At 37.8% G+C, this 288358-nt stretch overlaps 4 protein-coding genes and 2 pseudogenes across 6 annotated transcripts; 1 reads left to right on the forward strand and 5 right to left on the reverse strand.

Moving 5' to 3' along the window:
* Window positions 1-49928: 49928 nt before the first annotated feature.
* LOC125358673 lies at window positions 49929-50446 on the reverse strand (annotated as a pseudogene).
* Window positions 50447-56370: 5924 nt separating this feature from the next.
* Asb14 (ankyrin repeat and SOCS box containing 14) lies at window positions 56371-76897 on the reverse strand. Of its 3 annotated transcripts, none has more exons than XR_007212354.1 (11): window positions 76837-76897; window positions 76080-76231; window positions 72115-72703; window positions 71863-72021; window positions 67610-67855; window positions 64384-64555; window positions 63234-63777; window positions 61844-61997; window positions 59937-60137; window positions 56917-57117; window positions 56371-56833 (listed from the first exon to the last, which is right to left on the reverse strand). XR_007212354.1 is itself a non-coding variant. In XM_048355991.1 (11 exons), exons 2-10 carry the CDS (start codon window positions 76202-76204, stop codon window positions 59959-59961), a joined length of 1794 nt encoding a protein of 597 aa, XP_048211948.1. In that variant the 5' UTR covers window positions 76205-76231; window positions 76837-76891; the 3' UTR covers window positions 56371-57117; window positions 59937-59958. The 3 variants fall into 3 exon arrangements, 2 of the variants coding, with proteins under 2 accessions (XP_048211948.1, XP_048211947.1); XM_048355991.1 differs by having other exon boundaries at window positions 56371-57117; window positions 72115-72246; window positions 72621-72703; window positions 76837-76891; XM_048355990.1 differs by having other exon boundaries at window positions 56371-57117.
* A 1165-nt stretch (window positions 76898-78062) lies between these two features.
* Window positions 78063-230525, reverse strand: Dnah12 (dynein axonemal heavy chain 12). Its single transcript, XM_048354870.1, has 73 exons — window positions 230353-230525; window positions 222541-222622; window positions 222355-222381; window positions 219661-219850; window positions 216944-217016; window positions 216309-216467; window positions 215603-215798; window positions 213371-213559; window positions 212684-212840; window positions 211164-211255; window positions 207907-208085; window positions 204611-204746; window positions 200218-200343; window positions 198674-198808; window positions 198149-198342; window positions 197409-197652; window positions 192403-192588; window positions 190693-190893; window positions 189355-189549; window positions 187101-187222; window positions 186717-186999; window positions 183439-183558; window positions 183049-183205; window positions 182270-182442; window positions 178531-178683; window positions 177882-178121; window positions 177358-177603; window positions 176919-177038; window positions 175492-175601; window positions 171278-171461; window positions 171001-171141; window positions 169715-169798; window positions 168769-168957; window positions 167313-167432; window positions 164346-164534; window positions 160392-160543; window positions 149923-150061; window positions 149171-149337; window positions 147842-148097; window positions 145498-145797; window positions 144103-144281; window positions 143541-143733; window positions 140756-140917; window positions 139253-139447; window positions 136732-136865; window positions 135803-135965; window positions 134399-134479; window positions 133645-133821; window positions 131980-132111; window positions 127936-128025; window positions 127189-127329; window positions 123380-123621; window positions 116400-116547; window positions 115962-116107; window positions 111203-111417; window positions 110396-110588; window positions 108780-108972; window positions 106426-106598; window positions 104167-104307; window positions 101691-101849; window positions 98500-98644; window positions 97290-97440; window positions 96829-97082; window positions 96509-96649; window positions 94253-94390; window positions 91853-92086; window positions 89894-90082; window positions 88128-88231; window positions 84964-85168; window positions 83645-83782; window positions 82874-82965; window positions 80631-80698; window positions 78063-78253 (listed from the first exon to the last, which is right to left on the reverse strand). The coding sequence occupies exons 1-73, from the start codon at window positions 230520-230522 to the stop codon at window positions 78063-78065; spliced, it is 11883 nt and encodes a 3960-aa protein (XP_048210827.1). The 5' UTR covers window positions 230523-230525.
* LOC125358357 lies at window positions 191460-191961 on the reverse strand (annotated as a pseudogene).
* An 11113-nt stretch (window positions 230526-241638) lies between the features above and the next one.
* Pde12 (phosphodiesterase 12) lies at window positions 241639-246944 on the forward strand. The gene is made up of 3 exons (XM_048355992.1): window positions 241639-243990; window positions 245578-245656; window positions 245967-246944. Exons 1-3 carry the CDS (start codon window positions 242683-242685, stop codon window positions 246407-246409), a joined length of 1830 nt encoding a protein of 609 aa, XP_048211949.1. The 5' UTR covers window positions 241639-242682; the 3' UTR covers window positions 246410-246944.
* A 9882-nt stretch (window positions 246945-256826) lies between these two features.
* On the reverse strand, window positions 256827-276701 carry Arf4 (ADP ribosylation factor 4). The gene is made up of 6 exons (XM_048355994.1): window positions 276314-276701; window positions 266416-266496; window positions 266098-266207; window positions 263064-263135; window positions 260608-260733; window positions 256827-257759 (listed from the first exon to the last, which is right to left on the reverse strand). Exons 1-6 carry the CDS (start codon window positions 276378-276380, stop codon window positions 257673-257675), a joined length of 543 nt encoding a protein of 180 aa, XP_048211951.1. The 5' UTR covers window positions 276381-276701; the 3' UTR covers window positions 256827-257672.
* Window positions 276702-288358: the final 11657 nt, after the last annotated feature.

Raw genomic sequence — 288358 nt, forward strand, 5'->3', positions numbered from 1 at the left:
ATTTTTCCTATAACTTTTGAAGGAGTTCTAATGCTCAGAGATCTGAATGCAATTAATCCTCACTGTTGATGGAGCACAGTGGTAAGTACTGGCCTAGAATATTCTGCAACCTCCCCTCCTCCATCTTCCAGAAGAGAAAAGTCTAGTTTTTCTTCAAAGAAAGAGAAATCCACCATCTCATCTGAATCCCCCTCAACAACCAGTGAGCTTGATTTCTTAAATCATGTTTCATGAAGTCATGATATCCTTAGGGGTAGTGAGAAACCACTGCTTTTATAAACAAGGGGGCTGACAGGGGGAAGCAACCGGAATTCACAACTTCCACTGGGGAATATAATTATATCCCTTGCGGGTGAGGTGGAGAACATTCCCTGGCCGCTGTTACTTTATGATACTGTCAGTGAAGGGAATGTTGATAGTAAATCTTGATGAAAGATTATAAGTCATTTCCTCCTTGGAGAATTGCAACGTGCTCAAGTATTTAACATCATCTTAAAATGTAACAGCAATCTTCTCTAATTTAATCTTCAGTCTTTGGCTGTTATCACAGATGCCTTCAGTTGGTTAATGGCAATAGAGGAAAAAAATAAAGAAGTGATTGTATAGAGACCAAAGACACTTTCACTTCCCCCAGAGCTTGTTTGAATCCACAGTTCCAGAGTCACACAGCAGCCGTCTGTTGTCAGAAGGAATTCAGCTGAGAAAAGAAAAAAAAAAGTATTTTTCCTTCAAAACTTTCAATGTTCTAACTGGGACATTTTGCATAATAGGTTCACTTCTCTACTGTGAACATGTGATCTATTTATGAAACGCTTCAACAAATGAAAACAAAAAAGGCAGGGCAAACCCAACGTCATCAAGCTTCAGTTGCTCTCAAAAAAGATTTCCGCCCTCTCTCCTTTGCTCCTGATTGTCTCCATATACTTCCTATCCCCACACTAACAAGTAGCAGAGGGATTCTGAGGTCAAGCCATAAAAGCTGATCACTACAACACATGTGTTTCAGGCCTGCTCTCATCTTCCAGCTGTCTTCCAGCTTGAAATCTTGCTTCCATTTTCCTACCTTCATCTCCCCATGAGGACAGAATGCTAAAGGCCCATGGTCCATGAAAACAAGCTTTTATCTTTCCTGAGGAGTAGAAGGAGGAAGATCAACAAGCTTCATCAAATGAGCAGATACTGGGGCCCTTCAACCAGGCCAACCAAGCTTCCTCAAACACCCTTTGTCACCCTTTGTTTCTCTCTCTCTCTCTCTCTCTCTCTCTCTCTCTCTCTCTCTCTCTCTCTCTCTCTCACACACACACACACACACACACACACACACACACACACACACACACTTTCTACGAGGAGAGAGCCTTAAGTTTGACTTGGGAAGCTGTGCAAACATATCATTTTAGGAGGCGTTCTCAAGATACCCTTAAGCAGTTGAAGGTCAACTTCAACTGCAGATGGCTTCCTCTTACAAGTGAAGTGAAGTGTTTCAGTAACTTGTTTTTTTATCTCCTCCTGGGACGGAAGCTAGTTGAGTACATTAGATAGAAGAACAAAGACCAGCAGGCACAGACTTGGGACCATGACTTCCCAGGTAGGTTACTCTTATCTTTCAGAATCCATTCACTGATAGCCAGAGGTGTGGGAGCCAGGAGAAATTAATAAGTCATTGACCAATGATACAGAAGAAAGGGCTATGAATGCAATGCCAGCATTTGAAGAATAGAGCCATTGATACACTCTTTCCTTACACTAACAATTAAATTGCATTTAATTACATTCATTTATATGAAGAATAATATTGAACTCCCCTGTGTTTTACAAATATTAAAAAATGTATACCCTTCTCATCTTCCTTTCTATCTAAACTTTTTCATCCTTAAGGACTTCTTCGAGAAATCAGCACATATAAAGACCCTTTACCCCTCAATGGAAATGACAAAGATGGTACTATTGAAAAATGACTATTCCACTTAAGTGTTTTGAAGGAATTATCATTTTAACCACGATTTCACCAACAGTTTGGAAATAGCCACAAACTTGCCCCAAAGTGATGCTGAATCTCCTCTCTGAGAAGCTGGCTTACATTTGGAAGCAGCCACTAAATAAGGTGAGATTTTATTACTAACAAGTATAAAACTCATTTAAAAAATATATTACAGGGGCTGGGAATATGGCCTAGTGGCAAGAGTGCTTGCCTCCTACACATGAAGCTCTTGGTTCGATTCCCCAGCACCACATATATGGAAAACGGCCAGAAGGGGCGCTGTGGCTCAGGTGGTAGAGTGCTAGCCTTGAGCGGGAAGAAGCCAGGGACAGTGCTCAGGCCCTGAGTCCAAGGCCCAGGACTGGCAAAAAAAAAAAAAAAATATATATATATATATATATATATATATATATATTACATTACCTTTTATTGTTCAATCAGAGTCTTGCTATTATAGCCTAGGCTGACCTTGACCTCGATTTCCTTCTGCTTCAGTTTCCTGAGTGCTGCTGGGGTGTTCTTTCATTTTCTTAGCAGTATTGTTTATTAATCACCAGTATTTCCAGTTTATGTTGCTGGGATGTAGCTCAGTGGTAGAGTGCTTGCCTGGCATGTATAAGGTCTTGTGTTCAACCCTTAGCACTACAGTAAAACAAAAAATGAAACTAGTATAGACTTGCCAACATACTAGTTGAAAAGGAAAGAAAGCTAGTATATCCAGTTGATATTGTAAATTTCCCCTGCAAAATATATTTATAAATATATTTATATTAATATATTATATAAAATTCAATAAGTTAAATATTTTATTAAGTATCATATAAAATTATATTTTACCTATGTACTCTAGATAAACACACATATGTAATTTTGCACAATCCTAAAAGGTATTGCAGTTACTTCTTTTGAGTCACAAAGTATGGGGCAAATATAAGTGTTTCTACCAATTCAAACTATTTCCTACATTCCTCTAGCAGATACTGCTCATTGGCTAACCCAGCATTTGAGTCCCCTTTCCATTGTGGTCTTTTCAGTGACTATTTGTTTTCCTAGCTTCCTTTGTTGGAGAGGTCAAGTAGACAAATTCTGGTCACAAAAGCGTAAGAAAAATCTGCTTTTTGCAGAAATTTTTGCCTTGTCAGCAAGATGGATTGACAGTGTTAGTATTTCAAGTATTTACTTGAAGTACTGCAAACCCAGATACATTGTGTTATGGGGGGGAGGGGGAACAAGAGTCTTAGTGCAATGATGTAACATTGAGGAAACAAAAGCTACTGCCACTTGAGGTAGATTCTCAGGGAAAAATAAAATTCACTTACAGGAAATCTTCTGGTAAAAATTTGGAGAAAGGATAGAAACAAAAGAGAAGGAAAAGAAACCTAATGCAATTTTTCAACCCAAAATCTGTTACTTTCTTCCTTGCAGGTGTAATGGCTTAAAAGACAGTGACTATCTTGTCATCTGGAACAAAGGCAGGCTGAGGACAAGAGACAACACACTAAGGAAGGCATAGAGGAAGAAAGGCTAAGGCTCCCAGAGCAACCTTGGTTGGTCTGTATACACACAAGGCCCATAGAGCCTGGCATAGCCTTTTGTGTATATGTGTGTCTATGTGATGGGGTCAGGGTCTGGGTGCTGTCCTTGAGGTCTTTTGCTCAAGGCTGGTGCTCTATCACTTAAGCCACCGCTCCACTTCTGACTTTTTGGTAACTCATCAGCAGTATGAGTCTCTTGCCCTGCCTGGTTTCGAATAACAATTCTCAGATCTCAGCTTCTTTTAATCCTAGATGTTACAGGTGTGAATCCCTGGGACCCAGTGCAGGACATATTTTAACTACTGATTTATGAGTACAAGATTGTAAAACTTTGACTGTCATTTCTTTGCAGACAATTGCCTGTTTCTGTGCCCCCATGAAGTTTTATTCATCCTTAACAGAACAGTGTTTGGCTGGGATTTCTTCTACTGTAGCCACTCTTCCTGCTCCCCCGTTCTTTCTTCCTGGGAACCTTTCTCATAAGGCACATGAATATGAATCTTTGTCTTTGTATCTGCTTATAATAAATTCCTCCTACAGGTTCTTTTCTCTGGACTATAAGAAAAATTGTTCATGCAGGCTGAAGGAGCACAAAAGCCAAAGAAGTTAATCAGACAGTAAAAAAGCAAGACAGGTTTTCCAAAAGTCAAACACAACTCTTATTTCTTTGTGCTACTCCCTCTTGCCTGCTTATTGATAGAATGAAACAATATTTTCCATAAATGTATGCAGTATCTCTGACATCCTGCTTAATATCAAGCCACATGCAATAGTTGCATACCAAATCTAATATTTCTTATGCTTAGTCAGGTTGTCAACACATAAGGGGAAAAAAATGACTAATAAAGCTTAGTTATCAAGGGCTCCAAATCCACTTTCTTCCTTCTAGTAGACATAGAGAAAGCAGAATTCTTTTCATTTACTCACGAAAATTTCCATGACAAGTAGGTAACTTTATGTAAGGCTGAATTAAGGGAGCAATTTATTATCTTTCTCATTAAGGAACCAGTCTCCAGTGAACTCAGACTCTTAACAGCAGGAAAATCAGAACATGGTGATTCATGTGTCTTAATGATTGACCTGCTGGCTTCATGATAGGTGACTTTCGCTAGAAAATATGATGTTAGTCATCTTGGAGATAACTTGGCTATATCAAACCACCAATGGATCAATCTCTGGAGCCATGGGAAAACTGTTTGAAACAAAACAAACTTTTTTTTAATTTTTAACTTAAGAAAGAATCTTAGATTAGGCAGGGTAAGAGATGAAAATACTGATGTATTGTCTCTTGAGATGCAATATTGAAATGTTTTTATCTTACAAAATAATGTTTCATGATGACATTTTTGTACATGTGTATCATGTACTTTGATAATATTTACCCCCTCCTACTAAGTCCCCATCACCAAACAGCAAGTAGTTTCATTTGTAGTTTATGTCTTTGTTTATTTGTTTTTAGATTCATATTCCACATATAAAATGTAAGCTATTTCTCTTCTGGGTCTGCTTATTTCACTTAACATAATGATCTATCTATATAGGCTCTATCCATTTTCCTGCAAGTGACATAATTTTATCCTTCTTGTGTTTGTTAGGCAAGTGCTCTATACCACTGAACCTCACTCAGTCCCTCGTTCCCGTTTATGGCTGAATAAAGCTCAATTGTATGTGTATACCATAGTTTCTTTATCTATGTACCTGTTATTGGATACCTGCAATAATGATTTTGATGTACCTAGTTAATTTCGAATTCACTTCTCTAGAAATAAAATATTGCACTTCCTTGACAAAAAAATAATTCTAGAAAATTTTGACCTCAAAGTGAACAACAATACATCTAGTAACTCAAAGTGCTAGCTGAATAACAAACACTGTCAATTTTCTTGCTGGTACTATCACTATAAGGAAATAAGAGCTAGAAATGTAGCTCAGTGAGAAAGGACTCCTCTAGCATACATGAAGCCCTGGGTTTTGACACCCAGTACGCACCACAGAGAGGGAGAGAAAGAGAGAGAGAGGCCATTTCTTTAGGATGAAAAAAAGACATGGGATTTGAAGCTCGTAGATTGTTGGCAAGCACCACTTTTCTGTGTTTCCATCAACTAGGAAAAAAAAAATCCCCTTAGACACATGACTTCAAGAAAGCGCTAGCAACAAGCCAGGGAAGGGCACCATAAAAGATTAGACTACAATAACTCACACCTGTAATCCTAGCTATTCAGGCGGCTGAGATCTGAGGATCAAAGCTAGCCCAGGCAGCAAAGTCCATGAGATTCTTATCTCTAATAAACTACTCAGAAAAAGCCACAAGTCGTGCTTGTGGCTCAAGTGGTAGAGTGCCAGCCATGAGCACAAAGAGGCTCAGGGGCAGTGCCCAGGCCCTGAGTTCAAACCCCACAACAAGAAAAAAAAAAGATTAAATAGACAGTGGCTAGAAAAATAAAATCACACTATACTAAACTTAAAATCTCTAAAAGAACAAACCAAAAAACTGCTCAGATGGAGGCCAGACCTGCCTTGCAGAAGTAGGATTGGATCTTCTTTCTCCCCATGATTACTCCAGTATAGGTTTTTTGTGGTTGTTTTATTTTTCTCCTTGTTATGTAGTTTCTGGAAAGAGTCCTACATGCAAACCACCCTGTGAACAAAATAACTCTATGAAGGGCTAAGTATAATCCAACAAGCTTTGCCTGGGTTACCAGACAGAAGCCAAATAGTATCTGTGTCTATCTGCCATGGGCAAAAGACTGATGTAGCAATGAACAAGCAGGGTGAACCAGCTTCACCCTGAGGGTACTGTCTAGTCCCAACTCCAGCCTGGAAGCATAAATACAATGGCCCACAAGAGACTTTGAGCTAAGTAGGCTCATTAGTGCCCCCACACATCTGGTCCCAGTCAAGCAGATGGATTAAGCTGCTGAGTGTCTGAGTCTGAGCCAGCCCAAGACAAAGATAACCAAAAAAGAGGCAAATGGTGGGTTTAGGTCCTTAAACTCACTATTCAGCTTACCATAGACAAGTAAGACTGCCCCTGGGTTCCCGGTAGAGGGCCAGGCATGGGCTTTGAGAGTGGTAGACTTCTTCCTGATCTACTAACTGCTCAGAGACCCCACCACCCAGTCTCAACTGCTAATCCAAAGTCAGGAGTTATTGGTATCCACAGTGCCTGTCCCACCTGACTCTAGCGGCTGCCCCAGGTCCAGAGCCTGAACTGACCATGGAGCATCACAACCAGACAGCACCTGGACGATCCAGAACACAAGAGCATTTATGTGAGTAACTTCAACCGAACTTCAGGCAGAAAGCGACCAGGGATTGGAGGGCAGCATCTACTATACTGGTGGAGGCCAGCAGATAGACATTCTTTTTAGTTTTTAATATGGTATTGTTTTTATAGTCATTTTTAATTTTTTTCTCATTTAAAACTTGCTTTTTTTTTTTTCTTTTTGTGCTGGCCCTGCAGCTTGAACTGGGTCTGGGTACTGTCCCTGAGCTTTATCACTCCAGGCTACTGCTCTACCACAGCCACTGCTCCACTTTTGGCTTTATGGTGGTTAATTAGAGATAAGACTCTAGTGTAATTTCCTGCCCAGGCTGGCTTTGAACTGTGATTCTCAGATATGAGCATGTTGAGTAGCCAAGATTATGGGTGTGAGCCACCAACACCTGGCAAAATCAAAGTTCCTACTACAAAAGATATTGTAAATCTTGAATGAGTTAGCATACATAAAACCTAAGAAACATTTAATAATGGTAGTTCCTTCTTTGTTTACTCTCTGTATTTGTTTAAAACCAAAATTAGTGAAAGAGTAGCAAAATGGCCATTATTTGTTGTATCTCACCTACTGGGTAGCACATTGTCCACTAGCATGGAAAGCAACTGACTTCATCTCCATCTCTGTGGATGGGATATATATGTTTACTTCAATTGCATTTCTCTTGTTACAGGGATTGGTTCTTAGTGTGAACCAACAAACCCTTGGCACTTTTCGATTGTAGTAATAATGTTCCTCACTCTCATAGAAGAACAACCAGATTTCAGCAGTGTCTTTCTCACTTGATGCAGAAGTCAGTATGAAGCACTGGAGCCAGCCATAAAATGGAGCTGACAAACGTCTTACTGGAAGTTACCTAAATGTTTGATGCCATTGTTTGACCACCAGAGGCAAACCAACTTTGAAATCTGAATCTAGAAGATTTGCATCGTGAATATTGAATATATTCTACACTAAGTCACTTTGGTACTAAACCTAATAATGTCTGTGATCAGCAATTATTATGGAAGCCAGAGGTTCCTTCCATTCCTGGGGCTGTTTCTGAGTCTATCTGCAAAGCCACTTAAGTTTGCTGCTGGGGACTTGCAAGGCATCCCTATCTTACTGCTGGTTCTGTGCTGAAACCACTTCACTTCCTCACTCCCTCAAATTCTGTTTTTATCTTCTTTTTAAAAAAATTAAATAAAGATTTAAATTGTTATAAAGGTGATATGCAGAGGAGTTACAGTTACATAAATCAGGTAACTACATTTCATTTTGGACAATGACACCTCTTCCTTTGCTCTCTCTCCCACTTTTGCTTCTATCTTCTTAACTCATTGATTCTTCTCCTTACTCATTACTTTTGGTAAAGTAAAGAACATGCCTAAACTAATGTCCAGTCTTCCACATCTGTAATCATAGTAACTGGGTAAGATGGGAAGGATTATAGTTCAAGGCCAGCTCAGGAAAAAAAAGCTCAAGGCACCTTTCTCAACCCATTGCTGGGTGCAGTTGCATTAGACTGACAATCCAAGCAATTTGGGAGGCTGAGACTGGGAAGACAGTGGTTCCAGGCCAGCTTGGGCAGAAAGTCCATCTCCACACAGAGAAGATGGATGTCCTGGTATGTGCCCTGATCTTAAGAATGATGTGGAGCCTAATGTAACTGTAGCACAGTCCTAACCTGACCCTGGGTAGGAAGCAAGACAATATCCTAAAATTAACCAGTGAAATATAGGGCAGAAAGCATGGCTCAGCAATGCTTCAGACTAGCAAGTATGAGGTCCTAAGAACACACTCTAGTTCAGAAAACAAAAGCTATTCAATACACCCTGTTGATATTTTTAAAAAGAGAATTCTGATTCACACTAAAAAAAATTAGTAAATGTGAGTGATTAAATTACCACATAATGAGAGCAAAGCTCTTTCTGATAAAGTCTATAGCAAATCAGTGGAGAGTAATGTTCTTCAGTCTTTCCACATTAATTTGTGAAAGAAGCCATGATTACATCTTCACAGGCCTCTTCTAATGCAGCTTCTAAACTATGGTCCTACCCATCTCCATCTTATTGAGATCACAGGAACTATATATAGAAATATATATTATAAATATCATGAGCAACTGGAAGGCATCCCCTCATTAAATATTCAGAAGCCAGAGAATATCTAATGGTGCTACATCATAAATGTCTCTGACCTTCAGAAGTCAACAGAATCAGACCTGCAATGAGACAGAGATAAACAACTATGTCCTTCACTACGTAAATTCCAACTCTCTCTGCTGGCAATTTACATGTGACTCCCTGGATAAGAAGTCCTTTTATTCTGTGCTGTGAGCTTTGCACAGGTGGTGGGATCAAGACCACGTATCATTGAGTCGGGGTTTTCAGGCTCATCATCACTCCTTGCACTCCCTAGCACTAGTCCCCACTTGCCGTTGTCTTTCTTTGTTTGGAGCCTAATTCACTGTTCAGCCAATTCGATTTTTACACTCTAGGGATGAATGATTGTCCAAAACGGAACAGATTATTTAAATTCCGGAACCCTACCTCCTCTCTGGGGTATGAACCTCAGTGATCTCGTGTCTTTGGGAGTTTAGGACCTAGTCATACTCATTTCTCTAGACTGAACCTCCCATTTGACCACATCCTTTTAATTCCATATACCCATTTGGTTTCTGTTCCCCAACAGCACCAAGCAGACACCCAAGGGTTACTTTTCTATATCATTTCTGTACCCAAAAGACATTAGATTCCATCATGCCTTCATTGCATCTCACATATGACTATGTTGGTGAAGCTACAGCTGTGTGATTTGCAGACTATGGGATCAAGACCACATGTCTTTGAGCCTGGTTTGTCAGGTTCCCTTCTTGATTAGGAAATCTTACTTACAGTGAGCTGAATTCTCCATTTTGACTGTCCTCCTTTATACCCTAATAATATCATAGTATGGGCCATTGGGACTGTGGTTTATCACAGCCTTGAAGTGAAAGCAGAAGCAGCAGCTGCAGAATGCTGCAGAGTCTATTTGATAATGGAAAATCCTGGTCCTGGCAGCTGGATTTTGTATTAGAAGGAAATGCCATTACATTACCAAAGTTCCTGCTCTAAGAAGAGAGCATATGGAAGGTTCACATACTGAAGAAGTCATGGTGTTCTCAAATGAATAAAGAAGTATTTCATTTTTTCCCATCCTTCACAATTATAAAGGCATAAAAAGACTCAGACAATGTTAGGGCTTTGCATCCAAAGGAAATGAGACTTAGTAGGAAGGAAACAAGCTCTATTTGTATCCTAAATTAAAATAAGTTTCCTTTCTCCACACATTTTATAACCATGGGCCAGAGGGAGAATGGGGTCTATTTAGTTCTCAGTAATAGCCTTTATCATCAGATGAAACAAACACGGCCTCATGTTATTATAACTTCATTGTGACTTCCGTAAAGTGTATTACATCTAAAAACTTCTGGTATGTAAACATATTTAAGCAAACAAATCAAGCATTTTCCTTGATTGTGTTTGTTCTTTCTCTTCCTTCTGTCCTTTTACTTTACCCTTCCTTCCTTCTTCCTTTCATCCTTAGTCAACAATTGTGTGTATGTGTGTGTGTGTATGTGTGTATGTGTGTATGTGTGTGTGTATGTGAGTGTATACCGTTACTGGGGCTTGAACTCAGGACCTGAGCTAAGGACACTGTCCCTTAGGGTTTTTTTTTGCTCACAGCTAGTGCTTGAGCCACAGCTCCACTTCTGCTTTTTAAGAGGTTAATTGGAAACAAGAGTCTGATAGAATTTTCCTGCTTGGGGTGGCTTCAAACCAGGATCTGCAGATTTCAGCCTCCTGAGCAGCTAGGATTACAGGCACGAGCCATCACAGCCAAGCTCTTAGTCAACAATCTTTAGACCTAGAGTCATTTTATTAATTTAATTAAATTCAACAAATGTCTGTCGGCTATCCCCTTTGTGTAGCGATAGCTCATGTATATGCAAAAGAATGAACTAAATAGACTTCTGCACTTAATGACTTCAAACTGAAATAGGAAAATGTAAGTACATAGATCACAAATAACTGAAGTATAAATAAATATAGCAATAAAAGTGGTAAGGCACTTAAAGTCACAAGATATCGACCTGAGGGATACAGAATCCTTATTCTAACAGTGTTGCAGCAGAGCTGAATTCCAGTTGTTTGTTTTGTTTTTCCACTTATGTGTCATTTATTTTGTTTTGTTTTTTTAAGACAAGGTCTCACTATATAGCTCAGGCTGACCTCAAATTCTTAATTCTATCTCAGCCTTCAGAATGCAGGGCTTACAAGTTTGTGCTTCCATGTCTGGCTTGATTCTAGAGTTTTGAAGGACTTCCTGAGTTAATTCCAGCCATATTTTATTTTATTTTGTGCTGGTCCTGGGGCTTGAACCCAGGGTCTGCGCACCATCCCTGAGCTTCTTTAGCTCAAGACCAGCACTCTACCACTTGAGCCAAGTGCCATTTCTGGTTTTTGAGTGGTTAATTGGAAATAAGAGTTTCACGGGGACTTTTCTGCCCAGGCTGACTTTGAACCACGATCCTCAGATCTCAGCCTCCTGATTAGCTAGGATTACAGGCACGATCCATCAGTGTCTGGCTGAAAAATCTTTTATAGATCTGAGAAACCTTATATTCTTTTCCCAGTACCAGTTCTCTCTGACATGTCAAAATGATTCATTCTGCATCACTCTTACTTTATTTTTCTCATTGGTATGTGCATCAGAAAGTTGAAACAAGGAACGTGCTGAACATGTACAGATGTATCATGATCTCTTTTCTGCCTACTTTTGACATCTACTGTTTATATCCAATATTTGAGAGAGAGAAAAGATACACTGAAGTTAGTGATATGATGCTAATGAATTCAACCCCAGGTTCAACAATGGAATCAATAGAGAAAAACTTGAACTGGAAATAAGGGTCCGCATCTGGGAGACAATATTAGGTGGGAGATTGCTAGAAAGATATGAAAAAATACAAGGAACCAAGGCTAGACAAACTCAGAAACTCTAGCGGAACAGAAGCCAAGACAGATCATTAGAGTGGCAGGTGTGTGCCCAGGAAGGACATTGTTAGATGTCCCTTCTTTGTCACTGTCTTTGTTCAGCAGTAGTTTTGAGCCATTAGATTTTGTCCTCTAGGAGAGGACATTTGGAGTTGTTTTTGATGATCACAACTTCTAGGGGTTAGAGGTATTATTACTACTATCTCTTGAGCAAAGGCAAAGGTTACAGCTAAGTGGTTACACATAAAAATTAATACGTTTAATCTGTCATATTTTATCAATATACTAAATGAAGTTTTATCATCATCATCATTATATCAATTATGCAATAGAAGTTCATAGTCTATTCCTCCCAGGGCCAGAAGTTGTGAAATCAAATGACCCTTAGTTGTTACCTCTTTCTGAGCTAGCTTGAGAGGGAATGTGAAGCCTGTGCTTTTCTTTCTGTAATCATTCAACCCAGTAGGAAGCACTTGGACATTATTTTTAGAGGAAAAATGCAGCCAAAGTCTTGCTAAGCAAAGAGTGATTCGGCATGTTGAAAAGAGTACACTGCTTGAAATTTTCAAATGTTCAAATAAAATGAAATTTTTCACATGAAAAGCTGAGGTCTTCTGAGCGTCTCTCTGTGTTCAGCAAGCATGAAGAGTGCCATAATTGCTGGCAAGATCTGGTGATCTATGGGGCGAGAACTATAGAAGTTAGATGCCAACAGGGAAGAGACGTGTTGTGACTGCATTATGGTGACAGAGGCTGAAGGAAGTCAGGATGACAAAAGATCTCCTTTGGTTCGCTCTAGGGGTTTCCAGATATCTGTAATAGAAGCCAACATGAAGGTAGTAGGTGTGAAAAGAGGATCTGGTGGGTAGGAGATATTTCCCTTAGCTGGAAGGCACAAAGGTAGAAGCAAGATGCCAAGGTCTGGATCCTTACTTTCTACCCAGTATTCACGGGATGAGAGTAAATAATGACCTAAATTCCTCTGCCTCCTAGTCTAAATGGATTTGTTGTTGTCTTGGTGTGGACACTGTTCTGCTCAGACCCCCACTGATTAGTGTGTGTGTGTGTGCACGCGCGAGCGTGTGTGTGTGTGTGCACGCGTGTGCCTGCCAGTACTGAGGCTTGACTCAGGTCCCATGTCCCTTAGCTTTTTCACTCAAATATGGTGCTCTACCACTTGAACTATACTTATACTTCTAGCTTTTTGCTGGTACATGGGAGATAAGAGTCACATGGGCTTTCCTGCTTGGGCTGGTTTTGAAGCTCAGTCCTCAGATCTCAGCCTTCTGAGGAGTTAGAATTACGCCACTGGCTCCTAGCTGCTTTTCTTTTCTTTTATGTTTAGCTTATGGCAATATTGCTGTTTGAACTCAAGGCATCGAGTTGGTTTGAGTTGCTTGCTCTGCTGCCACTGTACCACTTGAGTCACACCTTCAAGCCCTGCTTTTTGCTGATCATTTTAGACATGGAGTTTTAGACTAGCCTCAAACCACAGTGCTCCAGATCTCACTCTCCTGATTGGCTACAATTACAGATGTAAGCCACTGGCACCAAATCCCAAGTGCCTTTTAACAATTTTTGAGCGTATCTTTTCCAATTCTCCTATTCTCCTATCTGTCCATTATTTCAACAGCAAAGAGCTGGAATGCCTATGGGGTTGCCTTACTCTATTCCTGGATGATTGATTGTCAGGGTCTTGAATACAAGAGTCATTATACATAGTATACACTCTAGAGCTTCCCTAGAAGATCAGGCTACAGGATCCCTCTGTGGGATTTTGCCTGGAATTGTATCTTTCCCCTTTTGCAATTCTGCTTCTTCTACTCCAAAGCTTCTCCAAGGAGCAGTCATTGCCTTAATACATCACCTTTACTTGAACCTTGTGGTAGGAGACTTAGACGACTTATTATATGTAAAGGGCTTAGGTCAATGCCTGGCATATAATGAGAGTCTAATACATGTTAAGACGGCCCTAATTGCTTATCATTAAATGCTTACTTTGTGCCAAGTACGGTATCACCCACATTTATTTTACTATTCATCTTATCCAAACCTACCTTCCTGTCATAAGGGGAAGAAAAGCCAGAAAGCCAGTCAAGAATGTCTCCAAACACAAACAAACAACAACAATAATAACAGGCAAGCCAGAGAAACACATGCCTGAGCTCTCAGGAGGTATTCGAGGCCTAATACCAGACTAAGAAGTCTACATCCAAAGAAGAAGCAGAGCATCAGTAAACAATAGAGGGAAGAGTGTGAAGTCTCCAAAATAGCTATAATTCCTAAGAAGTGGGCTACAGTATGGGCGGGTCAATAAATGATGCTCCAATCAACTTTTGGTTGTTGTACAAACAACTTAGAAAGAGAAAAAAGGCTGACTGTGACTTACAGTTTTGGAGGTTTTAGCCGATGGTTGGTTGGCCTGTTGCTTCTGGGCTGTGGCAAACGTAGTACATGATGGTGAGGATATGTGATGGAGGAAACCATTCATCTCTTGAGGGCCTGAAGGCAAAAGACAGTCTAGGAGGGCCTAAGGTCTCAATATTCTCTTAAAAATATGTCCCCAATGACCTCTCACTTCCTTTCCCTAGGATTCACCTCCAACATACCCCAATAGTGTCACAGTTTGGGGACCAAAGGATTTGACACATGAGCCTTTGGAGGCCACCCCAGATCCAAACTATGCGGTAAATACTGACAACTCCCTGCCCAGTTAAAGTTACTCTTGCCTTGGGCAAATGAGTAAAGTCCTAGAAGACATCATCATCCAATGAAGGCTTCATGGTCAGTAATGGCCCTGACCTCTGAGGACTCATTACTCGATTCCATTCTCTGTTTCCAGCCATGGGCTGTCAGCTGGCCCAGAGCATGCCATAGGTGGAGACCAAATGTAACTAATATCCCAAAATAGAAGTGACAGGCACTTAGTAGTGGAGTGCATTCTCAGAAGTGGAGGCCATGTATCTGTCTTTCAGGTCAGCACTTTTTACAAGGACATCTGGCAATTATTTATGGCCCGGTGCCATATTTTACTGTTCCTGCTGCCATGCCATATCTATGGGAAGCCAATGAGATGCTCTGTTCTGTGGAGAAAGGAAGGGGGTTTTATTTTGTGCGTCTTTGAAACCTCCCATATACTTGGCAGTGAGCCTTCTCTCTGGTGGGTCTTCAATTGTATTTAGCTAATTTATTTTTAACTGTAAAAGTCTATTTTATAAAAACATAACTGTGAAAAAAGTCCACATGGTTGTTAGTGTTTAATCACATCATATTTTACTGCCCAGACCCTCAGCTCACATTTCCTTAACTCTCCTCTGTCCTTCAGACTATTTTTTTAAATCATTTTTTGGAGGTACTAGGTTCTCAATTAGGTAGTCTACCACTTGCACTATGTCCCTAGCCCTATTTTGCTTTAGGTATTTTTCAAGCAGGGTGTAAAGTGGTGGACACATTGATGAGGGATCTTCCTAACTTTTTGCCTAGGCTGGCCTTGAATCACAATCTTTGCAATCTTTGGTTTCCAAGTAGATGGGATTACAGGCCGGAGCCATTGGGCCCAAACTGTCTCCTTCATAGTAGTTCATAGTGTTCCAGATTCTTCTCAAGAGTGTTTGCATAGTTAATGGACCAAGACAGTTGCTTGCATTTCCCCATCTCTTTCCTTCCTTCCTTCTATGTGAGAGTGGATATATGCAAAGCTTCTTCTTTTTCTAATGTCAGCCATGGGCCTTGAACTCAGGGCCTGGGTGCTGTCCCTGAGCTCTTCTGCTCAAGGCTAGGGCTCTACCTCTTTGAGCCACAGTGCCACTTCTGGCTTTTTCTGAGTAGTTTACTGGAGATAAGAGTCTCACAGACTTTTCTTCCTGGATTGGCTTTAAACCCACAATCCTCATATCTCAGCTTTTTGAGTAGTCAGAATTACAGGCATGAGCCACTGGCACCCAGTGGAAAGCTATTTTTATTTCCAAACAAAATCATGATGTGTCAGAAAAAGTACTGAGTTAGCATTTAGTGTTTCCTATGGATCTAACTAGTGTTGCATTGTGTCTAACTAGAAGGTCACTGCAACTCACTCATAAATTGAAGGGATTTGACTAGACCTTTGCTATCCAATCTGTAATCTTAGACACAGAGGCCTATTTAAGTTTATATTAATTGAATTTTTTTCTTGGTCAGTTATGGGGCTTGATCTCAGGACCTGGGTGCTGTCCCTGAGCTCTTTTGCTCAAGGCTAGCACTCTTCCACTCAGCCACAGCATCACTTCTGGTTTTCTGGTGGTTAATTTTTTTGTAAGAGTCTCATAGATCTTCCTGCCAGGGCTGGTTTTGAACTGTGATCCTCATATCTCAACCTCCTGAGTAGCTAGGGTTACAGATGTATGCCACCAGTGCCCAGCATTAATTAAATCTTTAAAGATACATTTCGTTCCTCAGTCATATTAGGCATATTTGAAGAGCTCAGTAGCTGCCTGTGTCTCACCCGCTACAATTGTTTAGTTCTATTTTATGCACCATAATAATGAATTGGCAGGTCTTTCCAGCTCTGAGACTTACAAAGACGACATTTCCTGTAAGAAAATGAGTTCATCATAGACCAGAAACATGGCAAATTAGTTTAATTTTGGCATCATTTCACATGACTATCGAGAGAAAATGCCAGTGTATTATTAAGAGGTCCAGACCCAAACAAATACAAAACCATGTGATAACAGTGATTTGAAGTTTTACTCTGACCTTGAAAGCAAGAACATTTGGATCTAACATAGGAATGTCAACACCTTGGCTGTGTACCAATGAGATATAATGTTTCATATTTGCATTAGGTTATCTTTGGCTGTTTTTCTGAGCACTTATATCTATACCACTGTTATCATTTTATCAGTGCATCCCTTGTTGGCTGTTGGTAGTACAGGAACTTCTCTGAGGCAGTACCCAGTAATTCTGTCCAAGACCAGGCATAGCTCAGGCCAGAAAACACAACTCCTGTCCTCTGAGGTCACACATTGCTTCCTTTGTCTGCAGCAGGGGCTCTTGACAGAGCATGGTGATGTGGTCTTGGTCATGATTGTTTGTGGGGAGTGTAGGCAGATGCTACTTCTAGAAAAGTAACAATATTTCACAGTAGTTGTTGTTATGTTGCTAGTATTGTTATTAATAGTCACTATTTATTGAGTATGATGTCTCAGATGCTATATTCAATAGCATGTATCTCATAAACCATTTGTTTCTCAAAACCATCCCATGACGCCAGGCCCTGGTGGCTCATGCCACCAGTGTAATCCTAGCTACTCATGAAGCTGAGATCTGAGGATCATGGTTTGGAGACAGCCTACACAGCAAAATCCATGCCACTCTTATCTCCAATTAACCACCAAAAGCTAGGAGTGGAGCTGTGGTTCAAGTGGTAGAGTGTTAGCCTTGAATGAAAAAGCTAAGAAACAATGCCCATACCCTGAGTTCAAGCCCCATTACTGGCGCAAAAACAAACAAAAAACAACAACCAGCCAACCAACAAACAAAATCCCACAAGTAGGTATGAGTGGATTTTGTTACTTCCCTGGCTCTTATGATGATGTACGGACCACCACATATTCTCCATACTCTCTAAACATTTCTGATGTCTACATCCTTCCCTTCCATTACAAAAGGAAGCTTGTGAGTACATTGTCCAGTGAGCACTGCATAAGTGCTCAGTAGCCAGCTTGAATGTATTTACCCACTTGTCATCGCCGCCACTAATACATGATGACCAGCAAGCAATTGCATTTAAGCTGGCTGCTGAGAAAGGACTGACTGTCCCTCTGAATGCAGGACACCCTGCAAAGTTCCCTAGCACAAGTCATACCTCCCACTGGAATAAGTACAGCAACTGGAGGACACTGACCTGAAGCATACACCGCCTCCTGGGACCGCCAGTAGATGACATTCATGTTCAGATTCTTTGGGCCAACAGCTACTGAAAGCTGGCGGACTATGAGTCTCTATATAGACGGCCTCAACCTGATTCTCCGCCACAGTTCCCACTGGCATTCTCTTCTAAATCAGAGTAGTGGTAAAGCATACCACTTCTATGAATTTAACTTCATAGGAATTTTGAGTATAAGTGAGAGATGTAAGATGTTTCTGATTTAACACAGTGCCTGCCTCATAGCAAACACTTAATTCATAGTAACTGTTAGGATTATAGTCATTATGCTTATATGATTATAGTAATTGTGAGTAGTGGTGGTTGTAGTTGTAGTTATAATGGTGGTAGTAAGAAGAATACAGTTATTGGTATTTAATTGTTAGTAACTCATTCTTTGAAGCTTAAGCCTCATTTAGTTTGGGTATGAGTGTTATAGAGAAGTCGGACACAGATTTGCTCTGACCAATCGTGTCACCTTCCATTTCTCCACCCCAACATCAAACATAATTATTTCAATTGTATTTGGCAGTTATAGAAATAGATTTTAAAAGATTATGAAAATTCTCTAAGTGGATTCCTCTAGTTATATTCCTGTCATTGTTTGCCTCCTCTTCCTTCTCCTTCTTTTATGGTAGTACTGGGGCTTGAACTCAAGGCCAAGCATTTGTTAAGCAAGTACTCTACCACTTGAGCCACATCTCCACTCCTCTTGTTCTGAGTTTATTTTTCATATGATATGTCTTGCTTTTGTCTGCAATCCTCATATTGTAGCCCTCCTACTTCTGCCTTCAAGTAGCTTGGATTACAAGCATGTGGTGCCACATCCAGCTTTTTTTGAAAGAGCAGAGAAAGGGATGAGAGGGCCACTTAAGAATGACACATGAGTATTGGGCATGTGGATCTTCACAGTCCTGTGTGTCACCACTGTACAATAAGATTTCTGGAAATGGTAATGTGTCACTCTCAAAAATGGCTCATATGCAGTGACATTGTGGGGGGTCACTGTTGGCAGAGGAACAAAAGTATACAACCAAATAGCCAGTCATGCAGTCAGGAAAAGAATGACATTAGATCAACGTGACTCATTACTAGAGTCCAGGTGTTTGTTTTGCTCTGAGTAAAACTACACAAAGAGTTCCAACCAGAAATAATTCACTTAATGATAAAAAGAAAACTGGAGTTAAAGATTTGTATCAATTATCTGAAAACCTCCCCCACATGCTGAAAGACCAGTCTAGACTTTGGGCTTTGTGGTCCTTCAAGAATCTTGGATGGATTCCAGAACAACTTCCTGAGGCAAGCCATATACAAAGTCTGTTCTTCATTCTCTTCATTTCACTAAGTTAGCCATGTCGCTTTTTCTCATAACTTGGCCAAGGACAATTTTCTTTTGTCACTTAGACTGGGGCAATAAAGTTATCTCTCATATTCCTAGAGTGAAAATACCTTGTAAGGGCAAAAAGTGCTGAAGCGTGTATGTGAATCAAGTCCTATTGACTGTCAGCTATGTGACATAGACTAAGTCAATCTCATTAAGCTCAGTTTCCTCCATCTGTCAAGTTGGAATAGTAAGATAGAAATCCATCTTGTAGAGTAGCTGTGAAAATTCACTGAGCACAAGTCAGTTATGGTGTTTGGCACAGTGCCTGGTGTATAGTAAGTACAGCAGAGTTGACATAGGAAGTCCTCAAATAGCCAAATCCTTCATTGTCAAAATATTGTACAACTGAAATTGGAAGGGCCGGGGCTAATAAAGATGGATGCTGTTATAGCTGGCATTGAGTCTGATTACCTGGGTTATTTCTGTTGTTAAGTACTGTTCAGTAAACTCTGATTACTCCTGCTGTTCTCTCAAGGAATCCAGGGGACAGAATGTCTTGTACAATTTGTAGACATATGTTACATGCTGTATTCCTGAATCCCACATCTCCACTATTCCCTGTAGTCAGAAGGAAATAGCTTCTCCATAGCAAACAACATCCCTGTATTGCCTACCAAACAAGGAATTGTTAAATGTTTCACTTATAGTACAACAGATGAGAATACCTCACTCCTATAGGTGAATACTTCCAAAAATAGAGAATATCAAATGTGGTTGTTTATCTTTAAGCATTCTACCACTAGGCCACATTCCTAGTCCAGAGTGTTAGATTTTTATATTTGAACTATACATTTCACTCATATTTGAATTTATTACCAATTGCCCTATAATTGAGCTAGAAGTGTTCATAGTATTATGTTAACAGAAAGCCTCTGTCTTAACAAATAAGATGGATAAACTAGGTCTAAAGGCAGATGTAAATGTTGGTGAATAAATTCTTGTATGTTTCCATGTTCATTGTCTGCATTATCTTTCCCATTGAGTGTAGGAGAAATATGTTATTTACTTCTAAGCAATACAACATGGCAAAGCTGATGACATGCCATTTTGTGATTTTTATAAACATACACATACAGATACACACATGTGCATGAATACATATATACATACATACATATACTAGCATCAGAAATACTGGATTTCTACTGTTGGAATTAGTAGGCTTTTAGCTCCAAAATATCAACAATTACAATAGTGATGAAACCAAAAAATTTTTTTAATGAGTTCATATAAACTAAAAATGGAACACAGGGCTGGATACACAACTTACATTGTAAAGTACTTGCCTAGCATGGTCAAGGCCCTGAAATTAAACCTCAGTATCACCAACAGACAAAGGCATAATAGAAACTATAAAAGAGCAAATTTTGGAATAAAAAAGCTCAGATATAAGGTGATTGGTGAAAAGAAAGGTGACATAACCTGGAAAAGATTTAGAAATACAAGAAAATACCATTTCATAAATAAAGACTAAAAGTAACACAAAGAGAAATAGACATAATGGGTATTACCCAGAGGCACAGTAAAAAGGAGACAATAGACCTCTTACCATTTTCCCTATGTAGAAAATGTACCACCTCTAATTTTCTCTCCAGCTACAGAGGAGAAAAGCACATACAATCCATGCTTCTCATCATCTCTCCACCAGCTAGCCACTTCCAGATGGAAATTCTAATTTCTAGGAAATTAGATGTTCTCTAAAGGAAAACAGATGCTCTCTGAATTAGAGAGCAGAGCAACAGCAGTGGAATGGACAGAAAGCAACCTTGCCTTGGATTAGGAGGGTAACAGCAGCCCTTATTTTTTTTTCTCAAATTTTTTATTATCAAACTGATGTACAGAGAGGTTACAGTTTCATACGTTGGGCATTGGATACATTTCTTGTACTGTTTGTTACCTTGTCCCTCATGCCCCCTCCCTCCCCCCTTTCCCTCCCCCCCAAGGTGTTCAGTTCACTTACACCAAACAGTTTTGCAAGTATTGCTTTTGTAGTTATTTCTCTTTTTTTACCCTGTGTCTCTCAAATTTGGTATTCCCTTTGAATTTCCTATTTCCAATACCAGTAAACATGGTTTCCAATATACTCAGATAAGATTACAGAGATAGTGTAGGTACAAGCATAGGAAGGTGATACAAGAACATCATCAATAATAGAAACTACACATACACATAGGACGTTGAAAGTAGTTACAACTGTGATATATCAATTGTTTCCATAACCTGGAGTTCATTTCACTTAGCATCACAGCAGCCCTTATTTGCAGAGCACATCTGTATGTTTCTACCTGTTGAGAAAACATAGGAAAGATAAGCATAAAATGTAAAACGTTAAGCTCTTTAAGCAGATCCAAGAGTTGGGATATTTTGTAGTAGACAGAAGCTTGAATAATAAAAACTTGGAGACTTTCATCTATTTCCTATCCCTTGACAACAGTTCGTCAGTACAAGGAATCAGAAATTTCTATAGATTATTCCTCACGGGGTGCGGGTAGAACAGAAATAATTTTTTTTTCTGTTATTTGAGAGGAAGAGGTAATCAGTGGAGATGGCCGTGTGTGTGTGTGTGTGTGTGTGTGTGTGTGTGTGTGTGTGTGTGTGTGTGTGTTCAGAAAAGGGCTTCTTTCCAGAACTTCTTAGGGTCAAAGGAAGGTTGGAAGTAGGTACTTCTGTGAGCAGTTCTCTGTACAAGTGATAGAGCCTTTTTGAATGAGAGTGGTTGAGAATCTTTGGAGATTCAGCACTGTGACAGTCCTTCTTAGATTGAGGTAGAACCACCAACAGCTGCTTTCAGGTAAAAACGTCAATGAAGTTACCACAGGGAGAGGTTTTTAGGGAAGGTAACCCAAGTTCAACGCAAAGTGAAGTGAAAAGCATGTGAGGAGAAGGTTGGTGTTGACACAGTATTCATCTGAGACCCAAAACCATTAGGGATTATATGAAGAACTTACAAGTTAATGAAAACAATTGTGACCTTGGGTCAATCTTAAATTGGAATACTGAGCTCATTGTCTGTGTGGGATCAGTCTCAGTCAGTCAGGCCCACAATCAAGCAACAGTGATATGGGATGGAGTCCTTTCCCTGTCCAGTTTTAGTCAGGCCCTTTGTGCTAAAAAATGCTAAGTTCACCTGTGAGAGATAGTATCATTCTTGGTAATAAGAATAGAACTGATTCTCTTAAGCTAATCAAGAAGAATTTAAGAGTTACACAGTCCAGATTAAATGTAAAAAATAATTCATGTAGTTATCACTCTATCATGGAGATTAAGTCTTTATTTACAAAACCCCTGGCTGCTTTCATGTGACTGAGTTAAAGAAAAAGAGACACCCAAACAAAGAAGAACCTGCTAGGTTATTTCAGATAAGACTCAGATTTGGTATGATTGAATCAGGCTAGCTGCATTTTACTAAAGACTGCCCTAATGAGGATTATTTCGATCTGGCTAACCAGCAAGGCTCATTTGCTCCTGTGCATGAGGTTGGGGAGAGGGGTGGACTGCCCCTCAATAAGGTCCACTTAGTTGTCAGAAAGTGGGGACAGTTATTTCTGCACCCTGCTAAGGCAAGTCATTAGCAACACAGATGTGGAGAAGGGAGTATACTGGCCTTCTGGACTACAGAAGCCTAGGAGAAGGGTTGTGACACACTGAAGGTAGTTAGGAGCGGAGACTGGCTCCTAACTCCCTCCTTTAGGCTCTAAGAGACACTGGACTCAGGGACACGCCTACTATTCAGTTGAACCTTGGGAGGTTTCAGTATGATCCGCAGTGTAATAATCAAGTTAGTACACACCAGCACAGTTGGAAAAGGAAGATAATAAGCATTAATCTTCCTAATAAATTCATTCGTCAGCAGTACAATCTTGAAAGTGGTTTGTACACTCAGATCATAAATTAAGCCTTATTTACACATTAACTTCTGACATCACTCAACAAATATCCCAGTAACACTAATGGGATCAAGAGTTCTTCACTTTTCCATAGTATTCTGCTTTTCCTTTGCTTAATTATACTAATACAAACTTCAGAGAACATTTTTATGGTGTCATTAAGAAAGGAATGCCTAATCCAACTTCCATGGGCACTTTTATTTTTAAAAAGATTGACAATGTACACAGTCCTTCAGGATTCTATGTTCATAGGAACAGATAACTTCCCAGGCCATCTTTGTAAGGTATTAGGGGAGCTATCTATCTGTCACCTGAACGCACTTCTTTTGTAGTGGGCTCCTTTGATTCCCAGGTCCAGACAGCAACTCTATAAGCAGTTGTTTTCTCTAATTCCCCTAACATATTTCTTAGTGTGGAGTAACATTTCCAGGGAAACGTTAAGCTTAATTACACATGGTCCATCCAATGCTTTGCATTCCCTATATCCAGAGCACTGCAGACAAAGAGAACCCTAGATACAAAGGAACTCCTGGTAAGTGTCTTTCAAGACTCTAACTCCTTTCCCTCAGCCCATAGTTTCACTTTTTCTTCCCCCTTCCTTGCACTGCTTACTCAACTGAGAACATTTCATTTCCTACCCTACTCCATTGTCTGTTCACTGTGAATGCTGCATACATGGTCAGACTACTCACCTCTTTAATTTTCCTCCCATTTCACTCCCTAACCACGTCTTTTCAAACTGTATTTACTATAAAAAAAAAAAAAACTTCTCCCCCCTGGTTTTGGATTCTTAACCTCTAAATCTGTGATCGAAATAGGCCCCTTTGCTTTATAAGTAACCAACTTCAGGCATTTTATTATAGCAACAGAAAATGGACTAATGAAATTTCACATACTTTATTTCTATCCTTGCTTGGCATATATTTACATAATCGTCTATGATTCCTCCTTGACTCTTTTTTTTTTTTTTTGGCCAGTCCTGGGCCTTGGACTCAGGGCCTGAGCACTGTCCCTGGCTTCTTCCCGCTCAAGGCTAGCACTCTGCCACTTGAGCCACAGCGCCGCTTCTGGCCATTTTCTGTATATGTGGTGCTGGGGAATCGAACCTAGGGCCTCGTGTATCCGAGGCAGGCACTCTTGCCACTAGGCTATATCCCCAGCCCTCCTCCTTGACTCTTGAAGACATTGAATTTACGATTCCAAGCCTGGAAGCTTTCCCAAGTCCTCCTTTTGATACTGGACCAGGGATGAGAGGATTCCCTCAGCTTCCCAGTTTCCACAGAAAAATCTTGATATGTACCTTAAAAAGAGTTTAAAGTTATCTCACAATAAGAAAATTATTTAAAAGTGAGAAAAGTATTTAAAAGGTAGAAATTTTAGCAAGGGTTTATTTTAATAGAAGATAAAGTAGGAGGAATTTTTTCTCTTTATTTATTTTTAAAATTTTTATTGTCAAGGTGATGTACAGAGGAAGATTTTTTTTTTTTTTTTTGCCAGTCCTGGGGATTGCATTCAGGGCCTGAGCACTGTCCCTCACTTCATTTGCTCAAGGCTGGCACTCTACCACTTGAGCCACAGCGCTACTTCTGGCTTTTTCTGTTTATGTGGCGCTTAGGAATCAAACCCAGGGCTTCATGCATGCTAGGCAAGCACTCTACTGCTAAGCCACATTCCCAGCCCCAAGAATTTTTTTAAGGGGAGAAATATTTTCTGTTCTCCATTCAAGAAATGGGGGGGGGGAGTTGTCTCAAAATGATAATTGTCATCTATAGCCTTTATACTTCTGAGCTGGGAGAATATAGGTCATCTAGCAAGCCCTAATTATTAAACAATGGTTCTGGGTGGGCAAGATGGGCATCATTTGTTATTCTAAACCAGAAATGGGATCTAGGAATCTCATCCAACTTACATGGACAATGGGTGAGTTTTAGGACTTCCCCTTGCTGTATAGGCCTTCTATTTCTGTCTACACATTCAGGAAGCATTTGTAGCTTCTTAATATCTCAAAGGAGAAGGCAGATGCAGATCCCCCCCCCCCATATATCTCCTACTCTTATAACCTAACATCTTAAAGTAGATGGTAGGAAGGGAGTTTGTTGTTTTGGTTTTTCAGTTGTGGGGCTTGAACTCAGGTCCTGGGCTCTATCCCTGAGTTCTTTTGCTCAAGGCTAGAGCTCTAACACTGAGCCACAGCACCACTTCTGGTTTTCTGGTGGTTAATTGGAGATAAGAGTCTCACAGACTTTCCTGCCTGGGCTGGCTTTGAACTGTGATCCTCAGATCTCAGCCTTCTGAGTAGTTAGGATTACAGGCATGAGCCACCAGTGCCCAGCTAAGGCAAACATTTTAGCATGGATTTATTTTAGTATAATGGGGTTAAAGTAGGGAGACATGGAGAAAAGAGAAACATCACTTGGGCAGATTTAAATAGCTCCTCTCAGGTCTCCCAGCCCTTGTAACTAAGCATTTGAAAGTAATGAAGGAGGGATGTTTAACTGCTTTTTTAAGTTTACTTCCAGTTTTTAACTTGTGAGTTTGGACTCTTTGATATTTTTTAAAAGTAATACAATTTTCCTCATCTCCTCTCCCATCTAACCCATCTCAGTTTGACTTACTTCTTAGGGCATAGTTTTGGGGAATGGCATGAAAAGGGAAGGTAGAAACCTGCAGTTTCATATCCATCAGAGCCCTGCTGTTTTTGACCTGATCCCATCAAAGTAGCCCAAAGGCATCCTCAAATTAAAAAAAAAACAACTGTGTCCAAGGAAATTAAAGCAGAACTAAGCAAATGGAAAAACCTCCCATGCTCTTTCCTGGATTGGGAGGATTAATATCATGAAAATGACAATACTTCCAAAGACTATCTACAAATTCAATGCAATACCCATCAGTCTCCCAAACACCATTCTTTAATGAAATAGAGGAAGCAATCCAAAAATTCACATGGAACAAAATAGCAAATAGCAAAAACAATACTAAACAGGAAGAACAGTGCTGGAGGAATATCAACACCAAACTTCAAACTCTATTACAAAGCTATAGTAATAAAAAAAACAGCTTGGTATTGGCACAAGATCAGGCTTGAGGATCAATGGAAGAGAACTGAAGACCCAGAAATGAACCTGCAAACCTATGGTCACTTAATCTTTGATAAAGTAGCTTAAGAAATAGGATGGAAGAAAGACAGCCTCTTCAACAAATGGTACTGGCAAAACTGGTTAAACACTTGTAAAAAAAAAACTAAAGCTAGATCCTTACATGTCACCCTGCACCAGAATCAATTCCAAATGGATCAAAGACGCTGAGGTAAAAGCAGATACCCTGAAAACATTGCAGGAAGGAATAGGAGAAACACTTGGGCTCCATGGCACAGGTAGAAACTTTCTTCATAAACACAACAAGTCAAAGAAAGGTTTGACAAATGGGATTGCATGAAACTGCAGAACTTCTGCATGGCAAAGGACATAGCTTGCAAGATAAATAGAAAGCCTTCAGATTGGGAGAAGATCTTCACTGGCCATACAACAGACAAGGACCTCATATCTAAAACATATGTAAAACTCAAAAAATTAAATCTCCCCCAAACAAATCCTCAATGAGACAACTGGCCCCTTAATAAATGGAATAAAGATTTAAGGAGAAACTTCTCTGAAGAAGAAATGAGAATGGCCAAGAGGCACATGAAGAAGTTCTCAACATCACTGGCCATAAAAGAAATGCAAATCAAAACAACATTGAGATTCCACCTCACCCCAGTAAGAATGGCCATTATCAAGAAAACTAATAACAAGAGTTACTGGCAGGGATGCGGCCAAATGGAAACACTACTACACTGTTGGGGGAGTGTAAACTTGTTCAACCACTCTGGAAAGCAGTGTGGGAGGTTCCTCAAAAGGCTAAACATAGAGCTCCCCTATGACCCAGCAACCCTGCTCTTGGACATTTACCCAAAGGATTATAAGCAAGACCACAATAAAGTTACCAGCACAAGTATATTCATTGCAGCACAATTTACCATAGCTAAAATATGGAGCCAACCTAGATGCCCCTCAGTAGATGAATGGGTCAAGAAAATGTGGTACATATACACACTGGAATTCTATGCTTCCCTCAGAAAGAATGGCATTACTCCATTCATAAGAAAATGGAAAGACTTGGAAAAAATCATATTAAGTGAAGTGAGCCAGACTCAAAGAAACATAGACTATATCGTTTCCCTCATTGGTAATAATTAGTACATGTTTAGGGTAGTCCTAGCTGAAGATCACAATAGCTCAATAGCTAGTATATATGAACACCTAAGATGGTGCTAAACAAAATGCACTCCAAGTTATGCAAATAAGTGGTTTATCGTTATTTTCAACGTACAGTGTGAAATTATGCCTTTTACTTTTGTCTTTTTTTTTTTTTGCCTGTCCTGGGGCTTGAACTCAGTTCCTAAGCACCATCCCTGGCTTCTTTTTGTCAAGGCTAGCACTCTACCACCTGAGCCACCTTGCCACTTCTCACTTTTTCTATATATGTGGTCCTGAGGAATTGAACCCAGGGCTTCATGTATACAAGGCACGCACTCTACCACTAGGCCATATTCCCAGCCCTCTTTTGTCTTTCTTCCCCATGGTTTTACCCTTGATATCACTGTAACTGATTTTGGTACCCTGGGTATTGTACATATGTTTATCAGAACTAGGGAAGATAAGGGGAACATCAAAATGGAGAGACAAAGGGTAAAAGGTAAACCAATGTAACAGCAATACTTAAAAACAATATGCTGTAAACCAACTGTACAACTAGGGAGAGGGGGAAGGTGGGAGAAAAATAAGGAGGTAATAAGTTTGATACAAAATGTACTGACTGCCTTACATATGAATCTGTAACTCCTCTGTATATCACTTTGACAATAAATAAATAAACACTGTTTCCCAAAGTGCATTCACTAAGACAGCATTTTAAAATGTAGGTTCCTATTGAAACCCCACCCTAAATCTGCCTCATAGTTTGCTTGCAGCTGTGAGAGATGATTCACTTGCACAAAGCTCTACTATACCCTGAAGGCTATTCTCTGGCTTCAAAAGAGCTTGTAAATGTGACCAATATGGGAACAGAGTTAGTGAGTAAACACTCTAGCCAGTCCTGTCTTCAGCAGGGCAATTTTAAAGCATGTTCTTCATGGCTCCTCAGAGTCTCTGTAGGACCAAACTCTGCTTGCCCACATCAACAACCTGCTCATTAACAAATTTTCCCTGACTCATTTTCTCCATTCCTTGTTTATGCTTCTGAGACAATTACCCCAATAAACTACTTACTTACATATCTTTATTTTGGGGTAACCTTTGGAGAACCAAATTAAGGATCTTCATCTTAGATAGAAGAGGTAGAGCTTGGGTAAGTAGAAGACTTTGAAGCCAGCTGCCTAGGTGAACACTCTGGCTCCACCTCTAATAAATTAATAAATAGCTAACTAGTTATTTGTCACTCTTAACTCTAGTTTCCTTAGCTTTAAAATGTTGAGTAATAATACATATTATTTTCTGCTTTTCACTATGTCTCTTTATTTGGTACATGAAGGAGAGTGACTGGACTTAACATATAACTCCTAGACTTGGGGGCCTTAGGTCTAAAGCCCAGTATCAACAGCAGCTATCTTGCAGGGTTTGAGGAAGGATTAAATGTGTTTGAAGGAGTGGCAAAAGGGGAAAGATGAGGCAGATAGGAAGAGATGGTGACCCAATGAAGATAATAGCCCTCCCTCTTCCTGGAGACCCTGTGAAGCAGAGAAAGCCCAATAGAGGAGACATTCTCTCCTCCTCCTGAAGACCCTGGGAAACCAAGATAATCCCTGACAGAAGCAATACCCCTGACAAGCTGTAGCATCTCACAGGGGACAGATACTCCTCTCGTCCGGATGAGGTGGGCAGAGACTCAGCCCGATGTCAGGACAGCTGAGACTTGCCCAAAAGGAATATAAAAGGGAGACCCCCACAAGTACTACATAGGGTTACCAATTTCCAGGCCTCCTTCTCTCTCTTGTATTAAGAAGTCTATTTCTTCTTCTTCCTCCTCCTTCTTCTCCTGCTACTACTACTTCTCCTCCACCTCTTCCTCCTTCCTACCTTCCTCCTTCTCCTTCTCTTCTCCCTCTCCCTTCTCCTCCTCCTTCTCCTCCTCCCTTGCCCCTTACTTGGGAAACAAGTGGACAAGACATCATACGGCATAAGGTAGCTCCTTCCCAACTGTCAGAAGTTAGTACCAACCCATAGTTAAGAGGCTTCCCTTCATTTCCCTGCCATCTTACCCTCACTTTCAAATAAATTTTGCCTCTGTTCTCACTTTTCTTGCATCATAGTTCTTTATTTTGTAGAGAAAAAAAAGACCTAAAACCCTGGACAGTATCAAGTTTATGCATATAACATGCTTATAAGAGTACCTGACACATAGAATATGGATAAGTACTTGCTGTAATTATTACTTGATAATTCCAAATATCTTAGGTGAGCCTCAGTAATGTGCTTTTGAGATAAGCTTTCCAAAGGAATCTCATGCCCAGTAAAATTTTTGAGTCATTGAACTAAAGACATGCCCCTTGGCATCCCATTTCACAAAGAAAACGTTTCAGGAAGTCTATTCCATTCCAGCAGATATGCAGCCCACCATGCTTTGCATGTTTGTCTTTGGGACATAAAAAGCTGTGTCACTGCTCAAAGTGCAGGAAAGAAATAATGCCAGTAGAATCTGCTCTGAGCACTCTCTGGGAGACTGAATCTGTTCCCTGGTTTTAGCCTTACTCCCACACTAGTGAAAACAAGTCCTAAAACTCACTGGTTCTTCCAAATCAATGGCTCTCAAAGTATGGTCAGACTGGCAACATCAGGACCCCTGGGAGAGTTTTAGAAACACAATTTCAGGTCCTACCCCAGAGCTACTGAATATTCAACTCTGGATAGAGCTCAGCAGTCAGTCTGTGTTTTAACAAATCATTCACATGCTTCTCATTTAATCTAAAATTTGATAATCTAAAAAAAAGTCCAAAAGACTTTTCTGCCTAAGCTAGTTTTGAACCACAGCCCTCCAAGTCTCACCCTCCTGTGTAACCATTATTTCAGTCTTTGTCTCTGGAGGAGTTCCCCAGAATTTGTTACTTGTGTTGAGTAGTAATTAGTTGCTGGTGGATGGTCTCTTGAACTTTTAGCTATTCACTTTCCCTTCCTTCCTTCCTTCCATCCTTCCTTCCTTCCTTCTTTCTTTTTTGGTGGAAAAAATGTATATTTATAATTAGCCAGCTGGACTTAGTTTAGATAATTCCAATTTTGTTGGCAACATCGAAAGCATCATAATCAGGTCATAATCAGGTCTGATTAGGGTATTGACCTTAGCCACATCAATGTCCCAGAGCTTCTTCACAGCCTGTCTGATCTGATGCTTGTTGGCCTTGACATCCACAATGAACACAAATGTGATGTTGTCTATCTTCTTCATGTCTGACTCAGTGATCAGGGGGAACTTGATGATAGTATAGTGGTCAAGCTTGTTTTCTCTTCTGGGCACTCCTCTGAGGATATTTGGGCTGTCTCTGGAGCCACAGTGTCTTGGGCCACCCGACGGTAGATGAAGTGCTTATCTTCTTTTTGTGGCTTTAGGAGGGGCAAAAGCTTTCTTCTTAGCCTTTGGTGCCATGTTGGTGAAAAGTTGGTTATTCTCTTTCATTGGAGCAGTTTTCATTTTGTCACAAATGCTTACCAAGCAAGTATTTACCATGTTTGCTAGGCATGGTTAGTGCAAGCCTTTAACTTCAGAGCTCAGGAGACTGGAGCTTGAGAATTACCAGTCTGAAGCCAACCAAGATACATAGCAAGACCATGTCAAAAACATTTCCCCATGGGATTCTAAATGTTAATACATCTATACCAATAAACAACTTGGACTTTTAAAAAAAAGGGGGGGGGGGTAGGTGGGAACTGCTTAATACATTGTATGCAAACAATAATTGATGATATAAATTGAGATCTGAATTCTCATTTTGAGAATGATGTTTTCCATGTACTGCAATCAAAGAAAGAATTTACGTAGATCTGTTCATGAAAGATCTGTTCATGAATTTAATTGTGGGCTGTTGAATAGCTAATATATAATTGCATTTGTCTGCAAACTAATCTATTAATAACACAGGCGTAGATTCATTACTTCAGTTAGTGTGGATGCTCAATGAAGTACATTGTCCTTGCAAATGAGGTGAATTCCTCATTATCATTCTCATCAGGCTGGACAGCACATATCTGTCCTCAATTCTTCCAGAGCTCCTGAATGTCCCAGCAACTCAACGAATTCATTAAAGTGCTTGATTGCAGGGTTAATCTTTCTTTGTGTTAGTATCTTTGGTTTAAAAAAATGCTTCGTGGGCTGGGGATATAGCCTAGTGGCAAGAGTGCCTGCCTCGGATACACGAGGCCCTAGGTTCGATTCCCCAGCACCACATATACAGAAAACGGCCAGAAGCGGCGCTGTGGCTCAAGAGGCAGAGTGCTAGCCTTGAGCGGGAAGAAGCCAGGGACAGTGCTCAGGCCATGAGTCCAAGGCCCAGGACTGGCCAAAAAAAATAAATAAATAAATAAAAAATAAAAAAAAGTGCTTCGTAACAAAATGGAATGAACAAATCAATTGCATATTATCTTTGTAAAGAAAACTGCAATTTCTAGTGGTAGTCCTTGGCCTTTGCAGAGAAAACGTGGGTCCTTGCATTGTCATTGGGTTTTGTTTCATTTTTCTTAACCAGTACTTGGCCTTAAACTCTAGGCCTTGTACTACTGCTCTGCATTTTTGTTCACAGCCGGTTCTCTACGACTTGAACTATATCTTCAACTTCTGGCTTCTTCCTGGTTAACTGGAGCTAAGAGTCTGGTAGATTTGTCTAGCTTTGAATCTCACTTCTGAGATCTAAGCCTCTTGAGTATCTAGGACTATAGACTTGAGCCAGTGGTGCCCAGCTTTTGTTTTGGTGCCAGAAACAGGGCTTGAATTTGGGGCTTCATGTTATCACTCAGTTTTTTTCACCCACTGCTATATTCTACACTTAAGCCATGTCTTTTGTCTAGTATTTTTCTAATTGGAGATAGAGTCTATATAAGACTCTATACAAGATGGAGTCTCAACCCCCTGAGTATCTAGTATTATAGGTGTGAGTCATTAACACCTGGCTATATTTGCTTTTCAGAACCTTTGTTTTGCCACTGCTGTTTGGGCTTATGAAAGGTGAGGATAGTATATACACAGACAAGAGACCTAGGGACTAATATGAAGATTAATTCATAGAAAGCTAGAAAACTTACAGCTCTATAGGAGATTAAAAAAACAGCTATACTGCCAGGTACCAGTGGCTCATGTCTATAAACCTAGCTATGCAGGAGGCTGAGATTTGTGGATTGTGGTTCAAAGTCATTCCAGTCAGGAAAGTCCTTAAGATTCTTATCTTCAGTTAACCACCAAAAAATCTGGAAGTAGAGATGTGACTCAAGGGGCAGAGAGCACTAGCCTTGAGCAAAAAAGCTCAGGGACTAGGCCCAGGCCTTGAGTTCAATGCCCAGGAACAGCATTTAAAAAAAAAAAGTCTATCTATCTAGAAATATTCATCCACTCTTTATACAATGAATTATTCAATCAACAATCATTGATTTAAGCAACATACAGACACCATGGGAGAGATTCTTTATATATTGAAGTTAACAATTTAACCTAGGCCTGACAAGGATATAGGAAACAAAGCACTCTAACAGACTACTGTTGGTAAAGTTAATATATCTTTTCATAGGGAGAGGGAAGAAATTTGACTTGAAGTGTGTATATTCTATTATTTAATAAACCCAATTCTCAGTATATTTCTTGTGAAAATATACCGTCATTATTTTCTTTTTTTTTTAAGTTTTTATTATAAAACTGATGTACATAGAGGTTACAGTTTCATACGTTAGGCATTGGATACATTTCTTGTACTCTTTGTTACCTTGTCCCTCATACCATACCGTCATTATTTTCAAATCCATATGCTTACACAAAATTATTTGTAACTCCAAAACAAGCACTTGCATCATTTTCAGTCAACAGTGGACACGTGCAGATTCCAGCTAAAATCAAACAAGGGGACTCTGCCTTCCAACTTTAGCTCTCAAATATCCTTTGAATGGTCAATTTATTGTCATTTTTCACATTTTAGTTCTTTCTCATAGATAATTTTATTAAAAATGATCCTAAAGCACAGTGCTAAAGTTCTGCCTACTGTTTCTAAGTTCAAGAAGGCTGTGACATACTAAAATGAGAAACATTCTGTTTAGATAGGAGTTATAGTGCTGTTACCTCTGAATTAAATGTTAATTAGCAATATATATATATTATATAAAGTATGTTTAAAAAGAAACATATGTGTCAGGTGTTGGTGGCTCATGCCTGTAATCCTAGCTACTCAGATTGAGACCTGAGGATCATGGTTCAAAGCCAGCCCAGGCAGGAAAGTCTGTGAGGCTCTAATCTCCAATTAACCACCAGAAAACCAAAAGTGATGCTGTGGCTCAAGTAGAGCTCTAACCTTGAGCTGGACCAGAGTTCAATCCCCCCCCCCCAAAAAAAAGAAAAAAAGAAACATGCTGATTATATGTGTCCCCTTCAAATTCATATGCTGAAGATGTAACCTCCAATGTGATAGAATTTTGAACTGGGGCCTTTGGAGGTCATTAGGGTTAAACAGTAAGTAAATAGAACTACTTATCCATTTGAGGCTGTTCTGTTTGCTTAGTTACTAGTAAAAAATGATGGGTCAGCTTGCCATTTAAGATTCATGTTTTGTGCTCTTTTTGAAGCAGAGGTAGCAGCTCTGATAAGGCAAACATCCCTCATGTTGTTTATGGGGCATGGTCATTTACAACTGTGATGGCACTTTATCTTAGGCAAATGTATTCCTCTCTGATTCCATCAGTCACCCATATAGAATGCAGTGCTTTGTCTTAGACCCCAATACCAAATTTTCAGGGATTATTAGGCAGTGGTTCTCAAACACGTCTTCACATTGTAATCAATCAGGGCATTTAAAAAATATTTCGGCCTGAGCCCCTTCTCAAGTAAAGCTGATGAACCTGGTCAAAGAAACAGATGTTCAGGCTAGACTTTTAAGTCCTCCCATGTGACTAGTAGGTTTCAAAATTCAAGAACCACTCTCTTAAAGGGCCCCAATGTGGACCATATTTTATGTAGGGATCACATTGGTTTTTAGAGGTGCCAACCAAGTTTAAAGGCTTTGTGAAAAATCCCTTGTTCAGAGAAATTCTAGGAATGAAGCAGAGCATTCTCAGCTCTCTTGTTCATAACACAAGCAGAAAGACCAACAGAATGTCTATGGAAGAGCATCAGCAGTTGAATAGTCCCCTGCCTCCTACCAACCAACCTCAAGGACACATATGACATTGTCTCACATTTAAAATGTTCAAGGCAAATATGCTATCATTGATGACACATACAAAACGGAATTGGCTTCAACTAAGGTATAAAAGAATTAGAAAGAAGATCTATATTTTCTATGCCTCATGCATTGTTATAAACACTATTTTTACTCTCACAACCAATTCCCCTTACTGCTTTATTTAGTCTCAAAGATGCCAGGTACAATTCAGGCTAAGATGCATGCCCACTATAAAAGGAAGAAGTCATTCTCATTACATCAGTTGAGTCCCCCAACATTCCCTCTGCAGTTGAGCCTTCCAGGCAACCAAAGCTTGTCAAAGATACCAGCTATAGGGGCTGGGGATATGGCCTAGTGGCAAGAGTGCTTGCCTCGTATACATGAGGCCCTGGGTTCGATTCCCCAGCATCACATATACAGAAAATGGCCAGAAGTGGCGCTGTGGTTCAAGTGGCAGAGTGCTAGCCTTGAGCAAGAAGAAGCCAGGGACAGTGCTCAGGCCCTGAGTCCAAGCCCCAGGACTGGCAAAAAAAAAAAAAAAAAAAAAAGATACCAGCTATATGTTCTAACTATACAAATATATCACCTTGCATTTGAAGCTGGATTTGCCCTAATATTGAAGACTCACATCTAGATTTGAAAATATAGTCATCCTTCTTAGAAGGCTATTTTATTTGCCTTTTCAAAAGCTGTTTCTTGAGGGCCAGGAAGACTAGGTTTTGACTTTCTTTCCCACAATCGACTGTCCTTCATCAGTTCAAGCTGATACTATTAGCTTTGCTGTAGCTTAATCTCATTTCAGAAACTCAGCTGGACATATTATTAATCATCATGGCTGCCTAAATCAGCAGTAAGTACAAAGGTTTTCCAAACCTGGCAGTCTCAAATGAGATACGATCACATACTGGAGGCTTTGTGGGTGTGTAAATGTAGTTCAAGGGTTACGAAAGAAGAGAAAAACAAACTTCAAACCTTCTTCACACTCATGTCACAGTGGAAACAAAGTTATCTTTAGAGGAATTTTACCCCAAGAAGAAACACTTGAATGTACTTCTCAATGTACTTACTGAGCTTTTCCTTCTTTTTTACATTTACCCCTACAGTTTCTTTGTAATTGGAGAGGACTTGATGTTCTTGGATGTGACTCTCTGAATATTTTCTCAGATATGGTGCATTTTGCTTGTAAATCTGTCTCTGGGGTGTACAGGTTCTAGGTAGAACATGTCTTCAAAAATCATCAACAAACACTACTCCACCCTGTAGTGTCACAGGGAAATCAAGGTAGAACAATGAATAGTGTTTAAAAAAAAAACTCAAGCAAAAATTTTCCAATTCCTCATAATTTCCTCATATTTAAAAAATGTATTACCTTTTTCAAAGAGCTTCAAGCAGTAAGGACAGTGACTGTGTGTCATTGTTTGGCAAAGGAACAAGAATCCTAATTTCTGCCTCAACTGCCTTTCCTTGACTCCTTCACTGATCTCCAGATGGAATGAGGGCAGGGCTCCTTTATGGGAGTGAGAACCAAGGCTGATTGGTATCAACTTGATCCAAAGAGGGAAAGAATCCAATCCCAAAGGAAGGAGCTATGTACAGAACAAGAGAGAAGGAAGAGTAGAGTAGGACAGAGAGGACATCAGCAGACCCTCTGCTTTGATCCGTTAAAGAAACACTGGAGTGCAGAGAAGGAGAAAGAGAATGGGATGGTATGAATCCTGACAATACAAACTGGATCACATCTGCAGTCAGCAGAAAGTAGATTCCAAGGCCTTTTCAAAGTCATGTTCAAAGTTAAAAGGTTACTCTTCTGGGAGGTGAATATGTGTAGGAAGTTCTAACCTATCAAAAATACTGGGGGCAGCTGGGCACCAGTGACTCATACCTATAATTCTGGCTACTCTGAAGGCTGAGATCTAAGGATGGCAGTTCAAAGCCAGCTCAGGTAGGAAAGTCTGTGAGACTCTTATCTCCAATTAACCACCAGAAAACTGAAAGTGGAGCTGTGGCTCAAAGTGGTAGAGTGCTAACCTTGAGCAAAAAGGGGACACACACACACACACACACACACACACACACACACGGGACTATACTTCAGGGCAAAATTTGTTCTCCAACTTCATACACAAAACAATTCAAGACACAAAATATCACCACTTAGCACACTGCCAACACATCACATACTAGGTTTCTCTGGTTTTATAAAATTATAATGGTTTCTACTCTCCTGCCCTCCCATCCAGAAGAAGCACTGAGTTCAGATTATTCACACTGACAGTTACTGAGCAATTGTATTGTGTCAAATACATTTAATCCTACCTTCAGGGCTGCCAACCAGGCTGTAAGTCACTACTTGCTCAGAGTTCATCTTTGAGTCCATAAAAAATATAGACTCATAGGGTATAGTTGGGCCATCTTCCAGATATTGTTGGCACTCTTGGATTGATGAATACATGGGCTCAGAGAAATAAAGTGTCTAGGTGAGCATATTTCACAAAACTGTTAGTAGTGCCAGGATGTGAACTGAGATTCTCTGACTTCTTGGCTTTTTTTTTTTTTTTTTTTTTTTGCCAGTCCTGGGCCTTGGACTCAGGGTCTGAGCACTGTCCCTGGCTTCTTCTCGCTCAAGGCTAGCACTCTGCCGCTTGAGCCACAGCACCGCTTCTGGCGGTTTTCTGTATATGTGGTGCTGGGGAATCGAACCTAGGGCCTCGTGTATCCGAGGCAGGCACTCTTGCCACTAGGCTATATCCCCAGCCCTATGGCTTTCTTTATAAGAGATACAGGTGGGCATTGATGGACTGATTAAGCTGTTCTTGCCCTGCTCAGATGCTCCCTTGCTTTCCTTCTAGTTGCTTCTAGCTCAAATCAAACCTGGAGACTCATACTTATAATCCTAGCTACTAAGGAAGCAGAGATGGGGAGGATCAAAGTTTGAAGCCAGTCTAGTAGGGGAAAAAGTTGATGAAACCCTCAATGCAATCAATTAAACAAAATCTGGGTATGGTAGCACATGCCTGTAATTCCAGAGTGATTAGGCCTTCCCAGGCATAAGCATGAGAACCTACTTGGAAATAACTAAAGCAAAAAAAAAAAATGGCAATGCTCAGTGATCAAGCACATGTCTAGCAGGCTCAAGGTTCTGAGTTCAAATACTAATTCCACCACTATTGAAAACCAAGGCTTCTGCCATTAAAATTGCAGCCTCTTTATCGCTTAGAAAAAAAGCCTTTATCGATAGAGTCTTTCATCTTCTGTTCCTTAGAAAAAGATAGAGTAAACTTAGGTTTCCCGAGTTCTACACTTGTAGATGTTTGCCAAAAGAGACATTGACCAGTTTAGGGCAGAAATGGGCCTCAAATTTTCTTGGACATGAGACCCATGAATCATGTCATACCTATTAGAAGTCTACCAGGTGATAGATACAAAGGAAGGATAATGTTTCTCCCTGGCTTGGATTGGGAGATATAGTTGGCTTGTTCAGCTCTCTACATGTCCATCAGTAAGCAGAGATTATCTCTATCAGGCAATCAGAAAACAAATGCTGTCTAGAGTAGAACCAAAGTGTTTTATGGGCACCAATTACTGTGGTTAATGAGGATCAATTACAAATTCATTTATTTTAATAGTACTGGGATTAGAACTCGAGGCCTTGTGCATGGCAGGCAAGTGCTCTGCCAGCAGAATCACACAGCATGCTGGTTCTATAGTAACTGAAACTAATAGTAATGATGATTACTACAGTTTACCTCAGATATTGGTTAAAAATGAAAAATAATGTGTGGAGAGAATTGTGCACATTACACTGAGTTTGTGCATATTACACTGAGTTCTCAGGATGTGAACTTGCTTATTCTTGCCCATTCTGCATCCTGGAGGCTTAAACCTGGGAGGCCACTGACTGCCACAGACCCCCTCCTGGACACAGACTGCAGTGACATCTCAAAACCTCCATCACAAATGCAGAGGTTGATTGCTCAGGACTCAGAGCTGAGAAGAACTTTAGAGACCATGCAGGGAGAAGGAAGTGACTTATTAAAACTCACAACACTTACAGTCAGCTTGAAACAGATGCTGTCAGGAGGTCCTGGAGCTTCTGAAGCCCAATCTACAACTACTGACTGGAGGTCCACTACATGTCCCTGTGTGTACACCATTAGGTGTGACCAAGGTGGTTATAATAAGTAGCTATAAGATGGACAATACATCCTAAGATGTATCAATTCCTAACACCTAACATCATTTTGTTGGTTTAACAAAAAATATACAAGTCAAATACAATTAAAAATATCTACCATATATTCTATTAACTTACACAGGAGTATGGCCTGTCTGAAGCAGATGAGAGAGCTGAGAAGTGAGTAGGAAAAACCTCTAGGCATTATGTTTAAACACAGGATGCATTGTTAAACTTTTACTCAAGATTTAAGTGATCCAAAAAAGTTTCACTATATGATTTTCTAAATCTCCAACAGATCAGAAGAAAAGAATTAGCAAATAAAATATTCATACTAACAGTTAAGCATACAGCCACTGAAAAGGGCGAATAATGACAATAATAGTCTAAAAACGAACCTAATACGTAGAGTCAGCAATATTGGGTTGTACAATGCACAAAGTGCCTCTGTACCAACAAAAACTCCAGTTCTTGTTGAGTTGAAGCTCATACAATTTAAGGGCTCCTCTTTATGAAAAAGAGTAGGAATATGTGAATATAAAATTAAACTCTAAAATAGATATTTATCCAGAATGGAAAGATATACCAAATTATGAGAATCCTAGAGATTTAAGTCCCTTTCTTCTGAGAGTTCTGCAATTTACAAGGAAAGTATAAAAATAGAAGAGTTAGTTATTTCAGCCTTGTTTCCCCTTACCATTGAGAATGTGTGACACTCAACTTCCATCAGTATCCAGTATCAGCCGGTACTGGCAAATGAGAGGCAAGAGTACTTACAGGTAATCCGCTTGCTGTAGAGTTGCTCCTGCCCCAGGGAGCAGTGGCTGTCTTGCTCTTCCAATGGATGTCCCAACCCCACAAAAGAGTTAAAATAATATGCAGTGTGCCTCCTTGAAAAAGGATGAGGAAGTTCTGGAATGTGGCTAAGTGATAAAGGGCTGTCTGGCATGTATGAGGCATGGGGTTGGAACAGCAATACCACAAAAAGTAGTGAGGAAAGCTAGGAAGTAAATATTCTGATGTTTTTCTTAATAGGTAGAGGAACTTCCTCTCCTTCAATAAAATTGACTAGAAGGATCCTATAGTCCTGAGAATTTTAACACTTAGTAGTAGACTTAATAGTAGACTGTTTAATAGTAGACTATGTACATCATAATCAAGATAGTAGATCAATCATTGCTTTAAAAATCTCTCATGGCTCACTCCTGTAATTCTAGCTACTCAGGGGGCTGAGATCTAAAGATCACAATTCAAAGCCATTCCAGGCAGGAAAGTCCATGAGAATCTTATCTCCAATAAACTACTCAAAAAAGTTGGAAGAAGTGCTGTGACTAGAGCCCTAGTTTGAGCAAAAGAGGCTCAGAGACAGTGCCCAGACTCAGAGCTCAAGCCCCAGGACTGGAAAAAAAAAACTCTCATGCAAAAGTATATACATTTAAAAACAATATTGACAAAGGTAATTTTCATCATCTGCATATCATTGTTATGAAATACTTCATATCACCCGACGGCCCAAGAAGATACCACAGTAACACTATCCATTAGACAAATTGCAGATGAGCTCCAGAAATTGGTAAAGACCAGTTTCTAGATTCTCTTTTCCAATCCAGCTTGGGTGAGAAGATAAGAACTGTGGCCAAAGCCCTGCTCAATACCACCACAGCATGGGTTAGAGATGCTACCGTGGGAGAAAGGGAGGGTCTGTAGGGTAGTAGGTAGATTTCCCCAGTGATCATTCATACCTTGAAGAGCTGTTTGGGGTGTCTCCTTTTCATTAGGGCTCAATGGAGTTTACAGGTAAGAACTAGATCTCAAGATGACACATGGCTCTGGGAAGTTTCTATCTCTGCATCTCCCACTTTCTCTTTCACTCCTGGCTAGCAGACACACAAGTAAGTATAGCCTACTAGAGATGGTGAGGAATTAGGATGTTTGAAGAGGAGGAGGAATCAATGAGGGAGAGGGGAGTGAAACTAAATTTTAAATAAATAGGCCACAATTAAAAAACCCAAATGAGACATTTTACAAACGAGATAAAAGGCCATATTGTTAAGTGGGAGGACACAACCTGTCACAGTCAGTGGAAATTATGAGGACAATATGGGAATATTGAGATTCTTCCATATACTATGTAGACTATCTCGTCCCACCCTCAGTCACCAAGAGAAGATATTTTCTAATAAAATTAAGCTTCAAGAAAAGCACATAAAATGCATTGCAAAATCTATTGACAGAGAAAACACCATTTGTGATATAATATGTAGCTAAGAGCTTCCAAAAGCCATATGAAATTCTGTCCTTTCATAGGAAAAAAAATAATCAGAGTTCATGAAGAAAAAGAAACTTTCCGGGTTCTAAGTTCTCTTGCTTACTGAAGTGAGGGTTTCCTATGGCTGCTTAAAAAAAGAAAAAAAAAAAAAAAAGAAAATGCAAAGACATTTTCCATATGATGTTGATGATTGACCCAATATACAATAGTCTAGAAAGTACTGAAACAAGTCTCATTTGACCCAATCCTTCAATAAAAGACTGTACAACACCCTTCTGGCTTGTTCTGGCTCAATGCTAATAATATTTGTCCACAAAAAAGTTTATAAGCACTAAGCAGGACTTCCTACCACTAATCCTCCAAATACATTTTGGACTAGGAGCAGGAAAATCTGGGTGGATTCCTACTTATGTAAGAAACATTGAAAAAGTTGAATTGGGGGTGGCATTGTTGCCCTTGATTATAATTCCAGAGATTGGGAAGATTATGCCTTGAGGCCAGCTCAGAGAAAATGTTACTGAAATTCCTTCTCAAAAACATAAACCTGAGGTGGTGGTACCCATGTATCATACTGCCATAATGGCTAGCCCCAGACCAAAAGAAAAACACAAAAAAAAAAAAAAAAAAACATGACCTGGTCTGAAAAATAAGAGCAGAACAAGGTCTTGAGTTCAAATTGTAGTATGTCAAAAAGAAAGAAAGATGTTTTGGGTGCACTGTGTTCACTTTCCACCCACTTCCAGCACCACTGATATGAAGACAACAAAACCCCTACAGAAAAGCAAGCTCACAGCTCACAACAGCATGAAACGAGGAGGCAAGAGGAACAGCACAAATTGTCACACTGCAAAGATACTGGGTGTCTCTCTCTCTCTCTGCTCACTTCCATTAGCAAAGACCAGGCAGGGAGCCAAATCTGAAGAGAAATAGTAGCATCTACTGTCATGCTGTTTGGGTAAGGTTGCCATGGAAACCTGCTTCTCAGATCAAATGCTTCTGAACATCTTTCAGCAGCTACAACCTTATGTTTTCCAAAGGAAAGTCTTAAAGAGAAAGTAGGGAGAAGTAAGTGCCCAACAAATACACAGTTTGAAAATTCGATAAGATGTGCTTCATTACCGGTCATCTCTGGAAGAGGTAGGAGATTTGGGGTTTACTGTTTGTAGGTCCTACATATTTCCTACAGAAAATTTATCCATCCATCTCTTCATCCACCCATCCATCCATCCATCCATGCATACATACATATAAGCACTTACTTACTTGTTATATTCTAGGTACTATGCAGTACATTGGAGTCTATATATGGTCTCTTTCATTTCACTGATCATTCTCATCATCATTACTTTCAGTTTGATACTTGGAATTTTTTTCTACTTCAATGTCATTTTGATCCTTGGTTATATGATTGTTGAGTTTTTGATCTGTCATGTTGCCTTTCTTTTTCATATTTCTAATGTTCCTATGATGAGAATTTCTCATATGAATTCAGTTTGTGGTTTGAGGTTTTAGTCATTTGAATTCTATCTGGCAAGTATCACTATTGGCTGGGTTGATGTGTTGTTTCTCATCACTGGCCTGGTGAGTATAACTCAGCACCCACAAATTACATGATTCAATACCAAAGAAGATATTTACAAAAACTGAAATACCACTGGCAACATTATCTAACAACTAAATATGTTTTATATGGAATAAATTAGCACTTTTACATGGTACAGCAGGGTGTAGGAGTTAAAATTTTGGTGGTAAAAATAAGAGATTAAATAAGGAAAAAAGAAGATGTAGATAACTTTTGTGGGGTGGGAGGCTTGAAAGTTTACAAATACCAGTGTGTGGGAATACAGTTCAGTTGTGAATAAAGAGGCATTTTCATAGACTGCAAAGGATAGGAAAGTTTTTGTTTTGTTTGGTTTTTTTGCTTTTATTGCCAGTCCTGGGGCTTGAACTCAGGGCCTGAGCACTGTCCCCAAGCTGCTTTTGCTCAAAGCTAGCACTCTACCACTTGAGTCACAGTGCCACTTCCAGCTTTTTCTGTTTATGTTGTATTGAGGAATTGAACCCAGGGCTTCATGCATGCTAGGCAAGCACTCTACCACTATGCCATATTCCCAGCCCAAGGGATAGGAAAGCTGAGAATAGAAAAAGGACAAGGAACCAGGCACTGGTGGCTCATGCTTGTAATCCCAGCAACTTAGAAATCTGAGATCTGAGGATAAAGATTCAAAGCTATCTCTCCGCAGTTAAATCTGTGAGACTGCCATACCCAATTAACTGGCATAAAGCAGGAAGTGGAGCTGTGGCTCAAGTGATAGAGTGAAAAATCCAAGCAAGAGTGTGAGGCTCTGACTTCAAGCTCCAATACCAGTTGCATGAGCACACCTATATACACACACACACATACACACACACACATGCATACACACAAGAAGGTGGAATAAACCACCAATAGGATAGTTGGTAAATGAGAAATAGAGATACTAAAAAGAAAAAAAATAGAAAATTTGGCAATATAAAAAATATAAGAAAGTGAAAGTTTAAAGTTTAAAAAGGTCAGGTTTGGGGCTGGGAATGTGGCTTAGTGTTAGAGTGCTTGCCTAGCATACATGATACCCTGGGCTAGATTCCTCAATACCACATAAACAGAAAAAGATGGAAGGGCTGCTGTGATTCAAGTGGTAGAGTGCCAGCTTTGAGCAAAAGCAGCTCAAGGACAGTGCCCAGGTCCTAAGTTCAAGCTTCAGGACTGGCGCGCGCGCACACACACACACACACACACACACACACGCACGGTCAGATTTTTCTTCCTTGTTGAGAAAGGCAGGCCTGTTGGGCTCTTGTCAGTGAACCGGATACACTCTTCTTATCTCGGTCCTTTCAGGGTGCTGGTTTGGCCAGGTACAGCTGGGTGTGGTGATCTGTGGTCAGGGATCAGGGGCAACTGGTGGGGTGAGGTACAGCAGGTTCTGTTCAGTAGCAGAAGTTCCTGGAGATGGAGCTGCTCTGCGATGCTGGGGAATCAATGTGTTCTTTCCCATGATGTCAGCAAGCCATTAGTAGGGAGGAGATGGCAGGGTCTCCGAATGCACTCTGCCACTTCTGAGGCCTTCACTTTGTCCTGCTTAGGGATTTCAGTGCCTGCTCTGACATTTCTGTGGTGGTTTTTCTCTTTTTCCACTTAAGCTATCAATTTAATATTTCCTTTAGAGTGTGTAAGGAAGCTAGGTGGAAGACTCTTTCTTATGAGTTGGGATGAAAAGAAAAGACCCCCAGAGGCTGTGCTGTAGCCAGCAGCTTCCGTTGTGCCTTCCAGTGTGAAGAGTGGCTTCATCTTCCGGTCCATAGATATGTATGGGGTCTTTAATCATTCCATTTAGCACAATGTTTACTCAGGAGTCAGGTTTATTTGCATACTGTGCTGGGCTTGGTTGGACCACAGTCCTCAGGGGGTAACACTGGCTATAGCAAAGTTCATGAGGCTATATCCACTTGTTGTCTTGATGGTAGAGTAGGAGAAGAGTTCTCAAGGGACACATACTTCTCTACCCATGCTAGGCAAGCCTGTCTGTAGCTTTCAAAGCTGGAACTATTGCACCCTACTGGCTTCCTTCCCACCAGCATTTTCTTGTACTAGCATTTTCTTGTACTGGTGGGTGGTCACAGATGCTAGTCGGAAGTTGACTAGCAGTACAGACAAGGCTTGCTAGCCCACACCTAGCCTTGTTTTGTTTAAAAGGTAGCTCAGCTGGTTGCCTCTTGACAGAAGGGGGAAAAAAAGTGAAGTGAAGTGAAGTGGATCCACATGAGGGTAGCAACAGATGCACACGAGGGGCTGTCTCTCTGTTTCCTTTTAGAGATCTAATGTCTGATATTTTTCTAGTCCCTCATGATGGCATCACTTGAGACCCGAAGCTGACACTATATCTTCTTGGACTTCTGTCATATGAGTCATTTTAGTGTCATTTGACCTTTGAGTAAGGTTTTAGCCATTAACAATCGTAAGAATTTTGTCTTATATAACAGTAATTCAGTGCATTTAGGTGTTCTGCCCCTCCAGTAGTTATCATTACTGCTTATTTGAGTCTTAATTTTTGTCAAAGTCCAGTTACAAGGTTATTTTATGCTTCTAGCCTTTCAGAATCCCAGAAGGCCTTTGTAAATTTTTCCTTATCTGAATTCTTGAAATATTTATTAACTGTCAACTGTTATCCAGACTTACTTGTTTCTAATACAGTCATACCTCATCTCTGCATAGAGATCTTAATGGATCGCAGCTTAAGGACCACATATAATACATTTCAGTGCTTTGAGAAGATTTGGCTTTCCTTAAGTTTTTTGCTGATGCTGTATGTGAAGGGCCACAGCATCTGAAATTCAGTTTTGTTCTATCTCGACTATCCCCCACGTGTGTCCAGCATATACATATACAACATATATCCTCAACCAAACATGTACATGACACATACACATACCCCTAGACACATCTGCTGAAGTCATGGAGGCTGAGTGAGCACCATTCCCCTGTTGCATTAAAGAGTCTGCTTGGGAGAAGACAGTTCTAGCCACCAAGTTCCTTCAGTGCAGGAATAGCTGAACTACAGGGATAGAAGTTTAGGGTTTGATCACTCCATTCCACCTGAAACAAAAAACAAAACAAAACAAACAACAACAAATGATCAGGAAGGGACCCATGCCAGAGAGAAAGGAAAGCCTGGATGAATTATAGGAAAATTAAATAGAAACCAGTGCTTTAACTGCCTCTGAAATAAAAAAAGCAAGATGAATTTCTGCTGCAGGATCAATACATGTTAGAGCAGATACAGGATCAACCAGGCAGAGGCCCTCAGGTATGTTATACAGAAGCTGGAGGGTGCAGAATCCAGACAGATGAGAGCATTAATAGTAATGAAAATATGACTCAGACCTGGGCTCTCCTCAGGCAGCTCTGACTCTCTGGTCCCAGTTTCATCATCATTTATTTACTTAGCAGAGTAAATGGAGACCCATGGAGCAAAGCATTTACTCTTCCTTTTTCCCAGCTTCACTAGTTTAGTATGGTGGTCTATTGTATAAAGTAATGTCTGTCAGATTTAAGAATAAAAACTAGCTGGGCATCAGTATTTCATATTTATATTCCTAGCTATTCAGGGAGCTGAGATTTGAAGATTGAGGTTCAAAGACAGCCAGGGCAAGAAAATCATGAGACTCTTATCTCCACACTAAAAAATGTCAAAAGTGGAGCAATGGTTCAAGTGGTAGTGTGCTGTCTTTGAGGTTCAAAGACAAAAAACCAGGGAAAGAAAATCCAAGAGACTCTTATCTCCACAGTAAAAAAAAAAAAAAAAATGCCCAAAATGGAGCTATGATTCAAGTGGTAGAGTGCTAGCCTTGAGTGAAAAAGTTAAGGCATAGAGTCCAGGCTCTGAGTTTAAGCCCCAGTATTAGCACAGTGAATGAATGAGAGAGAGAGAAAGACAGACAGACAGAGATAGAGACACAGGGAGAGGGAAAATATACCCTTCATTAAAATTAAAAATAACTTTGGAAAAGCTTTATTGCCAAATGTCTGCACACTTATAATCTCAGAAATTGAGGGGCTGAAGTAGTAAGATTTCAAGTTTGAGGATCACCTGAGCAGTTTGGGAAGCACTGCAGGGCTGTAGGGTAGTGCTCAGTCTGCCTAGTAGGTGTGAATTCCCCAGTTGATCTCTGCTACTAAAATTCAAAGTAGAGAAAACAATCTGAGAGAAAGCACTGGCTCTAGTAGTAGCTGAAGGGGTGATGTTTGAGCAGCTGCTGCCCATGACAGGCAAGGTGGCTTTTTTGGGCAGGATTTCACAAATAACACCTTTGTGGAACAGGACATAATAGCACTTTACACGTATGCCCTCACTCAACCCTCTCCTAACCTGCATGCTAGATGATACATTCATTCTGATTTTACAGAGGGGAACAGGCATACACATGGCAAATGTCTGTTCTTATGCACAGCTAGTGTGCAGTAAAAACAGTTCCCATACTCAGGATCTTCCCACTCCTTCCTTTGAACTCCATAATGCTTACTTTCTGTGAAATAAAAAAAAACAAAGAGCTTTTCTTCTCTTTGGGCAGAAAATCTTAGGGAAGGTTAAGGTTGCACCATAAAAAGACAAAAAAAAACAACCTATGGACATTTTAAGTTGTTACCAATACAAACTTCCCAAAGTGCAAATAAATGGCTTCAAATAACTTACATGTTAAATTCCAGCTTTAGTGCTCATCCACTCTTGCTCCCTCCTTGCTTTATGTGGAATTCACTCTGAGCAACTTTTACTGCTCTTTTTTTTGTGTGTGTGTATATTAAACAGATGAAAGGTGGAGATAATCAGACATGAAGAACTGAACTCTGAGAGGCAAGGAGATTGGATGAAATGGAATCAATATATCAAATATCGCATTTGCTTTGCATGAGAATGGAGACCGCCTAGAGGAACCTGCTCCTTCCTCCCATATAGACATTCAGCCTCCAAGATTTTTTTTTTTGTTTAATTTTGTCTTGCTTACAGTATCAGTACCTGTAGTTTGGGAAAGGAGAATGATGCCTTTTATTGTGCCCCAGCTGAGCTGAAGACCTTATTCAGCTAGAAGCTGTAGGCTTGCAGTGTGTTCAGAAAGGTAGCTCACCTGCCATAAGTCACTTTGTTTGTCCATGCCCTCTTCTCCCTGTCAACTCCAAGTCATTTTGTTGTTGTTGTTGTTGTTGTTATTTTATTTTATTTTTTTTTGCCAGTCCCGGGTCTTAGACTCAGGGCCTGAGCACTGTCCTGGCTTCTTTTTGCTCAAAGCTAGTACTCTGCCACTTGAGCCACAGCACCACTTCTGGCCTTTTCTATATATGTGATGCTGAGGAATCAAACCCAGGGCTTCATGTATGTTAGGCAAGCACTCTTGCCACTAGGCCATATTCCCAGCCCTCCAAGTCATGTTTAATAGTAATCAGGGCATGTCAGGTTGGCAATGATACAGGAATGGGCATTCACTTCACGTTTTTGAGAGTGATCAGGGATGATCAGCCACCTGTTGATCATGCTCAGTAAGCCAGACCGCGGACAACTGCCCCACAGTTCTCTCTGAGACTCTCTTATAAGCAGATCACATCTATGTGTGAAGGCCTAAATGCAGAGGCTCAATCATACCATCATGCTTGAGAATGCCAAGGCAAGAAAAGAACTCATATGCTCTCAAGTCTTTTCTTGCCAGCTCCTGACTCCCCTATTTTGTAGCCCTTAAACTAAAGTGCTACACATCTCAGAAAGGGCAAGGGAGGCTGGGTGCCAGTGGCTCCAGCCTGTAATTCTAGCTACTTAGGGGGCTAAGAACTGAGGATCATGGTTCAGAACCAGCCCAGGCAGAGAAAACTCTGTGAGACTCTTATTTTCAATAAACTACACAAAAAAGCTGGAAGTAGTACTGTGGCTCAAGTAGAAGAGCACTAGCCTTGAACACAAAGACCCGGGACATGGCTCAGGCCCTAGGCCCAGCAAAAATAACTAAAAAGGAAAAATGGGCAAAGGAAAGTGTCTCTAAATCATAATTTCCCTCCCTGCTACAGAAATAAGATCATGATCAACATTGGATGTAGTGCTCTAGTGCGTCTAAGGCATTATCTTGTGATTCTTCCTTATTTGACTGAGAATCCTGCTTACTAAGAACAAAGTAGTGACCTACGTCTGCCCTCTAGTGGACAATAACAAGAATTTAAACCATGGAAAAACTGATGTGGGAGACATTGTTCATTTCCTATATCTGATCAATAGGTTGAAATTTTGCTAATATTGCTCAGACTAAACATGCAGACAATATTTGTAAAGATTGACTTTTTCCTTGGTGAATACGACTGGTGGAAGAAAAGGAGTAACAGCAAGGAGCGGGGAAATTGTACTGGGTTTGGAGTTAGCTGTAAGACACTCTGCTCCTTGGCTGTCTCGTGTGTCAACTTGAGTAATGGTATCTGTGTCAGAGGAGTGTGGCCAGAAGCTAAGGCACCGTGTGTGTGTGTGTGTGTGTGTGTGTGTGTGTGTGTGTGTGTGTGTGTGTGTGTTCGCCAGTCCTGGGGCTTGAATTCAGAGTCTGAACTCTGACCTTGTATGTCTTTGCTCAAGAATAGCACTCTGCCACTTGAGTCACAGCTCCACTTCTGGCCTTTTCTTCTTCTTTTTTTTTTTTTTTGGTAATTAATTGGAGATACAAGTTTCATGGGCTTTCCTGCCAGAGTTAGTTTCAAATCATGATCCTCAGAACTCAGCCTCTTAAGTACCTAGAATTACACACATGAGCCACCAGTGTCTGGCTGCTAGTAAAGTTTTTTTAAACTTAGTAACATTTTCTATTAGTTGCTTATTTCTCTCATTCTGAGGACTGTCTCCTTTGTTATTGTAATCATAAAGGTGATGTACACAGGGGTTACAATCATGTAAGTCAGATAATGAGTTCATTTCTTTTTTAAGTGTCACCTCTTCCTTTTCTTCCAGTTTTTCCATCCTGACCCCTTCCTCCACAAGTTGTATAGTTCATATTCAATATAGTGTCTAGTGAGCATCACTGCTGCATTTGTTCACCCTTTGTCCCACCATTTCTGTGTTCTCCCTTACCCTCCCCAAACAGATAAATTTACATACAAAAGGTACAGAGATAAAACAAAAACAAAGGAGGGAAATAAGCCAGGCAGCAAAATGATTAGCATCATTTTTATATGATCATATGCCCATAGCTATTGAACCCTAGTGATCTACACCTAAGAATATCCTCCTTTGGTCTCACTGTGTGAGTGTATAGAGTCCTGTATAATTCATTATGTCCAACTGTATTTTTTATCTTTTATCACCCAGTGAGTTCACTTGTAGATTTATAGGCACTTTCTAACTAAAACAAAGGAAATTATGCAATCTATGTTTCTTTGGGCCCAGCTTACTTCACTTAATATAATTTTTTTCAAGTCTTTCTATTTCTTTATGAATGGTACAATATCATTCTTTCTGATGGAAGAATAGAATTCCATTATGGTTTTTTTTTTTATTTTTTATAGTTCAGAGGTCTTTTATTTTTTTACATCTCTAAGCCATGAATTCATAGGGAATAGGTTCCAATAGTTCAGGCTCCTTTCCATTGGTTCTCACAGAGTGTGCTTCTCTGGGTGGAACAGGCTGGCGCTTCAGTTGAACCCAGGTTCCTTTCTCTTTGGCTTCCTTCTTTTTCTGGTCATTTTCCTTCACTCGTTTCAGGAAGCTGTCTCGGCTCTTAGAGTGTTTAATATGCTCAATACGCACATTAATCCTCTTGGCAAGGATCTTGCCCTTAACTTGCTTGTTCACAACAATGCCAACAGCATGCTGGGTAACATTGTAGACCCTTCCAGTTTTGCCATGGTAACATTTGTGGGGCATTCCTTTTTGAACAGTACCCATTCCCTTGATGTCTACAATATCACCCTTCTTGTAGATTCTCATGTATGTGGCCAAAGGAACAACTCCATGTTTCCTGAAGGGCCTAGAGAACATGTATCGCAGGTACCTCTCCTCTTTCCCTTCGTGTTCGTCATTTTGGCAAATTACTGAAAGATGGAGGTTCTGGCCAAAAAAGGTAGAATTCCATTATGTATGTATGCCATATTTTCTTAATCCATTCATCTGCTGAGGGTCATCTGGGTTGATTCCATATCTTGGCTATGGTAAACAATGCTGCAGTGAACCTGGTTGTACTGGTAGCTTTAGTGTGGTCTTGTGGTCTACTGAGTGTAGAGTTGCTGGGTCATAGGGAAACTATTTAGTCTTTTGAAGAACCTTCATACTGCTTTCCAGAGTGGTTGAACAAGTTTACATTCCCACCAACAGTGTATTTGCATTCCCTTTTGGCCACATCCCTGCCAGAAGCTGTTATTGTTAGTTTTCTTGATAAGGGCCATTCTAACTAGGAGTGAGAGGAAATCTCACTGTTGTTTTGACTTGCATTTCATTTATGGCCAGATATGTTGAGCATTTCTTCATGTGTCTATTGGCCATTCTTACTTCTTCTGAGAAGTTTCTCTTTGTTTTTAGCCCATTTATTAATTGGGTTGTTGTTTCTTTGAGGGTTATTTTGGTGGGGTTTAATTTTTTTGAGTGCTAAATATATTTTATACATGAGGCCCCTGTCTGATACATAGCTAGAAAGATCTTCTCCCATTCTGTGGGTTTTCTATTTGTCTATCTAGCTATATCCCTTGCCATTGAAGAAACTCTTCAGTTGGAAGCAGTCACATTTATCCAGTCTTTCTTTGATCTATTGTGATTTGGGATCTTTACTTAGGAAGTTTCAACCTGTACCTAGAAGCTCTACTGTTTCCCCACTCCTTCCTGTAATGTTGTCATGGTATCTGGCCTTACATTGAGATCTTTGACCCATTTAGAATTAATTCTGGTGCAGGGTGATATATAAGGACCTAGCTTCTATTTTCTTCATGTGTATAGCCAATTCTGCCAGCACCATTTGTTGAAGAGACTTTCTTTCATCCTGTGTTTTTGGTTCCCTTATAAAATATTAGGTTGCTATAGGTTTGTGGGTTCATTTCTGGGTTTTCTATTCTGTTCCATTGGTCCTCAGTCCTATTCTTGTGCCAGTACCAAGCTATTTTTTTTATTACTACGGCTTTCTAATAGTTTGAAGTTTGATATACCTCTAACACTGTTCTTCCTGCTAAGGATTGTTTTTGCTATCCAATATGAGTTTCTGGATTGCTTTCTCTATATAATTGAAGAATGTTGCAATTTTAATGAATATTTCACTGAATTTGTAAATTGCTTTAGGTAGTATTGTCATTTTCGGGGTGTTAATCCTTCCAATCCAGGGGCGTGGAACACTTTTCCATTTCCTTAAATCTGCTTCAGTTTTTTTTTTTCCTCAGATTTTTAAAGTTTTCATAGTAGAGGTCCTTCACATCTTTGGTTAATTCTTGATATTTTTTTGAGGCTATCACAAAAAAATTTGCTTTCCTGATTTCATTCTTGCTCTTCTCATTGTTGGCATACAAAAAAGTTACTAATTTGGGGGATTAATGTTATGCCCTACTATTTTGCCTAAGTTTTGGTTCAGTTCAAGGAACTTGGGGAAGGAATCTATAGGGTTCTTTAAATACAGGATCATGTCATCTGTAAAGAGAGATAGTTTTACTTCTTTCCCTATTCAGATCCCTTTCATGTTTCTTTTTTGCCCTATTGCTCTTGCTACTATATTGAGGAATGGAGAGAGTGGATATTCTTGCCTTATTCCTAATTTTAGAGGAAATAGTTTAAACTTTTCACCATTAAGTATAATGCTGACTGTATTTTTTTTTTAAATTTTCTATTTGTAGGTCCTGGGGCTTTTAACTCAGGACCTGGGTGCTGTCGCTGGGTCTCTTTGTGTTCAAGGCTAGCACTCTACCACTTAAGCCACAGTGCCACTTCTGGCTTTATCTGAGTAGTTTATTGGAGATAGGAGTCTCATGGGGTCTTTCCTGCCCAAACTGGCTTCAAACAGTGATCCTCAGATCTCAGCTTCCTGAATAAATAGGATTACTGTCATGAGCCATCGGAGCCCAGCTCATTTAAAGCCTTTAGTATATTGAAAAATGTTCTGTGGATTCTTAGCTTTTCCAGAGCTTTTATCATAAAGGGATATTGAATTGTCAAATGCTTTTTCTACATCTATTAAGATGATCATGTGGTTCTTGTTCTTGCTGCTTGAACCAGCTTTGCATCCCTGGAATGAATCCTGTTTGATCATAGTGTATGATGATGTTTGTTAGTTATTGAGTTAAGTTGGCTGGAACTATATTGAGAAGTTTTGCACTGATGTTCATTAAAAAGATGGATCTTGGGCTGGGGATATAGCCTAGTGGCAAGAGTGCCTGCCTCGGATACACGAGGCCCTAGGTTCGATTCCCCAGCACCACATATACAGAGGACGGCCAGAAGTGGCGCTGTGGCTCAAGTGGCAGAGTGCTAGCCTTGAGCGGGAAGAAGCCAGGGACAGTGCTCAGGCCCAGAGTCCAAGGCCCAGGACTGGCCAAAAAAAAAAAAAAAAAAAAAAAAAAAAGATGGATCTATAGTTCTGTTTCTTTGATAAGTCCCTATCTGGTTTTGGGGTGAGTGTTATGCTGGCTTCATAGAATGAGTTTGGTAGTGATCCCCTTTCAAACTCATTGAAGAGTTCGTGGAGTATTGGAGTGAGTTCTCCTTATAGAATTCAGCTCTGAATACTGAGCTTTTCTTGGATGGGAAGTCTTTTACTGCCATTTCAATTCCATTACTTGTTAAGGGTCTATTTAGTTGGTTTAAATCTTCTTGGTTCTGTTTGGGCATATTAATATTCTCTAGGAATTCTTTGCAAAGTATTCCCTTATAATGTTCTTAGTGTTGCTTGTTTCTATGGCAATGGTCCCATTTTCATCTCTAATGTTATTAATTTGGGTGTGTTCTGTTCTTTTTTGGGTCACATTTGCTAAGGGTCAGCTTCATTAATTTTTTCAAAGAACCAACTCTGTGTTTTGTTTATTCTTCCTATTTTTTTGGTCTCCAATTAGTTTCTGATTTTTTATGATTTATTTCCTCCAACTGGTTTAGGCTTTGGTTTGTTCTTGTTTTTCAAGAAGCTTGAGGTATATCATTCAAGTATTGATTTGAGATTTCTCCAACTTGTTGATGTAGGTACTTAAACTATATATTTTTCTGAGTACTGTCTTTGCTATGTCCCAGAGAAGCTGGAATTTCGTGTGTTCATTATTGTGGAATTTGATAAATGTCTGAATTTCATGATTATCTCTTCAGTAACCCACAGGTCATTCAGCAATGTGTTGTTCAGTCTCCATGAGTTAGAGAATTTTCTGTCATGGCTTTTGGTAATGAGCTGTAATTTTATTGTGTTGTAGTCTGACTAGATGCAGAGAATAATTTCAATTATTTTGAATTTTCACAGGTTTCCTTTGCGACCTAAAATATGATCTATTATGAAGAATATTTCATATACTGGTGAGAAGAATGTATATTCTGGTGTTGCTGGATCGAATACTCTGTAGATGTTCATTAAGTTGAGTTTCTCATGCAATTACTTAGGTTTGAGGTTTCTTTGCTGAGTTTTTGCCTGAAGGGTCTATGCAGAGGTGATCGTGATGTGTTGAGGTCACCAACAATCAATGTGTTTGGATCTATGTGCGTTTTTAGGTTAAGTAGTATTTGTTTGATGAGGTTGGGTGCTCCAGCATTTGGTGCAGAGCTATTTAGAATTATTATCCTCCTGTATGAGAATTCCCTTTACTAGTATGTAATGGCCTTCTTTGTCTCTTCTAATCTTAATTTGAAGTCTGTTTTATCGAATATTAGTATTGCTATTCTGCCTGTTTGTGAGGGCCATTTGCTTGAAAGATTTTATTCCAGCCTTTCACTTTGAGAATGTTTATTTTTTGTAAGATGTTTCTCCTGTAGCCAACAGATGGATAGGTCTTACTTTTTGATCCAACCAGTCAATCTATGTCATTTAATTGGAGAGTTAAGTCCATTAATTTTGAGACTTAGGACTGAGAAGTGTTTGGTAACTCTTGCCATGCTATCTACCTTCTTAGGGGTTATGCCTTGTCTCTTCTGACTATATTTATCTAGTTCTCCGGTAAGGGGTATTTTCTTTGCCAATATCATGTCCTTGTTGGTTTTCTATATGTAGGATGTCTTTAAATATCTTCTGTAGTGCTGGTTTGATGGAGATGAATTGTTTCCATTTTTCTTTGTTATGATAAGTTCTTTGAAGCAGTGTACTCTCTCTTGATTATGAGAATTGTTTCTTTTTCATTTGTTATTTAGTCCCAAATTCGACTGGGACTCAGGTTCAGTATCCAGTGTTTTCATTCATTGGCTGATGCTCTACCACTTGAGCCATATCTCCAACCCCTCTTTTAAAATGCTTCATTGTTAAACAGTTGTACAAAGTGGTCACATCTCCATAAGTCAGGTTATAAGTGCAATGCATCTTGATCAATGCCATCTCTTCCATCCTTCTCTCCCATTTTCCCCTTCCCATTTTTACCAAGTTATGTAGTTCAATTTTTACATAATGTACATTGAAATTCATGACTGAATTTGGAATTGTTCCTTTTAATATTTTTAGAAAATTATTCTTGATGATATTAGGGGTTTCACTTAGGGCCTTTTATTTTCTGGGTAGGTGCTTTACCACTTGAGCTATGCTTTCATCTCATTAGTTGTTTCTTTTTTATACTCTAAAATTTTTTAATATTTCTTCTGATATGCTGAAGCTTTTAAATGTAATATGGTCCCATTTATCCATTCTTCCTTTCATTTCCTGAGCAACTATAGTTTCATTCAGGAATGTATTATTACCTCTGCATACACCTGACAGATTCAAAGCTATGTAGTCTTCTCATGGTCTATTCAAAGCACAGAGCTTTGGGGAGAAGGATTTTTTCACCAAGATAGTCATATATGAGATGCAATGAACACATGAGGAAATCTGATGTCTTTTGGGTACAGACGTGATGTAGAAAAGTACCCCTAAGGTATCCACTGCATGTAATTTAGGAGCAGAAGCAAAATGGGCAGATAGAATTAAAAATATGTGGTCAAATTGGAGGCCTAGAGAAATGGATATGACTAGGTCCTAAACTCCCAAAGATACAGGATCTTCACTGACATCCATACCCCTAGACTGTAGCTAGGCTTCAGGAATTGAAATTATCTGTTAGATTTGTGGGTAAGAGTTCACCCCTAGAGTATAAAAATCTAACTGTGCTTAATAAACAAATCAGGGTTTAAACAACAAAGAAGATGAAAGTGGGGTCTGGGGCTGGGGAGGTCAAAGCATGATGATGAGCCTGACAACCCAGACTCAATGACATGTGGTTTGATTCTACCACCTGTGCAAAGGTCACAGCACAGGATGAAAGGATTTCATACCAAGAGAGTTGTATGTGAGATGCCAGTAAAGACATAATGGAATTTGAAGACATGTGAAGGGATTGGGAAAAGGACATTCACAGCTGTTCTAGCTAAGGTATGGACCTTCCAGGAAAGGCCTATGAGCTTGAATATAGCCATTCTGACTGGGGTGAGATGGAATCTCAGTGTGAATTTGATTTGCATTTCCTTTATAGTCAAGGATGTTGAACATTCCTTCATGTATTTCTCTCTCATTTATACTTCTTTTCAAAACCATCTGCTCAATTCATTTTCCCATTAATTGAATTTTTATTAGTGTATTTTAGTTGTACAGGGGGTTGCATTTTGACATCCTCACACATTTGATAAGACACACTTTCTCCATCATTCTTCTCCACACTACTCCTCAATTTATCTCTGAAATGCATAGGAAACTTCAGTCCTCGTAGGATACTAAAACCAAGTTTTTAGACCCCAGTCCCAATGTCTAGGAGTCCCACATAAGGTCTGGCCACTTGCCTTTGTATGCCAAATAAAGAGACATGATATAAATAAAGGGCAGAGAAAGATTTATTATATAGACGCCATGGAGAGGCAGCACTTCAGTACATCATCAGACATCTTCAGCAGTACATTGGCCTCAGGTTAAATAGGGAGAATTGGGGAAGGGGGAAGTAGGTGGGAAAATTCTGTATAGTTAAAATAATCTCAAGTCATAGGTATGGCCTGGTTGACCATTAGCTTAGTCTTTGATGCCAGAAGCCTTACATCTTTTGAAAGGATAAGAAGATGGCATTTTCTGTCTGAGGGACAGTTTGCCTTTTGTCAGAAGGTACTTACTGTTGAATTATGTTCTTCCTGGAGCCCAATGTGACTGCAGTAAAGTAACTGCAGAAGGGAATGTCTCAGAAAGCACAGATGCAAAGTGGAGCCGGGAGGCTGAATGTCCAGTGTTTAGTTAATTGACAAGCCCAGCAAAAATATATTAAGTTGTCTCTTATGGTGTCACATGAGGTTCTCTGAAAACTGGAAGTATGGATTCTCTTTTAACAAAGTGAAGCACGTTGTTACAGAAACCGGATCGCTGTGCCTCCTCCTACATCACTTACCACCATCTGTGAGGAAATGGACGTGGTAGGGCAAAGGAGAAGCAGTGTGGCTGGAATCTTTGTCTACATCCTTTCAAGTGACAGGGCCTTTGGGGGTCACCTGGGGATGAGGGAAGCTCCTGCTATATTTCTACTCCAACAGCAGGGGACAGCAGAGTTGCAGCCAAGAGCAGGTAGTTGAGCCCAAGAAGGAAGACGGTCCTAGGAAATCAACATGTGCCCAAGCGTCAGTCCTTAAGACTAGAAGACAGAATAGTACATCCTTTGTATTTGGGCATTAATCAACTCTGTCTGAGGATCAGACTCATACGGTGTCACCCAGGAGGCTTGAAAGAGTTCAGAGTAAGATCCTCACCAAGGAACTGTACCAGAGGAACACTGTCATAGGTATCGACCTTTACAGCTCCTACATGGCTGCTAGACACTGGGAAGATGGCACTAAGGTCCAGGTGCTGTGGAAAGTAGCACAACAGGAAAGGACAGGGTTCCTAGGGCCCATGGCCTTCCTCCAGGACAGCTGTCTGGGTCCATTGACCATTGTGAGAGTGATGACTTCCATTGGCCAGCAGTGATCACAGGCCAATATCTTTATCTCTTCTGAAAACGTTCAGAAAAGCCTGTTCATGCCTCTCACTTCCATAGAAATCTGCCTTCAAGTTGAAGGTCAGTGGTGTGGGGAGGGGAGGGGAATGACACTCAAGCTTTCTCCCTGGAGACATCCACCGAATCCTTGAGGAAATGGCAGGATGACCTGCATGCTCACTTGTCTCATCATAGCTGTGACTATGACACTATCTTTGATTAAGTGACTGGAGGCACTTCTTGTCTGGAGCCACCTGTGACCAATCAACCTGAAAAGTTTTTCCCTGTGCTATGGTGATATTGAGAAGGTTCACAAAGACCACGGGGCTTGAAGTGTGATTCTCAGACAGTTCTCTTTCTGGGTCTTTGAACACAATCCCATCAAACACTGATGCAAAAAAAAAAAAAATGAAATGAGAAGAATAATGAATTCCCAGTGGATGTCATTGAATGGATTAAGTACCAGATGTGAAATGAGACTCAAAGTTGTGATGAACCCACAAAAGCAGGTAAGGAATTAACAAGTAAATGTCACTGATGAAATAAATTAAAACAATGATGAAATAGGACACCATTCTAACAAAATGAAAATGATGGGACAAAGCATACCTAGGAGTAAGGTGGCTATGGTGGCTCACATCTTAGCCACTCTGGAGGAAGTTCAAGGCCAGCCCAGGAAAACAGTTATTGAGATCCTCATGTCAACAAAAATAAGCCATGATTTGTGCCATGCCCCTGTGGTAGCAGCTACATCAAAGGCATTGGTCTAAGGCTGGCCCCAGGAAAAACACAAGATGCTATTTGAAAGGGCTGGAGATATACCTCAAGTTAGAGCACAAGATCCTGAGATCAAGGCCCAATAGAAACAAAAACGAAGGAAGGAAATAAGGAAGGAAGGAAGGAAGGAAGGAAGGAAGGAAGGAAGGAAGGAAGGAAGGAAGGAAGGAAGGAAGGAAGGGAGGGAGGGAGGGAGGGAGGGAGGGAGGGAGGGAGGGAGGGAGGGAGGGAGGGAGGGAGGGACAAAAACCAAAGTGCAGGGGGGTGGCGTGGGGGCAGAAAGGATGAGGAGGATGAAAGGGAGAGATTGTAGTCCACCTTCTGAGTCAGAAGTCATACATGGTCTCTCAGGAGGGCCAGCTCAGTCATGGTCAAGTTTGTGGAAGGGCAACAACTGCTGGGCTGGCCCCAGAACATGCCATAGCTCAGGAGTCAGTGGTTATGGGATTAACCCAAGGAAGGTGATTAATGAAGGGTCTTGGAGGCCAAGGTTGATCTTTTAAACACAGAAGCAACTTGGGGAAGTTAAGGCTCCACCTCTCCTCCTCAGCGTCCAGTTCTATCCCTAGCTCACCTGCCCTTGATGGGGAGCCCTAGGAGGGGGGAGTAACTTTGTATAATCACCAAGTGCTCACTGTCCCAGAGGGCTTTAAAGAGAAGCCTGGAGAAAACAAGCTGAGTAGATTATCTGGAGACAAAGCCCTGACATGTCTCCACCATGACCAGACCTGTCCAACTGCCTCTCCTCACTTTGTGCTGAGGTGACCTGCTCAGCCCTGTACCCAGACTCATCCCTAATAGGACTTTGGGTCTGCCTCAAACGCTTGAGCTCAGCTTTGGCCCTGTCCCTGGGAGAAGCATAGGAGTGGATGCTTGATCTGCAAGGTACCTCTTCCGTTGTTTTTTTTTTTTTCCTTACAGGTTCTGTGGTCTATCACTGAGTAATGGTTTCCAGCCCTGAAAATACATTAATATCCATCCCAGGAATCATATTTATCAACAAGGGTTTGTTCATTTTTTTTAAGTGAAGAGACATATTTTCCCATTGATGATGAAGGTTCTATTTCAATTTAGCAAATTACCTCATCTTTGTATTTGACTACAGAGAAACTGTTAGACATTAACCTGACACTGACTTTGTACATGGAAAGCTAATTTCTAGGTCATGTAATGATGTAATCGGATCAATATATTCATAATCCCTAAGACATGTATTCTCCATAAAAATATTACTGTTGATAATCATCCTGAATTGTCAGAGGTGGTATCTATTATTTTGAACACAAAGAACAGGATTATACACTCATAAGATCACTATAGAGTTAAAACTAGTGTGTTTCAGTTAATTTTTATTTTTGAAATTTTAATTAATTAAATTTTCTAAACAGTGTTTCACTATGTATCCCAGGCTGGTTTTGAACTCACCATCCTCCGACCTCAGCTTCCCAAGTGGCTAGGATTGTATGCTCCACAATGCTTAGCTGACTTTTGTTTTTCTTAAGCTGTCTTTAGAATTCTAGCCAACTATGTGAGGGGGCTTCATTGAAAGCACCTTTTTAAAGAATGTAGACTATACTTACCTTTTAATTGCTGCATAAATAAAAAGAAATGAGTCATATGCAACAAGTCAAATATTAAGAAAAACAGCTGCAGAGTTATACCTTTTCCTTTAGAATAGCTTGATTACCAGGTTCCAGTAAAAGTTCCTTGTCCATAAAGGTCATATTCTTTGTAAAGGATGTATGCTTTTAGACGATTGGGTAATGGAAGAAATGACATGAAGACCGGGCAGCGCAAATGTAATCGCCCCATACACTTCCGGATCTTAAGGCGGCATAAATGTTTTAGGGAGCGAGGGTTTGCTAAAATGAAAGACATACATATATTATCCAAAAGTAAAAATAACTGCCTTACATTTCATCATTTATCTAGCAGTATATTTGATACTTAAGCCACTGGGATTTTTGTGTCCACTGTGACTAAATGGAAAGGTCAATAGGGAACCAACTTTTCCAAGTTTTTGTTCATTTGTTTTTTAATCTTTAAGTAGTTATACACAGGGTTTCAATTCAACATCTCTGCTCAGTTTTTCAGGTTTTACTGCAACTCTTCGTGTACATGTGGTTTCAGGGCTGCAACAAGTTGGAGTCTGGAGGTGCATCAATTGTGGGTCTGACCTATGCTGTTGACCTGGGTAACTGCAGCCGTGGTCAGGACACGGGGATGCAAGGCGAGTGAACCAATGCATACTTTATTCCAAGAGGGCCAGGGTTTATATAGGGTTAGAAATCAATTTTACAACTACAGGGTAAAAGATCAATACAGCATGACATTTGTCCCAAATACAAAAGTGGAGGAAGTTACTACTGTGAGGGCAGGAACTTGATACAAATGCTTTTCCTATTACAGGAGGTATTGATTACAAAGATTGTTGATATCAAAACAAGGAACTATATCCAATCGAGGTAGAACTATAATTATCTCCTAGCTACTATCTCCTCAAGGCTAGACAACTTTGATCTTGACTTCTCCAAAGACTTGTGAAGAGACTTGTGAGACTTCCCTATCTACAGTGAGAATCTAACACTAAAGGGGAGACTTGCTAAGCAGGGGGCAAGATTCTCACAACAAAAGGTGGCTTCCTTTGGCCCACAAACACAAAGGAACTCCTTACTGGGAATGTGTTCCCAAGGGCCTATTAGTGTGCTAATGAGGCATCCGAGTAACCCATGCCGGGGCTGTTTTTCCACTGGTCGGAGACTTTAATTTAAAACACTAAGTGACTCTCCAATCCTTAAATCTCTTTCAGCTTCTCCACCCAATTTTGGCCCTCAAGGATAGGCTTAAAGCTGAAGAGCACTTAAGGTAAAACAAGATGAAAGAGTCATTTAATTCCTTCATCTCTGAATTGTTCTTTAAGTCTTCAAATTGCTGTACAAGGGATTTCAATTTGACATGTCCAGTTCTGTGTACAACGCATCTTGATCAGTCACCCTTTCCATCATTATCTCCCCTACCATCTATTCCATCCCCTTCTGCCCAGTCAAGTTTCCTGGTTTCACTTTCATGTATGCACAATGAGTATTATGACTTCATTCACCCACTCTTCCATTAATCCACCCCTCCTTTTAGACCCTAACCTCCCTCTCACTCTAAACATGTTTCAGCAACTTGACACTCATTTTTTGAATGGTTGATTGTTCAAAGTGGTTACATCATGAAAACTCACTCCTGATAACATCCCTCTCTCTTATTTAAATTGCTATTTCACAGCTTTTAATTCTTATCTGCATAGTGTTCCTTCAAAACAATGGTTTAATTGAGTTAAGAAAAAAAAGTCTTACCTACCTATATAATATATAATAAGTAATATACTAACATATTTTATCTACTGGGAAATGGTGATGAGTACAAAATAAAATACAGTTATAAAGATTATCAGTTGAAAGGATTTGATTTTTTTTTTGTTTATTTCTCAGGTCAAGCTCTTAACCATAAGAGAAGAGTGCTCTAAAAAAATAAGAATACAATGCATATTTTAGTAAAAAAAATTTTGCGAAAAACTCACTCAAGATAAAATGTATCTCTGACCACAGCCTCTGTTTTTGGAGCACATCTTTCAACTTTGAACAGATCTGAACTTGATCAACATAATCAAGCATCACTCGAACAACTTTCCCAGAGAGATGTTGCAGCCAGGACAAAGTTATTACTTCACAGAACTGACCAGGAAAAAAAAAAAAACAGGAAGTAAATGAAAAGCACTAAGTACTTGCAGCTCAACATTTTAATCAAAATACTAAACTAGCCAGGTGCTGGTGGCTCATGCCTGCAATCCTAGCTACTTAGGAGGCTGAGATCTGAGAACTGTGGTTCAGAGCCAGCCAGGGCAGAAAAGTCCCTGTGAGACTCTTATCTCTAATTAACCACTCAAAAATCAGAAGTGGAGCTGTGGCTCAAAGTGGTAGAGTGCTATCCTTGAGCAAAAGAGCTCAGGGACAGTGCCTGTGCTCTGAGTTCAAGCCCCACAACTGACAAAAATAAAAAAAGAATACTGAACTCAAAGTTAAGAACCAAAGTCTCACATTTTTCCATTTTATCTTTCATCCTTAAAATGTTTAATATACCACAGTGTTAGTAAAAACACAGATGTTGTGTGGGTGAAACAGACTTCCATGGTATCTGTTGACCCCTTTGTTGATCACTTGGCTGTCTGCAATAAATATTACCTCAAACTAGGAAACTGATGTAAAGAAAAGATCTCAAATAGAAGAAGTGGGGGCCAGCTGCTTACCATGATTCATTTTTATCAGAAAAATTACCAAAAGAAGCCATTTAATCACATATTAAAGCTAAAATAGATAGTTAGACACTCAAGGGTACAGATATTAGGACCCTGAAGCATTTTAGCTGCTAGATAATTCTTTCAAGGAAAAAGTATATGTAGCAAGAATATGATACTGCATTCACCTTTTTGTGTGTGTGTGGGTCCTGCAGCTTGAACTTAGAACCTGGGTGTTGTCCCTGTACTACACTTTGCTCAAGGCTAGTACTCTACTACTTGAGCCACAGCTCAATTTTCAGCTTTTTTGTGGTTAATTGGAGATAAGATTCTCATGAACTTTCCATCCTCTCATCTCAGCCTCCTAAGTAGCTAGGATTACAGGTATGAGCCACTGGTACCCGGCTGCATTTATTCTTTATAATTTTGTTCAGGTGGGGCTTCATTTGTGAAAATCCTTGACAAGTTTAGCTAAAGTCACTTTTTCCTCTGAATTATTTCTATATCTTCTCTATTTCTCTATTTCTCTTGTGCTTAGTTTATCTTATTATAGGTAGGTTTATCATATCAGAGGTTTTCCAACCATGAACTTATCAAGTAGACTGATACGGATGTCATTCTAAAGCTTCAGGTAATGACTGTATTAAGGATAATGCCATCAATACCATGAACTTACCATAGTATCTTTAATCACTGTTGGTGTCCAGCCTTCAAAATTATGGGAACGATGAACTTTGTCCCCATGAGGACAATCAAAACATCGCTCTGTGTCATATCCATAATTCAGCAGCATCCTGAGCATGACTTCATCTTTCAATGTGTATTGCAGTGCTGATGGGAAATGTAAAGGGTTGACTCTGCAGAAGTAATTGACATTAGCCCCATGCCTCAGCAGCACATTTATTAGCTCATAGTTGCCCATCCTGAGGGCTATCTGCAGGCAATTTACTGGGTCTTGATTGGGTAGAGCTCCAGCACTCAGAAGCAGCTTCACTGATGCGAGGTCACCATTTGATACAGCAAAATACAAAGCTGACTTCCTTTGGTCATCATAGTGTTTTCGAATTCTCTGATCTAGCATGAAATTCACATCAAATCCTGCCTGTATCAGAAGTTCCAGACACTGAGAATGAGCGCCTGCTGCTGCGCAGTGAACTGGACTTATTCCACTCTGCTTGATGGCAGCAAGATCTGTAACTGGAACCAGCATCTTCAGAGCTCTGAAAGGGTTAAATACATGCATTTATGAGTAGACTTTGTTAAGACACAGAGTTGACATGTTTATAATTCCTCCATACTCACAATGGATGGTATTAGTTTGTATCTGGTAGTATTTAGAATCCCCAGTGGAAATGCTAATTCATTCAGACACAAAGTAAAATTTAATGGAACTATAGTTTAAATTAAAAACTCAGAATAAACCCAGTTGAGAGGAAGACTTTCCATAGTGCCTAAGTACCCAATAATAAGAATTATCTTTAGTGACAGGTGCCTTACTACTTTCTAGCTGATCAAGAGATTATTTAAAGGGAGTTTTCATTGTTGGATCAGAGAAAAAAAAAACTTTTAAAGTTTATAAATTCTAGGAAATTTATAAAGTTTCTGAAGCATGTACAATTCCTAGAAGCTGCCCCCAAACAAAAGTTAGTTATTGGTTTTTCTTTTCTTTTCTTTTCTTTTTTAAATCAGTCGTGGGGCTTGAACTCAGGGCCTGGGAACTATCCCTGAGTTCTTTTGCTCAAAGTTAGCTTTCTACCACTTTGAGCCCCAGCACCACTTCCAGCTATTGCTATGTCTATCATGCAGAATAATGTAATGGAACTTACAGTAAGTGGCCTCTGTCAGCTGCTACATGAATAGGCAAGTGGCCTGAACTCTTGGGGATATTGGCATCAGCTCCATACTCTAGCAAGAGAGTTACAGAGTCTGGATTTCCTCCTCTAGCAGCTTCGAGTAAGATGGAAGAAGCATCAGAGGCCTGAACATGAGCATTAGCGCCTAAGAGGAGAAAGAGTCTCATTATGCAAAAATCTTTTCCATTGTATTGCTTAGCAGTCTTAAAAATAGGTCACCACCACCAAAAAATAACTAGTGAACAGCTACTCTAGCAAACCATTTAGAATCAAAGAAATTAAATATGTACTTCTTGTTCTCCGTTTATAAACTAGATGGAGAGAAAAATAATGATACAGACAGTTTGTAAATTATAATTACGTTGACTTCCATAGTAATTTTATAAGTTATTTGTGTGAAATTCAAAAAGTCTAATAGAAATATTTTTATAACAAGACTTTTTTCTGTAATGGCCTACAAAAATACAACATGATTGGTTACTCAATAGCTAATATTACTATACTATTACTATTACTGTAGTAATCTATATCACAACATAACTACATATGGCGCTAACAAATTGGCTAGACTGTCACCATGTTATCTAAAGATGTTGTTCTGGTAGAAGGGATCATGTTTCCTGTTTTAACTCGTTCATAGAAAGAGACATTGTCATAGCTTTTTATTGAAGTTGGGAATTGCCAGTAACTAGGAAGATAAACCGTAGCACTGTATTCTAAGTGTCCTAGAGTAGTGTAGAAATTAAGGGTGTGAGTATGGGCAAAATGGCTTCCAGAAGGTCTAGGGATGAGGTTGTGAAGAAAACTGGAGATATAAAGAGAAAGGAGTTGGGCCAGTTCTACAAGTCTTCTCTGTAAAATAGACCCTGAAGAGAGAGTAGCATTTGAATAGACAAAAGCTAAGGATAGCATTGTAGGCACATTTACAACTCATAAGAAAGATACCGTAACTTGAATTTGATACATAATCCATAAGACTCATCAAGGTACAGTGGCTGACCAAGAACCCCATTCCCAGAATGCATTGAAGAATCTAATCAGCCCTCATTTTTTGAGTGTTAACTCCGTTCTGATTCTTTTATGTGCATAATAACTTCTAAACTTCACAATAAACCCCCAAATAGGTGTTAATGTCCCTCATTTTAAAAATAAAGAAAGCAAGACTTACTGAACTTAAGTGACTTCCCTAAAGACACACAACTACTAAATAAGGTGATAAAGATTCGTGCATAAGCTGAGGGCTTCTTTTTGTTGATGTTATATTGCCACATAGATGATTAAACTAATATTATTTGAATCAGATAAGCATGGCTTCAAATGTCCATTCTGCCACTTAACATCTCATTTTGTACAAATTACTTTGTAAGGACTTACGTTAGGAAAATGTTCAATCACTGAATTCTTTGTGATCAACCAATGCTGGTTTCTTTCAAGGATAAAAGATTTAAACTCTGTTGCCTCCTTTCTCTAGATTTTTTTTTTTTTTTTTTTTGGCCAGTCCTGGGCCTTGAACTCAGGGCCTGAGCACTGTCCCTGGCTTCCTCCCGCTCAAGGCTAGCACTCTGCCACTTGAGCCACAGCGCCGCTTCTGGCCGTTTTCTGTATATGTGGTGCTGGGGAATCGAACCTAGGGCCTCGTGTATCCGAGGCAGGCACTCTTGCCACTAGGCTATATCCCCAGCCCTCTTTTCTCTAGATTTTAAGCAGTGATCTAAACAAATATCACTCTAGACTTGGAAGTATAGTTCAATGGTAAAGCACTTTCCTAGCATCTACAAAGCCCTGGATTTCATAAAAATTAATTAACTAATTAATTGACTAAATTACTTTTTCCTCAAGTATGAAAGAGCTAGTATATATTTGTTACTTTAGACATCTTTTGTATTGTTTATTTCAAGTGTATTATTTAAAATGCTTTATTAAAATCTTAATAGGGGGAATGAGGGAGGAGGTAACAAGCAGTACAAGAAATGTATCCAATGCCTGAAGTATGAAACTGTAACCACTCTGTATATCAGTTTAACAACAAAAAAAATAAAATCTTTCTAATACCATATAATCATTGGAAAGGTTTAGGTAACTCTAAAAAATACAGAACTGTTCCTAATATAGGAGACTATGGCCATCTATTGTAAAAGAAGGCTTCTGTAGGCAGGGGAGATAAAAATCACTATAATTTGGGGACTTTGTTAAATCTTGGTAAAAATTTCTTGTTTGAAAAAAAAAATTATAGGGCTGGGGATATGGCCTAGTGGCAAAAGTGCCTGCCTCATATACATGAGGCCCTGGGTTCAATTCCCCAGCACCACATATGCAGAAAATGGCCAGAAGTGGCGCTGTGGCTCATGTGGCAGAGTGCTAGCCTTGAGCAAAAGGAAGCCAGGAACAGTGCTCAGGCCCTGAGTCCAAGCCCCAGGACTGGCCAAAAAAAAAAAAAGAAAAGAAAAAAAAGAAAAAAAAATTATAGATGGACTGCCTCAACTGACTAAAGTGCCAAAATTTTCTGAACCAAAGGTCCCTGCCAGTTAAGCCAGTATCTAAAGTGGCCACAGCTATCATGTAGTGCTGAGAAGAGGAGTCTGTTTGTAAAGAAGTCTTGCAATGAATATGTTCCCTGAAATCTTTCAAGTACAAAATGATCTCAATACATACCTCACAGAATTTTAAAAGTATTACATGAGGCAACACAAATAACTTAAGTCTTGGTGTGTAGAAAGCATTCAAGAAATATATATTGCCTCCTTCCTTTCTTAAAGTTTTGGTTATTACTAAAGAAAAGAACTAGGACCTAAAGAAAAGAAATTGGGATGATTTCCCTAAAACAATTGGATAAAAGATTAAACTGTCTCATTACAGCACAAAAGTGACAGGTAAAAATGGTTGCTGAGACTTTAATTTTGATTCTAGGAAAGGACAACACCATAAAAAGGTGCTTTGCTTAAAAAAAAAAAACCTGGTCTTAGAGCAATGAGGAAATATTAAGTATAAAGGTTACCCGGATCCTTAATAATTTTAGGAAAAATATTGGACCAATTAAATTAAATCTGTTAGGCTTTTTAGTAGACAATACATAATTTATCAAACATTTATATTTGGTCTTAAATAAAATGTTATTTTATACTATTTTGAATCATCACCAAGAGGAAAACACTTGGGTTACATTACCCTGATAGTGTGCTGACTGTATAGAAAATCTTGCCTTTCTGTAGTAATAATTCCATAATTTCAGTGTGTCCGCCTTGGGCAGCAAGTGCAAGAGGAGTGAATCCATAGGAGCTCTGTGGGTCAGGCTGTGCCCCAGAAACCAGAAGAAGCTTTACCATATCCTTTCTGCCTAGCTTGGCTGCTTCATGGAGAGCTGTCCTCTCATTGGCACATCGCAGATTGACATCTGCTCCACGGCTGATCAGCAGAGCAGCCATATCATAGGAGTCACGCAGAACAGCTGGAAAATTGTAAGTGAGGCTGGCATTATGTTCAGCAGGAGACTAGGTGATGCCTTGTTGGCTAGTGTCCCTCAGGCTTATAAGGAGCTCTTCCCACCTAGTCCCAAACTCTCTGCCATTCTCTGTTTTGGAAACTCATTATAAAATACAGCATATAGCAAATAGTATTAGTAGTGTTTTCTATTAATGCTATTTGCTTTTCCGCAAGTCACAACCAATTATTCATCATCTATTGGTCAAGCTTACATAGTTGAAAAAAACTTCAGTGTGTTTATTTTCTCAGTAAAATGGGAACCTAGGAACTCCATACAATCTTAGAAATGTTTGTAGTTGCTTTAAAAGAAGAAAAATCACAAAAGCAATGGATCCTACCTCAACAAATGAATGACTATAATATGATTTATGTATGCATGTTTGGGTAACTGACTGAGCAGAGAGACAATGATTTGAGCTTATGTTTCCAAAGTGTGGTGTGCAGATATTTTGAGGTTGTTTAGAAAATAATTCTATTGTTAGTTAACAACAACCGCAGAGACCAATAATGAAACATTCTCGCACAACTAACAAGCTAATAAAAATGGAAAACAGACAGTCAGACAAACAAACAGCAACAACAGAAACAGGACTGGAGTGTAGCTCTGGTACAATGCTTGCTTAGCATGTGCAAGGCCCTGGGTTGGAATCCAATATCCAACAAAACACACGTACACACACTTGGGAAAGCTATACATTCTATCACTCTTTTCAAAATCCACTTTGCATATTGGTATATTAAAGCCTCTGAGAAATCTTACAATGAAGATTCAGTCTTGTATCACTATAACCTTGTGTTTCCCATGATCTATAAAAGGGAAATATTTAGTTAACACAGAAAAGGATTTGACCTGTTGGCTAGACAGAAGTCAGAAGAAGAAAACCAGCTTTCTCACTATCATCATTATTATGATAAGCTTTATAGTTTAATGCTTTTTATACATGACCTTTACACACACACACACACACACACACACACACACACACACACACACACACACACACACACAAACATCCCTATCTTGGAGACAAGGATACTGAGGTGGAGGAAGGTTGGATCTGATCCAGAGTTCTTTTTCACTACATTATGCTATAAAGTGCTTCGTAGCTTATGAACTGCTTTCTCAGTGAGAGCTTTTTTGCTCAGTGCTTTATTTTCCCTAAAAATTGAAACACTTGAAAATTTAGGAAAAATCAAGATTAAACACCAAATCTCTATTTTCAGAAGTGCTTTGTGCTGTTTACTTTTTAATCTTTCATTTTTACTTTGGTAAGTTTTACACATGCAGGTTTTAAAGACCGAATTGTAGTGTTTTTCCAGCTTTCTTCCAAAGAGGCATGTTAGTTGGTTATTTGCCATTATGCTAATATTTCTAAATAACCTACTGTATTGCTGCTTTTTTAAAACTTTTTTGGTTTTGCTATAGTGACTACTCATAATGAAAAATTAATTTAACCTTTTCTCATCCAGTGCTTACCACACATTTCTCATTCTATCATCCTCCAATACTTGTACCACAGTTTTTGCTAGATGGATATCAGTGTTTAACTTATGTTCGCTATTTAAAGCAGGATCATAACTGTACTTCCTTTCCTAGCGTTTTGTTTCCCACCCCCCCCCCCCGGTGTCTTTGATTTACATGGATGTCAACCTACTTATCATTAGTTCAACCCTACCCTCTCTGTAACTGCTTAAATCTCAAGACATTCATTTCAATCTTATTTTTAAATTATCTTTAACTAGTATGCAAAAGGATTTCAATATAACACAATTTATGAGTGCAATGCATTTTGATTAATGTCCCTCTTTTCATCATTCTCTTCTATCACTTCTAATCCCACTCAATCTAGTCTTGACCTAGGGCTTCCTATCCTCTTCCTGTCTGGACCTTGTAATGTGTTCCAGTCTGGACTAGTAACATGTTATCGTCCCAATATTGTGATTCCTCATCACCTGGGAATCTTATCTAACTGCCACCTGGTTAAATATAATGTTTCTTGGATACCTAACCTTTATACTTCTAAATTTACTGCCTCGTTGGTAGAACATTTGCTCTATTAGCTTCCAAAGGCAGGCATGTGAGAAATAAATGTCTTTGAGGTCTTCCAATCTGAAAATAGATTGTCTAGATATAGAATGTTAAGTTGAAAATAATTTGTGAAACTGCTCTTCACCACTGAACTTATTATATTTTCCATCTTGTGTATATATTTCCCCTTTTCCTCTCACAGAAAATGTGTGGAAGCTTCTTCTGATTCCTGAAAACTCACTCTCTAAATGATTTCATTTATTACAGAAAAAGAGTTCGTACTTAGTGAATTTAGACTATATGATTAGAAAAGAAAAATATGACTCATAATCCCAACTCTGTGATGTTCTTAATATTTTCATATCTATCCTTGCATTATTTAGTTGTACTTGTATTAAAGTTTTTTGAAGTGTGTGTGTGTGTGTGTGTGTGTGTGTGTGTGTGTGTGCGCGCGCGATCGCCAGTTCTGGGGCTTGAACTCTGGGCCTAGGCACTGCTCAACTTCAGTGCTCAACTACTTGAACCATAGCTCCACTTTCAGCTTTTTGGTGGTTAATTGGAAAGTATCATGGACTTTCCTTCTCTGGGCTGCCTTTAAATCATGGTTCTCAGATCTCAGCCTCCTGAGGAGCTAGGATTATAGGCATGAGCCCAACTTACTATCCTATTCTTATTTCATCTATTTCTATGGGGTAGTGATAACTTCCCTTTACATTTCTCCCCCTTAACTAATCTGTTTCCTCTAAGTTATTTGTTTCCATTGAAGAGTTTCCACAAATAGTCTCTTGCTATCTGTCTGCTCATAAATAGCATCTAATGACTACAAAGCTGGCTGAAATTCTAAACAGTGCTTGGGTTTTTATCTCCTGAGCTTGGCTGTAGGTTGGTATGCTTAGGCTATTTTTTGGGAAGCCCCAAGTGTCAGTACATTTAGAACCTTCTCCTTGGGCTAACCAGATTCTCCAGAGAAGCCTCTTTCTGGAGAATAAAGGTATGGCTGTCAGCTTTCTGGGATCCTGGGTGGTCTCAGTCTATGTTGATAAAATGTCTCCACTATTTTCAAGCTAGTACACCCAACTCTCACTTGAAGTCTTCTGTCCAGCTGGGCACTGGTGGTTCACACCTGTAATCCTAGCTACTCAGGAGGCTGAGATAGGAAAATCATGGTTCAAAGCCAACCTAAACAGGAAAGTCTGTGAGACTCTTATCTCCAATTAACCACTAGAAAACCAGAAGTGGTGCTGTGGCTCAAGTGGTCGAGTGATAGCCTTGGGCTGAAGAGCTCAGGGACAGCACCCAGGTCCAGAGATGAACCTCCACTACTGACACACAAAAAAAGCTCAGCATCAGTGCCCAGGACTGGAGTTCAAGTCCCATGACTGATAAAAAACAACAGAAGTTCTTTCCAGAGACCTTCTGTGTAAGATATCTAGAGAATAAACCTCCAAAATCTCCTGGGGTTGGGCAAGAGTTTGTCCCTGTAGTTGGAGTGGGAAAAGCAGTCTAGAGATCTGCCTGCATGCTTCTTAGATATTTCAGCAGCCTGTCTTCACCTATGCTCTAAGACTCTGCTTCTCTACTCTAGAATCAAATGGCTAAGGCACTGTACAAAATAGCTGCTCCTTATTGGGCAGAGATTTTTGCAGCAGGCTATCTCACAGACCAATCTATAGAAAGCTTCCTCTTTTTGGGGTTGTAGGAGAGACAAAAGGGTCTTAGTATACAGCCCAGTGACCTCTAGGTAACACCTTCCTGCTTCAGCTTCCAGATATTGGGATAACAGGTATGTACCACCATGCCTAAACTTCCCATATCTGATCAATTAGGACCAAAGGGAGAGGGCTATAGCTATGCACAAAAAGCAGCCTTTGCAACCTGTGGATGTGGAGGAAACAAAGTAACAGACTGTCCTGCAGACACAAGATAACAAGATATTCCTTTACCTGTTAGAAGAGGAGAATTGCCTTCAAAATTCTTAGCATTTGGATCGCAGCCATTGAGAAGAAGAAAACTGGTATTTTCCAAGAGACTATTGCTGACAGCCAAAAATAGTGGTGTTTCTCCATTGTGGGTGGTTCGCTCCCACATACTGGGTTTTGAAGCTGCAATAGATTCATCATATCATAGAAGTTAAGATGTACAAATAAACTTTAGGCTTCCTTTCCAAGCTTCAAGAGGAGTAAAAGGGAGTTTACCTTTCAGTGTTATTTCTAAAATGTTCTTATTTAATTGCACTGCAGCCTTATGAAGAGGAATCCAGCCTACCCCATCTGCTTCATCAAAAGCAGAATGGCATGTGGCTAAGTGTGACAATGCATCTTCTTCACCTATTAGCAAGGAAAACAAGAACAGAATCATATTTGGCCCTAATATAAGGCAGCCCATATTGCTGCTAAATTCTAGCACCAAAGTTAGTACACAGACAACAGAAATAGAGCACCACCTTAGATGAAAGCACACATAGGATAAGCAGTAAGTCTGGTCATTGGCCTTGGGAGTAAGTCTGGTCAGGCCTTGGCCTGACAAAAAAACACTCATAATGTCTTTTTTCATACAGAAAAACAAAATAGCTCTGCCTACAGAGGAACTCAGGAACTCTTTGCTAATTGCACCCAAGAATTTTCTCTCAGAAAAGGCCAACAGATGATAAACTGTATCCTCCATCCCCTGCCAGTTGTCACTATCACATCTTACCACAAGTTGTAGGGAGAATAGGAAGAGTACTTAACTGCCTCTATCGCTTTAAGTATCTTCTTATAGTCAGCACTCAAAAGGGAATGGAAGCTGCATAGAAAAAAAATAGGTAATTCCAAAAGGGAGAGAAAATGACAGTATCTGATATGAACCAAAAGGGAAAGGTAAAATAGCAGGTATTTGGAGAAACTCCATAAGAAGAAATGACTGAAGCTCAATAGAAATACCTCTAAGGCTCTCATGGAGCTGGGGTTGTGACTTAGTGGTGGAATATTTGACTAACATACATAGCCCTGGACTTGGTTACCAGTACAGGGTGAGAATGAGGGAGAGAGGAAAGAAAGAAACAAGAAAGGAAAGGAGGGAGGGAAAGAGGGAGGAAAGATAAAGAAAGATAAGAAAGAGAGAAAGAAAGGGAGAGAGAAGGAAGGAAGGCATGAAGGAGGGAGGAAGGGAGGGAGGGAAGGAAGGAAGGGAAGGAGAAAGAAAGAAAGAAAGAAAGAAAGAAAGAAAAGAAAAGAAAAAAGAAAAAAGAAAGAAAGAAAAAGAGAGAGAAAGGAAGGAAGGATAACAAGAAAAGAAAGAAAGGAATCTTTGTAAAAATGCAGTGTGTTCCTTAAAATATTCTAGGGAAATTCTCTTGGCAAAGACTATTTGAAAGTATAGATAATGGTATATCAATGTTGTTGTACTGACTCAAATCTGCCTAAGCCTGAAATATCACATGGGAAACTTTATGTCTCCTCTATGATATCAATAATTCCACCAAGGGGTTGGGGATATGGCCTAGTGGCAAGAGTGCTTGCCTCATACACATGAAGCCCTGGGTTTGATTCCTCAGCACCACATATATAGAAAATGGCCAGAAGTGGTGCTGTGGCTCAAGTGGCAGAGTGCTAGCCTTGAGCAAAAAGAAGCCAGGGATAGTGCTCAGGCCCTGAGTCCAAGCCCCAGGACTGGCAAAATAAATAAATAATTCCATCAAAATTACCTTTAAAATAATGAACAAGCAGATGGGAAAAATTTTTAAATGTTTTTAAAATTCTCATGCTGAAAACATGAACAGTTTAAATATTGTTAAAGTTCAATATATGAGCTGTGTGAAGTGTGTGTGTGTGTGTGTGTGAAGTGTGTGTGTGTGTGTGTTGTGTGTTTGGTTTGAACTTGCTAGGCAGGCATTCAACTGCTTGAGCCACACCTCCAGCCCCTTTTGCTGTAGTTATTTTTTAAATAGTGTTTCAAGTTTATGTCTGGGCCATGAACCTCCTTCCTACCAGTCTAGATGTCACGCATGCAGTACAATGGCCATCTTTCTCTGTTGGTTGGGGGTGGGGGAGAGGCTAATAAACTTTTTTCTTTAAGCTGGCCTGGAACTGCAGTCTTCCTTATCTCAGTCTCCTGAGTAGCTAGCATTAATCCTTATATAAAAATCTAATAAATAATGAATTTCATCTATTTTCTTCATTTATTCAATGAACCTAGGTTGAAGTTTGGAAAAAAATTCCCTTAGTCAATCGGTCCTTCTCACAATTTGGCCAATTAAATTCTCTTAAAATTGTACTTATAGATTTAGTTTTGTATACTTTCCTATGATTGTTATAAACATTATTGCATATTTAATTTATTTAATAGAAATTAGGGCTTTATTGTTCAGAAAAAAAAAACATTGATTTCTGTGAACTGAAATAAAAATATCAGCCCAACTAGATTCTTCTGGCTTTAAGGAAGAATCCATTTCTTTGCTTTTCCATCTTCCAGAGGCTGTCCACATATTTTGAGACTAGACCCTTTCTTACTGCCTCAAAACCAACACTGTTAGACTATCTTCTGTCACCTCCCAGGTTCCTCTTCCCCACTTCCTCCTCCTCTCTATCTCTCTTGCTCTCTCATTTTCTTCCTCCCTTCCTCCCTCCTTCCCTCCCTGGATAGGAAGAATGTGTGGTTAAGAACAAGACTCTACCAGATTACCTGGCTCTTTACTTACTAGCTCTGTACCTTCACTTTCTTTTTTAATGCACTTTGATCAGTGTCACCCCTTCCATCATTCTTTTCTATGCCTCAGTTTCCTTAACTCTAATTGAGGATAATAATGATAGATACGTCATAGGTAATTAGAGCTTCAGTTCATTAATTATTTATGAAATGCTTTAATGTGGCAAATAGTGATCACTACATGAATTTGTAACATTTTAATAAATATTGTAAGTTTAAAATACTTCATCATTTGAATAGTTAACTATAAACTCTCCTGGGGTTAAAAGGCATTTATTCCACTTTACCTTCAGCAGAAAAATAGAGGTCACAAGCACAAGCAAACTTGGCTTATCATTTCAGGAAAAAAATGGCTCCAACTTTATGGAGCTGAGGTTGCTAATCAAGCCTGACTATACTGCTCACATTCCAGGGTGATTTTTATACCATTCAATAACCCACTGGCCATTTTCTACTAGTAACAGAAGTCTTTATCCACACCTTCAGTGGCTAGTAAGTTTCTGCTGTGGTATTACACAATTCTCCCTTTTGACTTGAATAGATAAAAGACTGGAACCCCTCCTCACTTACCTCAGTAACTTTATGTGTCTTGGTTGGATTTATGTATTTGTTTCTCTCCATAAAGACATGTTAGATATTGTCCTCATTTATTCTGATTTCTAGTTTGCATATCTCATTCATATTTGTCACTAATTTCCTTCAACTATTTTCTTTCCTGATTAATTAAATGCTGAAAGTCTTTCCCAGTGTTTCCAATCTAGTGAGGCATCTTATCTTATATACATTTAAATATGACAGTTCCTGGCTTGGAGTATAGCTCAGTGGTTGAGCATTCATCTAGTATGTATGAGATACACGAAGCCCTGAGTTCTAGCCAGGGGGGTGGGAGGGGCTAAGGGGTGGGGATGGATAGCTTCCTCTATTCTGACCTTCTCTCTTGTTTTATTGTTGGTTTTTTGGTGTTTTTTTTTTGCCAGTTCTGGGGCTTGGACTGTCCCTGGCTTCTTTTTGCTCAAGGCTAGCACTCTGTCACTGAAGCCACAGTGCCACTTCTGGCCGTTTTCTATATATGTGGGTGCTGGGGAATGGAACCTAGGGCTTCATGTATATGAGGCAAGCACTCTTGCCACTAGGCCATATTCCCAGCCCCTTCTCTCTTGTTTTTGTAAGGACACTAGAGTTATGCTAATAATGAGTCTCAACAGTTGACATTCTTTTTTTTTTTTTTGGCCAGTCCTGGGCCTTGAACTCAGGGCCTGAGCATTGTCCCTGGCTTCTTTTTGCTCAAGGCTAGCACTCTGCCACTTGAGCCACAGCGCCGCTTCTGGCCGTTTTCTATATAATGGTGCTGAGGAATCAAACCCAGGGCTTCATGTATATGAGGCAAGCACTCTTGCCACTGGGCCATATTCCCAGCCCAAGAGTCTCAACAGTTGAATACTTAATACAACATGGAGAGGAAGAAAGTCATTACCTGTTATCTTCAGGTTCATGCTGTGTTGCTCCCAACTTGTAAATATCCCTGAGTAAACTCTGATGAATGACCAGCTGGGTGTCAAAGTCAGTGTCTGTGTCCTCATCACTGTTGTAATTATCCATGTGAACCACTGGCAGGTTAACTTTAAACTGGGAATAAATTAAAAATATTTTTCCAGTGAAAAATCTTTGTAAAAGATTATTAACTTCTTAAATTATAAAATGTAGGTAATTACAAAGTTGATACTACTGATAATTGAAAATACAAATTCTCACTTGCATAAGACAAATTAAATGTTTCATAAAAACACTTATTTTTTCCAAATAAATTTAAAAGTTTTCTGGACTACTGCACATCACATGTAAAATAGAAGCTTCAATGAGAAGCCATTTACTAAATCTTATCCAGGAAAACAACCTTTTACATAAGACTTAAGACATGCCATTGTTATAAAATGCATAATATTTATATTGACTTATCTCTTAAGTTTTGAGTACACCCAAAAGAACATCTTTCCTATTACATAATATATAAATTATACTAAAAGGATACATATTTTTATGTTTAAATCATTTTTATGATTTCACTACATAATATTTTATTAGTAAACACTGAAATAAGCATGTTTTAGGAACAAATGTACTTTCTTAGTATATGATAGGAATAGCAGGAATAGCAATGTATTTCATTAGGCAATATCTAAATAGTTTTAAAACATAGCTGTTTTAATATAGAATAGATTTGATCTATTTACCTTTTGTTCTACCTGTAGGACAGCACTGGAGTTTTCACTGTTAAGGATTAGTATGATAACCTCAGAATTTTCACTTATATTTAGGATCTCCTTTCCTCTGTAGCAAATGATATAAATAGCTTTACTATAAATACTTGATCATAAGACAGTCTGGCATGTTCTCCTTGTTTTTCACATGTGATTTAGTTCTGTTTGTACACATGATCTCTTTTCTTCTTCACTGCTAGATTCATCAGCTTTAAAGGATTCCATTTTGTTCCATTGGAATAAAAATCATTTGCAGGGCATTGTCCACGCAGATAATGATTTTTCTTAAGAAACCTAAACATAGTGAAAACAAGTCTGGCCTATTTAAGAGAGACCAAACATTTTTCTCTGCCTCAGTTATCAAGTTGACTGTCCCAATGGCCCAGATTCACTGGGTAGCTACACTCGCATTTCCTTAGGTTACAAAACTGCAGCCTTAAACACCCTTGGAATCCCAAGGAAGGAGTTAACTCCACACAAAGTAATGCAACATTTTGACTACAAATTTTTGTTATAAGTTGCTAAATCATATATATCATGTAATGGGTGTAAATTAAACAATAAGAATACCAAGAATTCAAAATTACAAATAGAATACTTGATATATCTAGTTAAATATAAAGCAAATACCAAAAAGTACAAAGCCACTTCAGTGTGAGATCTGGGGCTGCTTGCTAGTCATGTTACTGCCTTTACATGTTAACTTTACCAGCTATACTAGTTACCCAGAGTATTCTGAGTAATGGGACAAATATTTTAAATATATACAGTAAGGAGTTGTACACTTTAATTGTTTATTAAGATTTCCTTACTTAAAATATCTAAGCATTTAAAAGTTTCATGCATAATGATTTCAGGTAAGTGAACAGAAAGTAAACTACTATTGAGGCTGAAGAAATTACAGCAATAGTGAGAAAAATATTCCCTGTTAAATTTGATTCATTTAATTTCCTCAATCTGTGTTATACATATATATCACACCTACACTCAACACGAATTCAAGGTAACACTTCTTTTTGAATTTTTCTTCTCTAGGTATTTAGATCTAATTTCAGAAGTCAGAAGGCTATATATACTTCAATCAAGAGTGGTATAACATAGAACAGTGCAAAGACAATTTCAAAGAATGACACCAAGATACTTGATTTTATAACATTTTTATGTGAAAACAAGGATTTTTACTCATAAGTTTGCCCAATTTAGTCATCCAACTGACAAAGCAAGGCAACACCACGCTTGACCCAATGTTGAGGAGGTTGGTCCGTTTTTAGCAACATTGCAATAACAAAGTTAGTTGAATGTCCTGTGGTGGAAAGAACTCCTTTACGTTCACTTGTCTTGTAGAGAGGACAAACATAGGCATTTGACTTCACAATGTGAGACTTCTCAGCTTAAAGAGAGAGAAATATATCCACTTAATACAATGAAAATGGCCACTAGTAAAATGGCCATAATAAAATGGTAAAGATCTTGATTACCATATTTGAAGATTATAAAGTATGAGATTTTGTTTGTTTTTATAGTTAGTTACTCTTACTGTTACTACTGTTACTGATATTGTTACTGTTGGGAAAGAGGGCAAATTATTTCATAAGGTACATGATTCTAAGTCTAGAAGTCAGAAGTTAATTTTTTTTTTTTTTTTTTTTTGCCAGTCCTGGGCCTTGGACTCAGGGCCTGAGCACTGTCCCTGGCTTCTTCCCGCTCAAGGCTAGCACTCTGCCACTTGAGCCACAGCGCCGCTTCTGGCCGTTTTCTGTATATGTGGTGCTGGGGAATCGAACCTAGGGCCTCGTGTATCCGAGGCAGGCACTCTTGCCGCTAGGCTATATCCCCAGCCCCAGAAGTTAATTTTAAAGTTTTGATTACTTAGTCAGCATGAAATATCTCTAGAGGATTCAGGAATGAAAAAGTAAGATGACAATATATGGAAGAATGAACTATCGTGGGGGAAATGAAGAAATAAAGGAGCATTACAACTGCCTAGAGCTCTAATATAAGAAACTCAAGCTGAGGCTAGTGGCTCATGCTTAAAATCCTAGCTACTTTGGAGACTGAGATCTGAGAATGTCCATTCAAAGCCAGGGCAGGCAGACAATCCTCCAGACTCGTATGAGTACCAGCAAAAAGCTCAAACTGAAGGCATGGCTCAAGTGGTAGAATACCAGCTGTGAAAGAAAAAGTGAAGGAGGGGAGGGGAAAGGAGAAGAGGACCTATTTGTTTTCAACAAGCTACTAATAAGCAACATACTCCAACTCTTGCCAACTCACAGTCTATGTTCAAGTCCTAAAAGCCAAATATGAGATATTAGGGATCTTTCTAAACTAAGGTCATGTTCCTTTTTCCTCCCTTCCTTCCCTTCTTTATTCTTTCCTTCCTTCCTTCCTTCCTTCCTTCCTTCCTTCCTTCCTTCCTTCCTTCCTTCCTTCCTTCCTTCCTTCTTCCTTCCTTCCTTCCTTCCTTCCTTCCTTCCTTCCTCTCTCCCTTCCTTTCTTTTTTGTGGGTTGCAGGGCTCGAACTCAGGGCCTGGGTGCTATCCCTGGGCCTCTTTGTACTTAAAGTTAGTGCTCTAACACTTGAGCTACAGCACCACTCCCAGTTTTTGAGTGGTTAATTGGAGACAAGAGTCTCACGGGGACTTTTCTGTCTGGGCTGGCTTTGAACCACGATCCTCAGATCTCAGGCTCTAAGGTCACCTTTCTTATAATTGAACACTTTAATAAAGAAAATATTTGATAGGTTGAGTGGTGATTATGAGTGACTAGAAATATTTTTTATTCATTGTTACTTGGGAATAAGAAAAGTATGGATTGGAGGAGTGCCCAAGTGGTATCTTGCCTGGAGAGCACAAAGCCCCAAGTTCAAATCCCAATACTATACCCTCCCTTAAAAAATTACAGAGTAAGAAAATTAGAACTGGGGCTATACCTTGGTGCTAAAGCACTTACCTAGCATGTGTGAGGGTTCAATCCCCAGCATCACTTAGTTAATTAATTAATTAAAAATAAATTGGAGGGCTGGGGATATAGCCTAGTGGCAAGAGTGCCTGCCTTGGATACACGAGGCCCTAGGTTCGATTCCCCAGCACCACATATACAGAAAACGGCCAGAAGCGGCGCTGTGGCTCAAGTGGCAGAGTGCTAGCCTTGAGCGGGAAGAAGCCAGGGACAGTGCTCAGGCCCTGAGTCCAAGCCCCAGGACTGGCCAAAATAAATAAATAAATAAATAAATAAATAAATAATAAATTGGAGAAAACAAAACGAATAAGCTTCATTTTTTTCAGAATTGTAGAAAAATGATGATTCTGAAAGGAGAAAGTGACCTTTCCAAGTATCAAAACTATATCTATTCCTTGGTGCTCTGAGGTCTAAGGGTTTCTTATAGGGTAAAAATGCTAGTTACTAGTTGCATTTGGTGTCAGCCTATTTGTACCTATGAACAGTGTTCAAAGGAAGCTCAAGATCAAAGTAGGGAAAGCCAGCTGTATCATCTCAGAAACTCCTTAGAAGTGAAGGGTAAGGAAATGATACCTCCCATTGGCTAAGAACATAAAAGAAGCAGAGGGATATTTCCAAAATAGTGTAAGTGGCACACACAAAAAGGAGAAACAATATATTTCCAGTATAGAAATTCTCTCTATTTTTTTTTTTTACTTAGATTGGGGCAAATCCTAAAATGCTAAAGCAAAATCTTATGAGGAACGATTAATAATATCTATCATTCTTTTCCCTAAACCTTAAGGAAATCTTGTTAAAAATATATTTACATGGTTTTATCCATATGATGGGCATCAGGTCAAACAGAAGTTTGGGATGCTGTTCAGCAAGCAATCCTCTGGAAAGAGAAATTGACAGAAGTTATTAGTTATTTCTGACATTTGCTTCTTATAACATATTACTATGTAGATATTAGCTTCTAATATGAGATGATCAGAGAGATGGAGAAAAAGAAGTAGAAGAAGAAAAAGGAGCAGAAGGACTAAGCAAAAGGAGGAACAGAAACAGCAATAGGAGAGAGCACAAAGGAGAGAAGGCAATGAAAGACTAAGAGAAACAAAAGAAAATTATGGAAAGGCAAACTAGGAAATGGTAGACAAATGTCAATGTCTGCCAGTTTTTACATACTACCCGTGAAGCATATATTATGCCTTCACAACAATTCCCCAATCCTGTTCATGTTTTCCAAGTAAAGACTGGGGGCTCAAGGACAATGAACACTTCTTCCAGGGCCAGCATCAAGATTCAAGCATAGACCTGCCTATCTAGAAATGGTGGTTTCTTTTCCTTGTGCTACATTCTTTGTTGGAAAGGTGGAAAATAAAGAAGGGAGAAGAATGAATATATGCTGCAGTGGAAAATGGCAACAAAATGATGAAAAAAGAAAGAGAAATGCTAAAGTAAACTATATACAGCTGAGTCTCCTTCATAACCCTGTCTCAGAATTCTGTCTGCAGAACCAACTTACTATTCCCTCTTTGGCAATGTCTCCTATCTCAGTATTTAAAATCTTCTTAGAAACAAAGTCTCTGGAATAGAAGATTGTGTCTATAAATAGAATTTATGCTGGTTATCCTGGTGCTTGAACACTGTCCCTCGTGCTTTCTTGCTTAAGGCTAGCATTTTACCATTTGAAATACAACTCCACTTCCTGCTTTCTTTTTCTTTCTTTCTTTTTCCTCCCTTCCTTCCTTCCTTCCTTCCTTCCTTCCTTCCTTCCTTCCTTCCTTCCTTCCTTCCTTCCTTCTTTCTTTTCTTTTCTTTTCTTTTCTTTTCTTTTCTTTTCTTTTCTTTTCTTTTCTTTTCTTTTCTTTTCTTTTCTTTTGTTGTTGTTGACCATAGGGCTTGAGCTCAAGGTCTGGGCACTGTCCCTGAGCTCCTTTGCTCAAGGTGAGCACTCTGCCACTTTAAGCCACAGCACCACTTTCAGTTTTCTTTTGGTTAATTGTAGATAAGAATCTCAAGGACTTTCCTACCTAGGCTGGCTTAGAACCATGATCCTCAGATCTCAGCCTCCAGAGTAGCTAAGATTACAGGCATGAACTACCAGTACTTGGCCAATTCCAGAGGTGTGTGTGTGTGTGTGTGTGTGTGTGTGTGTGTGTGTGTGTGTGTGAGTGTGTGTGTGTGTGTTTAATTGGAGATATGAGTCTCATAGACTTTCCTGCTTTCCTGTCTGGGTTGGCTTTGAATGGTCATGCTCAGATCTCAGCCTTCTTGAGAAGCTAGGGGCATGAGCCACTGGTGCCCAGCTTATAAATAGAATTTTTAAAGGCCAAGGCTCTAAGAGAAATATTTCCTTCCTTTTCTCTTATTCCTACTTACTTAAAATCAGAAATAGTTTCTTATTTTCCTTCTGGGAATCTAATATTTATTTGAAACATGTATTGATTTTCTTATCAAAATGCAAGAATTTTTTTCCATTTACTAATGGGAACTTTATTAACACTATTGCTACACGTTACAAAGTGTAGCCAAGCTTCAGTGGCTCAGGCCTATAAACCTAGCTGCCCAAGAGAATCAGATCCGAGGATCCTGGTTTGAAGCTAGCCCAATCAGGAAAAGTCCAGGGCACCTTTATCTCCAAAACATGGAAGTGGAGCTGTGACTCAAGCAGTAAAATGCCAGCCTTGAGAAAAAACAAAACTTAGGGACAGGATCTAGGACTTGAGTTTATGCCCCAGTTATTGTCACACACACAAAAAAACCGAAAACATTTTTTAAAGCTGGAAAGTGTTATAAAAGAAAACAAGTAAAATTTTCTGAAAATAATTTCAGAAAATGGTTCTACTATGAAGACCACTGAAATATTAACTAAAAATTATCTAGGGCCTAAAATTAATCACTTATCAATGATACCAGACTAAATAATGGCTTATATAAAAATTCTGATACTGCTTTGCTTGATTTATTCCCTAGAATAGACTGGCTTAAAAACAAGATTCAGTAAACTTCCTAACTGATCTATGATTCAACTGTAGGTAAAGAGAGTAGTGAAGTTCCAAGTGCTGACCTCTTTCTGTCCCAGCGTGCTCCATCAAGATATAATCCATGGATGTAAACACCATCTTCCGGTGCTGTGGCACAATCATCCAAAGGAATAATCTAGAGGAAGAGACCCACACTATTAATGTTGTCCACATGCATAATGCTATCTTCCATACACCTGGTACTCATACAGAAAAAAAAATCAGTAGCTAAATATTCAGGACATACTACGAAATAGCTTGTTAGTCTGTGAACTGTTTTCAGCTTTGGCATATGAAAGTATGTAACACTATAATTCTTTTTTTTTTTTTTTTGCCAGTCTTGAGTCTTGGACTCAGGGGCCTGAAGCACTGTCCCTGGCTTCTTTTTGCTCAAGGCTAGCACTCTACCACTTGAGCCACAGCATCACTTCTGGCCGTTTTCTGTATATATGTGGTGCTGGGGAATCGAACCCAGAGCTTCATGTATACTACGCAAGCACTCTTGCCACTAGGCCATATTCCCAGCCCACTATAATTCTTTTTGAAGCATTTTTGTCAGGTTTTATTGTACCTCACTTTTTAATAAAATGGAATAACAAATTTTGGATTATTTCAATCAAACATTGAGACATAAAACAGTTCTATACTACAGACAGCAAGACAAACATTATATATTTTCTTCATGGGTCACAAAGAATGAAAAGAAGTATAATTGCTTATAATGGATTGCAATATATAAATTCTGCATATCTTTCTTGCTTGAATATATGGCTTTAATGTAAGGATCCACTATTGAGTATAAGAAGTTACTGTACCTCAAATTCATATCCTAGTAAATCAATAGGGATAGTGTATTTTCTGGCATAATTCTGCATAGCTCCAGTTAAAAAGGCTTGGGTGAAAAAGAAACCTGACAGCCAAAACACACAGGGTTTTCCTGAATCATACCAGTTCTATGGAGGAAAAACAACAACAAAATCCATTATGTCCAACTTTCTGTGCATGCAAACATCACATTACACACAATTTCTGATTCTGATTTTTGTATGTCACTCCCTCTTTTTTTAATCACAATATTCTTTTCCCTGACATCAAACACAGCTTCCCACCTCTTTCACCTTTAATTACTCTTCTTGGAAATTGAAAGCAATGGATTAGTATGGATTAGTCATAGTTTGCGACTCAAATCTTCTGCAAAAAGGTCAAGTGTAAATTATCTGAGGATTTATATTGTACTCCACTCAAAGGCTACCATCTTTAGACATCTGATACACTGTCTAAATATAGTCTCCTGTGTTAACTCCTTTGATCCTCTTGTCTCCATGCCCAAAGCACCCTCCAAAAATTCATGGTCTTCTTTCTGTGTGTAGTCTTCTTGTTTCTTTCCTCTTTCAAATCAGTACACTCAGAAAATGCTGCTACTGTACACCTGTATCATCTTGCATATTTGTTTAGTGACTCAACTAAAGACTGAGAATGCTTGTCTCCCATTCAGGACAGGACTTTACAGTTACACATCGAGCCCCAAAGTAGTTCTCTCCTCATCAATCCTCTCCTCTCCCCTCTGCCCCCCAGTTCCCCTCTGTTTGTCTCTCCTCTTACTACAGTACCAAGGTTTATCAGGGACTTGAGCTTGTCTCAGAGACCCACAAACCACAAACTTAAAACTTTCAAAAATAAAATGTTGGGCTGGGGATATAGCCTAGTGGCAAGAGTGCCTGCCTCGGATACACGAGGCCCTAGGTTCGATTCCCCAGCACCACATATACAGAAAATGGCCAGAAGCGGCGCTGTGGCTCAAGTGGCCTTGAGCAAAAAGAAGCCACGGACAGTGCTCAGGCCCTGAGTCCAAGGCCCAGGACTGGCCAAAAAATAAATAAATAAAATAAAATAAAATGTTAAGACTTTTTGGTCTTTTTGCTATGATCAAGTACATCAGTATAAATGTCACTAATTGCTTGGGTTTGATTAAAATAAAATTTATATTTTCTACTCAATATTTGGAAATGTATATTTTTTTCAGTATTTGAAAATTTTGTTAGATTATTATGGAATTACTAACCATATCCCATTCAACAGAGACATTAGTGAGGATACAGGCAATTATTAACATTATATGCATATATTCTTTTACCTGTAAAAAGTTCAATCGGCCTAGAAAATCTGTGATGTAACTTCCCAGGGGCTTAAGACTTGGGTATGATCGTTTGGCCCACATTTCTGGAACCTTTCCAATAAGTAAACTGCCAGAAAGTGCCTCCAATGCAGAATCCATTACAACTACACCTTTAATGGCCTTTTCAAGGTCTCGTAGAGTATTACGTATAGTTTTAATTAAACTACAATGAAAGAAATTATGTCATCAGCATGTACATATATATATATATAATATCAAATATCAATACAACTGTTTTACCAGAAGAAATAGCAAGAATCACATTCACAGACATATGAGAGTACATCACAAAGTAGAGTCACTGGTGATATGTGAGGTACATTCGAATAAACTTTGTCTTAAATATTTTTTAAAAAAATTTTATTGTTATTATAAAGGTGATGTACAGAATGGTTACAGTTACATAAGCCAGGTAAAAGAGTACATTTCCTTTGGGCACTATCACCTTTTCCCTCTCTTGAATAAACATTTAAAAATTTTAAATATTGCACAAATTTTAAAATGTAGAATAGTATTATTAGCATACAAAAATTCTTTGGTTTGCTGGCTATCATTGCTTATAACTTGGCTAATTTTGAAAATTACTAAATATTGATAAAGTATAATTGTATATATTTATGGGTTACATAGCAATGTCAGGGTTTTAAATATAATGTGGAAAGATTGTTAAATTAATTCACATACTGAAGATATTTAATATTTTCTGTAGTGATAACATTAGAAATTCACTTTCAGTATTGTACTGAAATGTGCAGTGTTCAGTTATTAGCTATATTAGCATACCTATTATGTGCTAATGTAGCTAATAATCAAACTTGTTCATTCTAATGAATGCTTTGTACCCTCTGACAACATCTCTGCATTCCCCTATCACCTAGTCTATGTTAATTACCATGTTAAGACAAGTTTTTCAGATTGTACACATCTGCAAGAAGAAGCAGTATTTGTTTTTCTGTCTGGCTTATTTCACGTGGTATAATAGTCTCTCATTTCATCATTGCTGTCACAAATGATGAGATTTCTTCCTCTTTTATTACTGAATAAAATCCCACTGTGTATATGCATATGCCACATTTTCTTTATCCATTTATCACTGGACTGACACTAACGTCGATTCTATAACTTAACAATTGTGACTTGTGCTGCCATAAACATAGACAGCAGAGACCTATTTGACATAATGATTTAAAATCTTTGGGGAAATACTCAGAAGTGGGATAGCATTATTAATGATAATGCCATTTTTTAGTTTTTGAAGAAGCACCATACTGTTTCCCATAACGATTATACTAATTTACATCATTACCAGCTATGTATTCAGGTTCCCTTTAATCTACGTTCTTGCCGGAACTTATCTTTTAACTATTTAGTAATCACCATTTTAGTCAAAGTGAGGTGATATTTCACTTGATTTCTGTCTCACTGATGTTGAAGAGTTTTTTATATTTTCTTTGAAATGTCTATCTAGGTCTCTTGCACATTTTAAAATCAAGTTGTTTTCTTTCTAGTTGTCTGAATTCCTTATATGTTCTGGTAATATTATCTTATCTGATAAATGACTTGCAAATATTTTCTCCAATTTTGTAATCTATTCTTTACTCTATAATCTATTTCTTCACTGAATAGTTCTCTTTGCCTATTTTTCTATCTTGCTTTTAGGGATTAAATCTTAAATACCACTGCCCAAATTAAAGTCAAATTCTTTTTGTAATTTTATAGATTCAGAGTTTATGTTTAAGTCTCTGATTTATTTTGAGTTGATGTGTGTGTGTGTGTGTGTGTGTGTGTGTATGTGATGAGTTGAGTCCAATTATATTCTTTTGTATCCAATTTTCCCAATACCATTTATCAAAGAGACTGTCTTGTTTCTGTTGTACATTATTAGCACTTATCTCAAAGATCAATTGGCCATAGATGTATGGGATTATTTTCTGCGCTCTTTATTCTCTTCTGTTCATTGATTTATCTATGTTTTAATTACTGTTACTTTATAGTAGAGGTAGAAATCAGTAGTGTGGTGCCTCTAGTTTAATTTTTTTCTTGTGAGTTTTGACTATTTGGGGTATTTTATGTTTCTATATAAGTTTTAAGATTTTTAATCCTTTATCTATAAAAAAAATGATATTGGAAGTTTGAAATGAGTTACATTGACTCTTAGACCAGTTAATTTAAGCAGAGATTCATTTAGGGAAAAATATTAGATAAGCAATATTGCAGATCTTGTGAATATGTGGAAAAGTTAAAAATAAATGAAAGGGAAAATGCTGTACTGATACATAATTTTTTTGTTTTACATTTATACATTCACAAATACTTCACTTTCCATTTAGGCCCAAAGTGTACAAAAACATCATAAATAAACCTTTGTGGGAACAGAAGCCTGAGCAGCTGAGAGACAATATGCTATTATATATAAATAATTGTCTTTGTATAAGAAATACTAAATTAAGAATTTGGGATGTAGATTAGTGGTAGAGCTCTTGCCTAGCATATAAGTAAGTCCTTGGTATGACCCAATCACCACAAACAAAACAAAAAACCCAACAGCCACACAAGCCCTCCAAATACTGACAACAACAACAGCAAAACTGAATTAATTGGTGTAACATCGCATTTAATAAACTTTACTTTTAAATGTCAACAAGTCGAGAAACCAAATAAACTTGGAAGCACTACAGAACATTCATAAATACAACAAATCTCTGCTCCTTAACCTAGTACTGAATTGCAGAACATTAAATAAAAAATTAAAGCAAATATTTTATTATCATGTGGTAAAAAACCCACTGGATTCAGTGTAATATGTGTTAGGCAGCAGAAAATGACAAAAGATACAACTACACCTAGGTCTAGATAACGCTCAGTTTGTCTTCTTAAAGAGAATAGTAAGAAATGGGTGTGAAGTTATCACTAATAAGTATTTTAATCAGAACAGCTCTTTTCCTATCATTTTTGCTTAATAAAAGATACTCTCCTCTGGGGAAAAACAGAATAGAAAATTTAAAAGGGGGAAATCTACATGAGAGGTTTTGCTCATCTTTAAAAAATATGTAATTCTTTGCCAGTGTCTCATTTTATCAACTTTAGCAAATTGTCTTCTAAATCACTGTGGGTCTACTTACTTGTTAAATCGTTCCATTTCTTGTACTAAAACAGTATTCATGCTCTCTTCATACCTCACAGGATACTTGTGTAGTGCTGTTTCGATGTCAAAGTCATCTGGGAGCTAAAATAATGGATTTTGAAGACCACAAATTACTCCCAGAATGGATAATTAGTTTCATTTAACTATAATATCAATAATAGCTAATACTGGCATCTGTCTATGTGGCAGGCACTGTGCTAACTGCTTTGCATGAGTTTCTTTTCATCATATAATCTTAAGTGATAATTTTTATTTCCATCTTATAAAAGAAGATGTTTAAGTTGGAAGACATTAAATTATTGGCCCAATGGCACACATACAAGTGTGTTTAAAACCACAGGTCTTTGATTCCAAGGCCCATATTCTTAAAGACTAGCACTTTGAAGAAGCGATGTATTTCTGAATACTGCGTGATTTCTTTCTGAAAATAGGATTTTATTTTCCAGTGATAAAAACTTACCATCTCAAAACTGTTTTATGTTTATTTCTAATGAACTATCAACCTGATCTAAGTATCTTAGCTTACCTATCAAATAATGAATCTTATAAATGTAGTAGGATTCAGGCCCAAAAGAGAAGGCCACTGGGCTATTTCTATGAGAAATCTCAGAAATGTTAGAGAAGTGATAAAGAGGACTTTGGATAGCTAAACAAGTCCTGAGAAACTTTAATTCATACTCCTAAATAAGTTTCCCAACCAGTGAAGTCTTAAACTGAGAGAGCTGATCTACCCTGGCTCTCACCAGGTGATGGTCTCTGGGTGGTATAAAGGAATGCTCTTGTTGGTATTTCTTCAGGGTCTTTTGGCTCAGCACAACCTCTTCCCCCAGATAGGGTCAAAATGCTTCTTCCAAGTACCCTTTCAAGGATCTTGTAGGAGCCATCAGTGTACCAGGGCAAGACCCTTTCCCTACAGAGATAAACTACAGAGGCATCAGGGGCCAAGTGAAAGAAGTAGAGTGCAGAAGTGGCTGCACAGGAGTGGTTTGCAGAAGCAAACCCTTGGCGGCACACAGTGTTTCTCTTTCTCTCTCTCCATCTGCCATAGCCAAAGTTATGATGAACCAGCCCACCCTAAAGAAAGAATCAAGTAGTGGTGCTGCTTGTGCCTTCAAAAACAAGTAGACTAGGAAGCAGATTCTACCCTGTAAATGTGCTTGAAACTGAAATGTGGGCTTCTTCTCCCTTGGAAGGGAGTTGTAAAGATCTGTGTTTAGGACCATAATCATCTAATAGTTCCCCAAAAAGGTGACAATGGAAAACATTCCTTTCTACTCAGTAGGGCTAAGTACATCGGGCTGAATTATGAAAAGGGAAAGCTGTAGCAGCTAACTTGACATCACATTTATACCTTGTAGGTCCTCACCTCCTATAGATTAAAAGTCATTTTCTCCTTGAGCCAACAATTTCATAACGTTCTATTCGTTTTATAAAAGTAAGTCCTTTGCCTTTTATTTAGAGGTGAAAAGAAATTATATGTACATTAGCCCATCCACAACTGCAGTTACTAAGAACTGAACTGTGTATCAGGTGTCTGGGGAATGACTTTAAATAGTGCTGTCTTTACAGTCTTTAAAACCTTATCTAGTTGATATTCATATACCTTTGATATACCACTTACCAGATTTGGAAAGTAATGCTTAGAGAGGTAAAGTATCTTGCTCAGAGTCATGATGCTGGGAAGAGAAATTTTCAGAATATCATATCAGGACTTTTTTGTTTCTATTATATGATAACTATTACCTTTCTCAGTATATCTTTGGTAATTTCTAATAGAATTTGGTCAGTACTTCCCGAGGAGCCTGTCTGTTTGGAGCCTCCCTGGGTGAGGAGTAAGGACTCAAAAAGGGTTTTTGTTTGTTGAAGATCTTTGGAGATGTCAACATTTTCATGTAATCCAAATATCTCTGGTTCTTGAGTAAATGGAAGTTTCTACCAGAAAACATAAGTATACATCACATTTTCACTGGATACTAAAAGGAATCAAGATATACAACAACAAAATATGAACACTTTACCACAGGATTATTTTGAGTTTAAAAATAACAGTGTCAGAAAGCTTTCTGCCATTCCCTTATCTGCCTAACAGCAGGATGTAATATATCTCCCATGCCGTCCCCCCCTCACCCCCTGTCCTGTGGCAGAATGAAGAGAGCTGCTATTCCTAGCACTGGGGAGAGTCTGCACAGGCACATCATACTGAAATAGCCTTTGTCTTCTATTAGTTCCCACCCCCTGCATTTCTTAATTACTTTATTACTTTATCACAGCTTATTTTTCCCTGGAAGCCCAAGCCATTTTTTTTCTTTACCCAGTTTTCCATAATCTGTCACCTTTTATTTCAATGGCTTATAAACTCCTAAATTCAACCATTCCTTTTGATTTCCACTTTTCAGTGAATCCCCTCTACACATAAAAACATTAATATCATAAAATGATATGCTATTTGAAAAAATCTCCAAGATATGGAAACAAACAGTGTTTGTTTTGTTTTGTGTTTTTAATGTATGATATAAGGTTATTTCTTTTTTCTTTCTTTTTTTTCCTTCCTTTGGCTTATCGCCCATTGTCACTGTTTTTTTTTTTTTTTTTTTTTTTGGCCAGTCCTGGGCCTTGGACTCAGGGCCTGAGCACTGTCCCTGGCTTCTTCCCGCTCAAGGCTAGCACTCTGCCACTTGAGCCACAGCGCGGCTTCTGGCCGTTTTCTGTATATGTGGTGCTGGGGAATCGAACCTAGGGCCTCGTGTATCCGAGGCAGGAACTCTTGCCACTAGGCTATATCCCCAGCCCCACTGTCACTGTTTTTGATACCCCGTGTCTTGTATATATGTTTACCTGGAGGAAGGAATTGAGAATAGCAAAATGGTGAGACAAAGGACAAAGTGAACCAATGCAACAGTGATACTCACAAGACACTATGTTGGAAATAAACTTTACAGTTTTGGTGTTGGGAGAAGTCAGAGGTGAGGGAAAGTGAGGGAAAAACAAGGGAGGGGAGTAACAATTTTCAACAAGAAAGGTACTGATTGCCTTACTTATGTAACTGTAAACTCTCTGTACATCACCTTTACAGTAAAATTTAATTATATTAAAAACCCTAATATCAATACAAATTATATACATTTTTCTCCTGATAATTTTGTTTTTCAAATTGTTGTTGCCTTTATAAAGGTGATGTATGGAAGGGTTACTGTTTCATTAGTCAGGTAATGAGTATATTTCTTTTGGGACAATGTCACCCTTTTCTCTGTTCTCTCCCAGTTTTTCCCTCCTATCCTTGCCCACATTTTCATCATAGTTTCTGAATACCACTGCTGCATTTGTTCACTCTATGTCCTTCCATGTTTGTGTCCTTTACTTCCTTCATAATTAGTTTTTTATAAAACAAAAATTTTAGTTTTTAGGCCCCAGCCAGTAGTGAAAGACAATGCAGGGAAGTTCTTGATTTTTATCTCCTACCAAACATTGAGTCATAAAGCAGACATATATGTAGAAAAATAGCTTAAAAACAACTAAATATCAAATAATAGACATATCAGAGTTTTTTATTTTCAATAATTGCTAGGGAAAAAAAGACACTGACACTAAGTTCATCAAAGCCATTCTTGACTAAATATATGCATTGGAGAGGAACATCTCAACATTGCTCTTAGAAAAATCACATGTAAATATTTTACACTTATTTTCAATGCTATAAGTTACCTTGATGAATTCAATGTATTCCTCATAAGTACCTCTGGGAGGTGCAAAATAGTTTCCACTGGGAGAGAACTTATAATGAGGGTTTTCGATTATGTGGGGGTTGTAAAAGTCAGCCAGCATGGTTAGCAGGAGGCGCCTGTCCCAATCATCTGTTACTCTTCCACCATAATTACACTCTCCAGTAAGATAAGAGATAGCTTCAAATGGAATTGTATCGTATTCATTTATAAATAACTGAAACACAGAGAAAAAGAAAATCTTCAAGAATTTTTTCACCTCATTTACATTTTAAAATGGTATTATCTATGTACTACTCTTAGGAGGGGTTGAAAGAATTAATGTTATGGATTGTCATTCGGTGTCTGGGAGTTAGTGTTTTATTTTAAATTACTAATATCAATGAATTTTTATTATATACATACATATTTCCTTTAATGAGAAAAAAAGCCTTTAATTTATGACATTAAAGACATAGAAATGACCAAGACTTTTAAATATAAATTTGGATATGCTTATCTGGGGTCAATTTTGTCTCTGGAAGACATTTAGTAGTATGTGGACATAACTTAGATAGTCACAACTGTGGAGAGATGTCCATGGGTAAGTAAAATCTATGGTAAAGAGGCCTGGGATGTCACTTACCAATGGACAGGCAGCTTCCCACAGCCCTCAATGCCATAGATGCCAAGCTAGGATCATGGTGTCTGGCTTAGGCATCTTTCATGATGTGATAAAGCAAATTAAAAAACACACTGTGGGGGCTGGGGATATATAGCCTAGTGGCAAGAGTGCCTGCCTCGGATACACGAGGCCCTAGGTTCGATTCCCCAGCACCACATATACAGAAAACGGCCAGAAGCGGCGCTGTGGCTCAAGTGGCAGAGTGCTAGCCTTGAGCGGGAAGAAGCCAGGGACAGTGCTCAGGCCCTGAGTCCAAGGCCCAGGACTGGCCAAAAAAAAAAAAAAAAAACACACTGTGACACAGTGTGAGTGATAGCACATAGTGTTTCTAGATTCCTTACTATAATAGTAATATAAGTAATGAAAAATTACTTGCATACTTTTATAGTCTTATTCATTTCTTAATAACTATACAAAAGAGCAAATGGAGTTTAAAAATGCAAAGCTATATGAAGGCCTGGAATTTATTTATTGTAGTTCTTGATCCCCAATATACAGGAATTTGGAGTCATATTGCAATGTCATATTACTGGTTGAGAGCTTTACCTGTCCCTATAGTATAGCTACAACAGCAGGAATTATAATAGAAATGGTACATGGTTTAAAAAATACTTTCTATATTCTCTGGAATCATGTTAAAATAAGGCCTAAGTCTTAGTTTGGCCATTCCAAGAGCTATGAAAGAGGGACCATAAAGAGAGAAAACCATCTTTGACAGTGTCAATTATTTGTAAAAAGAGGAAATTTTCTTCCTCTTCAGGGAAAGGCAAAAGTAGGTTCAACTTGGTCCCCTCATTAGCCAAAACTGAAGGAGGAGACCCCAAGAGTATTTAACGTTAAATCTGTAGCATATGCAAGAAATGAGTTAAGAACTATTTCCTGGTTTGCTATGTACTTTGCCATCAATTTCCTAGTTTGCTTCTTTTGAAGAGAAGTTCCTACTAGTATTTTAAGTGAAGATGACTTGCAGGTGGATCTTCTCCCATATTCCTAGTTCCTAGAGTATGAAAGATGAGATTAGATGATTCCTGTAGGTTTCCATGTATAGGTTAGGAAGGCTGATGATACCATAGATGGCCGACTGGAGCCTAGCCAGATGATGAATTTCCAGTTGACTGATTATAGGCAGTATGATGGTTTTAGCAGAATATTTTTCCAGTTTCTACTAACAACATTGGTCTCAAAAATGAGTGTTTCATAAGTACCCATTTCAATTGCTGTATTAGGATTTTCAAATTAATGGACTTATTTCTGTTAAGGCTTCTACTCATTTCTTAAGAGTTGATAAAATATTAATCTCCTCCTCCTCCTCCTCCTCCTCCTCCTCCTCCTCCTCCTCCTCCTCCTCCTCCTCCACCTCCTCCTCCTCCTCCTCCTCCTCCTCCTCCTCCTCCTCCTCCTCCTCCTCCTCCCCCTCCCCCTCCTCCTCCTCCTCCTCCTCCTCCTCCTCCTCCTCCTCCTCCTCCTCCTCCTCCTCCTCCTCCTCTTCCTTCTTTTCCTCCTTTTTCCTCTTCTTCTGTGCTGAGAATCATACCCAAGGCCTTATACATGCTTGGCAAGTGCTATATTACTAAGCTATCTCAATATCAATAATTTCTATAAAAATAATGTTACAATTTTTAAATTGAAAATCTGGTATGAATTCTATTAAGAAATTGTAGCCTATGGGCTGGTAAATAGTCCTCTGTCATAAATGTTACTACTCCTTTCCAAGTTTACCTGTAGTTGCCGGATACTAATGCGTAAATCAGATTCATTAAATCCATATGGAATATTCCAACCAAGAGGCCCAAATTTCTTTCTCTCTTGCACAAGAGCATGAAAAAAGCAAACTCCAAACAGCAACTTCTCCCATGCCTGTAGTGTAAAACAGACAAAAACAAAAAAAATTTTGGTTAGAGTACCATCAATAAAATGAGGAGAGGTGAATGATCTTTATATAACAAGATTCTGTGGTCATGAATTTCTATAAATATCTATTTTTAAAAGACATATTATCAAAATAATATTAAAAAGGCATGTTATTTTAAAAAGACATGTTATAAAAAATAAAAAGCATTCATGTACTGGGCACTGGTACATGGTACTGGGATTTCATGCCTGAAATTAGAGCCACTCAGGGAGATGAGATATGACAACTGCAACTTGAAGCCAACCTGTACCATAATCATCCTATTTATGCTCCTTGAATAGTGACAATGACAGGCACAAAACACTGTGCTTTGATTTCTATTGGTTGACATGAAAGTCTTGGGAACCAGCCTGCCCTCCCCACTCCCCACTGGCCTTGAACCACGTTCCTGCTGATCTCTACCTCTGAAGCAGCTGGAATTCAAAACTCTGTTGATTGTTTCCTTTACCATGCAGAAACCTTTTAGTTTGGTTTAGTCTCACCTGGATATTTTTTGTTTTGTTGCCTGTGTTTCTGATGTCATATATATAAAACTACTGCCCAAACAATGTCATGAAGCCCTTTCTGTATGTTTTCTTCCAGGAGTTTTAAACAGGTCTTACACTAAGGTCTAATCCATTTTGAACTTGGTGTAAGAGTCCAGGATATTGGAACTAGGGAAGGGGAACACCAAAATGGAGAGACAAAGGGTAAAAGGCGAACCAATGCAACAGCAATACTTACAAGACAATATGCTGTAAACCAACTACAACTCCAGGAAGGGTGGGGAGGGAACCAGGGAGCAGGGAAGGTGGAAGAAAAACAAAGGAGGAGGTAACAAGTTTGATAAGAAATGTACTCACTGCCTTACATATGTAACTGCAACCCCTCTGTACATTATTTTGTCAATTTAAAAAATGCAATGAATAAATAATTTTTTCTAAAATAATCATAAGTCGAGAAACAATATCACTGCTAGATAATTAAAATGACCAAGATATCAACTATCTGTGAATGCAGAGAACTATTTTAAGTGAATACACTGAAAATTTTGTTGTTGTTCTTATTGTTGTGGCTATCCTGAGGGTTGAGTCAGGTCTGGGCAGTGTCCCTGAGCTTCTTCTTCTCAAGGCTAGTGCTCTACCACTTGAGCCATAACTCTACTTCTGACTTTTTTAGAGATAGGAGTCTCCCGCCATGTCTGGTTTCAAACCACAATCCTCAGTTATCAGCCTCTTGAGTAGCTAAATTAGAGACATGAGCCATGGTGCCCAGCTTGAAAGCATTATTAATATGCTACAATGTTACCAGTATAATTTAAGTTATATGAAAGCAGATTTCTTTGAGTCTATTTGTTGTCTTTATATCTTGTACCTCTGAAATTATCTAATGCATATATTTGTTGAATGAGTGAACAAATGATGAAAATAAATTTCTACTCTGGTGTCTAGTTGAAATCCCTGTTGGACTCTGATTAACAAAAATATATTTGTTCAAAAAATATTAATTTTACCCATGCCACCTGTACCAGCTACTTTGAAGGTATAAGATAGATGGTCTGTGGGCTAAGGCTGGTGGGATCTAAAGAAATAACCAGGGGCTGGGGATATAGCCTAGTGGCAAGAGTGCCTGCCTCGGATACACGAGGCCCTAGGTTCGACTCCCCAGCACCACATATACAGAAAACGGCCAGAAGCGGCGCTGTGGCTCAAGTGGCGGAGTGCTAGCCTTGAGCGGGAAGAAACCAGGGACAGTGCTCAGGCCCTGAGTCCAAGGCCCAGGACTGGCCAAAAAAAAAAAAAAAAAAAAAGAAATAACCAAAGCAAAAAGGACTGAAGGTGAGGCTCTAGTAGTATAACACTTGCATGGCCCACAAAAGGCTTTGAGTTTAAATCCCATTACCACAAAAAGAAATTCACTGTATACTATGTTATAAATGAACAAGCTATGAACAACTTATCTCTTGTTAGGAAATACACAAAGTTGAAAAACAGATTACATAAACTAATTATTGGAAAATTCTATAACTCACACATCTAATCATTGTAAAAACACTGCTTAAAGTTTCAGAAACTAATTAGTACCTGTTCTTTTCCCGGACATCCATGAAAAAACTGTTCATCAGAAACTGGATCAGTGACATACGACTGCAGGAGATTCAGCCGAAGACCTGTGGGAGGCTCATTAGTCATTTTTACCCCATTCTGTAGAATTGTTACTGGAAACTAAGGCCAAAAAAAAGGAAAGTATTATACAAGATAGCAATCTTGAGCCCTAAAACAACATAAACTATCAAGCTAAAAAAACACAAAGAGGAAATATTTTTTAAGGAATCGAAAACTCAATTAAGATATATAGTAAGACAGCTAGATAAATATATTGAACTCAATGAAATCAAACATACTTTTGGAGATGGGTAGCTTGTGAGCCAAAGTCTAAAGGATGAATTACAAATTTCAGGGGAAAATTCTTCACATATTTTTTCCAACATGGGCATCCAGGAGACAGCAAGGTGGCAATTCTGTAGGCAAACCCATGTTCCTTCTTCTAATGCTGCTGTAATCATTTTTGTTGCAATTGGTCCTTGCCCCTGTCCCAGCGAAATGGCTTGAAATTTATTTCCAGACATAGATTTATCATTTGCAAACTTCAGCAGGCCTACAAGGGACACCAAAATAATTCTTACTCTAGAATTATAAAATATTCCTTCTGGTTCCTGTTTAGATATTGTAATGAAAAATTCCCATTTTCTCTCCCCACACTCAGGTAGTAACCTGATTCAAAATAATATAACAAACATGCTGTATGATTATAATAAAATGTTCTAATTGCAATTTCTTAAAAGTTTACAGAATATTCACTTACTGGCCATAGGATCTGCTCCTGGAGACAGCACAAAAATTAAGGGAATCGTGCAGTTTGAATCTAAATAACTCTTTGCCAAATCAAAGGGTGGAGGTTCTACAAACTTTTTTCCTAGTTTGTCAGTTACATAATTTGTTATAGCTGGGGTAATCTGGTGAAGAGAGGAGATAGGAACTTTGGAGCAATTGTTTTATTTTAAAAACAGCTTTAATTATTGAACAACAGCAAATAATATTTAAGTAAAATGACCAAGTATTTATTTATAAACTGATAACACAGAAAAAAACAATCCAAAAAGAAAATAACAGAAGAGATGAGTCATTTACATAAAAAGAACTACAAATAGTACTAACATGAAAATATGTTCAATCTCATTCAGTATAGCAGAGACTACAAACTGTCCATTGTCTTTGTCTCATTTTGGTAACAGAACCTTACGTGTTTCCCAACATTTCTTTCAGCTAGAATTTCCATATGATTGTTTTGGCCAAAGGGACACTACTAGAAATTATATATGAAATTTCCAGCTCAAATTTTCACAAGAAAGATGACTGACTTCAATACTTTCTTTCTTCTTTTAAACAGATGTAGTGTTCATGAGTCAGCTCCAATCTTGCTGATGGAGCTCACACTCTAAGATCATTTTCTAATATGAGCTATACCTCTAAGAAAGGGAAGAATCATTACAAGAAGAACAAAACAGTATTGCTTAGCTGGGAAAACAGGAAAAAGAATTCAAGGAGACTAATATTACTACAAGTTGTAGTTCTACTTATGGGGAAATTATCCAGAAAGAAATTATGCAGAAATTATGCATAGAAAATCTATGAAGAAATCTGCAAAGAAAATTCTTTGAATCTTTGGTGAAGAATAGTGACATGGTTGTTATCAGACCAAACAAAAAACTGCTAGTGGTCTGCGAAACCAGTAAAGTTCAAGGAACGCTGCAAACTCATTTAAGTTCCCAATAACTATAATAGATAATCCTTGATCACTTAGGTATCTAGAAAAGTAACATTTAAATAGTTGGGCTAGACTATCAATTGAAAAGGCTGATCATCCCTAATAAATCTTTAAAAAAATCTTCAAAAGGCAAAAGCTGAATTGATCTTTGACTAAAATATCATTATGTAGAACATGACTGTATCTTTAAGACTGATAATTTACAAGTGAAAAATTATCTGGATTCTAAATAGAGCTTGTCTTTTACCTTATCAGGTCGTAAACATCTAAGAATTATTATTTTCTGTAGTTCATTTAGATTCTTATCCATTGGTTCTGGAAACTTCACATTGTACGGCTCTTTACTGTCATAGATTTCCCTCCATTCATCTATATTTTCAATAAAATGTTCCCTAATGGGAAAAACATTGAATAATTATTATTTTCATTGGGAAAAACATTAGAGAAGATTGTTGAGCAAGGAGAAGAAATGAGACAGCGACAGGGCTATGTATTCATTGCTTGATTTGAAAAAGGGTGAACTTGGGGCTGGGAATATGGCCTAGTGGCAAGAGTGCTTGCCTCCTACACATGAAGCTCTGGGTTCAATTCCCCAGCACCACATATATGGAAAATGGCCAGAAGTGGCGCTGTGGCTCAGGTGGCAGAGTGCTGGCCTTGAGCGGGAAGAAGCTAGGGATGGTGCTCAAGCCCTGAGTCCAAGGCCCAGGACTGGGCAAAAAAAAAAAAAAAAAAAAAGAGAGAAAAAGGGTGAACTTGGTTGAAATACATTGTTTGCAACTACGAAAACAGATCATTGAATTTTGTTGATATTGGAGAACTGTAGTGCAGAGAAAGAGGGAAAAGAGAGTGATAGAGGGGTAGAATTGATTGCAGTACCTTGTAAACACATAGGGAAAGTAACAATAAAGATCCTTTTCCCCTGTAACTTTAATAAGCTAATAAAAACATATGTCTGGGGAAAGATTGAAAGCATATGCACAAAAACATAACAGAAAATACCTGATGGGCTGGGGATATGGCCTAATGGCAAGAGCACTTGCCTCGGATACAGGAAGCCCTGGGTTCAATTCCCCAGCACCACATATATAGAAAATGGCCAGAAGTGGCACTGTGGCTCAAGTGGCAGAGTGCTAGCCTTGAGCAAAAAGAAGCCAGGGACAGTGCTCAGGCCAAGTCTAAGCCCCAGGACTGGCAAAAAAAAGAAAATACCTGATAACCAGGAATGGAAAGGAATAAAAGCAGTGGAAGAGTGGAAAATATGAAAGAAACCACCAATAGAACACTTGGTTCAGACACCTTTATGCTTTTAAAAATATTTTTATAAGTTCAATTTTATCTGTTTTTTATTATTTTATTTATTTGTTATTGTAAAAGTGATGAACAGGGAGGTTACAGTTACATAAGTAAGGTAGCAATTACATTTCTTTTTAAACACTGTTACCCCTCCCTCATTTTCTCCCTCTAACCCCTCCCAGACACCTTTATTCTAAAGAGAAGTATAAGTATAATGGGCATCACAGAGCCTGCCAGATTGGCCACAATGATAACAAGTCTCCTTTGATATCATCCAGTGCACCCGGCAGTTCTCCCATGCCATCTTTACAAAGGTATTATTTTGACTCTGAAAAAAAAAATATTACTTTTGCTTGAACCCTAGATGTAACTACTGCAAACCTCTCATAAAGGAGAGCATCTGGCAAAAGTAAAGAGAGGGTTGCGGCAGTAGAGAAGGGGGCAAGCAGGGCAAGAAAGTAGCTAAAATGGGATTGAAGCTAGTGTACCATCATCAATCTGAGTAGCCCAAAGACCTCATGCTCAGAGTACACACATATAAACCCTCCTACTTCACCAAATGGAAGGTGAATTCTATGTGTTAAGCACTACTAGATTCACTTGAATTCCTAGGATCTAGTGTGCCTCACAGGACTCACAGAGACTTCAACTGTCACTTTAGGAATTTGCCAGGTGCAGACCAGCCTGGAATGCTCTGCAGTTTCCAGATCCTAATGTGTGGCCCCTGAACATCTGGGCAAATAACTATATCAATATGTGCTTGTCTCAGGCAGATCCTATTTATCTGATGATGGAACCTGACAGTCCAACAGTGATATCTTGGCCCAGTTTAATGGTTATCATTCTGGAGCAATCTCTGTCACTTGTCTGCATTGCCAAGAAAAAGGCTGGAAGACCACCCTCTTCACTCTACAACTTAGCAGCAACCTGTGTGAATTCCCCTGGAATAGTAATACTTGATAGCATCAGACATGCTTGAAAGATCAAGCTGTGAGCCTGAAGGCCACTAAGTTGTGAGACAGTATGACAGCCACCTGAGTGACTATCATATTTGCCCTGGCATATGACAGTGAGCTAGGACTGCTATACAAAAATCTGCACTCTTCACAGTGACTATCTACTCAGAACCATACCTCTCCTACACCTCCCCTCCACTGTAACATTGCCAGGGTAGCCTTCTCTTCTTGGCCCAGGGATTTCTGGAGAGCACTGGAATTGTGCATGGCCACCTGACATAACTTTAGTGTTTCCCCTACAGTGAATTCTTCCAGGTGCTGCCTTAGGGAATGCGGTTTAACTTCAAAGAGCAGAGTGGCTTATTTCTATTTTTAATGAGGACATTCTAAATGATGCTTAGAGTACACAGCTCCCATCCATTTGGCTGCTGCTAAAAGCAAGATGCTGAATGTTCTATGTGAAGATACTTTGTAAATTTATTTCAGTTAATTAATGAATGAAAACTATTTCATGACAAGGTAGTTACTTCTTTTTTTGTTGAATATCTTAAAACAGTTTTCCCCATTCTGCCTTAAAGATAAGCAGAACAGACCTTTTGTAAGGGAGTGAAGATTGGCAAAAACTAAAATAACTCAAAGCCTTTTCTTTCACAAAAGCCCTTTGAAGAAGTCTAATGATGAGACTGGTGAGACTAAGTAGTCAGCACTGGGTCCTAGGAAAACATACAGCTGTAATTGAGAAAGCCAGCTGGGATGGAGAGGCACAGGGAGGTCATCTTTTAGTCTTTACAGAAAGGTAAGCTTGGCCTTCTCAAACTCACCAACATCATCAAACTCATCAACCACAGAGTCCTTGGATTTCCCTTTTATTGTCATTCACAGGTATTGGAAGGGAAGATGGTTCTTTAGTGGGAGAAGTTCAAGGCACTCTTTAACACATCTTTACTGAGGCACCTTACATACGAAATGTAAAGTTATGAGTAATCAGGTTCCATTATGATGATTTGAATGTCAAGGACCCAGTGACAAAGAAAATTAGCTTGGATTTTTTTGGTAAATGGTACTATAGCTTGTAAAACGTTTTTGCAAAGGGCTAAGAAAAATAAATAAGAAAAAACACGAAAAATCATTAGATTACAAGTTTGTCCATCACTATTCAAAGTTAAGTCATCAAATATAAAGTTACCTGAGTCCTTTGAAGGCAGAAAATTCACTTGCTCTACAAATTTCCTCCCAGCTTTTATCCTGTAGCCAACTTGGATCTGGATTTCTTTCTGCACTCTTGAGACTTACTCCTCCCGTTAAAAGAAACATCAGTTCCTGGTATTCAATTTCCTTCCTTGCTCTGTATTACCAAAATAAGAACTATATAGTAAATTGTTGATTTCAAAGTTGAATCAAGACAAGAAAAGTAGATGATGATATGGGGAAATTGTATTATTTTTAACAAATATTAAAAGGGCTAGACTTGAAAGTTGAAACTAGGAAGCAACTGAAAAAGCAGTAAAATTTCTCTCACTGTGTCTCCTTTTCTAAGTTACAAGAATTGGGAAATCTAAAAAGGGCTATCTAAATCTTTCCTCTCCTTTGAAATTGGCTGAAAAAATAAACAACAACAAACATTCAACCCTGCCAATGCTTTCTAAATCAGTAGTGATCACAAGATGAAAAGTTTATCTGAGGAAAGGAAGACTTAAACCTCGCCTATTACCTGTATGTTTTAAGTAGACCTAGAAACACCTCTATATTTTATTATAATAATAAGCATCATTCACCTTGGCCATTCAAAACTACTGTCTAATTGTCTAATGATTGAGGAGGGGGTTACTAGATGACACAATACTGTATATTCCCACAGCTCAGATAGAATAAAAAGCAGTAAATATTAGCTGTCATTTTGAATCTTTAACTCCCATTTCCTGCATAGAGAACAAGAAATGTTTCTTTTTCTAGTTCTACCTATTTTAATCCTGACAATAAAATAATTCCACGATAAACTTTCACCTTGTGAGACTCTCCATTTTGCAAAACACTTTGAGATGTTTTTCTTGTGTGGAACTCAAGGACTGGTGATTTTGCATGGAAACTGGAAACCCTGATCCATCCTCTAGTGACAGAAAGGTATCAGTTTCTGCATTATAGTCTAGATGGAATAACCACGACTATATTTAACTTCCTGCTGCAATTTAGGAAGTAGTACAAAATTAATGAAACAACTGTCTTTAGAAAACACACAATAGCTTGGTCAGAACTGTGGCCACTGAGAGGAGACAGCTGTCTGCTAGTGAAACTTTTCAGACTGCAGAGCAGAGGTGAGGAAAATAAATACTTGTCAGTATTGTTGAATCCAGGAGGCAGGGATTCGCATTAAGGAAGGCAGAGGTGGCTAGATCTTGTGGGCAGAATACCAAAGAGGAGGAGATGAATGGCAAGAGAAACACCATTTTCTCAATTCTATTGATAAATCCTAAGGCTTGCTAGGTAGAGCAAAATTTCACGAGACCAGGCAAAGAATAGGGAGCCATAAACGGAATAGGTCCCAGAGACCACAAAATACTATGGGATGCCTATTCTCACCAGCCAGAGGAATTCAGTGGTCATACAAGAGAATCACAATAGCAGTGAAACTACTCTAGTCTTAGGAAAAGCTTCTAAAATTATTATCAGAAATCTTGGAAAGATTTAACTAATCTAGTAGTAATTTAATCACATCACAGCCAAAAGAAAAGTCTAAAGCTCTAGAAAGGAGTAAAAAAATTACCTGAACTCTCCAGTATAAAATTCATAATATTTCATAACCAGGAAAAATGATATTGGCATACAAGTGATAGAGATAATACAGTTAGTAGTGCTAGCTTACACATGTAGCTCTAGCTACTCAAGAGACTGAGATCTGGAGGATCATGGGTTAAAGCCAGCCCAGGCAGAAAAGTCAGTAAGATTCCATCTCCAATTAGCCAGAAAAAAAGCCAGGTTTAAAGCGTGTGTGTGTGTGTTTGTGTGTATGTATGTGTGTGCATGTGTGTATACACAGATATGCATGTAGGTATGTATGTATTCACTTATATAAAAGCAAAATGTAAACTTCAGTATTAAAGATGTGGACAGCTGAGCACTGGAAGCTCATGTCTGTAATCCTAGCAAATCAGGAGGCTGAGATCTGAGGATCACAATTTAAAGCCAGCCTGGGTAGTAAAGTCTGTGAGACTCTCATCTCTAATTAACCATTTTTTAAAAAATCCAAGAAGTAGAGTTGTGGCTAAAGTGGTAGAGCACTAACCTCGAGCACAAAGGCTGAGGCAAAACACCTCGGCCCTTAGTTCAAGTCCCAAGACCAGTACAAAAAACAAAAAAGACAAGGGCAGTACCTACATTTGCAGAGTGTAGAGAGGTAGAAAACAAGAAGTACTTCCCCCACTTTTCTCTTCGTAAGAAATTGAGCTGAAAATTATATTTTGTGAACATTTATATATTATATAAATATCAAAAATCAAATAAGCATCCAACTAATAAACAAGCCACTGTAATCAGCAAGATGCACAAGTAAACTTGAGCCAAACCAAGTACAACATTAAATTCTTTTGTGACAAGTCATATTTACTAATTAAATTTTTTAGTCAGGTTTTAAAAATAAGAAAATTAAGAAGAAGCAAGTAACTTACAGAAGAAGATTAGCACACAATAAAAAAGAAAACAACAGCTTGTCCTTCTCAAATAGTGATCGACATATATTACAGTATAAGTTGTATGTGAAGTGGTCATTTAAATATCGTAGGCGCTTTTCCAAAATTTTAGATTTATTGCTAAAAGATTGAAAAAGGAAAATATATTGTCAAGTGAAACTAAGAAAACATAAGTAACATGAATTAATGATTTGCTTTTATCTAAGTATTCATATTTAAAGAATTCAAAATCACAAACACAAGTGAATGTAAAACTGATGAAATCTGAATAAACTCTATGGATTATACCAAAGTCAGTTTCTTGGTTGCTGAATTGTACTACAGTTATGCAAGATATTACTTCGAGAAATAGACTTAAAGGGACAAGGAACTCACTATTCATTTTCACAGGACTTTTCTATACATTTTTGGTTCTTTTCGTTATGTCACTTCTTATGAATATAAGTATTTCAAATCTTAAAAAATAGCTCATAACCCCATGAAAAAGTGAAATATGGCTTTATAACATCTACTTTTCCAGATCAAAAAATGTCTTATGTAACTCTCAAATGACTGAAGACAGTAAATTTAAAAATAAAAGCACTTACTGGAACTCTGTCTGTGTCAAGTTCTATGCTAGAGAGGAAAATAGAAGAGGTAGGGATAGGAAGGAAATGAGTAGAGCTACCACAGGGCAACATATAGCTCCTTGTAGTGATGAAAGTATTTTTTTCTTAACTATATTGTCAGTCTCCTAATCATGATATTGCTCTATAGGGTTTTTTAAATACTGTCACTACAGAAACTGGGTAACAGCTAATGAGGTCTCTTTCTGTAATACAATTGGCTTTTGGAGTAGATGATTTATGCATTCAAACTTATAATAAACTAATATCACTAAGAATGAGGGAAAACCTAACATTTTATGTTAGGTTTTATATTTTATATAAAAAGAAGCAAATAAACTTAACTGTATTCCAAAATTGTATTCCTAGTTGTATTCCACAATTAACATCATCACTAAAGAGGAAAACATTTAACCCAAGTAGCTTTATTTTTGCCAATATGAGGGCTAGTCATTTTCCTCAAGGCTGGCTCTCTACCACTTGAGCCATAGCTCCATTTCCAAGTTTTGGGTGATTAATTAATTAGATATAAGTCTCCCAGACTTTCCTGCATAGGCTGGCTTTAAACTGGGATACTCAGGCCTCAGATTTCTGAGTAGCTATGATTATAGGCATGAACTACTTGCACCCAGTCCCAGTAATTTCCAAATAGAATATTTTATGTCTAAAAAAAGGTTTGCTGTGTACTTAGGCATTCAGCTCTCTTGACTATGTATCTAGTACTGGGATTGCTGGATCATATGGCAAATCTATTTAACATTTTGAAGAACTTCCATAGTGACTGCACTATTTAAAAATTCTACCAGTAGTGTATGAGAATTTCAATTGTTACATCTCACTGAAACTTATTATTGCAGCTAAGTCAATTCTTCAACTTGAACTTCCTCAATCATGTGCAACTTGGAATTCAAATTCCAAATTTGATTTTAATCACTCCAGGGAGATTGTTCTACTAACAGTTCATGTTGTAAGAAAATGTTTATAGTAAACATGGTAAGCTGAAGTAATATTTTATTTACTTAACAAATGCAGTAGTATTTGTTAAATGCTCGACACCATTATAAACCCTTTTTATTGTCTCCTTAAATTCTCCTAACAACTTTAAATAGTTATTATCATTATCCCTATTGTATAGGTAGAGGAAACTGAGGTAATCATAGTAATGTTAACTGACTTGTCTGTATTCCTGCAGTACTCCTGCCACTCCTGTGGCAAAACTGAGATTTAATTTTCCAAAAACTTATGTACATTCACTAATTAATTAAAGTCAAAGTATGCAGCAAGCTAACAAAAATGTGGTACTAAAGCCTTTTAGACACCTTAAGGCTGGATAAAGATAACTGTGTATTACTGAAATATTTGAAAGAGAGGGGAAAAGTCCAAAATGAATACTTTTACATCTAAATCTTAAGTAGGAGTGAAACAACTTAAAATAAGAAGGCTTTAATTACCTTTCTTTCATTCTTTTCCTTTCTCCATGTTTCCCTCCTTCCCTCTTCCTTCTTTCTACCTTCCTCCTCTCTCCTTTCTTCTTTCTACCACTGTTTAATATTCTACTATATATGCAATTATGTTTTTTAATGATGATGAAAATCCAACTTAAGGAAGATAGGTGAAGCTACAGAGTATTTACCTGTCATGAATAGAATTGATGTACAGGTTCACAAACCAGACGAGAGAGTACTGGTACATGGGATCAATGTTAGCCAGGTCTGCAATGCTAAAGAATAATACTGATGAATGTTTAGCGATGGGCCTATAGCCTTCTCGAGACTCTGCTATTTTGAGCTCTGTTTTTTCTGCAATCTAGAATAGAAAAATCAATATTAAAAAATAGAGAATGGGTATGAGTGTGTGTGTGTGTGTGTGTGTGTGTGTATGTGAGAGAGAGAGAGAGAATAGGGAGTTTATTGTAAGTAGGAAAGTATTTCAGTACAGTTCATAAGAGAGCTTTTACAGGGTTAAAAACTAAAAAGAAGGAAACTAGGAAGGGAGATACAAGAAAGAAAGAAAAAAGGAAGAAGAAATTTAAAATAGAAGAAACTAAAATTTATGATTAAAGGTGTATTTACTTATTAAACTTGTTCTTTCCTCTTATAAGAAAATCAGAACTATCAATATTTGCTTATTTTTTCTGACTCTGACATGTGTCTACTAGTTATTCACCTCTTTGTGTTTTAATAAGTCAGAAATGAGGGAAGAAACAGAGAGCTAGACTATGTATATGGAAAGGTGCTGACATGGGCACCAGAGTTCAGTGCAATGGTAACTGGTAGTTGATGGCTTATAAATTGAGAATATACCCTGCTACTTTGCCAAAGCTCTAGGTCAGCACAAATGATGTGGGAGAGGAATCTATGGTGGTTCTTTAAATACAGGATTATGTCATCTTCAAAGAGGGAGAGTTTTATGTCTTCTTTCCTTATTGGGTCCCCTTTATGTCTGTCTCTTGCCTTGTTGCTCTAGCTAGGAATTGCAATACTGTATGGAAGAAGACTGGAGAGAGTGAACATCCTTGTCTCATTCCTGATTTTGGAAGAAATGGTTTTAACTTTTCACTATTAAGTATAATGTTGGCTGTAGGTTTGCCGTATACAGCCTTAACTATATTGAGGAAGATTCCATGGATTCCTAGCTTCCCCAGAGCTTTTATCACAAAGAGGTGTTGGATCTTGTCAAATGCTTTTTCTGCATCTATTGAGGTGATAATGTGGTTCTTGTCCTTGTTCCTGTTCATGTGTTGAATTACATTAATTGTCGTGCATATATTGGAACCAGCTTTATATCCCTGGAATGAAACCCATTTGATCATAGTGTATTTTTTTTAATGTTGGTTGACCAGAATTTTATTGAGAAGTTTTGCACCAATGTTCAACAAAGAGATGGGTCTATAGTTCTCCATGATTAAACAGTACTCTATGTATCACACAGTGAGAATAAAGGAGGCTATTCTTAGGAGGATCACAACAGCTCAATAATGATGTGCATATGGTCATATATGAAACTCCAAGAAATAGAAACAAGAGGTTTTCTAATTAGACTGCAGTTATTTCTCTTTTTTTTTCTCCTTTGTTTTATTCCCTGGTGTCACTGTTTTTATATTTCTCTACCCTGTGTCTTGTATATAAGTTTATCTGATTTGGGGAAGGAAAGAAGAATCACAGAAATGGTGGGACAAAGGGTGATACTCACTGGACACTATGTTGGAAATGAACTTTACAACTTGAAGGGGAAGGGAGTAAGGGTGAAAATGGGAGAAAATGAGGGAGGGGGTAGCCCTGTTCAAAAAGAAATGTAATCATTACCTTACTTATATAACTGTAACCCCTCTGTACATCACCTTTACAATAAAATTTCAATTAAAACAATATTCAGAATAATTTTTCAACTGGTTTCTTATATATTTTGCCTTTCTGGACTAATAGAGCTATAAATAATCAATCCCAGAAAACAAAATTTCTCGAATATATAGTTCTTCACTTGATACTTCCACCCAATAAATAGGTTGATATTCTAAAGGAAAAATGTTGAGGGTACTATTCAGACTTGCTCTCCTTTTTCTAATACTATGCACTGTAGATTACTTGTCTCCTTTCCTCCACCTGGCATTCACATCTCTCATATCTATCTCCATCATATCTCATTACAATCTAATGTCCCAAGGACAATCTTATTGTTTCCCAGAGTACTTCAATGTCTAGTCAACCAATAACTACTTTAAAATGACTCTTCTTCTTCCTTACACATAACAATAAATGCATTTTAAAAACCTTCATCTAAATTTACTTTTTCTGTATGTAGATACATAGAGATTTTCCCAAGTTTTGATTAATTAAAAAGTAAGATATTTTCTTATGAATATAAAACTAGTTTCAGTGGTTTCACATTTCATTCTTTTTCTTTTCTAGAAAACTATAGAATTTCTCTCATAGGCTGGAAGCAAATTACATTTTTAGAATCAAAACATTTCTAGGGTGCTTTTCTCACCTGCTGTTTCTTTGTTATCTCATTGGACATAATTTTAGCTGAGTCCAAGACTTTGATTGCACTTTCATCTTCTAAAATGTTCCCTTCTGAAGATGATAATGTTTCTAAAATTTTTCTCTCTATTTCTTTTAGCTGTTTTTTATTGGCTGCAGACTGAAGAATTAGAGCATTCCGTTCTTCTTCCAATTCTGGTCTAAATAGATAAAAACATTTAGTACAAATTTTAGCCCTTATTTCTAATATTCATCAAAATGTTATGATTTTTTCAATCATTTTATAAAAATGTAACATGAACTAAAGTGATGAATTTTTGCCATAACTTAAGAGGAAATATTTGCATATATCTGTGTATATATATATATATATATGTATATACACACATGCACATACCAAAGTAAATGTGAGTATATTAGATTTATCTTTATGGCATATCCAATTATGTAGGAATCAAAATGAGAGAAGTGACTCAGAGTAGAAATTTTTAATCTATTCCTTGACTTTGTCATCACTAACTCTCATTTTCATCATTTCTTCTGCAGTAGCAAACATGGAACAAGTCACACACCTGGGTTTTTAAGTGAAAGGCAAAACTCACATGTATATCTTAATAAATAAATATGGGGATAAAACTTTCTTTTAATATCTATAGATATCCATCCATATTTTAAAATTTTTTATTTTACTTATTTTTTGTTTATGTGGTACCTAGGAATTGAATTCAGAGCCTCATGCATGCTAAGCAAGGAATCTACCACTAAGCCACATTCCCAGTTCCCATCCATAACATTTTAAATAAAATATCATGCCTATTATATGTAGTTTTGTACACTGCTATTTTTCTTTCCTGTTCTTTCTAATTTTATAAACATTCTGTACAAAAGTCTTAGAATACGTGTGTGTGTGTGTGTGTGTGTGTGTGTGTGTTCTATGTGTGTCTGTGCAAGACCTGGGATTTGAATTCAAGGTCTGAGCACTGTTTCTGAGCTTTTTTGCCCCAGGGTAGTGCTCTAGCTCTTGAGACACAACTCCACTTTGGCTTTTTGGTGGTCAACTGGAGATAAGAGTTTCACAAACTTTCCTACCAAGATTGGCTTCGAACCTCAGTCCTTAGATCTCAGCTTCTTGAGTAGCTAGGATTCTAGGTACAAGCCACTGAGGCCCAGCAAATGGACATTTTTTATTACGTATATACCATAGATTCCTAGGGGTGAAGATTATGTCTCAAAAGTCAAGACAACCACCACTAGAACTCCAATATAACATAGTTGACTTATAACTTACTTATTACTGAATGACAATCTCAAAGGAATATATAGTTATTTAACTTAAAGTGACAAACTATGGATTGTATCAATTTCAAAATATTCACAAAATGAAAATGTTAATGGTCTACAAATATTCCTCTCTAGGGTAGGCAGAATCAGTCATAATTTCAATTACATGTGTGAAAATGGAACCAGGTAACTTGATGGGATGAGAGAGAATAGTGGAAGGGGTGACACTGATTAATATGCACTGCAATCACAAACTGACATGTTGAATTGAAACTCCTCTGTACAACTACTGAAATAACAAATGTCTCTAGACCATCTGGAGGCATCTAAGAAGATACATACCTCTCCTTTGCAACAACAATGCCTAGCAATTGATCTTCAAGTCCTTCTGGGGTTATCATGAAATTGAGCAAGGACACTTTTGTAGCCAATTCTGGCATGTAGTGTGGATTTCTTAACTTTGTGGTGATATAAAATTTGAATTCAAAGGAGTACTCAATAATGACTTCACCAAGTCTAATGCAATCAATGCCACCTACATTTCAGAAAACAAATGCTCAGTAAGTGAACCAGAGCTATATAGCACCTGTTTAGGTTACAAGTAAGAGATCCTAATGAAATATAAAGTAGAAATAAGTGGGCAAAAAGTCACAGACACAGACAAGTAACAGGACTCATTTTGGAGTGGTACTAGGCATTTTCTCTGATTCCATTTGAGTTCCTGTCAATACATTTCAATCATGATTCCCAAGTATCTATATATGACTAAAGCTCTTAAAGGTATTATCACTCAGCAGAGATAAAATTTCGATAAGCAGAAAGATGTAAAATGGACAATATTTAGCTAAACTCAACTCTCAACTCAACCATCACTATTTATAGTAATAGACTTTGTGTGGTCAAAAGTCACAAGTTACTTCATGTTCTCTATAGAACAGGGTAGTCTATATAACAATAGTTAAGGGAAGAAGTAAAAGCATTTTTTCAGTTCATTCCTGATAGCTTGTGACAAATTTATTTTCATTCACAATGATGACACAGAGTTCTGAAACACTGGCATTATCAAGCTTATGTAGTATTTGTGTTTTAACTCTCAAGAAAAATCCAAACATCTTTAAGTTCTACCAACTAATATTAATTGCACTCTACCTTGTTTAAAAGTTTGTTTAAGTAGTAAAGGCTCCAGAGATGGATCTAGTTCTTCACCAACATTTTCTAATAAAAGTGGAAGTCCAAACTGGATACAGTTTTCCAATGTTCTCATATAGTCTGAATCTGATAGCTTAATAACATTAAGTTGATTATCCCTCTCAGAGTTTTTGATCCATTTATTGGCTTGACCCTGGGGATCAATCATTAAAGGCCTAGAAACAGGAAGAAAATTCTAAGAAATACACAAATGGTATAATTTCTTTAAAATTAAGTGATTTAAATAACATATCACCACCAATCTGTATAAGTACTAACTTTTTCACATGTATAATCAAGACATCACAAAACTCCTGTTAAAAAAGTGGAAAATAGGGGGCTGGGGATATGGCCTAGTGGCAAGAGTGCCTGCCTCATATACATGAGGCCCTGGGTTCGATTCCCCAGCACCACATATACAGAAAATGGCCAGAACTGGCACTGTGGCTCATGTGGCAGAGTGCTAGCCTTGAGCAAAAGGAAGCCAGGGACAGTGCTCAGGCCCTGAGTCCAAGCGCCAGGACTGGCAAAAAAAAAAAAGTGGAAAATAAATTTTTCACTTATTTTTCAAATGAAGAGATTCAGTCTCAGGGAGTACATTGCCCAAGACCCCAAGATCTTAAAAGTCAGTGATGGAAGAAGCAAGATTTATGAACCATGTTCTTTCAAACACTATTGTCTTTGGGGTTTTTTTCTTCATCTTATTTTTTTTTCAACACTGGGGTTAGAACTCAGGGACTCATGCTTGCTAAGCAGGCAACCAGCTACTTGAGCCATATCCCAGACTTTTAATGAAAATTTGAAAACATTACACTGGTTAACATGAAAAGTAATACCATAATACCATAAAAAGTAATACCAAGTAATACCATAAAATATTTTGTATGTGAAAATCCTAGAGCCCTCTGGGACTGAAACTGGCTGCAGGAGATTGGAGTGATATTTGAACAATACCAGTAGAAAACTCTGCGTGTGTGTGTGTGTGTGTGTGTGTACCTGCTGCAGTCATTGGTGGCTCATGCCTGTAACCTTAGCTACTCAGAAGGCTGAGATCTGAGGATCTTGGTTCCAGAAAAGGAAAGTCTATGAGATTTTATGCCCAAACTTAACCAAGAAGATTTAATCTCCAATTAAGCACAAAAAAAAAAAAAATCTGGAAGTGGAGCTGTGGCTCAAATGGTAGAACACAAGCCTTGAGCAAAAAAGTTCAGGGACAGTGCTTAGGCCCTTAGTGCAGCTCCAGGATCAAGGCAGGAGGGTGGGGGAATTGGCACAGAAGACAGGAAGAATCCCTGTTATTTACTTATCTCAACAACTGCTGGCTCCCTGGATCTGTTACTAAACTGCCTATCTTGGTACTTCTTGATTTCTTCTTATCTACCGTAGAATGTACCTTTTTGCTTATTTTCCTGTAACTCCCTTAATAGCCCAAGGACAATCTCAAATTATGAGGTGGGGATGTGGAGATAGGATGAGTTTTACATTGTCTGTTAACCCATTCCTCACCCCAAGAGTGAAATAAAAGATTAGTCACTTCATGGGCATTTCTTCATCCATTGCCCCAGAATCTGCTGGTCAGAACTGGTAATAGTATTTCTATAAAATATTTTATTTGTTAGCTTATAAATATTTTCTTAGTTAGTAAGTAGAACCACAAACCAAGTATCCAAGTTCTGTTTAAGAAAAAATGATTCATTAAGAAAGAGAGCAGTGGTTATCAGGAAGGGTGTTCAGAATGGGTACATAGGTGCAGTTGGATATAAGGAATAACTTCCAATACTCAACAGCACAAATGGAAAACTATCATTGACAATTAGTTGTACATTTTAAAATCTTCTTCTAGTGGGGAAGAAAATATCTCTAACCCAAAGAAAAAAAGTGATGATTGTTTGAGATTATGGATATACTAAACACCCTGATCTGATCATTACACATGTACATATGGCAGAACATTACATTTTATCCTATAAATATGTACAATTATTATGTGTCAATTAAAATTGTTTAAAATGTATAAAGAAGACAGAATATAGAATTTCAGGCATTTAAATAAGATATGCTTTCCCCTTCCTTAGTGATGATGCTGACTGTCTGAAGTTCCTTTTGCATTTGATACATTTTCTTTATTACAGCCCCAGGGATGGGGAGGGAGCTGTCCCACATGACTTCATCTTTTCCAGAATTTACCTTCGATTTCAAGAGCTCCTAAGGTAAAAATAACATTCTTCATTGGCTACAAATAGGCTCTTAAGTCAACTACTCCAAGGTAACTTTGAGTTTCTTTCCTGCCCCAAGACAAAACTAGATATCTGGTTCTTTTCTTTCTCAATTCAAATTGTACCAAAATCCTACCTAGAGTAGTATTTCATCTTCCCTGGGGCCTGTATAAGGCCTGTCAAATCATTTCTTCTGGTCATATTAAGGCAAGGGCAGGTGGGACTTAAAATTCAATAAATCTAGTGGCTTTTTCATGGAAAAATAAATTTCTATTAAGTAAATCACAATAACATACATTTGAGGGACAAGCAAGCAACATCCATTAAAGGATAAACCACTCTTATATGAGTACATGATGGATAGACACTTACGCTTCTCCTTTGTGCTGCCCATTTCCATTGGCCTACAGTGTAGTGACTCAGAGACAACCAATGCCAGGCAGGCTGGGAAAGTGTGAATACACTATGGTGAAACTACAGCAATCTAGTGATGATGATATGAGATTATAATGAGATGTTTCATGGAAACTTTCATTAATGACCTTGCCTCAGATGACTGATGATGATGTAATTGATTTCTTCTATCAACACAGATGATTTCTCCACCCCAACTTTTATCCATCTACAATTTATCTACAATTGTTGCAAATGGCTTTAGTTTTTCCTCCACTTAGAATTATGCTTGCTGTTGGTTTGTCATAGACTGCGATGTAATTGATTTCTTCTATCAACACAGATGATTTCTCCACCCCAACTTTTATCCATCTACAATTTATCTACAATTGTTGCAAAAAACTGAGTCCCAAATGAAAATTGAATAAGTTACAATACACAGAAAGGCATCAAAGATCCATGACAAAATGTTGGATGTGTTCTATATCCAAGATTGAGCAAATCAAGGCAAAATAATCATGTTGCTGGCAACACACACACACACACACACACACACACACACGACAGCTATTAAAACTTAAATGGTGTTACATTCTACAAATGACAAGTACAAAAAAGAGAGAAAAGTGTCATCTTTACAAGAAATGGACAAATGGTTATTTTTTATTGTTGAAGTCAAAGGCAAACCTGTGTGTTATGGCAAGTTGGCATTAATGAAAAGAGCCAATCTGTAATGTCATTAAAGCTCAAAACATGCTAAAATCAATCAATTAGGCCAACTATATCTGTATAAAATTAATTGGGGGAGAGAGAGTGGGAGAAAACAAAGGAAGGGGTAACACTGTTTGACAAGAAATGTACTCATTACCTTACTTATGTAACTGTAATCCCTCTGTTTTACAATCACTTTTACAATAAAATTAAATTAAAAAATTAAAAATGAATGCTCTTCCACAGAGTTTGAAATCACAAGCTGGTTTCAACAGGTCTCATTGAAACAGAGACAATGTTATTCAGACAAATGATGTTGCAAGCAAGCTAATTGCAAAGGATCTGAGGCTTGTTATGCAAGCAAAAATCTGTGGCTGCTACAGAGTTTGTTAGCACCAGACAGATTGAAGTTGATTCAGAGTGTTTGTCTCAGAGGACTATCTCAGATCAAATTACTGATTTAGCACAAGATATTAAAAACATTAAAGGATTCTGCAAGAGACTTCTACACTTTTTCTCTGGCTTGTGATGACATCAGGTATAATAAATTCAGCCCAACTGGCCATTTTCATTGATGGGTAACTGTAGAATATGAACAGGGAGAGAAACTGCTATCACTGGAGGCCAAGTATGGCATTACAAGTTGCTTGAGAGACATTTTTATCAATGTGAAACTTGTGCTAACATTAAAAAAGTTCAGAGGTTTTACTATAGGTGAAGGAGTTTCAGCTATGGTTGCCTTACAAAAAGGGTTACTGCACTTGTCAAGAAAAACCTCAGTCTTGGTCTAAGAAACTGAACTAGCTGAACCACAGATCAAGACAGTCTCTGTGTACAGTTGTTGTGAGTCAACAATATGATGTCAATAATACTGGCATGAATAAATTTTGTCAAAAGCAGAGGGTTAACAGCTGTCACTATACTGAAAATGTTTTACTTTGAATATGATTTCTTTTCTGCCTAGGTTAGCTTCAAACCTCAATCAACCTTCCTCTGGCCCTCACCCTTCTGGGAAGCTAAGATATTAGGCACAAACCTTCAGAAACTGATGTGTTCTTGATTTGGGTTGCACTGGTGCATATATTTTGGCCAAACGGTGTATTTACATTTTGTGTTTTTTTAATCACATGCAGGTTTTACTATGAAAGGGAAAATATAAACAAATACTGATCTTTAGTCAGTGGTATGTAGGGTGAAGTATATGGGGAGAAATATGTGCCTGCATATTATACTAAAATGCAGTAATGTTATAAAGCAGCAAATACAATGTAACACTAACTGAAAAATCTAGCAGGTGGCACATATAGGTTAGTATTTATTATCCTTTTTTTAAACTTTTATATATGTTTGAAACTTTCAAATAAAATAATGGGAAGTATTAAAAGTTGGTTGTTGTTTACCATCGCCTTGAGTTATTAACAATCACTCCATTATCCACAGAGAAGGTGTCTGTTGGTAATCCAGCAATATTCCAGGCTCTGATGTGCACTGGATCACCCAGGGTCTTACTCAGTGAGAATTCCTCTGAACATGGGATTTTTTTATCCTGTAAGAAATAACAACAGTCTGTTATTTCTTCTCAATTCACTAAGTAAAATACTTCACAATTAAAATACAGATTTAACCATCATTAGGTATGGGGTGCTAACTCTATGGATCAGAAAAAAAAAGTAAATTAAAAATTGAATCTAGAACTATTTTACTGGTCAAGGAAGAAAAAAAAGTATTTTCATTTGTTTCTTCCTTTCCCCTTACTTATTATCATCCTTTATCCCTAAATATCCCAAAATTCACTTTAAATGTTCTGAAACAAAATTTGTTAAATATAAAGCTAGTACCTTGCACAGTATGCTCCAATCTTCTGTACATATTTGTCGAAAGCCAGAGGTGAAAGCACCAAGATAAGCTATTACTCCTGCTGATACTAACACATCACCAGTTAAATTTTCATATGTTATTTGAAGGTCATGTGCAGCTTGAGCCCATCTGTGCAACAAACCAAAGGCAAAATAGATTCTTAATAAGGAATCACAGAAGACAGTAAAAGAAGGTGCAAGGACTTGCTACTCCCCATTTTATCGCAAAAGAAGACAAACTAAAATTGAAAGAGAAAGTTCACTACCAAACGTATTCTATGAAGCCAGTATAACCCTCATCCCAAAACCAGGCAGGGACTCATCATGGAAAGAGAACTATAGACCGATTTCCCTGATGAACCTTGATGCGAAAATTCTCAACAAAATTCTGGCCAATCGACTTCAACAGGTCATCAAAGAAATCATATACCATGATCAAACTGGATTCATCCCAAGGATGCAAAGTTGATTCAATATACGCAAGTCAATTAATGTAATCCACCACATCAACCAGAGCAAGGTAAAGAATTACATGGGGCTGGGGATATGGCCTAGTGGCAAGAGTGCCTGCCTCATATACATGAGGCCCTGGGTTCGATTCCCCAGCAGCACATATACAGAAAATGGCCAGAAGTGGCGCTGTGGCTCAAGTGGCAGAGTGCTAGCCTTGAGCAAAAAGAAGCCAGGGACAGTGCTCAGGCCCTGAGTCCAAGCCCCAGGACTGGCCAAAAAAAAAAAAAAAAAAAAAGAATTACATGGTTATATCCCTAGATGCAGAAAAGGCATTCAATAAAATCCAGCACCCATTTATGATAAAAGCCCTGGAGAAACTGGAATTCCAGGGAACATTCCTGAATATAATAAAGGCAGTCTATGACAAACCAACAGCAAGCATAATTCTAAGTGGAGGAAAAACTAAAGCCATTCCCTTTAAAATCAGGAGCAAGACAGGGATGTCCGCTCTCTCCTCTCCTCTTCAGCATAGTACTAGAATTCCTAGCCAGAGCAATTAGGCAAAAAGAAAACATAAAGGGAATCCAAATAGGAAAAGATGACATTAAACTTTCTCTCTTCACAGATGACATGATCCTGTACCTAAAGAACCCGATAGACTCTACTCCCAAGCTACTAAAGCTGATCCAAAAACTTTGGCACAGTAGCAGGATATAAAATAAAACCTCAAAAATCAATGGCTTTTCTATATGCCAATGACCCGAAGACCGAGGCTGAAATCAGGAAAGCAACTCCTTTTGCAATAGCCTCAAAAAACATAAAATACCTTGGAATAACCTTAACCAAAGAAGTGAAAGACCTCTACACTGAGAACTTTAAAACCATGAAAAATGAAATTAAGGCAGAACTAAGGAAATGGAAAAACCTCCGATGCTCTTGGATTGGGAGGTTTTATATAGTCAAAATGGTAATATTTCCAAAGGCTATCTACAAATTCAATGCAACCCTCATTAATATCCCAACACCATTTTTTAATGAAATACAGGAAGCAATCCAGAAATTCATATGGAACAATAAAAGACAGCGAATAGCAAAAATAATCCTAAGCAGAAAGAACAGTGCTGGAGGAATTACAATACCCAACTTCAAGCTGTATTATAAAGCTATAGTAATAAAAACAGCTTGGTATTGGCACCGGAACAGGCCTGAAGACCAATGGAACAGAATTGAAGACCCAGAAATGAACCCGCAGAACTATGCCTACTTAATCTTTGATAAAGGAGCTAAAAAAATCGGATGGAAGAAAGATAGCCTCTTTAACAAATGGTGCTGGCAAAATTGGTTCAACACCTGCAACAAACTAAAACTAGATCCATATATATTACCCTGTACCAAAATCAATTCCAAATGGATCAAAGACCTCAAAATAAAAACCAATACCCTGAAAACACTACAAGGAGGAGTAGGAGAAACACTTGGGCTCCTTGGCACAGGACGAAACTTCCTTAATAAAGGCCCAGAAATGCTACAAATCAAAGAAAGGTTGGACAAATGGGACTGCATCAAACTGCAGAGCTTCTGCAGGACAAAGGACATAGCTCGCAAGATAAAAATTAAGCCCACAGATTGAGAAAAGATCTTTACCAGCCATACAACGGACAAAGGCCTCATATCTAAAATATATGCAAAACTAAAAAATTAAATTCCTCCAAAACAAGACTGCAAAGAACCAACAGCCCCCTCAACAAGTGGGCTAAAGATTTAAAAAGAGACTTCTCTGATGAGGAAATGAGAATGGCCAAGAGACTGACCATAAATGCAAATCAAAACAACATTGAGATTCCACCTCACCCCAGTAAGAATGTCCTTTATCAAGAAAACTAACAATAACAAATGTTGGAGGGGATGTGGCCAAAAGTGAACCCGACTTCATTGTTGGTGGGAATGTAAGCTGGTTCTGCCACTCTGGAAAGCAGTATGGAGATTCCTCAGAAGGCTAAGCATAAAGCTCCCCTACAACCCAGCAGTCCCACTTTGGGGCATCTACCCAAAAGACCACAAACAAGAACATACTAAAGCCACCAGCACAACAATGTTCATCACAGCACAATTTGTCATAGCTAAAATATGGAACCAACCCAGATGCCCCTCAGTAGACGAATGGATCAGGAAAATGTGGTACATATACACAATGGAATTTTATGCCTCTATCAGAAAGAATGGCATTGCCCCATTCGTAAGGAAAAGGAAGAACTTGGAAAAAAAATTATACTAAGTGAAGTGAGCCAGACCCAAAGAAACATGGACTCTATGTTTTCCCTTATAGGGAATAATTAGCACAGGTTTAAGCTGTCACAGCAGAGCATCACAAGAGCCTAATAGTTATGCCCCTATAAACGCATAAGATGATGCTAAGTGAAATGAACTCCATGTTATGGAAACAAGTGTTATATCACTGTTTTAAGTATTTTCAACATGCAATGTGAAACCGTAGCTTCTTTTGTTGATGATCCTCTTGTATCCCATCTTCCTGTGGTTGTACCTGCACTATCACTGTATCTCATCTGAATACACTGGATACTGTATATACTGTTATTAGAACTAGGGAAATGAAAGAGAATATCAAAATCAAGAGACAAAGGATAAAAAGACAAACGACTTCAAAAGCAATACTTGCAAAACCATTTGATGAAAACCAACTGAACAACTCATGGGGGAAGAGGAAAAGGGGGAGGGGGAGGGGGAATGAGGGAGGAGGTGACAAACAGTACAAGAAATGTACCCAAGGCCTAACATATGAAACTGTAACCTCTCTGTACATCAATTTGACAATGAAATAAAAATAAAAATATATTTAAAAAATAAAATGAACTGAGGGTGTGGAAGGAATAATGTTTTAGCATTATCTCTCATAGAAAAGGTTTGAATTAGCAGGCACTCAGATGGCTCCGGTCTGCCATCCTAGCTATTTGGGAGACTAAAGGATTGTGGTTCCAAACAGGGCAGAAAAGTTTGTTACACTCTTTCTCAGTCGGGAGCTGAGTACTTAGGTTTGAGCCTGTCAACCTAGCTACCTTGGGAAGGGAAGCCTAAGATAGCACAAGAAATGAGACTCCTATCAGAATAACCAGCAAAAAAAATAAAAATAGGGGCTGGGGATATAGCCTAGTGGCAAGAGTGCCTGCCTCGGATACACGAGGCCCTAGGTTCGATTCCCCAGCACCACATATACAGAAAACGGCCAGAAGCGGCACTGTGGCTCAAGTGGCAGAGTGCTAGCCTTGAGCGGGAAGAAGCCAGGGACAGTGCTCAGGCCCTGAGTCCAAGGCCCAGGACTGGCAATAAATAAATAAATAAATAAATAAATAAATAAAAATAAAAATAAAGATAAAAATTAATAAAAATCAGAGCTGGAGCTGTGGCTCAGGAAGAAGAGTGCCTGTCCAGCATGTGTAGGCTCTGAGTTCAAACCCCCATACAGGAAGGAAGGAAGGAAGGAAGGAAGTTCTCTTTTGAATGAAATATGTCCCTTAATAAATGGACTCTAACTTCCTAAGGACTTTTACTGTCTTATTTAAAACTTCACAAAGTTGTTTATGTGGAATATTTCTGTCTGAAAATATTTTGTTTTCTCATGTTGTTTCACCTACAGAGTAGTGACAAAGGCAATATAAGTAGAGAGATTTTAATACTATGCTACTTCTAATGTCAGAAGAATATTGTAAGGACTACTCACTACCTCTAAATAAATAACTCTTAACACACACACACAACAACAGCAAAAAGAAGACAAAATATCACTTATCACTTATCTTTCAGATGAGGACGATAAAGTTGGGTCCCTTCTATGTCTTTCTTTCTTTTTTTTTTTTTTATTTGGCCAGTCCTGGGGCTTAGACTCAGGGCCTGAGCACTGTCCCTGGCTTCTTTTTTCTCAAGGCTAGCACTCTGCCACTTGAGCCACAGCGCCACTTCTGGCCATTCTCTGTATATGTGGTGCTGGGGAATTGAACCCAGGGCCTCATGTATACGAAGCAAGCACTCTTGCCACTAGGCCATATCCCCAGCCCCCTTCTATTTCTAATATGCTATAATTTACACCTATATTATATGAATGACAATCTACCTTGCATTACTAAAGTATTGGATATTTCTTACAGAACTTGCTCCTTTAGAATAAGCAAAAACAAACAAATGGGGCTGAGAGTACGGCCTAGTGGTAAAGTGCTCACCTTGCGTACATGAAACCCTGGGTTCGATTCCTTAGCATCACATATATAGAAAAACCCAGAAGTGGCACTGTTACTCAAGTGGTAGAATGCTAGCCTTAAGCAAAAAGAAGACAGGGATGGTGCTAAGGCCCTGAGTTCAAGCCCCAGGACTGGCAAAAAAACAAACAAACAAACAAAACACCAGCATTTTGCCTAGTAATTAGTATGATTTGATTTTGTATTTCTGTTGTTTTGTTATTTTTGTTTGGTTTTGTTTTTGTTGCCAGTCCTGGGGCTTGAACTCAGAGCCTGAGCACTGTCCCTGGCTTCTTTTTGCTCAAGGCTAACACTCTGCCACTTGAGCCACAGCGCCACTTCTGGCTTTTTCTATATATGTGGTGCTGAGGAATCAAATCCAGGGCTTCATGTATACAAGATGAGCACTTTACCACCAGGCCATATTCCCAGCCCCTTGTTTTGTTATTTTTAAACTGTAAAATATAGAAGCATGATACAAAAAATTTATGTAAGCAGTACAGAAGTAGGGACATGATTTCTAAGATCTATATTTTTCTATACAATGAAATTCTTTTTTTTGAAATTCTTATAATAAAATGCTATTCCCAAACCATGTAACTTGTACTACAAATTATTTTCAAAGAGCAATTGCCACAGCATTTATATTGAATTGAATAAATAAGATTAATAAATGAAATAACTGGTCATCTAGTCCAAGAAAATAGACTAAATAAAGCTAATTGGCTTTGTTCAATCAAGCCAATTACATCTTCTGTGAAATAAATTTTAACCAACTAAATATAGTCCTCCCAAATTTTTTTTTTTTTTTTTTTTGGCCAGTCCTGGGCCTTGGACTCAGGGCCTGAGCACTGTCCCTGGCTTCTTCCCGCTCAAGGCTAGCACTCTGCCACTTGAGCCACAGCGCCGCTTCTGGCCATTTTCTGTATATGTGGTGCTGGGGAATCGAACCTAGGGCCTCGTGTATCCGAGGCAGGCACTCTTGCCGCTAGGCTATATCCCCAGCCCCCAAAATTTTTATAAAATCTTTTTTTAAATTTTATTTTGAAGCTGTGTACCTATGGGCTCATGCTTGTAATCCTAACTACTTGGGAGGTTGAAATCTGTGGATTGTGGTTTGAAACAAACCTGGGCATGAAAGTCTATGAGACTCTTATTTCCAACTAACTACCAAAAAGGTGGAAATGATGCTGTGGCTCAACACTGAGGGGGAGAGAGGAGAAATAACCACTCAGATATAGCACCAAGGCCCCAAGTTCAAGCCTCAGGACTTCCCCCTCCTACAAAAACCACATACATAAGGAAAGGAAATGTATAACCAAAAAATCACAAACTATTCAGAATAAAAGATTATTAACATTTGCCTCTTTCTTATTTTTCTCTTTTTAAATTTTTTTATTATTTTTATTTTTTTGCAGTGGTTCTGGGACTTGAACTCAGGATCTGGGTGCTTTCCCTGAGTTGTGGGGTTTTTTTGTTGTTGTTGTTTTGTTTTGTTTTTTTGCTCAAGGCTAATGCGCTACCACTTGGACCACAGCTTCTCTCCCAGCTTTTTTGGTTGTAAGTTAGAAATGAGAGTCTTGAGTTTTCTTGCTCAAGCTGACTTTAAACAGTGATCCTCAGATCTCAGCTCAAATACATGAGATTAAAGAGTGATCCATGGTTGCCCTATTTTTCCCCTTTCTGAAAGCAGGTTATAAACACTGTCCTCCATTAAGAGGTTTATGTACTTCTTGTTGACAATTGCAAGAAAAAGGAAGTAGTATAACAAATTGCTTTGGGGTTTTTTTTTGTTTTTTTTGTTTTCCAGTCCTGGGGCTTGAACTCAGGGCCTGAGCACTGTCCCTGGCATCTTTTTGATCAAGGCTAGCACTCTGCCACTTGGGCCACAGCACCACTTCTGGTCTTTTTTATATATGTGGTGCTGAGGAATTGAACCCAGGGTTTCATGTATATGAGGCAAGCAGTGTTGCCACTAGGCCATGTTCCCAGCCCTTGCTTTGGGTTTTATAAAGCTCAATGCACAGTACAAGCTAGAAATAAATGGCCCATCATCCTTTGAAAAACCAAACAAACAAAAAAAGCCACTGTCCTCAACACAGACAATCCTCTTTGGAGAGGCTTAGCCAAGTGCCTTGTTAGAACTTCCCATTTTGTTAACCAGCCATTATAAAGTTGGAAGCAATCATAATCAATGTAAAAGAGGTCACAAATTCAAGCCTGACACTCTTATACCTTGTTAAAAATGAGTAGAAATCTAACCTTGATTTTTCTCCACCCAGTCCTCCAATTAGTTGTGATGCTCTCTCAAGTTTCTTAGCACAGAGTTCTACCTGATCTTCCAAAGCAGCCTTTTCTTCTGTTTTCTCAAGAAATGTTCGTTGTAAATTTTCTAAATGAAATTCTACTTCTGCCAGTTCTTCTCTCTTCTGATTCAAAAGCTCCATTGTCTCAGCTAAGGATTTCTGAGCTTCTGTTAAACGAGCTTTCTTAGGAGCCACAACCTGTTTATGAAAAAAAAATATATGTGCAGATGTGATGTGTACTCTACAAAATAGAAACACTTTAATTCCTTTACAGGCATTACATATTTTAAATGCACTATAACAATAAGTCACACATAATAAACATTTTGTCTTAAATATTATACTTTTTCATGCAAAATAAAGAAAAACCTATATATTAATCATCAGGATTATCAAACTGTCATCTACAAGATAAGTTAACAAATGTCACAATATATAGCAAAGAGTACCACCATAGCAAAATGTATTGAAATAATGAGAAATTGCTACTCAATTGAAAAAGAGAAAGACATGTAGTTTTGTTTCTATATTAGTGTCTAAAATACATAATATTTTGGGGCTTAGTGGTTTTCATTTCCTGTCCACATTTGTGATCTTCTTTCCAGTCAGCCCAAGGGTGCACACCTGCCTTGAAGTGTATTAAAATCGATAATAAAAATACAAAAAAGTAAAACCTTCACATTCCATTTCATAAAATTAAATTTTTCTCATCCAATTTTGAAAAAGCAGCTTTTATTCAGAGTAAAAGTGATTTTCTAAAGTTACTATTTTGTAGTACTCAGTAGCATATCGAGAATGAGGTTTGGCTAATTTGTTTGTTGACTAGACCATAAAACACTGGTACAAAGAATGTAAAAGATGGCCAAATGTGCCATTTATAAAGTTAGTAATCCTAATGCTTTCAGATCATCACCATGAAGTTAAGCTGAAGGTAAGAAGAAAGAAGAGGGAGGCGAAGGAGGGGAAAGAAAAGGGAGGGGGAGGCGAGGGAGAAGATGGGAGTGGGAAGGAGGAAGAAGAAGTAAGAAATGTATAAGATATCGAATGTCCTCTCTTCTGATCTAAAATCCTGAAGTAAGAATGTGTTAACTAGAAGGCACTGTAGAGTAAGGAGACAGGAAAGCACCTAGATAATCTGGCTTCTCTGCTTTATAAGGAGCCTGAAGAATCAATTTACCCTGTGGGACATGTGATAATGAGCTCAAAGAGAGAACAGTCTTGCCATGAGACTACTGTGTGGAGAGACAAGATGTTTCATGGAAGGACATCCCAGATAAAATTGGCTTCATGTCTTTGACCTGCCCATACAGGTCTACTCCCCTAAAACTGAAAATCAAATTCTCTACCTTTATAAGCACATGTGTGTTTCATAGAGAAATATCTTCCCAATTGCTATAACCTGGACATCCTATGAGCTTATTCTATATACATCTATCATGTATTTTGTGCTTAACTTACATTCCTACTTTCCTGGGTAAAACCATAAAAGGCCTGTTTTACTTGTCTATTACTAGGCAACTTTATAAAATGCTCTTAATCATTCCCTGCTATTCCAGGAATTTGGTCCCAGCAAATAAATATTCAATAAAAGATTCTCTATCAGGGCCTATCATTGCTTCAGTGGATCTTTTCATGATATGCTTCTGAATCTACTGGATCATATATTTCACCCACTTAAAGTATATAGTTCAGGCCAGATGTAGTGGCTTACATCTGTGACACCAGTTACGCGGTAAAAGAAACTGAGAGAATCTCAGTTCCAGACAAGCCCAGTCAAAAAGCTAACAAGACTGTAGCTCAGCAAAATAAAATGAACACCTGTGGTCGGACACTTTGGGTAGTGGGGTTGTGTTCAGAAGCTGGCTGGACCTGCACAAGAATTTGAAACCCTGTTTAAAAAAATGACTAAAGAAACAATAAAGGGCTGGGAAGGTGGCTTAGTGGTAGAGTGCTTGCCTAGCATGCACGAAGCCCTGGGTTTGATTCCTCAGCACCACATACACAGAAAAGGCCAGAAGTGGTTCTGTGGCTCAAGTGGTAGACTGCTAGCCTTGAGCAAAAGAAGCTTAGGGACAGTGCCCAGGCCCTGAGTTCAAACCCCAGGACTGGCAAAAATAAATAAATAAATAAAATAAAGGTTAGAAGTGTGAATCAAGTGGTAGAATACCTATGTAACAAGTGCAAGGCCATGAGTTAAAAACCCCACCCCAGGGGCTGGGGATATAGCCTAGTGGCAAGAGTGCCTGCCTCAGATACACGAGGCCCTATGTTCGATTCCCCAGCACCACATATACAGAAAACGGCCAGAAGCGGCGCTGTGGCTCAAGTGGCAGAGTGCTAGCCTTGAGCGGGAAGAAGCCAGGGACAGTGCTCAGGCCCTGAGTCCAAGGCCCAGGACTGGCCAAAAAAAACCAAAAACACCCATACCAAATAAATAAATAAACTAACACACAAATACATAAATGAAGTACATAATCCGATGGTTTTGTTGTTGTTGTGGTGGTGGTGGTGGTGGTGGTTGCTGTTGTCAATCATGAGGTTTGAACTCGGTCTGGGCACTATCCCTGAGCTCTTTTGTGCAAAGATAGTATTCAAACACTGAGCCAGCACTCCACTTCTGTTTTCTGAGTGGTTAATTGAAGGTAAGAGTCTCAAGAGGATTTTTCTGCTTTCTCTGGCTTTGAACCTCATTCCTCAGATCTCAACCTCCTGAGTAGCTAGGATTACAGGCATGAGCCAACAGAACCTGGCTCCAGTGGTTTTATTATAGTCACAGTTTTGCAAACATCAACACAATTAGAACATTTTTATTACTCAACAAACTATCTATTATTGTCATCTCCTACTCTCTCCTACTCTCTCTCCATTTCTCTGTCTCTCTGTGTGTTACTCTTCCCCTAACATCCTGACCCTAGACAATCACTTACCTCCTTTATGTTTCTATATATTTGCTTACTTTGGATGCATTTTGTTCCTTCTTTCAAACTAATTATAAATACTTTGACCAACATCTCCTCTAACCTTCTCTTCCCCTAATGTCTCAGGCCTCTGATAACTACTCTATATATCCAAAAAATGAAAATCAACATGTCAAAAAGATACCTATACAACCACCATAACAGAAGTGACTTAAATGTCCATCAATGAATGATAAGGTTGTTTAAAATACACAATGAAATGCTATTCAGCCACAAAAAGAATGAAATAATGTCACTATGACAAATAAATGAACTTGGAAGACATTATGGGAAGATAAATATTACATTACCTCTCTCATAAATAGAACCTAAAACTAAGAGCCATTATTTTTCTCTCTCCCCTGCCCCCTCTTTTTTTTTTTTTTTTTTTTGACTCAGTGTTGAGAACAGGGCCTCATGCAGTACTAGTATTCTACCATAACTCCAGCCTTTCTTTATTTTTAAATTTCAAACAAGGTCTTTCCCAAGATAGCCTTGAACTTGTAATCCTCTTATTGTATCCTCTCAAGTAGCTGGGTATATCAGTGTGTACCACCACAAACTGGCCTAAGTGGTTTTTTTTAATTGTGCGGCTTGAACTCAGGCTCTTCCTTGGCTTTTTTGCTCAAGGATGGCACTCTATCACTTGAGCCACACCTCCACTTCGCTGAGTTAATTTTTTTAATTTTTGTCCTTTCATTAAATTCTAATTATCCTTTGCCTCGGGAGCAAAGAAGAAATATAGAAATAGGTTTTAATTTGTGGGAATATTTAAGTAGAAAAATTGACATGCTAATCTTCAAAATACCTTTGCAACTCGGTCATATACTTCCATAGCCATGATCCATTTACATAGACCCTCAGCTGCAGAAGAAGCTTTGGCAACCTTAGGAGGGTCAAATTCAGGGTTCGTCAAATATTCACTACGAATCTTCTGCATAACACTTACCTATACAATAAAGATTTAGATTTTAAATTCCAACATATACAATAATAATTATAAAATAAAAAGCATACATAAAATCATTTGAATAGAAAAGTTACATTGTTTTCAAAAACAAAAATCAATATTTTGGGATATTTTAAATTAAGTATAATTGAAGCAGAATTATAAGTAATATTTGTAAGAGAATATGCAATATGTTTCTTCCAAAAATACTGACGTTTTTGAGGGTTGACAAACCAAATGAAAGCAAAAGAAAAGTGCAACTGAGCATTAATAGAGTTTTGAGAGGAAAATGATACGTTTAAATCTTACATAAATATATGTATAAAATTTCCTCATAAACTGAATTGTTTATTACAAGACAGAGAACTCTTTCAAGTCAATAATGCACTGATTGTAATAACTTCCTAACTTTATAATCATCTAAAAGAATGTCTTTTGCATTATGAGAGTTTATAATATTATCATTAATAAATGTAATATATCTTTATTATCTAAACACCCCCAACTCTAGGAAATGGTAACAAAACAAAAAAGATATCCCATAATTTTAAAGATTTTATACATCTTGACAAAGTCACATTAAGAGAAATAGTCCAAGTAACTTACTGGAATGTTGTCCTTGTCATATTCTCTCAAATCTCTTAAGAAATTCATATCTCCCAGAAGTTTTTTGCTAGGTCCCCAGTAATCATATATCTATAAGTAAAATGTATAGAAACTTAATAAATGTACAATCAAAAATACTCAATGTAAATTTTTCTTCTTAAAGTTTAAGGTATACTATCTACAAAAACTATTTGTATCTTTTCAGAATATCAACTTATAAATCTCTTTGGAAACTAAGACTCTACTTCCTGAGAACATTTTAAATATATGATATAACCTAGACATAAATTTATAATTTAATGAGGTTTATTTTATTAATAAAATTTAATTAAAAATTAAGCATCAAAAGGAAAATGTGTGATTATTTCTATTGAAAATTATTTTGTTTGAAAAAAGAAAAGCTGCTAACATAAACACCATCATAATTTCATATAAGAAAAGGAAGGAGTAACATTGTCCACAAAAGAAGTGTACTCATTACCTGACTTATGAAATAGTAACCACTCTGTAGAATATCTTCATAATAACAATAAACTTGTATTTAAGGCAAAAAAAAGATTTTTGTTTCCATGTTTAGTAGCACACACTTATGATCCTAGCACTCAGGAGGATATTAAGCTTGAAGCAAGCCTTCCAAGTTCCAGGCCAGCCTGAACTACTTAGTGAAATCCTGGCTCAAAAAAACAAATAAAAGGGGCTGGGAATATGGCCTAATGGAAAGAGTGCTTGCCTCGTATACATGAAGGCCAGGGTTCGATTCCCCAGCACCACATATATAGAAAAAGCCAGAAGTGGTGCTGTGGCTCAAGTGGCAGAGTGCTAGCCTTGAGCAAAAAGAAGCCAGGGACAGTGCTCAGGCCCTGAGTCCAAGCCCCAGAACTGGCAAAACAAAACAAAACAAAAAAAACAAATAAAAGGTACAATTTTATTCATTCTATTTGTGTTTTGTTCTTTGTCTCTTTCACCAAATAAGAAAGCAAAATATTATTCTTAATATAACCTGTTTGCCTAACTAGCTTTTCTGAGTGAAATAAGAAGAGAAAGAAGAAAATTAATGATCAATGCTCTGCCAGTTACAGAGCAAAGCCACATGTTAGAAAACAATGTTTAATAAAAAGTTCAATTCCATGTTATGGAAATGACTGTTATATCACTGTTGTAATTACTTTCAACATGCCATGTGAAACCGTAGCTTCTATTGTTGATGATCCTCTTGTATACCCTTCCTGTGGTTGTGCCCTCACTATCACTGTATCTTATCTGAGTACATTGGAAACTGTATATACTGGTACTAGAACTAGGAAAGTGAAAGGGAATATCAAAATCGAGAGACAAAGGATAAAAAGACAAGCGACTCCAAAAGCAATACTTGCAAAACCATTTGGTGTAAACCAACTGAACAACTCGGGGGGGGGGGGGGGGGAGAGGGAAAGGGGGAGGGGGGAATGAGAGAGGAGGTAACAAACAGTACAAGAAATGTATCCAAGGCCTAAGGTATGAAACTGTAACCTCTCTGTACATCACTTTGACAATAAATAAGAAAAAACAAAAAAAATAACAAGTTTAATATTATTTTCCCACTTTCAGAAGATTTATATGGGAGAGTGAATGTGTGTGTGTGTATGTGTGTGAATGATAATAATTTGAACAATTTTATAGCTTTAAAAATTATCTCAACGAAGGAAAGAAAACATCCGATTTTCCAATTTGGAAGTTCAAATCCAGTTATTATGTAGCTCTGAAAAAAAACCTGATAACTATTAAAAAAGGATATTTTTCAGAAGGATAATTCTGAACAAAGTACATATTAGTCTTCAGTAGAGTATTATTTCACAGTTTCTTTTTTAAATTTTGGTTGTTTGATATGCAATGCCTTTGTATGCAGAAAATAAATAAGTGTTTTCTTCCCAAAAAGAAAAGTCTGTTAATTCAATTTAGGATAAGGACTATGCCTTCCTTTATAAGGTGAAAATTATGATAACAGCAAATATTTTTGAGTTTATTTTCAATAAGGTTTTGTATATAAAAGCCAAACATGCATTAACTAATCTAATCCTCACATTAGCATTGTGAAGAAGCAGCTATGATTGTCCTCTTACTATAGATTCCACATAATTAAAGCACCTGTCCAAGATCACACTGTTAATGGAGTCATGATTTCTGAATACATACATTCTGGACCCAGAGCACAACACTGTGTGTGTGTGTGTGTGTGTGTGTGTGTGTGTGTGTGTGTGTGCGCACTTGAACTCCAGGCCTTGAGCTTTTGTTTGGCTTGTTCACTTATGCTGATACGCTACCACTTGAGTCATCCCTTCGTTTCCAGCTAATTGGAAATAAGAGAATCATGGATTTGTCTGCTTAGCTGCCTTCAAATCACAGATCTCAAATCTCAGCCTACTAAGAGCACAAGATTTTAAACAACTTCCCACAACGCTACTTTCTTAACTCAGTAGAACTTTTTGAAAGCTCAGGAATAACATCTATAAGCTATGGGTCACATTCTCAAGGATCTTACCTATAAAATACACATTTTTTGAAAGCTCAGAAAAAACACCTACATGTGACACAGGTATGTGTCACATTCTCCAGGATTTTAGCTACAAAGTACAGGTATCTCAGTTCAGGTGTCTTGTTCATCTCACCCTGATAGAGTTCTACATGGATAGCAAAGGAGACAGAAGACAGAAGGAACTGGAACCACATTTTTTAAATTACTTATTTATTGACAAAGTGATGTACAGAGGGGTTACAGTTACATACGTTAGGCCATGGGTACATTTCTTGCACTATTTACCTCCTCCCTTGCTCCCCCTCCCCCTCCCCCTTTCCCTCTCCCCCATGAGTTGTTCAGTTGGTTTACACCAAATAGTTCTGCAAGTATTGCTTTTGGAGTCATTTGTCTTTTTATCCTCTGTCTCTTGATTTTGATATTCCCTTTTACTTCCCTAGTTCTAATACCAATATATACAGTTTCCAATGTACTCAGATAAGATACAGTGATAGCGCGGGTACAACCACAGGAAGGGGATACAAGAGGATTATCAACAAAAGAAGCTACAGTTTCACTTGACATATTGAAAGTAATTTCAACAGTGATATAACACTCGTTTCCATAACATTCATTTCACTTAGCATCATCTTATGTGTTCATAAGGGCATAGCTATTGGGCTCTTGTGATCCTCAGCTGTGACTAGCCTAAACCTGTGCTAATTATTCCCTATAAGGGAAAACATAGAGTCCATGTTTCTTTGGGTCTGGCTCACTTCACTTAGTATAATTTTTTCCAAGTTCTTCCATTTCCTTACGAATGGGGCAATGCCATTCTTTCTGATAGAGGCATAAAATTCCATTGTGTATATGTACCACATTTTCCTTTCATCAACTGAGGGGCATCTGGGTTGGTTCCATATTTTAGCTATGACAAATTGTGCTGTGATGAACATTGTTGTGCTGGTGGTTTTAGTGTGTTCTTGTTTGTGGTCTTTTGGGTAGATGCCCAAAAGTGGGGCTGCTGGGTAATAGGGGAACTCCATGTTTAACCTTCTGAGGAATCTCCATATTGCTTTCCAGAGTGGCTGAACCAGTTTACATTCCCACCAACAATAAAGTAGGGTTCACTTTTGGCCACATCCCCTTCAACATTTGTTATTGTTAATTTTCTTAATAAAGGGCATTCTTACTGGGGTGAGGTGGAATCTCAATGTTTTGATTTGCATTTCTCTTATGGTCAGTGACGTAGAGCAGTTTTTCATATGTCTCTTGGCCATTCTCATTTCCTCATCAGAGAAGTCTTGTTGAGGGGGCTGTTGGTTCTTTGAGGTTTGTGGAACCACATTTTTATAACACTCTACTAGCTAGAATACATATGGAGTATGGTAGGTTTTGTTGTTATTGTTTACAGATAATTCTGAATCTGTTCAACTACAAAAATAGTATTTCTTCCTAATATTGAGTATGTCTAGTATGTAACTTGATAATAGTTGGTACAAAAAAGTTCTGTACTTTCATGAGCATAATTTAAATCTATATCCAGTTATTACCTTGCCTCCAGTTCCTGCAGGATCTGTAATTCTTTCTGGTTTTATGTCTTTCATGACACAAACAGCAGCCATAACCAGTTTAACACCAGACGGAGGGTTCTTCATTGATTTTACAATTGTAATATCAGCTGGCTAAATCAAAAGAAAACAAGACATCTTCAGAGGAGTTTATTTTTTAAATAACAAGAGTTTTAAAAGTAATGTTGGATTTGTGGTCATTGAAATGTTCTATGAACTAAATAGATTCTTTCCTAATCCAAACAATTCTTGTTTTATTCTGTAGCTACTGAAACTGCTAGGTCAATGTAAGTTGTATACAATTTGAACAGCCTTACGATACTGAAAAATAAATCCAAAGAAATATTCATGTGTTTTTCTAATAAGTTGTTTAGGAGCAACAGATTTTTATTAAGTTAATAAAGCTTCTACTCTCCAAAAAAAAGTAATGTTGGGGAATAACAAAAGTATCCTTTTAATTTTAAATTATACTATTTTTTTCTGCATTGTTAACTTAATTTCTCAAAAAGTATATTTTATCATGACAGATATTATAGGCTCCCTTGTTACTCATTTCCATGCTCTTCTGACATTTCTTATAATGGTGCAAGTGCTGAAAAGCTAACAACCTAGCTTCCCCCATTCTAATAACTCTGGGTGGGAATTAGTTTCCACTATCAGATCATTTGAATGGTACTAGAATTTGAACAATACATGAAAAGAATGTGAGGGTATGAGGCTTCCATTTTGCTGACATGGATTATAGTAGAGACCATGTGGCTCTATAGGCTACCTTCTCAGAGGGAAAGATTCTCTGGTACACAATTTCTGCAATTGGACTAGGTGGCAAATTTTGCATTTCCTATTGACTCAGTCTAGGATGTTTCTTTTCTTTTGGGGGGAAGATCGACGATACTGATGGTTTTAACTCAGGGCCTCATGCTTGCTAAGCTGGTGCTCATTCAAGCCCTGCTTTTTTTTTTTTTTTTTTTTGGCCAGTCCTGGGCCTTGGACTCAGGGCCTGAGCACTGTCCCTGGCTTCTTCCCGCTCAAGGCTAGCACTCTGCCACTTGAGCCACAGCGCCGCTTCTGGCCATTTTCTGTATATGTGGTGCTGGGGAATCGAACATAGGGCCTCGTGTATCTGAGGCAGGCACTCTTGCCACTAGGCTATATCCCCAGCCCCAAGCCCTGCTTTTTGCTGCTTATTTTGGAAGTGGAGTCCAGCAAACTTCTCTGTACAAGTTGACATCAAGTTGCTATCTTCTAGGTCTCAGCATCCTGAATAGCTAATATTACAGACATGCCACTTGTACTTAGTTTAGGGTTTATTTCTATAGCACTGCCAACAATTCTGTAATCTATTTATAAATTTCCTAGTTTGTTAATACCAGAGTCAACTACATTCTGACCTGAACCCTAACCCATATAATGAAGTACTGTATACCAGGAATGGTGTAAGCAACAATCTTTCAATAAGAGGGAAACCTAAGATTAATGAACCAAAGTGATAGAGTTTGAAGACATCAAGTCTTGTCTTAACTGGACAGGTTTCATTTGACAAAAACAATATGATACCACACACTGGAAACAAACCACAGCTAATTAACCAGGCCTATACACAATATCTTGTTGATGATACTCAAGGTAGCTAATTCCAACACTTGCTTTAAGTGTATCCAGTGCCGACAGAGCTGCTTCTAAGGCTGGAATTGCCTCTGCTAGGTCACTTTCACACTCATTTTTCAGGGCTTGGGCTTCCTCAGCCTTCCCACTGGCTATTTCTTCATCTAATTTCACAAACTTTCTTTTTGCTTCCACTTGTGCAGATTCTATCTCAATAATCTAAAAATAAGAGAGAAAAATTTTTTAAAGTTAGGTCAATTCTTCAAGTAACCTATTGCTTCCTCAATCCTAGAGACAAAAGAGAATTTGAGAATTAGGGAATCCAACAGGTAATTCTAAGGGATAGAGAGGCTTAGAATAAAAGTGGGAGAACAGGGCTGGGAATATGGCCTAGTGGTAGAGCACTTGCCTCGTATACATGAAGCCCTGGGTTTGATTCCTCAGCACCACGTACATAGAAAATGGCCAGAAGTGGTGCTATGGCTCAAGTGGCAGAGTACTGGCCTTGAGCAAAAAGAAGCCAGGGACAGTGCTCAGGCCCCGAATCCAAGCTCCAGGAGTGCCCCCCCCCCAACAAAGGTGAAAATTGGGAGAAACATAAAAATATATATGACCTAATTTATAAATGGGCATGGCACTTCCTTTAAAAAATAACAGAATTCATATGGAACACCATGAGATAGTCCATCAATAGAAAAAGTTAATGTCCTTGGGCTCTAGTAACAAAAAATTATCACTTGATTTCAAGACTAATTTTACATACTGTAATTATGTTTTGATATCAATGAAAACATACCTGCATCATTCTTGCATTTTCAATTCTAGCCTCTTCCAATTTGGGCTGTAACTGAACAAGCTCCAACTGCATTTCACCAACCTAAATAGATGATCTGACATTAACTGTCCATAGTTACCATAGACACTGAAATAGCGCATAAAGAACTGGGGCAGAAAAATCTTAACATTTTTTTCCAGTTTTCTGCATGATAAATCCAAGAAAGTGGATCTAGCATTTTTTCACTACAGACTTTTCTCTTCCTTAAATATAGTATGTAGTATATTATATCTCACTGCAATAGAAAAATGCCAGAGTCATGAAAGAAATGCAACCAGAAAAGAAAGCAGCAGCTCGTTATACCACATACATCTATGTAATGCAAAGATGAAGCAAAAAGCTTCTCTTCCTTACATGGAAATAACTCTAATGGCAAGGTGCTAAGGGTTCTTGCCACTGATCCTAACTACTGAGGAGGCTGAGATGAAAAGAATGATAGTTTGATAGCAGCTCAGGCAAAAAGTTGGTGAGACCTCATTTCAATCAACAAGTTGATGCACTGGCGCACTTGTCATTCCAGCTGAGTAGGAGGCTGAGATCAGGAGAGTCACAAATCTGGGCCAGCCTGGGTTAAAAAAAAGTTCACACATCCCCATCTCAGAAAAAAAAAGGCTGAGGGTGGACAGCATGCACCTGTCATCACAGATGTGGTTAAGACTGTAAATAAAATAGTCATGGTCCAGGCTGGTCTGGACACAAAAGAAATTTGTCCCAAAAATAACCAATGTCGCTGGGCTCTAGTGGTCATACCTCTAATCCTATCTACTCAGGAGAATAAGACCTGGAGGATTAAAGTTCAAAGCCAGACTGAGCAGAAAAGACTTCTGTCTTCAAATTACCACTAAGTGGCTCAAGTGGTAAAGCACCACTCCTAAGCAAGAAAAACAAGTGAGAGCTTGAGTTCCTGGGTTCAAGCCTCACTATCAGCACAATTTTTTAAATCAAATTAAATAAATAAAATAACCAGAGCAAAGAAAGCAAGTGCAAAGCCCTGAGTTCAAACTCGAGTATTGCCAAAAGTTTTTTAAATAACTCCAAATTGAATGTTGCATTTAACAGCTGTTACAAAAAAAAATCAACAGACTTCTTACATTTTTCCAAATACCCTCAAAATTATTAAAAATAATACAGAATATGTCTGAGTCTCTGTGGTATGGGCAACTTAATGAATTTCTCTGAAACTTATTGTATCCATCTGTAAGATGAGAATCATAAAAGTGCCTATCTCATGGAGTTTTGTGAGCAATAACTGAAGGAATGATTGTGACACGCCTAACATAGTGCCTAGCATATAAAATTTAGTTTCCATAAATTGAAGCTTTTATCATTATTTCTAACACATTTTGAGCAAGTCACCCAATTTACCTGAGACTCAGCAAAAGCTAACTTGTCAAGTCCATTTACATATCGTTGTTTTGCTCCCATGACAGCTTGCCGCTTTTTAGTCAAAAGTTGTCGAAATGAGCCAATTAGTTCAAGATAAGAAGTAGCAGTAACATAGTTATGTCGACCTAACTCTTCCAAGAACCTAAAAGAGAGGTAGGTAGCACTTAAGTACGAAATTTCACAAAGGGGTAAAGCAACACAGCATTATCACAACCCTGAAGAACAAATGTTATGTTTTATACAGAAGCTGCTGATGCTTGAACTTTACAAAGCTCTATATTTCTACACAGAAACATATTCTGATTCCCTGTCAGCAAAGTATCAAGGAAGCATGGTAAATTTTAAAAGTACAAATCAATGATGATGTACATAAAAGATGAACTGTAGCAAAAAAGATGCAAGCTCCATTTTTACATGTTTAATAAGACACAAGGAGCTAATCTTGTAGAGGATCCAAGCCGATAATGTAGACAAGCAGAGTTGGAAAGAGGACTATTGATAGAACAGTGTGCATGTATCATTCTTCATACATGTATGTTACATGTTGGTCGAATGGCATAAGGCCAAAAGTATAAAACTACTATTCATGTACATGGGAAAAATGATATCTCAGAAAAATTCTGCAGACTGTAGCACATTGCTTTCAAAGCCCAGCTTCCAGTCACCTTTGAGACCCAGGAGTATTTTTTTCTTGAGTTTGTAAAATACCCTGGATCTTCATAATAAAGTCTTCCTTTTGTTAAACCTAGACAAAGTAGCTTTCTATTACTTGAAGGTTGAGGATGTTAACAATTAAATGATCAGAAAGATTTAGAAAACATAATAGTGTTAAAACTTCAGACTTTTACAGAAAGAGATGCTTTAAAATATAAGACATTCAAGTTATTTAAAAATGTATTACTACTAGCCTGTCTGAAAGTTCCATAACAGAGGTGTGAAAGTGTTTACAGACTGGAACTATCTCACGTCGCTCAATTTCAGTAAGCTCCAATGTTTCTAAGAATTTTACAGCAACAAGTTCAAGAGCATCTTCAGGCCATGGCTAAAAATAAGAAAAATAAAGGTTATAAAATTTCTGGGAGAGAAAAATGGAAGGGGTGACACTGTCCAAAAAGAAATTAATTTCCTGACTAATGTAATTGCAACTCCTTTGCAGACCACCTTTATAGTAACAATTTTTAATTTTTTTTTTTTTTTTTTGCCAGTCTTGGGGCTTGGACTCAGGGCCTGAGCACTATCCCTGGCTTCTTTTTGCTCAAAGCTAGCACTCTGACACTTAAGCCACAGTGCCACTTCTGGCCGTTTTCTGTATATGTAGTGCTGGGGAATCGAACCCAGGGCCTCATGTATACGAGGCAGGCGCTCTTGCCATTAGGCCATATCCCCAGCCCAATTTTTAAATTTTTTTAAAGAAATTTAAGATGAGAGGTCCAAATTCAAATGTATAAATTGAATGCCTTTCTATGGGAAAAGAATTTAGGTTCAAGAAAATTAGAACTTAAATGAGGAAAATAGAAGAACTGAGCTTGCAATATTTATTAAGGCTTCAAAGCGCATTTTATACACTAAGGTCAAAATAAGAACAATATGACATAAAGGGTCAATATTGTATATATCAAAGAGGTATATTACACTGCTTTCTCAACTCTATTAGACAACCTGTCTGTTAGGCATTGTAAACTTTAGCATGTCAGTGGCAAAAGATGTTAGATATTTACTCAAAGTCTATTAACCCCTTTTTCCTTAAGACTCCAGTTTTATTCTGCATAAAACATTTCCCAGATTTCATTGTAATTGAGAATAGCTAATGACATATAAGCAATTGTTGGGTCAGACTTTAAGGGTGGTACCTTTTGTGAGTTAACATAGAACCAGCATGTAGACTCTTTGCCCTATTTTCATTGTCTTTTCTGGAACAGAATTGTGGAAACTGTAACTCTAACAGCCATCTTAAGTTGACTAAGGATGTAAATCACTTATCAAATATAGTAAAGTAAAAAGAACTTAGGACTCTGACTTTAGCCTAAAAGCTCTACTGTGTTTACTTCAGAAGTGTGTGTGTGTGTGTGTGTGTGTGTGTCACAACCCCAGATTTTACTCATATTGACAAGAACAACCAATGTGTTAAATTCTTTTTTACTAACAGTCCCTCACAATTTCCATTAAAATTTCCAAAGGTAGATTTCTTATGCCACCCCCAAAATTGTTCTATTTGTTGTCTTGTTTTGTTGAGACAGGCTGGCCTCAAACTTTTGATAATCCTGCTACAACTTTTTGAGTGATGGGATTACAGATGTGCCCCACCATACTGATCAAAATTTGCTTCTTGTTTAGGATTTTTCAACATCAGTAAAATGATTCTTCTGCTTTCCTAGAATATACCAAGCATGTTCCTGCCTCTGGGACTCTGGACTTTCTGTTTCCTGTGATTAGAATCTTCTTCCCTTCAATCTTCCATAGTGAACCCTGGTTCACTCCCTTAGAATGGTTAACATTATGTGTCAACTTGATTGGACCACAAGGTGCCCAGATATGTTCAAACATTATTCTGAATGTTTCTGTAAGGATATTTTCATTTAGTTTTTATTTATTGACATATCAGTTTTACAGGTGGGGGAAGGAGTTCACTGTTGCACTTCCATACAGGTTAACACTGTATTCCAATCAATTTCAACTTTTCTGTAAGGATATCTTTACATGAGCTTAACATTTAAATCAAAAGACTAAGTAGTGCTTACTGTCCTCTTCAGTGTCAACAGAAGATATCCAAACAGTAAAAGACTAATATAAAACAAAAAAAAAGTGTTCACTGTCTTCCAAATGAGGGAGAATGCCTCTTCTCAGTTTTAAGCTGAGACATTAAATTTTTTTAATCTTAAGCCTGATTGTCTTTAGATCAGAACTACATAACTGGCTCTCAGGTCTCCAGCTTGCTGACTTCAGATCTTGAGACTTGTTGGCCCCATAATCATGTGAGTCAATTCTTGTAACAAGTCTCTTTAGCTCCTAATATGTATAATACATATACACCCATTTATCTGAATAAAAGCAAAAGTAGTTTTTAAGCATAAAATTGATAATAAATAGACAAAAGGAAATAAAACAAATTAGTTTCAGAAATTATTAATCATATGAATGACAACTATATATGCTATTTTATGGTTCCTTATATGCCCTTCTTTCAACTAATTCACCTTCAGAATATTTAAGAAATTTGCTATCTTCATATAAATACCCTCTACATGTCAACATTATGGTTCTTTTATATAATTTTGGCTGCTTTCTTTTGTGTCTTCCAGTCCAGTGTATAAGCTTCTTTTGGAGAATACCTAGTCATTAGCTCCTGGTACCGAGCTGTATTTGTATATTAATCTTAAATAAGATTTCAGTAAAATTCAAAGAGTTAGCACTGCCCCACAAATTACAAACCTGAAACCAGTCAATAGTACAGCAATTGATGAGTGATGGGAACTGTCTCAATCGATTTCGAAAGGCATCTCCAATGGGGCTGAAGGCTACTACGACATGAAGATTATCCTTGCAGCGATTCACAAAAAAAGCAAACAAGGCTAAGGGACTGAGTTCATCATGCTTACTGCCAGCCTGAGCTACTGGGCGAACACCCTAGAGAATATCAGAAAGTAAAAGCCATGTAAACAAAAATGGATTTGCTGATAATAAAATCTGAGATATTAAAACATGAAATTTTTTAGCATTTTTGTTTTTGTATCAATAGAATGTCCAACCATTAAAAAATAGTTGTATATAAAATATGAAACAGAAAAAGTAAAGCCTTGGAAAAGTTTAGAAGAAAAATAAGAAGAAGAAAAGACATAACAGCCAAAGTGAGCAGGAAGGCCTGGCAGAGCTTAGGAAATGCAATTTTCCAAAGGTGACTATTCTTTAAATGGGAATACAGAGAGTAAATTTCTCCTATGAATTAGGAGAATTGCTATTTATCATCAGCCTTCACTACAGTTCTGATATCTCCCACAAAAAAAAAAATGTATTTCATTTTGTTTTCTTTTCTCCTTCCCCCAATCTAGGCCATGAACTAGTTATATACTTAATTGGGGCTTTCTAAGTTTCTAATACTACATATATCTGTATTTTATTTGATTCCCAGACCTCAGAACAATTCTTTGTGGGAGGATATTATGCTCTTGTTACTTAGAAGACAAAAGCAGACTGCCTGATCTACCAGGCTGAATGAACTTCAATCGAAATGATTTCTCTGGAGACTGAGAATGAAACATCCAGGTCTAAGTGATAAATTCTATGGATAAAAGTAGAGATGGTAAATTTGAAAGGGAGAAATTACTACTACAAGAGGTCTTGCATGGAAACATTTTAGAAATTAGAATCAAAGTATTTGATACCTGACACATAGGTACTATATGATTTTTTAAATGTGTGGTAATCCCTATTTACAACTCCTTAATAATATTTTAAAAGTTTGACCAGTAGATCACAAAGTTTGGCTTTCATGTATCAGTACTATTAGACAACTTGTTTTACTTAAATGTATAAAATTTGTTTTTGAGTAATAATAAGCCATTGGGCCAGTTAAGAATCATTAAAGTCATGTTTATCTTCCTCCCATCCTCAAGTCATGCTTTCTAGTTCCAATTTAAGATTCTAAACTCTACTAATAAACCATGCTAAAATCATGCCAAGTAAAACATTTATTAATATGAAAATGGGAATTTTAAAATTAAAATTCTGCTCCATAACTATATTGGAAAGAACTTAAAATTAATCCAAAAAATCATGTGTTAAGCTAATACATTTTAATTCCATAAACTCTATTTAATCCTAATGAGTGGAAAAAAGGTTTCATGATGATGATGATGATGATGATGATGATGATGATGATGATGATGATAATAATAACTCCTATGCTGAGACAAGCATTCTCCCAAAAGCATTTACCTCCATCACTTCTTGCTTTTCATCTGCTGCAAAAATGTTAGGGACTTCTCCAGTATTGAGCACACTATCAATATCTTCTAGAAAAGCTTCCTCCTTAATCTGAGTGTCTGTGATTAGAAAGACTGTCTTCTGACCTTTCACGCCCACATTTCTCAACAGAGCCTTAAAGTAAAAATGTTCTTGTAAGCAAAATACAGTAGATATCTGTTGGTTTTGTTTTCCATCCCTTTCTTGGTCTTTTAACAACATATCTATTTAAGGTTCTAGTGAGGTTGTCAATCAGTCTCTTTCTCATCTTATAGGTAGACAATCCAAACTAGTCAGTGTTCCCAAATAACCATTGATTCAGAAGAAGATACTTGACTTAAGGATGACCCAATTACACTAATAGTTCACTCAGATGGATTTGAAAAAAATGCTTACTCTGAAGTGGAGTATTCTAAAGGCTGCATTCTAAATTACTGGGACCATATGTGTCCTTATGGAATGAGCCTGCTGGAAATAAAAGACAAATGGAGAACAGCACAGCCAAAGAAAGTAATTTTGTTTGAACTTGAGCCTTCATGGTTGTTAGGCTTATACTCTTGCACTTGGGACATGCCTCCAGTAGTGTTTTTTGCTTGTTATTTTGGAGATGGACTAGCAAACATATCTATGCAGTCTGCCCTTGAACTGCCATTCTTCAGACCTTGGTAATCTAAATATCTAGGACTACAGAAATGGACCAACAGACCCAGCTAGAAAGAATAATTTCTAATGATATAAGTTGAGCCCTTAAATTCAATCAAGCCACTTATAAATCACATTTCTTCTTTTGCTTAAAATAGCTTGAGCTAGTTTTAGGGTTTTTTTCTTTTTTATTGCCAATGCAACCAAAATAAAGATTTGGACTTAGTAGTATGCTCGAACTTTTGTAAGTCTTTATTAGATAGTAGTGACTGGTAACATTTCAGGAACTTTGTAGCGGACTGTTAAATACAGCCAAAATTAATTTTATAAGCTTGCAATTAAGTAATTAAGTAATATATATATACATACACACACACACACACACACACACACACACACACACACACACACATATATATATATATATATATATATATATATATATATATATATATGCTGAATGGCTCACGCCTGTAATACCAAATACTCAGGAGGCTAAGATCTGAGGATCATGATTCAAAGCCAGCCAGAGCAGGAAAGTCTGCAAGACTCATCTTCAATTAAATATCAAAATGCTGGAAGTGGAGCTGTGGCTCAAATTATAGAGCACCAACTTTGAGCAATAAAATTAAGTGAGGGCACAAGGTCCTAAGTTCAAACCCTAATACCAGCACACACACAAAAAACTTCAATTAAGGTAGGCTAAAAGACATTATGCTAAGAAAAAGTCCCTCTTAGTGTTGCTTTTGCTTATATTCAGCAAGAAAAAAGATCTCAATTCAACAACTTAACTATTTTCAAGGAACTAGAAAAATAAGGACAAACTAAGCCCAAAGTTAGCAAAATGAAAAAAAAAATTTTAAGTTAATAGAAATAAATAAAATGGAGAATACAGAATAGAAAAAAATCAATAAAATTAAATTTTAAAAAATCAATAGCATGGACAAAACCTCGGGTAGATTAAGAAAACAAGAGAGAAAACTCAAACTCTTAAAACATAGAAATAGAAGAGTTTGATATCACCAGTTCCACAGAAATAAAAAAAATATATAGGAAAACAGTATGAACCATGATTTTCCAACAAGTTAAACAACCTAGAAAAGTTAGATGAGCTTATAGAAACAATTACAGCACAAAAAGAGTTTATTAAGATGCCCAAGACCAGAGTTAATAATACAAAACAGAAATTAAAATTAAACATATCTGACTTCAAAGTCAATGTTCTTACTACTAAATAGTAGTACAGAAAAATATGCTGCTTTCTAAGTATATTCTTTGATTGGAAGTAAATGAATGATTTTTTCCCTCTAAAGTGTGAGTGAAAAAAATATATAATTGTAATTTTTTCTCATATCTCTGTAAACTTTTTTTGCATTGGCCTGGGTTCTACCATTTTCACCTGCAAAGGACCCAGGAATAATCCATTTCTCTATGTAACTTTTAGAATACAAAAACTTAGTAGGGAAGGACCCATAAAGTGGAAGACCAGCATTATCTCCCTTCTTTTTTTACTACATTATTTCTCTTTTAGAATTCTCTATAAAAGACCACAGATCACTACAACGTAAGCATGAAGCAGTAAGTGTGCAATGCACTATTCTCTTGGTTGGTGAGATAGGAATAAAGCTCCGACAAAACTATTAATATTGATGACATCTTCGTTATTGTAATCATGAAGTTCATTTTTTAGATGCTAAGTATCTAACCCAGGACTTTGTACATTCTATGTATTATCCACTCTGCTACTTAGCTACATATCCAGCCCATGAGATTTGTATTTAACCTTCTGCTGGAAATCATATATTTATCTGAAATAAGTCCTCCCAGAACAAAGATAAAAAATACAATTAGCAGCAGCTGGATGACTTGCTTAACCCCATGTCATTTCTCTCAGCTTCAGTGTCTTGACTAGTAACACATAGGGACAACTATGCTGCATTTCACACTCATACACGTAGAATGAAATCATGTAAGTAAAACACTCAGGATGGGGAGCAGCACACCCAACACATACTCAATGGATAATATTAGCAGCAGCACCACACAGGTTAGGTCTCCCTTTTTAAAAAAATGTACTATTTGCACTATAAGACACAAGGTTTGCTCATAATTTTACCTTCAGATCCTCTCTCCATTCATTAATACCATAGCTTTTTGAAATTTCTGGTTGGAAAATCTGCATTTTTGCCATAGACGTAGCCAGACGAGTTAAAGATTGACGACCACTTCCTCCAAGTCCAACAAGCAAAGCATTTCCACCAAATTGTTTTAGAATTCTACATATTCTTGATAAATGTTCTAAGACATACCTGCCGGAAAATCGCAATATTATTACACATGACAATGTACATATTTCATAACATCATATACCATGTAAATATGCACAAAAGTTATTATTGAAATAAAAATGTAAAGTTAAGATGGTGTATATAAATGTAGGACTATCTGTGTATATATTATAGATAGCGAAAGTCCAAGGAAACATGTGAGTTGCTTTTTAGTACTACCAGTTATGATGGAGGACAAAGTGGGTCCTTAGCTACAAAAGAGATTTCCAAAAAAGTTACTTGCATTTCATATCTTTATATAATGGTGGGTGTTACTTATATTTTTCTTTATATACATTTAAAATATTTCATAAATAGCAATTTCTAGTATCAATATGAAAATGTAGGTACCTAAACACAACAAGATTCATTCTTGTTTTGTGAGTTTGATTATATTCATCTAAGCACTGATCTACAACATCACTAAAATTGTGGATATTTGGAATTTCAATATAAGTTCTATCATCTCCTTCAAGGTCAGGATTCATATAATCACCAAACATGAGATTTCTTAAATCTTCCTCAGATACCTATAGGACAGAAATGGATAAATTACAAAATCTAAAATCTTTTAAAAAATAAATTTAGGAAAATGTACAAAATTTTGTTTTATCCATGTTAGGAAAGGTCTCATATACATATATATTACTTTTATTATCTTTAAATAGTTATGCAAAGGGGTTTGCTTCGAAATGCAGTGCATCATGGTCAATGTCACCCCTTTGATCATTCTCCTTCTCTATTCCAGCCCTACTCATCCTGTCAAGTTACCTGGTTTTTCATTGTCAATATATACATTATTATGACTATATTTGCCCACTTTTCCTCTTTCCATTCTTCTACTCCCTCCCCTTAAGTCCCACCATTCTCAGACAAAACATGTTTCAGCTTCCTGGTATTCACTTTGTTAAACTGTAAGATAATTGTTCAAGGAATTACAGCACTGGAATCCATTCCTGCATATGCCATACTTTAGTCAGTTTGATTGTCTATAATATGTATATGGCCATGTATATGTTTTGTATACATTTATATTTTAAATATAATTTCAACATATGAGAGAAAACATGCTCTTTTTGTCTCTCTGAGCCTTGATTCATATAACATAATTTTTCAGGCCCACCAATTTCCCCAAAAATGGCATAATGTTATTCTTCCTGCTCAATGAACAATATTCCATTATATAAAAATACATACACAATTATATAATAATATTCTTTATATGTATTATATACTATAAATGACATACTATCTATCACATATATTATATATCATATATTATACATTATCACATTTTCTTGAGCTATTCATCTATTGTAGGACATCTTTTAAACATTAAGGTAGGAAATACTATAGTTTTAAAATTAATATGTAAATATCTAAAGTTAATATGTAAAATTATACCTTTATGAAATAAAAATGAAAGTTCTGAGGTTTTCTTCCCTAGAGACTAAAGACTTATTTTGTGTGACTCCATTTATCAAGTACTTATTAGAGGTTAATACCATCATATTTATTGTATCATTTAATTCCTATCATACAAGGTTTTATTCCTTAAATAACTCCTATATTGCACATGTTACTCTGAAAACCTCTCAAAATAAACACCTATCCATGAGAAAGGTTCAAAGAATATGTTCAATAACAAGCAATAATATATTTATAGATAAGCTAACTGATTATAAGAATTCATGAAATCTTATTGCTTTAATTCAACATGTTTTAATATATACTAACTATACTCACCGGTGCATTCTCTTTCCTCAAATGTGAAAAGACACCATCAAATGATTCTTTAAAATGGTCTTTTATAACAGTTTTAATTAATTTGAAGAGCCAGTTTCGATCATTATCATTAACAAGTCGATCATAAAACACCCGAAGAACCTCATGCACAAACAGACGGATCATAGTCTGCTTGCTCTCCACAGCATCTCTTTCAATGAGTAAGCAACCCAGGATAACACGTGAAAAATCACGCAAGTTGAAAGTATAATGAGATTTTGTGGGAGTGGGCAAAAGATTTTCCATGGATCGTTTATATATCTGTGTATGAAATATACAGCAAAGCAAAAACTGAACTAGTAAAGTGTGACAAATAAGAATTTTAAGTCCTATCAGAGTATATCAACTTGGAAAATGTCAAGTACTATGCCTAGCATAGCATTTATGTTTATTTTTTACTATAGCACACAACCAGGCATTATGAAGTTGAAGAATTTGACAATCCTTCAGCTTAGATTCTATCCAAGCTTACATTTTTTTTGGCCAGTCCTGGGCCTTGGACTCAGGGCCTGAGCACTATCCCTGGCTTCTTTTTGCTCAAGGCAAGCACTCTACCACTTGAGCCACAGCGCCACTTCTGGCTGTTTTCTATATATGTGGTGCTGGGGAATCGAACCCAGGTCTTCATGTAAACAAGTCAAGCACTCTTGCCACTAGGCCATATTCCCAGCCCCCAAGCTTACTTTTATTTCCCATTTGTAATCACTGTCCCACTTAAAGATGGCCTGAGACTAGGAGTTAAAATTTCAATAGTGAAATCAAATGACTCATTCTGAAGTTTTCCAAATAAGGAATTATCATTGTCTTCAAAACAAATCAACACCTTAATAATAACAATAATTATATTTTAAAAGTCCTAAATATTACTCCATCTATACTCCATGATAAATTGTACATTCATTACAGATATAATAGAATATAATAAAATTAAACATAAAAAACAAATCCATACATCATCTTCCTTCTCTTTTTCCTCTTATACAGCTTCCCTGTCTTCCTTCTATCTTAATTGGTGTAATATAGAAATAAAATTTATTTGTACTATATTCACCAGGTTAATATTTTCTTTAAGGGAATCAATTTAAATGTGTACAATATGGTCTGACAAAAACTTAACAAAATGACTTTATATTTGTATGTTCTATAATTCATTCTCTGTTCCAAACTCTACACATAGGACTCTAATGCTTCAAAGACAGAATGAAAAAAAGGGAGAATTCATTTCTTTTCCAAAACACATTCTACACAAGTCCCCTAGTTTTCAAAGCAATGCTTGAATTGTTATATTTTATTAAAATAAGCACTGTTCTATATGAGAAGAAATGCACTATCTTGTTATGGTTTGTGTCTGAAGTGTCCCTTGAAGGCTTTTATGTTAGGCTTGGATGCTAACTAATGAGTTTTGGGGAACTTAATGGGCTCTTAAGGGCTCTGACCTAATGGATAGATTATCCCTAAAGTGATGTATAGCATTCTGGCATTATTGGGAGGTGATAGAAACTAAGAAGTGGAACCTAACTGGTGGTCACAGAGGTCACGTCCTGAAATGCCTTGTCCCCATCTCCTTGCTGTAAATCTACTTAGAAGCTACCATGAGCTGAGAAGCTCTGCTCCATCACATGCCTCTTCTTTGCTGTTCCAGCTTGTCTTAAGCCCAGCCCAATAAAATCAGCCAATCATGGACTGAAACTATGAGCCAAAATAAAGGTTTCCGTTAATTACCTCTCTTACTTGTTATAGTAATGGAGAGGTGAGTAGCATATCCTTCTTTGTTCATACCTTTTCTACTTTAATAGTGCAAAATTTACACTGAAACAAATTGGAGGAACAAGGAACCTTAGAATACCTGATATTCCAAATAAGCCTCTGAGTGGGACTGCTTAAGAGGGATTGAACCAGAAGAAATAGGGGAAATGGACAGTAGAGAGTTATATGAGATATGATTCAACTGTTATATAATATGAATCCCACAGAAATTAATACTGAGAGAGAGAGAACTTTGGGCTTCTGAAAGGTCAAATTACTTGCTCTGTCATAGAACTAGGAAATACATACAAAAGCTTCAATCCCAGATTTCAAAGCCTGTGATCTTTCTGCATTCAAATATTCTAAACAACTTCTCTAATAATGAAGAATAAAGTATATAGCTAAGGGGAAAATATTTTCTTTTTTCTAAGACCAAGATTTGAACTTTAGCTTATTGGCTGCTGCTCTATGACCTAAGCCATGCCTCCAACCCCAAGGCTGGGAAATATATTTTTTGAAAGTCCACATTAAGCATTTTACAATCGCATTATTTGCTTACCTCCATAGTCCCATTGACTATTTGGTTCCCAATTAAAAAGTACTCTGGAGGAAATTCACGAGTCCTAAGGTAGAATGCCATAATTGATGAAAAAATTCGAATCATAGTTTCATCACTAAAAGTATTAATAGTGCAGATATTGAAATGACGAATGAAACGAGGAGTAACTGGATTCCTGCCACCACCTGGAGGGCCCATGGCAGCCATCAGCTCTATATCAACAAGCGTGATCTTACTTGTGTCCTTCAGATCATACCTGGAAAGCAATTTAAAGAAATAGAAGATGGGATGAAATCTAAATAGCCCTAGAAATTCAATCTGATTGTATTTTCTGTGAAAGGAATAACTTTAGATAATGCTTTGGGTAAAAGAAAATATTTTATTTAAAGAATTCTATGTCCCTTTCAGTGTCACAGATTCTATTTCCCAGATTCTGTGTGTCTAGAATGTCCCTTCCTCCAGCCTTTCTCTTTCTCCTTCTAGTTTGACTCTATTATTCCCCTTTTCCAAATCTAGAAGCATAGAAGGATACATCTGCAACCTACTTATAGCTGGGTATAGGATGAGTGGCTACACATCTCATTTTATCCCACAGCATAAGTCTGATTTGTTCATGTTATCCTGGAGTAATTATCAGTAAATTTCCCTTTTTATTAACAGAAATATCTTACTCTTTGAACAATCAATAACACAGTAACACTATGGAAAAGTCTTTTTTTCCCTTTTTTCTCATTTGAAATCTTATACATGAGGATACTTAAATCGTATATGAATTGTTGCATGGAAAGGGGCCTATTATGGAAGGTGTTCAAGTAAGAGAACCACTTGAATGCACAAGATTTATCTTTAAAAAGAAGAACTCTTGGGCTGGTGGTGTGGCTCAGTAGTAGAGTACTTGTCTCTTATTCAAGAGGCCCTGGGTTCAATCCCTACAACTACCCAAAAACAAAAAAACAAACAAAACTCTTTCAAAAATGTCTATGTAAGAAAGAATGAGCAACCATTATATTCCCTAAATAATTTGAATTTTTATTTTATTTATTTATTTTTGCTGGTCCTGGGCCTTGAACCCTGGGCCTGGACACCATCCCTTTTGCTTGATGCTTGCACTCTACTACATGAGCTACAACACCACTTATAGCTTTTTCTGTGATTAATTGGAGATTAGAATCTCACAAACTTTCCTGACAGAGTTGGCTTTGTACCACGATCTCAGCCTCCAGAGTAGCTAGGATTGCAAGCAGAAATTTAATACTTTTCTTTGCAAAGCTAACACATAATGAGAGACAACTTAGGTATGGCTTCTTAAGACTTAATTTAAATATTTACCAATGTCCACAGTCAAAAAGTTGTCGTAATAATTCAATAGGAGGCTGTGCTCCATATTTCTCCAATGCAGGCATGCTCATATCATCTATAAAAATTACACATTTCTTTCCCATAGGTGGTCCAAAAACTCCTTTGCGCCTTTTATCCAATCTAGCCATAATAATGTTCTAAAATGTCAGAAAAAAGTGGTATGTTTACCTATACTAGTATTACAAACTTATTATTATTATGATTGCTTATGTTAAGTCATAATCAAGAGCTGGGGGATGCAGCATACTGATAGAGCAATTGCCTAGCATGCACAAGTTCCTGGTTTTGATCCCCAGTAGTGCAAAAATGAGGGATGGGAATGGATAGACATAAGTTTAGGAATGGACGCTAAATGCAGAAACTAGAAAAAGGTTCATGAAATAGTTTCATCTTGTTTTATCTAGAGGCAAAGTTTGGGATGCATGGCTCCTGTTAGAGAAAATTACACAGTAAGTAATGGTGTTAAAGATTCAGTAAGCAGAACCACAAGGGCTGTAGAAGAGTGTATTTTTTTCTCCAGTTAAGAACTTAATTGTTGCTGCTTCTCAGGTTAAAAAAAAAAAAAGTGACAAAACTTAATAAGCTATTATTGGTTAGTAAAATATCCCCACTGATTTTATAGGAGGAGATTTACACAGTTTCTTGTTTAATATACAATCTTAAACTTTCATCACATACAGGAAATAATAATTACAGACCCAAGAATCTGGATTTAAACTAACCTGAACCTGATTGGCACTGGTCCGTGCAGAGAAATTAACATAAAAGGGGAAATAACGATCCTTTTCCAAGTGATTCATTAGCTTATCCTTCACATACACTGATTTTCCTGTGCCAGTTGGACCCACAAAAAGCAATGGCCTTTAGGAAAACAATGAATATGTTATTCAAGATAGAAGAAAGTCAGAAAACTTTGCTAAAGTAAGCAGGATTTAGTTGAAAATTCAAATAAATCATTTTAATCTGAAAACTTTACATTTTTACATATAACTTACTCCATGAAAGACTAGTCAAAGTAATTATACACATACATTTTTGCCTAATAATGCAAAAATAAATGATAATAACGTTTCTATATATAAAGGACTTATAAGACAAGTAACATGCTTAGTTTTTCAAAAGAAGTCTGTTTGCTTCCTCAAAAAAAGCATATTTGTATCTTTTATAGAAATGGAGTTAAGAATGTAGAATAGAACAGCAATTAGAGAAGGCAGTAGATAGGTTTAGGATGTTTCAGTTACCTAGATAATATAAAATTTATTTAAGAACCTAATGAAAGTGAATTGTAAAGCTAATAATTTTGTACAACAATTTAAAACAATTCAATTAATAACTGAAAATGTTTCTCTACAAACAAACTCAAAAATTCCTCATTTAGTGGGGCCTCAAGTTTGATTTCTCATCATTGACTGAAATTTATTAACGTTAAGGAGGAACAGGAAAGTTTATGTCCACAAAACTCTAAGGAATCCAAACTTGGGAAATACTGCATTAAAAATCAAATACTTTCATTTGGGGTGGTAACATATCATCCCCTAACAAATTAAGACAAGCACAAAGGCTGGTACTATATTAAGCAGAAGTAGACTGATGTCAAATTATACTAATATAAAAATTTTAATTATCATAGAAGTATAAATACCAAGGTAAATTTCTTTAAGAACTAGAGTGAACTCTAAGAATTCACCTACATATTCTAGGATAATACTTTATGAACACTATTCATTAAAGTCAGTTTAATAAATAAGTGAACAAGAAAATAAGTGATCTAAAGAAATCCTTAGAATTTCAAAAAATCTGTGTACTTGGATGACAAAAAGGTTATATCTTTTCTATGCTTTAAGTAAAATGCATCAATTAACACTGAACAGTACTTCTGTCTTTGTTACCAACAGAAATCATAAATGTCATCTTAAACACTACAATTATTTTGTTACAATACCTAAAATCAGTACTACAACTATTGCCCAAATATGTGGTAATAAATGTAAATCAATATAAGCAACTTCCTTTATACCTACATATTTGTTGGGAGCTAAGCTAGCAGCTAAGCTCATCCTGACCTCTGGCTGTGCTGTTATCACAAGGAATGCGATAAGATTTGGCTTAATTGACAGCCAGCACTTACCAAGATGTTTTACTGTGTCCTGAGGAGCCTGGTTTATGTTGACCATTCAGCCTTGTCTTGTTTTACTGCCTCTTGTTATTTACTGACTTAAAAGCTTTCTTATTTTCTTAAACTTTAGTAACACTATGCCATTCCCTGGTTCCCAAACTGCATATAAGCTGGAAGTTAAGAATAAATGGGGCTGCAGTCTTGAGTTACAATCTTGGGCTGCAGACCTCCTGGACCCCATCTTTGTCTCTTGTCTTTTTTCTCTTGTCTTGTATTTTTCCTTTTCTTTAATCCTCGCACCTTCAATCAGGATTCCCTTTCGGCTCTGGCAAGTGGCACCCGAACAGGGACCTGAACACCTGGGACTAAGGCAGAGGACCCCCGCTCAGGTAAGATCTTGGACATCTGATCACTTGGGAAGGAGAGCGGGAGAGAGAGAGTATCATCGGGAGTAAGAAATTATGGGACAAGGTAATGGCCGCACGCTATACGTGCAGGCCCCCAAAGGGATGAAAGTTAGCATTAAGGAAGTATGCCCCTGGTTCCCAGAGGAAGGAACCATTAACTTAGAAGTTTGGCAAAAAGTTGGAAAAAGGATTCAGGGACATTATAACACAAATGGCCCTGAAAAAAACCCAGTGGACGCTTTTACTCTTTGGAAACTGGTCCAAGATTGTTTGGATCCTAGACATGAACAGATTAAATTCAATCAGTCGATCAGAGAGACTAAACAGGGGCCTGATGAGCGTCACCCAGCTCCGGGAGCTTATGTAGCTGCCCACGAAGAGCTGAGAGAATTAATAACATCTGAACCCACTGGGCTAGTTAATAAGGAAGACTCAGATGGCTCAGACACTGAGGAAAAAATATTCAATGAGCCTACTAAAGATAGATTGACCCATGTTGAGAGTATGTTGAAATCAGTTATAGCCCTAATGTCACAGCTTCATTCAGAACAACAAACTCCTTTAAAGGTAGATACTGTGAGCCCCCGCCGACAGTCCTGGCAGACTTACAGCTCTCCTAGGTGCAGGCTGCTCACAGAGGGGAGGGACCTGAGGCTAGGGAAATGCTAACACCACCAAGGTAACTTCTGACCTAGCACTCTACTTCCATCCATCACTACAATCTACAAATTTGCCCTCACACCCAGGGTGAGTGATCTTCTGCTCAGTCCAGGACACAGCAACTGGGTGACGACCTCATTGCTGATTGTCTCCCACATTTCAGTTGACCAGAGTAATACCAAGGACGCTTGGTATTTATCTCCTCAGATCTGCTAATCACTTACCATGGAAAGGGCACAATCTAAAGGCTGCTCAAGTTGAGCCCAATCTTACAAATTTGGAATATTTTACAGGACTTACATAACTCCTATGAGCGCTTGGGCAGACAAAGTTCTGTCTCTCTTTTTCTGCCTCTTTCTAAACTCTGCCTGCCTGCCTGCCTGCTAGATTCCAAAGGTACCAATGTTTGATTAACATCTGCTTTGAAAGACACAAAGAAAGGTTTTCTATTCTTGTTATTGATTTTTGTTAAGTTTTGAGATTCAGTTAAATTCTGCTTGTTTGGCTAAATCCTAAGTTTTCTCTAGCATTCAGCACATGGTGGACAATAGAATTGGTTTGAGGTGGAAGCCCGCCCATCCCCCAGGTGATGGGCATGCCAAATTCCTCAAGGCTGGGCAGGGACCTGGAGACTCCAGCTCCCGTAACCCTGCTCCCCACCCTGAACTCTGGAACTGTGACCTTGCAATTCAAATGCTGGAAGGTGAAGGTGTCTTGCTGTGAGCCTGCTAAGGCTCTGACTAGCTCTGCTGCCTTTATGCCCTGCCACTTGTCTGTGTTCTGTTCATGTCCTGTCTCCCATCTCCTGGACCTTCTCTGGTCATAGCATCCCACTTCAGCTCTCCATGGGAGCTGAACTGGTTTCTCAAAATGTGGCTTCTTGGATAATCTGTGAAAATTTTGGTCTGTTGAAAAGGTTTTTTGTCTTCTAACTAACCACGTGGTTCTACAATATGGGCAAAATAATATCATTTTGCCACTGGAATTCCAGAAAACTTACATGGCCAATTAAAGAACAATTCTAAGCGAGCCCCAAAGCTTGTGCACAACTGTCTGTATGTCTGTATGTCTGTCTGTCTGTCTGTTGGTAAAACTAAAAACAAAAACAAAACAAACAAACAAACAAAACAAAACAGGTTTTAAATCCATGTTTGGGTGCAAGCAAATGTGTCTAAGAAAAACTCCAAAAGGTTCTAATATACAGCATGTGATATAAGTACAGTGATGTAAAACCAGTGTGTTATTCTTTATGTCTATCTATGCTAAAAGTCAGTGTACATCTAATCCTGGCAATTCTTTGGTATAGATTAAGATTTTGCTTCTCCATTTTCTTTTTTTTCCTGTGCCCTCATAAACTCTTTTAAGATCAAGGGACCAGAAACATTTTGGAATGAGTGTGTAAATGTGGCTGCTAACCTAGAATTTTCTGACCCAGGATTAATATTTTGCTTTATAGGATTCAGGTCGACATGTCTCCTAGCTGCATGGACTGTGGCAGTCCGTGCCTACAGGAAGATGCCTCCACAGTCTGCTCCCAAACTGCCTGGTTTCACTACTAATGATTTCTTATTCTCTCTCTCTTGCATGGGAAACTGCTCAGGAAATTCAGGAGTCCTGTGAAGATTTTGACAGGCCCAGCTCTGCCCCACCCCCTCCCAAGATTAGAGTTGGATTTATAGCAAGCCTATCATGACAGAGTTGCAATCGAGATTTACTCCAAGGTTAAAAGCATCAGAGTTGTGTTTGGTGGCCACAGGGTTGCATTGGGGAAGCATTGGTATCTTCCCCCTCCATGTCTCAGAAACTGTCGTGGCTGCTGCAGAGAGCAGACTTCGTTGGCATTTGGTCTTTGTGGATTTTGGGACTAAGAAGATGGTTAAAGGCCCAAGCCTTCTAAAATCTTTTAAAGTTATCACCCTGCTGAAACCAGTAGGGCACCGGCCTACAAAAGCCAAAGTACTCAGAGTAAGCAACCAAGGAATACTGGGAGGGTTCAAATGTCTTTCACCAGTCTGTGTAGAAATTTGCAGGTGACCCAGCAGGAGGTGTGACAATCTATCCAGGGGACTCTGAGAGATGCCACTACAGCCTTGCCCAGATCCAACCCATCTCTCCTGCTGGCCTGCTGATTCAGGATGAAAGACATAAGCCACTTCGGATCCACTGAAACTGAGACTTTTACATTGTCCTGACCCTTTGCCCTCTTGATTGTTATTCATTTGTGTTCTCTTCCACCTGCTGGTAAGGTAAGGTTAAATAATATGATTTGATTTAATGGCACATGGATCTCATTCAGTCTGCTGTTCTCTAAGTGTTACAGCAGAACTCTGGCAAGTATTTGTTGGTCATATTTTAAGTCCTTATTATTTTACTAGTCAAAAATTACAGATTAAGACTTCTCATTTGTGTACCTTGCATGATTTTCAAAAATTTCTGGGAGATATTAATTGGCTTCGCCCTTATCTTAAATTATCCACAGCTGAATTAAAACCCTTATTTGATTTATTAAAGGGGGACACTGACCCTACATCTCCCAGACAATTGACAACTGAAGCAGCTAAAGCCTTGAGCATAGTAAATTCTGCCATCTTTTCCCAACATGTAAACGATATTGATTACTCAGCCCCTTGGGAAGCAAATATTTTAACTACACCTCATTCTCCAACAGCGGTCCTCTGGCAAAAGGGACCTCTTTTATGGCTCTCCTTGCCTGCTACTCCCTCAAAAGTGTTAACTCGGGGCTGGGGATATGGCCTAGTGGCAAGAGTGCTCGCCTCGTATACATGAGGCCCTGGGTTCAATTCCCCAGCACCACATATACAGAAAAACAGCCAGAAGTGGCGCTGTGGCTCAAGTGGCAGAGTGCTAGCCTTGAGCAAAAAGAAGCCAGGGACAGTGCTCAGGCCCTGAGTCCAAGGCCCAGGACTGGCCAAAAAAAAAAAAAGTGTTAACTCCCTATTATGAGTTGGTGGCCACTTTAGTCCATATGTACCATGTGGAATCTTGTAAGTATCTCGGATGAGATCCACATGTAATTTATATCCCCTATAATTTACAACAGCAAGAATGGCTTTGTATTCATTGAGATTCCTGGGCCATTGCTTGGGCCAATTTTATGGGTATAATTTCACATAATTATCTCTCCAACAAATTACTTCACTTTGCCTCTTCTTACACTTTTATATTTCCTCGGGTTGTATCTCTATCACCTCTTTCTATGGCTGCCTTGTTTACAGATAGGTCTTCTAACAGAACAGCCGCTCTTACTATTGATGGTGAAACTAAATCTTGGGACACTGGTCTTTTTTCTGCCCAGGAAGTCGAACTTCAAGCAGTTTTACAGGCCCTTACACTTTTACCTACTAAAGCTTTCAATTTATATTCTGATAGTCATTATGTTATTCAAGCCCTTCAGGTTATTGAAACTGTCCCCTTTCTTGGAACAGTTAATTCCAATATCCAAACTTTTTTTCGCCGGATACAACTTCTTCTTCGCTCTCCCACCTGTCCATGCTTTTTTGGATTTATACATGCTCATACTAAGCTTCCTGGACCATTAAGTAAGGGCAATGCTATTACGGATGAGGTTACTCAGGTTTTCCTCACTCAGATTGACTTAGCAAAACAATCACATGCAGCCCACCATCAAAACAGTCGTGCCTTACGTCATCATTTTCATATCACATGTGAGGCAGCTCGTCAAATTGTAAAAACTTGTCCCAACTGTACTACTTTCCTATCTGTGCCCTCCAAGGGCATTAACCCTCGAGGTTTAGCAGCCAACCATGTTTGGCAGATGAATGTTACCCACATTCCCTCTTTTGGACGGCTTTGCTTTGTCCATGTTACCATAGATACTAATTTTATTATGGCTACTCCTCTTGCTGGGGAGGCTAGCAAACATTGTATTTCCCATACCCTACGCTGCTTTGCCACTATGGGACTTCCTATACATATTAAAACTGATAATGGTCCGGGATATGTTGGATGAGCTTTTCAAACTTTTTGTAAATCTTACCAGATTGTTCACACTACAGGAATTCCCTATAATCCTCAAGGTCAAGGAATTGTTGAGTGGGCCAACGGTTTGTTAAAACATCAAATTTCTAAATTAAAAGGGGGGGAATTATACCCCTTCTCTCCTGTTAATATTTTCCTCATGCTTTATTTGTACTAAACTTTTTAATTTTGGACTATAATGGCCTTTCTGCAGCACAGCGGTTCTGGGAAAAGAGAGAACAAAGAGCTTTTGCCCAAGTTAAGTGGAAAGATCCTTTAACAGGTGCTTGGCACGGACCCAATCCAATATTGACATGGGGTCGAGGACATGTCTGTGTTTTTTAACAGGATGAAAATGATGCCCGCTGGCTACCTGAGTGTTACATTAGGATTGTGGAAGCTCATCAGGATGGTACAAGCGCTGACCCACTGGGCTTATGTGCCAGATCCACCGATTGTACACCCTGCAACTTGGGAAGGAGCTGAGGTGTTCGTCCATGTCAACAGATCAGCTTATGGTACGGCTCCAGATCCTTTTGTTCAACACATTAAAATGGGAGACTTTGCAGATTCTGGCATTGGAACCCCTTTATGTTTTACAACTGACTCCAACAGCTATATTCCAGGCTGCACTATAATGCAATCCATAAATCATCAAATTTGGATTCCTGATAACAGTCAAGTGTATAATATACAAATGACTTCATTACCTACTGGGTTCCCTGTACATGCTAATTCTACATCGTCCTTCATGATACCTTGCTGCCTCAATTCTCCTCAAATTGTCGAATCCACGGGAGAACTGCACCCCATAAAGTGTAGACATGAACATCCTTTTATAACCAATATTTCAGGAACTAATTCTCAATTGATGGACTGGTCTGGAGCTAATCTCACCAACAAGTACAACCCATGTCTGTTGTGGATGAATGGGCACCCTCAACGACATGTCTGGATGTTAGTGGCTTCCCTAAATAATATCTCCTGGCCCTCTTCTTCCTTTTTTAAAAAATATTATGAGTTGTGTAACACCTCCTTATGCAATTATGTATGGACCTTTTAATATTTCTATAGGTGCCATGTATTTCAATGTTACTTGTACTAACTGTTCTTTTACAAATTGCTTGTATAGTGGTCTCACTGATTCTGTAATTGTTATTAAGCAGCCTTCATTTGTTATGCTTCCTGTGAACAAATCTGAGGCTTGGTATGAAGAAACAGGTATTCAAGTGTTAAAACATCTAAAAGAGCTCATGCGCACTCAAAGATTTATAGGGCTATTGATAGCAGGCATTGTAGCCTTTATTTCCTCGGCTGCCTCTGCAGCAGAAGCTACTGTGGCTTTAACACAAAGTATGCAGACAGCTCACTATGTTAATCAGCTTGCTCATAATACTATGCAAGCCCTGCACTTTCAAGGCAGGATTGATGATAAAGTAGAACAAAAATTAGGAGCACTGTATGAATCTGTGTTGTCTCTGGGAGAACAGATTCGCGCTTTACAAACCTTGCAACAGGTGCGCTGCCATGCTGGGTTTGACTTTATTTGTGTAACCCTCCATAAATATAATGGGTCAAGCTATCCATGGGAACAAGTTGTAGCACACCTTAATGGTATTTGGCATCATAATAATTTGTCTTTAGATCTTTTTCAGCTCCACAGGCAAATAGCTGGACTAGAACAAGCTCTGCCTCTGGATTTCAAAGTGGCAAATACTGCAAAAGAACTGTTTGAACAATTTGAACACTATGTCCCTTCTTTGACTAATGTTAAGGGGTTACTAATGACATTGCTTGGCCCTGGGATACTTTTGCTGATGGTTTTCCTATGCCTTCCTTGCATTGTACGTATATTGCAAAATTCTTTTATGAGTTTAGCCAGCCAGCTGCACAAGATCAAGCTCCAAGTAAATGAATTTCCCCTGAGAGGAACTGCAGCCAGAGATGGGTAAGAGGGGGTGTTGGCCTGACTGACCTAAGACAAGGGCCTTGAGCTTTGCTCTGAAGAAGTTCCCGATGACGGGTAAGGAAGGCAAGGCGACCCACCCAACCTAAGACAGGCGGGTTCGCGTCTTTAAACAAAGACGGGGAGATGTTGGGAGCCAAGCTAGCAGCTAAGCTCATCCTGACCTCTGGCTGTGCTGTTATCACAAGGAATGCAATAAGATTTGGCTTAATTGACAGCCAGCACTTACCAAGAAGTTTTACTGTGTCCTTAGGAGCCTGGTTTATGTTGACCATTCAGCCTTGTCTTGTTTTACTGCCTCTTGTTAATTACTGACTTAAAAGCTTTCTTATTTTCTTAAACTTTAGTAACACTATGCCATTCCCTGGTTCCCAAACTGCATATAAGCTGGAAGTTAAGAATAAACAGGGCTGCAGTCTTTAGTTACAATCTTGGGCTGCAGACCTCCCGGACCCCATCTTTGTCTCTTGTCTCTTTTCTCTTGTCTTGTATTTTTCTTTTACTTTAATCCTCGCCCCCTCAATCAGGATTCCCTTTCGTTGCCGGCTGGCTCCGGCACATATTTATATCATTTTAGCATAAAAGAATTCCTATAGTAGGAATTTGTTAACGTTGGCAAATGCCTTGTTTGACTAAGGAAGTTATTTATTCCAATAATCCTAATACAGTATCTCATACTATGTTGTCTAGGCTGGCCTGATCCTTCTGACTGAGCCTCCCAAGTAACATGCCATGCCTGACTAGAAAGTTTTTAGTACTAGCTTCTACAGTAGAATAATAATAATAGTAAATGCAACTTCCCATACAAAATAAAGATTAAAATAATTTTTATAAGCCTATTTTTCCTGTTTTCAAAAACAAGATACCTGGGTGAGGTGGTGCACACCACAATCCTACCACTTGGGAAGCAAAAGCAGGACTTTGAGATTAGCCTGGGTTACATAGCAAGACACAGTCACAAAACACCCAAAGCAGGAGGTTTAGGTTAGTGGTAAAAGCTTAACATGCACAAATCCCTGGGTTCTATCATTGGTACCACATGAAAAATGTAAGTTCCATAAAAGGCACTCAGAAACAGATTCTTTATAAAAATGACATTAATTGGGCTGGGAATATGGCCTAGTGGCAAGAGCGCTTGCCTCCTACACATGAAGCTCTTGGTTCGATTCCCCAGTACCACATATATGGAAAATGGCCAGGAGGGGCACTGTGGCTCAGGTGGCAGAGTCCTAGCCTTGAGCGGGAAGAAGCCAGGGACAGTGCTCAGGCCCTGAGTCCAAGGCCCAGGACTGGCAAAAAAAAAAAAAAAAAAAAAAAAAAAAAGACATTAATGCATATTTTGTAAACTTAGTTAGCTTAAATACCATAAATGATAGATTATGTCTACTATTTTAAAAGAAAAAATAACTAAAACTTTTATTAAGAAAATTGATATGGATAGACCTGCATGAATGTCTAGGTTTGTAACCAGGATTTTTTTAGTCTTTTTTTTATAATATATTCTTCCAATTTCAGTTTGGCTTTTCTTTATCTGGTACTGGGGCTTGAACTCAAAACTTCACACTTTTCATTTGTGTTGTGTTTTTTTTTTGCTCACAGCGAGCACTCTACCACTTGAGCCACACCTCCATTTCCTTCTGTTTTACTTTTTAATATTCATTTTAAGTTAGGGAATGCTAAGTGCACTGGAAGAATATTAATCATGATCAGTCAGTATACTACACCTTTAAGTCAAATGTGTAGCTTTTAACAGGAACATTGCATTATGATCTGTTCTTACAAATAAGAGAAAATAGAAAGAGGCTGAGACAATCAAATGTGAAGAAAAGGGCTTTGGTAGGCAGTAGAAAATCTGGATTCTGGTTTTCTACTAGTGGGCAGGTGGTATGGCTTAATTAAAGCTTGAAGCCCGAGTTCAAACCCCAGTACTATCAAAAGAAAAAAATACTTACCTGGTTTGCTAAAAGCAATTAGTGACATATGTCAGTTACCTCAAACAGAATGCATTCATTACATGTAAAATTAAGGTCTAGAGTGCCTTACTTTGCATAGGTAATACTCAAATCCATTAAAAATGTGTATCTGATTGTATCCATTGTAGGGATTATGACATCTTGAATCTTGACACGTTTATCTTCTAAATTAATACTTTTAATTAGCTCATTCCAATGGACCCAGCGACCTCGGTTTTTCAACTACAAAAGAATGTTTTAAAATATTATGATTATGTATTTGCTATATGAGAGCTTTTTCAATACTCATTTTCTTTTAATAACCTTGTTCTTATTTTTATAATAAAATAGACTCATATAAAAGAATGTAAGCCATTCTTTTAAGTCTTAAATTAAAAAATAAACATGTATAAAACTACCAGTTTAAGACACGTATTTTCTTTCATTTTCACTTTTTAACAAAAACCTGAAGACTGTAAAGTCAGTCATATATTCTACATATCTAGAATTTAAAATGATTTCCTTTATGTTCTCTTAACATCTACTCCTCCCTAAAATTCCTTTAAGCTGTTTTTTTGAATATACTGATCATGTATCTCAAAGCTGTTTTCATGTTTGTTTGTCAAGTTGCTGAATTTTGGACTCATGTTTTTATTTCTATTTTTATTTTTATTTAATTATTTATTCTTAGATCTGAGATCCAGACTTATACTTGATACCTGATACTTTACTCATTTGCTAGTGCTCTTACCAACTTAGCCACACCTGCAAGCCGATGCTTTTCATAACTTGAAGTAAATGGATGATAAGCTAACTTGATATAAAATACCATATGAACTCTCTTTATTTGGTTCTCTCAAATTATTCACTGATGGTACGATCCAGGCTAATATTTATCTAGGACCTATAAACTCAGCTGTACTAATTCTTTAACACTGACATTCTTTTGAACCACTTGTTTAATGAGTTGTTGACACCTCCAACTATCTCCTGCTCTCCATCATCTTCTTTCATTTCTTTCTTATTTCTTTCTTTTCTACTTGACCTTTCCTCTCCCTGGAAATCTTCAGGCCTCCCACTAACAAAAAAGAGCTCACAGCAGGCAAAGTAGCAAAAGTCTTGGATTTCTCTTCCAGTGCTACTGCGGACTCTAAGAATCTTTTCCTATTTGCTACCATGTAACATGTGCCTGTATGTTTGGGTAGTGGATTTGTTTGGGGGTTTTTCTTTTCTTAATTTTAGATTTCTGTTAGTTATATATACACATATTTTAGAGTAAAACACTTTTAAGATTATAAGATAAACAGTAGCTTTCTACTCCCATTTTCCCCTTCCCTACGGCAACTGCCTTTACCTCTTCAAGCTGTATATTTAAGTATTTACCTTCAACTCTTAATGAATATGCCTGTGTTACCACCTCTTGATTATTCACTTTTATAGATCAGTTTATTGACTTCTCACTATGATTAATTAAGACTTATATACCCCTCCACTAGTTATATTGTTGAAATTCTGAATTCACATGAGCTTTGGGAAGAAATCTTACACTATTAATCAGAATAATTGAGTTTGAGTCCTGGCTCTGCTGGCCACTCACCTCTGTCATTTCTATAATACATTCAAAATTTTAACTAAGGCGCTAGCCAAATATTATAGATTGTAAAATAAAATTTGTATGAATAAAGTGAACATTTAATGATTGCTATATTAAAGAAACCTATGTGACTTCTTTGTTAAGATAAAAAAAAGTTAAATGTGAAATTACAAGGTATTAAAGAAGTGAAAGACCTCTATGATGAAAACTTTAAAAACCTGAAAAAGCACTGCCTTACATATGAAACTGTAACCCCTCTGTATTTCACTTTGGCAATAAAGAACGGGGGAAAACTTGAAAAAGAAGAACTAAGGAAGTAGAAAAACCTTCCATGATCCTAGATTGCGAGGGTTAACATCATGAAAATGGCAACACTACCAAAGGCTATTTACAAATTCAATGCAATATCCATCAATATCCCAACGCCATTCTTTAATGAAATAGAGGAAGCAATCTAAAAATTCATAGGGAACAACGAAAAACCCAGAATAGCAAAAACAATCCTTAGCAGGAAGAACAGTGCTGGAGGAATATCAATACCAAACTTCAAGCTCTATTACAATGTGATAGTAATAAAAATAGCTTGGTATTGGCACAATAACAGGCTTGAGGACCAATGGAACAGAACTGAAGACCCAGAAATTAATCAACAGACCTATGGCCACCTAATCTTTGATAAGGGAGCCAAAAAATAGGATGGAAGAAAGACAGCCTCTTCAACAAATGGTGCTGGCAAAATTGGCTCAATACCTGTAAAAAAAAATTTTTTTTGAAGCTAGACTCTTATATATATCATCCTGCACCAGAATCAACTCCAAATGGATCAAGGTCCTTGAGGTAAAAGCAGATACCCTGAAAACATTGCAGGAAGGAATAGAAGAAGTACTTGGGCTCCTTGGAACAGATAGAATTTTTCTTAATAAAGACCCAGAAACACAGCGAATCAAAGAAAGGTTGGACAAATGGGATTGCATGAAACTGCAGAGCTTCTGTATGTCAAAGGACATAGCTTTCAAGATAAATAGAAAACCCATAGACAGGGAGACGATCTTCACTGGCCATACAACAGATAGGGGCCTCATAGCTAAAATATTAAGAATTCAAAAAATTAAGCTTCCACAAAACAAATCCTCAAAGAAACATCCGCTCTATTAATAAGTGGGCTAAAGACTTAAAGAGAGACTTCTCTGAAGAGGAAATGAAAATGGCCAAGAGAGACCTGAAGACGTGCTCAATATCCCTGGCCATAAAGGAAATACAAATCAAAACAACATTAAGATTCCACCTCCCCCAAGTAAGAATGGCCATTATCAAGAAAACTAATAACAACAGTTGCTGGTGGGGATGTGGCCAAAAGGGAACACTACTACACTGTTGGTGAGAGTGTAAACTTCTTCCAACACTCTGGAAAGCACTTTGGAGGTTCCTCAAAAAGCTAAACATAGAGCTCCCTTATGACCCAGAAATCCCACTCCTGGGCATTTACCCAAAGGATCACAAACAAGGCCAAACTAAAGCTATCAGTACAATCATGTTCATAGCAGCATTATTTACCATACCTAAACTATGGAACCAACTCAGATGCCCATCAGTAGATGAATGGATCAAGAAATTATGGTATATATAAACAATGGAATTCTATCAGAAAGAATAGCATTGCCCCATTCATAAGAAAATAGAAAGACTTAGAAAAAAATCATACTAAGTGAAGTGAGCCAGACTCAAAGAAACATAAACTCTATGATCTCTCTTACTGGTGATAATTAGTATATATCTAGAATAATCCTTTCAGATCATCACAATAGCTCAATAGCTATACATATATGATCTCATAAGATGACACTAGGAGAAATGACCTCCAAAATATGAAAACAAGTGGTTTATCATTGAGGTTATTATTTCCAATGTACTATGTGAAATTATATCTTTGTTCCTCTGTTCATCTTCCCTGTGATTTAGCCCCTGTTGTCACTATTTGATTCTGGTACCCTAGGTATTGTATACATGTTTGTCTGAATTAGGGAAGGGAAGGGGAACATTAAAATGGTGAGACAAAGGGTAAAAGGCAAAGCAATGCAACAGCAATACTTTCAAGACAATATGTTGTAAACTAACTGTACAACTGGGGGGCATGGGAGAGGAGGGAAGGCGGGAGGGGGTATCAAGTTGGACAAGACATGTACTCACTACCTAATATATATAACTGTAACCCCTCTGTAATTCACCTTGACAATAAAAAATATATATTTTTTAAAGAAAGAAATCATATGGTATTATTAAAGCAAGTTTAGCTATGCTGCGCACAAGTTACATAAGGAGAACTACAGAGAAGGGACTATAAAGTTCATCTTTGGGAATGAAAAATCTTCCTGTGATGGGAATGGGTACTTGGTGTGCTGATCTAGGAGTCTGAGTTTTACAGTTTATCATGATGAACATTGTACATCATACCTCATACATGTAGTCGTAGACCAGGCCTTTTTCATCAAAAGGGCATTCCCATTTACCCACAGAGTCTGGCAATGGGCTTCCTTCATTTTTCCCCATTACAATTGTTCGTATGAAATTGTCAAATAAAACACGACCATCTGTATCACAACTTGCTCCAAGGGACCAAATCAAAGAGAATATAAAGGAAGCCTGTTGGTGAAAAAAAAATTAATTCCCACTATTTTTAAAGAAAATTTTAACTAAAATTTAAGATATTAGGTCCTGCTCAACCTAATTAGAATGAGAGAGAGAGAGCAAGTTCAACAGAGCACAGCTAAGTCAATTATCTATCAAAGTTTTAACTTCCCATACCAAATAACCTAGGTATGACTCTTTAGTTTATATCCAAATATATTCCCACCTATGAAAATGATACATATACAAAAGTACTCATTGCTGCACTAACTTCAATATCAAATGTTCTTCAACAGAGGTTCTGCTTAGACTATGGCACATATACTGACATACATGGAGCTTTTTTAAAAAAGAGGCCACTAAGAAGTTTCATACACTTGTAATCCTAGCTACTCAGAGAGGCAGAAGCATGAGGATTCCAAGTTTGAGGCCAACCTAGAAGCAAATCAAAACAAAAACCAGGGGCTTGGAATATGGCCTAGTAGCAAGAGTGCTTGCCTCATATACATGAGGCCCTGGGTTCAATTCCCCAGCACCACATATGCAGAAAATGGCCAGAAGTGGCACTGTGGCTCAAGTGGCAGAGTGCTAGCCTTGAGCAAAAAGAAGCCAGGGACAGTGTTCAGGCCCTGAGTCCAAGCCACAGGACTGGCAAAAAAAAAAAAAAAATCAAAGGGCTAGAATATAGATCTTTGGGTTCAATCCCCAGTAAAACACACACACACACACACACACACACACACACCCCAAAAGCTAAGATAACTCAAAAGTACTGATAAGGAATAATTCCCAAAACATGTTAGTCAGAATGCAAATTACTGCAGATAGTTTGCTAACATGTATAAAAACTGTATACCCAAGCCTGGAGCCACATAGTAGCTCATACCTATAACCCTAGCTACTCAGGAGGCTATGACTCAAAGCACCCCCCAGCAGGAAAGTTGATGAGACTCTCATCTCCAATTTATCAACAAAAAGCTGGAAGTGGAATTGTGGCTCAAGTGGTATAGAGGTAACTTTGAGAACCAAAGCTCAGAGACAGTGCCAAGGCTCTGAGCTCAAGCCCAAGAACTGGCACCAAAAACAGCAAAAGAAGGAAAGAAGGAAGGAATCTTTGGAAGAAATTCTGAACCATTTGAAAAATTGGAATTTGCGTTTATCAAAAGAACAAAAAATGTTTTGGAAATATATAAAGCTATAATTAGGTAGACTATTCCTCAGATACTTTCATTTCATAAAAGGTAACAATGACAGATTTGAAACAATGTTTGAAACTGTGAGAGATCGTTCCAAACCTAGATAAACAGGGAATAAACAAATTATACTTCAAACATGTCTTCTTAGTTTCTTCTAAAGTGGAGGGCTATAAAGATGAAAAGCAAGGCAGAAATGAAGGTTATGGTTAACAAGGAACTTGGGAATGTGAAATGTTGAGGTAGAAGGTTTTCTGCAAAGACAGGGTGATAGGAAACTGATGAGAAGGAAGTGCTATTGTTACAGAGCAGAAGGGAAAAGAGAACATCATAACATTAAGAATACAGTGGTAAGCAAATATAATGGCTCATACCTGTAAACCTAGCTAATCAAAGGGCAGAGACTGTGAGGATTGCAGTTTGAGGCCAGCCCAAGCAAAAAGTTCATGAGACCTCTAACTCAACCAGCAGCTAGGCAAGGTGGTGTGGGTGTGTATACCTGTCAGCCCAGTTACATGAGAAGCTTAATATAGGAGAATTGTGATCCAGGCTACCTTGGGCAAAAACATGGGACCCTATTCCAAAAATAACTAAAGCAAAAGGGGATGGGTTATGGCTCAGGATGGAGAATGTCTGCCAAGCAGTCACCCTTGAGTTCAAACCATGGTATTGAAAGAAAGAGAGACAGAAGGGAGGGAAGAGAGGGAGGGAAGGGGGAAGGAGGAAGGGAGAGAGGGAGGGAGAGAGAGAGAGAGGGAGAGAGAGAAAGCGGTGATAAAAGGAAGAGCCAAAGACAAAGCAAATTTTGCAGGGACCAGTAGCTCACATCATTCTTTAATCCTATTTAGTTCAAGGTCAGCTGGGGCACAAAAGCCTCCTCAACTGAGAGCTGAGTGCTCTGCTGGGCATCTGTTACATTCGTTATGACAAGAAGCCTCACATAGGCAGAATGAAGATCCAGGCACATGCTCTGGCAGGAGTGGAGACCTAAGGGCTAAAAGTGTGGACTCATCAGTTAAAAAAAAAAATCTCAATCTCAACCTCAAGTACCGGCAAAAAATACCCACTCCTCTCCTGTTAATAATTCCTGTTCATTACAGACATAATTTCTGGTCTTCTTTTACTTCCATACACCAGCTAACTAGGACTCCCTCTCTAAATCCTCCTTGGATTCTGTTTAAATGATCCATTGGGCTAGTTCAACACCGGTTCTTGGTCTTTCAAACCCACTTTCTCTGTTGCCTAAATGCTGCTTAATGTTAACACAAAATCAATTCAGATGAAGTCCAAATAGGCTTCATATAAATGCTGATTGTGGAATATGAATTAATTAATGTTCAAATTGAATAACATCAAATTACATTATTTCATAAGCAATAGGGCAGTTCATTCTGGGTTCATTCTACACATTTTGTTTTCCTTGGAGTGCTTTTTACTCTATCAGAATACTAGGTCAGGGGAACTTGAGTGTTTTCAGCTACTCTTTAAGTGGTCACCAAAAAACTGCTCCAGATCTTATAAATGTTTAACTGAATACAAATGATTTGCCAGAAGCATATATAATTCTATAATTCTAAACCATAGTAAATTTAAAACCAACCATAATCCAAACACGAATATGCTTAGTTGAAGTATCATTTGCTAGCACATTACACAGCAGAACTTCAAAGAGGCGTGTAAGAGATACAACCACGTTGCTGTCACTCGTAGGAATCAGTTCCTGCAAGACGAAAGGATAAGATACTTTTAACTTTTCTCTTATTTAGAGAATAAAAGAAGGCAAATACTTCAATTTTAAAAATTGATAAGTGCATACATGGTGTTCATAATAGTCTTTATGACATTTAAACAAAGAATTTAAATTGTCAGCATAACAAAAAATTTTTGAAGATTATAGTTTGGCATATTATATCATAAAATTTTATAGAGCATATTCTTATCCTAAATCCTCTGACAAATAAAAACTAAGTACTGTAAGAGAATAAACAATGTTCTACAGATGGCACAAATTAAGTCTCTTACAGCCATTCATTCACTTATTTACTCAACAAACATTGTTATACATCTATATAGCAAGCTGAGAGATATGAAAAGATACAACATCCATGATACTAAAACTAGACAAAAATAATATGGTGTAATAGTACTATGAAAGGGTAGATGGAAACTACTACTGTACTTGGAGTACTTGGGATAATAATTAACCCAGATCCAGAAATGTGAGATAGATAAGCCAAAGAAGACTTCCCTGAGGGAGCAATAGCCAATTTGAGTTTGTTTTGTTTTGTTTTCTTCTTTTGTTTGTTTTGCCAGTCCTGGGGCTTGAACTCAGGGCCTGAGTACTATCCCTGGCTTCTTTTTGCTCTAGGCCAGCACTCTAGGTGGTGCTAAGGAAACGAACCCAAGGCTTTATGTGTTGTACAAGGTGAGCACTTTACCACTAGGCCATATTCCCAGCCCCGCCAATTTGAGTTTGTAAGGAAATTTTAAATCAGGTAGGCAAAGAAGGGGAAAATGTTCAAGGCAGGGAAAACCATACATTCAAAAAAATAGAGATGTAGGGGCTGGGGATATGGCCTAGTGGCAAGAGTGCCTGCCTCGGATACACGAGGCCCTAGGTTCGATTCCCCAGCACCACATATACAGAAAAAACGGCCAGAAGCGGCGCTGTGGCTCACGTGGCAGAGTGCTAGCCTTGAGCGGGAAGAAGCCAGGGACAGTGCTCAGGCCCTGAGTCCAAGGCCCAGGACTGGCCAAAAAAAAAAAAAAAATAGAGATGTGAAAGATACAGATTACAAAGGAGATCCTTTAGGATGTCAAAATAGGATGTACATGGCTGGGCATGGTGGCACATGCCTATAAACCCAACTTCCTAAGTGCTATACCCTATCTAGGGGGAAAAAAAAGTTAAAAGCAAAAGGCCTGGAGGCATGGCTAAAGTGTGGAGTGCCAAGGGGCATGTCCTCAGTTTAATTCCTAGTAAGCATTAAAAAGGAAAGAGAATGGGAAGAAAAAGGAGAGGAGGAAAGCTTGGATGGGTCAGAGAATTACATTACCTTTAATTTTTTCTTACGAAACCTTAGAGAAGGTGGTATTAACCAGTCAAACAATGCTGTCAGAAGAGCTTGAGCATCTGGTTGATTTAGAGGCTCTTCCAGTGAACTCAACCATGAAGACACAAGTGGCTCCCACCCTAACTGCGAGGGCTCCAAATAAATCATGCCACAACGGCTTACAGTAGCAGGCTAGAGAAAAAAAGACAAGGTTTCCTTTTGTGTTACTGCTTCCCCACCCCCACCCCCAGATCACGGAGCTTGAACTTGGCATAGGTGCTGTCCCTGAGCCCTTTTGCTCAAGGCTAGCACTCTACCACTTTGAGTCATAGCTCCACTTGTGGATTTTGAGTGGTTAATTGAAGATAAGAGTCTCACAGGGACTCTTCTGCCCAGGCTGGCTTCCAACAGTGATCCTTAGATCTCAGCCTCCTAATTAGCTAGAATTACAGGAGTGAGCCACCAGCACCCAGCTGTAACTGCTTTTTGATCAGTGGCACCAGGCAATTCAGTTACTTCTTAGTATGACTCCATAAGGCCCTTCATGCTGTGGCTTCTGTCTACTTCTACAGCCTCTCATATATGTTTCCCATATAGAAAACTACTTTCAGGTCCAGTTCCATATCTTTACAGATCATCTTATGCTTTGCAATGCCTAGGCCTAGAGAACTCTTCTTCAAAACCAGATCAAACACTCCAACACATTCCATAGTCTATCCACTTCTTTTGTAGATCCTTAGTCCTGTTCACACCCTTAGAGACTTAACATGTGGCTATGTATTGGATTGTTTATTAGCGTATTTCTCATCCTTTCTAAACATGTACTGTGTCTTATTCATCTTTTTCATCCCAGTATCCCTTACATCAATTCTAGTATCACTTACACTGTTGACTAAATTAATGAATGAATAAAAAACCAAAATATTATTATATTAAATTAAGAACTTACTGAAGCCTGGGAAAGGTCCATTGTTTCAAAAATGAGGCTCATTTGAGGAGACATTTGAATGATTTCTCCACTCATAAGGCAAAGCTAAAGGCAATAATTTTTCAATTGTTATTTAATTTTTTTCAACTTTCTTAAATAAAAACTTATTCTATTTTTAAAACAAAGTATCTCCTGTGATACAATGGAATAAGCAGTAGAATGGACTCCAGAAAACCTCTGTCTAGCTTTCTGTATGTAAGTCTTCTAGTTTCCTTTAACTTAAAACACATCTTCTTTTATTAAATGTCAAAACTGCCTCTTTACTCTCAAATTCTTTTTATGTCTATTATTACTAAAGCTATTCTCTCAATCTTCTTGCTATGATTCATCGTCGGAGTTATTACTTTCAGTAGTATCAATGATAATTGTTAACTATTTATATAGTAAGTTAACATCAGGACTAAATCTTCTAAATTTATCCTCCATATTTATCTCTATGCAGTTATATGTTAACATTGACATGTTTAACATTTCTAGATTCAGTTTCTTAGCTATAAAATAAGTGAGTAGTTTAAAGCTCTTATTATATAATATTGTAGCCATTAGCTATATGTAGCTACTTACATTTAACTTACCAACCTAAAATTAAATAATATTTGAAGTTGTTTTCCAAATGCACTATGCTACATTTGAGATGCTAAAGAACTACATGTAACTAGCAACTACCTTATCAGATAATATAAGTGTTTCCTACACTTCAGTAAGTTCTATTAGAGTGCTGGTCTAGATATATAATTAATCTTTTACTACAAGAAATGTTTCAGTAAATAAAATCCTATGTGCCTCTAGTTGGTGAGGTAGGACCAGCATTTTCTTTGTTCTACTGTGCTTTAAAATGTCCCTTGCCCTTTTGACAACCCTTGTATTTGCTGTCACTCATCAGTCAAGAATTCCCTGCTCATTATCTAAAGCCTTTGGGATTTGGCCCTGTCTCCCCCTCTCTAACTCCAGCCACATTCAATGCTCATGAGGATGAGCATAACAAGTAACCTCAGACTCTTGATCTGCCTGCCTCAGCCTCCCAAGTGCTACGATTACGGGGATGTGTCACCACCTCTGCCCATTCAATATTTTGAATACAATTACACTCTTTCTGTTATAAAAAAGGACTTATTACAATGAAGTTTTCATTGAGAAGATCATTTATGAACCTATTTAATTTGTTGTACCCTTTATTTAAAGTATATAGCCCTATAATTGTTTAGTCATGTCTAAATCTGTTCTGCTTTTAAAGCATGATGGTTTACCTTTTTATTATCATCCAACACTGTGTTCATACTCTCTATCCACAAAGTATCAATAGGACCATCAAATACAACCCATTTCCGATCTGGTGTTTCAGCTAAGGCAAATTCTCTAAAAGTGTTTGCCACAATACCATCAGTCCACTGAGGAAAAATAGGAAGAATTGGAAAGTTACTTTTATAAAAGAAGATTTAGTAGTAAAAGCTTAAAAACACTTCAAATGTCTTGCTTTAACATGCACTTCAGTAGGATAGTTGAGAATGTTGTATTGTAGCTTACCTCATGAGACACTGGGTCAAACTGTCCAAAAAGTTGGCCCATAGTAATCGATTTGGGGTTTACAGTCCTGTAAATGACCTTCTCTTCCTCTCCATAGCCTTGTTCATTCATATGTGTTAAAGTATCAGCCAGTACATGCAGAACTTTTGTCTTACCAGCATAAGGCTCTCCCACTAACATAAAACTATTGGAGAAGTAATAATACAATCAGATTCTAAAAATCACAAGTTAAATTATTTATACCAGTATATAAAACATTGTCTTGTAATGATTTCCACGTATAATTTTTAGTTACATGACAAAAAACACATTCAACTTTTAATCTGATTGATTCTGCATCAAAATTTCCACACTAGTATCACTATCAACAAAATAGAATCCAATAAAATCACTAAATGACAACAAAAATGTAATGTCTGTATATTCCTTTGGCGGGGAGAGTAGGGGATGCCAATCCTGGAGCCTGAACTCAGGGCCTGGGTGCTGTCCCTGATCTTTTTTGCTCAAGGCTAGTACTCTACCACTCGAGCCACAGCTCTACTTCTGGCATTTTTTGGTGGTTAGTCAGGGGTAAGAGTCTCATGGACTTTCCTGCCCAAGCTGGCTTCAAACCATGATCCACAGATCTCAGCCTCTTGAGTAGCTAGAATTATAGGTGTGAGCCACCAAGGCCCAGCTGTGTTTCTATATTCTTAAAATAAAAACTGAGGTTTGAAGCCTCCTAAGAAGAAGAGAGGGAAGAATTTCAGTTTCTAAAGGATTCATTTATGTATTCATTTACTATCATAATTACCAGTGCTCTTTGCCAAAGGTTCCTAAAGACTCTAAAAAAACTAGGTGACTAGTTCTAAGCCAATCAGTGACAAAAGGAAATGGATATTGCTTTCACAGAAAGGTATGTAATTTCCAAGAAGCTACCTGACAAAAATCTGTTTCCCTCTAAGAAAAGGTATGACATACAATGTTGAAGTGTACCTACTCTATCAGCATAAGACCTGAAAGACTAAGAGCATGGCCTCCTCAGTAACCTATAATATATAGCATAAGTGGGGGAAAAACCCCTTTGTTTTATAAGTAACTAAATTCAGAAACAGAAGAGCCTAGCTTATAATTAATAACAGCTTTTGGTAGCTACAAGGCAGGAAGATGTTCTAATAATAATAAGATAACCTTAATATATAAATATTTAACATTAACATCCATTTATCAGAGACTAAAAGATTGGCAATTCTTTCTTTTTTTTTTTTACATGTCCTGGAAAATGAGAAAATTCCATTTGGCTTTATTAGGACAATTAGAAGTTAATTTGCACTATATAAATATGACATTCATCGTGACTAAAGCAAGACAAAAGTACAAAAAGGTCCCAGAATTAAATATTTCAGAGATCATGCATGATTTCTGCAATGGAAGTTTGGAAGCCTAAATTTCATCTTTAAAAATTACTTTTTCCTTTAGAGGTACTCTGCTTAGTGTCGAAAAACTAATGGGGAACTTTTTTTTATGTTGAAAGTAGTTACAACTGTGATATAACAATCATTTTCATAAAATGGAGTTCATTTCACTTAGCATCATCTTATGTGATCATAAGGGTGCAATTATTTCTTCACAATATTTTACATTTGGTAAATGTATCCCTTAGGTAACCTAGAAGATATATACATAAAGAAATTGAAGTTTTACAGGGAAAGAATACTAACGACAGTGTTACTGTATAATGAAGGGCAGTGGCTGGATTTAACAAGGAGTTATAGCGTTCAGCTTGGGAGAACAGGGAAGGTCTGTCTGAAAAAGACTAGAAGGAATATGAAATAATATGAAAATCCTATGAAATAGAATAGAAGGAGTCTGGAAAATTGGGAATCTATAGGATAGAATGAAGTAATTTATTCTTATCTCTAATAGGTAGAAAATAAAATGAAGAAAACCTTTATAAAAACAAAGATCTATTAAAGCTCAGTTTGTCATCAGGAATCAAAGCAAGGGAAAGGCCATTTTATCATATTATTAAAGATCTCTGAAGGTGCCAGTGGCTCACAGCTGTAATCCAGTATACCAGTGTATAAAACATTGTCTTGTAATGATTTGCACATATAATTTTTAGTTATAATCCTGGCTCACAGCTGTAATCCTAGCTACTCAAGAGACTGAAATCTAAGGATCTCAGTTTGAAACCAGCCCAGGCAGAAAAGTCTCCCCTGAGACTCTTATCTCCATTCAGCCACTAAAAAACTGGAAGTGGCTCTGTGACTCAAATGATAGAGACCTAGCTCTGAGCACAAAGAGGCTGGGAGACAGAGCCCAGGCCTTGAGTTCAAGCCCCACAATTGACAAAATACTCTTAAGTATTAATATGGTTTTCAGTACAGCAGACCTCCAGTAGATGCCTAAAACTGTGGGTAGTAACAAACTTAGCTTTTTTCCTTTTTTCCTACACATATATAACTATGATAGAGTTTATAAATTCGACACAGTAAGAGACTAATAATAATATACAACAGTTATAATGTACTATAAAAACATTATGTAAAAGCTGTGTCTTACAAAACTTGGAATTTTCCCTTTAATGTTTTCAGACTGCCATTAACTACAGTTAAATGAAACCATAGAAAGCAAAACTGCAGATAAAGGAGTAGTATTGTAAGTATTTAAGGATTAAATAACTTGGGGAAAATAGACTGATAGATTCAAAGATGCTTCTAGGACGTTTAGAAATGCCTATAATCCCAACAACTCAGGAGGTAGAGATAAAGAGAACCATGGTTTGAGGCTAGTTTGAACAAAAAGTTAGTGAGAACTAATTTCAGCAAACAAGGGAGGTCTAAGAAGGATGATCATGGGCTGGGAATATGGCCTAGTGGCAAGAGTGCTTGCCTCCTACACATGAAGCTCTGGGTTCGATTCCCCAGCACCACATATATGGAAAATGGCCAGAAGGGGCGCTGTGGCTCAGGTGGCAGAGTGCTAGCCTTGAGCAGGAAGAAGCCCGGGATGGTGCTCAGGCCCTGAGTCCAAGGCCCAGGACTGGCCAAAAAAAAAAAAAAAAAAGGATGATCATAGTCTAGGCTAGCCTCAGACAAAATGAATGAGACCCTATATAAAAAATAAGTAAACGAAGGAAGGAGGGAGGGAGGGAGGGAAAGGAAGCATGGCTCAAATAACTGAACCCCTAAGTTCAAGGTTAAAACTACAATATAAGAAGGAAAAGAAAGGGGAGGGGAAAGAGGAGGAGAAGAGGAGGGGGAAGGGTAGAAAAGGGAGAAGAGAAAAGAAGGAACTTAATAAGGCACTATAGAGATGAGCCTGGGAGAACAGAGCAGACCTGTCTGAAGTAATAGTGTGTATTTTATACACATGAAGGAGGTTAAATAACTATTTAAGAGTGCAAGTTGTAGTAGTCATTACTATTAAATCACTGAACAAACCTTCTTTCTTTCTTTGACAGTCCTGGAGTTGAAATCAGGACCTCACACTTGCTAAGCTAATATACTACCATGTGAGCCATACCTCTAGACCTGTTTTTTGTTGTTGTTGTTTTGGTTTGGTTTGGTTTTGGTTTTTTTATGACTATTTTTGAAATAGGATCATCTCAGGCTTTCTGTCATGGCTGGGACCATAGGCACATGCCACTACATCCCAGCTTTGCCCCATGGAAATAGAGTGATTCATATGTTTTTCTGACTGGACTGGCCTAGAACAGTGTTTCTCCTAATCTCGGCCTCCCACGTAGCATGGGATGTGCCCCCTGAATGAGGAAATGGGTTGAGAAGTAATATCACAAACTTTTGGTCCACGCTGGCCTCAAGCCATGATCCTCCCAATTTCTGCTTCTCAAGTAGCTAGAACTGCAAGAATGAGCTATTGGTGCTAGACTTGAATAAATACTCTTTACCAGTTCTTTTTCTTTCTCTCTTCCTTTTTTTAAATTATAAAGTCATATCACGTAGGTCAAGCTGGCCTAAACTCTTGGTCTTCCTGTCTCAGCCTCCTAAGTGCTGGATTACAGGCATACACCACCATGCCTAGCTCCTTGCTCCTTATTAACTCTTGTTAGACATGTAGTATGGCAGAATAATAAATTTTTGTCTAACTACTAATTCTTTACCCTAGCCTATCAAGTATATAAAGTTTGTTGCCTTTTTTGGTTCATAAATTTTTTGTTTTAGCAGTTAACTTAAAAAATAATATCTAACTATGACAGATGTTAATCTTACCCATGTCTAACAATCATCATTTCATATGTCTGAATCATTTTGTCAATAAAAAATTTAACAGGCTGAAGATTATGTGCAGAGCAGGCTTCATGAGCACATTCTAAAAATTCCTAAAAGAAAGATGGAATGTAATTATTTAGAATGTTATCATAAACCATATCAGATAAAAGCTTTGTTTTAATTAAGAGGAGGAACCATTAGACATGTTAAGTATCTTTAATTTGTCCCTGTAAATTATTAATGATATAGCAGTATAGCAGTGGGTTGTATGCTGCATAATATATGCTAACCATTTTTATTAGAATGAAAAAGAATATGCTAGGTAATATTTCATATTATAATAACTAGAAAAAAAACAGAGAAACTAAGAAACCATGAAAGACTTCAAGATGTGGGAGCACTTAAGATGTAACTAAATCTAAAGAAAATTCAATTTCAGAAAGGAGTGTCTTTTCTAGATACAGTGGAGTGAGCATTTGATTGGGCCTGCTTAATGTCATACTGAGTTTGCTAAAGTTAAGAGAAACTAGTAGAGATTAAAACAGTTGTGTGGACTGATGAGCTAGATTGGAATCTGGAGGAGCCTCAAAGCAAGACTCCAAGGATAGATGATTCTTTCCATTGCCCATGATTTTTCACTGTGCATGAAATTCCACAAGAGACCAAGAAGTCATTTGGAAAGTCACAGATAGAGGAGTTCTTTAGCTTCAGAGGCTTAGATCACAAAATCCTGCTGGAGAGAGGAAGCTTTTATAGTAAAGCAGGATAATCACCATTCTAACAATATTTGAAACCAAAGGTAAAATACAGCTTAATAATGATGTACTAGAATTCCAACTTAGGTCCACTCCTGATTGAACTGATCAGCAATTCAACCTAGCTACCTGAAAAATAGAAATACATATTTTCTCTATAGAAAATAGTACTAATTTAGTCTTCAAAATTTTTTTATAATACTTAACATAAAATCATAAATTATAAGTAATGAGAAAGAGTAAAACTCACAGAAGATTATTAATTAATTATTAATTAATTATTAATTAGCAAATAAAAAATTTAGAACAACTTTTTGTAAAGTTATTAAAGAAATCAGGCAAGAAATAAAAGTATTAGGAAAGATAGAGAAGCAGAATAGCTACTTTAAAAAGAGGGAATCACATTAAACACACTACAAAAAAATATATATAGCTAAGAACTCATTGGGTGAGTTTACCAGGAAACTAAAAAAGCCAAAATAATGATCATTAATCTTGAAGATAGGTCAATTAAAAAATGCCGCAATTTATTTATCCTTGGTCAACTACAGGACAGGACTGCCCTTCAAACAGAATGAATATAATTTCACTGATTTAATATAGTTCTGAAAATAATCAAGTCATCAGTTAACTTTAGCATACAGTATAAATAATTCTCACAGGTTCACTTACATCATAGTCAGCTTCAGGAAGTTTAATACCAGGAAACAAATCACTAGTTATCCCATTAAATAAAGGTATATCATGAGATAGAAACTTTGGTTCATTTACATCTTTAATTGATCGAAGAAGCTAAATTTACAAAAATAGATAACATAAGTTAATCGCCTGCATTTACACATAACACAACATCCTCTTAGACAAAAGTAAAAGTTTCTTTACATTGCTCCATGAAATCCATACAATGAAAAGCTAATAACTAAACTTAACTAAAAATCCTTATATGAACATAAACTGAAATAAATAACATAACCCAAAACTACTATTTCAACATCATATATGACCAGAACCAATACCCCTCTCCATTACCTATATATAGTTCCTGAGTGGTCTCACTAGAAAACACTAGTTTTCTACTGATGTTTTCACAAAGTACCTATTTAACACGTACCAGTATATCCTCGTTTTCATTTGGGTATTTTAGTTTTAGGTTTCCAGCAGCCACTAAAACTGCTTTAACTGCTCGCATTCCATAGTCATAATGAAATTGCGATGAGAGTTGCTCTGAACAAAGCCTATAGGTCATTACTATCTTCACAGACAGAGGTTTTGCATTCAGAAATCCATAGGAGTAGAGGGAGATTTCTGCTATAAGGGCATAGTTTGGGACCATCATTGCCACTGTCCTAAAGAGAACCTAAGTATAATAAATGAAACACATAATTTACATAAAAGAAGCCACTTTTAAGCTAAGCATAAGCGTCAAAAGACAATGAGCTGATATACAACACATTTTCATAGACTAATTTTTTTTACCATAATATTTTTGTGTACTTAGTACTTTTGGATATCTAAAAAGGTTTTAACAACTTGCTTCCTATCAAATGAAAATAAGTAAAAGGGGGATGATAAATATATGTGGAAGTTATGCTGCTGTTTTTGGTTAGCAAACTTACAGTCTTAAGAGAATATTACCTTCAGATTATCTGGCAATTCAGAACGTCCTGCATAGCCAGGATTCATGGTAATAGCTACGAAACAGTTTGGATTGAGCTTAAGTTCTGTCCCTTCAAAAATAAATACTTCCAACTTCTGTTGAATCGCTCTCTGGATGCAGAGGATCTGTTGAGCTACCACTGACAATACTTCCAACTCAATTCGGTTAAATTCATCAAAGCAAGCCCAAGCACCAGAAGAAGCTAATCCCTTAAAAAACTAAGAACAAGAAGAGAAGGAGGGAGGGGAAGGGGGGAATGAGGGAGGAGGTAACAAACAATACAAGAAATGTATCCAATGCCTAACATATGAAACTGTAACCTCTGTGTACATCACTTTGACAATAAATAAGAAAAAATAAATAAAAATAAAAAAGAGGGAAAAAATAAGAGAAGGGGGAAAGGTGACTTTTACCTTAGGAAAGACATTATTTCTTAAAACAAATGTTAAGCTAAATCAAAATGGAAAAGTTTGCTAGAAGGATAAAAACAATGGTTTTTTTACCCCTAAAATCAAAGTTCAACTAATGCTTAAACGATATTCAAGTAATATTTTGCTTTAGGATATGTAGGTAGCCCTAGCTGTAGGTCAGTAGCATATAATATTATCAATTCAGTAGTTGAACTACCTTTCCCATTGCTAGATAATCTAGCCCATCTGAACAGTTGAATACCACACACTGTACAGCAAGAGCTTTAGCCAAGTCCTTGGTTGTTTCTGTTTTTCCTGTGCCTGCTGGCCCCTCTGGCGCACCTCCAAGATTTAAATAGAAGGCACCTATCTGAAAAAGAAAGAATATGTATATAAAAAGAATTCTATGCTTAACTAGGGAAAAAAAGGAACCCACATAATGGATTACCACATGTATTGTTTCTCTTATTTGTAACTTCAGAAAAACCAGTTATTTAATTATATGCAGTTCCTTTTTAGCACAAACTTTTCTAGCTGTACAAAGTAAAAGCAGTTTAAAAGTTATAAAAGACAAATGAAAGTGAAACGAAATGACCTTGTCTTCTTTTTATGAATCAAAATACAACTTCTCTTTATTAAGCTGATTTATTTGGTTACCTTACCACAGTTCTGGAAGGCTAACACATTTGATATATCAAATAACTTGAATGCTAGCTGCTAGTGGCTCATGCCTGTAATCCTAGCTACTCCTTGACTTCTAGTAGTTCACATGTACCCACTTCCTTTAAAAGAGAGAGAGAGAGAGAAAGAGAAAGAGAGAGAGAGAAACTAGCCAATGGTAAGTAAAGCTAATTGAGAGATGTTTTCCCTAGAAGTGGTTGTAGATATGGTTAAAGAAAACAATAATGACATATTCAGGATGGTTAACAGCCCAGAAGGTAGATACTTGAAAGTCAGCAGCATAAATGGAGCACATATTTGGGAGAAAAACAGATGACCTATTATATAATTCTGTCTATGACTTGCCTAACTTGTCTTTTATTGAATGTTCTTAATTTTCTATGTTCTTATCTCAGTGTTCTATACTTCATTTACCAGTAAGTAGTACTGCTTTCTACTTTGGGTTACATATAATTCCATACATTCTCTTTTTCTTAGCTAATGTTTAAGCCATATTTGAATTAGTTCTGGGACTCTACTTTGACTTGAACATTGGCTAGAAACTTTTAGAAGCATAGAAATTATAGTTTTCTCTGTAACTATGAAATCTGCTTCACAAAACTACCATGAGAGTTTATGAGACTTAACTGTTTTTAGACAAAATAAGGTTAGGAATCAAGGTTGTATATATGGAAGAACAGGAACAATACACCTAATTTTGCTATGAACCTAAATCTGCTCTAATAAATAATGTCTATTTTAAAATAAACCTATGAAATGATCATTTTTACGTGTCCATCACAGACAACTAAGTACATAAAATCAATATCCATGATACTCTACTCATCTTAACTGCACTGCTAATGTCCATTAACTTGATTGCTAGATACTCTAGGCTTCTCTTTTAAAATGTTCACAAATTTGTTCCCTTCATTTTGAGTAACGAATGTACTAAGAGACTTATTTCAATGTCTAGTGTTGTATTCAAGCGTTTGATGTGATTCTGATTTTTACAACTCAAGAGTTGTCAACGTCTACCTTAGAAGCACATCACAGTGTCTCATTTCATTCAAGTACCATATATGACATTGATGCTTGAGAGTCATGTGTTCAACAAATATTTAGGAATAACTATGTACTCATTTATTACAGGGGTTTAGAATAAAACAGACATGGTCCTTGACCTCCAGTAACTTCCTGGGGAAAGATAGAGGTTCTACAGACATGTTTTATCATAGAACCTTGGGCACTCTATCCAAACTTGTTTTACCATCAGACCATTGTATTTATTTCTCAAATGCTGTGAGTATTGATTAAAACAAATTATAGCTACTCTTTTCTCCTAAGAACTGCCTTCAGCTAACAGGAGCTACCACTTCAGCAAGTATCTGAAGACTTACTCATGCCCCCACAATACTAGTAACTGAGCAATGATAACAAAGGGCTACGAAATTCAGACTGCATTGCCTTAAAGTGGGATAACTCTGTGACGCCATTCAAAGCTCCACTTGAGATTTGGTGTAGTTACACATCTGTTTAATGCTTAGTTTTTTCCCAGATTATTCTGCTTTCCTCATTTCCTTATAGTTTTTTTTTTCTGAGAACATTTCCTAATCTACAAGAATCCTCATCTCATCTCTGCTTATAGAGAACTCGAAGACACTTCAATGTTATTTACTCAGACTAAGTGGATTGGTGTTTCTTGATGCTCTGCTTCAATCATCAGGTTGGATTGCTAGATTTAGCAAATAAAAACATAGAATGCAACCATGCATGACAGCTTATGCCTGCAATCCTAATTTATGCCCATAATCCTACCTACCTCTAATCTTAGACATTTGGAAAATAGAGATCAAGATAATTGAAGTTCCTGGCTAGTCTGGAGGAAAAGTCTGTGAGATCCCATCTCAGTCAATAAAGCTGAACATGGCAGCATACACCTGGCATCCAAATTATGCAGAAAATATAAATAGAATTATTGTGGTCCAGGGTGGCCCAGGCATAAATCAAAAAGCCAAAAGCAGTGGGATGTGGTTCAAGTGATAAGAGCATCTGCCCGGAAAGCATCTGCCTTGAGTTCAAACCTTAGTAACCTCTCCCAAAAAAGTACAGAATATCAGCATGGCATGATGGTGGGTACCTGTAATCCTTATTACTCAAAACAATAAGAACTTGAGGATGAAGGTTTAGAGCCAGCCTTGCAGAAAAGATCAAGAAACTCCTTCACCGATTAACTAGCAAAAAGCCAACCTGGAGGCATGGCTGAAGTGGTTTACTACCAACCTTGAGCAAAAAAGCCAAGTAAGCGAGAGGCCCTGAATTCAAGCCCTAGTATTGGGGGGAAAAAAATCTAGAATGCCCCCTGAAATTTAAATTTCAGACAAATATATGTCTTTTGCAATATTTAGGACACACCAAAAATTAAGTCATATACCATATGATGATATTTCAGTCAACAATGGGCTACATATACGATGATATATACCAGTTTGGCCTAGGTATATAGAAGACCATACCATCTAGTTTTGTAAACCATTTATCTACTTATTTATTCATTGCTGGTACTGGGTTATGAACATGGCTTCACACTCACTTAGCTTTTTTGCCCTAGGTAGATGCTCTACCACTTGAGCCACACCTCCACCTCCCATACCACCTAGTTTTATGAATGTACATTCTGTGCTGTTAGCACAATGACAAAATAATCTAATGATATATTTCCCAGAATGTGTCTCCTATCATTAAGTGACATGATTATGTTTATTGGTTGTTTGAAATTCAGATTTGCCTGTGAGTCCTGTATTTATCTGGCTACCATATTCTTAGGGTTGTAATACTTCTATCTTGCACTGCTTCACAACCAAGCTCAGACTTCATCACCAACCTCTACATTTCAGCTCTTCCTTCCTTTCAAAGACACTAATTTGGAGTTCTAAGATCCAAATGTGCCTTTCTCATCTTTCTATCATCTCTCTAGTAACTCCACTACAAAAATAGGTGTTGTTTTCTGCAGCTTGGTTTTATCTTTATACTTCCAGTGCCTCCCTTTTTGTAATTATTACCAATGAAAGTGACCATGATGTTTATACAGTAGAACTCAAATACTAAAAAGAAAAGTAAATATTTATTACTATAATTGCACTTTAAGAGGATTTGGGATGAAGAAGGATAATTAAATTCAAGTATTACAGATAAGACAATAAATGAGGATGGTCAGCATTAAATTTGGACAAAAAAAAGCTATTGCACCAAAAACTAATCTTTAGTGTACAAAACAAAATGACTTAAAAACATACCAATGTTCTGTAGCATCTGTCAGTTAGAGGAGTAATGACAAGTCGAGGTGAGTTGCCAAGGTATTCATAAGCATATTTTACATTGCAATTAATGATACGAACTCGAGCATTCTCATACTCCCAATAATAACGAAGCTGAGCCAGCCACTGGAAATCTGTATCATGTGAGACACCTAGAAAGAGTAAAACATACAACCCTTAAATTGAAATAATTTCAAAATAAATATTGTAATATTTTATATATAATTTTTTGCTTTTATTGTTATTATAAAAGTCAGGTACAGAGGGATTACAGTTATATAAGTCAGGTAATGATTACATTTCTTTTTGGACAATGCCCATTTTCTCTTGCTCTCTCCAAGTTTTTCCCTCCAATCCCCACCTACAAGTTATATAGTTCATTTTCAACATAGGGTCTAGTGAGTACCACTGCTGCATTTGTTCATTCTTTTTCCCCACCTCTCCTTTGCCCTCCCCCTTACTCTATGACAGACAGATAAATAAGACATAAGGAAAACAACAACAACAACAAAAAGTTTCTTGTTTCCATTTTCTGGAGTTCATTTCAATAAATATTATTTTATATGATCAGAGGGACATACATATTATGTAATCTTTTATAACAATAAATATTAAAATAACTCGTCTCCCAGCTTATAGGAAGGAAATAGCATGCAAAAAAAGATTCTCTGTACAGAAGAAAAGAACTTAGAGTATTGTCTTTGTTTCTTAGAAGATGTCAATACTTTACCTTTAATATTAGAGAAAAGGTCACATACCTATATCAATCATATCCATGACCACATCTCTAGCATGGACATCAATTGTAACCAAAGCCCCTAGAGTAATCCTGGTCTGCTTAGACAATTTTCCTCTTACTAGCTCTACAATATCATTCAGTTGACCCTGGAGTTCCTTATAGTACTTCTTTAATCCCTACAAAATAATAGAGCAAAGAAATTTAGTTGATTATATATATAGTACTTAAAATATTCTATATACTGACTCATTTATGAAACAAAATATTGGGTAAAGCTATTAAAATTAAACATTTTCAAAGAATTATATCATTTTAATGATAGAATTATGACACTGCAAAGAATAGAAAACCTAACTAGGAAATAAAGAATAAAGAAAAGAATGCTGTTAAAAATCAAATAATACATTACCTCTTTCCCACTGCTTATGACTTCCTGTGTCTCAGAAGTCCAGAACATTTGAGAAACACAAAGTACAACCTGACCAGGCCATTCTCTAACCCAGTCTTTTCTTGCTGATTCTGGATAAGCCTATGTAACCAAAATGAATATCTAATTTTAAAAGATTTCAGGAGGAAAAGGGGCCAATATCTAACAATGAAACAATAATATTTGGGACATTTATAGGTTAGAATATCACAATCATTAAAAACTTCAAGACTATTTAAAAGACCTGAACATTAGTGGTTATACTTTTAATTTTTTTTATTTATTTATAAAAGCATGAAAAACTGGGTACCAATATGGTAAGACTGGATTATCACTAGATAGATTTTGATTATTGATTCTCCTAAGTTTATTTCATATAATCTTTATGTGCCTTTGCTGGGTCAATCATCAAATTTTTGACAAAGAATAAACATTACTTCTAATATAATAAAAATATAGATATGTCATTAAACTGTAAAAGATCCAGATAGATTGTTTATGTTCAAGATTTAATTAAAAAGGAGACTATGTAATCTATTTTAAAAACTCAACTATTAGAGCTCATATTATTTTATTCATAACTTTTCTAAAAAGTTGTATGACCAAGGCCTATTTGTTCAATTATGTACAATTAAACATTCTGTGCTTTTGAGTTTAAAGTCTGTTTTCATTTGCTACTAATACTTCTATGTTTACAAAGGATTTAAATATTTTTAGAGGGAAAAAAATCATCATTTAAATTTGCTACAACTTGATAAAAAGGATTGTATTAAACTTAAGTTTCTGTATGGCAAATGACATAGCTAACAAGCTAAAAAGAAAGCCTACAAGAAGGGGAAAAGATTTTTACCAGCTATGCAACAGGCAAAGGCCTAATATCCAGAATATACCTAGAGCTTAAAAAATTAAGCCCTCAAAAAAACAACCCAATTAACAAATGGGCTAATGACTTAAAGAGAGATTTCTCAAAAAAAAACAACTAACAAATGGGCTAATGACTTAAAGAGAGATTTCTCAAAAAAAAAAAAAAAGAAGTAAAAATGGCCAGTAGACACACATAGAGAGGCTAATATCTTTGCCCATAAAAGAAATGTAATCAAAACAACACTGAGATTCCACCTCACCCCAGTAAGAATGGCCATTATCAAGAGAATAGTAACAAATGCTGTAATGTAAATCTGTTAACTTTGCTTTGTCTTCTGTCACACCATCTTATTATATTCAAGTTAACACAAGAGACTCCTAATGTGTCTTCATATTTTCTCTGAGTAATTCACCCTTTATACTATACCCAGTGGCTGAAAATATTAGATTACATCTTTCACATGGTGAAATACTAGTAGCCTTCCATTTCACTTCAAAGAAAATTAAATCTCTTGTCTTCCTTTCCAGCTTCCCCTAATTTCATTCTCTTCTTCACTCCTTCTACAAACACTGTTGTCTTCTTTCAGGTTCTTACAAATCCCTGAGTACTTTTTGATCCTGAGGAATTTTTACAGGGTACTTACATGCTTTTTTCATTTGTTTTTTTTTCGTGTGTATTTGAACATTAATTTTTTTGGGGGGGGGCAGTCCTGGGCCTTGGACTCAGGGCCTGAGCACTGTCCCTGGCTTCCTTTTTGCTCAAGGCTAGCACTCTGCCACTTGAGCCACAGCACCACTTCTGGCCATTTTCTGTATATGTGGTGCTGGGGAATCGAACCCAGGGCCTCATGTATACGAGGCAAGCTCTCTCGCCACTAGGCCATATCCCCAACTCCTGAACATTAATTTTTAAATAACAATTTTAGTAGTAAACTGTGTTTAGTGTATATAAATTGTCCAAAGGGATTTCCATACATACATGTAATGTACACTGATCAAATTCACCCCTCTATTACACATTCTTTCCCCCATTGTAGTAGGTTTCATTAATCAATTTTCACACATGTATATGATTTGCTTTGAATCATCTTCATCTTCATTACCTCCTTCCTTTCTCCTCCCTATTCCACTAGCTATGCATTCAAATCAGGCCTCTTCTGCAGTCCGGCCTTGTTGTTCATATTTGCTTTCTGTTTGGGTGTTGGGTTTTTTTTTCTTTATAGCTTCATTGAAAAGGTGATGAGCAGGGGGGGGGGGCGGGGTTTACAGTTATATAAGTAAGGTAATAATTACAATTGTATTTAAACACTGTTACTCCATCCTTCAGTTTCTCCTGCCTTCCCCTCCCTACTCTCATCTCTCTAAATTGTAAAGTTCATTTCCAAAATAGTATCAAGTACCAATGTTGCATTACTTCATCCTTTGTCCTGCAGTTTCTGTGATTCTCCCTTCCTTCCTCAAACCAAATAAACTTATACACAAGACAAAAGGTACAGAAAACTAAAAAAGAAAAAAAAAGAAAGAACTATATTCAGGACATAAGAACCTCTTGTTTCCAATTCTTGGAGTTCATGTTGATACACCTCATTATATATGGTTCTATGCACTTGGCAATTGAGTTATTGAGATACCCTGTTAGGAATTTTTTTTTGAGGGGCCAGTTCTGGGGCTTGAACTCTGGGCCTGAGTGCTGTCCCTGAGCTTCTTTTGCTCAAGGTAAGGACCCCACCACTTGAGCCACAGTGCCACTTCCAGCTTTTTTGAGTAGTTTATTGAAGATAAGAGTCTCACAGAGTTTCCTGCTTGAGCAGGCTTCAAACCTTTCTTTTATAACAGTTAATATATATTCTTACTAATAAGGTTTTTAATCTTGAAGTAGTTGTACAAAGGAGTTGCCATTTAACCAAGCAGTTTATGAAAACTTTTTGCCTTTTACTAGTATTATTATTTTAATAATGTTAGTAACAGCTGTACACATTACTCCCAGGTACCTGGGAGGCAGAGATAATGAGGATCATAGAAGTAGACCAGCCAGGGCAAAAAGTCAGCAGGACTCCCATCATAACCAATAAGCCAGGCACAGTAACTGTAACTCCAGCTACAAAGGAAGCAGATGGCATTCTAAGGCCCTCCCTAGGCAAAGCCATGAGATGAAATGCTACATGGAAAATAACTAAAGAAAAAAAAGATTTCAAGAGGTACAGCATCTGCTTAGCAAACACAAGGCCTTGAGTGCAAAACAACAGTACTGCGATAATGATGATGTTAGTAACAAAATAATAAGAAGTTGAAAACAACAATAACTTTAAGTCTAAACTTATTGGAACAGATTGAAAATTTCTTAAAACAAAACATTTGCAGAATATAGGGTATATATCAAACCATAAGAGACATACCAGCCTGGATGCAGCAATCACATCATGAATACTTCGGAGCATTAGGTCTTCCACTTGAATGAGCCACTTTTCTACAGCTCCCCGTGCTGCAGATGTGGAAATAAGTTCAATAAGTACCACTCGTTCACCTTCAGAACTATACATGGCCTTGATGTCCAAATTTGGAAGGAACTCCAATTTAGCAATGCCCTCAAAGCATTTTTTCAAGTGTGGCTGAACTCTAAGTGGATCTTTGGTCTCTGACAAAATCTCTAACATTTCATCATTAGATAAGAAGAAAAAACTAGAGAAAAAAACATGTAAATACAAACGTTTTAGTGATAATTGACCATACATTAGAAAATGCTTTAAAGTATGGCGCAATCAATTGGTCATCCATCATACCGAGGGAAGAAAAGACGTTTCTTTTCAAGGTATGCATTAAGTCCCTTCATAATTTTTTCCAAAAGTTCATTGCAGTTTTGTAGTTTTTCCAGTAGACCTGTTAAAGAAGTAGCAGCAAGAACCTAAAAGAGACATGTTTACATTAAGAGACTCTTACATATTAGATTTATAAGATATAAACATTAATCTACTTGCAAAGATCAAATTTCAAAATGTTTTGAAATTTGTCAATGAAGTATCTTGTAATGTGAAAACTACTAAAATTAAATAAATTATATTTTATCCAAGGACACTCTAGAAGTTATAATTATCAAATTATTTTAATTATTATAATTAATTATTTTAATTAAATAAATATTTAATTAAATTTATTTAATTATTTTAATTTCTCTTCTATTCTTTTGATTGATATGGGAATATCTATTAGGTTGGTGTGGGATTTAAACCATAGTGAACCATAAACCTAACAACTTACAGCAGAAATTGGCAAACTACATTCCACTAGCCAAATACAGCCTGCTGCCAGTTTTCATGTGTCCCATGAGTTAAGAATATTTTTACTTTTACAAGGTTAGCTGGGCACCCATGGCTCACGCCTGTAATCCTAACTACTTAGGAGGCCAAGAATTGTGGTTCAAACCAGTTGGGCAGGACAGTCCATGAGACTCCTCTCCAAATACCCACCCACAAAGCCAGGAGTGAAGCTGTGGCTCAAATGTTAGAGCTCTAGCCTTGAGAGAGAAAAAAAAAATAAGGTAAGGAACAGCACCTAAACCCTCAATTCAAGCCCTACTACTGTACTGGTACACACACACACACACACACACACACACACACACACACACAGAAGGTTAAAACCTAAAACACTATATTCATGACATAAAACTTTCAGTGTCTATATTGTACCACAGACACACCCATCATTTACAAATTGTCTGTGGCTACTTTCTTCACTACAATGAAAATAGAATTAAGCACCTAGAAAATGTACTCATTACCTAACTTATGTAATGGTAACCCCTCTGTATAATACCTTTACAACAAAATCTTTAAAATTAAATACATATAGATATAGCTGGAAAAGATGAGCATGTTACAAAGTCTAATATTTAATATCATGCCCTTCACAGAAAAAAATGGCTGACCTCTGATCTATATGAAACCTGGTACGATTAAGTTTCTAAAGTAAATAGGTAACACAAAGACCTCAAAAGTACTAAATTTCAGTACATTATTGACTCTCAATAAATCTAACACTAAGCTAGGTTTTTATTCACTAGGGAATAAATTCTTGTCTTTTAAGTTAAATTCTAGATTTTAAATTATATTTTTATTATCCTTAAGTAGTTATACAAAGACGCTGCTATTCAACAAACCAGTTTGTACATACATCTTGATCAATGCTAGATTTTAAAAAGTAGATAAAGAAGCATTGTACTCATAACTTGACTTTTGAAATTGTAACCCCTTTCTACAATGCCTAAAAATAACAATAAAAAGTAGATGTATAGCTATAGTCTATGTATACATATATGAAAAAAAAACATAGCCTAACAACATTATAATAACATGCAACAGGAGCTACATGTTCATGAGTAGAGATGCACAGGAGTTAAAACTGAGAATAAATTCTTTTTAGTTCATCTCTCCCAAGCATACAGAGAATCATTTGTTCTTTTCCATTATTTCCCCTATCTTTGTTTTATTTCTCTATTTGTGTGAGGAATGGTAGTTGTATATAGCAGAAGTGAATTAAATGTACACTTGAAGTAGCTTCACTACACAAATACATATTGAGTTGTACAATGTTTAATGAATTGAAAAACAAAATTAATGTTTTTAAACATTCTTATGTTTTCTAAGCTTTCCAATTGGTACACAGTGAATATGAATAGGTTTTATCTTTGTTATCAGAAAAAAAAAGCATTTGATCAAATGCTTTTTTTTTCTTTTTTTAGTATCAGTCCTAGGGCTTGAACTCAGGGTCTGCATGCTATGCTTCCCCTGAGCCTTTTTGTGCTCAAGGATAGTACTTTACCACTTGAGCTTCCACCTTTCTCTGAGGAGTATTATTGGAGGTAAGAGTCTCACAGACTTTACTGCCTAGACTGACTTTGAACTGCAATCCTCAGTTCTCAGCCTCCTGAATAGCTAGGATTACAGGCATGAGCCATCGGCACCTGGCTCAACTGCTTTCTTTACTATTCCAAAATAAAGGTTCACCTACTCTAAAGAAAAAAAACAGACACTTCACCTTTGGATCTTTTGCACAAAACTTCATTATATCCTTCCAATGCCTGTCTACTGTTTGAAATTGACGTCCTTCTTCTGGCATCTGCTGCATGATATCTTCAGAACAAAAGATGGGCTCCAAGTATAGCCACTGAGCTTGTACTTTTAACCATTCATCAATTGTTTCTTGTATTCGAATCAGACGGTCCTCCCAGGCCTTAATTAAAAGCATGCTAAATTGAATAACTAAATTACAATTATTTAAAAACTATAAGTTATAGTAAAACTTATTTCAAAATTCATGATGCTTTGTATCAATATAAAATAGCTTATAAGTGTCTCATATAGGCTTAGAAAAATTCTAGGTAGGCTGAGGTTTTCCTAAATCATTGGAATTTACATGTGTAAGTGATTATAATGTTATGTAAACAAGTTCTCTAATCTGTAAAAAAAAGGTCCAAGTTCTAAAAGAATATGTCCTACTTTACATCAGTGATTATTAACTTTTGTGGGGTTTGCCTCCAACATTTAACAGTGTCTGGAACTATTACAATGTCAATTATCATAGCTGAAGGGAAGAAGATGCTACAATTACCTAGTGGTTAAAAGACAAAATTACTGCCAATGTCCCATAATTTACAATTTAGTCAGAGTTCTGCATAGAAGTCCAACCTCCAACAGTCCTACCACATCAGGACCAGGCACTTGCCTAACATACCAAATAAAAACACAATTATTATAAAAGGCAGCTATCCAATGAGAAGCACAGCTATGCCACAGGTTACAATCCCAATAACAAAGAATTACTTGGCCCAAAATATCAGCACTACCAGGTTGAGAAGTCCTGCTCTATATCAATACAGTTAAGAGAGACTTGTCCAAAGACTGAAAGAGAAACAAAGACAGAGACACAAAGACAGACAGAAACAAGAGAAAAGGACAGCCGAGAGGGAAATAGAAGAGAGAGATTGTTTTCCTTCCAGGTCTATCATTATCATTGGAGAAGAATTTAATAAAATGTATTTCTCTTCTCAAAGCAATTAGAGTTAAATGTCTTTGGTTCATTGTATATATTTCTACACTAATCTTGACATATGTTTCAGTATCTTAACAAGATCATAGAACTGTTGCCTTGATAAAGTTTGAATAAATTGTTTAGGAGATGGGTATGTGACTTCAATAGTAGAGTACTTACCTAACGAGAATGAGGCCCTGGGTTTGATCTCTAGCATCAAAAATCACACAGAAAGCTAGAAATGTAAAGGTATTCAACAAATAGACCTCTGTCCAAGAGAGCAAATATGTAATAAGATTGCAACTGTCATTAATGGTGAACAGTAGACTATCATATATAACATACTTTGATCTCTTTCTCAAATGGTTTGATAAAAGGTGATCCTCTCATTGTCTGAGTTTTTATAATCTGATCGTCAAGGATTGCCTGAATCTCATCCACTGAAGAAAGAATACATACTCCAGTATCACGATACAAACTTATATGAAAAGCAATATCATCCCAAATTCCCATCATTGTATGCATGGCTTTCTCTAAAGAATATTCCTAAAAGAGAGAAATTGAGACACAACAGGAAGGAAATTAAGAATCTTATTTCACTTACATCTCCTACGACATTCAGTAAGCATTACATGCGCTGCACTATCATTTCCTTAAGATAATTTGTGACTACAATAGAAAATATTTTTGCTAGAAATTTTTTATTAATTATTTTTAAAATCCTAAAAAGAATGTGCTTTTTAAGAATTTACTTGGTGGGGGGGAGGGGAGAAAAGCACCATGAGTGCTAAAATAAGTTTTTTTCCTTTTTTAATAAAATGCCAAAAATATCACAACCCACCAAGAAAAAAAAAAAAGAATTTACTTGGTATAAAAAGTACTGTCAGTGTCGAAATGGGCAATAGAATAAAATACTACTTGGACTTTCTCTGAAGTACCCTTTCTTGTGGGAAATCTGCAATCTGGTCTTTTCTTTTTATTTCAAGAACTCCTTATCTAGGGCCAGACTTATTCTGCTGTAACACAGATACCTCACATATATCTAGCCAGGATGATAATGATGGTAATTGAGGAAGTATTTTCTTATGTACAGAGAACTCAACATTGCACATTTAATTCAATTTATTGATCTGTCTTTTTGCCTTTGACTCTTTCATCTTGGTAATGTGAGCCACAAAGTTTGGACCCAAGACATCACCTCCTCAGGAGTAGCCTCTTCATTATATCCATCATTGTAATTTGTCCTAATAACTTCCACCAACTTAGTCAGAGCTCCTTTGTCTTCTGAGTTAGCCTATGTTGAAAGGAAGCATGGTGCACTTTTTCCTGTGGAGTAGCTATCCCAGCCTGGCCATCTCCCTGACCATACAGTCAGGAACCTCCCATCTTGCAAGGGCACAGGTCCATAGGATCCACATCCTGTACAATCAATGCCAGCAGAGCTTTTCTATCTCTACAAAGCCAGTGACAGTACTGACCCCTTCTTGAAGGATAGGTGGTCTTTTAGAGGAGATGTCTCTTTGCCAGCATCTTTCTTCTCAGCCTAGGCTAACAGTCTCAGCCTCTGCTTCATTTCCTGTACTTGTACTTGTGGGCAAGCTTAAGCAGTTGCATTGCTATTTGGCAATCAAAGACCTATATGAACTGGTTAATCATAGCTTATTTTCCACTTCTAGCCCTTTTGGGCTACAGCCAGAAGTCATGGGGTCATTTAACAAAATAGGTCAGGTCCCTTTGGGGCTAGAAGTTCTATCCAATCTTGAGTGGAACGACCCCACTCAGGATTCTTAATTGACTAATTATATGTTAATAGAGGCATATAATCTACTCATCAGAATATGGAAGAATTAGGAAGAGATCAAAGAGGCAATTTCTACTTTAGATTCTAGACAAGCAAGCACCTACTGTGTGTGTGAAATGAATAGAATCTATGGTTTTACTGTCCATCTCCTCCTCCTGCCATATAGTGCAATACACTTTAAATCACAATAAAAACTATAATTATTAGATTAACAAAAATTAAAATTAAAATTTTCAGTTGATATTTATGCTTACCTTGCTTGCACCTGCACTTATCACTTCAAACTTGTCTAAGTATGGTGCAAGGTTTAATTTTAAAACTTTTCTTAGTGTAGTACCAGAGTCTGGAGTCAAGTCATAACCTACAATTTCTGACATCTGTTTCCAGTGACGAGCTCTCATGCCTGGATTGCATAGAATGGAGACAGTAGGAATATATTCCTGGTAGCAAAAATATAAATAATAGTGTTATTTGGCTTTCATACATATAGTTTTATAAATAAAGGCTTGATAATATGAATATTGTATTTATTTACATTGATGCAGTTATATGAATACAGTCAAAATTTCAAGTACATTTGAAAGAAGAAAAAAGTAACAAGATGATTCTAAAGTTCATCTGCAATAAGAAGTATGTAAAAATAGCAAACAAAACTATTAAAGTAAAAAAAAGAATTGTATTCCTCATTGTTCTTGAGCCATAAGATATTGAAGTATGTGACAACTTAAAGCTGTAGTATTTTAGAAATTCTAAGTTCGTACATACTATATACACATCTATGTAATATAACGACATATACATATAAACATATGCACACACATGAATGGGGAAAATATAGTAACAATCTTTGAAGAATGAGATCAACAAATTTTAATCATCTTGTATCTTCCTACATATCTGACTATAAAATATGCATTATTCAAAATAATATATAATTTAAAGTTACTTTTGTTTGAGAATATTCAACCAAGCACTTTTCTTTTTTTTTTTCAAATTTTTATTATCAAACTGATGTACAGAGAGGTTACAGTTTCATACGTTAGGCATTGGATACATTTCTTGTACTGTTTGTTACCTCGTCCCTCATTCCCCCCTCCCAAGCATTTTTCTTAAAAGCAGGAGGAAGATAAGTGTGTTAGTGTTACTAATTGTAACCAATATTCTGTTGACAGTCCCAGCCAGTCCAATACTTTCTATGAAAAAAAAATCAGGATTTTACATATAAAAAAACAAAATTGCTACTGTTCAGTGCCTGGATATTAAACTAATAAAAAGAAATTAAGTTGAATTTGCTATATAGAGAGAGAATCTTACCTACTACAGTTAAGAAATTAAGTAACCTGGAATATAAAAACATAGGACTGGTAGGTGTTTAAATTAACAGACAATTAGGCATTTTCTAGTAAAATTGAACAACCATATATTTTAACACTCAGCAATCTCATTCCTGGATATATGTTCCAGATTAACTCTTGCCCACATGCACCTAGAAAACAAGACTACAAATAAAAGGGTTATTATAGGTACATTAAAAAAAACATCAACATAACTCACTAACCATCAGTGAAATGCAAGTTAAAAACAATCTGAGTCATCTTCTTTTTAAATTAGAATGATTATTTTCTAAAAAAGATAAGATAGTGCAAATGTGGAGAAAAAGGAACCATTATGTACTACTGGTAGGAATATAAACCAGTATTGAAAATATATTTCTCAAAAAATTACAAAACAGAGCTACCATATTATCTAGTAATTTCACTGATGGATATATATATATATATATATATATATATATATACAGAAATAAACATTTTTAAGAACAATGTGTGCCCATTATTTAAAAGTAGCCAAAAAATTCAGAGGTGGGAGAAATCCTACCTTCATCAACTGATGAATGGATAAAGAAAATGAGTCATTTTATATATATATATATATACATAATCTTATTTAGCTATAAAATAATGAAATCCTGTCATTCTTAACAATATAGATACATCTTGAGAGTATTAGGCTAAGTGAAACAACTCAGAGAAAGACAGATACAGTATGTTCACAGTTATATATAGAAGCTAAACATTTGAACTCATAAAAGGAGAAGAACAACTGTTGCTAGGGACTGTTAGGTAGGTATAATAAACAGATGTTGGTAAGAGTACCAACTTTTCAGCAAGATAATTTATGTTCTAGAGATCTAAGGTACAGCATGGTGACGGTATTGTTGAAACAAGAAGACATGAGTGATCAACACTTCTGAGTATAAATACAAAAATCCTTATAAGCAAATTATACACTAAAAACAATAGAAAATATTAGTGAGCAATAAACTATAAAATGCTAGGTAAACACTTTTAAAATACTAGGAAATCTATATTGGAGTCAGGAATGTATTTGAAACTATCATTCAAAATCCAATAGTCTTAAGAAAAAAGATTGGTAAAGAGCAGATTCAAGACAAAATCTACCATAAAGTAGTCAAAAAAACAAATGACAAACATTTGTAAGTATACTGCAGAAAAGTTTAGTCTCTCACACTTAATATCTCTTCTATAATTTGCTTTGCTGTTACACTTTCAAACAATATAAACAATCAAAATACTCATCCATGTTGGATACTTATAGGCTCACACACACCTATTATCATAGCTATTCAAGAGGCTGAGATATGGAGGGTTACAGTTCAAGGTGAAAAATCTGCAAGATTCAATCTCCAAAATAACCACCGAAAGTCAGGGTTGGAGATGTGGATTAATTAATAGAATACCAGACTAGCAGGTATGGGCCCTTGAGTTCAAACCCTAGTCAATACTGACAAAAAATAAAAACAAAATAAGTGCTCCACATCACCGGCCATAAAAGAAATGCAAATCAAAACAACACTGAGATTCCACCTCACCCCAGTAAGAATGTCCATTATCAGGAAAACTAATAATAACAAATGCTGGAGGGGGTGGCCAAAAGGGAACCCGACTCCATTGTTGGTAGGAATGCAAACTTGTTCAACCACTCTGGTAAACAGTGTGGCAGTTCCTAAGAAGGCTAAACATAGAACTCCCCTACAACCCAGCAGTCCCACTTTGGAGCATCTACCTAAAAGATTACAAGACCACACAAAAGCCACCAGCACAACTATGTTCATCACAGCACAATTTGTCATTGCTAAAATATGGAACCAACCCAGATGTCCCTCAGCTGATGAGTGGATCAAGAAAATGTGGTACATTTACACAATGGAATTCTATGCCTCTATCAGAAAGAATGATACTGCCCCATTCGTAAGGAAATGGAAGGACTGGGAAAAAAATCATACTAAGTCAACTGGCCTAGACCCAAAGAAACATAAACCCTATGGTTTCCCTCATAGGGAATAATTAGTACATATCTAGGATAGCCATAGCAGAAAAGCACAACAGCTCAATAGTTATGCCCTATGAATGCATAAGTTGATACTAAGTGAAATGAACTCCATGTTATGGAAATAAGTAGTATATCATTGCTGTAGTTAATTTCAACATACCATGTGAAACTGTACCTTTTGCTCTCTCATATTCCCTTCCTGTGGTTTTACTCATGCTATTACTGTAACTGATCTTAGTACCCCGAATAATGTATAGATGTGTATTGGAAGGGGAAGGGAATATCAAAAACGAGAGACAAAAGATAAAAAGACAAGCCACAGCAAAAGTGATAGTTACAAAACCAATTGGTGTAAATCAACCGTACAATTCATGGGGGGCAGGATCTGGGGAGGGGGGAGATGGAAAAAAATGAGGGAGGTGGTAAAAAGTTGGACAAGTAACGTACTTGCCTTACATATGAAACTGTAACCCCTCTGTACTTCACTTTGACAATAAAGAAAAAAACTAAAAACATCTATTTATAGAGGAATGGTTAGATGAAATTATACTACATCCATATAATAAAACATTATGTAGGTGTAATAAAATGAAGTAGCTTTCTATTTATAATAAGAAAATATCTACAAAGTACATTAAGCAAAGGAGGGAAATTTTGTATATATATGTATATATATACATGTATACACACATATATAATGCTAAATTTTATGCAAAAAGATGGAAAAATAATATATGTTCCCATTATTATATGTGTAACCAAATCCTGTAAGTGTATACAAGAAAGTGGTAACTAGATCATCTGAGTTAGAGACGAGAAAGATAGATATAAATCACCAGAACTGCTTTCACACTGCCTTTGGAAATTAAAAACTGTTATTACCTTCTCTTTATCAATGAAGTAAATGAGAAATGAAAGGCCAAGCATCTTTTTTTCTCCTTTGACTGTATAGGGGCTTAACCTCAGAGCCTGGGTGTACAGGCAGATGTTTTATCACTTGAGCCACATCCTCATTTCTTATTTGCTTAGTTTTTGCTATGGCTTGGATAAGTGTCCCCCACAGATCCATGTGTTGTGAAAGGCTTGGGTCCCAGATCATGGCACAATTAGGAGGTGGTACCTAATTGGAAGTCATCCTGTCATATGTAAGCATGCCCATGGCAGATATATTAGAACTCCCAATCTTTCTTTCTTCCTGTTCTTCAACTCCTTTACTTTTCCCTCTCCTTCATTTGGTTCCCATACATCTCCTTCCTGATTTCTGTCCATAAAAGTGAGCAGCTTGCTCTGCCATCCATGATATACTGCCTCATCACAGGCCAAAAAGCAGTGAGGTCTACTAAGCATGGACTTCAGCCTCTAAAAATGTGAGCCAAAATAAGCTATTCTTCTTCTTAAGTTCATTGTTTCAAATATTTTGTTAAAGTAATAGAAAGCTAACAATTTTGTTATATGTTATAAAAACAGTGTAATCTTTTTGTTTCCCTATGCTAATTGGGTATCATTTTCAAGACATGTGCAATATGCCATAACAGGTCTAACAGGTCTAAGCAACTTTCTATTAGCCTTTCTTTGTGGAACTCTTTGTGTGCGTACTACCAGACTTGACCTTATATGTATGTTCTTCTTGGTCTGCTCCAAGTGGCTACAATTCACCATCCAATCAGCCCCAGTTAGGTCAGCTTATCACTAAACAAATTACTATGACCAGAAAAATGATGTATTAGGATTTGATTATCTTTATAGTCAGATGCCTACTAAAGATAATGCTGCCTAAAAGCTGACCCAATTCATTTCACATTCAGCTAGACAACTGTTATACAAAAAGTATAAGATCAGAGGATCAATTCACAACACAAAATTGAGAGAATATGTATAATATTCCAATTCCATTAAGTGTTTATACCTTAAAAACCCTTATCTGTTCCATTACTGTAGCACACATAGTAATTGTAGGATTTTCTTTTACTTCTTCTTCAACTTTCTCTTCCATCAGAGATCGTCTTCTTGCTGCTTTTCTTTTTTCTTGCAACTCTTTCTTTTGCTTTGTTTGGAAAAACTTCAGTGTCTTAAAAATTTCTCGGGAAAACTCATCTACATCAGCTTCCATACTTTCCCCATTGAGATCCAAAAACCCTCCATCCATCCACCTGAATTTAAAAAGACAAACTCAGACTTCTGAATTGTAGAGAGACACTGAGAAGCTTTAGGCTAGACTTCTCAGTTTTGTAGAAGAGCAAGTGAAGGCAAAGTCACACAGGTAGAGCTGAAGGCAGAGACAGAACTAAAATTGTCATTTTAGCTATACTGAACATGCTAAAATATGCATTTGATTACAGATAGGTAACAAATACTATCCAAACAACATATGTATGTATATATACTCATACTTCTAATTATTAGTCAAATTTAATTAGCTGCCTAAAAAAATGAGTTGGTTCTAGAATACCAGATACCAGAAATTGTATTAATAAGGTTAGCTAGTATATTAGCATCAATTGAATCATCTCTAATATGATACTTGGTTCTTACTCAAGTGATTGAGTAAGCCCTACTTTTACACTTTCAAACAAAATAAAATAAAATTTATATTTTATCTATTCCTTAACATTTTTGGCTTAATCTTTATTACATTCCAGAAATTACCGTTTTTCTGTTCGTTGCCACTTCAAGACAAAATTAAAAAATTTCTGATAAGGTTCAATGGTAACTTTTAATTTATCCAGTTCGGGATATTTTGTCAATTCCCATTTGAAAAGTTCCTCTTCTTTATTGATAAACTGAACTGCTTCTTCAGAATCCTGAATTCGTTTTTGTAGTTGTCTTACATCTATCACATACTGAAAGCAAATAATTTTCATCTCAAAATATATCCCAGTAATGTTATAGAAATAAGATTGTGTGATATTACAAAGAATATGTTCTAATTATGTCTATACAACAACCTTAAATGTTAACATCACAACATTACTATGGTAGAAAACAAAAATGCTGTTGTATCTACTTTCCAAATAAAAATCTAAGTCACAAATAAGATCAACTAGTACAAGATTAAAACATCAAATAAATGTTTTGACATAGATTATGTTTTCTCCTGCACTTAAAATGCATGCTAAAATGTTCTGTATGAGTGTATGGTCTACCACAACCATTACCTTAAAGACTTCTCACCTGTTGCATGCGTTCCAGCTCTGCATATTCAGCAAACTCTTCCATACGGCGTGATTCCTTTTCTAGTTCCAAAATCAGTCTCTCCCTCTTGGCTATTAGTTCATTTTCTCTCTTATGTTTAGCTGTCTCAATGAGCTATTCAAAAAATTTTTAATGATGCTAATTATTGTGGTACATAGTAAAGAGTTATCAAATAAGAAATGTGGATGCTTTGTAAGTAATTAAAACCATCAGATGAAAAATACAAAAATAAAACATTGTCTTTGGCCAGGCGACAGTGGCTCACGCCTGTAATCCTAAACAGTCAGGAGGCTGAGGATCACAGTTCAAGGCTAGCCCAGGCCAAAGTGTCCCTGTAAGACTCTTACCTCCAATTAACCACTCAAAAACTGGAATTGGATCAGCTATGGCTCACATAGCTCAGGAACAGCACCCAGGTCCTCAGTTCAAGCCCCTACATATTTATATGACTTATATAAAAATGCAAAGAATAGTCAGGCACTTGTAGCTCATTCCTGTAATCCTAGCTGCTCCGGAGGCTGAGATCTGAGGCTAATGGTTCAAAGCCAGATAGGCAAGAAAGAACATGAAACTCTTCTCTCCAATTAATCACCAAAAAGCCATAAGTGGAGCTGTGGCTCAAGTGGTAGAGCACTAGCCTTAAGCAAAATATCTCAGGGACAGTGCCTGGTACCTAAATTCAAGCCCAGGATTGGCACAAAAAAATAAATGCAAAGCATAAACCATACAGTAATTTTTCTTAGGTCTCTCCAAAGTAACTTTCACAACTCCTGTTTATTAATTAGATAGTTATATATTGAGCAGGTTCTAGGATGACAGCAAAGGCTAACATTTATTAAACAAATAATTATATGTATAAGGAACTATTAAATACTGTACCTACATTATCACAGCTATTATTATTTCATTTCAGAGATGAGGAAATTGAGACTTATGGAAATCAAGAGGCATATCCAAGGTCACAAAATCATAAAAGATAAAGTCTAGATTAAAATCTTGGTTTATCTGATTGAGACCCATGATTTCTGTTAATGTTCCATTTTACCTCCCAATTTATCATAAACTGCTTCACATTAGGACTTTTTCAAATTCTGGACTACATTCAGTCTGATATAAAATCCTGAATCTGCTACATTTTACATCTGTGATACTGAGTGAATTATTCATCTTCCCTGAGTTTCTTTTTTTCTCATCTATAGTAATAGTAAAATAGTAAAAGTAGAAACACATAGAATTTTATGAATATCTAGTGACTCAACTGAAAATCATTTAGTTTAATGCTTACTATCATTAATTTACAAAATAGTTTGGACTTGTCTGCTGCTAGTTCCCTTACTTGCCAACACTTGTAAGTTGAGCCTAAATGCTTGTCGTAACCCAGAAAAGATATAAATTTTACAATACTCAAATGTATATTGACATATGAAGTTTTTTAAGTTAGATGGCAAGTAAATGTGAACATTAAATGTGGACACTGTGCTTAAAATGTCAAAATGTAAAATACAGACTAAAAATATATTTACCTCATCATTTTCATCAAAGATAGGATTAATTTTGGTAGGCCACATGAGGACATTTGCATTTAAAGCTAAGTCTTCCGGAGGATATAAAAAAACATCTAAAAAGTAACTCATTTGGCGTTTCGATTCCTACAAAAGAAACCCTGGATGTAACACACCATATGGGATGTCTAAGGCATTATGAGAAAGAGAAGAACCAACAACATCTAATATTCTTTCAAATTTCAATGTGACTCAAATTATTAACTAAGTGTTTAACACTTTCCTGATCACATAGGTATTTCAATAGCTGCAATATGGATTTGGCCTCCAGCCACAGGACTATACTTTTTTTTCTGTTTATGTGGTGCTGAGGAATGAACTCAGGGCTTCATGTATGCAAGGCAAGCACTCTACCGCTAAGCCATATTCCTAGCCCACACCTGTACTTTTATACTAGGGAAAAAAAAAAAAAACCTTTTAAAGGCTTTCACAGCTGGGCACAAGTGGCTCACACCTATAATCCTAGCTACTCAGGAAGCTGAGATCTGAGGATTATGGTTCAAAGACAGCCCAGGGAAGAAAGTCTGTGAACTCTTATCTCCAGTAAATTACTCAGAAAACAGGGAAGAACGTCTGTGAACTCTTATCCCCAGTAAACTATTCAGAAAAAGCCAGAAGTGGTGCTGCGGCTCAAGTGGTAGATAGAGCACTGGCCTTGAGCACAAAGAAGCTCAGGGACAGTGTCCAGGCACTGAGTTCAAGCCCCAGGACTGGCAAAAAAAAAAAAAAAAAAAAAAGTTTCACTTTCAGCTGACCTAATATAAAGGTACTCTTGGTCCTCTTTGTAGACAATTGAAAACAGTGGTCAAATGTTCAGCAACCCTTGAAATTTTGTATATTGAAGAATTTTTAGTCTTATGATTTATTTTATTTTTCAATATTTTATTTTTCAATAAAGATTTTAGCAGCTTTTGTTTTGTTTTCTATTTTCAGTAATATTTTCATCCTTTTTTTACACTACTTACCATTAGAACAATAGGCCACAAAGATCTTAGGGCCCAACAGATTGGCAAAATGCAAACTATTCACAATATCAAGTATGAGTACAGATGTAAAATAATAGCTATCCATGTATACTGCTATAAAATAGTACTACTTTGGAAATAATTTTGCCTTAGTTATTAAAAGAAGAAAGGCACATGACATCTGAGAGAAATGTATTGATATATGCACCAGGATACATATATGAAAGTATTTTAATAGCAAAAGTAAAAACAACCATACACCTAGGACAGAATTTTTTAATAAAACTATACAGTGATACACTATGAAATGAAATACTTGACAACAATGAAAATAACTGGGGTTAAAGAATGATAACACTGACAAGATACAAAGAATGTAATCAGATTGATTCTCTTTATGTAAAAATCAAGGCAATCAAAACTACCTGAACTTAGCTAGTGACTCATACTTTTAATCCTAGCTGCTCAGGAGGCCAAGATCTGAGTTTAGGGCTTCAAACCAGCCTGCGCAGAAACTTTTGACTGACTCTATCTCCAATTAACCTGCACAAAAAGTTGGACTGGAGGTGTAACTCACATGGTAAAGCAATATCCATGAGCAAAAAAGTCTAAGTGAAAATACTAAACTTTATTGTTTAGGAATGCATATTTTGATGGTAAAACTATAAAGAACAGCAAAGAAGTGATCACTAGACAAGTCAGATATTATTCTCATCCAGAAAAAGACAAGGAATTGTGACCCCCTTATCTTCTAGGGTGTTAGTTCTATTAATTTCTTTGGATGCTAATTATGGGCTATTTGCTTTATAACATTTTAAATTGTGTTACTTATATTAAGTATGTTATTTTGTTGTGCCAAGTCGCGAGTCGACCACCAAGAAGGCCACCGAGACTCAGACATTCCGAAATGCAAAAGCAAGGCCAGGCTTTATTTAAGCGAGCTGCAACTCAGGCCTTATCCTACTCACTGACACAGCGGAGGTTAGGAGGAAGCCCCAAGCTGTGATTACACAGGGCTTATAAAGGCAAAAAACAAAGTTACAGCCATCAGGTGTTCAAACAAGCAACATTAGGACACAGGTACAAATCTGATTGGCTCAGGGCTCGAGGCACTCTGGGGGCAGTCAGAGTTAAGCATTCCCAGCGGTTAGAGTTCTAGACCAACTGGGCCCTAATGGGCTTGTCCTGGGTTTGCTCACAGGGCCTGCTTATCTCAGGTTCGCGTGGTAAAAGTGGGGCCTGACTTCAAAGTCTGGCACTTCAATTTTTTCAGAATAATTTATGTTTCACGGTTTTAAAAGTCTTTCAAATTTAGCTATTCAGGAGGCTGATGAGGATCATGGTTCAAAGCCAGCCCATGCAAGAAAGTACGAGAGACTCTTATCTCCAATAAACTACTCAGAAAAAGCCAGAAGTGGTACTGTTGCTCAAGTGTTAGAACACTATCCTTGAGCACAAAGAGATTTACAGACAGCCCCCGGGCCCTGAGTTCAAGCCCCAGGAGCAGCAAAAAAGCAAAACAAAAAAGTCTTTGAAACAGAACAAAACTCAAAACAAAGGTCTTGGTGGTACTGGGGCTTGAACTCAAAACCTCAAGCTTTTTAGTTAGGCACTACAAAGCTTGAGTCATGTTTCTAGCCATCAAAATTAAAAAAATAGGGCTGGGACAGAAAACAAAGGGGCATGATCTCCCTGATATATGACTGTTAACAAAGGGAGACGGAGAGCAGTAGAGACCAAGTCTGTGAAACCAAAAACTCCTTGTCAAATAGTATTCCCCACAGGATTGGGGCAGCGACCCAACAGTATGTAACTAAAACCAAACAATTACTCAACATATAAAGGTCAAAAATTGACCTCTCAGGGGAATACAATAGCTCAAAAGCTATGTATGTACGTTCATATAAGACTACTGTCAGGGCCAGGAATATGGCCTAGTGGTAAGAGTGCTTGCCTCCTACACATGAGGCTCTGGGTTTGATTCCCCAGCACCACATATATGGTAAACGGCCAGAAGGGGCGCTCTGGCTCAGGTGACAGTGCTAGCCTTGAGTGGGAAGATGCCAGGGACGGAGCTCAGGCCCTGAGTCCAAGCCCCAGGACTGGATAAAAAAAAAAAAAAAAAGAAAGAAAAAGACTACTGTCGACATATGGTCTAATATCGACATTATATTTAAAGCCCTAGGCGAACTTTCTTGGGCGTGGCCACGTGGCTACTGTATATGTTCTTGATACATTGTATATTGTATATATGTCCACCTGACCTAGAGAAGAGATAGAAAAACAGGGCGTAAGATATCACAAGAAATGTACACACTGCCTTACTATGTAACTGTACCCTTTTTGCACAACACCTTGTCAAAAAAATTGTGTTCAATTAATAAATAAATAAATAAAAATAGGGCTGGGGATATGGCCCTGAGTCCAAGGCCCAGAACTGGCCAAAAAAAAAATTTTTTTTTAAATAGATGAGTAGGTATACTATTAAATGTAGGAACTATAAAAGAAAAAGTATTGTTAAAAATCATACTGTTGGGGCTGGGGATATAGCCTAGTGGCAAGAGCACTTGTCTCATATACATGAAGCCCTGGGTTCGATTCCCCAGCACCACATATACAGAAAATGGCCAGAAGTGGCACTGTGACTCAAGTGGCAGAGTGCTAGCCTTGAGCAAAAAGAATCCAGGGACAGTGCTCAGGCCCTGAGTCCAAGGCCCAGGACTGGCAAAAAAAAAAAAAAAAAAAAGAAAGAAAGAAAAATCATACTGTTGCCAGGTATGGTTGTTCACACTTGTTATCCTAGGTACTTGGAAGGCAGAAATCAGAGGATTATAGTGTGAAGCCAGGGCATGGAGGGCAGAGGGGCAGGAGAAGGTCATAAGACTACACTTCAAACAATGACTGGGTACTGTCGTGTATGTCTGTGCTTCCGTGACATAGGAAGCACAAAATGAAGGATTGCTGTCCAAATCAGCCCAGAGAAAAAGGTGATTTTATCCTGAAAATAACCAACACAGAGGGCTAGTGGCGTGGCTAAGTGGTAGAATACCTGCCTAGTAAGTGCAAGGCCCTGAGTTTACACCCCAGTACCACAGAAAGTCCATATTGTTTATGAATGCACAAAATACTGATGAAATTAAAGAAAAGCCAAAATATAAATACTGAAAAAGTCAAATGGAAACCTTTAGAGAAGGGAATAGATTAAGGATGTGATCAGAAAGTCACAGAGAAGGGGCCTTCTGGAGTTATCCTACTTCCTGATCTGGGTGGTGGTGACAGTATAAAGCTCATCTCAGAATTATATACCTAACTCTTTCATATATCCTCAATATATATATAACATATTTCACAATGGAAAAACTAAGATATGTAAATTTAACGTTTCTTACCTGGATCCTATTAGCCAATTCTTTTATTCCTACAGTCCGAGCTTTTTCAACATAAGCTATCATCTCCATCATTTCTTCTGTTGTCTCGGGAACTTTTAATGCATGTTCTTTAATTGCTTCAAAATCACTACAAATACTGACATAATACTCTGCTTTACTATTCTTATGGTAATTGACATAAAATAAACAAGTGTTACTATGATTATTATAATAGAAGAACTTGGTATGCTAAAAATAATTGCTTCATCCACTAATATATCACACAATATTAAGTTTGTTTGTTTGTTTGTTTTTTCTTTTTTTTTTTTTTTTGGCCAGTCCTGGGCCTTGGACTCAGGGGCTGAGCACTGTCTCTGGCTTCCTTTTGCTCAAGGCTAGAACTGTGCCACTTGAGCCACAGTGCCACTTCTGGCCATTTTCTCTATATGTGGTGCTGGGGAATCGAACCCAGGGCTTCATGTATACGAGGCGAGCACTCTTGCCACTAGGCCATATCCCCAGCCCACAATATTAAGTTTAACTGGCCTGATAGAACTCACATTGCATCCTGTGTCAATAAAAATCTATAAAATTAAGGTTATATTTTCAAATGAAATTAAGGCTTATTTAAAACATTTTTCTAACGATCTCTTCAAGACAGATGATCTTCCTCCAGGGGACACTTTCTTTCTAATTGTGCAGACTGTAAGTCCCTGAGTAACAGATATTTCAGCAAAAATAGGCAAATAATGTGATGAGTGCAAGGTGACCTAATCTGATGTTAAACTGATCTGTGAAATAAGCAAAATGCCCTTTAATGATTGAGCACTTAATCTAGCGACAAATATTCTTATATCTCAAGTATATAATTTAAACAGGAAGAACTTTAGGAAATAGATGGAGGAAATAAGAGAACTTTTCATCTGCTTTAATATCATGTGTTTAGATGATACAGTTATTTTTATTGGAAGTAAAAGAATTTTGCGGATATTTTCACAGCTACTATTTTAAAATCTTAAGCTTTAACAGTCTTGTTAAACAAAATTATTTGTAAATTAACTATGACATCGTCATTTCTCTTACTCAATAGGAGGTTGCAGTACTTTCAAGAAAGGATGGGGGGCTGGGAATATGGCCTAGTGGCAAGAGTGCTTGCCTTGTATACATGAAGCCCTGGGTTCAATTCCCCAGCACCACATATACAAAAACGGCCAGAAGTGGCGCTGTGCTCAAGTGGCAGAGTGCTAGCCTTGAGCAAAAAGAAGCCAGGGACAGTGCTCAGGCCCTGAGTCCTAGCCCCAGGACTGGCAAAAACAAAAAAACAAACCAAAAAAAAAACAATGCCAAAAGGAGCTGGAAGAGTAACTCAAGGGGTAGAATATCTGATTAGCAGGTATAAGGCTTTGAGTTCAATCCTTGGTACCATAGAAAAAAAAACAAACAAAGAAAGGATGAGTAGGACCGGGCACCAGTGGCTCACACCTGTAATCCTATCAAGAGGATGAAATCAGAGGATCAAGGTTCAAAGCCAGCCTAGGCAAAAAAAAGTCCCTGTGAGACTCTTATCTCCAATTAACCACTCAAAAACAAGAAGTGGCTCTGTGGTTCAAGTGGTAGAGTGCTAGCCTTGAGCACAAAGAGATTCAGGGATAGTATGCAGGCCCCTGAGTTCAAGCCCCACAACCTACAGAAATAGAAAGAAAAAAAAAAGGATGAGGGCTGATAATTTACTGTCATTGATATCATTTTGTGTGTACATTTTTGTACAAAATACTCCTGATAAATCCTTGAGTTTCTGACAATCATGTATTTGTTAATTCACTTAAAAATATGTTAGAATATCTATTCTAAGTCAGTTATGGTGTTAAAAGATTTACAAATGTTATTTGTGATAATAGCATCAGTGCTACAAGGAAGATGTTCTTCATAGGTGTCACAGCAAGAAGCTGAGGCTCAGAGAAATTAAGTAACTCACCCAGAGTCACAAGATTAATTAATGGCAAATTCAGAATTTTAATTCAGGCCAATCTAACCACAAAACACCTAACTTTTTACACTGCTTTGGGGAAATTAAGTATATTAGCTAATTTTATTAAGTACCAAGGGTCAGAAACTGTGCTAGGTTTTAAACTTACAGAACTCATTTGGGGGGCTGGGGATATGGCCTACTGGCAAGAGTGCTTGCCTCATATACATGAGGCCCTGGGTTCAATTCCCCAGCACCACATACACAGAAAACGGCCAGAAGCGGTGCTATGGCTCAAGTGGCAGAGTGCTAGCCTTGAGCAAAAAGAAGCCAGGGACAGCGCTCAGGCCCTGAGTCCAAGGCCCAGGACTGGCCAAAAAAAAAAAAAAGGAAGAACTCATTTGGGATAGAACACACATTTGGGATACACAGAAAGCCAATGATTTAGACGAATTGAGTAAGTTACCAGAATACTGAGTAAACAAAACACAAGTCACAGTATTTTTCTAAAAGGGAAAAAAATTGCTTCATAGCTCCACATGCTAATGTAGGCACAATGTGGCATAGACTTCTCAGTTTTCAGGAAAAGTAGGATGCCATGTATATATGGGTGGGAGAGAGTATGTTATCTGAGTTTCAAATGTCAACAGCAGATTGAAAATTTTGCTTTAAATAAAGTAAAACGGTGTGAAAGCAGTAAAACATATCTTCATGACACATGAAGATAACAGGCCATTCAATGTTGAATCCAATTTCAAACCACCCTACAAAGTCAGTTATACTGCCTCCATTTTACAAATGCGACAATTTACGTAACACAATATTGGGGTAAAGAATAATTCCAGGGTTGGGGATATGGCCTAGTGGCAAGAGCGCTTGCCTCGTATACATGAAGCCCTGGGTTTGATTCCCCAGTACCACATATACAGAAAATGGCCAGAAGTGGCGCTGTGACTCAAGTGGCAGAGTGCTAGCCTTGAGCAAAAAGAAGCCAGGGACAGTGCTCAGGCCCTGAGTCCAAGGCCCAGGACTGGCAAAAAAAAAAAAAAAAAAAAGAATAATTCCAGATCCTCCCAGTATTATAGAAAACCTATAATCTTCTCATCTTATAAAGTATATTCAAACACTGGTTCAATATTTTTTAACTCAGCTTGCCTTAAAACTGTCTCAAACAGAATCAAACAATAAGAACTCAGCTTAATGAGATACAAGGAATTTCCTTAGGAGGCAGCTGCAGAGGCAAAGTTATAAGTAGTTGCATATTTTAATCTTGTGTTTTTAAACAAGAGTATTTTAGCAAAATGTTTGTTTGGGCCCTATTATTCTTATTATGGTAATTAATTCTACTTACCACTCATTTTCTTTTCTATGCTTTGAAACTATGTCATTTAATAATAAGTTTGCAAAAGCTTTTGCTTTATTTGTCAAGCCTGTCTTCAAATCTTCACAATCCAAACGCACCATAGGGTAATGAATCCACTGGGGCAAAAGTGTTATTTCTGTGGCAAGACTGAAAAATTTTTCTATAAACTTTAAAAGAGTGTTTAAAACAAGAAAAGAGGTTAGAAAGTTCTAATTCATCATTGATTTATAGAACTGTATCATGATAAAATTCTTAATCATATAATATGAATTCATTATTTTTGGTAATGACTAAAATTTTTCCTTTCTTATATAAATCTTTTTTTCCTCTTTCTTGGTGCTAAGGATTGAACTTGGGACCTCAAGATACTAAGCATGTGTTCTACCACTAAGCTACATCTTTGGCCTTCTAAATCTTTTTGACAGTACATGGGTTTGAACTTGCACTTGCCGGACAGGTGCTCCTCCACACCCCTAGCTCCTCTTGCTATTGTTGTTATTCAAATAGAATATTGCATGATGCCCAAGCAAACCAGAACTATGTTCCTCCTTACTTATATTTCTGCTGGGGTGCAGACTCACATCCCTGGACCCTACTTCGTATTGGGTGAAATTGGGGGTCTCATTAACCTTTTGCCTGGGTCATCCCTGAAATCACTACCTCCTTACCTTTACCTCCCAAGTATCTGGAATTACAAGACTATGCTGCCATCCTAACTTAAATGTCCATAACTTCAAAATCCTAAATAAGCATACTTTCTCAACTACAGTATATCAAATACTGACAAAGAAATATGAAAAGCAAATAAATTTTTTAAATATATGCTATACAATTAGAAATTATAAAATAATGGCATTCGCAGGAAAATGGTCAGACCTTGAACGAATAATGTGGAGTGAGACAAGCCTAGAGCACAGAGGACAAAGGGGCATGGTCTCCCTGATATGTGGTTGTTGGGGGGTGGAAGGAGAACAGTAGAGATCGTGTCTGTAAAACAACAAACTTCTTTTCAAGTGGTATCTCCACATGTTTTGGTCAAAGACTTTACATTATGTCTCTAAAACCAAACAATTACTGAATAAGCATAAAAAGGTCTAGGATAGACCTATCAGAGGGTCACAAGAGACCAACAGCTACGTACATATGATTATATAAGATAAGGCTAAGCAAAATGAACTCCAAGAGATGGAAACAGGAGGATTTTTATCTTTGTTAGGTTTTACATACGAGGTGAATTTCCTGTGGCGTACCCCAGGTGATTACTGTATATGATTTTGGTACACTGGATATTGTATATATGCTTATCTGAACTAGGGAAGGGAAAGAAAAATGAGGGAGGGTATAACAAATATGGTAAGAAATGTACTCACTACTTTATTATGTAACTGTATCCCCTCTGTACATCACTTTGTCAACAAAATTTAATAATAAATTTTAAAAAATATATGCTATAAAGCACACATCATCATATTAATATATGCAGAAAAGGTTTTAACAAATCTTAATGCACTTTTATGGTGAAATTTTAAATTTAAAGAAAAATTTAGGGCTGGGGATATAGCCTAGTGGCAAGAGTGCCTGCCTCGGATACACGAGGCCCTAGGTTCGATTCCCCAGCACCACATATACAGAAAACGGCCAGAAGCGGCGCTGTGGCTCAAGTGGCAGAGTGCTAGCCTTGAGCGGGAAGAAGCCAGGGACAGTGCTCAGGCCCTGAGTCCAAGGCCCAGGACTGGCCAAAAAAAAAAAAAAAAAAAAAAGAAAAATTTAGCAGCCAGCTCTAGTGGCTTACTCTGTAATCTTAGCTACTCAGGAGGGTGAGATATGAGGATTAAAGCCAACTCCAGGGCAGGAAAGTCTGAGGGACTCTTATCTCCAATTAAATCACAGAAAAAGCCGGAAGTGGTACTGTGTCTCAAGTGGTAGAGTGCTAGCCTTGAGCAAAAGGAGTTTAGGGACAGCATCCAGGCCCAGAGCTCAAAAACAGAAAAAAAAAATTTTTAACACACCAGGAATAGCAAAGAACATTGTATCAGAGATATTAGCTAGATAAATTATGTCAGAAAAAATTAAAGGTATATGAATTAGACGAGATTGGGCGCGTTCAGGGTGGTATGGCCGTAGACAAGGTATATGAATTAGAAAGGACAATCTTTATTATACATGACATGAAAGTACATTTTAAAAAATCCTCCGGGGGCTGGGGATATGGCCTAGTGGCAAGAGTGCTTGTCTCTTATACATGAGGCCCTGGGTTCAATTCCCCAGCACCACATATATAGAAAACAGCCAGAAGTGGCACTGTGGCTCAAGTGGTAGAGTGGTAGCCTTGAGCAAAAAAGAAGCCAGGGACAGGGCTCAGGCCCTGAGTTCAAGCCCAGGACTGGCCAAAAAAATAAAAAATAAAAATCCTCAGGGATCTGGGATGTAGCTCAGTGGCAAATCACACTGAACTATGAAAGCAGGAGAAAGAAACAACAACAACTTCAAAACAAGTTATAAAATGATTCTCACAAGACCTTACCTATCAATATTATCTTAATTGTTAATGGGTTAAAATTTCTAACTAAATGGAAGTCCACTACAGAGATAATAAACAAATAAAAATAAAAACCTAAGACCCAACTACCTAATGACTACAAAAATATTTGCTTTACCTCTAAGGACACATACAAACTGAATGTATAAAATAAAATAATATTTTTCTATGCAAATAGCATTCAAAAGAAAGCAAGAGAAACTATATTATACCAAATAAGATATATAGTAAATCAAAAGTAGCAAAAAGTGGGCCGGCACCAGTGGCTCACACCTATAGTCCTAGCTACTCAGGAGTCTGAGATGTGAGGATCCTGATTCAAAGCCTGCCCGGGGAAGGAAATTCCTTGAGACTTGTCTCCAGTTAACCACCAGAAAACCAGAAGTGGAACTGTGGCTCAAGAGGTAGAGTGCTAGCCTTGAGCTGAAGAGCTCTGGGACAGCACCCAGGCCCAGAGTTCAAGCCCCACTACCAACAACAACAACAAAAAAAGCAGAAAGTATTTGGGGGTACAGAGGTAGAATGCTTGCCTAGGATGCATAACATTCTTGACTTGATCCCCAGCACTAAAAAGTAAAAAGTGATAAGAGAAGTCATTATGGAATTATAAAGAGGTCAATTCAATGAGAGAAAACAGTATATGTGCCTAATATTGAAGACCCAAATAGATAAAGCAATATTAATTAAAAATGAAATTATTACTTACTTCTGTGTAGTCATCAAAAGTATGATCTTCTGCCTGAAAATTCTCTATCATTTTCACAGCAGTCCCATCCAGAAGCCAATTATATTTTTCAACTGAAAAGTAATACTCTAATTTAAAATCTCAATAGCACTGAGTAAAATGCATTCTGCATTATCATACAACAGGGTAGCCTATTCAAGTATTTTTTTTTGTATTGGTATTTTTTAGACCTTGAACTCAGGGTCTCATGCCCTTGCCTGGCTTATGTTTTGTACTGTAGCACTTGAGCAATGCCTCCAGTTCCTCAAAGATTATACTAATAGAGCATAAACATATGTGGATTACTACATTTAAAATAATAGGCAGACTAAACCAAGATATTTAGTTAACTGAGTTAAATATCTTTTAAAATAAAGGCAATACACCTCAGTAGATAATGGATCAAGAAAATGTGGTACATGTACACAATGGAATTCTATGCATCTATTAGAAGGAATGACTTAGCCCCATTCATGAGGAAATGGAAAGACTTGGAAAAACTCATACTAAGTGAAGTGAGCTAGACCCCAAAAAACATAAATTCTATGGTTTCACTCATTGGAAACAATTAGTACTTGTCTAGGATAGTCCTAGAAGAGAAGCACAATAGCTCAGTAGCTATGTATATATGATCACATAAGATAATCCTAAGAGAAATGAATTACAAGTTTGGAAATAAGTGTGTTATCTTTGTTGTTGTTATTTCCAATGTACCCTATGAAATAATGCCTTTTCTTTTGTCTTCCCCATGCCTTTGCCCCTGTTGTCACTGTAACTAACTTTGGTACACTGGATATTGTAAATACGTTAATCAGAACTAGGGAAGGGGAACACCAAAATGGAGACACAAAGGGTAAAAGGCAAACCAATGCAACAGCAGTACATACAAGACTACATGCTATAAGCCAACTGTACAACTCGGGGAGGATGGGGAGGAAACCAGGGAGGGGGGAAGGTGGAAGAAAAACGAAGGAGGAGGTAAAAAGTTTAATAAGAAATGTACTCACTGCCTTACATATGTAACTGTAACCCCTCTGTACATTACTATGACAATTAAAAAATACAGAATGTGATGCTTTTAAGCTGACTTAAATAAACAGATAATGTCACACAATAGAAGATTTTTAACTAATACACTGTCAAACAACAACCATCCATCCTGCTTTCATACACAATTAAGGAGACTAAAGGCCAGTAAACTAAGCTACAGGCTATTCTAAACTATTCTCTGAAACTAACTTGATTTTACTTCCCTTGATTTAACATTTTCCTTATTCCAAGATCTCTTCTTTCTACCCTTTATCAACTTGTTTCCATTAATATTCATTCATCCTTTGGATTGCTCAACAGGGATTTGACTCCTGACTCTACCAAAAGTCACATTTATGTCTATTTCTGACTCTTCTTGCTCTTTCATAAGAGTCCCAAACCAAGTATCTGAGCAAATTCTAGTTTTAATTTAAGTCATAAAAGATGTGCAATATTAAATAGTTCATATATACCATATGTCTGATAATGTCTCTTTGCACCTTCTAAGTTCTGATATACTGCTTCCTTCAGCGTGTCAAGTGCCCAACATAATACATGTTCAGGAAGTTCTGTATCAAGAGTTACAGGTGCTTGAGTTCCTGATAGCCAAGAGGGTACTGTTTGGACAGTCTAACACAAAAAAATATAAACACATGTGATAAATACATAACTGCAAAAAAATCTAATTGGAGAACTTATATTATTTTTAGCATTCTCCTCAGATTTCCAGGGTCCAAAAAAGGTAACTCAATGCAAATTATTAGTTTGAAAGTGAATTGTTTGTAGTCTAATATGAAAACTTAAACTGTTTTAGTTTTCTTTCACTCAAAAAATACTATTATTATTTCAAAGTAATCATATTAAAGAACATTGGAAAGAACAAATGTAAATCAGATCTTGTTCTTAAGAAGCTCACGATTCAGTACTGGAAGGGGACATGCACAAATAATTAGTTTATAAATATAAGAAAAGATCAAAGAAGAAAAAACACTTTCAACTGGAAGATATTTACAAAAAGAAAATACTTTCTAATTTTAAATATTTGAGGAAAGGAAAAAAATAGGTAACATACAAATACTACAGAAATATTCAACTCAAATAAATTTAAACTCTGAAATACAGCCATTTAAAGAACATGATGGGGAAGGCTGAGGTAATACCTGCAGAGCATCAGCTATTCGCTCTACCAATCCCACAACAACATCTTCCAAATCTTGAAAAGTAGGATAAAATTCCATTCTATCTTCATCAAATGTCAATTCCATCTTAAATATTGGCAGCCCTTCTTTATCATTTGGGTCAAAAAGTTTTACAAATCCTTCTACAGTTCTCCGTAAGAAATCCTTTAGCTGAATATCATAAAATTACTATTATTTTAAAAAGTGCAAATTTAACCTTTCCTAATAGCAGTGTTATTGTATATAATTAAGCCATTCTATCAAATCATCTACAGTAGTCCTGAAATTATCATCATTCAACACAGTATATTCTTAATGAACAAAATCCAAAGCAATAAATACAACAATATACAGAAATCACAAATTTTATATCAAATATTAACAATCTAAAGACAACCATCTACATTATTTAATACGACTGTCCCTGGCACATAAAACATCCCAGAGAGGCTGGGAATGTGGTTTAGAGGTAGAGTGCTTGCCTAGCATGCATGATGCCCTAGGTTGGATTCCTCAGCACCACATAAACAGAAAAAGCCAGAAGTGGCGCTGTGGCTCAAGAGGTACAGTGCTACTAGCCTTGAGCAAAAAGAAGCCAGAGACAGTGCTCGGGCCCTGAAACCAAGAGGACTGGCAAAAAAAAAAAAAAAAAAAAAAAAAATCCAGAGAGAAAGCCTAATACCTGAAGGTGAGATTGTAGTGTAGCATAAACATAAGGTGTGGTATATTAAAGCTCGTTCCTATTGTCACAAGAGCCAATTGTCAAATATCCAAAGGTTTGGGGAGCTGCTAAACTTTAGCAACTTGAAACCCACCATTATGACACTATTTACAAAACAGAAATCACCGAACACTAGAATTCTGAGTATTTTTTTCCTCTGGAGCTGTATTTCTAGTGAAGGTGAAGCCAATAGAACTTAGAAAGATGTATGATGTGCCTAAGCATTAAAAAAATAAAGGGCTGGGGATAATAGCCTAGTGGCAAGAGTGCCTGCCTCGGATACACGAGGCCCTAGGTTCGATTCCCCAGCACCACATATACAGAAAACGGCCAGAAGCGGCGCTGTGGCTCAAGTGTTAGAGTGCTAGCCTTGAGCGGGAAGAAGCCAGGGACAGTGCTCAGGCCCTGAGTCCAAGGCCCAGGACTGGCCAAAAAAAAAAGTATTCTTACACAAAATCAACTATTGGAAATTTAAGCCAGCTAACAAACATGGATCTGAATGTTCTCTAAAATGATCATTTCCTTACTTCTTAACACATAACCATATTCTCTTAAAAGATGGAAAGAAAATCAGTTATAGTAGTTACAATGTTACAGATAAATGCTAAACAAATTTATTTTCTACTTAAAGATACAAGGCAACATTCATGCATTCTTTGGAGATATTTACCAAAGGAACAGTTTTAATTCAAAACTAATTTTCTAGAATTATATCATACAATAGTAAAAATTTTGAGAAGTCTATCTATACACAATTGCATAACACAATTGCACAGATTAGTATTCTGCATTAATTATCATTGAAAGATGATCAATAATATTGTGTGTGCTGGTACTGAGACTTGAACTCAGGGCCTAGGCACTGTTCCTGGGCTTTTTAACTCAAGAATAGCACTCTACCACTTGAACTAAAGTTCTACTTCTGGCTCACCAGTGATTAATTGAAGAAACTATTCTCACAGACTTTCCTGTGTGGGTTAGCTTTGAACCATGAAATTCAGATCTCAGCTTCCTGAATAGCTAGGATTATAGATGTGAGCCATCAACATCTGGCAATCAATAACATTTTGAACCCACATTTTATGAAAATCAATCAGCCTAGGATGTGATGACTTCAGAAATAAATTTACTAGGGTAGCACTTTTCTTAACATACTCCAATAAAACTACAGAAAATTAGCTTGTAGTCTTTTAGCATGAGTCAAGTAATCATTAATACTATTGACACATGTTTTTAAGCTTTCCTCTTTCATTATTATTTGTTGATTCATTCATTCATTGGTGATGGGAATTGAATCCAAAACCTCATGTAGACTAGGCAAGTGTATATCCCCATTCAGAAACTAAGAACTTTCTGGCTGAATCTGTTTAAATAAAAACTATAATTAAACATGTCTATTAATTTCAAAAGAATTACCTTAGCACTGTGTTTAATAGAATTTTATTTAAAATAGTAAGTTGATTTTAATATAATTTAATATGCAGTGTATTTACCTGATTTGACATAAGTGTGGAAACACAGTTATAAAAGGATTCCAACTTATCAGGCTTAATGCCTTCTAGTGCTTCCTTCTTGGTAAAGAGACTTATAACGTTCGGATACCATGTGTTCATTATTTTCTCTTCTGCTTTTATAGTTTGAAGTGATAGGTCATTTCTTAGTACTTCACAATCAATTGGGCCTCTCTCTCTATTTATTAGAAAAATAAAAATAAATTATAGAGTTAAACAAATGACAGGATTTTAAGAGCTTCTTGGGGGGGGAGGGGAAGTTATGTTTTGTTTCATTTTGTTTTGGGGTAGTACTGAGGATTGAACCCAGAGAAACACATATGTAAACCTGGTTTTAATAAATAACTATTGAGGGGGCTGGGAATATGGCCTAGTGGCAAGAGTGCTTGCCTCCAATATATGAAGCTCTCGGTTCGAAACAGCCAGAAGGAGCGCTGTGGCTCAGGTGTCGAAGTGCTAGCCTTAAGCGAGAAGAAGCCAGGGACAGTGCTCAGGCCCTGATTCCAAGGCCCAGGACTGGCAAAAACTAAATAAATAAATAACTATTGAAATTTTAAAAAATTTACATCCAAAAATATAAACAAATATCTTGAACATTTATGAATTACTTTAGAAATTATACAGACAAAATTAAATGCTAAAGAAATATTCAAATTTAAAATGTTAGTTAATAAATACAAAATTCTACCTAATTCCTGTGAAGTCCAGCAAAAGTGTATTAGCAAATGTTGCATAACCAATATCCAGTAATTGTTTCATAGTTGGATGAACAATGTGCAAATTAGCTAATATTTGATTTCTTGCATGCACATAGCTTGAATGCCATGGTTTAGAATAATCTAGTCCTCTGGAAAAGCAAAACACAATTAAACAATGTATACTATATTTTAAGAAATCATTCTTATAGTTAGAATAAATACATCAAAAATTCATAAGTGTATTATCTCCAAAAATAATCTGTGGGTAACACAGAATCCTAGCCCCAATGTGAGAATTCTTCTAAGCCACTATGCTCTGGCTCAGTTACCAAAGACAAAGAAAAGTTAAGAATACAGTATACAGAAAAGAAGTATACAGAAGTATACAGAAAAATTTGTCTGGCATACACCAGAGTTTACTCAAGGTCAACCTGGATATTCATTCATAAAGGCTCTTCTGATTATGTAGGCAGAACAAGATAAGCAATAATACACAGGACATCTTTTTTTTATATAGTGTCAGAATATTTTTGGATTTCATAATTTTAAACTTGAGTATAAGATGAGTTCATTTTCAAGATATATGGAAACCTAGAAAATATTGTTTTCAAAATAATGTACTCACATAGGAGATTCAGGTAAGGGGCCTCCTTCATCTTCAAGCCAGTCAACTGAAGGTCTCACAAGAACACTCCGAACTAAAATATACATACATAATACATTAATTTTTTTGAAATTCCAAGAACTATTCATATCAAAGTCTAACTTTTGATGTGGATATTACAAATTGTTGTGAACTAAAATAAGTATAAGAGAATAAGATAATAACTTGAAACAAAATAAAGTTCTTAGTAATATCTTAGCCTTACTTCTGAAACAAATTCAGACAGCAAAGCAACTGATCATCCATTTCTTGCATTTTATCTACTCAACAGTCACTGGCATAATCTCTTAGATTTATTTTTTAATAACTTTTTAAGCCTCCCATAGTAGTGTAATGCCCAAGTCGAGAGAAACCCACCAAGAAGACCACCGAGAGCCAGACGTTCAGAAATGCAAAAGCAAGGCTTTATTCAGGCGAGCTGCAACTCGGGTCTTGTCCCTTACACCGACACAGCGGAGATAGGGAGGAAGCCCTGAGTTGGATTTTTACAGGGCTTATCAAGGCAAAAACTACGAAATTTACAGCAACCAGGTGTTTGGGCAGAATTAGGGTACGGACTGAAGGCTGATTGGCTCTGGGCTAGGGATATTCTAGGATGGTCAAAGGTTATCAAGGGAGTTTCCCCGGCTGCCTGGGTTTTTACAAGCTGTCCTGCCAAATGGGGTGATTGACAATTTTCCCAAGGCCAGGCACAGCAGAGTGGAGCCTGACTTTAAGATAGCTTTGTTCTAGGAATTTGCAGCTCAACAGCTTTAGCACAAACAAGCCTGGGTTTTATGCATGCTCAGGGTCATTTATATTTTAATGTAAACAACAAACTAACACCTCAGAACCGAGTCACTTTAATTTAACCCTTCAGTAGTTACCAGAGGCTAGGGGAAAGGAAGTTGGGGAGAAGGGTTGTTGAGTCAGATAGGAGGAGCAAGTTCAGGAGACCTAAGTAAAATATGTTGACTGTGAAAAACAATGACCTGTGGTTTTGTTCTTTGTTTGGTAGTAGTAGTAGTAGTAGTAGTAGTAGTAGTAGTGTGGTTTGAACTCAAAGAGCTACATCTCAGTCCTTTTTCTTCTTTTTTTTCTTTTGGCTAGTTCTGGGGCTTGGACTCAGGGCCTGGGAACTGTCCCTGGCTTCTTTTTGCTTAAGGCTAGCACTCTACCACTTGAGCCACAGCACCACTTCCAGCTTTTCTGTTTATGTGGTGCTGAGGAATCCAACACAGGGCTTCATGCAAGCACTCTACCTCTAAACCATATTCCCAGTCCTTCCTTTTTCTTTTTTATTCCAGGAAAGAGTCTCATATTTTCCACCATGTGAGCCTCAAATCCTCCTACCTCCACTTCTGGAATGATTATGATTACAATAGTGAACCACTCTACTTGTCTTTGTATTGTACTATGAATACTGCTAATGGAGGAAATTTAAGTGTTCACACACACACACACACACACACACATACACACACACACACAAAGTCATAAGTAAGCTGGGAACATGTGGTTGTGGCTACTTAGAAGGCTGAGATTGGGAAAATCATAGTTTGAAGCCAGACTGTTAAGAAAAGTTCATGAGACCCTTTCTCAATTAAGAGCTAGACACTTAGGCACATGCCTATTATTCACTTACCACACATCTACTATTCTACCTATAATGGGACACCCAAAATACATGGATTGCCAACTAAGTAGGCACCTAGGCAGGAAGAGAGACTATCAAAAAATAACCACCCCATAAAAGAAGTGATGGCTTGACTCAATAGTAGAGCTGTCTGACCAGCTCAAGGCCCTGAATTCAAACCCTAAAACCAACACCAAAAACAAAAAGATGATCTATGAGGTCTGGTAAATAATTTAGTCATTACAAAATGTATACAAGTGTATACAAAATGTATACACATGTTGTTTGTGATAAATATATATATAATTCTTTCAATTAAAAAATAAAGGGGCTGGGGATATGGCCTAGTGGCAAGAGTGCCTGCCTCGGATACACGAGGCCCTAGGTTCGATTCCCCAGCACCACATATACAGAAAACGCCCAGAAGCGGCGCTGTGGCTCAAGTGGCAGAGTGCTAGCCTTGAGCGGGAAGAAGCCAGGGACAGTGCTCAGGCCCTGAGTCCAAGGCCCAGGACTGGCAAAAAAAATAAAATAAAATAAAAAATAAATAAATAAATAAAAACTACAGTAAAAATCGCAAAGGTTAAATTTCTAATAAAACTTCCCAAATACATTAACATTTCCTAATAAGCCTATCAATAAGATAGCTAAAACCATAAAGACAAAGTAAAAAAAAATCAGTCACAATAGGTACAAAAATTACTAAGCCCTTAAATTACAAAGATCTTAATTATAGGACAGATTCACAATAAAAAAATTAAGTAGAAATAATATCTACGAAATATATACATAAGATTTGTTCTTTTTTTTTTTTCAGTACTGGGCCTTGCACTTACTAGGCAAGTGTTTGACCACTTGAGCAACACTCCTAGCCATTTTTAGTTTATTTTTCAGATAAGGTCTCTCAAAGTCTTCCTACTTCCACCTCTTACCTACCTAAGATTTCAGACATGTGCCACCATGCCTGGCCCCATACACTTTAAATATATATTGTTCATTATTAATTTTACTTCTATTGTTGTTTCAGTTTTAGGGGCGAAAGTAAGTGTCAGATGCTACTTACCCAAATATCTCTTCATACTTTTTTCAAAATCATTTGCTACCTCATTTTTGAGGCTTTCAATCAGTTCTTCTCTTTCTTTCCCTTCTTTTAAGTGCTCAGGTATCAGCATTAGCATGTGGTCCAGCCATTCTTGCTGAATAGGTACGATAGGACTACTTTCTACACATTCCTTCATATAAATATAGTTGAACTGAGAAGATAATACAAAAATTAAGTGGCCTGTGTGATTCAACATTTCAGTGTAACTCCTAAGCTCTGTCTTCCCAAAAGAGCATTCCTTTAGAATAAAAATATCCTATAAAAAACAGGTTTTCAGGAATAAAATTATTTTACACAAAACTATGCCTTACAAAGTAAACATTTTATCCTTTCTTTGCAATGAGTTCTTGACAAATTAATGTTCTTAATTATAGTCTTCATTTTCTCCAGACAAAAGCGATCCTTCATCTAAGTTGTTACTCTTTTGGTGAACAAATGGACATTAATTAAATAAATAGTTAAACATTGCTGAGAATGTTATATGACACAAAACCCATGTTTTGACAATTGTATTTTGATTTAAGACTGGTATAATTGATACAAGTGATATAATTTGATACAAGAGTATGTATAATTCACAAATTCTCCTATAAGAATAAAAAATCTGACAAAAATGGGCAAATGGAAAAACAATCTTAATCTTATTAGCAACATTTTAAAATCATGAAAGTTTCAGTTTGTCCACAAATTAACACAATGTATATTAAAAATCTGCAAATATCATCATTTTTATGAGACTAGATAACTTGATACTGACGTTCTTGTGGAAAAATTAAGTATGCAACAAGAGCTAAGAAAACCTTTAAAAAAAAGTCTACAATGGAGGACTGGCCTTAAGAAACACTGTAACATTCCACAAGGCCTATATAAGTATAACACAGGTGCATGAAAGAACAAGCCAGTAAAAAATAATTATAAAGGCTGGGGATATGACCTAGTGGTAAAGTGCTTGCCTTGTATACATGAAGCCCTCCCTGGGTTGGATTCCTCAGCACCACACATATAGAAAAAGTCCGAAGTGGCACTGTGGCTCAAGTGGTAGAGTGCTAGTCTTGATCAAAAAGAAGCCAGGGGGGGCTGGGGATATAGCCTAGTGGCAAGAGTGCCTGCCTCGGATACACGAGGCCCTAGGTTCGATTCCCCAGCACCACATATACAGAAAACGGCCAGAAGCGGCGCTGTGGCTCAAGTGGCAGAGTGCTAGCCTTGAGCGGGAAGAAGCCAGGGACAGTGCTCAGGCCCTGAGTCCAAGGCCCAGGACTGGCCAAAAAAAAAAAAAAAAAGAAGCCAGGGACAGTGCTCAGGCCCCGAGTTCATGCCCCACGACTGGCAAAAAACAAAACAAAACAAAAATCATAAAGTCAAGCTGGGTGGCGGTAGCTCATGCCTGTAATCCTAGCCACTCAAGAAGCTGAGAATTGCAATTCAAAACTTTAAGCATAAAAGTCTACAAGACTACAATTCCAAAATAACAAGAAAAAAGCAGGTTTGAGGGACAATGGTCAAGGAGTAGAGCACCAGCCAAACTAGCAAGCCAACCAAACACCAAGGCCTGAGTTCAAACCTATTACCAGAAAGAAAAAGGGAAACACCTTGACTGGCTAAAAAGAGGTTCTTCCAAATATTCTCCAAATATTCTCAATTTTATAGTTCTCTACACCCAAAGAAAACCTGGTAGACTTAGAAAACAAACAGCCTCCTCTGAAAACATGCTAAATAATATCTTCTTTTGTGTAACCAACTCCCCCCTAATTTTTTTTCTTTTTTTTTTTTTTTTTGGCCAGTCCTAGGCGGTGAACTCAGGGCCTGAGCACTGTCCCTGGTTTTTTTTGCTCAAGGCTAGCACTCTGCCACTTAAGCCACAGTGCCACTTCTGGACATTTTCTGTATATGTGGTGCTGAGGAATCGAACCCAGGGCCTCATCTTGCCACTAGGCCATATTCCCAGCCCTCCCCTAATTTTTTTTATCTATTGTTATTAAGCCAATTTTACATATCATCTTTCTACCAGTCTTATCATAGGCCCATATCATTACCCATGCTCATTTTCTTTTCTCCAGAACCTAGTACAAAGCTAGCATATAGTAGACTCCTTTTTTACTTTTCTTTTTCTTTTTCTTTCTTTTTTCTTCTTTTTTTTTTTTTCAGTCTCAGGGCCTGAGCACTGTCCCTGAGCTTCTTTTGCTCAAGTCTAGCACTCTACCTCTTGAGCCACAGCACCACTTCTGGCTTTTTCTGTTTTTGTGGTGCTGGGAAGTTGAACCAAATCAAGGCTTTGTGCATGCTAGGCAAGCACTCTACCACTAAGCCACATTCCCAGCCCCAGTAGTCTCTTGATGAGTGTTTGTGGAGAGGATAAACAACCATCAGTATATCAACATCCTAATTTTAAAAGAGATGTATTTCCTTTGTAGAGCTATTTCAATGCTTTGGAATACAAACTTAAATGTTTACACAACTAATTTTTAAATGAGTAAGAACACAAAATGTAACTATTAAAACTTATTTTATTCTCTACGACATGCTTGTTCTCTTAGATAAAGAAAACAAGAATGTTTCAATTTTTTTTCCCTAGGGTTGGACTTAGAAGATTGTCTTACAACAAACTGCTTTGTAATTATTACTTTATCTTAAAAACCAGAAAATTGAACTCACTCCTTTTTTTTTAAGTTCACTGGTCATCTGTCAAAACAAAAACAAAAACACAATTAAACCAAGAAGGAAACTTTAAATCATAGTTTAAAATATATCAATTCTTTTTAAAACTTAGCTATACTAAGGTTGACTTATTTAAGAATTAAAATGGTATAAGAAAAAAATTTAAGAGAAAATGCTACTTACAGCTGAAGGATAATCGGGCTCTGGTGATGGAGGTACTCTTTTACCTAGAGTTTTGGCTAGATTTGTTCTTGCTCCATCAATTCTGAAATTTATAGTTAGAACAATGCATGACTCTTGAATATAAAATTAGCATTAATTATTAAAACATTGTAAGTTGGATATTGTCAACAATATTAAAGGCTCTGTTAATCTGACTGAATCTATGAATAACAAATCTTTATAGCCATCATTGATGAGATCTTAATTTTTAAATTATTCAGGTATTATTTAAAGGTATGGGATTAAAAAAGGAAATCTTTTCCAAGTGTGATGGCAATGATGAAATAAGCTGAAGGAGACTGGGACACTGAAGATAAAGTTACATAACTTACCAAATTCACATGGCTAATCATCTGTACAAACGGTATTTGAACTCTGGCCTGACTAAGCCTAGATGTTTACCAGTTAAGCAAACCTGCTTCCTTCAAGTTATGTACTTCCAAATTTCCTCACTCTCCTTGTTTATCAATTTCTGTCTTAAAATTTGATCCCAGAATTCCAAATGTTGTTTGACAAGTGCAGAGCAAACTTTTCTCTCCCATATTCTAAATACTCTATACTATTGAAGCAGCCTTGAAATAGCTTTCTTAAACATCCTTGTCTCCCTATAAATTTTACTGAGCCTATAGTAAACTAAATATAAACTATATACTAAACTAAAACTCCGAAGAATTTTCTACATGAAGTAAAACTGTGTGTGGAATAGTTTATTCCTTAGGAAATTTGGCCTCGAAGAACTAAACATAGAACTATCTTATGGTCCAGCTTTGGGGCATCTAGGGTATTATGAGTCATATGGTTAAAAAAACTTGCACATCCATGTTCATTGCTGCTCTATTCACAGTAGCCAAGTTTTAGAAACAGTCCAGATGCTCTTCAGTGGACAAGTAGATCAAGAAAATGTGGTACAAGTATGCAATGAAATTTTATTCATCTATTAGAATAATATGTCTTTTTCAAGGAAATGGATGGAGCTAGAAAAATTATATTAAGTGAAGTCAGGTTCAGAGCAACAAACAGTATGTGTTTTCTTTCATATGTGGAAGCTAGATCCAAAATACAAACATTCATGGTAATATATACAAGTCTCTTCCTAACCCACAAACTGACTAAAGGAGGGTATTCTTAGGGGAGGAGTCCAAAAGTGTAACTCCTTTGAACAGCTTATTAACTGTTTATCAAAATGAATACCAGGAAGTGGAAACATGTTTTATGGGTAGGCAAATGGAGGACATGAGTGGAGGGAGGAAAAGTGACAAAAGTACCAACATTATATTCAATGTATATTATTTAAAAATTGAACTAAGTAACTTCAAGGTAGGGATGGAAGAGGAGAAAGTGAATGAGATTATGGAGGGGGTGATATTGATCAGGAAGCACTGTACTCATAACCTGACTTATAGAATTGTAACCTCTTTGTACAACTAATTAATAAGTTTTAAAAATGTCTTCCTTCTTTTCACTTTTAATCTTCAAGATGCAGGCCAAGAAGAAGCTACTCTTAGGGGAAGAACACAAGGCACAATGCCTATGTGCTTCTAATCATATAAAATAATATTTACCAAAATGAACTCCAGGGAATGAAAACACGAGGGTTTTTTCCCTTGTTTTTCTCTTTTCTTTTCTTTTTATCTTGTTGTTTTAATCTCCCTTTGGGAGAGTAAAGGGGAAGAAAGAAATGAAGAAACAAAGGATGAACAAATACAGCAGTGGTACTCACTAGACACTATGTTGAAAATGAACTATACAATTTGTGGGTGCGAATGGGAGGGAAAAACTGGAAGAGAGCAAGGGAAGAGGTGACATTGTCCAAAAAGAAACCTACTCATTATCTGACTTATGTAACTGTAACTCCTCTATATATCACCTTTATAATAACAATAAAAAAGTAAAACAGATATGGAGATTGAGATGAAGCCATAGTTTTCTAGGCATTTCAGAAAATCAAATACATATGTCAATTGCTCTTATTAAAAAAGAAAAACCAAAAATGAAGCAGGCCAGACTTCTTCCATTATATCTCTCTCTGAACTGCCTATTCCTTGGTGTTGCTACTTCCAAGGAATTCTGCTCAGACTTTAGCAGGCTAATTGGCACAGGTCATAGGCAGGCTTGCACTGTAATTATTCCAGCATAAAAATGTCTAACTTCCTTGAGTTTTTTCTATGTAAGTGTCATCATTTAATTCAGTAACAATTTCTGGAGCAAGTTTTTCTCTACTAATTATAAGTAAGATCTGGAAAGAACATGAGAGATTTTTTTTTACTTCCTGTCTTTGAATATTAACAAAATCCAGTAAAGAAAAACTTGATCATTTCAAAAGACTGCATAAGAGACTACATGTAGTGAAGAGAAATCGCTCTTTTGAATACAGAAGAATAGTAACCAAAGAAGAGAGAGTGGGCAGGCTCAATCCCAGGACTCTAGAAATCTACCAAATAATGTTGACTCGTGCAAAAGTCCCAGGAATCAGAATCGTCCAAGCCAAATTCTATCATGACTCATTACATTCTATCTCACTCCTGGAACTTTCTCTATCCACAAATCTCACCCATCTTTTTTTTTTTAGTTTTTAAATTGTTATTATAAAGGTTATTATAAAGGGGCTACAGTTACATAAGTCAGGCAAAGAGTACATTTCTTCTTGGACAATGTCACTCCTTACCTTTTTCTCTCCCAATTTTTTCCATCCCATCCCTAGTCACAAGTTGTATAGTTCATTTTCAACATAGTGTCTACTGAGAACCACTATTGCATTTGTTCATCCTTTGCCCTTCCATTTCTATGCCCCCCTTTACCCTCCCAAAGACAGATAACAAACAAAAAAGACCAAAGAAAATAAATAGTTGAAGAAAAAAATCTTAAATACATTTCCTGAAGTTTGTTTTGATAAATATTATTTTCGTAGGCATTTTACCTTTGCATTCCTCTCCTAAGAATATCCTCCTTTGGTCTCGCACAGCACCTAAATATAATTCCCAAAGCCTATTCCCTAGTCCTTTACTCTTCTCTCTTATTTCCTTCTTTCTTTTCTTCCCTTTCATCTTCTAATTCTCCTCTTTTTTTCTTTCTTTCTAGTGATTTCAATTATTTCACTTAGCTTCAAAAACCATTTAAATGATTAACTGTGATATCCCATACCTATAGAGTTAGCATATGGGAGGCTGAGGCAGGAGAATTGAGAGGTGGAGACCAGCCTGGGCTAAAACTAAGTTTGGAGATCAGCTTAGGCTAAATAGAACCTGTCTTTTTAAAAAAAAAAAATCTAAATACTGGAGTTTTCTCTCTCCAGCCTTATATAGCCAACATCCTAACAACATATTTTCCCTTAAAATACATAGGTACTTCAACCCTCTATCTCTTAGACTTCTCTATAAATGGTACTATCATTCATCTAGCCATCAATGCCAATTCAATAGCAAGTCCCATCCACACTAGTTCCAAAGTATATCCCTGTAACCTTTTCTCTTCCTCTGTCTCCAGCCTTATCTACCATATATTCCCATCTATACTACTGCAATAGTATCCAACCTGATTTATTTGTTCCTACAAATTGAGTTAATTTTTGTTGTTGTTGTTTTGTTTTGTTTTTTGGCCAGTCCTGGGCCTTGAACTCAGGGCCTGAGCACTGTCCCTGGCTTCTTTTTGCTCAAGGCTAGCTAGCACTCTGCCACTGCCACAGCACCACTTCTGGCTGTTTTCTATATATGTGGTGCTGAGGAATCAAACCCAGGGCCTCATGTATACGAGGCAAGCACTCTACCACTACTAGGCCATATTCCCAACCCTGAGTTACTGGGTTTTTTTGCCAGTCCTGGGGCTTGAACTCAGGGCCTCAGCATTGTCCTTGAACCTCTCTGTGCTCAAGGCTAGTGCTCTTCCACTTGAGACACAGTGCCACTTCTGGCTTTTTCTGTTTATGTGGCACTGAGGAATTGAATCCAGGGCTTCATGCAAGCTAGGCAAGCACTCTACCACTAAGCCACATTCCCGGCCCCCTGAGTTAATATTTTTAATTATATTTTTGTTATCTTTATGTAGTTTTACAAAGGAGTTGCCATTCAACAAAGCAGTTTATGAACACAATGCATCCTGATCAATAATATCATTCCTTTCATCATTCTCCCCCATCCCTCCCAAACCTACCTCCCTCCTCAATGTTTATAATTTTGTAGGATATGCATTGGACTTTATGACTAGATTCTCCACTTACCTTCATCTCTTCTTTAGTCTACACCCCTCCCCTAGGCCCTACCCCCGCCTTTTAAGTACCAGTTTCCTGGTGCTCATTTTGTTGGACTATGAGAATTTCTAAGGAATTACACAATTTGAATTCTCCCCTGAATATACCATACTTCTGTTAATACATGTGTGTATGCTTGCATACCACCCTGAGTGTTTATTTATAAATTAACTATAGCTGCCATATGAGAGAGAAAACATGCATCCTTTGCCTCTCTGGGCCTGACGTACTTCACTTAACATTGTTTTTCCAGGTCCTTCCAGTTCTTTTCAAATGATACAATATCATCCCTTCCAACAGATGAGTAAAATGCCATACTGCATATGTACCACATTTTCTTGATGCATATGTTCTTGAGTTAATCTTAACAGCTAGGATATCTTTTAAGTGTAAATTAGATTCATGTTACCTCTTGTTTTAGACATTTTAACAGCTTCCATTGCACTAAAAAAAAAATCTGAATTCTTTATTATGGCCTACAAAAACCTAAACAATCCACCTCACTTGCATCTCTGCCAGCTTATTATATCACTCCCACAGTTTGGAGATTTTTGCATATTTATTGTCTCCTCTCACTGGCATAAACTTTTCTTTCTTTGCTGGTCCTGAGGCTTGAACTCTGGGCCTGGGCACTGTCCCTGAACTTCTTTTGCCAAGGCTAGCACTTTATCATTTGAGCTACGGCACCACTTCCAACTTTTTGTCATTAATTGGAGATAAAGAGTCTCACAGACTTTCCTGTCTGGCTTTGAACTGTGATCCTCATATCTCAGCCTCCTAAGCAGCTAGGATTACAGGTATGTGACACTGGCACCTAACTGGCATAAACTTCTTTTTTTGCCAGCCCTGGGACTTGACCTTGGGGCCTTGGCACTCCCCCTGAGTTTCTTTTGCTCTAGGCTAACACTCTACCACTTGAGCCACAGTGCTACTTCCGGCTTCTTCTGTGTATGTGGTACTGAGGAATCAAACCCAGGGCTTCGTGCATGTTAGGCAAGCACTCTACCACTAAGCCATATTCCCAGCCTGGCATAAACTTCTTAAACACAGTTTTCCTTTCCGTTTCCATGATCTCCTTAGTAACAAGCCCAGTGTTTGTGCAACAGCAGATTCTTAATAGCAACAGGATCTTAAATAAAATAATGTAAGAAAAATATACAGAAAAAGTTAACGCAACCTCAACCTTGCTTGCAGAGCATATCTCTAAGTTTCTAAAATCACAGTATATGTGTGGAACTTCTAGTAATTGAACATGACAGTGTGAGATAATGAAAGCACTGGAGTAAGAACAAACTAATTCCTTAAGAACCTCCTTCCAAGTCTAACAAAGTATCCCCTAGAGACTTGGGAAGTAAGGTATAATCTATGAGTACACAAACTGTTATCAGTTCCTACCCTTACAAATTTAGGTCTAAATATAAGAGAATGATTGGCTATCAAAAATATAAGCCTGAAGAGGCTAAATGACTTATGCGATTGTAAGAAAAGTAAAATTATAAATTTTGAATTATCATACTGACCACCTTACTATGAATAATGTGACAGTGAGACTTAGTTGCAAAAACATTCATAAAAGAGGTTAGCCAAGAAAAGAAAGAATACATTAAGAAGCAGGAATCCCTTTTTGTTTGGTTTTGCCACTCCTGGAGATTGGGACACAGGGCCTGAGCACTGTTCCTGGCTTCCTTTTTCTCAAGGCTAGCACTCTACCACTTGAGCCACAGTGCAACTTCTGGGTTTTTCTGTGTATGTGGTGCTAAGGAATCGAACCCAGGGCTTTATGCATGCTAGGCAAGCACTCTACCGCTAAGCCACATTTCAAGCCCGAAATTTCCCTTTTTATACTTCAGCATTGAACTAAGATTTTATAAACAAGATTCATGGTTCTTTTTTTCTTTTTTATTTAGCCCCAGAGACCAACAGCTTCAGGTACCTAGAAAATTTTCTGTAAGTGTTGAACTGAATCACCATTACCACAGTCTCTAGTTAAAGCCAGTTTTAGCTTCTACTAAACTGGGGAGTAAAAGGCAGGTTGTTAGACTGTTCTGTATAGAAAATGTTTAATGACAAGTAGAATTATTCTAGTTTTATTAAGTACTTTTCAAATGTAATACTATTTGTAGAAACCTAATTACTTGGTTTCACTTTCAGGGACCAGTACAGATGTAATATAATGAGAGCTAAAATAGCTGTGCTTAAAGTATGCAGATTCCAGAAATAGGCCACCTGGATGTAAACTCCAGGTTGGGCAAATTACTTAACTAATCTATACTTCACTTACTCACTTAAAAAATAAAACAAACAAAATAATAGTACTGTCTCTGGGGCTGGGGATATGGCCTAGTGGCAAGAGTGCTTGCCTCGTATACATGAGGCCCTGGGTTCAATTCCCCAGCACCACATATACAGAAAATGGCCAGAAGTGGCGCTGTGGCTCAAGTGGCAGAGTGCTAGCCTTGAGCAAGAAGAAGCCAGGGACAGTGCTCAGGCCCGAGTTCAAGGCCCAGGACTGGCCAAAAATAAATAAAAATAAAAAATAAATAAAAAAATAGTACTGTCTCTGTGGAGTTGTGGTAAGAAATATGAGTAAAGTGATGATAACAATGTCTGAAAAAGTAGACAGTATATAGTATCAGTATGGTCAATTTCCAATTGGTTTTCTAGTTAATTCATTAACACTTTTCACATGAACAACTACATGGGTTGAAACTTTTTTTGTATGTTCCAGTCCTGTGGCTTGAATTGGGGCCTGAACTTTCTCCCTAAGACTTTTTTGCTATCACTTGATTTACAGCTCCATTTCCAGCTTGGGGGTGGGGGGGGCACATGGGTGGCTAATTGAAGATAAGAGTTTCATGACTTTCCTGTCTTGGCTGGCTTCAAATAAATCTCCTAGATATCTAAAATTACAGGAGTGAGCCACTGATATTAGGCTGTGGTTGAAACTTTTTTTTTTTTTTTTGCCAGTCCTGGGGCTTGAACTCAGGGCCTGAGCACTGTCCCTGGCTTCTTTTTTTTTTTTGGCCAGTCCTGGGCCTTGGACTCAGGGCCTGAGCACTGTCCCTGGCTTCTTTTTTTTTTTTTTTTTTTTTTTTTTTTTGGCCAGTCCTGGGCCTTGGACTCAGGGCCTGAGCACTGTCCCTGGCTTCCCGCTCAAGGCTAGCACGCTGCCACTTGAGCCACAGCGCCGCTTCTGGCCGTTTTCTGTATATGTGGTGCTGGGGAATCGAACCTAGGGCCTCGTGTATCCGAGGCAGGCACTCTTGCCACTAGGCTATATCCCCAGCCCCCTGGCTTCTTTTTGGTCAGTGCTAATACTCTACCACTTGAACCACAGTGCCACTTCTGTCTTTTTTTTTTTCTGTTTATGTGGTACTGAGGAATCGAACCCAGGGCTTCATGCATGCTAGGCAAACACTCTACCACTAAGCTACATTCCCAGTTCCTGGTTGAAACTTTTTATGAGACTGTGAAAACAGAGCATTTCATATAAATTCCAAGCAAGCATTATTTATTAATATGCTACTTACACCAACTTATTCACTTTCTTCTGTTGTTCTGTGGATCTTTTGTAGCTTAGTAACTTGCTTTGTTTTGGTGTGTCAACACCTACATTTTCTGAAGGATGGGCAATGGGGGGTAACTTCAAGTTCAGAGCCTCCTTTTGTGCTGCAATGGCAGCTTGGTTTGGGTCTGACATCTTGGTTCCCTAAAAATTAAAATACAGTTTCAGGAGGAAAAAATCCTGATAGCCATTATCACAAAGCATGCCTCAATATATTCATAATATAATCAATAACAAAATAAAATTCTACACAATTTTAGATCTTCCTCCCAAGTACAGTAGTAGCTAAAGAATGATGGTTAAAATGAGTAGGCAGAATGTCCTAGTAGAGCTCTGTCACCTACATGCTATGAAGAAATGAGTCCATACATTTTTCCCTTTAGGAACTGAAATTTAAAAATTGAATTTTCTGCTCCCTAAATCTCTCTTGAGCTCTAATCTCCTAGGTTTGAATGTTTCCCTAGATACAAACCATAACAACAACAAAAAAATCTAGTTAAGAATTCTCTTTCCGTAAGATATCATAAGAAATGTACACACTGCCCTACTATGTAACTGCACCCTCTTTCCACAACACCTTGTAAAAAAATTTATGTCCAATTAATAAAAAAAAAAGGAAAAAAAAAAAAGAATTCTCTTTCCCATGAAAGGGAGAGCAAATAGGAGGGGGGTGGGGCACATGACTTGAGAGATGAAGGGTGAGCAAATGCAGTCATTATAGCCAGTGTACATCATGTAAAAAATGAATTATGTAATGTGAGGGTAAGAATGGGAGGGGCAAAATGGGGGAGAACAATGACCAAGAAGCACTGTACTCATAACATGACTTATGAAATTGTAACCCCTGTGTACAACTACTCAACAATAATAAAAAAATTTTTCCCCAAAAAGCTGACATTTAGCTTCGTTAATATTTTAACACTAATGTTACATGTTAGTTTTGCTACTTTCCAAAAACGTGATCAGGCAAAAATCATCACACTTAATGGATTGCAAATGTAGCTCCGCATTTTTTCTGTGGGACAGACATTTTCCACAAATTCCCACAGGTTTTGGAGACTTCTGCCTTGAAAGAGTACTTTTGCTTGTACCCAAATCTTGACGAGCTGTCCTAGAAAGGAAATTAGAAATACAGAGAACCAGTACCTCCCTGGTTATTTCTTCTCGGCTGTACAGACGAGAGTAGTTTGTAGAGAGGTCGTTTCTGGAAAAAGGAAGGAGAGTAACACTAGATGAAACCTCCAGAACCGCACCGGATCCAGCAGAGAAACCGGTAGAAGCAAGGTCGCCAACCCAGTAGAAACAAAGCCGTCGCTATGGAAACAGTAGGGCAGCTACCAGGGGGACTAGATGTAGGCTGCCTGGAAGTTAGTTACTGCACTAGGACAGATCAGTAATTTTTGTCACCATTCTTCACTCGGGTAAAGAGAGGGTGAGGGAATGAGATTTGTTAACTGCTTTTCTTTTGAAGGAGTTCAGGAAATGACGGTCTTCAAAACGAGGAAAACTGCAAGACCGGGGACTTAGATCCATTGGAAAAGAAATAGGTTTACATAAATACACTCACAAGAGGATGGGGTCTTTAAATTGCCCCCACAATGAATTCCTGTAACTATTTTAAGTAATCATCTTTTTATCTTTTTTTGCCAGTCCTGGAGCTTGAAGTCTGGGCCTGGGCACTGTCCCCAGGCTCCTTTTGCTCAGCATTCTACCACTTGAGACACTGCACCACTTCTGTGGGTTGATTTTTTTTTCTGTTATTAATTGAGAGATGAGCGTCTCATGGACTTTCTTCCCCAGGCTGGCTTCGAACTTGCAATCCTCAGATATCAGCTATATTACAAGCATTAGCCACTGGCACTATTTTTAAGCAAATAATTCTTTTTTTTTTTTTAGGGAGGAGTAAATTTACAGAATTGTGCTACAATAAATACCATCATCCAATTCTAAAACATTTCCATATTGCAAGAAATTCCCTTAGACAGGCAATCTTCCCTCCCATCTCTAGCCGCAGGCTACCACTAACCTGCTTTGGGTCAGTCTACATTTGCAACTTATAAAAATTTCATAGGAATAGAATTATACTTATGTAGTCTTTTGCATCTGCCTTCTTTAATAGTCTGCTTGAGATTCATCCATGCATATTATGTAACACAATTTCTTTTTTTTTATTTAAATAGTATTCCACTGGATACACACACATATAGATAGCATATTTTTTTAACTTTTTTTCCCAGTCCTGAGGCTTGAACTCGGGGCCTGAGCACTGTCCTTGGCTTCTTTTTGTTCAAGGCCAGCAGTCTACCACTGAGCCACAGCCCCACTTCTGGCTTTTTCTATATATGTGGTACTGAGGAATCGAACCCAGGCTTCATGCATGCTAAGGCAAGCACTCTACCACTAAGCCACATTCCCAGCCCTACATTTAACCTTTTAAGGAAACTGCCAGATTGGTTTCCAATGTGACCTAATGATTTTATATTCCTATCAGTAATATACGAGGGTTCTAGTTTCTCCATATCTTTGCTAACCCTGGCATATTTTTATCTTATTATGCACACAGTAGCATTCAAATGTGGTCTTAATTTATCTTTCCCTAATGTCTAATATTGTTGACTACCTTTTCATAAACTTATCGGGCAGTGATATACTTGGTTTGGGGTTTTTGGTTTTGTTTTTTTGCATGGTGCAAGGGGGGAAAATCTAGGGTTTCAGACATGCTAGAAGTATTGTGCCACTGAACTATATAGCCCTAGCCCAGTTTGTAATTTTTTAATGTCTATTTTAAAATGTCTATTCAAACCTTTTGTCCATTTTTAGGGAAATGGATGGACCCAGAAGAAATCATGTTAAGTGAGGCAATCCAACCTCACAGAAACAAATGGTGCATGTTTTCTCTCATATGTAGAAGATAGATTTAAAAATACATGGAGGCCTGATAAATTAAATAAGACTCTAGGCATTCACACAGTGAGATCAAAGGAGGATACTCTTAGAGGAACACAAAGATGCGATGCCTATGTATATCTAACCCTACAAAATAACATTCATTGATGTACTCCAGGAAATGGAAACAAGAGGTTTTTTAATTTGTTGTTGCTTTGTTTTCTCTCCCTTTTATCTTGTTTGTTCACTTATCTGTTTGGGGAAGATAAAAGGGAGGCACAGAAATAGAGGGGAAAAGGGTGAAAAAAAGCAGCAGTGGTACGTAATAGATACCATGTTGAAAATGAACTATACAACTTATAGATAAATACAGGAGGGAAAAATCGGGAGTGAGGAAAAGGATAACATTGTCCAGAAAGAAATGTACTCTTCACCTGACTTTTTTGGCCAGTCCTGGGGCTTGGACTCAAGGACTGAACACTGCCCCTGGCTTCGTTTTGCTCAAGGCTAACACTCTACCTCTTGAGCCACAGCGCCACTTCTGGCTTTTTGTTTATGTGGTACTGAGGAATTGAACCCAGGGCTTTGAGCCTGCTAGGCAAGTACTCTACCGCTAAGCCACATTCCCAGCCCTAATTTGAATAATTTTTTGTCAATGATTTTTAAAGGACTTGTAATCTTTTATCAGACCAGTCTGTATTTATTTTATCTCATCCTTTTCTTAATAGTGTGTTCTTGAGAAGCAAACGTTTTTAACGTAGATTAGATCCAAAGTATTTGTTTTATTTTTCTTTTATGGAATGTGATTTTGAGGTCATCTATGAAAGGCAGATAAGGTCATCAGGACTTTATGCTCTCTTTTAATTTTATATTGTTGACATTAAGATCTGTGATCTACTTAATTTTTAATTAATTTGCTAACAGCTTTGGCGCCAAAGTACATTTTTGGCATATGAATATACAACTGATCCAGTACTATCTGCTGAAAACATGGTGCTTGTCCCACTGAATTCTTTGACATCTTTTTTTTTTTTTTTGCCAGTCCTGGGCCTTAGACTCAGGGCCTGAGTGCTGTCCCTGGCTTCCTTTTGCTCAAGGCTAGCACTCTGCCACTTGAGCCACAGCACCACTTCTGGTCGTTTTCTATATATGTGGTGCTGGGGAATCGAACCCAGGGCTTCATGTACACGAGGCAAGCACTCTTGCCACTAGGCCATATTCCCAGCCCTTGACATCTTTTTTTTTTAAAGTCACTTGAAAAAAAAGTCACAGCAGCCCATGGCAGTAATCCTAGCCACTTGGATGGCTGAGATTGAGAGACTTGCAGAGAACTGGTGGGGGTAGAAGTGGGGACTAGGAAGACCTCCACTTCAATTTAAAAAAAAAAAAGAAAAAGAAAAAATGATGGGCACAGTAATGTGTACCTCTCATCCAAGGGTGCCTCTTTATTCAAAAAATTACAAAAGGAGGGGCTGGGGATATGGCCTAGTGGCAAGAGAGCTTGCCTCGTATACATGAGGCCCTGGGTTCGATTCCCCAGCACCACATATACAGAAAATGGCCAGAAGTGGTGCTGTGGCTCAAGTGGCAGAGTGCTAGCCTTGAGCAAAAGGAAGCCAGGGACAGTGCTCAGGCCCTGAGTCCAAGGCCCAGGACTGGCAAAAAAAAAAAAAAATACAAAAGGAAAAAAGCTCACGTCATAGAGTGTTTTCAAGACCTTGAGTTCAGACCCTAATAATGCACCAAAAAAAACACTTGACAAGCCAGTAATGGTGGTGCATATACATCTTTAATCCAAGCTTCTTAAAAGACTGAGGTTAGACAATCACTTGAGTCCATGAATCTGAGACCAGTTTAAGCAAAATAGTGAGTTCTTTTTAAAAAGTCATCAGCTGAGGGCTGATGTCCATAATTCTACCTTCTTGGAAAGCTGATCTGGGGTGTAACAAAGTTCCAGGCCAGTCTGGTTCCAAAGTCTCAAGATCCCATCCCATCCCCTTGAAAGAATCTGGGTATTGTGGCTTGCACCTGTTACCCTAGTACAGTATTGGCAGGCATTGGTCAGGAGTGGGCCTGAGCAAAAAATGGTACCCTTTCTCAGAAATAATCACTGCAAAAAAAGGGCTAGAGGTCCACCTCAGCAACCGCGCCTGTTCATCCCCCAAAAAATCTTCACTAAAATTCAAAGTAAGGGCTTAGTGGTATAGTGCTTGCCTAGCATGCAGGAAGCCTAGGGTTCAATTCCTCAGTAACATATAAACAGAAACAAAACAACAAAAAACAGAAGTGGTACTGTGGCTCAAGTGGTAGAGTGCCAGCCATGACCAAAAAAGAAACTCAGGGACAATGACCAGGACCTGAGTTCAAGCCCCAGGACTGACAAAACAAATTCAAAGCATTTATTTCTGGTCTCTCAATTCTGTTCTATCAATCAAAATACCAATACCAGCCTTAATTATTACAGCCTTACTAAAAGCAATTATAATTTTAAAACTGGGTAGTGCTAAGTCCTTAAACTTTGTTCTTTTATTTATTTTTTTTACTTTTGACCAGTCCTGGGGCTTGGACTCAGGGCCTGAGCACTGTCCCTGGCTTCTTTTTGCTCAAGGCTAGCACTCTGCCACTTGAGCCACAGTGCCACTTCTGGCCATTTTCTGAATATATGGTGCTGGGGAATTGAACCCAGGGCCTCATGTATACGAGGCAAGCACTCTTGCCACTAGGCCATATCCCCAGCCCTTTTGTTTATTTTTGTGTTAGCACTGGGACTCAAACTCAAGGCCTATGTTCTCAGCATTTTTGCACATACCATTTGAACCCCACTCCAGTCTCGCATTTTGCTGGTTAGGTGGAAATCGTCCTGAAGACTTTTCTGCCCAGATTGACTTAGAATGTCAATCCTCAGACTTCAGCCTCTTGAGTAGACAGAATTATAAGCATAAGCCACTAGAGCATGGCTTTGTTGTTCTTTTATATGAAGAATAAGGTTTTCTATTCTAGGTCATTTGCATTTCTTCCTAAATATTAGGGTCAGGTTGCCAATTTCTACAACAAAAAAATGTCATCTAGGATTTTCATAGAGCCTTTGCTTTAAATAAAAACAAATTTGTTATCTAAACATATTGATGTATAGCTGGAAATCCTTCCCTTTACTCTAGTTCTGATCCTAGGAGTTTAAAATGGTATGAAATCACCCAAGTTTAGTTTGCAAAGAGTTACTTTAAAAGAATTTGTGGATATTACATTGATTCTGGCCAGGCATGATGCACACCAGCAATCCAAGCACTATAAAAGCTGAGGCCAGATTATGAGTTCAATGCCAGCTTGGGCTACATAGCAGGCTGTCTCAAGTGCAGGGGAGGTGCATTCTCTGATAGTAAACCAAAGCTACTGCTGCTTTATAATAGAAATGTTGAAGATACTAACCAAAGTCACAAGATGCTTGGGTATGCTTCCTTCCAGGTACTGTTCATTTCAAAATTATAAATGAGAGTACTTGGAAAACAAATATGTTTAAAAGTTCTTATATGCAGAGGGACCACAATACAAGAGATAAAGTGTGCCTGTGAGTATAAAGTGCTGAGTTCAAACCCCTGTACCACAAAAAAAGAAAAAGTTAAGAAGTTAAATTTGGGGATATTTTACAGTTTCTTTGGATATTTTATTTATACTTGCTATATTAAATATAACTATTTAAGGCCTATGTGATACATAATGAAAATGATACAAATATTTTATTAATCTAAACTAACTGTACAAAAGCGTTTCATTGTAATATTTCTATACATGTATACAATGTGCTTTGATAAAATTTACCTGCTAAAATTCACCACATCTGTTGCACTCCTAATACTTTCTTCCTCCACCCTTTTTTAAAACAGTAATTTAGTGGGTTTTATCACGCTATCTCCACAAATATGTAATATACTTTAATCATGTCCAATTCCCCCACCCCCAGTGTTCTCTCTTGACTTCCATTGGTTCCCCACAAAAGATAATATCTCTTACAAACTCATGTTCCATTTTCAGCATCATCATTTTAGGTCTAGGGTCTGCATGAATGAAAACATGTAATGTTTTCTTGTAATGGTTCTTTTGTTGTTTTTTAGCTTGGCTTCTCTCATCCAATATGATCTCTAGTTCCACCCACTTTCCTGTAAATAATTTCATCATTCTTTATGCATAATACTCCACTGTACTTCTGAGAACCATCTGTTCAAATCATTTGCCCATTTATTCATTATCTCATTTGTTCTTTAAGTATTCTAGATGTTAATTTTTTTCTCTGATAAACAGCTTATAAAAATCTCCCATTCTGGGGCTGGGAATATGGCCTAGTGGCAAGAGTGCTTGCCTCCTAAACATGAAGCTCTCAGTTTGATTCCCCAGTACCACATATATGGAAAACGGCCAGAAGGGGCGCTGTGGCTCAGGTGGCAGAGTGCTAGCCTTGAGCAGGAAGAAGCCAGGGACAGTGCTCAGGCCTTGAGTTCAAGGCCCAGGACAGGCAAAAAAAAAAAAGCAAAAACAAAAACTCCCATTCTGTTTGTTGTCTCTCCATTCAGGTAATTTTTCCTTGGATGTGCAGGAGCTTTAAAATTTGACGTAATTCTACACTTGATCTTAGCCAAAAGGCTGAGAAGCGATAAAAATTTGATGCAATTCTATTTGGCAAATCTTGCTCTTACATAGTGGGCAGTGGGATCCCTATTCAGAAAAGTTGTACAAGGCTGTATATTCAAGTTTATCCCATTTCCCTGAAGTAGTTTAAAGTTGCAGGTATTACATTAAGGCCTCCAATCCATTTTTTCCTTTTTCTATTTTTTAATTATATTTAAGTAGCTATACAAAGGAGTTGCCATATTTTTTGTACAAGGTTACAGGGTGAAAATAAGGATCTTGTTGTAGTCTCTACATGCATATATCAATTTTCTCAGCATCATTTATTAAAGAGACAGTCTAATGTATTTTGGCTCCTTTGTCAAAAATTATTTGTTTCTAGATCTTTTATTGTATTTCATTGATTTATATGTCCATTTCTGGGTCCATACCATGCTGATTTTGCTTTGGACTATAAACTAACTTGAAATTAGAGAATATTATACCCCTAGCATTGTTGTTTTTGCTCAGGGTTGTTATTGCTATCTGGGGTCTCTTACATTTTCATATGAATTTTAGATTTGAACTTCCCATTTCAGTGAAGAATGTTATTGTAATTTTGATATGAATTATATTTAATATGTAGATTGCATTTAGTATTAATAGCCATTTTTTTCCAAAATAATTCTGCTGACCCATGAACACAGACAGTATTTCCATCTTCTTGTAGCTCCTTCAACTTCTCTTCAGTGTTTTATACTTTTCATTGCAGAGTTCTTACACTTTCTAAACTTATTCCTAAGTATTTTATTTTTGAGGGTATTATAAATGAGATTATTTTCCTGGTTCCTTTCTCAGCCTTATTTTCATATGGAAATGCAACTGATTTTTGTATGCTCATTTTGTATCTTGCCATTTTACCAAAAAGTTTATGGGATCAGAGTTTTTCTGATGGAGACTTTCAGCTGTTTTAAGGGTAGAATCATGCCACTTTCCATTAGGAATAACATGATTCTTCCTTTCCTATTTCTTCTTTCTGATTCAATTAATCATGAGTGGAAATTATAATAGCATACAACACAAAACTAGTGTTTCTTGAAATGTTTTTTTCATTTAACTTTTAGAAGACCTACTCTTGTCATTTCTTCTTAGCCAATGGCTATTTCTTTTCAGCCTCCTGTCATTCAACATGTATGTATCCCACACCAGGACCTTTTCCAAATATTTATTGGAGTATCAGCAGGGGGTGAAATAACCTTTTTTAACCTATTCTTTTCATTCTTTTTTATTTTATTTTATTTTTGCCAGTCCCAGGGCTTGAAATCACAGCCTGGGCATTGTCCCTGAGCTTCTTTTGCTCTACCAGTTGTGCCACAGTACCACTTCTGGCTTTTTCTGTTTATGTGGTACTAAGGAATCCATCCCAGGGCTTCATGCATTCTAGGCAAGTACTCTTAGCACTAAGACACATTCCTAGCCTTATTTTAACCTATCCTTTACTTCTTGGTCATTTCTCTACCTTGATCTCTCCTGAGAGATCCTGACCTGTAGCCACAGGTGAGATGTTCTTGATATCAAGTAGCTGTACCCATTAAGAGCCTATGTAGGGGCTGAGAATATGGCCTAGTGGCAAAAGTGCTTGCCTTATATACATGAAACCCTGGGTTCGATTCCCCAGCACCACATATTATACAGAAAATGGCCAGAAGTAGTGCTGTGGCTCAAGTGGCAGAGTGCTAGCCTTGAGCAAAAAGAAGCCAGGAACTGTGCTCAGGCCTTGAGTCCAAGGCCCAGGACTAACAAACAAAAAAAAAAAAAAAAAGAAAAAGAGAGCTTATGCACTCCTTCTCTAGGCTCACAGACAATCAATGTGCAGTTGCTTGGGGATGAATTTGAAAATTGGAGCTGAATTTCCAAAAAGATACAAAAAGAAGCAATGATGGAAAGATAAAATATGTGGCCAAGGATTAAATCTCAAGATGTAACCATGGTTCGGAATTCAAGAACACCAACAATCACAAATTGTTTAAGTCTGGTCTTTAAGAAAAGTATACTTCTTAAAGTAGGGGAATGAAAAAATATTACCTAATAGCTTGATTTTTAAATGGTATGTAGACCTGCTTGCTCTGGTTCTCTCAAACGTTAAGAAAAGATCTCTTTAGGTCTGACCTGTGCCCCATATTCACACTTTCATCTAACTGCCTATAGTTAGGAAGCATAGCCTCCCAGAGCCTAATAAACATTTAATATAGTCTAAACAGATTATTTTATTCCACAAACATATTTCTACACCAATCGATCCTATCTATGTAAATGTCCTACTATTCGTTCAGCTTACTTTTTTTGCCCTGACAGTCTAATCTTTATACTGTAATTAGAACTGTAGTTAAAACATGTATAAAAGTTACTCTCAATTAAAACTTCCCTATGGAAAACAGATTTTAAGCCTATTTTTTGTTGTCAGTTCATGCTTGCAACCTACTTATAAGCTATTTTGAAAATATTATGCTAAGTGAGAGAAACCAGACATTAAGGATCACAACTGCATTTTATTTAAATGTCTAAAATAAGTAAATCTATAGAGTAGACTAATCATCAGGGAAAGGGGCAAATGGGAATGGAGACCCTGCTAATGGGTGTTATTTCTTGGAGGGGAGTTGAAAAAAAAATCTAGAATTTAGTATGATGGTGACACACTATGTTAATATACTAAACGCCACTGCATTGTATCTTAAAACAGTAAATATTATGATATGTGAATTGTTTAAATTTTTAAAATATCAAGCAAAATCAAAAAGGTCTTGAAATTACAAGATGTACAGGTTAAGGAAGGATTGTTTTCTTGTTGTCTTATGGTGCTAGGGACGCTATCTCAAATGCTAGTCAAGAACTCTACTGAGCCCCAGCTCTGACTAGGTTATAAAAGATCTACGAAAAATTTTGAAACAAAGTTTTAGAGAAGTCAATGAGAATTAAGACTATTAAAACCTTTTCCCAGGCTGGGAGCTAGGCAGCTCACCTCTGCAATTCTAGCTACTCAGAAGGTTGAAATCTGAAGATCCCAGTTCAAGCCAGCTCAGGCAGAAAGGTAATTAATCACCCAAAAGCTGGAAGCAGAACTATGGATCAAGAGATAGAGTGCTAGCCTTGAGCAAAAAAGCTCAAGGACAGGGCCCAGACTCTGAATTCAAGCCTTAGGTCTAGCACAATTAAGCAACTATCCCTTGGGAGAAAAAGCAGTTCAAATTTCTTTTCCAAAACTGAAAGTAGAACTTCAATGCCTTCCCTTTTTCTTAGGAGAAAATGCACACAACGGTTTAGAATGCACTATTAGCTGCAAAGCATGTAGCAAGGTAGCAAGATCCTGAGCGGGAGAGGGGAGAATAAAGAGGAATAAAGGGAAAGCACTGGAGGCTTCCACCCAGTGGTAAAGTAATTTCCATAGCATGGCATGAAATCCTGAATTGGATCTCAAACACCAAAAGGTAAGACTGCCCTAATCAATGTGGACGACTGTTTCCTGCCTGCTACCACTCTCTTTTGGGTGACTGTTTCTGTCACAAATCTCTTTCTGGTCTACAAACCCACTAGTATCATTGATACTTCAAGAGCTGTACAATAAGCAGAAATAAAATACAAGATGCCAGCTGAGCGATGGCAACTCATGCCTGTAATCCTAGCTACTCAGGAGACTGAGATCTGAGGTTCACCACAGGAAGCCAGCCAAGGCAGGGAGCTGTGGCTCAAGTGTCAGTGTCAGCTTTGAGCAAAAAATCTCAGGGGCCAGCTCCCTTGTCCCGAGTCCAAGCCCAATATTGGCACCAAAACAGAAAGATACCCAGTAAAAGTCTGCATTTCAGATAGTTATCTTTTAGGTATTTCAAACTTTTATTCCAGAAATCAAATTTGACTGGAAGTCATGTTTGTATTTGCTACATCTGGTGGTAACTCTATATAGAAAAGGCCTCCTTGTCTCTTTAAACCTGAACCGCTTTCCGCAGTTTGCCAGGACCACTTGATTCTGTCACTTCACTGAGCCACTTGACTTGGAACTCAATCTCTCTGGACCTCACCTTTTGAAGCGACAGGTGAGGGGCCCACCTCTCAAGAACCGGGCGGCTTACACAAGGCTCAGTGTTTTGCAAAGCGCCCGCTAGCGACCTGCGGGTTCCCGGATGTTGGCGGTTCACCAGCCCAAGCTCAGCACAGCGAAGCGCCGGCCCCACCTCGGTGGAACCCAACGCAACTCAACAGAGCGAGTAAAACAACCAAACTACGAAGAAGATATGAACTATGTTTTCCACATGCTGAGCAAAACTCGCTAAACGGGGGGATCTTCCCACACCCTCCTGAGGTACAGCTGCTTCGAGAGGGCCTGAGAAGAGAGCGCCCGCAGTTCAGAGTAAGTCGCCCGCCTACTTCCGAGAGAAGAATGAGGCCCCGCCCACACGCTTCCGGTTTGGTGAACTTTCCTTCCCGACTTCATCCCGTACTTTCGACAAAACTTTGAGAGTTGGGAATCTGGTATTTACCCTTAACATTTCTGTATTTTCTGCACCCTTATATCACTGTGAATATAAAAATTAAGGTGCTAGAATTGAACGAGTGGCATGACGTAAAGGGAGACCAGGTAAGTGGGCCTGCCTGGCGAAAGTGCTCAGCGGAAGCACCGCACTCCTTTCCTCGCCGGCCGGAAGTCGCCGGGTCTGAATGAGTCCTCGAGCCGGCGGCGGCCGTGGTTCTTTGGTCTCCAGTTGACACTGAGTGGCGCCTCGCCGCCGGTTTTGTTTGTCGCTGTGCCGCCAGGTTCATGTGGAGGCTCCCGGGCTTCCGCGCCGTGCTTCGTAGGGTCCGGAAGGCGGTGGAACAGTGCAGCCGCACCGAGGCAGCCCCTGACCCGGCGCTAGCAGCCATGGAGCGCGCTGTAGTGCGCTGTGTGCCCTCGGAGCCCAAGCTGAGCCTGTCCTTTGCGCTGGCCGACGGCAGCCACAAGAACATGCAACGGGACCAGAGCGAGCCGCTGGGCCGGGCCCTCAACCGGATCGCAACCAACGCTCTCAAGGGCCACGCTAAGGCGGCGGCCGCCAAGAAGAGCCGGAAGAATCGACCCGGCGCGAGCGGCGGGGCTGCCTGTGCGGGGAGTGGGCCGGAGCCGGCCGCGGCCTGCGAGCCGGTGGTGAAGCTGTACTACCGTGAGGAGGCCGTGGCCGAGGACGTGCTCAACGTGGACGCCTGGCAGGACGGCGCCGTGCTGCAGATCGGCGATGTCAAGTACAAGGTGGAGCGCAACCCGCCCGCCTTCACCGAGCTGCAGTTGCCGCGGTACATCATGGCGGGCTTCCCGGTGTGTCCTAAACTCACCCTGGAATTTGGGGACCCCGCCGGGTCCCTTTTCCGCTGGTACAAGGAATCCAAGCCGGGAGCGGCGGAGTCTGAGGGCAGTGGCTCCTCGTCCTTGCCTCCCCCCACCGCTCCTCCTACTTGGACCGAGACCGGTGTGGAGGAGCGCGTGTACACCCCGTGCAATGCCGACATCGGGCTGCGGCTGAAGCTTCGATGCACGCCAGGCAATGGGCAGCGCTTCGGGCCGAGCCGGGAGCTGGAGAGTGTGTGCCCAGTGGAGGCCGGGCCTGGCACTTGCACTTTTGATCACCGGCATCTCTACACCAAGAAAGTGACGGAGGACGCGCTCATCCGCACCGTGTCCTACAACATCCTGGCCGACACGTACGCCCAAACTGAGTTCTCGAGGACCGTGCTGTACCCCTACTGTGCCCCCTACGCCCTGGAACTCGACTACCGCCAGAACCTTATCCAGAAGGAACTCACCGGCTACAACGCCGACCTCATCTGTCTGCAGGAGGTTGACCGTGCAGTGTTCTCGGACAGCCTGGTTCCCGCGCTCGAGGCCTTTGGGCTGGAGGGCGTGTTTCGAATCAAGCAACACGAAGGCCTGGCCACTTTCTATCGGAAGTCCAAGTTCAGCCTTCTTAGCCAGCACGACATTTCTTTTCAGGAAGCCCTGGAGTCAGATTCACTTCACAAGGAACTGCTGGAGAAGCTAGCTTTGTACCCTTTGGCGCAAGAGAGGATACTCCAGAGATCCTCGGTCCTCCAGGTGAGCCACCCGCACCCGTCTTCACGTTCTTTCCCGTATTTAAGGACCTGGGAGACGGGATGCAAGGTTAGCGGTGAGGTTGTAATGGAAACTATCCACTTTTATCCTCTGCTCTTGTAACTTCGGCACACGTGTCATTTTCATTCATTCATTCTGCTTGTTTTGATTGAATACCCCTATTATGCTTGCCACCTCGCCGAATGCTTTTAACCAAAGGGACTTTTTTCATCCTTGTAATCCAGGGAGAGACATTTGCTAAATAAAAGATTATAATAGTTAAGATATTTTATTATTAATCAAGCACTATTCTGACACACTTTAAAGTTCTTTAAAGAATTTAGTGCTCAGTGTGCATTATGAGGTGCTTCCCAACTACTGGCTAGGTTTGGCTCATTTAATCTGCACACTAATCATTGTAATCCCGTTTTATAGCTATTATCATTTCCTTTTTTTATCCTTTTCCAGGTATAGAGTCATGATTCTTAGCCAATGAACTACTTAGACTAAAGCTACTTTTGTTTTTAGAAACACATTCATTTTATGTCCAGAGCTCATAAGTAATTGGTTTTATTCAAGGTAAAATGTCCACCACCCCCCTTTTGCTCACCAGCTGTTTTGTGCAGTTCTTTACACTCTTTGAGTACACACAGTAGCCTTCATGAGGTAGTGAAGTGTACTACTACTGAGTGTACTCCAACCTAAAATGCTGATTATCCACACACAGGGCTACTTAGTTCAAAGCTGGGTTTACTCACTTGAAAAGTCTGCAGTCTAGGTGTTGTGGGTTTCCATAGCAACTTACATATGTTGCACTGTTACTACAATTTTACATGGAAGTGGGGCGTCAGTGACACCTGTTAATCCTATCTGCATAGTAGATGAGACTGGAAGGGTTGCAGTTTGAGGCCAACCCAGACAAAAAATAGTGAAATCCTATCCCTTTTGCTCATAACCAATCTGAACTCAGGGCCTCATGCTCACTTGGCTTTTCTTACTGGGCTGGTGCTCTATCATTTGAGCCATCACAGGCTTGAGATTGAGTCTTTTGGACGCTTCAAGCCTGCATCCTCTGGATCTCAGGCTCCTGAGTAGATAGCATTACAGGAGTGAGCCACCAGTGCCCAGCACACTAGCTCATCTAATAGATGGCACACATATATCCTCTCAGGCATATGAGAGGCTGAAATTGAAAGGGTCACCAGAAAAGGCTGGGCATGGAAGTGTATACCTATCATCCCAACTATGACAGTGAGGAAATTAGAGGATTGTGGTCCAACCAGCTCCAGAGAAAAGAGAGAGCCTATCTTAAAAATAACCAGGGCAAAAAGGACTGAAGGTATGAGTGGCCAAAGCAATAGAACATCTGCCTAGTAAATCTTGGTGCCACCCTCCACCCAAAAGTTATACTGAATCCTATTCATTATACCCTAAAATTTACAAATCACATTACATAATTGTGATTGTAGTACCATAGGGAAGGAAAAAGAGTAAGTCAGTTCATCATAGTCTTTTTTTGTCATAGTCTTAGATGAAAAGCATCAGGAGATAATCAGACACTAACTGAACTGTCCTTTCTGTTTACTTTAGGTTTCAGTTCTTCAGTCTACAAAGGATTCTTCTAAAAGGATATGTGTTGCTAATACCCATCTCTACTGGCATCCAAAAGGTAGGTTTTGATCTGTTTCAAAAGTGATGCTAAAGCTAATTTACACAAGTTTGTTTCTGTTTTTGTTCTTTTGAAACAGATTTTTACTATGTAGACCAGGCTGATCTAGAACTTGTTATCTTTATGCCTTGGCCTCACAAGTGCTAGGAGTATAGGTGCACCACCATTCCTGGCTCTGCACAGATTTCTCCAGTATCACCCAGATGCTTGTGGCTTAAGGTGACAAGTCACCCACATAGTTTATGAGATGGTTTTGTTTTTTAAAAAAATAAGTACTTTCATTAATAATGTTTTTTTTTTGTATTCATAGGTGGGTACATTCGACTCATTCAAATGGCTGTAGCTTTGGCTCACATTAGACATGTCTCATGTGACCTGTATCCTGGTATACCAGTTATATTTTGTGGGGACTTTAATAGTACGCCATCAACAGGAATGTATCATTTTGTCATCAATGGTGACATTGCAGAGGATCATGAAGACTGGGCTTCCAATGGGGAAGAGGAAAGATGCAACATGTCTGTCTCACACAGCTTCAAACTGAAGAGTGCTTGTGGTGAACCTGCTTACACAAATTATGTAGGTGGCTTTCATGGATGTCTAGATTACATTTTCATTGACTTAAATGCTTTAGAAGTTGAACAGGTGATTCCATTACCTAGCCATGAAGAAGTTACCACCCACCAGGCCTTACCTAGTGTTTCTCATCCCTCCGATCACATAGCAATTGTATGTGATTTGAAATGGAAGTAGATTTCTGTTTGGTAGAATTTGTTTAAAGTCTGAAAAGGAAGTTTGCTTTGCAGAAAATTAATCTGAACCAAATCTTACATGTAACCTTTTAAGAGGAAATCCAGACATTAAGGTAAAACTACATTAGTTCCTTCCCTACTAGTTATGTTCCAGTCTTTGTTACAAGACCCTCATAATATCATCATATAGTTTCTCTCTGCCTTTTTTAATTTCTTAAACTTGGAGTAAAAACAAATGTATTTAGGACTAGCAAGAAGAAAACTGAATTATTGTGTAAACTTTTATAAATGTTTTTTAGCTGGTAATTAAGAATTTTCTAAGTACCATTCAAAGGATCTTATCATTTTTCTTTCATAACACATTTCACATTCAATTATGTTCCTATAATTGGGGAGGGGGGGCATACAGGTTAAGGTGAGAAACCTAAGTTCTGATACATGAAAGGAAATACTAGGGTTTACTTCTACCTCAATTTGGTTAGGAATTTATTACAATTTCAGAGCTTTAACAAAAGATTAAAACATACAATCATTCATTGCTATTGCTTCTTTTTCAACTAACGCAATATAGTCATTCATTTATTTGTACTTTGCTTTTAAATGCACTTTATTTTCTCATGTTACAGCTTATTTTGTTTTTTAGGCTACAAGCACAATTTAGTATTTAGAGTAGCAACATAATCAAATCACTCTCACTCTTGCTCATGAAAGCTGTTCATAAATCAACAGGGTATTTAACCATAAGATGCTGGAGGCTGTAGCACAATTACATTATAACAAAAACAGCTTATTACTGATAGAAGCTTAAAACCCTGAACGAACCACTGAGCATTTCTCCATTAGAAGTATTTGCAATTGTCAGTTTTTAATAGGACTATTGGCCACATCTGAAACAAGAAACTTCTTTTTACAGACTTGAGCAACCTGAGTTATATAACATCACTGTATATATAGTTTGTATGCTGTAAGAGAATTTATGAAGCCAAAAGTTTTAAAATTAGAAATTACAGTTGTCCAGAGGATGAACATTAAAATATCTGTTGTTATACTTTATTTGCAGTGCTGTAGCTTTTGCTTTTTTATTTTTCAGAACAACTTACTTATATTCCTGCATTTTAGTTTCAAGCTCATGTATTTAGAGCCTACTCATCTCAAAAGCTATGATTTTTCCATGAAAGCCCTTGTTTCAAATTCTTTAATGTCGACCCCAATGCCCTAAGAACGCTCCATTTTTTTAATGAGTCCTTGCTTCATATTCTGTTGTCACCATACATTGTTAACGCTTGGTGTAAATTTAAGAATGAAATAGTTTTACATACACTTCACATGGATATATGAGGTATTTACAGTACTTAAAGGGAAAGATTAAAGTGTCAGTTCTTGGAATCTTGTTTAGAAGCTTATAAATGGGAAAAATTGACACTACCAAATTGTGCCTTCTTAAATCTGTCCTCTTCCTCCTTGGTGCTGGGGATTGATCCCAGGGCTTTTACCACTGAGCTACATCCCAGTCCCCTAAATATCATTTTCATTTTTGAGAACATTTAACAGTAATTTGTAAATATGTAAATAGAGCCAGAACCTGATTCTTTTGCAAAAAGACTATTTTTCTCCTGTTTTTAGTGGTGCTGGGGATTAAACCCAGGGTCATGAGCATGCTGAGCATACACACTACCATGAAGCTACATGACTAGCCTTTTTTTCCCCTCCTTTTTGAAATTGATTTTGGAAGTTGGAGGTGTGACTCAGTTGGTAGAGCACTAACCAGTGAGCGAAAGCGCTAGGTATTGAATTCAAGTCTCTGTCTCAGACCTAAAAATAACAATAATAAATAAATAAACAAAATTGGTTTTGGTCAGCTTTCAAACAAACATGTTGACAGACCCTTATAGTAACCTAAGAAAAACAGTGATAAATTCTCAGCAGGAAGTTGCAAAATGTTTTGAAAGAAATGTAACCTTAGATGATTCTCCTTGCTTGTGGAAAAAGTATCCAGATTTTTAACACCACTGTTGTCTACATTGATCTCTGGTCAGAAGAACTAAGCACTTTTCAAACATCACATGTCCTAAATCCTTAAGTTTGATATTTCCTGACTAAACAGTATAATCAGATTATATACAGTTATTTCAGGATACTTAATGAGATATTATTTGAAATGCTCATATACTTTGAGGGGGAGGAGGGACTTTAAAAAATTATTATAAAGGTGATATAGAGAAGGGTTAACAATTATATAAGTCAAGGAATGAGTATATTTCTTTCTGGACAATATTACCTCTCCCAGTTTCCCTCCCATCCCCACTCATATACTTTTTAAGAGTTTTTGTTATTAAGGTGATGTACAAGAGGTTACAGTTAAATCTAATAGAGTCCATTTCTTTTTGGATGTCACCCTTCCCATGCTCTCTGCCACTTTTTCCCTCCCATCCTCACCCACAAGTTATATGATTTTCAACATAGTGTCTAATGAATACCACTACTGTATTTGTTCACCTTTTGTCCCTCCATTTGTGTCCCCCCCCCTTACTCTCCTAAAGACAGATAAAGAAGACAAAAACAAAAACAGCAAAAGAAAAGATTCTCATTTCCATTTCCTGGATTTCATTTCTATAAACAATGTATGATCAGATGCACATTCCACTCATATACTGAGCTTCTGCATACATATATGTTAGAATGATTGGGGTCCAAAGATAGGGAACACTAAGCTATCTTTGTGATAAGGTTTTTCTACTACATTGGAATTATTTAATAAGGGAGGTCTAGCAACTTTTTGTGGTCTACCAAATTTGATGTTTTTGGCCAGTCCTAGGGCTTGAACTCAGGACATGGGCACTGTCCCTTAGCTGCTTTTCCTCAGGACTAGCACTCTACCACTAGAGTCAGTGCCAGTTCTGACTTTTTCTGTTTAAGTGGTACTGAGAACTGGAACCCATGCTTCATGTATGCTAGGCAAGCACTCAACCACATTTTATACACAGGCTTTTTTTTTTTTTGCCAGTCCTGGGGCTTGGACTCAAGGCCTGAGCACTGTCCCTGGCTTCTTTTTGCTCAAGGCTAGCACTCTGCCACTTGAGCCACAGCGCCACTTCTGGCCATTTTCTGTATATGTGGTGCTGGGGAATCGAACCCAGGGCCTCATGTATATGAGGCAGGCACTCTTGCCACTAGGCCATATCCCCAGCCCTATACACAGGCTTTTTTAAATTTTATTAATTTATTGTCAGAGTGATGTACAGAGGGGTTACAGTTAGGTTTTATTCACGAGTTCTTGCTGAAAAAAATTCAAATTTTTCTATTGATTATAAATGAGTAAGAACATTTTATACAGTGTTAAAATCAGTTAAAAACAGTCTTAGCACTGTTAAAATCAACTCTTACAAAGTTGCCACTATAAACATGTACAATGATAGTTAAATCAATAGCAAAACAAAATTTCTGGCTACGTTTTAAAAGTCCTGAATACTTAAATCATTTGTCCAAATTTCTAGGAACTTCCTGAGAGCACTAAAGTACAGTCTTATCTGAAAGTGCTGGCTTCATACAGCAGGTGTGTGGGTCTCTGAGAAGCTTCATACAAGGGGCAAACAAAGGCCAGAATACTACTGTTGAGATTTCCTTGATGAAAATTAACATCTTTACAGCTATTTTTGCCTAGTTGTGAAATACAGGCAAAAGGTTCCCTACACAGTAACTTTAGACAAATGTTTTAACTATTAGTTTTCATACAACTCATTAGAGGAAATCCTAAAAAATGGCCTGCATTCATTGAATTTGTAAGCAATTCAGAAGCATGTAAATATTTTTAAAATTTTAATATTTCTCTCAATAGTACTGAGGAAATACTATGTAGATTTGGGGAAAATGATTTTAAGAGCTTTAACTGATAAGCCCATTTCTGCAGTCAGCTACCTAAGAAAGGGTACCATTTCAGTACTAAAGATGTTAGGGCTGTATTAACTTGGGTTATGTTTTTCTAGTACTGAACCCAAGTAACACATTGAGATGACACCAAAATGTTGAGTCAGAACTCAAATAAGATTAACCGGTTTAATGTGTACAATCCAACTTCATTTATACATTCACAATGGTGTGCAACCCTCTAGTTTTGAGCATTTTAGAAAGCCTTTGTCCATGAAGCAGCCTCATTTCTTCCTCTTCTAGCTGTCAAATACTAATCTGCTTCCTACCTTTGGATCTACTTGTATTAGATATTTCACATAAATGGAATCCCTGTATACCTTTTCTGTCTGGCTTTCTCCTGTTAAACTATGTATCGGTACTTCATCCCTTTTTATGGCTGAACACTATTCTACTGCAAGCATACTACTACATTGTGCTATATAATTGACATTTAGGTTGTTCCACCTTTTGATTGTTGTAACAGGTGCTGCTATGAACATTTTGCACCATGTTTTGGTCTGAACGTCTATTATCAATTCTTTTGAGTGTACACCTGAGTGAATTTCTAGGTTATACGGTAATTTTCTAACCATTTGGAAAATTGGTAGATTGTTTTCCACAATGGTTGCACCATTTTACAGTTCAGTTCTACAGATTTCCATTTTCTCCATAACCTCACAGACATTTTTTTCCCAGTCCTGGAGCTTGAACTCAGGCCCTGAGCACTACACCTGGCTTCTTTTTGCTCAAGGCTAGCACACTACCACTTGAGCCACAGCACCACTTCTGGCTTTTTCTGTTTATGTGTGTTGAGGAATCGAACCCAGGGCTTCGTGCATACTAAGGCAAGCACTGTACCACTTAGCCACATTCCCAGTCCACAGACTTATTTTCTTTCTTTTGAAATAACCATCTTAATGGCCATGAAATGATGGCATATTAACATATGTTTACCTTATTCAATTGAAATAACTATTATTAATCATCAAGATTATTCACATTTTGGGCTGGGAATATGGCCGAGTAGTAGAGTGCTTGCCTTGTATACATGAAGCCCTGGGTTTGAATCCTCAGCACCACACATATAGAAAAAGCCAGAAATGGCGCTGTGGCTCAAGTGGTAGAGTGCTAGCCTTGAGCAAAAAGAAGGCAAAGACAGTGCTCAGGTCCTGAATTCAAGCCCTAGGACTGGCAAAAATAAAAATAAAAAAGATTATTCATATTTTGTCAGAGCCCACCTTTCACAACTCTTCAACAAGGGGAAAAGATCAGTCTCATTGCTTCCCTTGAAAAAAATTAGGCATATAAAAGTTCCAAGAATATTAAAGCCCTAAGTGTAACTAAACCACAATAAGCCTCAAAAAAAAAAAAAGTGACTTTAGTTCAAATGGTCTCTGTAAATTCCAATTTAGGTAGACAGTAGCTTAAATGTTCTGAAGAAAAGGTGGCTGTGGCTAGCTTACCAAGTTACAATGTATAATCACAAAAGATTAAGCTGCCTGTTACCATATTAGATTTTTTAAAACCCTAAAGTCAAGATATTTAACTTCCACCACTTTAACAAATAATTATTCAGAAAAAAAAAATTTAACTTCAAAAGTAAGTTGTAAAATGTCCATTGAAGAGGCCCAAACTTGTAATCCTGGCAACTTGGGAGGCATAAACCAAGGAATACAATTTCAAGGCCAACCTGTGCATAAAAGATCTCAGACTTCTATGCCAATGGCTAGGTGCAGTGGTGCACACTTACACCCCAGCAACTTGGAGAAGCACCAATAGAAAGACCACAGCCAAGAGTAGTCCAGGCATGAAATTACTAGGCATGAAATAACCAAAGCAAAATGGAGCTGGGGCATGGATCATGTGTTTCCCTTATAAGCCAGAGGCCCTGAGTTCAATCTCCAGTACTACCAAACAAGAAAGAAGTTGTAACAGAATGACATTTACTTTTTTTTTTTTTTTGTCAGTCCTGGGCCTTGAACTCAGGGCCTGAGCACTGTCCCTGGTTTCTTTTTGCTCAAGGCTAGCATTCTGCCACTTGAGCCACAGTGCCACTTCTGGCCATTTTCTATATATGTGGTGCTGGGGAATCAAACCCAGGGCTTCATGTATAAGAGGCAAGCTCTCTTGCCACTAGGCCATATTCCCATCTCCTTTTTTTTTTTAATGTGGGAGAAAAAGTTACTAGTTGGTCACCTGCAGTATAGTAAATCACATCATGGTTAGGTCATAAATTTAATGTATAAGTACATTACACCCATCAGTATCTGGTTGATGCCACTGCCAGTTGGATTAATCTACCATAGTAAACCAAGTTGTCAAAGTCCATGTGCTTTTTACTAATATTTAGAATTTTCTTGAGATGGGCTGGGAATGTGTGAGAAACTTCAGTCTCCATCTTCTCATTTTTTGCGCTGATTCAATGACTTCCAGTCCTTGGCCAGCGACTCCCTCTAAAGATGTTATCCTGGAGAGATGCCAGTGTGAAGTAATCCTAGGATGTGTTCTCGCTATCATCCTGTTTGTCCTTTCCGTACTGAAGTTGGCTCAGTAGAAAAACCACTACTTTACTTGGCTCTCTTATATTTTCAAGAATATGAGTAAATTAGAGAAATGCTGCATCCAGAGACAAAATTACTTGGAATAAAACGGGCCTTCCTTAGAAAAGCTTGGTTAAATGGTAGGATTATTTTACACCATAAAAAGCCTAAACTTTTAAGAACTCTAAATAATTACATTTTCTTTCATGTCCTTTCTTCATTGTAAATGAAATATCCCCATGATCTGGCTCTCCTAAATTAACATTTAAGGGCTTTTGGTTATTCCATGTATCAAGGACTGGCCCCAAGAGACCCTATGCTCCTGAGCACTCACTGCATTCCTGCTTGCTCCTGGCAACCACTTGCCTAACACATTCCTGTCTACATGGAGATGGACATTTCATATAAATGGAATCAAATATTGTTTCTTGTAATGTTTCTGTAAGGTGCCTCTAGAATGTAGCATATATCAGTACTATTCATTTTTATTTTGAATACTCCATTGTATGCTTAAGCCACATTTATCCATTTGTCAGTTGAGGGACATCTGGATTGCTTCCAACTTTTGGCCAGTGACTAAGGCTGTTATAATATTTGTGTACAAGTTTTTGGATGTTTAACTTTCCCTTGGTGTGTAGACATAGAAGTGAATTGTTGGGTCAAATGGGAGCTGCTTAACCTATTGACGCACTGCCAGAGTACTACCAAAAGCAGTCACACAGTTTTGCATTCCACAAGAAATATATGAAGGATCGAATTTCTCCATATCCTTATCAACATGTCACTCACTACCTTTTCAATTATAGATAGCCTAGGGTCAGGATAGTCCAAGACACTCAGCAGATGCCTAAAACAAGGTGTTGCCAAATTAATGGTGGTTTTTTTTATATGTACCTATGAGAACATTTAGCTTAACAAATTGCAAGAAAAACCACAACATTTGCATTTCTTAAACTGTTTAAAATTTAAAAGAGTGTTTCTGAAATCTTCCACTTAATCATTTTGGAACAAGCACTCAAGTTCTGAAACCATGGAAAGCAAAATACTGTACATCCTTGGATGGAGGAAATACTGTACATCCTTTCAGTTAACTTGATCCAGACACGAGTCATAACCAAAGTCAAATCAGTTCCTAAGAGCCAAGTTTCTACCTGCAAAAGGCAAGGCTGAACCTGACTACATCCTGTGCTTATGCAGTCAATAAAATTGAACAATAGTTGAGACATCACGGACAAGGTTAGAGCATAACTGTTGTCCTTTCCCACATGAATGACCTAGATGTTCACTAATACACGTTATTTTGTTGCTTTTGCTATTCATTCCTCAGTATTTTTGTAGTTTAACCACTTTAAACCATTTGTAGTAGAAATGACCAAACCAATCAACTTTAGTAGTAGCATAAAGGCAGGTACTGGAAAAAACTATTACTACATATAAACTAGAATTTGTTTTTTTAATTAATTTTTTTATTACTTGCCAGTCCTGGGCTTGGACTCAGGGTCTGAGCACTGTCCCTGGCTTCTTTTTGCTCAAGGCTAGCACTCTGCCACTTGAGCCACAGCACCACTTCTGGCTGTTTTCTATATATGTGGTGCTGGGGATTTGAACCCAGGGCTTCATGTATAATAGGCAAGCACTCTTGCCACTAGGCCATATTCCCAGCCCCTAAACTAGAATTGTTTTAAAAGATTGTTTATAAACTTAAAACAGGCCAATACTTAAGAACTCCATTTTTACATCTATATATTTTTGTGCCAGTACTTGAACTCAGGATGTCTCACAGTCTTGCTTAGCATTTTCACTCAAGGCTAGTACTCATCACTTGAGCCACAGCTCCATTCCCAGCCTTTTGCTAGTTAGCTGGAGATAAGGGTCACAGTGATTTTTCTGCCCAAACTGGTTTGGCCTTAATCCTCAAGACCTCAGACTCGAGTAGCTAGGATTACAAATGTGCACCACCTAGTACCTGGCTTTCAGTAGGCTTTAAAACAAAATGTTTAGATTAAGATTACCAATGTAAAGCATATCATTCCAAATAGTTTGCTAAAAATTAGCTAATTCTATAAATTTTATCTAGGAAGAGTTCTTAGAGCTATTATTCAAAGACTAACTCTGGATTACCTAGGAACTTCTGTTCAAAGAGTATTTCCAGTCACATTCTCTAAATTGAATCTTTTTATGTCCAACTTGAGATGTTTCACTAATTATTCCATAAACATTTTCTATTTGTTCAACCTAATTTTCAGGTTATTACAACTAAAGTTGATTACTGGGGCATCCAGAATGCCACCATAAAGTACTAGTTTCATTATGAAGGGAAGTTACTTTCCAAGCTGTGACAACTAGAAACTCCACATTTTACAAAATTTGATCCCATAAATGACTAGAAAGCAATTACCACAAAATCCTGTGTTATGCTTACGTAAAAATGTCCAGTCTACAAGACTAAAATTTTTCATTTTCAATAGGGTTATGTAAGATAATTAGGAGGTAATTTGAAATTGAAATGAATCAGTAACTCACAGAAAGGCAACTAATAAGCTACACAAAAGACAGTAGTATGGGGGCTGGGAGTGTGGCTTAGCGGTAGCATGCAGAAAGCCCTGAGTTCAGTTCCTCAGCACCACATAAACAGAAAAGGCTGGAAGTGACTCTGTGGCTCAAGAGATAGAGTGCTAGCTAGCCTTGAGCAAAAAGAAGCCAGGGACAGTGCTCAGGCTCTGAGTCCAAGCACCAGGACTGGCAATGAAATAAATAAAAGACAGTATAATTGAACAAAACTATTACAAAGATAGACAATAGCTAATGATACATTCTTCCAACTCTGATGATCCTACTGAGCAAACAAAATCACAATTCGTCTTCAGTTTCTCTAACATAATTTGATAATCACTTCATAGAAAACTTTCTAGTCTTGGGGTACAATGGAACTGTTCTGCATAATAAGAGAAGTCACTGAGACATCTTATTGACTGATCAACACTAAGTTTAACATTTGAGTTAACAATTAGCATTGACTCTAAACAGTGTCAAGTATTTAAGAGTTCTGAACAGAAAACCCAGACAATGACAATGATTTTTCTGTCTACAGTACAGGACATTCTAAGATCATCTCATAACCCAACCCAAGCATTTTCCTGAAGCATTTGATCATTTCTCTTTAAAAACAGTAAAACTTCTCCATGGAGAAGTTAAATTTGAATACTACGAACATAGAAGAAAATTTCGAGAGGTGGTAACATCCACCAGGTTACCAACATACTTAAAAAAAAAATTTAAAAGACTATCTTGCTAATCTTCCCTAATCCCTTTAGTAAATCTCCAATTAGTGATCTCCAAATATCCACCCAAAAACTGGAAGTAGAGCTATGTCTCAAGTGGTAGAGCACACAAAAGCAGCTCAGGGACAGCAACCAGGATTAGCTCAAACCCCAGAACAGGTACAAAAAAATAAAAAATAAAAATAAATAAATGAACAGGAAAAAGTAATGTTTATAATATATACCTAACTAAAATATAGACAAAAACTCAAATTCATCAACTGGAATCCTTAAGAGCTTGTGATGTGGTTAGTAGGAATGTACCTTTATTGACTTATTAACAGAATTAGCCACATGCAGCTTTCTGTTGGAATTCTAAAATTTGAGAAGTTAAAAAGAACTAGATTTTGATCTTCGTAGTAAAGTAACATTCCCTAACAGTCTATATATTCTACAAATAGCACTTTGAGGAGAAAAAAAAATGGTTAGTGTTAACTGTGAAACAAACACATGTATATCTGCTTTGGGATGCTGCAACCCGGTCTGTCTTACATACATGATAACCCATGACATATGTATTCCCACCTTAAACAATTAGCAATCTAGGATTTGTATTATGGGCCAAAGTATGTACAATAATGCAAATCAACTTTGCAGCATAAGAAAATCCATTTCAAAAATCATGAAAGCTCAAAAAGAACACACACAATGATGTATTTTATCATTTTATTAGGAATAATTCCAAATGGGTTATGAAGAAAATTTATTCATTGAGTTTGATGAAATTTCCAAAAACTCTTAATGAAGATATATTCACCAAAAAAAAACAATAAAACATCAGCAGAACTATCATATACTGGGCAAAGAGTCAGGCTGATACCAAAAGCAACATGCAACATAAAAAAGATAACAATATAAAGGAAGACAATCTGCTGACTGTTAAAAAACATCTAATATGAACTCTTTGCAACCAGCACAGAATTAACTATCAAATCCAAGCCACATCAAAGTAAGCTTGGCTGACAGAGGCCAGAAGTCAATAATAGGGAGAAAAAAGAACTTCCTCAGTTGAATAGTGTTTTGGAGTAGTTCCCTGGCTGGTACAAGCAGTATTAAAAAACCTTTTTTGGCAAGGGGTAGAAATAAATACAAATGGAATGCTACATTTTTAAATCAGCAGACTGTCCTAGGAATGATAAAGATATTGGTAGAGTAGCAAGGGTCTAACTTTAAAACATTATTTGTGGTGGGTTCAAAAAAGAGATTTAATTTAAAGGTGTCACATTAGCTATGTCCAGGCATTTAGGCTTAAGGGAAGTAAAATTAAAAGGATACTATTTTTTCCCAAGGAGAATTTCTTTAAAACCAAGCATATTGCTAAAGAGCAATATCCTACTTGGTAGACAATAATTGGCAACAAAACAAGTTTTAAAGGCTGTAATATTGTGCCCAAACCAGTCTCAGATACTGTTTAATAACCAAGATGCAAACTAATTTTGTTGTAACAAGCCTAGACCATTTATATCAAACATGTCCTTGGTAAGGTATCCAGTTTCATTTAACGTTTCGAAAGCTCGTTTGACAGCCAGTCAAGTCCCTCATACAGACCAGTTCCTTGGGTAGCACAAGTGGCTTGGACATACCACTGTCAAAAAAAGGACAAGAAAATACTGGATTAGCAAGATAATACATTACCACAGTGTTTAAGCTTCCTTAATCAAAACTTAAGTATTTCTCTACAAATGCCTGAAGTTACTGAGTCAACAGCTCTTACTCATAAATGAGCTCTTACTCATAAATGAACAGAAGAAAACTATAGGGGCTGGGAATATGGCCTAGTGGCAAGAGTGCTTGCCTCATATACATGAGGCCCTGGGTTCGATTCCTCAGCACCACATATACAGAAAATGGCCAGAAGTGGTGCTGTGGCTCAAGTGGCAGAGTGCTAGCCTTGAGCAAAAAGAAGCCAGGGACGGTGCTCAGGCCCTGAGTTCACGGCCTAGGACTGGCCAAAAAAAAAGAAGAAGAAAACTATAAAACCACCTGAAGAAATGTGAAATAATAAGGAAATATATTACATCTCACAAAGGGTTGATTTTATATTTAGTGGACTCTAACTATAAAGATCACTCAAAATTATTGACCCTTGGGCTAGGAATATGGCCTAGTGGCAAGAGTGCTTGCCTTGTATACATGAAGCCCAGAGTTCAGTTGCACAGCACCACATGTGTAGAAAATGGCCTATGTGTAGAAAAGTGGCGCTATGGCTCAAGTGGCAGAGTGCTAGCCTTGAGCAAAAAGAAACCAGGGACAGGGGACAGTGCTCAGGCCCTGAGTCCAAGGCCCAGGACTGGCAAAAAATAAATAAATAAATAAAATAAAAAAAGATATATATATATATATATATATATATATATATATATATATATATATATATATTGGCCCTTTGACAATTTTCTTATACCTGTTGGTTCTCACAAATGTCCTAATGTATTCAAAGCTATATCCACTGATTCACTGAAGTTGGTCAACTTGCCAACATTTAAAAAGAAGAGTCAAGGAAATCACCAATTAGCTACCACCCACCTGGGTCCTTATAATCCTCTTGTTCCCCACAAAACTAAGTGGGGAAAAGGCAGTTTTTCTTTCTTAGTGCTAGAAATTGCACCGAGGGGCTCACACATGCTGGGCGAGCACTATTACACCTCAATGAGGCACACTCTCACCCAAGGGAAAAAAAAGCAAAGTTCTAAAACATTAGGGGTGTGCTGGTATTTTAGAGTTAAACTTTTCAGATAATTTCACTACCCCTGCTCTTAATTCTAAGGTGTCATCTTTTTACATGGCAGTTAATCTTATTTATAAAATGCAATCAGAAATTCTAAATTATTTTTTTAAAAAAACCTAAAAGCAATTTTATTATATTTTTTAATTGGCCAGGGTTTGTCTGCTTGCTTTTGTGCCAGTACTGAGGCTTAAACTCAGGTCTGGGTATTGTCCCTTACCTTTTTTTTTTTTTTTGCAAAACTGGCACTCTAGCCACAACTCCACTTCCAACTTTTGGAGGATTAGAGATAAGAGTTACATGGGCTTTCCTGCTAAGACTGGCTTAAACCTTGATCCTTAGATCTCAGCCTTCTGAGTAGCTAGAATTATAGGTGTGAGCCACCAGCACCAGTTTTGTATTTTGCCTTAAATTAGAAACCTTAATGTTGCAAGGCCATTATAGAGATGTAATACTGCCATTATTATCTGAACACCAAACCTAGAATGCAAGGGAAAGGCATAAACTCACATTGAAAAGTTAATAGTTTATCTTGGGGAGACAGTGAATATGATCAAAGTACTACTTCACACCATGTATAAGAATAAAACTGGGCTGGGGATATAGCCTAGTGGCAAGAGTGCCTGCCTCGGATACACGAGGCCCTAGGTTCGATTCCCCAGCGCCACATATACAGAAAACGGCCAGAAGCGGCGCTGTGGCTCAAGTGGCAAAGTGCTAGCCTTGAGCGGGAAGAAGCCAGGGACAGTGCTCAGGCCCTGAGTCCAAGGCCCAGGACTGGCCAAAAAAAAAACAAAGAATAAAACCTGTTAAAAATTACTCTCAAAAGTTGTGAGGAGGGGCTGGGAATATGGCCTAGTGGCAAGAGAGCTTGCCTCCTACACATGAAGCTCTCGGGTTCGATTCCCCTGCACCACATATATGGAAACAGCCAGAAGGGGTGCTGTGGCTCAGGTGGCAGAGTGCTAGCCTTGAGCGGGAAGAGGCCAGGGACAGTGCTCGGGCCCTGAGTCCAAGGCCCAGGACTGGCAAAAAAAAAAAAAAGTTGTGAGGAGAGATTGGGAATATGGCCTACTGGTAAAATGCTCGCCTCATATACATGAAGCCCTGGGTTCTATTCCTCAGCACCACATATATAGAAAAAGCCAGGGCTGGGGATATAGCCTAGTGGCAAGAGTGCCTGCCTCGGATACACGAGGCCCTAGGTTCGATTCCCCAGCACCACATATACAGAAAATGGCCAGAAGCCGCGCTGTGGCTCAAGTGGCAGTGTGCTAGCCTTGAGCGGGAAGAAGCCAGGGACAGTGCTCAGGCCCTGAGTCCAAGGCCCAGGACTGGCCAAAAAAAAAAAAAAAGAAAGAAAGAAAAAGCCAGAAGTGCCGCTGTGGCTCAAGTGGCAGAGTGCTAGCTAACCTTGAGCAAAAAGAAGCCACGAACAGTGCTCAGGCCCTGAGTTCAAGGCCAAGGACTGCCCCACCCCCCAAAAAAGAAGGAATCAATTTAAAACAAAGCATAATACCATTTTAAAAGCTTTGAAGTAAAATAAATCCTGAAAGGACTGATTTGTTTACACAAGACAATACTATCATAGTTTTGTATAAATGAAATACTCATTTATTAAAGATAATTATTATGTTTAAACTGATTATTAGCTTAAATAACTATGCAAATAATTCAAACAGGTTAGTATCAACCTTTAAATACTTACTGTTCTGTTACGAAGAGACTGAAGACCTAACTTATCTGTCATTTCACTGATGGCCATAGCATTTGGCAAATCCTGTTTGTTCGCAAAAAGCAGCAGGACTGCATCTTGCAGCTCGTCTTCCAGAAGCTGGAAATAAAAGGTGCAAGTATTAGCAAATACCAAACTGACAGTAACTAACTACTCAAAACACCCTCTTCCTATATTATTCAACATCATATAAACATCAAATTTCTTTATGTAAATTTCAGGTCCTTTTTTACAAGCTCATATCTCTCAGTGTTAAAAATCAAAGCAAATAATGATATGCCTTTAAGAAAAGCAAAACTGTCTTTTGCTTGGTGTTTTTATCTTGCTTTCCTGAGATAGCCTCAAAATACCAATCCTCCTGCCTCTACCTCAGGAGTGTAAGGATTAGGATTACAGGTGTATACTACTACATCCAAGAGCAAAACTATTTTTTCAAGTCAATTAATTTTCCTACCTTCCATTGAGATAATTTACTCATTTATGCTTCCTAACTATTCATTCAAAATCATGTCTAATACAAATTGGAATAAAGTGCTTTAGGCCTAATTTTATGGTAGTAGCCAAAGTATTTAAATACTTTCTGTACTTTGGGCCTTTCCTGTCAGCTGGACTTCATAACAATAAGACATACAATAAAATTATTAAGACATTAGTAATACGGTCCAGCAGATAAAGTCCAATAGAGAAAAGCTGGAATGGGGGGCTGGGAATGCAGCTTAGTGGTAGAGTACTTGCCTAGCATACATGAAACCCTGAGTTCAATTCCTCAGTACCACATAATAAACAGAAAAACCCAGAAGTGACGCTGTGGCACAAGTAGTAAAGCTCTAGCCTTGAGCACAAAGAAGCTCTGGGACAGAGCCCAGGCCTTGAGTTCAAGCGCCAGGACTGGCAAAAAAAAAAAAAAAAAAAAAAAAAAAAAAGCTGGAAGGGATTGACACATGATCCAAAATGGATGAACTTTGAAAAATTTTAACAAAAACAAGAAAATAATGCTGATCACAAAGACTACATATTCTGATTGCACTCCTAAAAAATCCACAATAAATGATTTTAGTGAGAAAGGTACTAGGTTAGAGGTCAGAGGTCTGGGATGTAGACTGAAGTAATGGCTGCTAATGGTTCCAGGATTTCTTTTTGTGGAGATGAAATTTTAAATACTAAGTTGTGATGATGATTGTAAAACTTTGGTTTTCTAAAAACTAATGAACTGCACATTTTTAATGAGTGAAGTTTATGGTATAATTTTGATTATCTCAAAATACAAAAGAATATGAGTTGGCAATACTTTACTCATTCAGCAAAAAGCTACCAGTGACTTGGGTTACACACATAACCGCAGAAATGTTTTTGGCACCAATTAAATAAACATATAAGATCCATGATCTATAAGAGGCTTTTATGTGTATTCTTTTTTTTTTCTGGCCAGTCCTGAGGCTTGAACTCATCAGGGCCTGAGCACTGTCCCTGGCTTCTTTTTGCTCAAAGCTAGCACTCTACCGCTTGAGCCACAGCGCCACTTTTGGTTTTTTTCTATATATGTGGTGCTGAGGAATAGAACCCAGGGCTTCATGCATGCTAGGCTCTACCACTAGGCCACATTCCCAGCCCCTCCTTTTATGTGCATTCTTAAGAACCCATTAATATTGGGCTGGGAATATGGCTAGTGGTAGAGTGCTTGTCTAGCATGCATGAAGCCCTCCTCAGAACCACATAAACAGAAAAAGCTGGAAGTGGGGTTGTGGCTCAAGTAGTAGAGTGCTAACCTTCAGCAAAAGAAGCTCAGGAACAATGCCCAGGCCCTGAGGTAAAGCCCTACTACTAGCAAAAAAGAACCTGTGAATGAAACAGCTTCTCCCTCTAAAAATATATATCAACTACCATACTAACACCACATTACACCCCCCCCCAAAAAATAAACCAATCTTTTCTTTTTTTCTTCTTTTGATATACTGAGGTTTAAACTCAAAGCCACATGCTTCCTAGCAGGGGGCACAACCATTGAGCCACACCTCCAGCCCTTTTTCACACTGATTATTTTTGAAACAGGATGTCACTTCTGCCCAGGCACTTTCTTGGCCAAGATCCTCTTATGCCCACTTCCCATAAGGCTCAGATAAGAGGTTTAGGCCAATATATCCCACTACTACTGGATGAAAAGTGGTCTCTTAAAGTTTTTTGCATGGGCTGGCCTGAAACTGGGTTCCTCCCTAGCTCATCCTCCCAAGTAGCTAAGACTGTAAGTGTGAGCCCAGTGGTGCCCAGCTTAGAAGAACACATCTTGCAAATAATAAATTTAGTGGTGCTGCGGCTCAAATGGTAGAGCATTAGCCTTGAGCCAAAGCGCTTAGGGACAGTGCCCAGGCCCAGCATTCAAGCCCTACTACTGACAAAAAATAGTAATAAAAAAATTTAAAGTATATACTCACCATTTTCTGCAACACATCTGCTCCCTCCTGAATTCTTTCACGATCATTGCTGTCTACCACAAAAATAAGACCCTAGGGAGAAATTCTTTCAATGAGCTATAAGTTGAAATTAAAGGACATAGTAAATATGAAATATACTAGTGGCAGATAACATCAAAGAGATGGCACTGGGTAAAAAATGTCTCATTAAAGGCAAAATGAGGACTCTAACTCATTTGAGCACTATGTATTTTTAACTTATAACTGTCTCAAATCTAAAAAAAAAAGTTCAGTCACTGATTACTTTTCTCCAATATACTAAGGAAGACCTATACATTTAAAAAGTAAACAAGCTATCCTAAAGAATCATGAACTATGTAAGAACTAGAGAGATGGTTGTACAGCAATAGTTTTATATACATTGGTATCGAAGAAAAGCAGCCTTGCTTCAGAATGTTGCACCAGTTCTGTAATCAGGAAAAACAAGCAAAGTATGTCATGAAAAATTCAAGGTTTACTTGATCAAATAAAAAATTCCTAACAAAGATAGTAGCAATTTTAACAATATTAACAAATACTAGAATGCTGCACTACAAGAGATGGAACTAGGAGATAGAAGGCGAATTAAGGCTTTTCTGAAAATATTTCAAATGGAACAGTATAAAATTCTCAACTAGAAAATCAAGAACAGATTAAAGAGTAACATCATAGTTTTATTAAAATCTATTATTGTACTAAAGCAATTTATTAAATAGTATTTTTCACACCTAAAAAGTGGTACTGGGGCTGGAAATATGGCTTAGCGGTAGAGTGCTTGCCTTGCATACATGAAGTCCTGGGTTTGATTACTCAGCACCACATAAACAAGTGGCTCTGTGGCTCAAGTGTAGAGTGCTAGCCTTGAGCAAAAAAGGAAGCTATGGACAGTGCTCAGGCCCTAAGTCCAAGCCCCAGGACTGGCAAAAAAAAAAAAGAAAAAAGTGGTACTGACCACTTAATAAATTTTGTGCTTTTGTTTATAATCCAGAAAGTATTAAATACTGACTTCCCATAATAAGTTGCAAAATGAATATATAAGAACTTGTTGCGTTAGTCTCTATTTCCATAATAAAGTTTTTTTACTCGTGTATCAAAATCTTTTTTTTTTTTTTTTTTTTTTTGGCCAGTCCTGGATTTGGACTCAGGGCCTGAGCACTGTTCCTGGCTTCTTTTTGCTCAAGGCTAGCACTCTGCCACTTGAGCCACAGCGGCACTTCTATATATGTGGTGCTGGGGAATGAACCCAGGGCTTCATGTATACGAAGCAAGCACTAGGCCATATTCCCAGCCTCAAAATCTCTTTTCTAATGAAGCCATGTTAAAGGACAAAAATATTCTCATTTTTATTATATTTAACTTTAACCAGGTTAGTTCCGGATATTCAACTAGGGTATTTACTGCCACCTGGTGGCAAACGTACCTCACCATTGTACTGTACTGGAGGAGAACAAGCAGAAAGTTGCAAATCTTAAACACATCAAGTTTTAGTATTGAATGTTGCTGACTTTAATAGTGAACAAAAACTGACAAGTAATCTCTGGTATGGTAGAAAAAGACAGGAGAACTGAGGCCAGGTAGACCAGAAAAAACCCACGCCTTTCCTGAAGTCATTCCAAGCTTCAGTTTCCTCAGAAGTGATTAAGAATGAACAATTGTCCTCAACAGGAAGTAATTTTGCCCCAACAGATTGTTTTACTGTCACAAGTGGGTTGGGAGTAGCAACTACTGGCATCTAGTAACAATGGATGAGGATGATGTAAAACAGCCCATAATAGGAGAGGCCTCCCCACAGCCCAGCAATGATATTAGGATCGCTATTGTAAGATCCCAGTATCAACACCATCAGAATTTGCTGGAGTACAAACTCTCAGGCCTTAGCCATGCCCAACTGAATCAAGCCATATTTTTAACAAATGCCCAAGTCATTATATACACCCTGAAGTGTGAGAAACACTATGGTACTTGACTTTACATGCCCTAACTACATGCTCAGAGATTCTGACTCAAGTGGTCACTGGCTATGCTTGAGGGTATGGGATTTTTGAAGCACCCCATGTACTTCTAATGTACAACCAAACTGGAGGACTCCTAACCTGCAGGATCACTAAGGTCTCTTAGTATATACTAGATAATATATCTTCCAAGTCCATACAGAAGAGTCACCTTGATGTATTTTCAAGTAAAATAAATTTAACTAGGTTAAGTCAAGGTCTATCATTATCTTAAATACATTGTGAATGTCTATAGTCAAAGGTATATACATCTTTTTTTCTAAATTACTTTCTCTTCCCAAGCTGACTTTAAACCAATGATCCTTCCACTATCTACCTCCTGAGCTGCTGGGACTATAGGCATGACAGGTGTGCATTTCCATACCCAGTCCGAATTTTATTATTTTTTTTGTTGGTCATGGATATTGAACTCTGGACCTGGACACTGAACCTGAGCTCTTCGGCTCAAGGCTAGTGCTCTATCACTTTGAGCAACAGTGCCACTTCCGGTTTTCTGATGGCTAACTGAAGATAAGAGTCTCATGGACTTTCCTGCCCAGGGTGGCTTTGAACCGGGATCCTCAGATTTCAGCTTCCTCAGTAGCTAGAGTTACAAGTGTGAGCCACCTAGGCCCAATGTAATTTTTTTTTTAAAAACTAGATCTTACGTGGTAGAACAAAACTAGCCTCAAACACATAATCCAAACGCCTCAGCCTTCCCAGTGCTGAGATTCTAGGCATGCGCCAACAAACCCAGAACCACCTAATTAATTCTTTAGTACCCATCTATATACCCACTGCACTTCATCTTCCAAAATCTTATAAAGATGGCTATTTAACTCTTCCACGCTAGGTCTTCAAAGGCATGAGTGACAATGCACTAAAGAATATAGGGGGAGCAGTAAAAAGAATGTGAACTCATATAATAAACATTAACATCCAAGGTCAATGCTAGATTATTAATATGAAGCTAAGAGAATAAAATCCATAAAGGAAAGTTATTACGTTTTATTACCATTCCTTACCTGGGTATTCTGGAAGTAATGCCTCCAGAGAGGCCTAATTTTATCTTGACCACCAACATCCCATACTGTGAAACAAATGTTCTTATATTCTACTGTTTCCACATTAAAACCTAAGGAAAAACAAAAACAAAAGTGACCATTGTATACATAATCCATTATGAAAATAAACCTCTTTACTAAAGTATTTTCCTAAAATAGTTTATTTTTAAGATTTACTACGATAATGAGCAGGCTTAACAATAACCCAAATTCAAACTGTCTATTTTTATTTATACTTATCTTTATTATATTTATTTATAAAGTCTGTAAATTTCTTACCAATGGTAGGAATGGTGGTGACTATCTCTCCTAACTTCAGTTTATACAGAATGGTCGTCTTGCCAGCAGCATCCAATCCAACTAGAAGAAGACATTATACAGATTTACAATCTGGACCAAAGTTTACACAGGAAATTTTTAAATAATAATTGATAAACTAAAAGTTGACTGCTTGAGGCACAAATACAAGTTAGAAATGAAATTACTTCATTTCTGATTCCCAAAAGAAAATACATGAAGGCTTTTCCATTTTTCTTTCTAGATCTAAAAACAACCTATACTAGGTAGAGAAAGGAAAGTATTTGGCCAAGTCAGTCTAATCTCTAGCTTTGCCACAAACTAGCTCAGTGCCTTACTTATTCAATTTATGTATATTTGTGTAGTACATATAAATATTACTATTTATTTTAGTGGGAATGGGAATGACCTCAAGGCCTTGCTAATGTTGGGTACACCCTATACCTTTGATCTCAGCCAAAGGGCCACTGAACAATATCCTCACCCCAGATCACTCTGTATACAAACATTGAGAAAAATTAGCCATAGAAATAAAGAACTAAGTTAATAACATAGCCAAGATCTCTCTCAATTTCTAATTATGTCTATGTACCACTAGTAATTTTAGCACAACAGAAGATGAATCAGACAACAAACACCTAAAGCAAATGAATCCTACACTTAAATCTCCATTTATTTATATATTTATTATCCATTCATTATTTATAACAGTATGAGGTTTGAATTCAGGGTCTTGTATTTGTGAGGCAGGTACCTTATCACTTAAGCCATGCCCCTAGTGCTGATCTTCATTTTATGTACACAGCAAACTGAGGGCTGGGAATATGGCCTAGTGGCAAAAGTGCTTGCCTCGCATACATGAAGCCCTAAGTTCAATTCCCCAGCACCACATATATAGAAAATGGCCAAAAGTGGCACTGTGGCTCAAGTGGCAGAGTGCTAGCCTTGAGCAAAAAGAAGCCAGGGACAGTGCGCAGGCCCTGAGTCCAAGCCCCAGGACTGGCAAAAAAAAAAGACATAGCAAACTGAGTAAATGGTCTTGATGCTAAGGGAAAAATATAACTATGCCCTACTCATGTTCCAATGATAGTAATGAAAAAACTATTCTGCCCCTACCTAAATCCATTCAACATCAAATGTACAGAAATAGGTATACAAGTTGAGGTGATGTTTTTAAAAATGATCCTATCATATTCTTCTCTGTTATAAATGTCTTAATTCTTTTAAAGTAACTTATTTGAAGTAGAGACATATTAGGAAGAAATGTGCTTATTTCTGGAGCAAAATAAAAGATTAGAATAGGGCAGTCTTTATTACAGCCACAGTAAATAACAAGTTAAGTGCTTTTAATATGACTCATTCCCCTGTATAATCTACAGAATGCTAAGTCCTTCATAAGTAAATGTATAACAGCTTTATTGAATGAACACTTTTTAAAGTATATCACATTAAACCACTTATATTGGGCTGGGATGTAGCTCAGTGGCAAAGCGCTTGCCTAGCAAGTGCAACGTCCTGGGTTCGATCCCCAGTACCAAAAAAGAAAAGACAAAAAAATACAGCTAAAAAAAATTTAGAAAACACTTACGTTTAGTGTTATCACACTTGTTAAACCAGTTCAACTGAGTTTTGTTTTTGTGGCTTGAACTTGGGGCCTTTCACTTTCTTGCTTAGTGTTTTCCCTCAAGGCTGGCACTCTACCATTTGAGCCACACCTCTACTTCTGGCTTTCTGCTGGCTAATTGGAACTGTCACAGATTTTCGTGCCCTGGCTGTTGTCTTCACATCATCATGCTCAGATCTCAGCCTCCTGAGTAGTGAGGATTACAACCATGACCTCCAATACTCAGCTTCAACTGAGTATTGATTTAAGCAGACACATTCTTAATATTTAAATCAAAATTACTAACTTAACTAAAGTTACTAATTCAAAGAATACTAACAAGTTTAAAAAGAACTGAGAACACACATCTAGTTTACATTTCTATGCAAGTAAGTTTAACTTTTATCAGTACAAAAGATAACAGAAAGCTGCAAGAAATGCAGACTCCTTCACTAATGTAGGTAGCAGTCCTTTCTACTCTACATCCTATAAAAGGTAGCTTTAAGATCTCTCTGGAGGTGCTGTTTGAAAGGTGAAGATGGCACTCCTTTTAGTGAAAATGAAAAGATGCACCCTGATGTGACTGTGCAATACACTGTCTAACTTAAAATTTTCTTTGCTTTTTGTTTTTATTTTTGGTTTGGGGTTTGTTTTTTTGTTTTGTTTTGTTTTGGCCAGTCCTGGAGCTTGAACCTGGGGCCTGGGCACTGTCCCTGAGCTTCTTTTACTCAGGTCTAGCACTCTACAACTGGAGCCAAAGTACCACGTCTAGCCTTTTCTATGTAGCTTATCGAACTTAAGAGTCTCACTGGCTTTTCTTCAAACCACAATCCTCAGATCTCAGCCTCCTGAGTTGCAAGGATTAGAAACATGAGCCACCAGCAACCAGCTAATTTTTTTCTTAAATAAATCCATTCTTATTCCTGTGAATTAAATCAAGCCCTGTTACCTATTTCTTTATATGAATATGCAGAATGGTTCTTTCCAAAATACTATTATAAGCACTAGTCTACTCCAAAAGCCCTGATTCATGAGCATAAGAAAAATTGGGCGGTGTAACTCAAGTAGTAGAGCACTTGCCTACCCAACCCAGTGTGAGACCCTGGGATCAATGCCCAGTACTGCTGAAAAAGAAAGGCTTAACATTGATCAAGATGCAGTTTTCATAAACTGCTTGTTTAAAAGCAACTAAAGAACTTGTACAACTACTTAGAGATAATAAAGTAACTTTTAAAAGGAAAAGTAAAGAAAAATCATCCGCTACACCAGGTCTTTTCTGAATGTGGAACAGTATCAATACCATTAGGGAGGCTGAGGATGTGGCTTGGCAGTGATGTTTGTTTAGCATGTATAAAGCCCTGGGTTTGATTCCCCAACACCACCACAGAAAAAAATTAGAAAACAAAATTTGAGAAAATACACAAACAGTAGCTACTTCAGAGTATGACATCTATAGCAAAAATGCAGAAAATGAAGCTGCCTGCGTACTAGGCAGTTCACACCTATAATCCTAGCTACTCAGAAAGCTAAGACTTTGAGGACTGAGGTTCAAAACCAGACTGGGGAGATAAAAGTCTAGAGAGACACCATCCCTAATAACCAACAAAATGCAGGACTCAAGTGGCAGAGTGATAACTGATCAGAAAAAGCCAATTGAAAGTGCAAGGCTTTTATCTCAAATCCCAGTATCAACAAAAAAATAATAACTTTAACAATTCAGGAGTCACCAGACACCAAAGGGTCATTCTGTAATTCTAGCTATTCATGAGGCTAAGATCTAAGGAGTGTGGTTCTAAGCCAGTAAGGGCAGGAAAGTCCATGAGACTTTTACCTTCAATTAATTATTAAAAAAAAAAAAAAAAGCCAGAAGCGGAGTGGTGGTTCATGTGGGGGAATGCTAGCTTTGAGTGACCCAGGCCCATAGTTCAAGCCCTAGGACAGGAAAAAAAAAAAAAAAAAAAAAAAAGCACCCGTCTTTAACTCCCATGGGGAACAAAAAAGGTTTGTCACTCTCTTCCATTTCCCTCTACTTTAGCTCTCCTATGTATCAAAATAAATCACTGTTAAAACTCCCAAAGAAATACAGAAAGCAATGATTGGAGCAAAAAACAATCACATCTTTCATTCCTCTACAAGGCACATCTCCTTAGAGTATAAAAAGCTATGTTTGATTCTGATCAAATTTTTAAGTAAACCAAGTCAGAATGCAAAGTGAGCTGCTAATTAGGAAAACAAAATAAAACAAACTCACTGACTGTCAGGTTTTGAGATGGCACCAGTCCTCACTGGAGATGACTGAAACATCACACCACCAGTTAAAAACAACACAAATCCAAAAATATTGACAAAGCATGGAAGAAATCCAAGACAAATTATGCTTACATAACTACTTCAAAGTTAGAGAAAAGAATGTTGGTAATCCAAATTTTCTTTAAATAAGTTTTATTCCTGCTTGTACAGAACTGAACTAAACATCAGCCTTTGGATGCATCCTAATAGTTCAGTACTCTATTGAAAGAATTTTACCAATTAAATAAGTATTTCTTTCAAGTGCATTTTCTTTTATCAAAATATTGGGCTGGTTACATTTTGTAAAGCATCTTTCTGAAAATTACTGCTTTAGTGTTTTTTGCATTGCTTTAGAACATGTGTACCAAAAAAGCTCTGCTACTGAGCTATCTCTCCAGAACCTTCATTTTTTAAAGGAAGAACTTACAAATAACATAACCAGAAATCCCTTGTAAGTATCAAGTTATTTTATGAACTAAAACTATAAGAACAAGATTCAGTGTCTCATAGCCACATAAAAGCTGTCTTTTGCTAGGTGCCAGTGGCTCACACCTATAACCCTAGCTACTCAGGAGGCTGAGATCTGAGGAACAAGGTTTGAAGCCAGCCCTCGAAGTAAAGTCTATAAGACTCTTATCTCCAAGTAACTACCAAAAAAACTAGAAGTAGAGCTGAACTGTGTGTGAAACAGTGCCCAGGCCATGAGTTCAAGCCGCAGGACTGTTTTACACACACACACACACACACACACACACACACACACACCCCACAGTAAACCGAGTTTTTTTTTAAAGGCATTTCTACTGTGATCCTTAAGCTCAACAAATTATACATATATACACAGCACCATCTCTTAAAACTCACTGTTTACTTTAAAACATGTTGGTCTACTAATTCTGTGCCTCTTTATAGTCATTTCTTAAGCATGTATTTCCTTATAACATTGCAATGTTTGGCAATGAAATTTCTTTCCACAACACGAGACCATACCAATTCCTAACTAGCCCAGATAAGACTAATCTGTACAGTCCAGTGTGTTCTTCCCTCCCACTGAGCAAACAAGCCAATGTCTTGAGAGACATATAGGAATCACTACCTGTTCTCCTTAAGTAGGCCTATACTCTGAGTGAATAATCTTTGCAAACATTAAAGAGTATGTCTGCCAAACACCAGTACATAAAGAACCAAATGCAACTATCTCAACTTTCAAAAAGAAAAAAAAAAAAAAAAAGATGTGGGAAGGAAAAAAGATGAAGAAAAATGATTGTTTTCAGATGAGTAAAATGATAAATTTTCCCACTTTTTTCAGTTCTGGAAATGGAATCCTAGAAGGTTACCCATGGTAGGCAAGTACTCTACCAATGAGCTATACCCAGAGTTCCTTTAGCTTTTAATTTTTCTTACAAAACCTTGAAACACATTTTCTTATTTTAGCCAGGCACTAGTAGCTAAATGTACGATGAAAAATGTTACAGCCACTTTGGAAAATAGCTTGTCAGATCCTCAGAATGTTAGGCACAATGCCCTAAGACCCATCAATTCTATTCGAGTGTTTATTCACTCAGTACAATTAAAAACATATGCTCCACTGAACAAAGACTGTAAAACATAGCCATGAAAATTTGAAAAAGGGTCAGAAGAATGTCTATAAGTCAAAATACAATAATAATTAAAATGGAAAAAAAACATATGCTCATACAAAACCTTGTTCACAAATGTTCATAGTGGTATTATTCATGAGATCCAAAAGGTAGAAAAAAACAAAATACCCATCAACTGACAACTGAATAAACAAAATGTGCTGTTATCCATAAAATGGAATCATTATCCCCCCATAAAATTTAGTACTAATTCATACTGTAACATGATTTTTCAAAATATTATACCAACTGAAAGACTCACACATAAAGCTATATATTAAATGAAATGTCCAGAATAGACAAATCCATAGAACAAAGATTAGTGTTTGCCGAAAGCAACTATTAAAGAGTTATAGGACTTCTTTTTGAGTGATGTAAAATTCTAAGAAAACAGTGGTGATGTAACTTTGTAAATATATAAATGATGTGTGTGTAATACACTAAAGTATGTGAACTAAGTTTTTCAGTTCTTTGAGTGAAACAAAACAATTCTAAGTTTGATGCCTCTCTAGTACTTTTTCTATACTGTATCTTGCTTATTGGGGGGGACATAAGTCTGCTTACAGATGCTGGCATTTTAATAGGCTCACAATTCAGCCTCTTAAAATGTAGCTTCTCTGTATCTTGCTGATCAAATTCCTGTATAACATTTAAATTTTTTTTTCTGCAGGCTATACTGTATTTTAATGTAATTCCTCAGAGGTTTCAACCCAAAATCAAACTAAAGTTAACAGGTTTATATAAAGTAATGAGTTCGGGTTTTGTTTTTACTCAACATTTCAAGAACATTTCTACTTTTACCAGTGAGTTAATTTGCAGCAAATTATCAATGTCTCTGACAGCTATTTTGTAGGAATTCAAGGGGATGCATCCAAGGATGGCGGTATCTATGGGTTTCTAGTGGCACAAAACTTGATTATTGTGCCTTCTCTACTGTTACCTATATTCATGTAACTAGTCAAAGGATCTTCTATTTAAAAAAAAAAAAAAGGCTGGCAATTATTTTTCAATAAAATGGCATGAAAAAATGCTTTAAGTTTAGAACAAACAATAATCACAACTACAAATAGAGGGAAAACTACTAAAAGGTTGTGAATGGGACAAATAGTGAAACTGAATTGCACTTTAAAATTTTACTTTCTACTACTAATAGTATAACTGTAGTAGAATTATTACTTTATTCTTTTCACATTTATATTTCACAAAAGGTCCTTTTAGAATCCCATATTCTAAGGGAAAAATGTAATCAGCTAAGCTTGAAATTACTCATAAAATATTGTCATTTTTCAAACTGGCAAATAGAGGCTTCTTATTCAACCTCTCTGGTCCTCAAAAACACAACTTAAGAACAAAGAACTTCACTAGTATCAACAGATTTTCAGAGAACAACAGTGTTCAGCTTTACAAGCAAGAGGGTATTGTTTGTAGCTCTCCTGCAAGATACATTAGTAGTTTCACAAACATTGCAGAATTTAAGGATTCACTTACCAAATGTATATCTTATTTCAGACTTAGACATGGATCTAATTTAAGATAATCCAGAACAGCTAGTGTTTTCTAAAGGGCACCATGAGAAATCTAAGGTGAGGGCTGGGGATATAGCCTAGTGGCAAAAGTGCCTGCCTCGGATACATGAGGCCCTAGGTTCGATTCCCCAGCACCACATATACAGAAAACGGCCAGAAGCGGCGCTGTGGCTCAAGTGGCAGAGTGCTAGCCTTGAGCGGGAAGAAGCCAGGGACAGTGCTCAAGCCCTGAGTCCAAGGCCCAGGACTGGCCAAAAAAAAAAAAAAAAAGAAAGAAATCTAAGGTGAAAACTGGTTGTCCTTCAATTTAAACTTAGCACCGTGCACATAAATAATTTCTCTTTCTAAATAATTACTACATAGTTTCTGTTGATTAATCATTGAGAAGATGTTAAATTTGAAATCACACGTAATATCACCTTTTTAAATTATTTTAGCTTTTAGGGGAGAAGCTAGTAAAGGAACTAAATTTATTTCTCCACAGTTTGGCAAACCAGATATATTAATTAATTGTAATACACTTTAAAATAGTTAAAAAGGCCAGAGGTAAAACTAATTGGGAGTGTATGTACTTGGCATTGGAAAGACTGTTAGGGTCAATCCCCAGGACCAAAAAAAAAAAAAAAAAAAAGAAGAAGAAACTCTAAAGTCTGAAAAAAAAAAAAACCTATTGTTTAAAGAATTTTTGTGGGCTGGGGATATGGCCTAGTGGCAAGAGCGCTTGCCTTGTATACTTGAAGCCCTGGGTTCGATTCCCCAGCACCACATATACAGAAAATGGCCAGAAGTGGCGCTGTGACTCAAGTGGCAGAGTGCTAGCCTTGAGCAAAAAGAAGCCAGTGACAGTGCTCAGGCCCTGAGTCCAAGGCCCAGGACTGGCAAAAAAAAGAAAAAAAAGAAAAAAGAATTTTTGTCTTAGCTTTATAAGAAAACAGAGGCACACTAATGAAATATGGGGGTGGGAGGAATCATTCAGGACTAGTGTTGTAGCTCAGGGGTGGAGCACTTACCTAGCAATCAGAAGGAACAAAACCATCTGTCCTTCTCATAGAGGAAATCTGGGGCAATTTTTAAAAGAGAAAACATTTTGACTTATCTTTGTGAATGAATCATGAATGGCTGTAGCTCCAATACTTGAATGGGGTAGTCACTTAAGTTTACACTTCCTGTAAGTTAGCAAAAAAAGTGACTTTTCCAACTAGAGTGAATTTAAGCAAGGAAAAGTGACTATTTTGGATTAAAATATTTGATTTGAAATGAACAAACACAACTTCTATTTTTGCACAAATGCATGAAGTTAAATATTTGTCCTCATCCATTTTTTCCCAAACATTATTTAGGAAGGCGAAGGAAGTTTCCCTCACACAATAAATATAGTAAGATGCTTATAGCATCATCTCATCTTTTATCCCCCCTTAACAGTTTTAGACATCACAAGAGACTATGAAATAACCCTTCATTTACAATAAATCTTAAAAAGATTCATAGACATTTCTTGAGGAACACAACCATGTACTGGTTAAACTCTAAGACACTGGCTGGAAATTCATTTCTCACGTCCAAAGTCCTCCCATTGGCTTTGGGGCTTTTTTCAGACACATAAGGCTTAAATAACAGGCCTGGCTTCCTAAAATAATTCTGTCCTCTTTACAGCAGAAATCGGAGAAACCGAGAGATAAGACATTTTGAATGGTCTTTGTGAATGAATCATGAACAAGTGTTTTAATGGGCTGTAAAGAAGGAAGTGAAAAAGAACCAAATATGTATAATCATACTCTTCTTATACTGTGAAATATTATGGAAGCGTCCTTTTGAAGATTAAGTAGAGTCCAAAGATAAGCCCTTTTCTCATCATTCTCTTGAAAACAAATGACTACACAAACTTTAATGGTGAAAGTTAAGAGAAGAGGGGCTCCTTGTTCAGATCCATGCAGCTCATCTGTGAGGAACAGAACACAGCACTAAAGAGGTGACTAGCAAACGGGGGGGGGGGGCTTTGAAAACTTTTTTGAAACTGTCTACCGTAGTTATCATTTAATAATGCTACCCTGAAATTGTTCCGTGCAGGTGCTTAAGAACCACCAGGTTTTTAAAATATTCGTTTTCTCAGTTTTTTTTTTTAATGAACCTTTAGACCAGACAAACAAAAACCTTTAATCGAACCAATACATTTCAAGAGTTCTTGAAAATAGCTGAAAGGAACGGGAGACGTGATCACGACTGCATGGGACGAGCTTATTAATAAAAGGGAAGACAATGAAGACAAACGCACAGCGAGGCAAAGTTTAGAAGAATGAGCACTAGAGGACTCCGGACTCCGCAAACCCCGGGTGCTCCCTCGCCACGACGCAGGCCTGGCCACTTCCTGTCCCGGGCGGCCGCTCCTGGCCAAGCCCCGAGCTCACATACCGATGTGGAGTGCACCGGGCGTCCACGGAGGGGAGAGGGGAAGGAGGCGGACTAGCGTCGCCCAGCCTCCCTCCGACCGCCGCCCACACTCGCGGGATGAGGCTCAGCCCCCTCACCAGGGGCCTCGCCGGCTCGCCAGCCTTCCACATCCATACATTATCCCCCGGCTTCCAGTTGAGTCGAGGAGAGAAAGCCAAGCGCGGAGAAAGGAAGCCCTGCCCGGCGCTCGGACGGCCTCTCCGGGCGGCCCATCGGGGGCGGCCGCTCACCCCGCGACCCCATTGTTCCCCCCGAAGGAGTCTTCCCGACCCCTCCCCCCACCACGGCCGGCAGAGGACAAAAACAGGGGTTCCCCTCGCCCCCCCGCCTTAGCGACCCCGAGCCGGGCCTCGGGCTCCCAGCCCCTCACTCACCCATCAGAATGCGCATCTGCTTCTTGCCGAAGAGGCGAGAGAAGAGAGAGGAGATGGTGAGGCCCATGGCGGTGGTGGCACTTGCGATGGGCACAAGGAGGGGTCCGGGCGGCCGAAGGCCTTCTCCTTTGACGCTCGCGATAAAATGAGCGGAAGGGAAGAGAAAGAGCTGAGGAAGAAAGCAAACGGCTGGACCGCTCGCTAGCGCCGCGTCAAGAACGAAGCTCCCGGACCGAAGTTAGCGGGGCAAGGACCTGCTCGGCGACTGGCGCGGCGGCCCCGGCCCTGGCGTTAAGAGCCCTGCTGTGCCACGTCACACGGCGGCCTCGGGGACTCGAGCAGAGAGGCCCGCCCGTTCCAACGCGGACAGATTCGCGTCGACGCCGCCCCACCCCCCTGCGCTTCCGGTGCTGCCAAGGCCTGCGCCTGCGCATGCAGGGGATTGGCCGGCCTCGCTGACGTGTATCTCTCGCTGCCGTCACTTCCGTGAGCCGGTGGAGATGTGTTGGCGCATGCGTATTGACAGGCAAATCTCTGGAAGCCTCGATTTGTGGCCCTCAGTCAAGCTCAGAGAAGCTTCCGTCGGGTTGTAGGCGAGCGGGTCCGGAGTCCCTACTTCCGTCAAGGCGAAAGGTCCCAGTGAATTGGGTCGTGGATACTTCGGTCCTTCTGCCCTTTGAGTTTACAGTATTAGTGCTGCGCCGCCGCCCGGCTAAAGGCGTTGTAATTATACAGGCCTTCTTTCCGGGTTGGCGAGAAGCGCCCCGTAGGTTCGTTAGCGAACCGCTGTCACTTGTGTGCCCGGCGGGGGCCTTTCCGATCCCGACCCCGGGAAAGCGCAGGTTCTTCGCCTACGACCGGACGCCTCCTCTCGGGGTGAGGTGAAGATGGGCCCTGCCTGCCGGGGAGATGAGTGGTGAAAACAGACCTGTCGGCGGAGAAACAATGGCGCCCCGTTAAGATGCCAAGCTCCCAGGACCAAAACAAGTCACGGCTAATTCCGTGTCGAGACGGATTCTTCTCCGATGACCCTGCTGCTTTTTCCCGCCGGGGCTGAGGATTAAGCCCGCGCGCGTGATTAGCAAGCGGACTCCACTGACCAAGGACCCACCTCCCCTCGAGATTGTGAGACAAGCCATCTCAAAAATACCCAGGCTGGCCTCGAACTTGAAGGCAAGGCTTCAAACATGGTGGCCACGACCACAACTTGTGTGTTTTTTCCTAGAAGGCTTTAGATAGACCGTCATCCTCCTATTCCAGCTTCCAAAGTAACTACAATTACAGAAGTAATTCCACCAGGCCCTGCTGGTTATATTGCTTTTTTTTTTTTTTAATAATTAACAGTTGTACATGCAGTTTTCGTTTTAACGAGCCCATTTATGTGTGCTCACAATCAACCATTATCCCTTATGTATTACTTCTTAAAGAGAAGTCAACCTGGAAAGTTTGCTTTTCTTGTATCTTTTCTAGAACCTGAAGATTTAATCTATTTGAAGAAGAAGAAGAAAAAAGCCTCCTCCCTTTAAATATGTTATGATGGCTGTGCACCCAGGGCTCGTGCCTGTAATCCTAACTACCCAAGAGACTAAGCTCTGAGGATCCCGCTTAGAAGCCAGCCAGGCCAGGAAAGTCCCTAAGACGTTTGCCTCCAATTAACCACCCAAAAGCTGAAAGTGGACTTGTGTCTCAAATGGCAGAACACTCAAAAATCTCAAAGACAGTGCCCAGACCCTAAGTTCAAGTCCCAGGACCAGCACACACACACAAACACAAATAATAATTTATTTTTTATTTTTTTTTTTGGTCAGTCCTAGGGCTTGGACTCAGGGCCTGAGCACTGTCCCTGGCTTCTTTTTGCTCAAGGCTAGCACTCTGCCACTTGAGCCACAGCGCCACTTCTGGCCGTTTTCTGTATATGTGGTGCTGGGGAATTGAACCCAGGGCTTCATGTATAGGAGGCAAGCACTCTAGCCACTAGGCCATATCCCCAGCCCCACACAAATAATACATTTTTTAAAATAAAAACATGATAGCCATCAATCTTACAAAACAGAAAAAAATTCCCCATGAAATTCACCAGCTCTCATACTTTCATCTTTACCAAAGTTTCATATAAATAGACTCATTTACCTGCTTTCACTAGCATAATGACTTTGAGATTCATGTTACTGTGTTTATCCATTTCTAATTGCTAAGCACTACTACATTGTGAGGATATACCACCATTCACTTATTAACATAAGTTAATGGAAAATTAATACACTTTGGATTATTTAAATTTTGGGGCTGTTACAAATAAATATGCCATAAGCTTGGGTATAAGATCATTCATGCATTACTCATAAAAGTTAAAAAGTGGGCTGGGATATGGCCTAGTGGCAAGAGTGCTTGCCTCATATATATGAAGCCCTGGGTTCGAGTCCCCAGCACCACATATATAGAAAATGGCCTTAAGTGGCGCTGTGGCTCAAGTGGCAGAATGCTAGCCTGAATTATTTAACCACTTACTTTCTCATATATTCTTAAAGATTTTCCTCTCTGAAATACTATATATAAATGTTAATGGAAATTCACACTAGTAACACCTTTTTCCATCTACTATAGCTGTTAATATTGTAAAAGATTGGTTTGTTTTTGCCAGTCCTGGGACTTGAACTCAGGGCCTGAGCACTGTCCCTGGCTTCTTCTTTGCTCAAGGCTACTAGTACTCTACTTCTTGACTAAGAGCACCACTTCCGGCTTTTTCTGTTTATGTGGTGCTGAAGAATGGAACCCAGGGCTTCTTGCATGCTAGGTAAGCACTCTATCACTAAGCCACATTCCCAGTCCAAGATTAGGTATTTTTAAAGGCTATATACCATTTTGTGTATAAAATGGCTTATTTAACTGCTCTAAACAAGTTGTAAAATTTACATAATATAAAAAATGGCATATCTAGGAATTGAATGTCAGTATATTTCCCTAAATATCATTTGGTTTTAGTTGCCTTAAAAATCACCATAACTTGGCAATATAAACTTGTTCAACCACTCTGGAAAGCAGTGTGGAGGTTCCTCAAAAACCTAAACATAGAGCTCCCCTGTGACCCAGAAATCTCACTTCTGGGCATTTACACAAAGAATCACAAACAAGACTATAAAGCTACCAGCACAACCACATTAATAGCAGCATTCTTTACCATAGCTAAAATATGGAACCAACCCAGATGCCCCTCAGTAGATGAATAGATCAAGAAACAGGGGCTGGGGGCTGGGGATATAGCCTAGTGGCAAGAGTGCCTGCCTCGGATACACGAGGCCCTAGGTTCGATTCCCCAGCACCACATATGCAGAAAACGGCCAGAAGCGGCACTGTGGCTCAAGTGGCAGAGTGCTAGCCTTGAGCGGGAAGAAGCCAGGGACAGTGCTCAGGCCCTGAGTCCAAGGCCCAGGACTGGCCAAAAAAAAAAGAAACAGGGGCTGGGAATATGGCCTAGTGGCAAGAGTGCTTGCCTCGTATACATGAAGCCCTGGGTTTGATTCCCCAGCACCACATATATAGAAAATGGCCAGAAGTGGTACTGTGGCTCAAGTGGCAGAGTGCTAGCCTTGAGCAAGAAGAAGCCAGGGACAGTGCTCAGGCCCTGAGTCCAAGGCCCAGGACTGGCAAAAAAAAAAAAAAAAAAAAAAAGAAAAGAAAGAAAGAAACGGTGGTATATATACACAATGGAATTCTATGCTTCTATCAGAAAGAATGACATTGCCCCATTTTCTATCAGAAAGAATGACATTGCCCTATTTATAATAAAATGGAATGACATAGAAAAAATCATACTAAGTAAAATGAGCCAGACCCAAAGAAACAAACTCTATGAGCACCCTTATTGGTAAATAATTAGTATATGTCTAGGATAGTCCTAGCAGATGATCACGATAACTCACTCTAGTTATGTACATATGATCACATGACGCTAAAAGAAATAATCTCCAAAATATGGAAACAAGTAGTTTATCATTGATGTTATTTTCAATGTACTATATGAAATTATTTCCCCTTTCTGTTGATCTTCCTTATGATTTAGCCTATATTGTCATGGCATTTGATTCTGGTACCCTGGGTATTTTATATATGCCTGAATTAGGGAAGTGAAGGGAAACACTAAAAATGGTGAGACAAAGGGTAAAAGGCAAAGCAATGAAACAGCAATACTTACAAGACAATATGGTGTAAACTGTACAATTCAGGGGTGGGTAAATTGGGGAGGAGGGAAGATGAGAGAAAAATGAGGAAGGGGGTTGGACAAGAAATGTACTCACTACCTAATGTATGTAACTGTAACCCCTCTGTACTTCACCTTGACAATAAAAGTTTTAAAAATAAATAAAATAGAGAAACATTCAAAAAATCACCATAACTTTGGAGAACACAAAGCTGAGCAGTATACCATTAGCGTGTTGCTGTAAGTAGCACCTCTGCTCCCTGGTTTGTAATGCTGACAGTTTCCTAGGTTACTTTTCCAGGACTTGAAGACTACTGGAGCTGAAAACACAACTCTTCTCTAGATCTGGAGACACCCGATAGGGTGGTTGGAACAACATAAAAAGGCTTGACAAAAAAATTCTGCTTAGGGACTGGGAATATGGCCTAGAGGTAAAGTGCTTGCCTCGTATACATGAAGCCCTGAGTTCGATTCCTCAGCACCACATATATAGAAAAAGGCCAGAAGTGGCACCGTGGTAAGAGGTAGAGTGTTAGCCTTGAGCAAAAAAAGAAGCCAGGGACAGTGCTCAGGCCCTGAGTCCATGCCCCAGGGCTGGCAAGAAAAACAAAAATTTTTTTTAAAATTCTGCTTAGTGTTTTTCTCCTTTTGGTCCTTGCCAGCACCATGCCCAGAAACAGCAGACATTAAAAGGTGCATCTCAGTTGCTAGAACTTCACTGTTCCCAGAACACACAGTAAGATTCCTCCACTCTCTAATCAGTCTCTCTCTTATTTATTCCTTTTCTATATTTGGAACTCAACAACCTGGAGATGAAAGAGTTCAGGCTCCCACTTTTCCATTCTTTAGTCATTGTAGGCTCTTGCTTCTCCTGTCATTCTGTCTCCTCATTGACTTTATCAAGCAGCAGCAAAATCACTTTTCTCAGTCATATAAATATCCAGCTTTGGTTTTGTTTTGTGTTGTTTTCTAGTATTGGTGATTGAACTCAGGACTTCATTCTCTTGCTAGGCTTTTTCTCTCAAAGCTGGCATTCTACCACTTGAGCCACACCTCCACTCCTGCTTTTTGTTGGTTAACTGTAGCTCAGAGTCTCAGGGCTTGTCTGCTGAGGTCTGGCTTCTTACTCGCATCTCAGTCTCCTGAGTAACTAGGATTACAGGTGTGAGCCATTGACACCAGGGTAGAAACATCAGTTTCTAAAATAAATATTTAAATCCCCATTCCTTTACTGACCACTAGTTCAGATCTCCAATTATGCATTTACTTTGCTACAACTCTCAAAATAAACAAATGTGATAAATTAGACTTGTTCCTGGGATAAAGAATTTATTTAATCTATTTTCATTATAGTGATATCCTATGCCATTCTGCCATGGCTTATTCTAACGTGTATTTCTGTAGGACTGTATTGAGTAAGAAAGCTAAATTTCAAAGAGAATAGCTGTTTTGTTGAAGGATTTCTGAGTAAAAGTTCCTGTGTTAGAACCACCATTCTAAGAACTGTTTTATAGGAGTGGTCCTGAGCAATCAAAAGCAAAATATTTATTAATAGGTTAAGCTATTTCATAGACATCAACCAATTTACTCTCTTGTGTTGAGGGTGTTTTTTTTTAGGTTCCAAATATTCTAGGAATAACATTTCTTAAATATAAATATCCACATTTAAAGAACAGTAAAGAAAATGCAAGTAAGGGAACTAAGGTGGTTACCTGCACTCAAGATTTAAAATTATTTAAGGAATATAAAATAAGTTCATTTCTGGCAGTATTGAATACTTGAATAATTCAAACCTTATTCAAATAGTCACACATACTCCTAGAATTTAACTTAAGCAAAATTGAAGATTGCCTCACTTCAGAAGAACAGAAATACTCTCTTTTGCAGTAAAGCTACATCTGGATTGCTAGGCAATTGAATAACATGAAATCACATTTTAGAAGATATTCTTGCCTGGGCTACATAGTGATTCTCAACCTACCTACTCTCCCACTTCCCACCAAAAAAGATAAATTTTTGGGATGGGAATGTGGCTTGGTGGTAGAGTGTTGCCTAGAATGCATAAAGCCGTGGGCCCGATTCCTCAGTACCACACAAACAGAAAAAGCCAGAAGTGGTGCTGTGGCTCAAGTGGTAGAGTGCTAGCCTTGAGCACAGAAAAGTTCAAGGACAGTGCTCAGGCCCTGAGTTCAAGCCCCACGACTGGCAAAAATAATAATAATAATAATAATAATAATAAATTTTGTTCTCTGAAACTTTAAAAAAGTTTAACTCAAAAGGACTAACACATTGTAGAATTCCTAACATGTGCTCATAAAATTTATAAACAATAATATAAACATATCCAGATTTCCTATTCAAAACCCACAGTATGTTGTTTGGTCAGATTGGATAAAATAGTAATGGTAAACTATATGCTACCTGCAAGAAAAGTGTTTTGTTTTGGTTTTCCCTAGTCCTAGAATTTAAACTCAGGGCCTAGGCTCTGTCCTTGAGCTTCTTTGGGCTTAAGGCTAGTACTCCACTACTTGATCCACAGCTCCACTTCCAGCTTTTTCTGTTATTAATTGGAGATAAGAGTCTCATGGACATAACTGTGCAGGCTGGCTTCAAATTGTGATCCTCAGATCTCATCCTTCTGAGTAGCTAGGAGAAAACATTTAAAATATAATGATAAAATAAGTTAATAGTAAAAGTATGGGAAATATAGTAATAGTGAAAGTATGGAAAAGATACCAAAAGAAAGGTAGGGGAATATATTAAATTTTAGACAAAAGAATACATTCTACAATTATAGCCAAAAGATGTCAGTAGCCCTCTCTCAATAATTAATTTTACAAGTAGGGAGAAAAGTCAAGAAAGATAAGAACAACATTATTAGCCAACTGGACCCACCTGATACGTACAAAATATTACACACACTAAAAGCAAAATGTATATTGTTCTCAGATATACTTTGAATATTCACCAAGATAAACCATATTCTGGGTCATAAAAACAAATCTTAAAGCTGAAAAGACCAAATCACAATTGAAATGAAATTGTAAATCACAAAAGTTGGGCATAGTGACATGCACCTGTAATCTCAGCACTAGGGATGGTAAGGCAGGAGGACAAAAATGTTGAGACCAGCACTGACTACATAACACCTCAAAATATACATTCAAGTTAAAACAAACAGATCAATAACAAAAGAACTTGAAAAGTTAACTAAGGGCTGGGGATATGGTCTAGTGGCAAGAGTGCTTGCCCCGTATACATGAGGCCCTGGGTTCAATTCCCCAGCACCACATATACAGAAAATGGCCAGAAGTGGCGCTGTGGCTCAAGTGGCAGAGTGCTAGCCTTGAGCAAAAAGAAGCCAGGGACAGTGCTCAGGCCCTGAGTCCAAGCCCCAGGACTGGCCAAAAAAAAAAGTTAACACATGTAAACAATCTATGGATAAAGAATAAAAATCTAGAAAAAAGGATACAAAATTCTAAGATATTTTGAACGGAATGAAACTAGAGAACATATTATAATTTGTAGAATGCAAAAAAGCAATACTAAGGGAAATTTATGACACTAAAAGGAAAGTCTTATAGCAAGAACCTCAACTACCGAGAGAGAAAGAGAGAGAGAGAGAGAGAGAGAGAGAGAGAGAGAGAGAGAGAGAGAGAGAGAGAGAGAGAGAACAAGGAGAGATGGGAAGAGGAGAGAGGGGAAAAAGAGGAAGGAGTGACAGGAAAATTTAAATCAGTAAACCAAAAAAAGAGCAAAATCTATACAATAGAAAGCCATAAAATATTTTGTAAAATACCGAAAACCAATTTAAAACCTTATTTGAGATAAATAAAATTTATAATCTGTCTGGGGTCAAGAATGAGAGATATTATACTACTATAGGTTTTACAGATATTAAAGAAATATTATGAACAATTTTGTGCCTATTGAATTACTTAGATGAAATGGACAAATTCTGTGCATGACAGATTAACCAAGATCACTCAAGAAGATATAGACAACTTAAATATCTTTGCTTAAAAATGTATAAATACCAGGGCTGGGAATGTGGCTTAGTGGTAGAGTGCTTGCCAAGCATGCATGAAGCCCTGGGTTCAATTCCTCAGCACCACATAAATAGAAAAAGCCAGAAGTGGCACTGTGGCTCAAGTGGTAGAGTGCAAACCTTGAGCAAAAGAAGCTCAGGGACAGTGCCCAGGCCCTGAGTTCAAGCCCCAAGACTGGCAAAAAAAAAAAAAAAGTATAAATACCATGCTGATATTTTTCTTCTCACAAAAAAAAACTCCAAACCCAAATGTATTTACTGGTAAATTCTACCGGACCTGGAGAGAAGACATACTAACTAGACACAAATTTTTTAACTCACTCTATTAGGCTTAACATCAAATTCAGACAAAGAATAAAGTACCACATACTAATGTAGCTTATACAGATGCAAAAAAATTACAAATTTTTTAACAAGTCCAGAAGTATATCAGAACGAAGGGAATTAATCCCAGAAAGAGTTGGTTTAACCTCAAAAATCCAATCACTGTTATTAGCAAATCATTTTCTTTCTTTTTTCTTTTTTTTTTTGCCAGTCCTGGGGCTTAAACTCAGGGCCTGAGCACTGTCCCTGGCTTCTTTTTGCTCAAGGTGAGCACTCTACCACTAGACCATGTACCTAGCCCCAGCAAATCATTTTCACAAACTAAAAAAAAAAAGAAGGCACATGAGGATCTCAATAGAGGCAGAAGATAATTGTTAGCTACCTACAATTTTAATACACTTGTTATACATACCTGTTAAATAAATATCAATGTGTTTTGTTAAATGTTTAGAAAATTAAATATAATTGTCAACCACATATAACAAAACCTAAAGAGCACTCCTGATAAAAGAAAAAATTCTTAGCAAACTACAAGTAGAAAGGAGGAACTTAACTTGATAAAAAATATGTAATGTGTATATATTTATCAACTATCATACTTGATAAAAGAACTGTTTTCTTTAAAACCAGGAACAAAATAATGACCTCTACTCTTATCAAGTGCTATTCAGCACTGCAATGGAGAGCTATCCAACCAGTCAGGCAAGAAAAAGAAATAAGCCACTCAGATTAAAAGCAGCAGTAAAACAGTCTGCTCAAGGATGGCATGATCTTTTATGTTTAAAAAAAAATGTTCAGAGGGCTGGGAATGTGGCCTAGTGGTAAAGTGCTTGCCTTGTATACATGAAGCCCTGGGTTTGACTCCTCAGCACCACATATACAGAAAAAGCCAGAAGTGGCGCTGTGGCTCAAGTGGTAGAGTGCTAGCCTTAAGCAAAAAGAAGCCAGGGACAAGGGCTAGGGATATGGGCTAGTGGCAAGAGTGCTTGAAGCCCTTGGTTCGATTCCCCAGCACCACATATACAGAAGATGGCCAGAAGTGGCGCTGTGGCTCAAGTGGCAGAGTGCTAGCCTTGAGCAAAAGAAGCCAGGGACAGTGCTCAGCCCCTGAGTCCAAGGCCTAGGACTGGCAAAAAAAACCAAAAAATTTTAGAGGAATATTAAAAGGTTGGTAGAAAAGAAATGAGTATAGCAAATTTGCAAGTTACAAAACCAGTATGCCAAACACAAAACAATTCTATATAGCATTGTTTGTAACTAAAGAGTTAAATTAATTTCAAATTTAATGTACTTTAAAACACCAAAAATATGGGTGCTGGGAATGTGTCCTAGTAGTAGAGTGCTTGCACATCATGAATGAAGCCCTGGGTTCAATTCCTCGATACCACATATACAGAAAAAGCTGGAAGTGGTGCTGTGGCTCAAATGGTAGAGTGCTATCCTTGAGCAAACAGAAGCTAGGGACAATGCTCAGGCCCTGAGTTCAAGCCCCAGGACTGGAAAAAAAATCCAATAAAAAATATGACTGGATTAAATAAAAGACATACCTAGAAAAAACTGAAAGACAAGATAAATGGAAAGATATATAAAATATACAAAACACACTTTTTCATGCTTCAGAAGGCTCAATTCTCCCTCAAATGGATCCACATATTCAATCAAAATATCAGCAGAAATTTATGTAGAAATTCATATTCAATTCTAAAGCTAATATTAATATATAAACACATAAATTATATTACTATATAATCTATAATTGCATGTATATGGTGTGTATATATATGGTATACATATATGGTATATATACTTCTTAAGATTTTGTTTACAATTTTTGCTTCTGTAAGTATGAGCTACATTAGTATGTGGTACTTTATGCTTATTTAGTCTTTGTCTGAATTTGATGTTTACCCTGAGAGTGAGTTTTTAAAAAATTGTCTGGGGCTGGGAATGTGGCTTAGTGGTAGAGTGCTTGCCTAACATGCATGAAGCTCTGGGTTCGATTCCTCAATACCACATAAACAGAAAAAGCCGGAAGTGGCGCTGTGGCTCAAGTGGTAGCCTTGAGCACAAAGAGGCTCAGGGACAGAGCCCAGGCCCTGAGTTCAAGCCCCACAACTGACAAAAGAGAAAAAAAAATATTGTCTATTTAGTATTATTTCTTCTCTCCAGATCTGGTAGGATTTACCAGTAAAAATATTTGGGCCCTATATATACATACATACACACAAACACATATGTGTATTACTGTATATCTGTATATTATATAGCACATATATGTAAAGTAATATGTCATATATCCTATATGTTTTATAGTATGTATTATATACAATATGTAGCATGTATAATATGTACATATTTTATAATACATACTATATATATCATTGGACAAGCGTAAGGAGTGCAGAAATAAAATACACAGAGAAAAATGGAATTTTGTCAGAGGTGTGAAGACAAGGCAAATGATTTTTGACAAATGATAACTTTTTGCAAGGCATTGGTGGCTCACATCTGTAAATCTAGCTACTCAGTAGGCTGAGATCTGAAGCTATGATCCAAAGCCAGTCCAGGCAGAAAAGTCCCTGAGACTTTTATCTCCAACTAACCTGCAAAAATCCTGAAGTAGAGCTGTGGTTCAAGTGGTAAAGTGCTAGCCTTGAGTGAAAAGGCTGAGGGACAGTGCACAAGCCCCGAGTTCAAGCCTCAGTACCGCCCCCCCCTCCAAAAAAAGATAACCTTTCAACAAATGGTGTTAGTGATATACAAAAAAGCTGTGACAGCAAATTCACCTTACTCAATAGAAAAAATAAACTGAACATCACCAAAATTTAGAATTAATTTTCAAATGATCACTTTAAGAAAATGGTCAGGAAGGGGTCACATACTCCAGGAAGGGGACTTGTAAAGCAAGTATCTGGAAAAGAATTCATATGTAGAATACACAGGGGATTCTCAAAATCCAATTATAAAAACTTAACATTGCAATAAAAAATGAACAAGAATATTTTATTTCATTCAAAAATAATTAAAGATGTCTAATAATAAAAATATACATCACAGGTCACTGGAGAAATGAAAATTAAAAATAATGCCCACACATATAGTACGCATACAAATCAGAATAGTTAAACAGACTGGCTATAGTTAATGCTGGCCAGGATGTAGATAAACTGGAACTCCAGTCCACTGCTGTTGGAAACCAAATAGCATCACCACTTTGAGAAGTGAGTATTAATTTCTTAAAAAATTAAACACCACGATCTAGCCATTCCAATAATTCAAATCCCATACATGTACCTAAGAAAAAAAGAAATGTAGGTTCATAGGCAGCTTAATCTGTAATTGCCCAAATTAGAAACAACCCAAATGTTGATCACCCAGTGAGCAGTAAAAACATTGTATTCATAAAATACTTCTCAGTAATGAAAAGGAATGAAAATTATAATAACATGAATAAATCTCAAGATAATTTGCTGAG

Source organism: Perognathus longimembris, chromosome 10, assembly GCF_023159225.1.
Source record: "Perognathus longimembris pacificus isolate PPM17 chromosome 10, ASM2315922v1, whole genome shotgun sequence".
Lineage (NCBI taxonomy): Eukaryota > Metazoa > Chordata > Mammalia > Rodentia > Heteromyidae > Perognathus > Perognathus longimembris.

Coding starts and splice junctions, on each gene's coding strand:
- Asb14 (XM_048355990.1), bottom strand. CDS start 72,583: ATGGAGGATACAGTTTATCATCTGTTGGCCTTTTCTGAGAGAAAATTC. Junction 64,556..67,609: donor GGAATTATTACTACAGAAAG/GCAAGATTTTCT, acceptor TTCTCCTCTTAG/GCGCTAATGCTCATGTTCAG. Junction 61,998..63,233: donor CAGTGATTAAAGATACTATG/GTAAGTTCATGG, acceptor TTTCCTGGTCAG/TTCTGTGAAGTAATAACTTT.
- Dnah12 (XM_048354870.1), bottom strand. CDS start 230,522: ATGTCAGACCCAAACCAAGCTGCCATTGCAGCACAAAAGGAGGCTCTG. Junction 171,462..175,491: donor ATGATGATTGTTAGACATGG/GTAAGATTAACA, acceptor CTTCTCCAATAG/TTTTATGTTAGTGGGAGAGC. Junction 135,966..136,731: donor GTTATGGAACTTTCAGACAG/GCTAGTAGTAAT, acceptor CCTCTCTTTTAG/GTTCTTGGAAGAGTTAGGTC.
- Pde12 (XM_048355992.1), top strand. CDS start 242,683: ATGTGGAGGCTCCCGGGCTTCCGCGCCGTGCTTCGTAGGGTCCGGAAG. Junction 243,991..245,577: donor AGAGATCCTCGGTCCTCCAG/GTGAGCCACCCG, acceptor TGTTTACTTTAG/GTTTCAGTTCTTCAGTCTAC. Junction 245,657..245,966: donor TCTCTACTGGCATCCAAAAG/GTAGGTTTTGAT, acceptor TTGTATTCATAG/GTGGGTACATTCGACTCATT.
- Arf4 (XM_048355994.1), bottom strand. CDS start 276,380: ATGGGCCTCACCATCTCCTCTCTCTTCTCTCGCCTCTTCGGCAAGAAG. Junction 266,497..276,313: donor GCAGATGCGCATTCTGATGG/GTGAGTGAGGGG, acceptor GTCTTCTTCTAG/TTGGATTGGATGCTGCTGGC. Junction 257,760..260,607: donor AGTCTCTTCGTAACAGAACA/GTAAGTATTTAA, acceptor TTTTTTTGACAG/TGGTATGTCCAAGCCACTTG.